Raw genomic sequence first — 288358 nt, 5'->3', positions numbered from 1 at the left:
ATATGACCCATGCGTTGATATATGCTGCTATTTTGCTTCGGAAACCTACCAAGGGCTTCTGAAATTCATGAGGCGCAGTATTGATACTGCACTGCGTTCCAAAGGTAGACTTATTCTCTACATCTACATCTACATCTACATCCATACTCCGCAAGCCACCTGACGGTGTGTGGCGGAGGGTACCCTGAGTACCTCTATCGGTTCTCCCTTCTATTCCAGTCTCGTATTGTTCGTGGAAAGAAGGATTGTCGGTATGCTTCTGTGTGGGCTCTAATCTCTATGATTTTATCCTCATGGTCTCTTCGCGAGATATACGTAGGAGGGAGCAATATACTGCTGGACTCGTCGGTGAATATATGTTCTCGAAACTTTAACAAAAGCCCGTACCGAGCTACTGAGCGTCTCTCCTGCAGAGTCTTCCACTCGAGTTTATCTATCATCTCCGTAACGCTTTCGCTATTATTAAATGATCCTGTAACGAAGCGCGCTGCTCTCCGTTGGATATTCTCTACCTCTTCTATCAATCCTATCTGGTACGGATCCCACACTGTTGAGCAGTATTCAAGCAGTGGGCGAACAAGCGTACTGTAACCTACTTCCTTTGTTTTCGGATTGCATTTCCTTAGGATTCTTCCAATGAATCTCAGTCTGGCATCCGCTTTACCGACGATCAACTTTATATGATCATTCCATTTTAAATCACTCCTAATGCGTACTCCCAGATAATTTATGGAATTAACTGCTTCCAGTTGCTGACCTGCTATTTTGTAGTTAAATGATAAGGGAACTATCTTTCTATGTATTCGCAGCACATTACACTTGTCTACATTGAGACTCAATTGCCACTTCCTGCACCATGCGTCTATTCGCTACAGCTCCTCCTGCATTTCAGTACAATTTTCCATTGTTACAACCTCTCGATACACCACAGCATCATCTGCAAAAAGCCTCAGTGAACTTCCGATGTCATCCACAAGGTCATTTATGTATATTGTGAATAGCAACGGTCCTATGACACTCCCCTGCGGCACACCTGATCACTCTTACTTCGGAAGACTTCTCTCCATTGAGAATGACATGCTGCGTTTTGTTATCTAGGAACTCTTCAATCCAATCACACAATTGGTCTGATAGTCCATATGCTCTTACTTTGTTCATTAAACGACTGTGGGGAACTGTATCGAACGCCTTGCGGAAGTCAAGAAACACGGCATCTACCTGTGAACCCGTGTCTACGGCTCTCTGAGTCTCGTCGACGAATAGCGCGAGCTGGGTTTCACACGACCGTCTTTTTCGAAACCCATGCTGATCCCTACAGAGTAGATTTCTAGTCTCCAGAAAAGTCATTATACTCGAACATAATACGTGTTCCAAAATTCTACAACTGATCCACGTTAGAGATATAGGTCTATAGTTCTGAACATCTGTTCGACGTCCCTTCTTGAAAACGGGGATGACCTGTGCCCTTTTCCAATCCTTTGGAACGCTACGCTCTTCTAGAGACCTACGGAACACCGCTGCAAGAAGAGGGGCAAGTTCCTTCACGTACTCTGTGTAAAATCGAACTGGTATCACATCAGTTCGAGCGGCCTTTCCTCTTTTGAGCGATTTTAATTCTTTCTCTATCCCTCTGTCGTCTATTTCGATAGCTACCATTTTGTCATCTGTGCGACAATCTAGAGAAGGAACTACAGTGCAGTCTTCCTCTGTGAAACAGCTTTGGAAAAAGACATTAAGTACTTCGGCCTTTAGTCTGTCATCCTCTGTTTCAGTACCATTTTGGTCACAGAGTGTCTGGACATTTTGTTTTGAGCCACCTACCGCTTTGACATAAGACCAAAATTTCTTACGATTTTCTGCCAAGTCAGTACATAGAACTTTACTTTCGAATTCATTGAACGCCTCTCGCATAGCCCTCCTCACACTACATTTCACTTCGCGTAATTTTTGTTTGTCTGCAAGGCTTTGGCTATGTTTATGTTTGCTGTGAAGTTCCCTTTGCTTCCGCAGCAGTTTCCTAACTCGGTTGTTGTACCACGGTGGCTCTTTTCCATCTCTTACGATCTTGCTTGGCACATACTCATCTAACGCATATTGTACGATCGTTTTGAACTTTGTCCACTGATCCTCAACACTATCTGTACTTGAGACAAAACTTTTGTGTTGAGCCGTCAGGTACTCTGTAATCTGCCTTTTGTCACTTTTGCTTAACAGAAAAATCTTCCTACCTTTTTTAATATTTCTATTTAGGGCTGAAATCATCGATGCAGTAACCGCTTTATGATCGCTGATTCACTGTTCTGCGTTAACTGTTTCAAATAGTTCGGGTTTGTTTGTCACCAGAAGGTCTAATACAGGGTGTTTCAAAAATGACCGGTATATTTGAAACGGCAATAAAAACTGAACGAGCAGCGATAGAAATACACCGTTTGTTGCAATATGCTTGGGACAACAGTACATTTTCAGGCGGACAAACTTTCGAAATTAGAGTAGTTACAATTTTCAACAACAGATGGCGCTGCAAGTGATGTGAAAGATATAGAAGACAACGCCGTCTGTGGGTGCGCCATTCTGTACGTCGTCTTTCTGCTGTAAGCGTGTGCTGTTCACAACGTGCAAGTGTGCTGTAGACAACATGGTTTATTCCTTAGAACAGAGGATTTTTCTGGTGTTGGAATTCCACCGCCTAGAACACAGTTTTATTGCAACAAGACGAAGTTTTCAACGGAGGTTTAATGTAACCAAAGGACCGAAAAGCGATACAATAAAGGATTTGTTTGAAAAATTTCAACGGGCTGGGAACGTGACGGATGAACGTGCTGGAAAGGTAGGGCGACCGCGTACGGCAACCACAGAGGGCAACGCGCAGCTAGTGCAGCAGGTGATCCAACAGCGGCCTCGGGTTTCCGTTCGCCGTGTTGCAGCTGCGGTCCAAATGACGCCAACGTCCACGTATCGTCTCATGCGCCAGAGTTTACACCTCTATCCATACAAAATTCAAACGCGGCAACCCCTCAGCGCCGCTACCATTGCTGCACGAGAGACATTCGCTAACGATATAGTGCACAGGATTGATGACGGCGATATGCATGTGGGCAGCATTTGGTTTACTGACGAAGCTTATTTTTACCTGGACGGCTTCGTCAATAAACAGAACTGGCGCATTTGGGGAACCGAAAAGCCCCATGTCGCAGTCCCATCGTCCCTGCATCCTCAAAAAGTACTGGTCTGGGCCGCCATTTCTTCCAAAGGAATCATTGGCCCATTTTTCAGATCTGAAACGATTACTGCATCACGCTATCTGGACATTCTTCGTGAATTTGTGGCGGTACAAACTGCCTTAGACGACACTGCGAACACGTCGTGGTTTATGCAAGATGGTGCCCGGCCACATCGCACGGCCGACGTCTTTAATTTCCTGAATGAATATTTCGATGATCGTGTGATTGCTTTGGGCTATCCGAAACATACAGGAGGCGGCGTGGATTGGCCTCCCTATTCGCCAGACATGAACCCCTGTGACTTCTTTCTGTGGGGACACTTGAAAGACCAGGTGTACCGCTAGAATCCAGAAACAATTGAACAGCTGAAGCAGTACATCTCATCTGCATGTGAAGCCATTCCGCCAGACTCGTTGTCAAAGGTTTCGGGTAATTTCATTCAGAGACTACGCCATATTATTGCTACGCATGGTGGATATGTGGAAAATATCGTACTATAGAGTTTCCCAGACCGCAGCGCCATCTGTTGTTGAAAATTGTAACTACTGTAATTTCGAAAGTTTGTCTGCCTGAAAATGTACTGTTGTCCCAAACATATTGCAACAAACGGTGTATTTCTATCGCTGCTCGTTTAGTTTTTATTGCCGTTTCAAATATACGCCGGCCGAAGTGGCCGTGTGGTTAAAGGCGCTGCAGTCTGGAACCGCAAGACCGCTACGGTCGCAGGTTCGAATCCTGCCTCGGGCATGGATGTTTGTGATGTCCTTAGGTTAGTTAGGTTTAAGTAGTTCTAAGTTCTAGGGGACTAATGACCTCAGCAGTTGAGTCCCATAGTGCTCAGAGCCAAATATACCGGTCATTTTTGAAACACCCTGTATGTTATCGCCACGAGTCGGTTCTCTGTTTAACTGCTCAAGGTAGTATTCAGGTAAAGCACTTAAAAAAAAATTTCACTGGATTCTTTGTTCCTTCCACCCGTTATGAACGTTTGAGCCTCCCAGTCTATATCTGGCAAATTAAAATCTCCACCCAGAACTATAACATGGTGGGGAAATCTACTCGAAATATTATCCAAATTATCCTTCAGGTGCTCAGCCACAACAGCTGCTGAGCCAGGGTGCCTATAGGAACATCCAATTACCATGTCTGGGCCTGCTTTAACCGTGACCTTCACCCAAATTATTTCACATTTCGGATCTCCGTCAATTTCCTTTGATACTATTGCACTTCTTATCGCTATAAACACGCCAACCCCTTCACTGCCCAGCCTCAATCAACAGAATAACAGAACACGGTAACGTTTTGCCTCATCGATGTATTTCTAATAAAATCAGTAACTGTTATATATTCGTTTAGCGATCCACTGAGGGAAGTAGAAACGTAGCACTCTGAAACTGTTTAAAAGTATGACGAAATTAATGTGAGTTATGGGTGAAGTGGGGCATTATTAGTTTAAAATACAAGGCTCAGTGTTTGAAACTAAACTTAGCTATCGAGTACATATGCCTCAAACGAACCGAGTATAGTGGTATACACTGCTCGCCTGATCTAGTGAAATTAATTTTGTTAAATCTGATTTTTAATGTAAATAAATTGCAAGATAACCCCTGAGAAGAAGTCTTACTTGAAGTGTAGGTTCGAGTCTCGCTAAATGAAAGGATAATTAGGATCAGTGTATAAGAAACTGAAGTATTACTTTATGTAAAAATATTACTCTTCTTTAAATGTTCGGTAGGAATCTGTTTCTCGCGCGTGTGTGCGCTGTATTTTCTTTGAATATATAACAATTTTTCGTAGATCTCCGTAATTCAAGAACCATTTATTGTAAAAGCAATCACAAAGGAAAACCGGCGATATAAAATCAGCCTTTGGCTGAAACAAAACATTTTTATGACTCACCTTGAAGAAAATGACTCATTGATACACAACCAACACGGATTCAGAAAATATCGTTCTTGTGCAACACAGCTGGCTCTTTATTACCATGAAGTAATGAGTGCTGTCGACAAGGGATCTCAGATCGTCCATATTCCTGGATTTCCAGAAAGATTTTCATACCGTTCCTCACAAGCGACTATTAATCAAATTGCGTGCATATGGAGTATCGTCACAGTTGTGTGACTGGATTCGTGATTTCCTCTCAGAGAGGTCACAGTTGGTAGTGAAAGACGGTAAATCATCGAGTAGAACAGAAGTGATATCTGGCGTTCCGCAAGGTAGTGTCATAGGCACTCTACTGTTCGTGATTTACATAAATGATCTAGGTGATAATCTGAGCAGCGCCCTTCGAGAGAATTTCTGTTTGGTGCGAAGAGTGGCAATTGACACTAAACAAAGAAAAGTGCGAGGTGATCCACAAGGGTACTAAAAGAAATCCGATAAATTTAGGGTATACGATGAATCGCACAAATCTAATTCGACTAAATACCTAGGAATTACGAGCAACGTAAATTGGAAAGACCACATAGATAATATTGTGAGGAAGGCGAAAGAAAACTGCGCTTTGTTGGCAGAACACTTATAAGATGCGACAAACCCACTAAAGAGACAGCCTACATTACACTTGTCCGCCCTCTGCTGGAATATTGCTGCGCGGTGTGGGATCCTCACCAGATAGGATTGACGGAGGACATCGAAAAAGTGCAAAAAAGGGCAGCTCGTTTCGTGTTATGGCACAGTAGGGGTGAGAGTGTCACTGATATGATCCGCGAATTGGGGTGGCAGTCACTGAAACAAAGGCGGTTTTCTTTGTGGCGTGATCTATATACGAAATTTCAATCACCAACTTTATCTTCCGAATGCGAAAATATTTTGTTGATACCCACTTACGTTGGGAGAAATGATCATCATAATAAAATAAGAGAAATCAGAGCTCGAACGGAAAGATTTAAGTATTCCTTTTTCCCACGTGCCATTCGAGAGTGGAATGGTAGAGAAGTAGTATGAAAATGGTTCCATGAACCCTCTGCCAGGCACTTAAGTGTGAACTAAACATGTAAATGTAGATGTTTTAAAATTGTATTTTGCTTGTCTTTTCATGAGAGCGTAGCTCTGCTTATTTCCCCTGTGTCTTCTTTCTCGGCCTCCCTCAGCGAGCAGACTCATATTGTAAACTCTTTCTATGCTTGCTGGCTTTACTCTTAGAATTACATTCTAAAAATGTACACAGTGCAGATACTTATATGTTCGTATAGAAATTAACGCTGTTTCAGATCGTATTTGGCTGAAATAGCGAAGTCGGCAGATCATTTTGAAGAGATGTGTGGCAGAAGCTGCACTGCGGTCAGTCATTAATTTGATACTTTTCTTAGCAAATCGCTGCCCTTAAATTAGATGCCGATCATTTTAATGTGCCTTGCGCTTATTAAGTGAGAGAAATTATTTGTCTCTGATCAGTGATTATGTCAGGCTTTGACTCCGTCAGATACAGGCACCACTAAACAATATTGACATATGGTGAATGATATAACTAGCTTACGTATTTGTTGGTAATACATATATACCTTTTACTGAGCATACTACATGGGCCAAATTCCCATCATATAAAGGATGTGTTGCTGTCTCTCTCTTTTGATAGTTGCATTTTTCTTGAATTTCATTTATGTCAATTACCATTAAATTCAACTGATAGTCACACTTGAGAATCTTATACTCAATCCAAGCTATACTTACAGGAGAGTAAGGCAGCAATACTAATGCATCAGAAAATTTAAATTTAAGTGTGCCTGCAAGGTGAATGGCAGGCATTAAATATTTCCGTAAAACGTAAAATCTTTCTATAGATCATGAATGAGAAATTACATAGTATAACGCTATGAACGCTTCTTATAAACGTTATTTACATACCTTCTCTCTTAATCAGTTCAGCATGCACCAGAAACAAATAACAGAGTAGATTATGGTATAAGTGTTTTATATTAATTCGTGAAAAGTTGCGAGTGGAGTTGATAGCAAGGCTACGAGAAATATCATTTGAAATATAATTACTTTGAATTCGTGCAAGCAGAGATAAACCTACAACACAAAGGGCACATGCGTAAATGTGAATTGGTACAGCGTTGCCTTGCTGGCTACTTGAAGGGGCCATTTTTTTTCGTCTGTCAAATTTTCAGTGCCATTAGTGCTTTCGATCTACCAGGCTTTTCAAAAATTTGTAGGAAAGCTTCGTAATTGATCGTTTTACTAATAGTTATTTCGACAAATGCAGCGATAAAAAAGAGGAAAGAGGATTAGTTTAACATACCATCGACAAGGAGGTCATTAGAGACGGAGTCCGAGCTCACATTAAGAAAGGACGGGGAAGGAAATCCACGTGCTTTCTCAAAGGAACCATCCCAGTATTTGCCTTAAACGGTTTAAAGAAATCACGAAAAATCTAAATCGCGGGACTTGAGAAGTATTCGCTCCGAATGCGTCTCCAGTGTGCCAACCACTGCCCTAACTCAGGTGCAGCGTTGAATGCGGCAGTAATCACGTGCCGTTTTCAATAGCGCGATTTCTGTTAAAGCGAGTAGGTCCACCAGTCAGTAGAATTTGTATGAATACGTGTCGCTGCGCAATTTTGTCAAATAAGGAAGACACGTTTTATGACTTACACGCCTCGAAGCATCTCGTCTTTATTAAGACGCGGCAAGTTTCTGTTTGGGAGGGATTGTAATTATATTCGAACTGCGTTATTGGAAAGATACGTTCAGCGTTGTACAATGACTTATTTACAGTGCTTGTCATGCTGTGAAATTGTATATTCGTAAAATATTCTGCGCTAGTAATGTGGAATAGATGCATTTAATTTTCGAATATTTCACGGACGGCGACGTACTGTTTTGTTCATCTGTTATTTCGATATTTTCATTTTTACACTGTTAGTACGAAATACTTCAAAACGTGATTCAGTTGTACAAACATTGTGTGGAGCTGCGTCAAACGAAACTGAAAGAAAGAAAACAGTTTTGTTTTGTTTCCAAGCCAACTATATTAAGCTCCATTCGAAAGAATAGTTAGGGTCATGTCTGATTTCCACTGTCTCAACTTGATCAAATTTTTAACTAAGGCCAACTCTAGCAGATCTGTAACTGAACTGCTGAAAAATTTATAAGTGCGTGACAGGTACAATATAATGAGTGACAATAATTGGCGGCAGCAACTGATTTAAAATGTTAACAATATCTCAGATTTCAGCAGAAAATTAGATAAAACAAATAAGACAAGGCATTCAGGCAGTTACTCCAAAATTTCTTCATTTAAACCAATTGATGATTAATTAGTTAATTTAAACGAATAAGACGCACGAATTTAGGATGAACTAACAAGCAAGTAGTACAATCAAATATAAAATGCACTTAGCATTGAGCAAACAATGGCAGCAGTGACGCTAAAGATCAAAATTCCAATATTTGACTCGTCAAAGGGGTTGCTTGACATTAATGAATATGACTTACAAGAAGTGTAGTAAGATGAAATATCACAAGTCAGATACCAGGTGAGCTAAGACCCGTTAAGTACTAATATTTTATGCAACGATCACAGGAACAATTCTCAAGGGAAATATCCAATACTTGATCAATGAGAAGCCCCTTTGGCACAATAAAGATACCTACTAGGAAAAATAATAAAATATCATTGACAAATTGAGCATTGCACCAATATTAAAACAATTACGTTTAAACCAAACAGAAAGAAACATGGAAGGGACCAGTACGGCATGCCAGATCTGAGTAAAATGGTGTAGAATAACGGGGACTTGGAAGTTAAACTAACCAGCGATTGCTACGAGATTGCAACTTAAGTTATGAGGGGTGCCGTAGCAAGCCAGGAGGCCGCAGCGTCTCAGAGGCCACGGTGAGGCGGGAAGCGTTGCGCCGCCTGTGCGCACGTACACAGCCGACGCGGATAGGCGAACTCGACGTATCGGTGGGTAGCAGCTAACACCCCGGGCAGTGTCTGCAAACGCTAGGAACAGCTCGGAAAGCCGAGAGCAAACAAACAGACATAATTCATGCTTAATAAACATAGAACATATGAAAATGCTCAAACACAGACAAGAAACTCAATGTGAACGTACCCCCAAGCCCCAACCAAATCTTACGTGTTACAATTTGAATTACTAAGAGAATTAATCGGTTAATAAAATACAACAAGTTATTGTAATAACAAAGAAACGGCAGGGCTACTCATTAACTTAAATGACTTAATAGGTAACAAGCAAATCTTGAGGGTTAACACTAAACTACGATAGTTATTTTATTTAGAACCATAAATAATTTCTTTACAAGGGGCAAATTCTCACTAGAGTTATGGAAGTTGATTACCCAAATGAGCCGAGATTTACTGGGTCGCTAGCGTTTGCTTGCAGTGGCCGTAGGCAATTTTATAGTCGTTACATAAATCAGGGAAGCAACAACAGCCAATACAAATGAAACTCAATTTCGACCTCAGTGGTCACTAATGTACTTGGGGGCCTTGAACATATGACAGTTACTTTCAGGGCCGAATGACAAGATAAGTAGACTCTGAACAAGTTGCAATTAAAAGAAATTTTGAAACACATCAAATATGGCGCTTAGACAATTTCAAACAGATGCACAAGAAAGTAAATTTAATACCTGAGACAGAGTGACGGAGTACAACAAGCAATCCAGCGTAGCGGAACAAACCTCAACATGGGAGCACATATGTCAATCAAGTAACGAGCACCTTACCCCTAAAGGGCAGAGCAAGTGGCACCAGAAAATCAACAGCACTCCAACATTCACGTCAGCAGCTATGCCTCCTTAATGCAGGGTAAACCGGTTGCGTCGACATTAGGTCCAAGTATTGCCGACCAACACAACTCTACCGGCTACCGGCTACTTAGATAATCGTGCCATATGTGACTCTTCTCTCTCTCTCTCTCTCTCTCTCTCTCTCTCTCTCTCTCTCACTGACCAGCGATCGACTGCCTACCCATGTGGACAACAATCCATCCCAAGGAAGTACAACCAAGAAGTCAACTAACAGGCGACCGAAGCGTCACCTGGTGACTGGATAGAGACGGGTCGCGCCAGTGGGCAAAGATGTAACAACATGGAACGAACTGACACGGCTCGGCAAAGAAAGATATATTTGTTTCCAAAGACAGTATGGAAGCGGTGAACAGGTGAGTAGAAACTTTTCTTTACTGGAAATGAAAATGGTATAATTTCTTTCAATTAAAGCCAGGGGTGCCATAGCAAAGGATAACGTTGCTAACAACACAGAAGAAAACAAAATACAACGGAGGAATACCAGATGGGTCTGAATCAGCAAAGAAAACCCTCTAAAGTTCAGTTCAAATTTTCACTAAACCGTGATTTTTAGTTTGTATAATCGGATTTTAGGAGGTCTAATATTGACCCTCCATCAATACCTGTGCATCAAGATGAGTTTAAACTAATACTTCAGGGATGGAGAAATCTACAGGAGATGAAGAACTACACCCCTCCACTTTATCATTAGTTGTATAGTAATGTATCTCATTCCTAGAAAATAGTTACCTTGTGAATAAGAAGATAATGGAGAAAGAAAAGGACGTGGTCAAAACACGGGATGAGGAAGAGCGAAAAACGCACAACTCATCGGTACAGCTTTACGACTGTTGTCTAGGAAAGAAATTCTTCAATACATACCACAGAAAGATATGATTACGTTTCTATAGCCACTGACTGTGTTGCGGTTACAGAGGCTGATTGAGTAATATCTCGTATGTTTTAGAACCACACAAATACATTTGCGTGTTGGTATTTTAATTTTACTTGCTATTTAACTATTGTTTTTCAGCTTGTTATTTTAATTTCGCTTTCACTGTTCACACTTCCTAATTATATCATGAAAATGTGTTGTTCTTTGTATACCATGTGTGTTGTACCAAAAATCATCAAAATGTAGCGCAATAAATAAAATGTTTGGGCGCTAGTATCTTATTTACTCTAAAAAGTTTTAAGACGCGAGGAGTACTAGTATAATACAGTAAAATACAAATGTAACGGGTTCAAGTGCAGATACGATTATATGTGGTACCTTAATAGCTTCACTCATCTGTGTGTTAGTTGTTTCTTCTGTGTGTCGAGCAGTCTTCCCACAAACCTTACGACCTGATGTTTTCTGCACGACCGTTCCTGGGCCGCGAGGTGAAGGACATTTGTCAGTATAGACTATTCGTTTTGTGTCCACGCATCCATACTTCAATACCTGACCTGCCCCGGAGAAAACAGACATTATGATTTGATTGTGCCACGTGTACATGGAGGTATTAGGCACCCTCAAGACTTGTTATAGCTATAATTATTAGGCTGAAAATGATGTAAACACTGACGTAATGTTTTTCAGCACACCGTCCTCAGTCACCACCAGCAATCTTTGCACTTATACCCATTACACACTGTATGAGAAAAATAATACAGGGGAACTACGGTCTCTAACCATACCTACAACCGTAAACAGACGAATTGACAATTAGGATGTTTCGATAATATCTCACATAATTCATAAATAGCCATTTATCTTTGACAGTCATTTACTCGGTTTGCTTCAGCAAGCTACTGCATCCTTTGCACTTTCAACCCTCTATTATCTTCTTCAGACAGCCAGAGTCAGTAATTATTTCAAAGACATTTAATCTAAATTTATGACTGCATCTCCATTACTTTTAATATGTATCAAACCTAGTGGGTTCTGTAGTGTGTGCTTGCCGCTCTGTTAACGACCAAACTTCATTAACAATGTATTGCGTCTGACGGTTGATTAAGTCAGTATATCACAGGTATCTCTGTACCATTCGAAGCCGCTTGAAAGGGGCCACCAATTGATGCCTTACTGGTTGTTGTTTCAATATGTATTTGACAGACATTAATTTTCTGGTAATGTAGCTAATCATGCGCCTTTAAACAGGCAGACTTCCTAAAGCAGCTGATTTTTCCCAACGTATCGCCTTTGCAGTTGGTGAGATTAATTTACAATACCAGCCGGATAACAATCTCTGTCAGACCTCGTGCAGGTTTATAAACTTTCTGGTCTTTCTTTAAAAAGTTCCTGGCCAGCGGCTAATGTATAAGACGGGGTCTCCCGCTTCGTGCTTAGTTCTTCTCATGCTGTAGCACCTAAAACTGTTGGCACCTCGCTCTCCAGTCGGTTAAATACTGCATTTTCTTTTGAAAACCGCTAAGAATTTCTTCAGACGTTACTCTGTATTCATGAGCCACTGATACGGTTGTATCTTATGTGAAGCCCGTTTCTTTGTAATGGACATGCCTTTAAGCGTACGCTCAAGCGTATCAGGCGCTCAGAGCTTGGTGGCGTTCCTCATCCGTAAGTCAGTCTTTAAAAAAGGATCCCACCTGCAGTGTGAACCAAACAGTGAACTTACCTGTCCATCTTCTGTGGCTTTCACGAAAGCGTTACATTAGACATGCAGGGTTTAAGCGCAGTTCTCTGTCGTGCACGTTGGGCTGCAAAGTATTAGAGTATGGAATATCTGAAATATCAAGTCTGTTGAAAGAGTATAAAAAGACGGTAACGTAATCGCGGCCACTTCCTGTGATCGTGACAAAGATCTGAGACATCATTTAAATGTATTCCAGCTGAAATGCATCTCTATAAACAGAACGCTTGGTAACAAAAAGGAAACAAATAGTCTTACAAATGAGATGTGCTATCGTATGATTGTAAAATTTGGGCTATGGAGAAAAATAAGAAGGCTTTTGAAACATTGTGAATGAGAGGGCCCCATGTGGGACGCTATACACTAAGAACGAAACATGAAACGAAAATAGCATACATAAAACACAGATTTGTAATACAAATGAAGAGCAGAACAAAAATATGTAGTAGGAGCACTTCTTATGAATGGAAGACAACAGATTTCGCCCTTCACAGTAACTGGCCGGAGATACATTGGAAGAAATGGAGGATGACCATGAATTCCGATTTGAACGGAACAGACTGAATGGTCCACATGATACTGATGATGATCACGAGGCATCTATTCAATAACACAATTAAGTTTGTAACTGTAACACATTTGCATAAACGAACAAATTGCAGTGAACTGAAAAAACTGGGGTAGCTACTTAATTGGTGTTTCCGAGCTCTCATTCTACAGTATATAAAACAATGCTCAGCCCAGTTTTACATTTGCTGGCACCTCAGCTTGAAAAAAGGGGTGAAATGGTATGACATCAGCGCTGTATGCTGAAACAACGTTCCTAACGTGGTACCAATTTAGAAGGGAAGCATCGTGAAGAAGAGACAAAAATCTGTAGATAAGGATAATAGGGATTTTCTAAGCAGATGTTGTAAACGTATCATAGGTTTACGTAACGAAATCTTTGGCACTTACCCTCAATTAAAGGAAGTGAGAGATGGTTGCAAAGCAACCTACAATGAGGGCATTTAAATTACTCAGTAGTTTCACATGATACAACCTACTTGAAGAACAGGCCTGATATTTTAGTAGGAAAACAATTGTTTGACGTTTTGCTCATAGACAAAAAGTAATCTAGTAGCACTGCTGCCTACTGAAGATGTTCTTCAGTAGGCACGCACAGATCCCAGATATGGGTGGGTGAGAGGGGTTTATCATGGGTCTCCCAATACCCCTGCCTCCCCCTTTCCCCACTACCTGGACATTTAACTAAAAGCGTTAAAATTTTAGATACCGTAAAAGTGGGGAACTTTGTGGTTGAGGTATTACTTTGTGACAAGAGCGCGCTCCGGCATTTTACTTTAAAGTACTATAATTCACATCAATAGTCAACATATAGCCCTGCTGCAATGCGTTCTTGCAGAATACTGGCATTAGTAATCGAAGGTACATGCATCACACCTCAAATATTCATTAAGCCATTTTGTTGTAAGGTGGAAAAACGTTCTGCAGATTTCTTGGAAACTTTCTGCTACTGCTAATAACTTTGAAGAGCTAGCTAACTGAAGGCAAGCTGAAGTAAGTAAGTTATGTGTGCAGATCATTCTGTATAACAGTTGAATTTTCCTAAAAGTTCTTCAGATATTGCAAAGCGGAAAATCTTATTAAAGGGGCAATTTTCTGACAGCACACGTATGTGCAGAAACAAGTCTAGCAACTGAAATGTAAGAAAACGAGTCTCGTTCGTAAAATTGAGGGCATTTGTGAATGGTTCAGTAAAAAGATAAAGTTCTATTTCGCGTTATAGCTGTACCTATACATACAGCATGTAGTTGCTCAGAGTATTGTATTGAATGTGTCACGACTTAGTTTTTTCTAATGCCACTGGCGTTGTAAGTGTCTAAGTGTTTAGACTAATTATCTTGCTTGGCGGATTTTGTATTAAATGTAAAAGTTGTGATCCGTTTTCCTCATACCGTTCCGCCAGGCAAAAGAGTAAATATGTGGAAATGTTTTGTTTTATTATCTTGCTTAGTAAAGTTTACTTTTTTCCCTCTTATTTTGGTCACTGAATAAAGGCCTATAATTATTAGGATTTTAAGAAAGCTTTTCGAAATGTGGTGCTGCAGAAGAACGCTGAAGACTGGATGGATTGATAATGTAATTAATGAGGAAGTACTGAATAGAACTGGGGAGTCAAGAAATTTGCGGCACAACTTGACCAAAAGAAGGGATCGCTTAACTTGACACATTCGGAGATATCAGGGGATCACCAATTTAGTATTGGAGGGAAGCCTGAGGGATAAAAATCGTAGAGAAAGGCCAAGGAACGAATACAGTAAGCAGATTCAGAAAGCTGTAGGTTGCAGTAATTATTCGGAGATGAAGAGGCTCGCACAGGATAGAGTAGCATGGAGAGCTGCATTAAACGCGTCTTCGGGCTGAAGACCACAGCAACGAAAATAAAATTAGAAAAATAAATTTCACCAAGCTAGCCAACTTTATGCCGAATGTTTCTCTTTGTATAGACAAAACATATCTCATAAAACATGGCCAATTTGTAACGAAGTTATAGATGTGGATTATAAAGAAACACAAGATTAGCCCAGCGTTGTTGCAAATGAACTTAACTCTACTTTCCCTGTCTTGGAATCCATTATAAAATTATAAAGTAGTCGTGAGGGAGGGTTGGAAATTTGTGACAGTTAATATTGCATACCCGGATTATGTCGTTGAACTAAAAACTTTGTTTCCGCGAAAAGTAAAGGATGAAGTTTATAAAATTACGTATATGCGGAAATTAAATGTCGCAGTACACATTTTTATAAATCAGGTTACAAAATGTGATAGAAATATCACAAAGCTGCTCACGTTTACGATGTAAAAAAAACCGCAAAATTTTCAGCTAACTTCTGGAGGGTAAAGCAGAATGAAAACTGTGTAGGAAACGGCAGGAAAAGTACAAATTGGAATCTGTATGTGACACAGGACACATTTCAGGGTCTTGTTCAAATGAGTTGGTTTGGAGCCTAACGACCGACAGATGACATTCCAGTCAAGAAGACGTGAATATTTAAAGACTGCAAGCAACTTCTGTCCACAAAATATCCGAAACAGTTCGTGAGTCTTCGGGTACTAGCGCCAAACCACAACTGGAAGAAACACCATTACTCCAGTTTTACATCTACGCCTACGTGACTACTCTGCAGTTCACACGTGTTTCATAGAGGTTTCGTACAACAACTTTCAGACTGTTTCTCGACAGTTCCACTCTCCAATAGCAAGTGAGAAGAATGAGCACCTAACTCTTTCCGTGCGAGCTCTGATTACGATGGTAATTTCTCCCTACGTGGTTGACAGTCAATAAAATATTTTCGCGTTTGGGGGAAAATATTGGTGGTTAAAATTTCGTGAAAAGCTCTCACAGCAACGAAAAACACCTTTGTTTTAATGATTGCTACCCCAACTTATGTATCATATCCACCACACTCTCTCTCATATTTCGCGATTGTGCAAAATAATTCACCCACCTTTCAACTTTTTGCAATTTCTCCATTAATCCTATCTGCTACAGATCCCATACTGTGCAGCAATACTTGAGAAGAGGACGCACCAACGTAGTGTCTTTAGTAGATCTGTTGTATCTTGGAAGCGTTCTATCATTAAAACGCTGTCTTTGGTTTGCCTTCCCCATGTCATTTTCTGTGTGTTAGTTCCAACTCAAATTGTTCATAATTGTAATCTCGAAGTGTTTAGCTGAATCGACAACATAGAAATTTATGTGATTTATTGCATAACCTAAATATAACGAACGTTTTAAGTACTCACGTAGACATTGTAAGAAGGCTGCGCAGATTGCTGATGAGGGACAGCAGACGATCTACGAAGTGCGACAATGAAGTAATGAGCCTGATTATCTTTGCAAGATGTGCCAACCCTGCAGGCTTGTGTAGGCACAACATCTTTGACTTTGGTTTATAAGCTGCTTATAGTCCAAGCAGCACGTCGATGCAACTGCTCAGTCGTGAGTTGTGCTGTAATAAGTTAACACGTGTTTGTGTCTCTCGTCACGGAATTGGAACCGCATACGTGACGAGAACTTACGGTAAGCTTCAGAAAGCTTTTGGAGAGGAGGTTATGTCAAGAGCTGGAGTTTTCCATTGGAAAAAATGTTTAGTGAAGGCAGAACGAATGTTGAAGATGAAGACCGTTGTGGACGACCATCAGCCTCACGGACGGATGTCAGCTTGTCCATGGTGCGTGAACTCGTACGATCTGATCGAAGATTGCCTGTGAAAATGATTGCAGAAGAACTGAACATCAATCGAGAAACGGTTTGTCTAATAATAACTGAAGATCTTGGTATGAGAAAGATTTGTGCAAAAATGGTCCCCAAAAATCTCGCACCACAACAGCGAGAAACACGGAAAAATGTGGCAGCCGATCTGTAAGAGCAAACGGAAATCAATTCAGAATTGTTTAGCCGTGTTATCACTGTTGATGAAAGTTGGTTTTTTCAGTACGATCCAGAGACAAAACGCCAAAGTTCGCAATGGTGCTCAAAGGGATCAGCCAGACCAAATAAAGCTCGCATGTCTAAGTCAAAAGTGAAACGCATGCTTGTGTGCTTCTTTGATTCCAAGGAAATTGTTCATAAAGAGTGGGTGCCTCCTGTTCAAACAAATAACCAATATTACTACAAAGAAATTTTAGAAATGCTTCGTGAAAGAGTTTTTTGTGTCCGTGCCAACATTGCTGATAATTGGATTCTGGATCACGATAATGCGCCCTTCCATACTGATCTGTCAGTACAACAATTTTTAACCTCAAAACGAATTTCACGACTACCACAGCCACCTTATTCACCAGATATCGATCCGTGCGACTTTTTTCTATTTCCGAGAGTCAAAACGGCGGTCAAGGGACACCATTTTCAAACAACAAAAGATGTCCAAAAAGCTGTGACGAGGGGCTTGGAGAATATTACAGGAGATGAGTTCCAGAGATGTTATCATCAATGGCAGAAGTGCTGGAAAAATTGTGTGCAATCGGAAGGGAACTACTTTGAAGGAGACAACACTAGCCTTGACTAAACCGGTAAGCAACATTTTTTTCACATCAGTCTCATTACTTTATTGTCGCACCTCGTATAACAGCTCCTTGGCGATGTCACTTCCTCTTTCAGTCAATGGCTTCTCATTCATTACTGCAAACTGTGACTTCTCTAACACAAAATCACGAATCCAGTCACACAACTGAGACTATACGCCATAGGCACACAATTTGATTTGAGCAGTTTGTGAGGAATGGTGTCAAAAGCCATCTGCAAAATTAGAAATATGGAATCAACTTGAGATCCGCAGTGGATACTACTCATTGCATCAAGTGAATGAAGAGCTGGTTTTGTTTCACAGCAGCGATATTTTCTGAACCTATACTGGCTATCCGTTATTGGATAATTTTCTTTGAGATATGTCATAATGTTTGAATACAGTATATGTTCCAAACTCCTACGGCAATTCATGATGAGTGATGTGCATCTGAACCTTGCATAGACACAGTCTACGCATCTGTGTTTAGAGTCATAGTGCTAGGTGAAAGGTTTGTAATGGTGAACGTATACTTCAGTTTTGTGTTAGTTATAGCATTTTCAATGTTTAGTAAGTTGACTCTACTGGACAGTCGCATATGTACTATCTGATCTAAAGTATCCAGATACTCCTTTGTAATGCAGAACAGACCACAAGATGTTACATTAAGTGGACGCACTACTATAAAAGGAGGTGATGGCTACTGTGACGTCAGTGAAGCTTGAATACATCGAAGACATTTTACATCTTCTGAAGCTGTCTAAGATGGGTGTTTCTGATATGATTATGAAGTGGAAAGGCGGAGGAATAGCACCATCGAGCGATGCCTAGAGAGGTCGTAAAAATTCGCTTGAAATCAATGGAAGGCAACATCACTCTTGGGTTCCAAAGTGCTACCAGCAATCCTGCTAGCGCAATAACTGTGGACAGGGAGTTAAGAATGATGAGGTACAGTGGTCGAACAGTTCCTCATGAACTGTAGGGTGACAATTATTGAACTATATGAAAAAAAACGTAAATTAGTTAGAAACTACGGAGTGCACACACTTCATTCAACGTGTAAACGTCACTGCTGATAATCAGATTTAGGTTATGACCTGTTCGATATGACTGACGTCATTGGTGATGATGTGACGCAGACAAATAGCGAAATTCTGCATGACCCACTCAGGTGACGGAACATCGATGCCGTCGATGAACAACTGAATGGTTGTTTTCAGCTCAGCAATCGTTTTGGGGTTATTGTTGTACACCTTGTCATTAATATAGCCCCAAAAATAGGAGTCATATGTGTTCATATCCGGAGAATATGGCGGCCAATCGAGGCCCCTGCCAGTGGCCTCCGGGTAGCCCAGAGCCAGAATACCGTCCCCAGAGTGCTTCTCCAGGACATCAAACACACTCCTACTTCGATGCGGTCGAGCTCCGTCTTCTTGTCGAAATCAGGGTCACTCTGAATAACGGGGGGAAATCATCTTCGAAAACCTTCACGTACCGTCCAGTAGTTACCGTGTCATCAAGGAATACGGCATCAAGGAATATTGCACCGATTATTCCGTGACTGGAAACTGCCTAGCACAAAACTGTCACCCATTGAGGATGTAGAGACTTCTCGATCGCGGAATACGGATTCTCAGGCCCCAAATGCGTCAATTTATTGACGAGCGCTTCCAAATGAAAGTGGGCCTCTTCAGTAAACCAAAGCATGCATGCGCATACTAATTACCACCATGCCCCGCGGCCTACCGTGCAGTTTAAACGTCCTATTGCAAACCGTTCAGTTGATAGGACGATTTTATTTCATATAGTTCAATAACCATCACCCTGTGCATATTTCTGTTGTACGCGGCCGATCACAGTGTGCCAAACTGCACACGTGTCGGATGTGTCGGCTGCGAGTGGGTCAAGACTCGATCTCTGTCGGTATTGCTCGGTCCTTCCCGGAAGTACTCACAAGGGAACCTCCCCACCGCACCCCCCTCAGTTATAAGTTGGCACAGTGGATAGGCCTTGAAAAACTGAACGCAGATCAATCGAGAAAACAGGAAGAAGTTGTGTGGAACTATGAAAAAAATAAGCAAAATATACAAACTGAGTAGTCCATGCACAAGACAGGCAACATCAAGGATAGGGTGAACTAAGGAGCGCCGTGGTCCCCCGGTTAGCGTGAGCAGCTGCGGAACGAGAGTTCCTTGGTTCAAGTCTTCCCTCGAGTGAAAAGTTTACTTTTTATTTTTGCAAAGTTATGATCTGGCCGTTCGTTCATTGACGTCTCTGTTCACTGTAATAAGTTTAGTGTCTGTGTTTTGCGACCGCACCGCAAAACCGTGCGATTGTTATTGAAGTCGCGAGCTATATTTGCTGGATTCATATTGCCCACGGAATACATCTCACGTATTTAGTGCACTCTCGTCCAAAGTAGCGAACAGTCAACTGCCAGCCAGGGAGCCTCGTTACCAGGAATACTCTCTCTTCCGTGCGCTGTAATCGACTGACGTCGTGTGTTTCGATGTTTGTTTAGGTGTAGCGTCCCCATACTACGGCGCAGTTACCTCGCATCGGACGGACGGACGGACAGATAATAATTGTCCGAAAATAAAAAAAATAACTTTTTACTTGAGGGAAGATTTGAACGAAGGAACTCTCGTTCCGCAGCTGCTCACGCTAACCACGGGACCACAGCGCTTCTGAGCTCACATTATCATTGATGTTGCCTATCTTGCGCATGGACTATTCAGTTTGTATATTTTCTTATTTTTTTCATAGTTCCACACAACTTCTTGCTGTTTTCTCGATTGATCTGTGTTCAGTTTTTCCAGGCCTATCCACTGCGCCAAATTTTAACTAAATCTGAGGGGGGTGCGATGAGGAGGTTCCCTTCTCAGTATGGCGCGGCATTTCATGTAATTGTGCGATGCGGCGGTGATTCTTCCGGCAAATGGTGTTGTATTTTTCGAGGTGTCGGTTTTTACTCCTCGCTATTTACTTGTGGTTTAAAGAGAAAGTGACAGAACAGTGATTATTACAATGCCACATGCAACCGCTACGGTCGCAGGTTCGAATCCTGCCTCGGGCATGGATGAGTGTGATGTCCTCACGTTAGTTAAGTTTAAGCAGTTCTAGGGGACTGATGACCTCAGATGTTAAGTCCCATAGTGCTCAGAGCCATTTGAACCATCTTGAACACCTCAATGCACAAGGAACTGAAAGATTCAGCTGGCGATGAAAGACAAAACAAGTTGGGGGGATCTGAAAAAGTGCACTGCTACACATCGAACCGATCTCAACGTGAGTAACCAACTAAAAGTATTGTGTTTGTGCTGTTTGCATTTTTACGTATTACGCTGATGCGTAAATTCACAGCGCTTTAATTTTGCATGTTGCTATTCCGGTTGCTATGGGTTTATTCAAAGTCATTTTTATTGTGGTTCACTGTTGCTGTTTGAGTTTACATTTTATTTTGACATCTATAGACAGCGAGAGGAGTTGTGGATGCTAGAAAATGGAGTGGAGAAATCGAGACATTTCCGATATATTTTTTTGAATTCAATAGACAGCTGTCAACAGCGGAGGCAGACGAAAAATTTTCGCCATGTGTGGGGATAATGAAATTGAGTAGGGCACCGCCAGAAAATGGTCTTCTCGTTTTGAGGAGGATCGTTTTGGTATTAATAACTCTCCACGTTCAGGAAGACCTTTGGGGATTGGCGAAAATCGCTTAAACGCATTAATAATAATGATCTGCCTCACTCTATTCGAGAAGAGGCAAATGTGATGAACTGTAACCATATCCCCGTAATGCGACATTTGCATGCAATGGGGAAGGTTCAAAAATCGGGTGTATGAGTGCCGTATGCTCTAAACCATAATCGCGTAAATCAGCTGGTGGACATTTGTCCATCTCTGCTTGCTCGCTATCAGCTGGCTCATCAACGACACGGAACATTCCTGTTTCGTATGGTATTATTGACGAGAAATGGCGTCCTTATCCTAACACAAGGAAAAGAAAGGAATGGTTGAGGCCATAAAAGAAACGAAAAATGGTTGAAATGGCTCTGAGCGCTATGGGACTTAACATCTGAGGTCATCAGTCCCCTAGAACTTAGAACTACTTAAACCCAACTAGCCCAAGGACATCACAAACATCCATGCCCCAGGCAGAATTCGAACCTGCGACCTTAGCAATCGCGCGGTTCCAGACTGAAGCGCCTAGAACCGCTCGGCCACACCGGCCGTCCAAAAAAGTAACAATTCCCGTAAAAATACCTGCGCACTTCCACAAATGCTAATGGTTCAAATGGCTCTAAGCACTATGAGACTTAACGTCACTCCCCTAAACTTAAAATTACTTGAACTCTACTAACCTAAGGACATCACACACAATCATGCCCGAGGCAGGATTCGAACCTGCGATCGCAGGAGCAGCGTGGTTCAGGGCTGAAGTACCTAGAACCGCTCGGTCACAGCGGCTGGCTCTAACGCTAATGTTATGTATCTGTTGGTACAATGACGATGTGGTATTCTACTAATTGCTTCCCCCCGCTGTAACCATCGTTAGTGGCATTTATCAACAACTGAGACGTTTTGCTGTCGCAAAAAGGAAGGAAGGAAGATCGGTTTTAACGTTCCGACGACATCGAGGTCATTAAAGACGGAGCACAAGCTTCGGTTGTGTCAAGGATGGGGAAGGAAATCGGCCCTGACCTTTCAAAGGAACAGTCCCGGTATTTGCCGGGAGTGATTTATGGAAATCACAGAAAAGCTAAATATGTATGGCCAGACGAGGGTTCGAAAAGTTGTCCTCCGGAATGAGAGTCCAGCGTGCTAAACACTGCGCCACCTGCAGACGCAATCCTAGAACAACGACGAGAAGGATTGTGTGAAGTAATTTGGCTCCACGATGACGCCCGTGCGCATTTGCTACACAAAAACACTATACAGGAGTCGGGTTGAGAAGTCATTCCGCACCCACCTCATTCACCTGGTCTTGCGCCCTCAGATCTTCAACTTTTCCGCTCTCTACCGAACATACTTCAAAGAACTTCCTTTCCGTATGAAAATGCGTTCCGAACGTGACTCGACACGTTTTTCGCTTGAAAACAATGTGATTTCTACAGTCGTAGAATTGAAAAGTTACCCTCGCGTTAGCAAACTATAGTAAGCAGTGAAAGAAAATGTATTATTGATGAGTAGAAACCGGATTATATGCACCATAAAAACCTTAAAATATGCATGCAATTATGCTTGAAAAATGCTTAAAAATGCATGAAAAGTATCGAAATATGTAAGATAAAAAAATCGTGGTAGTTACTGCGTGCATTACATCTCAAAGTGCATATCAGTTACGAGGAAGAGCGTCGGCCACGCGAAAAATCGGTACATTAAGTACGCTGATATCATTTTTTGAATATTTTCTGCTGGAGGTTAGGAAGGGGGCCTTTCTGGAATTATTTTCTAAAAATTTGCAAAATGGGGACGCATACCGTGTTTCAAGAATTGTTCTTTCTTTACTATTGTTGTCGGTAATTAGCGGATACGATGCGAGTGGGTCACAGCGAAACTATCGATATGTACAGAATCGACTTGGAGATACATCGCACGCTCAGAAACTCAAAATATTTTATTAATGAACAACACACAGTCATGGTTTTCTATGAACAGCACTACCTTTTAATTAATACTATTGGACCAAAGCATCATTTACGATTTACACTCCTGGAAATTGAAAAAAGAACACATTGACACCTGTGTGTCAGACCCACCATACTTGCTCCGGACACTGCGAGAGGGCTGTACAAGCAATGATCACACGCACAGCACAGCGGACACACCAGGAACCGCGGTGTTGGCCGTCGAATGGCGCTAGCTGCGCAGCATTTGTGCACCGCCGCCGTCAGTGTCAGCCAGTTTGCCGTGGCATACGGAGCTCCATCGCAGTCTTTAACACTGGTAGCATGCCGCGACTGCGTGGACGTGAACCGTATGTGCAGTTGACGGACTTTGAGCGAGGGCGTATAGTGGGCATGCGGGAGGCCGGGTGGACGTACCGCCGAATTGCTCAACACGTGGGGCGTGAGGTCTCCACAGTACATCGATGTTGTCGCCAGTGGTCGGCGGAAGGTGCACGTGCCCGTCGACCTGGGACCGGACCGCAGCGACGCACGGATGCACGCCAAGACCGTAGGATCCTACGCAGTGCCGTAGGGGACCGCACCGCCACTTCCCAGCAAATTAGGGACACTGTTGCTCCTGGGGTATCGGCGAGGACCATTCGCAACCGTCTCCATGAAGCTGGGCTACGGTCCCGCACACCGTTAGGCCGTCTTCCGCTCACGCCCCAACATCGTGCAGCCCGCCTCCAGTGGTGTCGCGACAGGCGTGAATGGAGGGACGAATGGAGACGTGTCGTCTTCAGCGATGAGAGTCGCTTCTGCCTTGGTTCCAATGATGGTCGTATGCGTGTTTGGCGCCGTGCAGGTGAGCGCCACAATCAGGACTGCATACGACCGAGGCACACAGGGCCAACACCCGGCATCATGGTGTGGGGAGCGATCTCCTACACTGGCCGTACACCACTGGTGATCGTCGAGGGGACACTGAATAGTGCACGGTACATCCAAACCGTCATCGAACCCATCGTTCTACCATTCCTAGACCGGCAAGGGAACTTGCTGTTCCAACAGGACAACGCACGTCCGCATGTATCCCGTGCCACCCAACGTGCTCTAGAAGGTGTAAGTCAACTACCCTGGCCAGCAAGATCTCCGGATCTGTCCCCCATTGAGCATGTTTGGGACTGGATGAAGCGTCGTCTCACGCGGTCTGCACGTCCAGCACGAACGCTGGTCCAACTGAGGCGCCAGGTGGAAATGGCATGGCAAGCCGTTCCACAGGACTACATCCAGCATCTCTACGATCGTCTCCATGGGAGAATAGCAGCCTGCATTGCTGCGAAAGGTGGATATACACTGTACTAGTGCCGACATTGTGCATGCTCTGTTGCCTGTGTCTATGTGCCTGTGGTTCTGTCAGTGTGATCATGTGATGTATCTGACCCCAGGAATGTGTCAATAAAGTTTCCCCTTCCTGGGACAATGAATTCACGGTGTTCTTATTTCAATTTCCAGGAGTGTATTTTACATTTTTCTACTATTCTTAACATAAACGACCAAGTACTGCTCCATATGTTCGATTGTAAACGTGAGGCTTCGATCGCGCAAAGCAGTTTTATAAGCAAAAAAGGACCGTTCTACATCAACTGAGATAACTGGGCAGAGTTTGAATTCGGTTGCTATGTTGGCACTCATTGTTTCTGGTAAAAGTTCACCCAGCTCATTAATAAAACTATCAATTTGGTACAAGGGTTGAAAGTCTGGGTTATTGTTTAAATTGTTTTCAAACTTTTCCTTAAGGTTTCTTGGGAATACCTCCGACAATGAGGATTTTACTAGAATAATTTTATTTTTTAACTGAATAGATTCATTCAAAGCCAAATCTTGAGTCTTAAGTCTTTTATTACTTGCAGGTATATGGGAAAAATGAGTGCTAATCAGAGGAGCGTCTTTTTTAATACCGGAATCATTAAAAAGCTTCCTTGCACTGGCAAACTGCCAAAGCCTTTCCACTATAGCAGTCGTTTGCTGCCCCTCTAATAGTCTCGAAATGTTCATTGTAAAACAACACAGCTTCGACCCACATACCCCAACGAGCTACCACTGGTTCGGGAGGTAAAGGCACGTTTGGCAGTTTTTCTTTGTAGGTCTTGATGCGAGCAGGAGCCTTTAGAAACACTTTCTTCGTGGATAAAATCAGTTTATTTACATTCGCAAACATGGAACGTACTTCTTCAGCAAGGCTATGTACTCCACGAGCAAAGCACGTCACATGAATCTAATTGGGATAAAATACTCGTAGGGCGTCTTCTGCTTTGGTCATATAGGGAGCAGCATCTGAAATAAAAATAAACACCCATTTATTTGCAGAAGATTCTGGAAATATTTTTCTAATACTCTCATTCAAAATCTGGCGATCGTAGAATGGTGTACTTTTTCAAGTTCTCTGTAAGCCGCTAAATAGGAAGAATAAGGCTCCTCTTTTAAAGCACCAACTATTAAATATGCAATATAAAGGCCACAAGTGTCTATAGTTCCTTCAACTGAAATCCAGATAATGCTGTCCTTGAGTTCATTGCGTATCTCCTTCAGAACATTTACGTAAATTGTCGAAAAAAAATGGTTCAAATGGCTCTGAGCACTATGGGACTTAACATCTCAGGTCATCAGTCCCCTAGAACTTAGAACTACTTAAAACCTAACTAACCTAAGGACATCACACACATCCATGTGCAGTGGGACGCGAAATTGAAGCGTCACCCATCCACCAGTGTCAGCCCAGTTTGCAGGTGAATATACGTTTAATTTAGTTTTTTGTTTATGTATTTTTGTAATATTTGTAATGGTTGTGAATTATCTAAAGTTTTGTATTTATTTTTTATGTTTCATGTACGGAGAGGGCGGCGCAACGAACGGGGACAGCATCTTCACTACCGGGACCAGAGAGAAAATTGCTGGCCACTATACGTCGCGGGTCGACAGCCAAAGAGCAACAGAAGATCCTGAAACCGAGTTGTTGCGTCGTGCATCTAAAAACTGAAAAAAATAAGAATTTGTAATGTTTCTACAACAATGACGTCATAGAAAGTTTAATCATGTTGTAAATGTTCAGTCCTGTCTTGTCAAGGCTCAGGTTCACGTCTATATGTAGGAAGATAATAAACTAGTGGATGGTACTGAAGTTTAAATACGTCTTCCGAGAATTTATATATGAATAATTATGTTAATGAATTAATAATATATTTGACAAGATTATTAGTTTTGACACCGTTCATCATGAGTTTGAGTCTTGAAAGTTTAGTCAATGTGGTTCTAATATTTATTAAATCAGATAACTTACATTAATATAATTTCTGAGAAGAAACAAAACGACATCTAAATTGAAACAAGTTTGCTCAAACCAATTGGACTGAGTGATGTAATTCTGCGCATACGACTATAATGATGATGTTTTACAGTTTCGTTCAAGAACCATTCAGAGACAATTTAAAAAGAATTTAAATAATTCTGAAGTGTGTTGTAACTGACGTAGGTGACGAAGTCAGCAAATGGTCATATGTGAAAAGAAAATCATTTAAACAGAACTTGCGTCATTACACTACACCGTGGCGACCTTATAAACAGGACTTGTGTGCAGCTAAGACACACAGGTACGAAACAAAACATCAAGAGTCCTTCGGAAGTCAACGTGAGTTTTCGTGGAGCCTTCACCAGCCAGCGGCGACTTGGCGGGTGTGGGCATCTGACGGAGCGCAGCCAAGCAGTACGGTCACGCAGTTATTCCACGAGAAGGCGCATCTGTTGGGCAGCAGTTGAACGCTGCAAACCTCGACAAGCTTTTTCTCCTTAAACTAACAGGCCCAGTACGTCAGCTGGGGGGCGTTCCTCCGGCTGGTATTAGAGGTGTTGCTGAGGGCTTCGCCTGTCTACGGTGGGGCCGGGCGTGGTTGCAGCCAGTGACGTCTCCGGTGTTCGACTCAGCGTCCTGCCGGTTGCGGAAGCGGAGTCGCAGCATCTCAGCGGCTGCATCGACGGCTGTTACTTCTGCAGCCCATAGCAGCACACTGATCATCGAGAACTACAAACTACAATATTTGTGTCCGGTGATTCTGTTTTAAGTTGGAAGTGGAGTGTTGTAAATAGGGAGTGTGCTTTTAATAGGATTGTTGATTACAAGTCAGCGTGTGTAACTAGTTAATATCTTACACTAATGTCGGGAAGTGAAATGTCAGACGAAGAGCAATCTGTGTCCGATAGGAGCATGAGATCCCTTTTTAGGGCGATCGCTAAATTAAAACAATCTAACGAAGAATCTACTGCTAGATTAAAACAGGAATTGAAACAGTCTAACGAGGAATCTACTGCTAGATTAAAAGAGGAGCTAACAAAATCTACAGACAGGTTACAGGAACATCTTAATGAAACCAGTCGAGAATTAAGTGATAAAATAGAGGCTTCTAAAGTTGAAATGCAGGAAAAACTAGTAGGACTTAGTAATAAGATTGCTGATAATTGTAAAAGGTTAGAAGAACATATCCAGGAATCGTGCGAGGAAAAAGCTCGCATGCGAAATGATATTACTGACTTAACCAAGAGATTAGATAATGTCAATGTCTTACTTGTAAATGAAATAGAGAAAAATAACGATAAGTTACGAGATGAATTTTCTATGCAAACAGAAACTGTTCGTAGAGAATTATTAGAATCTATTAAAGAGGTTTCTACCAAACCTGTAGAGATTTCTTCACTAGATAATGTAGAATTAGAGACATTAACTCATCGAGTAGAAAAAGATCATACTGAAATAGAAAACATGAAATTTTCAATTACCGAAATATGCAGTAACCTTGAGACTTCCAAAGATAATAACATTGACGAAGGTACAGAGCGTTCACATCGTGAACACAGTGAAGAATCGATATTAGCTAACCGCGTATCCAATACAGAAATGCGAATACAGGAAATTACTAAACGGTTATCGGAATTAGATAATAATGAAAACATTTCAAGTAGTAAAAGCAATAACGTAATCAGAGACGGACGACAGTCGCATCCTGTTTGCTAGCTCAGACGACAACAACACAAATAAAGAAATCACGGCTAGCAAATCCGACGCAACTCCGTCTCTACAATCTAAACAAAATCCAACTATGTCTCTCGCAGAATGTTGGGATGATATAATGACAAATTCAAATGTAGCAAGTCGATTTCCTGTATTCAAACCAGGAGGCGAACTTCACCCTACAATCTTTATGAAAGCTTTTGAAACTTCATTATCTCCTAAATGGAGTAATGAAAAACGGATTCAATTTGTAATAGGACATTTAGAAGCAGAAGCTGCGGAATGGGCAGTACTGCATAGAACTGAATTTACGGACTGGGATGAGTTTGTTAAGCAGTTTAAACAAAATTATTGGTCAAGAGGAAAACAACAACACTTAACTTTAGAGTTGTTAGACCCTCCTCCATATTCTAAACGGTGGGGAGGTTGTAGGAATTATTTCAAATGGCATTTAAACCGTGCTAAATTAATTGAAGAAACAATTATTGAAAGTCATCTAATACGAGTCCTAATTAGTAGGTTACCGTATTATGTAAAGGAAAGAAAAATGTTATTTTACGAATTGTCCATCCGAACGAGAAAAGGAAGACCTTGTATTAGTACGATCTCATCCTAAAAGTTCGAAGATCAATAAGGAATGTAGAAAATTCTTCTTTACCTTTGAAGGTCCATATGTTGTACATAACATTGTACATCCCAAAGCGTTACTTCTTATGGAACCTTCATCAGGTGTAATTAAAGGATTATATAGTGTCGATCAAATTAAACCCTTCATTCCTAAATAACTTAATATTTAGTATATGTTACATATGGACTAGCGTTCATAGTTTATTCATGTGAAGTTTTTCGTGATAGTTAAGTGTTATTTTAAAGAAATGAGAGGAAGTTTAAACAAGTGTTCTACAATAATCTACCGGTACTTCAAAAAGGGAAAGATAACTAAAAGGGGATTTATATGGAAGAAAATTTTGTTATTAGGTCAGAAGGAATTTTGTATATTTTATATTTACTCGGATAGTAGGAACCGAAGGGGATGGTCAATAATTTTAGGGACCATGGGCGTCCAGAGCTATACGGCTCACGAGAACATAGCAGAGTGCCTTTAATAGAGATTTGTAATAGTGCTAATATAGAACACACCAAACGGGGCTCTCTCGCTTGTTTCTCCTAAATAAATGGCCATTACCCAACAAAGTGTCCGAAGTTAAAGAAAGCCGTGCCGAGATTCTAAAGAAAGTTTTGCTTGATTTCTTCTTGACCTCAGGCATAAATAAAGCATTAGGGAAAAGAACGACGTAACGTAAATAGTACTATTAGTTATTGTGAGAAACTTATTAGTAATATACATTTGGAAAGAAAACCTTTAGTAAATGAATAAAACTGAAACTAACCTATCACAATTTGAACGCTCTGTCCTATTGTAACAACGTTAAAGAACGTACTAAATTATTATTTACTAGCAACTATTAAATGAAAAGGAGTAATCTCCATATATTCGGTTGTGAATTACCATAATAGCACAATTAAAAGTAAATGACAAATAGTCACAACAATATTGTCATAAGAGGATTGAATCTATCTAAGAGCAAGGACTTTAGATTACGGAAAATGTGAGAAAAATGTATGATATTAACAGTTAAATATTGTATATAGAAGAAGTTTTATTTTCGGTTAAAACCTGACAAACTGAGTTTGTGGGTGGGGTACGTAGTGGGACGCGAAATTGAAGCGTCACCCATCCACCAGTGTCAGCTCAGTTTGCAGGTGAATATACGTTTAATTTAGTTTTTTGTTTATGTATTTTTGTAATATTTGTAATGGTTGTGAATTATCTAAAGTTTTGTATTTATTTTTTATGTTTCATGTACGGAGAGGGCGGCGCAACGAACGGGGACAGCATCTTCACTGCCGGGACCAGAGAGAAAATTGCTGGCCACTATACGTCGCGGGTCGACAGCCAAAGAGCAACAGAAGATCCTGAAACCGAATTGTTGCGTCGTGCTTCTAAAAACTGAAAAAAATGAGAATTTGTAATGTTTCTACAACAATGACGTCATAGAAAGTTTAATCATGTTGTAAATGTTCAGTCCTGTCTTGTCAAGGCTCAGGTTCACGTCTATATGTAGGAAGATAATAAACTAGTGGATGGTACTGAAGTTTAAATACGTGTTCCGAGAATTTATTTATGAAGAATTATGTTAATGAATTAATAATATATTTGACAAGATTATTAATTTTGACAACGTTCATCGCGAGTTTGAGTCTTGAAAGTTTAGTCAATGTGGTTCTAATATTTATTAAATCAGATAACTTACATTAATATAATTTGTGAGAAGAAACAAAACGACATCTAAATTGAAACAAGTTTGCTCAAACCAATTGGACTGAGTGACGTAATTCTGCGCATACGACTATAATGATGATGTTTTACAGTTTCATTCAAGAACCATTCAGAGACAATTAAAAAAGAATTTAAATAATTCTGAAGTGTGTTGTAATTGACGTAGGTGACGAAGTCAGCACATGGTCATATGTGAAAAGAAAATCATTTATACAGAACTTGCGTCGTTACACTACACATGCCCGAGGCCGGAGTCGAACCTGCGACCGTAGCGGTCGCGCGGTTCCAGACTGAAGCGCCTAGAAAAGCTCGGCCACCAGCGGCCGGCCGTAAACTGTCGCTATGTAATTTTTACGCAATGTTGAGTCATCTGGTATATTTTGATTCAAGCAATATTTGAGCAAGAAGTCTTTCAGGATAGGGTTTGTAAGTTTGTGAAGAGGAATATTGCTTGCAACATAAAGCATTCCGTCTTCGGGCCACGAGTGGCCTAGCGGGACCATCCGACCGCCGTGTCATCCTCAGTGGAGGATGCGGATAGGAGGGGCGTGGGGTCAATACCCCGCTCTTGCGGTTGTTATGACGGTATTCTTGACCGAAGCCGCTACTATTCGGTCGAGTAGCTCCTCAATTGGCATAAATTCGTTGATCTCGCGGGACCCGGTGTATCCACTGCGTCAAGGCCGTTGCCAGGCTTGCAACATAATTCCATGTTAAACCGACTTTTTTGGTTACCTTTGGACAAATCTCTACTACTGTAACTTGTTGTTGTCAGAAGTTGTTGTCGTTGTCCTTTCTTCTGCACTCCTGCCACATGAAGACTTGTCTTGACATGCTGGTCTATTTGAAACATTTTTTCACACGAAACGTTTTTCTCGAAAACTCGACAGTATAAAACAATTCCATCATATGTAAATGATCCAGGATGGTCAACTATCCGCGAAACGACTTTTCTTTTGTCGGGCGGCATGGCGAACAACACATTACACACTACACGTCGTAAACACGTTCAGTTGTGTACGAGTAAACAGAAGCTAAACTGAAACAATAAACGTGCGACTAAAAGTTTGCGCAGTTTAACTTAATTGTTGCCGACGCGTACGATATGACAGCGGAGGGGATTAACCGGGGGCGCGGGCGCAGGAACACTGACTCTGCCTGTGCCTGTGCCTGTTCCTCTTCTGTAATGACTTCGCTAGGCAGTGGCCTCTCGGTTAGCGATTGCACGCAGTTCTAGGTCGCGGTCAATCTGTGAGACATCAAAACTAGATCGAGCTACAGACCGCCCGTTTAAATTTTTAAAATATTGTAAACATAGAGCACAAATATCCATCGTCACTAGTTTTTAGTTAATATATGCAATAACCGTTGAAAAGGAGCCAAATACTCAAATGAATATGCAAATGCTTATAATTCGGTCTCTATATGATGACTAAAGTCTCTAGCAAAATACTGCGAACTTCTGCACCAACCTCATATTTTATTGTAGAAATCCAGTTTGTTCCCAGTCAGTTCTTTCAATTTTTATTTTTGGTCGTCAACTAACTGTAGCAACAAAATAACGCACAAAATTTGACAGACCTAATAAACATTTCATCGATGGCGAGTTCATTAAAGAGTGCATTGTTGAGGCTGCGGAACTCGTGACGCCATTGGAGGTACAAAAGTTTCCGGAAATTAGTCTTTCGCGACAAAAAAAAAAAAAAAAAAAAAAAAAAAAAAACTCACCGCATAGCTGTCATGACAGTGGATGTCTGCAGGGTGTTAATTGGCATTGCCAGCAAGTTCGTTGCGTTCTCGATTGCTTTCGACGAGTCGATCGAAATTTCGGACACGGCACAACTTCATGAAGTCGACATAAGCTTCCACGTGATAGAAAAGGTGTTAGATTTAGTACCAATGAAAGACATAACGAGAGGTATCAACTTTCTGAAAACTGTTAAAGAGGCAATTGAAGCCGCCAGTCTGATTTTAACACGTCGGTCTCACTTACAACCGATGTATCACCAGCAAAGCGAGGGACACAGAAGGGGCTCGCTCCTAGGATTGTTGGACAAAGAAACTACAATGATCAATAGACGATAGGTACGAAATTAATTTTTTCGCACATCAAGAAGCACTTCGTGCTAAATTTGCAGGGATGGATCTCGTCATGAAACTGGTGGTCCGAATAGTAAATTATCTAGTCACATTGGTCATTACATCGTCAGATTCAACCGTTTTTTTATATAACTGCAGGAATGGTCCGGACATGTGATTCGCTACTGCGAAGTATGCTGATTAAAAAAAATGGTTCAAATGGCTCTGAGCACTATGGGACTCAACTGCTGAGGTCATTAGTCCCCTAGAACTTAGAACTAGTTAAACCTAACTAACCTAAGGACATCACAAATATCCATGCCCGAGGCAGGATTCGAACCTGCGACCGTAGCGGTCTTGCGGTTCCAGACTGCAGCGCCTTTAACCGCACGGCCACTTCGGCCGGCATGCTGATTAAGTCTAGGTGCATCCCTGGAACGATTTCTTGCGCTCAAATTATTGTCTGGGCCGAGAGCTAGCTGAAACCTGACGTAGAAAGCTCTGGATATTTAGCGATTCATGGAACTTATATCGAAAAGACAGAATGGACGCCATTGCAGGGGGAGTGTTCATTGTAGTTGACAAAAGTATTGTCTCTATTGAGGTCGAAATTGAGTGGGAAAATGAAGTCATCAGGTAGCGTATAACAGGTCTAGGTGAAATCATGTTAATCGTTGGATGTTTCTACCTGTCATCCGATTCCGCTGTGACAGTTTCAGAGTCATTCGAAGAAAATCTATGGTCAATAGCGCGAAAATGACCAGATCATGCAATATTAGTTGGATGCTGCTTTAATCTGCCGAGTATAGGATGAGATGTCTACGGATTCATTGCAAGGAGTACAGACAAGAGTCTTGCGAATTACTTTCAAACATTTCTTCCGAAAAAGCAGCTAGTTCAACAGCCCGCTAGCAATAGAAATATTTTCGACCAAGTAGCTACAACCAGGTCAGACTCAATCGACGGCGTCAATATAGAGACGGGGATTTAACGACAATGATGTCCTTATGGATACTATTGTTCCTAAAGTTAATAAATCAATTAAGAAGGCTAGGAGAGTATTTCTGCTAGAAAGAACAGGCGAGCAGTTGTTAGCATCCCATTTAGCGAATGAATTGACATAATTTAGTTCCAATATGATGTATATAGAGGAATTATGACCGAAGTTTAAACGAACTGTAAATCATGCTTTGGAGAAATATACGCCAAGTAATTTTATTAAGGACGGAAAAGACCCACCATGGTTTAACAACGACATTCGCAAAGTGCTGAAGAAGCAAAGGTTGTAGTACTCTCGGTTCAAAAGGGAACACGCAAATGACAACAGACAATAGTTAATAGAAATTCGGGCACATGTAAAAAGATCGATGCACGAAGCATACAACTACCACTGTCGTACGTTAGGAAGATATATGAACGAGAAACCAAGAAAATTATGGTCTGATGTAAATTGCTAAGCGGATCTAAGTCTTTTATCCAGCCTGATGTAGCAACACAAGATAGCAAAACGAAAGCCAAAGTTTTAAATTTCCCGTTTAAGAAATCGTTCACGCAACAGTGTTGTACAAACGTAACATCGTTCGACCATCGGACAGGTTCCAGTGGGTCGACATTGTAAGAGGCGTCTCTGGCGTAGAGAAACGACTGGAGGGGATGAAAACAAATAAGTCGCCAGATCCGGATAGAATCGCAATTCGATTTACGGCATCGGCCCCTTGTTTAGCTTGCATTTATCGCGAACCTCTGGTCCAACAAAGAGTCACAAGCGAATGGAAAAAAGCTCAGGTGACTTATGTATAGGAAGGGTAAAATGAGTGACCCGCAAAGCTAAAGATCAATATCTTCGATATCTAAGTTGAAATACAATAAATTTCGTTGAGAAGGAAAAGCTTCTGTCCATGAATCATCACTGTTTTAGAAAGCATCGCTCATGTGAAACTCAGCATGCCTTTTTCTCACACATATCCTATAACCTATGGATGAAGAGCAAAAGACAAATTCAATTTTCCTAAATTTGATACTGTGTTCCGCTGGAGACTGTTAACGAAGATACCTGTTAACACATTAGTTTTCCAGATATATGAGTGGCTCGAAGACTTCTTATGCAACAGAACGGAGTACTTTTCCTTGACGGCGGAGAAGGGTATCGTCAGGAGTGCTCCTGGGAAGTGTGATGGGACCGCAGTTATTTTCTACATACATAAATGATCTGACAGACATGGTGAGCAGCAATCTGCGGCTGTTTGCTGCTGACGCTGTGAGTTACGGGAAGCTGTCGTCGTTGAGTGACTGTAGGAGGATACAGGACGACGTAGACAAAATTTCTGGTTGGTGTGATGAATGGCAGCTAGCTCAAAATGTAAAAAAAATATAAGTTAATGGAGATTAGTATGAAAAATAGACCCGTAATGTTAGAGTGCAGCTTTAGCAGTGAGCTACTTGATAGTCACATCGATTAAATATCTGGATACAAAGTTGCAAAGCGTTGGGAAGTGGAAATGTCAACTTCGGTTTACTGGGAAAATTTTATGAAAGTGAGGTTCATGTGTAAAAGAGATCGCATATAAGACACTAGTACGACCCATTCCTGAGTACTGTTCGATTTTTCGGGATACGTACCAGGTCGGATTGAAGGACGACATCGAAGCAATGCAAGAGCGGTGTGCTGGGTTACCAGTAGGTTCGGAAATCAAACTGGGATGCCTGGACGTTCTTTTCGATGAACGATATTGAGAACGTTTACAGAAATGTTATTTGAAGGTGACTGCAGAACGACTCTACTACCCACAACACACATTTTGCTTAAGGGCCTTGAAGACAAGAAAAATTAGGGGTCGTGCAGAGGCGTGTAAATAATCGTTTTCCGTCCATTCTGTTTTTGAATGGAACGGGAAAGGAAATGTTTAGTAGTGATACAGGGTACCCTCCACCACGCACATTATGGTGGCTTGCGGATTATGGTTGTAGATGTAGAAATAATGAAAATTTGCTTTCACTTGTGATATATTTTGTTGAGAACTGCAGCCACTGCACTGTCAATAGAGAAGCGCAAGTTAATATATTTTATTTTACTTTAGTAACAATAATTTATTCTAACTCCAACGGCGTGCTATAGAGACTATTTGTTTATGGCGCTTTTTGCATGTCTCAGCTGAAACGTTGTAAGAATTTCACATGGAACACTATGGCTTGCGTAATATTGCTGGTGTAATGCAGTTGCAAACTCAATTTTATTTTAATTTTTTTTTATTTTTGTAGGTATATGCTCTTGTACCAACGGACAGTAACAGGGTAGTACCAGCGTAGTTGTGGAATAAGTTCTATAAAGCAATTACAGGTCGATAAACTGTTTATTTTCTGCACGAACTTGATTGTTCAGCATCCAGATTCTATTACGAACCCTTAATTTCATTACTTAATCGACTGTCATAATAAAAATAAATAAATTCCGATTGTAGCATTCATTCACATTTTGTGTATACAATATTCTTTGATAGAACAGTAATAATCGAAAGAATGATAGTTCTGCTAGCGTTTCATGCAGGCTGTTTCTATTTAATCTAAAAGATACGGAGTGTGCAGAAAAACTGCATCAAATAAAAGATAGTAAGCAGAAATAAAGACTGAAAAGTAGGTAGTAATATGATAAGTCCCTTCACAGTATCCGAGGGTTCTGGGCTCGGAATACACGTCGAGTCTACACCGGACGGCTGGTTATCAACATTTTAATACTGTTTCCAACGCCATGCAAAGTTGCAGGTTTGGCTGAGACTCTGAAGATCTAGAAACTTCGTTCTCCTTACAAGGCTGTCGTTAATAATCGTTACAGAGATCGATAAACAGAAATTTAAAATCTATTAGAGTGAGATGGAAGAGAATGAAAACTTTGAAGCTAAGTTATCAACATTTTGAAAACCGCCATCTTCGATGGCACTCCTGATTTTCAAATGGAAAGAGAATCATGTTACATATCAGTAAAATAGAAAATTACACAAGAAAACCAATGGTATCTTTCATCTGCGAATAGCTTCATTCATTGAAATAATGTTACGTTTTGTACAGAACGAGCCAGATGCTGATGACGACACGTAATAGTTAAAGGACGTGTTCGAGCTGTTGTCCTGCTCGTTGTGAGGTTGTTGTTATCCGCTTCACCTATTCCTCATTTTTTTAATCAATACCTGTACCAGAATTTTACTACAACATCAAAAACCCGCTTCCTGAAGTAGATATGATTTCTCATCTTTACGTCCCCACACATATAAAGCTAATAGACTAAAATCGGGGGAACTTGGCAGCCACTCTGCCCAAACTCTACGACCTAACTGTCAACAGGGAAACTGGTCAAACTCTTGTTACTGACGTACAACTGATCACAGTGGACTGTTTGGATGGTGTTGCTTGAAATCCTCTGCGAGGACGTGGATGTTGTCTCTTCCTTGAATGCAGGACCATCTCAGTGCGTTCGACTTGCGTTAACGCCATCAGTTTCCACGTTATCTGTAAGTCGACAGTAAATAAAGCCGTTCTTAAATGAAATGTGCGACTCATGTCGTCAATCTGAGGCATCGCGTGTTTTTATTGTCAATTTAAGTTTTTTCCTACGTAGGGTTTCGCTTTTAGAGCCCCCATACCATTTCTTGGGGCCTACCTGCAGAGTAGAATGATTATCTCAGCATAAAATGTTCTCTCTTTCAAAATACGATGACTGAGTAGTCCAATGTGGAGTGTTGGAGGAAACTCACGTGATGGTTGCCAGACGCGACCAGAGCGCGGGACCAATCGACAGGCGGTCTCCCTGCCAGGTTTCGGCTCTCAGCAAAGCTTGACGCCGTTCCTTTCCTTTTCACTTTCTCCTGACAGCCGTCTAACTCTGTTTACCTACCACACGTCACAACGACCATTCTGACTGAATTGACTGAATGCTAGTCTGTTCTGTGATCTTAGGGCACGCTCGATTGTTTTCCTTATAGTCGAACACAGTGAAAATGTTTTAAAACTCAGTCTTTCATTTTTGAACACTACCTTTGGATGTCGACTCTCCTAGAAAGACCACAAGTCACGACTCAGCTCCCGTGGTGAAAGGCACTATGGTTCTTCTCGTGTAACTGTCTGTTTTATTTGTATGTTACTGAGCCACTTTGCATCTGAAGGTTACGAGTTGTATCTAAGATATTAACTTCCAAAACTGTCGATATCTTCGAAACATAGGTGCGCTGCTTCCCCAGCTCACCTGCCCCATTTCGTACAATTTTTTGAATCGGGAGTCTTCTGGCTGGTTTGATGCGGACCGCCAAGAATTCCTTTCCTGTGCTAACATTTTCATCTCAGAGTAGCAATTGCAACCAACATCCTCTATTAGTTGCTGGATGCATTCCAGTCCCTGTCTTCCTCTACAGTTTTATCCTCTACAGCACCCTGAGGTACCATTGACGTTATTTCCTGATGTCTTAAAAGATGTCCTATCATCCTGTCCCTTCTTTTTGTCACCGTTTTCTATATATTTCTTTTCTCTCCAATTCTGCCGAGAACCTCCTCATTCCATACCTTCTCAGTCCATCTGATCTGCAACATTCGTCTGCAGCTCGTACTATTGTACTACCTGACTTTAGATTTCTATTTATCCACCTGTTTTTGCTTTAGATGGGTGGTTCCACACATATGACCCACCGTGTGTGATTCTTAAATGAGTTCGATGAGACATGAACTTCACAAATTTTTGGACAAATGCTTTTCAAATACTATATTTCTATGAATTTCAATTTCTCTGATGTTATATATTCTAAGAACTTCATTAAACTAATTATTATTATTCAATTAGCTAATATTATGTATTTTATTGTCATTATTATTAAACTATCAGGCTTGTGTGGCACGAAAAAAAATAAGTGCAATGGCAAATTATGATTCGGAGGGGTATAATTTCTAAAAAAGGTTTTATTGTTATACTGGCTTCATTTGCTGTCTAATACGACTATCCTAGCCCGCCCCCCCCCCCTCCCCAACAAAGTTTGGCTTAAGTGGGGGTGGGCGGGGGGTGGGGCAGGGGCGATCAAAATATACCCTCTAAAGGGATATTTTTGCGGTTTTATGGTTATATCTCGTAAAGACTCACAATATTGAAAAAATGGTCCTGTTTAAGTTGTAGGGCATTAAATTCTACATTGAATGAGACCAGAGGCATATTTTTGGACCATCCTTTCATTTACTTGTGCTCCTCAAAATTGGACAGATTTTACATATTTATGAAAAATTTTGATTTCATCTTCTGCTTTGTTGCAATATCATCTAAACTAACCCATATGTCTATAAAGTGTCCCACAATAAAGTTATAGGAGAATAAATTCTACATTCTATGAGACCAAAAGATAATTGTTTTAACCATCCGTTCCCATACAGCTCGATCTTAAGACTGGAAAAGCTCATATTTATTGTGCAGGTTGTGGTGAAGAGTACAGACTATTTTTTACAGCCTGTTTCGTACTGAAGTTAGGTAAAGGGTAAGACATAGTAATGTAGCACATCACAGTACTATTCTTATACTTGTTAGATGTAGTAATATTTTACGCAAGTAAAATTTGAAACTTGCAATTAATTTTGTTGCAGTTTGTAAACAAGTAGATATAAAAATGACGGTTTTGTGTCCTATGTGTGAAAAGAGAAGAAAGGAGAAAGAGGTAGTTACAGTGAAACAAGAGGAATCAGAAATTTGTTGGAGTACAGTAAGACGTGATGGAAAGAACACTCTTTTTAAGACATGTGATACCGTAAAACTTCGTGTCTCGTATCATAAAACTTACACAGGGAGAAAAATGCGGCTGCTGCAGAGAAAGCTAGTGAAAGGGGAGTTGCACGTCGAGCCCGATCAGGTCAGCCAGCATTCAATTTTAAAAATAACATTTTTTTATAGGACAGATGCCAGAGATTTTATTTCCGGGCTGCTAAGATTGAATGTCCGCCTGCGGGCTGCAGTCATTACCGTAACCAGTAGAGAATTTGGAGTTAGTGTCTTGGAAACTACAGCTGCCTGCGGAGACCAGTGGGCAGAAGAAGCCACGTCCCGACTGGAGAATGATATGACTGTCGATAAGGGAAGATATCATCAGAACTGTATGAGAAAATTTTTCTTACCTTACGTTCAACTAGCACCACTTCTGCTTTACAATATATTTGTAGCTACATTGAGGGCATGAAATATGAGTGCCAATTTTCTTTGAAAGAGGTCCTGAAAGATTTCCCTGCTCCAAAGGTAGGTGACAAATCTCTGAACAAAAGGTTGCAAGACCATTATGGGAGTTACATCATGATCATATCAGTTGGTTAACGCCGGCAGACAGTAATAAGTTTCCGGAATACTGGTTACAAAATCTTGTCTCAGTAACGGTATAAATCCAAATAGCCAAATGAGATGGGTGGATGCCTCCAAGTTGATAGAGAAGCCGCTGACAATCTGTGAAGATATCCGTTCGAAAGTGTATCATGTTGACAGTTACCCAGATCTCAAATGATTTCTGGAAAACTGTGAGGAGGATATTTCACAAGCTCTTCTTCTTCTTCTCCTTTTTTTTAAAAAAAAACACAGTACCAGAGTAATTTCTATTGCTCATGAAATAACATCTTCCACCAGACGTAGGTTTTTTCATTCAGCCCTCAAAGTTAGTATTGGAGCCCTCTTGTCCAGGTAATATGGCTCAATGGAACTAATACAAATAGCAAGTGGACATGGATTCTGCCGTTCCTAAGACGAGGCCAGAATGTTCGAGGTGTATTGTATGAACTACTCTCAGAGCTCTAACCACTCAAATTCTTATTCTCAATGGACTTTTGACAATGCAGATGTCAATGTTGACACAACTGATAGCCGTAATAATTTCCATGCTATGGGTTGTATCCATCTTGTAACGCCAGCAGTGCGCCTCTTCAAGTGGTGTAGCAGTTGATGGAACAAGTACTGTTCCAAAAGCCAGCACAGTTGGAAAACTCTGTGCAATTCCAGTAACACCATTAGAACATACTGGAGCACCTTTGAAGAGCATCATGTTTGAGGATTGATTAACATTAAACTGGCTTATCTTCCAGGTTGGAATGACTATATGGAGCAAATAACGCGCTCTGAACTATGGTCGATGTCGCACACACTGTTCCTTCCATTCATCAATGCATCTCCCAGCAACTATGACAATGTGTACACTTCACTTCTCACTCCAGTAAACAAATGCCAAAGCATCGAATACAGTGTCTGTTTTGTGACATTTGACCAGCCTCTCTATCTTAAGGCACGTGAGAGAAAGGTATGTATCCCTCCAGATACCGACTTGGACATGGTGCAGTACAGTTGGGATGGTTTATCTTTTCATGTCATTCTTGGGTGCTATAGGCTACGTCATATGTGGAAGATAAGAGCAATTCTTCGTTGCTTACCTGCAGGTATCAACAGAAAAATTGATGGACATTCGTCCTATTCTAGGGGAGTTCGGGCACGTGTCCCTTGCAATTTCGGTTTGGCACATGTCATCCTTACAAGAATGAGTGTCAGTGACAGATCAGATCTGCACTTTGGAGAGGAGTTCACCTCAGCCAGTCCCTTGGAAGCCCATGATCATGAAATGCAAATGTTTGGACAGAAACTTGAAGAGCTGGAGCTAAATGGTCCCACTACCAAGTTAGCGATTCTCTATTTCGACATGATTATTGTGATGAAGCAGTTCATCGAGGCTGAGAGACGTAGGAACTGGGAACCGCACCTCACCACTGTTAAGAAAATATTACCCTATTTTTTTTATGCCAGTTGGCACTTTCTGTATGCTAAATCTGCACAGCTCCATTTACAAGACATGATGGTTCTTAAAAAGAAAATATTCCAGGAAGACTATACACTGTTTGGGTTCAGTAGGTGGTTTATTACCAGAAGGTCTGATACATTTTGAAGTGGGTTATAGTCTGACATGACGACTGAGCAGATCCTAATTCGCTCGTTGAAAATTGCTGGAGGGCTCAGTCATGTTCACAGCATTTCAGACAGTACTCAGAGTAGACTGATTCTGACCATACGAATTGTTTCCACAGGGACCAAGAAAGTTGAAGAGTCTTGTGGGGCATCACTCACAATCTTAGAGCAACATGTTGACGCAAGGAATTCTAGAGTGCAATGTGACAGTGCAGACATTCATAAACTCTTTGAGTGGTTTCAGTCCCATGGTCCTTACCCTGTTACTAATTTTGTTACATCCTTCAGCACAGCAGTCGTCGGACATACTTCAGTTAACTGACACAGAATCTTTGAAATTGTTAGTTCCTCAATGTTCGCCTGATTGGTCAAACTTTTTGCAACATCAAGTTTGTCCGAAAAATGAGTAAAGAGCATACAAGGATTCAAATGTAAGATGACCATTGATGGACAGCATGTACCAGTGAACCCTGAAACCATATTCTACCTGATAGCACTCCTCAAGAAATTCGATGAACAGCTTAACGAATTCTTCCATTATGAGCCTGGACCCTATCCCCTCTCTCTGTTCAATGCAGTTGCAATCAGGAAGACTCCCAAGTCAGTATAATATGACTTATTCAAACCACTGAATGAGGTAGACTTGGAAGGAGCAACTTTTGTCAAGGACAGTGGAATTCTTCTCCTATGTGTTGTGTGGAAGAGTGATGAATCATTTTAATTAATACTAACCAAGTACGCAGATTGCCTAAAAATATGCTAAAACCAAAGTGTGATAAATGTGATGTTTGATGCATACCCACAAGGCTTGCCCACCAACAGCATTAAAAATTCTGAATGCCTTCGCCGAAGCAAAAGATATGTTACCCATGAGATCGTCTTTACAGAATTAATGGTGACGACCAAACTCAGCAACAATTCCTTTTCAATGACAGACATAATATGCAACTCCTATGCTAGCTTACTGATAGGCCTGAAGTTGAATCTGAGATGCGACACGCCACCCTCTCACTTTAACAAAATTGTCAGTGGGATTAAAGTTCATACTGTAGGCATGATCTCGGTGTTCTCCAGTATTACATTTCGTCTGTATGGTTTCCAACTTTTTTACATGGGGAAATTGTGGGCAGAATGTTCTTATAACTGCATATGTAATCTGTAGAGAACTTGTACCTGACGGGCCGTAGTGAAGGTGATGGAGAACAGGGAGAGAGGTGAATTGGGGCATGGAGTGCAGCGACCTGGCCGTGTGAGTGATTCTGGGAAGCAGCATCCAGTGGATCTTACCTGCAGAGGGACTTCGGGCTGAAGCCCCATCCTCCTTCCGCTTAGGGTCTGGCGGAAGGACGCCGATTCGGAGTCTATCGCAAGGGCAACCGGGTGGCGGAAAGTGGGTGGAGGAAGCCATTTGAGAGAGTCTGCTGTAAACTGAGATTTTGTGCAGATGGTGAGTGTTGTGGCGTAACAAGCTAGCTACGCCACACTGAGAAGGAAGCCGATAGGCACGCGCTAAGCTACAGCAGGATGGCTTGAAGTCTGGAACAGGATACGTATTGAATACTATAAAGAAAATACGTAGCTTTGGAATATACTTAACTTTTAATCAATCCTTGTGGTACATCTCTCTTGACTATACAAATGAGACTCGTAAGATACATGCACTGTTACAATTGGCGCCTTGCTAAGTCGTAGCCATTAACTTAGCTGAAGGCTATTCTAACTGTCTCTCGGCAAATGAGAGCAAAGGCTTCGTCAGTATAGTCGCTAGCAACGTCGTCGTACAACTGGGGCGAGTTCTCGTACGTCTCTCGAGACCTGCCGTGTGGTGGCGCTCGGTCTGCGATCACACAGTGGCGACACGCGGGTCCGACATGTACTAATGGACCGCGGCCGATTTAAGCTACCACCTAGCAAGTGTGGTGTCTGGCAGTGACACCACAGTGAGAATATCAAGAAACTCCGTGCATTGTCATGTATGATACGGATACTGTGGTTGGTGCATGTCTTTAGTGGAGACAAGACTGTGACTCCCTGACGCCAGGAAGTCGCCAGGTTCTTTTAGCAAGTGGCAAAACATGTATTTCACGACGATGACCGTCTGAGAAGCTTAAAAGCCTTCTTTCAGAAGTTGGAAGTGGTTGGCGAGGAGAGATTGGATCTCTCTGTAAACGAGGGACTGTGATACTATCGAGGTATATGTTTATCACCAAAACATAGCCATGCTTACTATGAGAACGACGCCTCCCTAGTTTAAAATCTTATTCTTTCAGGCAGGAGAGATCTGAATTCGCTGATTGGCTCCTCTCAGGATAAGCAAAGTGGAAGTCTTCTCCACGAGAATGGGAACCTTAGTGCTGTGTCTGCATTGGTTACGAGACCAACAGAACAGTCAAGAGGGGAACCTCAATGACAGGAGGATATCTCGATTCGTTTGTGCAATGTCGGGGCGGTTTCGTTTTTGCTAATTCGGCTCCCAACCCGAGCTTGGTGAAAATTGGCTGTAATTCTTTGCTCTCTGCGTCTTCTGGTCGTCCCCTGGTAGAGAACTTCAGTTCTTTCCTAGTGGGGGAGACTTATAGTCTGTATCTTCTGGTGGAATAAGAGCCAGTGGCAGTTTCCCACTGTATCGACAGTGAAACTGCATATCATCTCGTGTTTCACGAGGGTGAACTTATTCGCCCTGAGTCGCGTGTCTTACGTTTGACCATTACAGCATTCACCGTCATGCCTGTGAGTCAAATTGGTTTCACCAGTTCAGCAAACGAGTGCACCACACTCTAAAATCTTTCAGTATTTGAGGGCAGTGATAGGGAAGTTTCCCGCGTTCTAATAATACGTATGCCAAGGCGCGTAGTTTGCATATTTTTCTGAATGCATAAGAACATACAGCTGCCACAGCATACCGCTCCTCGGCCACAGAACGCTGTTTTCTGCTGCCGCCTAAATCAAGGTAAAAGGGTGAAGTATTTCTGCACCAGTGTAGGGAAACGATATTCACAGATCCCTGTTCTCAGGTGAACCATAGTTTCTGGTATGCTTGGTCGTAGTTGATTCCATTTGAATAGAGTTGGACCTCAAAGTGGATTCACGTCAGATTGCGTTGTAAATGAGATTAACTCAGGGGAGACTTAGTATAGCTCCCACCCCAATGTAGGCTTTGCCTATCAGATAACATTCCTTAACTGATATGTGTTTGTCATTTTTGTGTAATATTTATGAGCTGATACTTCAGAAAGTAGTATCTACTAAAGATTTAATAAAACTTCTGATTATTTTATAAACTAAAATACGCCACGATTCTCATTCATATTCTCTTTACTACTCAGGGTTTTTATTTTATTGTGGTGGTACATAGACACACAAGCAATTTAAGTTTCAGTATTATTAAACTTATGGTCGTACATGGATGCAGAAGGAATTTAAGTTAAAATATTATTAAATTAGTTAATCTGATCATTAATTTTATTTCTGAAAGTGATCACAGGCATAGGGCATCAAAAGTGCCACGAGTTGTTGTTGTTGTGGTCTTCAGTCCTGAGACTGGTTTGATGCAGCTCTCCATGCTACTCCATCCTGTGCAAGCTTCTTCATCTCCCAGAACTTACTGCAACACACTTCTTTCTGAATCTGCTTAGTGTATACATTTCTTGGTCTCCCTCTACGATTTTTACCCTCCACGCTGCCCTCCAATGCTAAATATTGATCCCTTGATGCCTCAGAACATGTCCTACTAACCGGTCCCTTCTTTTTGTCAAGTTGTTCCACATACTCCTCTTCTCCCCAATTCTTTTCAGTACCTCCTCATTAGTTATGTGATCTACCCATCTAATCTTCAGCATTCTTCTATAGCACCACATTTCGAAAGCTTCTATTCTCTTCTTGTCTAAACTATTTATCGTCCATGTTTCACTTCCATACATGGCTACACTCCATACAAATACATTCAGAAACGACTTCCTGACACTTAAATCAATACTCTTCTTCAGAATCGCTTTCCTTGCCATTGCAAGTCTACATTTCATATCCTCTCTACTTCGATCGTCATCAGTTATTTTGCTCCCCGCCGGCCGCGGTGGCCGTGCGGTTCTGGCGCTGCAGTCCGGAACCGCGGGACTGCTACGGTCGCAGGTTCGAATCCTGCCTCGGGCATGGGTGTGTGTGATGTCCTTAGGTTAGTTAGGTTTAAGTAGTTCTAAGTTCTAGGGGACTTATGACGTAAGATGTTGAGTCCCATAGTGCTCAGAGCCATTTGAACCATTATTTTGCTCCCCAAATAGCAAAACTCCTTTACTGCTTTAAGTGTCTCATGTCCTAATCTAATTCCCTCAGCATCACCCGACTTAGTTCGACTACATTCCATTATCCTCGTTGTGTTTTTGTTGATGTTCATCTTATATCCTCCTTTCAAGACACTGCTCTTCCAAGTCCTTTGCTGTCGCTGACAGAATTACAAAGTCATCGGCGAACCTCAAAGTTTTTATTTCTTCTCCATGGATTTAAATACCTACTCAGAACTTTTCTTTTGTTTCCATTACTGCTTGCTCAATGTACAGATTGAATTGCTTCGGGGAAAGGCTACAACCCTGTCTCACTCCCTTCCCAACCACTGCTTCCTTTTCGTGCTCCTCGACTCTTATAACTGCAATCTGCCTTCTGTACAAATTGTCAATAGCCTTTCGCTCCCTATATTTTACCCCTGCCACCTTCAGAATTTGAAAGAGGGTAAATTCACTAATTCATAGGGGTCTATATAAAAATTGGCCGTGTAGCAAACGATTTGAAGGTTACTGAGAAGATAATATTTTCCTTTATGTAAAGATAATAACATTTAGCATCACTCAGACGTACATTTATAACAAGTGACGGCTTGCAATTGGCATCCCTTGGCCAGGATGTCGAACCATGTCACTTTTGTGAAGTAGTTAGTGTGTTATCTTCCTGAATAGGCGTGCCTTTTTTCTGTGTTTCAAAATGAGACATTAATGCTCCGGGAAGATATAGACACGGATTAGGCTCTATGCGTTGTATCTCAGCAACTGCAGTCATTTTATTTCAGTGTATGTATTGTTTCTGTCATTTATTTTTTTGTTTCTCATTGTGTCTCATCAGTGACCTCTGCGTAACTTCTTGCCTGATACTACGTCGTTGTCAGCATCGTTGTGCAACACTTTGTTGAACAAATTTCATTATGTGGATGTGTCTGACATTTTAGAGTACGTTTTGTTTCTTGTGCATAGGCAAAAATGTGCTCGTTATTTGAAATAAGATAAGGGCAGAGCTGTGGCGCATGATGCGTCAGAGTCGTTAATTTGCTGAAGTAACAATCCACTGGGTTGCTTACGAGAAGCAAATCTCATTTCTATGGTGAAAAAGACTGCGCAATAATCTCATCCCATGGAACATGTGCCAGTCATTGATTCTGAACAAGACAGAACGGTGGTAGTAGTTCACTTAAATCAATCTGCGAACAGGCCCCAAATGTCATATGCAGAACACTCTAATGATGAGAGTTCAGTTGACGCAGGAAATGAAAGTGAAAATGATGCCCAGGTGGCAGGTCAAGGTCGGCCGGAGTGGCCGAGCGGTTCTAGGCGCTACAGTCTGGCACCGCGCGACCGCTACGGTCGCAGGTTCGAATTCTGCCTCGGGCATGGATGTGTGTGATGTCTTTAAGTTAGTCAGGTTTAAGTAGTTCTAAGTTCTAGGGGACTGATGACTTCAGAAGGTAAGTCCTATAGTGCTCAGAGCCATGTTTTTGGCAGGTCACGTTGTTTGTTGTTGTGGTCTTCAGTCCTGAGACTGGTTTGATGCAGCTCTCCGTGCTACCCTCTCCTGTGCAAGCTTCTTCATCTCCCAGTACTTACTGCAACCCACATCCTTCTGAATCTGCTTAGTGTAATCATCTCTTGGTCTACCTCTATCATTTTTACCCTCCACGCTGCCCTCCAATGCTAAATTTGTGATCCCTTGATGCCTCAGAACATGTCCTACCAACCGGTCCCTTCGTTTTGTCAAGTTGTGCCACATACTCCTCTTCTCCCCAATTCTATTCAATACTTCATCATTAGTTATGTCATCTACCCATCTAATGTTCAGCATTCTTCTGTAGCACCACATGTCGAAAGCTTCTATTCTCTTCTTGTCCAAACTATTTATCGTCCATGTTTCACTTCCACACATGGCTACACTCCATACAAATACTTACAGAAACGACTTCCTGACACTTAAATATATACTCCATGTTAACAAATTTCTCTTCAACAGAAACGCTTTCCTTGCCATTGCCAATCTACATTTTATATCTTCTCTGCATCGACCATCATCAGTTATTTTGCTCCCCAAATAGCAAAACTCCTTTACTATTTTAAGTGCCTCATTTCCTAATCTAATTCCCTCAGCGTTTCAAGACACTGTCCATTCCATTCAACTGCTCTTCGAAGTCCTTTGCTGTCTCTGATAGAATTACAATGTCATCGGTGAACCTCAAAGTTTTTATTTCTTCTCCATGGATTTTAATACCTATTCTGAATTTTTCTTTATTTTCCTTTACTGCTTGCTCAATATACAGATTGAATAACATCGGGGAGAGGCTACAACCCTGTCTCACTCCCTTCCCAACCACTGCTTCCCATTCATGCCCCTCGACTCTTATAACTGCCATTTGGTTTCTGTACAAATTGTAAATAGCCTTTCGCTCCCTGTATTTTACCCCTGCCACCTTTAGAATTTGAAAGAGAGAATTCCGGTCAACATTGTCAAAAGCTTTCTCTAAGTCTACAAATGCTAGAAATGTAGGTTTGCCTTTCCTTAATCTTTCTTCTAAGAGCAGTCGTAAAGCCAGTATTGCCTCACTTGTTTCAATATTTCTACGGAATCCAAACTGATCTTCCCCGAGGTCAGCTTCTACCAGTTTTTCCATTCGTCTGTAAAGAATTCGCGTTAGTATTTTGCAGCTGTGACACATTAAACTGATAGTTCGGTAATTTTCACATCTGTCAACACCTGCTTTCTTTGGGATTGGAATTATTATATTCTTCTTGAAGTCTGAGGGTATTTCGCCTGTCTCATACATCTTGCTCACCAGATGGTAGAGTTTTGTCAGGACTGGCTCTGCCGAGGCCGTCAGTAGTTCTAATGGAATGTTGTCTATTCCCGGGGCCTTGTTTCGACTCAGGTCTTTCAGTGCTCTGTCAAACTCTTCGCGCTGTATCGTATCTCCCATTTCATCTTCATCTACATCCTCTTCATCTACATCCTCTTCCATTTCCATAATATTGTCCTCAAGTACATCGCCCTTGTATAGACCCTCTATATACTCCTTCCACCTTTCTGCTTTCCCTTCTTTGCTTAGAACTAGGTTTCCGTCTGAGCTCTTGATATTCATACAAGTGGTTCTCTTTTCTCCAAAGGTCTCTTTAATTTTCCTGTAGGCAGTATCTATCTTATCCCTAGTGAGATAAGCCTCTACCTCCTTACATTTATCCTCTAGCCATCCCTGCTTAGCCATTTAGGTTCTGTAAATACTGAAAGAGGTACAGTAAGGGAAAGCAGTATTCCGGTTTCGTGGGCAAGGCGTCATAAGGCAGTAGAATCGCGTGCGTCTAGTCGTGGGTGCGTTTCTGGAAGTACGTTATTTAAACCAATCCTTCAATTTGTGTAAGAGACGGAGTAGAGACGATGGGAAAGGGAAGAAAAGAGATGGCAGGACGAAGACCGAAGACAGGAGACCCTCATTAATGAAATTATAGAAATTCAGAAGTGACCAGAGAAGCAGTAAAAGAGACACGCCGTAGTCAATAAAAAGGAAGGAAATTCAAAGAAGGAATGATGAGTTTTTCAGATACGTAAATGAGGTCAGGAATGAAGTTAAGATTGTAAGGCAGTGGTTGAAGACATTGGTGGCTGGTGCCGGCGGATGTTCGAGTCCACCCTCGGGCATGGGTGTGTGTGTTTGTCCTCTTTTAGGTTAAGTATTGTGTAAGCTTAGGGGCTGATCACCTTAGTAGTTAAGTCCCATATGATTTCACACATTTTTGAAGACATTAGGAAAACATCAGATGAGACGTGAGAAGCAGAGATAGAATCCAAACGTGAACCTAAGACAGCCAAATTGGTTGGACGAAATGCGAGAAAAAATGCCCCAATTGCGCTAGACCGAGCAGCGCTGGCAAAGGCCGAATGAGCGCTACGTAGAAAGCTGTTTCTGTTCTTAAAAAAACAGGGACAGAGAGTAGTTGACAAGACACAAGAAGAAATGTGAGAAATGAAAGACGAGGTAGCCACATATCCGCAGCACAGGCCGATGTACAGCAGGATCGCTCGCTTATCAGGGTACGGCGCTCGGCAGAGCGTGCGCTTAGTGGCGCGTAGTGAACGAAGAACCGAGCGGGGCCGGGCCACTATTGCGCGCCACTCAGACGTACGGGAACATTACTAAGTGACTCTGATGACACGAGACGAGTGTAGAACAGCATCCAGGGACCGGTCGACCACTGAATCGTGGGCGCACGTGCACCGGAAGTAAGAGAAAGTTGAAGGCGCAAAATTATGAATATTTCGACTTAAAAGATTTTCTCTCATTTCAAAGTTTTCAGGTTTACAAACATAACCGCAATACATTACACTCCAAGTCACTGTTTGCTCAGTATGATGGGGCACTACCCGAGTCATGGCCACTACTATACAAATTAGCATTTGTCTGTGGATATCTGGAAGGTTGAGTAGCGGGCACATGCGTAGCGTTGCAGCAAACTGCCGCAGCTACGCTGAAATCAGAAAGGCCTTTCTAGAGAGGTATTTGTCAAAGGCGTTTCAAGAAAGGATCAAACAGGGAATGATATTAGGGAAGGATTACGAAATCGGGGTGCCGCAGACGGGTACCGTTTTTCAAGACGCTTGTCACCAAGAATTTTTACCTGGACCAACAGTACAGTGATAAGGAGATATGCGACACTGCTACATCAATCTGCCATTGAGGTACCAAGAACTGCTCATTGGCAAATGTATTTTGTTGATATAGTAGAGTAATTCAAAAGCACTCTATGAGAGCTAGATTTTGTCAAGGAAGCACAAAACGCGAGGGACCGAATGAGACATAATAAACGAAATTCGCAAGAAGCGTCTGGGGGAAATAATGGCGGACAAAATACAAACAGAAACTGGTCAACAAGAAATCAGTATCAACGACAATGATTTAATAATAATCCTGAATGGAACGATATAAGCAGACGGGAGACATATAGAAGTAGCTTTTACGAAAACGGAAGTAGCAACAGGCAGGAAATGCAAAATTCTAACCACATCATGCATTGGGTGTCGAACTCAGGGCAGACAAGGAATAGCGGAGGGACTGGCAGACGAAGACCTTAATGTGATCACGAGAAGGATGTACTGGAAATCAATCCTCCTAACCTCTTAAACAGAAACCGCAGCAGAAATCCGCGCATGAACTGACAGTCTTCGCCGGCCGATGTGGCCGAGAGGTTCTAGGCGCTTCAGTCCGAAACCGCGCTGCTGTTACGGTCGCGGGTTCGAATCCTGCCTTGGGAATGGATGTGGGTGATGTCCTTAGGTTAGTTAGGTACTTAAACCTAACTTCTAGGCGACTAATGACCTCAGATGTTAAGTCCCATAGTGCTCAGAGCCATTTGAACCATTTGACAACCTTCCGCTGCGGCGTCAATCCAAAACAAAACCGCACATAATATAGATACGGGCAAACTTGTACAATTATATCATTTAGTTAGAGTTATGAGTAACATGTTTTCAATTCATTTATGTAGTCATTTAGTGCATTCTTCTTTATTTGTTTGCACTTACGCTCTTTGGATGATATATTATTATAATTAGAGGATAAGTCCTACTCCTGTGACATACAATCAATGATTTGGGTCTTTATATTTATCTGTACAGCATTTACACTTTAATAATTTACCTTAAATTAGGGACGTACTGTTATCCTCGTATGTTTAGCAGATAGAAAATTATTTCTTGGATAGGAAAGTGCTTAAATCTCGGCGAACACCTCTTGGGTTTACGATAAAACTCGTCGACTTAATACTTGAGCAGCTTGAAAGTTGAATTTTTGGTTCAGAAATTATTGAACAACTCCTGGAGACTTAATTATTCTCAGAATGCATCTTGGAATGCAGTAATGGCTAGGCTTCTTCCCCTGATATTGTGTGCATTGCCGCCGGCCGGGGTGGCCGAGCGGTTCTAGGCGCTACAGTTTGGAAGCATGCGACCGATACGGTCGCAGGTTCGAATCTTGCCTCGGGCATGGATGTGTGTGATGTCCTTAGGTTAGCTAGGTTTAAGTGGTTCTACGTTCTAGGGGACTGATGACCTCAGAAGTTAAGTCGCATAGTGCTCAGAGCCATTTGAACCATTTTTTTGTGCATTGCCAGTAGGGCGTATACACGGCCTGTTCCACCGCTCGGAGCGAGGAGGTCATAGTCGTGCCACAAAAGTTGATTTTCGGTCCAATAGTGAATCTTAGCGTGATTCTGATCATGCCAGCGATACCGATGCGGGTGTCTTGCGAGATGAACATGGGTTGTCCACGCCAGAAGGATGTTGACAGCTTTTCCTTCTAACTGTGGTCCGATTAGGGTCACTACCAGTGGAGTGAGCTGTTCTCGTTGATGGTTTTCGAGTGTGCTTACACTTACGAATAATTGTGTGTGGGCGATATTTTTTTCCGATGTTTTCTTGTATCTGTGGCAATCGCCTATGGATTATCGCCAGTAGTGCGATGATGTCTGCCTTGTGGTATTTCGATTGTGGACCGCCAGCACCAGAGTCGCGTCATTGGCGATGTTTTGTATTATGTGGCATGAGCACGTGATGTGCTAGTCACAGTAGTAAGTCTTTAAATGAATCAGGTTCACATGGCGAATGGGACCAGACAAAAACAAAAGTCGTAAAATAGCCACAAATCCTTATGCACTACAAATTAAAAAAAGTAAATGGTATTTTATGTCTTTACAGCAGCTGTTGTTATTCGATGATAACTGAACCTCGATTTTTGAGGGTTAGAAGTCGCTTTCAGAGGGAAAGGTGAAATCGTGATGTAGTCTGATCTGTCCTGAGAGCATAGTAAGGAGTGTACAGATGTTGATGAGCGTTATTCGATCCAGATTCTGCGCCAGATATCTGCATCAGTATCACCATCCAATAAGACAGCATCAGGAGAAGTATCAAAGTCTGGATTAGAGTAAAATAGAAAGGGTTAGAGGTAGCTAGACTTGGTAATGGGTAGAATACATAGAAGTAACTGTGAGAGTACCTGAGGTACGAATGAGCCACCTGTGCTGGCTTAGCCCATTGGGGTGCATGAGTGGTGTTGAGAAACTAACAAAAACCTGACACACTACAGGAACACGACTTCATCGCTAGAAAATGATTAGTTTATGTCTTTTAGATAAGCGATTTATTATCGATGATATTGCAATTTTTTTGGAATAATCTTAGTAGTAGCGTAGTTTAAACGAAGGAAAGCAGTGAGGCAATTTTTTTGGAGGTATCACATTCTAAAATTTCAATTACAAACAGTTCATACACTATGTGGTCAAATGTATCCCGGCACGTGGCTGAAAATGACTTACTTTGATTTGTTGTTGTTGTGGTAAGGTCTTATGGGACCAAACTACTGAGGTCACCGGCCCCTAACCTTACACACTACTTGTTATAACTTAAACTAACTTACGCTAAGGACAACGCACACACCCATGCCCAAGGGGGGACTCGAACCTCCGACGGGTGCGCCGCGCGGACCGGGACAAGGCACCCCTGACCGCTCGGCTACCCCGCGCGGCAAATGAGTTACAAGTTCGTGGCGCTCTTCATCGGTAATGCTGGAATTCAATATGGTGTTGGCCCACCCTTAGCCTTGGTGACAGCTTCCACTCTCGCAAGCATACGTTCAATCACGTTCTGGAAGGTTTCTCGGGGAATGGCAGCCCATTCTTCACGGAGTGCTGCACTGAGGTGAGGTATCGATGTCAGTCGGTGAGCCCTGGCACGAAGTCGGCGTTCCAAAACAATCCAAAGGTGTTCTATAGGATTCAGATCATGACTCTGTGCAGGCCAGTCCATTACAGGGATCTTTCTGTCGTGTAACAACTGCGCCACAGGCCGTGCATTATGACCAGGTGCTCCATCGCGTTGAAAGATGCAAACGCCATCCCCGTATTGCTCTTCGACCGTGGGAAGCAAGAAGCTGCTTAAAACATCAATGTAGGCCTGTGCTGTGATAGTGCGACGCAAAACAACAAGTGGCGCAAGCCCCCTCCATGAAAAACACGACCACACCATTAGACCACCGCATCCGAATTTTACTGTTGACGCTTCACACGCTGGCAGATGACGTTCACCGGGCATTCGTCATACCTACACCCTGCCATCGGATCGCAACATTGTGTACCGTGATTCGTCACTCCACACAACGTTTTTCCTCTGTTCAATCGTCCAATGTTTACGCTCCTGACAACAAGCTAGGCGTCGTTTGGCACTTACTGGCGTGATGTGTGGCTCATGAGTAGCCACTCGGCAATGATATCCAAGTTTCCTCACCTCCCGCCTGACTGTTACAGTACTTGCAGTGGATCCTGATGCACTTTGGAATCCCTGCGTGATGGACTGGATAGATGTCTACGTATTGCACATTACGACGTTCTTCAACTGTCGGCAGTCTCTGTCAGTCAGCAGACGAGGTCGGCCTGTATACTTTTGTGGTGTATGTGTCACTTCACGTTTCCACTTCACTATCACGTCGGAAACAGTGGACGTAGAGATGTTTAGCAGTGTGGAAATCTCGCGTACAGGCGTATGACACAAGTAACACCCAATCACCTGACCACGTTCGAAGTCCCCAGTTCTGCGAAGCGCCCCATTAAGCTCTCTCACGATGTCTAATGACTACTGAGGTCGCCAATATGGAGTACCTCGCAGTAGGTGGCAGCACACTGCACCTAATATTAAAAACACATGTTTTTGAGGGTGTCCGGATACTTTTGATAACATAGTGTATTTTAGTTATGATTTACTGTTTATGTGTTCCTTTAAAGTGTAAAGACGTGGCACTAAAATATGCAGAGGACAACGTTGTTCCAAATGGCTAATGACAAGCAAACCTGTGGCTGGATGTAGGTGGGTGCTGGGCAGGTAACACATTTCGCGACGTGGCTGGCGGGGCCCGGTGCACCTTGGCGCGACCTTGCGTGCAGCTGCCGGTGTGACGTCACAGCATGGCGATAACCCTCGACGAGTGACCAGCTGATGTGACATTACTGCAAGACCACAATGACAGTTGTCAGCTATAGGTGACCCACCCATGTCCCCCAGCGTGCGGCGACAGGGCAGGCAGATGGCTGACGTGAGGACACTGGAGCTTCTCAAAGGTGACAGCGGCGTGCACAGAGCCCCACTCTTCTCTTTCACTCCTGCGAAGTGAGAGTGTAAGAATTCCAGATGCTGTGGCTGAAAGCAGCAGCAGGGTACCTCGCCTGCAACTGTCAGGTAACAGAGGCTCGACCTGATATAACGCAACCACCTAGAGCTACTGCTGCTTCACAGAAGTGTCTGGAGAGACTGGACCTGAATATAATACCGCTGCCAATCAGTCAGAAGGGACTAGTGAGCACTGGACCCAGTGACTGGTGTCTCGAGACAGTCACCGCTACGCTGACAACTGCTGCTGGAGAACTGTCTTCAACTAGAGTGGCAGAGTGTCAACTGCTGTCCCGTCTCTCACCTGTCAATAGTCTTGATGCATGCCTGTCACTGCCATAGATATGAGACAAGTACTGCCACAGAAACTGCTGCTACCACTGATGATGTTCAGTCAAGGAGCACCACTTCTCGTAGCACCCCATACAGCTGTCACATCCAGCATGTTACACACCTCATGAGTGTAGTGTTATGTTTTTCATGTGACTAATGAAAATTTTTGAACTCCCTGAAAACTTTGAGAAGGGAGCAGTAGGAGACTTAAAATGTGTTTGTGTTATTTTAATTCTTATTTTTGTATGCCTTGCTGTATTTATTTTACTGTGTTAAATGTAATTTTTCGTCTTTCGTTTTACCATGTTTGTCATGATGGAGAAAACCATCGATTGATGAGTGCACCACACAAAGCTTTACCCCTCGCCTGGTGACATTGGACTGTTGGTGCCTGGAAACATGTTGCCTAGTCGGACGGGTACCAGTTTCTTTGTCTCTTCAGTGGCTTTACTGAGAATACCGAGAATTTTTGACCTATTAATGATCTGCCTAGACTTTGGGTCTTTTATGTAGCAGAGTTAATGTACATTTCACACGCCATTTTATTTGATTGATCTGATAAGCTTATTATAATATTCACTGTGTCCATGATGTCAATACAAATAGTTAACGGCTTTGTGGTTTTCTAGTCCAAGATAAAAAGTAACCTAGACATCATCCTAAAGGATTTATTGGTGGCCAACTCCTTCTACTCCATTGATGAATTTCTCAGTAAAACCAAGTGGTTATATATATATATATATATATATATATATATATATATATATATATATATATATATAACTTTTGCGCAATTTCAGTGCAGTAATGTGTTCATTGTAAATGTGTGTGTGTGTGTGTGTGTGTAAGTACAATCTAACTTCTGCGCCAGTTCACTGCAGTAATGTGTTCATTGTAAATAAGTATTATAGTAGTTGTATTGCATGTTTATTACCTTATAAATAAATTAAAATGTTTTTTATTTTAAATTCAGTGCATTAGTATTTGTAAAATGACTTTCATATAGTGTTCATTAAAAAATGACGATCATTCCACTTGGGACCTGTGGAATTGTACATTAGCTTATTTGTTTTAGTTGTAAATATTTTTCATGTATTGTTGTTTTTCTGACATGTTCCACATCCTGGAGGACCTCCTCACTACGGATCAATTGGAATGAAAGTAAATCTAATCTAATCTAATCATGTAACACAGTACAGTGTACATTGAAATCAGACTTTAATGATAATTATGTAGCAAAATAATTTACAAGTATATAATATCATCATGAATGAAATTCGAGTAATTAACAAAGTCATCTCTGAGTGTGCAGCTACACACAAAACGTTGCAAATAAAAACGTGAGTTTCGATGTATGTTACACGGTACAGAAAAATGAATAGCATGACTGCTTACTGTATTACGTCACAGAACGTTTCGATCTTTAGGTTACATGTAAGTGTTCCCTTTAATATAAGAATAAATTTATAAAGGTGTATGCTTAATACCACCGAGGTTTCTGATTGGACTGGGCCTCGAAATAGAATGACGACCATGTTGAAAGCCTTTTTAATAATTATTTTAACACATTATTTTTTATGTACAGCTTTTTCTTAAAAATTAAATAGGTGTGTAACTTTTACATATGTATGGAGATCTCAGCTGAATTCTCATCTTTTGTAAAGTTGTTACCTTGTCACTCTGGTTCTGCCTTGCAGATCAGAAGATGGTCACACAGTGTGGCCGAAACCGGTCATGTAAATAAACGCTCTACTAGAGATCTGGAGTATTTCCAGAGTTCCTTGTAATATATTGCACTATATTCGATACTCCTTTTAACATAAATTTTATAAGAAGTCTTTTGTCTTAATAATAAAGGATTGATATTATGGTAGATTTCATCATCTGCATTGTCGTTCCAGAAAAAAGCCGGGGAGCTTGGCAGACTTGCCACGAGCTTCCGTCAGTGCAAATGGAGACTGCCAGTAGTTCATAATTACTTTATAGTGTTTTGTATTTTAGACAGTGACACGGTACAACACCCGGAGTAATATTAATCAAGTCAACATCAACAGCTGTTCTGGCAGAGAATAGTACTAGCCGCATCTCGTAGTAAACCGTGGTCAGCTGTACCTCAACGGTGAGTCCTGCGGCCACAAATAAATGGCACACTTTCAGTATTCGAATCTCACCTATCTCCGTGGACGACCGAAATCGCCGTTTTCGAAACGGTTGGCACGCGAGTTGGACAAAAAACGTAGTTTCCGCTATGACGTAGCTACTGTTTGAGGATGAACCTAATTTATACGTAAAATATGAGGTACATAAATAAATGAACGAATTTTGTACAAAAACGGCTCAAACCGGTTATGTAGCTAGCCCATCGGCCATACAGCAACAAACCTGTGATTTCTCTGGCCTGTAACCATTACACTATTCTATGTAAACGTATTATCTCGCTCAGCTAGCAGCGCGGTCTAATGCGCTGCTTCCCGAGAGGGAAGGCGTGCTTATTAGCGTCTAGGTCCGGTGTGCCGGCCAGCTTGTGGATGGTTTTCAAGGTGGTTTTCCACCTGCCTCGGCGAGTGCGGGCTGGTTCCCCTTATTCCACCTCAGTTACACTATGTCGGCGATTGCTGCGCAAACACTGTCTCCACGTACGCGTACACCATAATTGGCTTGAATTGGCTCTGAGCACTATGGGACTCAACATCTGAAGTCATCAGTCCCCTAGACTTAGAGCTACTTAAACCTAACTAACCTAAGGACATCACAGACACCCATGTCCGAGGCAGGATTTGAACCTGCGACAGTAGCAGCAGCGCGGTTCCGGACTGAAGCGCCTAGAACCGCTCGGTAACACCGGCCGGCACACCATAATTACTCCTCCACGCAAACATTTGGGGTTACACTCATCTGGTATGAGACGTTTCCGGAGTGGTGGTGTGTGTGTGTGGGGGGGGGGGGGGGGGGGGAGTCGTCCACGGAGTCCACTGGGGATCGAAGTGCACAACAACTCTGGGTTCGGTGTGAGGCGGCGGTGGGGGGGATGGACTGTTGTGGCCTGTTGTGGGGTTGTGAACCGCTGAAGGCTACGGCGGGACGAAGCTTCTCCGTCGTTTCTAGGTCCACGGTTTAGATGCACAATACACAAGCATTGTATTGAAGGGATGATAATCGAATCTGATATTAATACGAAACAGTTGTTATGATTCTATTCCGATGTTTTCACGGAAAATCTACGGCGCAGACCCGAACTGCGTCCGCAGAACTTTTTTTTTCCATCCACAAGCTCGAGTATTTGTTCAACCACGCAAAGCTTCTTTGACTCTATTATTGCCATACCTACCTTAATTATTCCTTTCTCTATTACGTTCTACTTTTCTTCGGCTGAACTACTTGCGACATATTTACCTGTGTTACAGGTCGCTGCCTCAGAGAAATTCAACTACTTCTCATTCTGTCCTGAATTTTCAGTGTACCATTTTCACCCTGCACTCTATTTTCTTTACAGTCTTCCATCTGGCCGTTTATCACTACTAGCATATGGTCATACTCTACTTCCTCACCGGAGTATACTTTGACTTCAGCGTTCCACCATTAAATGTTTATCTGACAACGATGACGTCTGTTCACGTCTGCCTACTCCTTCCGGAATTATCCGGTTACATTTACTTATCTATACGTCCTGCTAAAAGATCCCACAAAGAACTGTTTTGCCATAGAAAGATGGCATAGCACAAGGGCCTCTTTTCCCACATCTTATTTAGAAAGTGTCGGAAGGAAGTCGAAACACTTATATTTTTCTGTACATTGTATGACAACAGAGTTAGTCAACTTCATTAGGTGATCTAGAAACTCTTACTGCCTTTGTCTCAACCAAACTGCCAGGTACTTCTGGCAATGGCTCTCTATTTATATCAGAGTTCTGTACCCGCTGTCAACCAAGTATTTTATTCAGATGCTTTTCATTCTCTGTGATAGTGTTTCATAAAACGTAGGGACTCTGACTTCCCGTCTGTGTTTCTTAAATTTTCCAACATACTTGTTTGGTATATCCCTTATTAACTGCTTTCTATAATTTTCGTGATAATACTCCAGTTAGTACCCGGCGAAAGCTAAACAACTTGTTCATTTTTCCATGCGAACATTGGGGGTTCTTTATATCTCTCCTTGACTTTTCTAATAGTATGTCCCATTTACAATGTGCCGCATTTGCCCCGCATTTGCCCCGCATTTTTAGGCTCTAATTCTTTTGGTTGTCTTATTGTATATCACTTTTCTAGATCTTTGGCAGCGTGATGACACATTCGCGCAGTGGATATAGAGGGTGCTCTACAGAAGTTTGAATGTCTTGCAGTTAACTAACACATGAACTTTGCATGTCTCAAGAAACTGTGACATGTTCTACATCTACAGCTACATCTACATGAATACTCCGTAAATCACATTTAAGTGCCTGGCAGAGGGTTCATCGAACCACCTTCACAATTCTCTATTATTCCAATATCTATAGCGCGCGGAAAGAACGAACACCTATATCTTTCCGTACGAGCTCTGATTTCCCTTATTTTATCATGGCGATAGTTTCTCCCTATGTAGGTCGGTGTCAACAAAATATTTTCGCATTCGGAGGAGAAAGTTGGTGATTAGAATTTCGTGAGAAGATTCCGACGCAACGAAAATCGCCTTTCTTTTAATGATGTCCAGCCCAAATCCAGTATCATTTCAGTGAAACTCTCTTCCATATTTCTCTATAGTGCAAAACGTGCTGCACTTCTTTGAACTTTTTCGATGTACTCCTTCAATCCTATCTGGTAAGGATCCCAAACCGCTCAGCAGTATTCTAAAAGAGGACGGACAAGTCTCCTCAGCAGTGTCCTGCCAATAAAACGGTCGTTGATTAGTCTTCCCCAAAACATTTTCTATGAGTTCCTTCCAATTTAAATTGTTCGTAATTGTAATTCCTAGGCATTTAGTTGAATTTACGACTGTTAGATTAGACTGATTTATCGTGTAACCGAAGTTTAACGCGTTCTTTTTTGCACTCATGTGGATGACCTCACACTTTTAGTTATTTAAGGTCAACTGTCACTTTCCGCACCATTTCGATACTTCTTCTAAATCTTTTGGAGTTTGTTTTGGTCTGCGGATGACTTTATTAGTCGGTAAACGACAGCGTCATCTGCAAACAACCGAAGACGGCTGCTCAGATTGTCTCCCAAATCGTTTATATAGATAAGGAACAGCAAAGGGCCTATAACACTACCTTAAGGAAGGCCAGAAATCACTTCTGTTTCACTCGATGACTTTCCGTCAATTACAACGAACTGTGACCTCAGACAGAAAATCAAAGATCTAGTCACATTACTGAGACGATATTCCAAAATCACGCAGTTTCACTACGAGCCGCTTGTGTGGTACAGTGTCAAAAGCCTTCCGGAAATCCAGAAATACGAAATCGATCTGAAATCCCTTGTCAGTACTACTCAACACTTTATGCGAATAAAGAGCTAGTTGCGTTTAACAAGAACGATGTTTTGTAAACCCATGTTGACTGTGTGTCAATAGGCCGTTTCCTTCGAGGTAATTCGTAATGCTGGAACGCAATATATGTTCTACAATACTGCTGCATATCAACGTTAACGATATGGGCCTGTAATTTAGTGGATTACTCCAACTACCTTTCTTGAATATTGGTGTGACCTGTGCAACTTTCCACTCTTTGGGTACGGATCTTTCGTCGAGCGAACGGTTGGATATGATTGTTAAATATGAAGCTAATGCAGATACTCTGAAAGGAACCTAATTGGTATACAGGCTGGACCAGAAGACTTGCTTTTATTGATTTAAGTTGCTTCACTAATCCGAGGATACCTACTCCTACGTTACTCATGTTGCCAGCTCTTATTGATTCGAATTCTAGAATATTTACTTCGTCTTCTTTTGTGAAGGCATTTCGGAAGGCTGTGGATAGGAACTCTGCTTTGGCAACACTGTATTTGATATTACTTCCATTGCAATAGCGCAGAGAAAGCATTGATTGTTTACTGCCCCGCTAACATACGTCACACACGATCAGAATCTCTTTGGATTTTCTGCCAGGTTTCAGATCAAAGTTTCGTTGTGGAAACTATTATAAGCATCTAGCATTGAAGTCCTCCCTAAATTTCGAACTTCTGTAAAAGATCGCCAATGTTGGAGATTTCGCGTGTGTTTAAATTTGGCATGTTTGTTTCGTTGTTTCTGCAACAGTGCTCTGACCCGTTTTCTGTACCAAGGGGGATCAGCTCCGTCGTTTGTTAATTTATTTGGTATATATCTCTTAACTGCTGCCGATACTATTTCTTTGAATTCAAGCCACATTTGGTATACACTTATATTATTAATTTGAAAGGAGTGGAGATTGTCTACCAGGAAGGCATTAAGTGAACTTTAATCTGCTTTTTTCGATAGGTATATTTTACGTTTATTTTTGGTGGATTTGGTGGTTACAGTATCCACTCTTGCTACGACAACCTTGTGCTCAATAATTCCTGTATTCGTTCAGGTGATCGTTATTAATTCAGGATTATTTGTTGCTAAGAGGTCAAGTGTGTTTTCACAACCGTTTACTATTCGCGTGGGCCCACGAACTAACTGCTCGAAATAATTTTCAGAGAAAGCGTTTAGCACAATTTCGGATGACGTTTTATGCGTACCTCCGGAATTAAACATGTATTTTTGCCAACATATAGAGGGTAAATTAAAGTCAGCACCATCTATAATCGGATGAATCGGGTACGTGTTTGAAATCAAACTCAAGTTTCCTTTGAACCTTTCAGCAACTGTAACATTTGAATTGGGAGGTTGGTAAAAGGATCCAATTATTGTTTTGTTCCGGTTGACAGCAATGACCTCTGTCCATACTAACTCACAGGAACAACCTACTTCAATTTCGAGACAAGATAAACTACTTCTAACAGCAACAAACACACAGTTGATGTTATAAAATTCACTCCTGGTTAGAAATTCGTAAAAGTCACAAAATCGGTTTCTTCCCTGTTGCTGCGTGTGTCTCGGCCAGCTGTTGCTGAATGACTGTTTTGTCTTTATATGATATCGCAGACGTATTGATTGCATATTGACAGAAAAATGTACATCAACTTTGTTCACTCGATTGACGTTAGTACAAAATGATCTCCGTACAGGAACGGCACATCTGGTGATAAGAAGCTAAGTGACATGAAGGAGCAAGATATTATCTTCTGAACGTGACATCATAAGAAATTGATCGGAACGACATTACTGAGGAGAGAGAACCCTTTTTAACTTCTACTACCTAGGTAGATGAATATCTCTTCTATCTGAAGACACATTGCATTTTTGCCTGAACTACTACTTCTATAAATGAAGTTACACTTGTTCACAATGATGACTAATTTCACAAGAAAGGAAGGACAATAGGTTTCAAAGTTCCGTCAACGAGGACGTCATAAAAGACGGAGAATATGCTCGAATCGGACAAGTTGTGGCCGAGCGGTTCTAGGTGCTTCTGTCCGGAACCGCGCTGCTGCTACGGTCGCCGGTTCGAATCCTGCGTCGGGCATGGATGTGTGTGATGTCCTCAGGTTAGTTAGGTTGAAGTAGTTCTAAGTCTAGAGGACTGATGACCTCAGATGTAAAGTCCTATAGTGCTTAGAACCATTTGAACCATTTTGAATCGGACAAGGAAGAGGAAGAAAAGCAGGCATATCATTTTCCGAGGAACGACTCTGAGGTCATTTTCTGTCTGGCGCCACTAGCTCAAGTACGCAGCTCGTGGCCTCACGGTAGCGTTCTCGCTTCCCGAGCACGGGGTCCTAGGTTCGATTCCCGGCGGGCTCGGCGATTTTCACCTTCCTCGAGAAGACTGTGTGTTGTTGTGTCGTCTTCATCATCATCATTCATCCCCATTACGGTCGGAGGAAAGCAATGGCAAACCACCTCCGCTAAGACCTTGCCTAGTACAGTGGTGCGGGTCTCCCGCATCGTACGCTACGCTCTGTCAAAGGAGTATGGGACTTCATCATCATCGTCATCACTAGCTCAAGGGTAGTATCGACTATTCCACTTGCGGCCCCGTTACCAATATATATGAGGAAGAGTTGGTATCTGTGGGTTGTCTCCTCAGAAGCTCTCTGCTTGCCGATATATATACGGGTTCGTTGACACTAGAAAGGAGGCACCAAGTTTGGGGATTGGCGGTAGCGTCGCGACAAGAGGTGGTCACGAGGTCCGAGCTGCCGAAGCCACGAGCTGCGCAAGGAGGGCCTGCAGAGAGGAAGTACGCCGTAGTTCTTCACCGGGGTCAGCGTCGACTACAAGCAGCAGGCCGACATCTCGTCGTTTGGTTGGCAACATTTGTGTCGGACGACCGCTCGTGGCCTCACTGCCCCCTTCTAGCTGGCTGTCATCGGCACAACTCATCAACTGCCGCGACGCACCGTGGATCCAGGAAGCTGCTTGCTGACAAAGGGGAGTAACATTCTGTAATCCTCATTATTTTCTGGTTTGTATCCGACGCTCAGAGTTTTGCTCTTTGGTCGTAAATATAGACCGTAGTATTGTACTAGACACTAATTGTTGTTTGAAAATTTATTCTGATATTATATTGCCCTTTCTTTCTAGTTCATATCTGATCATTAATGTTTTAATGAATCGGCTCCTGGTCGGTAATACAGTCGGAACAGTTGTACTGAGGCACAGATTGCTGTTAAACAAACAGGGGTCTTGTGGTTAGATTCAGATGTTAACCGGTTCAATTCCTTGAGTGTAATTGTATTTGAGATAATCTGAACTACCTGTTGTACTAAGCTGCGCGTTCCTGTCTTTGAAAGATCGGGACATTGTTGGTGTAATTTTAACTGGATCTTGTGGTTCCACCGAGAGAGTTCTCTTGTGCTCATACGTAATGTTTTAAAAAGTTCCTTCAGAGCGGCCTTCATAACTTAGAAGTAATTTAACTTTTGACATATTAACAGCCAACTGTTACCAGGGCTTTAGTCAGAATAAGATTGTCAAAAGGGACAATCCAGTCGCACCTTGTTGCTGATTGAAATGAAAAGGTTGCTCGCTTTTAAGCAAGCCTTACCATTGTTATAGTTGTTTCCCGATTTGTTTAACCTTTAAGCATAGGTGTGCATCTTAACCCAGAACCTTTCGACATATAGTTCAAATGGTTCAAATGGCTCTGAGCACTATGGGACTTAAACATCTGAGGTCGTCAGTCCCCTAGACTTAGAACTACTTAAACCTAACTAACCTAAGGACATCACACACATCATGCTCAAGGCAGGATTCGAACCGGCGACCGTAGCAGCAGCGCGGTTCCGGACTGAAGCGCCTAGAACCGCTCGGTCACAAAAGGCCGGCGACATATGGTTTCCACAAGAAAAATAAAATTACGTCATTTGTTTGAGTAAACACTCTAGTCATCAATATTACTTATATGTTTTCATGTGTTGCAGAAGGGCATTTAATAAGAGAAACTGTGTCCAGCGCGCTAATAAACACCGCTATTTCACCTCATAACGGACGGGCTGCAGGTAGTTGTCATGTTGTTCTTCTTTCGATTTCTCTTGTAAAAACTTATTGATTTCACAAATTATTTAATTTGTAAAGAAAACAAATCTTTGATTATATATTGTTAAATAAACAGGTGGATCCTCCCTTCCACGTTCTCCTTAACAGCAGTAAATACCACGTAACACAGATTTTGTCCACAGTGTAATTTTTCAGGTCATTGACATCTGGAGGGGTCACATGTTCTGCTGGACATCAATGTCTTGTAAGCAGGATATTTCGATAACGTGACTCGTTGTCTTCATCAGCTGTCACCTGGGACTGATAGTCGAGTAGTACTGGTGCAGTATTTAAATATTCTGCCTCCCCATTCCATGGTCGATCCTGGACGTTTCATCTGCAAACTGCTCTCACTAGATGTGTCCTGAGGCACTGATATCCAGCCGAATACTCGACTCCTCAAGATTTCCCAATAGCGTGCCACGAAAAGGAACTCTTCTACCCTCCATGGATTTCTATTTGAGATCATAGAGCACTTCGGAAATACTCGCGTGCTGCTCGAACCTAGCAGTAAGAGATGTATTCTTACGCCTCTGAATTGCTCTCGCATCTTCCTTTGATCAGACCTGACGGGAATCCCAAAGAGCTCTTTCCATTTCACCTGCAAATTTAGTCGACGTGAATATGTCAAGCAGTACCCCAATAGTTCTCCATTAATGTACATTTTACCAAGAGCAAGTTGCTATCCACAAAACCAAACAGAAATCTGTCTGTGTCATTTTACACTTTTCCGAAACACTCTTTACGAAACCGTTGTTTCTGATAAACACTCGTTGTCCATGTCAGCATGCTGGATTCTATTTCTTTTGTACTTTTGTCTTGGAGGCACACGCATGCCTTAGAATCGATTGCCTGTGCTCATACTTTTGTTAACAGCCTTCAGTGTGCCAGTATGTGAAACACATTCCAGAAGTACGGGAGTATGGAATCAGCCAGTTGTCCTTCACCCTTGGGTTGCAAGATATCGTGAGAGAAAAGTGCAAGCTGAGTTTCGTAAGTGCGGTGCATTCTAAATCCATGTTGTTTTGTGGATAGCTTCCTCTCTAAGTCAGCACTCCAGAGTTTTCCTTTGTGGCAGGACTGGTGTGGGGGACACTCAGCCTCGTGACGCCGAATGAGGAGCTATTTGACAGATTAGCAGCTGTTCCAAAGTCTACATTCCACATCCAGTGACACCATTGCCAGATAATGATAGGCAGTCGGTCGGGCCTATTTAGCACCTTCTGGGGCACGACTTTACTCTCTTTCTCTCTCAAGGAAATTTATTGTATGCGAATTCAGAATATGCTGAAGAATTTGAGAGGTGGCACGCTACTCTCTCACTTTAACAATACCATCAGTCCGATTAATATTCATATTTTAGGTAATGATATCGGTGTTCCTCAGTACTACATTAGGTATGTGTGGTTTCTGACTTTTTACATTAGGAAATTACAAGCAAAATGTTCAAATAACTGCATGTGTGGCCTGTAGAGAGCAAGTACCCGAGGGTCCATATTGGAAGCGACGGAGAACAGGGAGAAAGATGAATTTTGGGCCAAAATGCTGTGTCCAACAACCTGTCTGTGCAAGTAATTCTGGGAAGCAGCGCTCTGTGCATTGTACCGGAGACGGACTTTCCGGGGCACTCCCCTCTTTCCACTTAGGGTTGGGGAAGGAGGGCGCTGGTTTGCAAAACATTTTACCTGGGCCAAGCGACAGATCATCGCGAAGGTGGCCAGATGGTAGAAAGTGGGTGGAGGAAGCCATTTAAGAGAGGCTGCTGTAATCAGAGCTTTTGTGGAAATGGTTGGACATTCATACGACTCCAGGCATTCTTGTGTTAGAAACTGCGACGATACGGACAGAGCACCTGGTCCAAGTGTTTGGTGGAGGCAAGACTGTAACTCCCCTGGTGCGAGGAACTCAACAGATTTTTTCACCGAGCGGCAAAAACATATATTTCATGAGAACGACTGTCTGGGAATCTCAACAGCCTCCTTTCACAAACTGAAAATGGTTGGCCTGGATAGATTAGATCCCTCTGTAAACGAGGGACGCTGGTCCCATATAGGTGGACGTTTTTTGCTGAAACATGGTCATGCTGACCGTGAGAACGACGCCTCCCTAGTCTAAAGTCTTCGATTTTCAGACAAGAGAGATTCTGAGTCGCTGGTTGGTTCTTCTCAGGATATGCAAACACAGGCTTGATCCCTCATCGTGGGGAACCCTGGTGCTGTGTCTAAATTGGCTACTGGGGCAACAGAACAGTCAAAAGGAGAGATTCAGTGTGCAGAGGATAGTTTCACTGATTTGTACAGCGTGGAGACTTCTCCTTTTTTCTCTTTTTTTGATAATTGGGCTCATGTACCCAGGCTTGGTGGAAAGTGTTTATGATTCTTTGTCTCTTCGTATTCTGGTCCTCCACTGGTGGGAAACTTCAGGCCTTTCCCTAGTGGGTGAGACTTGTGGTCTGCAACTTGTGGTGCACTAACAGTGAGTGGCGGTTTCCAAATGTACTGCCAGTGCAACTGAAAATCATCTCGCACATATCTAGTGCCACGAGGGTAAACTTATTCGTCCTAACTCGGCTGTCTGACGTTTGACAATTCTGGCATGCACCATCGTGCTTGTGTCAAATTGATTTGGCCAGACGAGCGAACAGGGGCACCTCACACTGTAATCTGTCGGGATTTCAGGGCTCTGATGGGGAAATTTCCTGCATTCTAGTAATCAAACACCAGTCCAGGTAATCTGCAAATTTTTGTGGACGTGTCAGATTTTAGAGCGTGCTGCTTCTCGCCCACAGCGCGCCAATTTCTGCTCCCACCTGAATCAAGGTGAAAGGGCAAAATATTGCTGCACTAGCGTAGGGTTGTTAAACGATATTCACAGCTCCCTGTTCTCCGGTGAACCATAGTTTCTGGTGTACTTGGTTGTAGTTGATTTCATTTGAATGTAATTAGACCTCACAGTGGATTCATGTAAATAAAATCAGATTGCGTTGTAAAAGGGATTATTTCAAGGGAGGATTTGTATAGTTTCCACCCCACTGAATACTTTGTCAATCAAGCACCATCCCTCTCCTGATTTGTGTTTGTCATTCCTTTTTGTAAGGTTGATCAGCATCAGCAAGCTATAGTAATAAAAGGATGAATAAAAACTTCGCATTATCTTTGAAAACTTAAATACGCCACTATTCAGCGTTTTTATTTATTTTTAGTAATAGATGGGTACTCCACCAATTCAAGGTTCAGTCTTATTAAATTAGTTAGTTTGATTATTAATGTGAGTACTGAAAATTAACTTCATAAAAATGTTAAGAGTGTAGCTCATGATTTGAAGGTTATTGAGAAGATAATACTATTCTTTATGTAAAGACAGTAACGTTTGGCATCACGCGGAGATATATTTATTATTAAAGCAAGTGATGGCTAGCAAATTCTTCTGTAAATTGACGATAAGGACATTGGTCCATAATTCCTCTGGTCCTTTGTTTTACACTTCGTGTGTACGGGAGTCACATCGACTTTATTCCAGTCGTTTGTGATATTATACTGGGAGAAAGATTCAAAATAAATTCAAGCAAAGTATAGGGCCAACGCTGAGGATTCCTCTTTGTACAGTCGAAATTGTTGTCTAAATAGACCAGGCGAATTGTTTGTTTCCTAATTTTTCATTAGCTTTTCAGCGAATGGGATGACTGTTTCTGCGTCCCCCCTAAGGTAGATTTTGCGGCTGTATAAGGCTATAAAAAGACGTTAAGGAGGGAGAGACAGGTAAACCAGGAATTAAAGAGATATTAATATTGGAAGACGCCATTGGGCTATGGCTAAACGTATATAGTGCCTGAATAGAATGAAGTTAGTTGAGATGCAGATCGCAAACCCGTCCCTCCAGGTTATGATTTAGATATACCTGATAAGCTGACACACAATGAAAACAGACTGAAAAGCGGGTAGCCCTGAGAAGTGAGTTGTCAGTGTGGTTCTTGCTGAATATTACAGTGATAACAGGGATAAAGTGTTTCATCTCAAAATACCGAATTGAAAGATCGACAGCCTAGATTATTTTTCAATTCAAAGTATTCCCCAGGAGAAAGTGCACATTATAAACAAACATAACGAGCAGAAGTAAGGGATGCCAGCTACCGTTGAAAGACTCAGTTTCTTCTGTCTTAGTATTAGCCTCAATGTTAAAACCTCTCAAATAATCGGTTACTGAAATACCCGATTTTCGGTTTTTTGTTGCTATTATTTCAGCAATACAAGCAGACATCGAACAAAAATTGAAAAGTTCTGAGTTCTCCTGACAATTGTATACTTGGTCCTTACGTTTCAAGATACACAGACTCAAAATACCAAATAAAATAGGTAAATAAAACTTAATGTATCCACCGTTTTCTGCTTTTATCGAAAAGTAATATGCGACTGAACAAAAAAAAATCGCCAGTATTCTCCTATTGAATGCAATTTTTGAAATCTCTGTTCAAAAATAATACGAATAGTCAACGCTAATGGGTGAAATATGAGGTTGGAGAACTCTATTTTTCGTGTTAACTTGTACGTTTCCAAGGGCTACAAGCAGGTAAGGGCATGTTGTGTAGACATAGGTAGCAATCAGATACCTTCTATTTTTATTGAAAACTTTGAAATAATTGATAAGTTTTTATTTATTGCTGTTACCTGAACTTCATTTCACTTTTATTATTTCATAGAAACGACAGACAAATAATAAGTTTTCATGTAAAATTTGTAGTATTCTTTTTCTTTATTTACTTCAAATGAAATCTCGTGTTTTAGTGAAATATAAATATCTTGACTTTAGTACGAGAATTTTAATACAACTGATTTTTTACAGACAAAAGAAGCCACAGAATTTCAACCGAACATGTTTTCTATTTTTTTAAAGTAAAGAGTTTATTTAAAAAATGTAAGCATCATTGTCATCACAAACTGGTATATTAGTGTTTAATCTGTTATCTGTAAAAAAAGTGAGAGAATTCGCGCTTCCACCCCTTCAAGAAAGCGATGCCACTTTTCCCACTTTGGCTGCTTTTTAAGACATCTTCCAGTGAACGAGAGCTCTGTTCCCGTGTCGAAAGCTCGGATTGATAACCTCCAAGTATTGGCTACAGGCTGATCATGGTAAAAATCAGGATTGGGCCTAACATGTGAGGTAGCAGTCCACATCTACCGCAATATCTCAACTGCAGTCCAAACTATTGGCCAAATTTTCCAGAAGCGTCTTCTGCTCACCCGACCGGTGCCATGCTTGATGTGGCGAAATTCCTAAGCCAGCCTAACGGGTATACTATTGTCCTCCTATAGCCCCTGCGAGACAGTGTCTGCACCCGCTGCAACTGCCCAGAATCTCTCGACACATTCTGTGCTCTCGCCACCACAGTGCCAAGAGAAATACGGAGAAATGCTAAAATTGACTTAATGTGTGCGTGAGTGCTCTCCTACGACACTGCTAGTTTCTATCCACAGTCCATATTATCTGAACACGGCATATTTGCTGAACAGGGCGGCGTCATTAGTGATGACAGACCATTCACTTTCGCAGTACGCCTGGCAGAAGCCTTCAGCTAAACGCCATTCCCCTGCCTTTCCAAATACAAGAAAAACTTGCTGCTGATGGCTACTGCTCGACGCAGGCAAAACTAACCTCATCCAAACCAATGAACAAGTAATGGAAACATATTTTGTCGGAGGGAACTTGTAACCTCTACATTCATCATGTAAGAGTGTGAGAACCGAGTTTCTCCCGGCGTATTCAATGTTCAAATCACTTATGGGAATACAGGTGTGTGTGACCTCGCCGAGAACCGCCGATATTTCGATAGGAGCACTTCTTGCCATTTTCAAGGCGTAACTGCAGCAAGTTCCCAGAAAAAGGTCGGAACGATAACACTCACACACTCTGTAAACAGTAGCAATTTGGATAGTTTTATGAAGGAAGCTACTAAAATTTAATTAGCAAGTCACCCTGTAAATAGAGATAGTGGTTTATATTTAAATTCTACATGGAATTCTTTTCTCTCCCTTGTCAAAAAAAGAGTTATTGCGGCCTCACACGTTGATTACTAATTTCACTATCGATAACTTGTGAATCTCATCTTTCGTTTATGGTGGCGCTAATGTTTGCAGTGAGTGCGAGTGTTATCTTTCCGGAGTTTCTCTGAAAGCCGAGGTTTTGAATTTTCTTGCACAGTCCTTACTTGTTGCAGTTATGGCTTTAAAGTGACGGGGAGTGCTCCTGTCGAACCGCCGGCTGCTGTTGACGACGTCACCCGCCTGCATTCCCGTAAGTTATTTAACTTCACAGCGGTAGAGTAAGACTGCAATGTGCGTTGTCGTTTTTTCTGAAGTGTCGTGATCAAAATATTGTTCCAGCGTTTGATAAAGTTATGCGTCACATTAATTCTCCGGTCGCCAATCGCGTAAACCAACGCGCTGGCTCTTGTTAGTGAAAAGGTCCAGTACGCAGACTGACAGCTGGATTTTATTTGCAAGGAATTGTTTCGGCTTTATTTGACGATTGCTTCAGAAATTTCAGATTTTTCTTGGGATTGGGTGGACGGTGCTTCTTGGTCGCAATCCGACTGGAAATTTCCTTCTGTAACTGCCTGGCATCTGGCAAAGTTTGAACGCTTCCGTGGCTCGGAGTTCAACACTATATCTTCACGTTCTGTGATAAATCTCAGGTAGAAAGCTTTTAACGACTCAGCTGTATCCGTGCTAGGAAAGGGTTTAAATCTTGCGCCGACTTCCAAGCTTTTCCCAGTGGTTTATCTTATTACCTCTATTGAACAGACTGTGTCTAAACTACTTCCTGATTTTGCACAGAAAGCTAGGAAGAAAGTACATCGTGTGTAGACTGGGCACATCCACCACAGCAGCTGAGAGAGCTTAGACACGATTCGGATATTGTTATTTTCGCTGCAGACAAATGCAGCGCTACTGTTGTTTTGGACAAGAAGAATTACGTTCTAAAGAAGCAGCGTATCGCAGGATCGGTGTTTACCCCACAAAAATGTCGAGATGTCGAGGGAAAGACTAACAGTCTCGTGAAGAAAAGTTCCTTGTCGCAGGAGACTATCATGAGTCTTACTTCTTACTGTGTTGTTCCCGTTATGTTATATGGCCTCCATACGATCCACAAGGAAGGGGTTCCTCTTCGTCCGGTTGTGAGTAACACTGGTGCTCTCACCTATCGTGTAGCAAAATACATTGCTCTTCTGTTGACCCCAGATTAAGAACTAAGTGGATTTCTTATGTTCGTTAGAGGGAATACGTTTGAATGGTTCTGATATCCTACTACATTTCGACGTGGTCTGTCTCTTCACTCATATTCCTCTGTCTGATTCGTTAAAGGTGATTGAGTTTAGATTTGGTGCTGAATTAACGAACTTATTTCGACGTATATTGACTTCCACTATCTTTTTATCTAACGACTAGAACTACAGTCAGACAAATGGAGTTGCGATGGGAATCCCGTTGTCACTTGTTATTGCCAGTTTAAGGAGGATTTCAAGGAACGTAGCCTGGAATCAGCGACTTTCAAACCTGTGTGTTTTTCAGATATGTAGACGACACTTTTGCTGTCTGGCCTCCTACCAGTGAAAATTTGAACGATCTTTTAGAACACCTGAATTAAGGCCACCCGAATATTCATTTCAGGACGGAAGTGGCGAACGATGGCTGTCTTCCCTTCCTTGATGTATTGGTCAGGAGGGAGGCTGATGCTACGTTCGGTCACTCTTTTATCTGCAACCTGATAGTTATCACAATCCGATCAACATGAAGGGATACTTTGCTCCTTGGTTTACAGGCCCCATGTCATCTCGGACTCAGGGTTTGACAGCTGAATTAGTCATCTCGAAGTCACCTTTCGTCAGAATGGTTACAGTGAAAGAGACCAGATGTGCAGTTCGCTGTCGACTAACTGTTCACTTAGTTCACTTGGCTAGTGATGATAATACCGAGGAGGCACTAAATTCTACGGTCTTCTTGCCTTGCGCAGGGAATAGTTCGAACAGGATGAGTCGTATTTTGTGTAAATATGACGTGAAGTGTAGTTTTCGACTACCATCTAAGAACAGGGTCCTTTTTTAGGTTTCGTAAAGTATGATCCTGGTTTGCGTAAACCGTGTGTCTACCGTATTCCTTCCACTTGTGGCTTGGCATATATTTGGCAGACTATAAGGTCTGTAGAGGACCTGTGTACTGAAGCATAAGCGGCACACACGCTTAAAACAACCGAGCAAATCCGTCACTACAGAACATTGTATTGGTACAGGTCATCCTCTGGAATACAATAACACGGAGGTACTTAAAAAAAATGGCTCTGAGCACTATGGGACTTAACATCTATGGTCATCAGTCCCCTAGAACTTAGAACTACTTAAACCTAACTAACCTAAGGACAGCACACAACACCCAGTCATCACGAGGCAGAGAAAATCCCTGACCCCGCCGGGAATCGAAACCGGGAACCCGGGCGTTCGGAGGTACTGGCATGCGTTTCCAACTATTAGGACGGCGCTATTAAGGAAGATGTAGAAGGTAAATTAGCAAGTAACCTTATCAGTAGAGATGATGGCTTTCGTTTAAATTCTGCTCTCTACCTTGGAAAAGACAGATAAAAGGGTTAAAGCTACCTCACCAATTTCACTATCGATAACTTCTAACGTTGGTCATCTTTGGTTTCAGATGATGCTAGTGTTTACGGGTATTGTGTGTGTGTGTGTTCTTTCCGGAGTTTCTCTGAAAACTGAGGGGTTAAACTCCCTTGCACTGCGCTCACTTGCTGGAGTTACGGGGAGTTGGAACGCCCTATCGCGACAATGTTAAATTTTGTGACTTGGCTTCCCTGTATTTCAGGAACCACTGTAGCAATTGACATCGAACTTTTACAAGACATAAACTGTATGTTCTGAGTCTACTGAACTACAATCATTGCATTTCGGCCACTGCTTTCGGAAATACAATTTTTTAATTACATGGTTAAAATTTAGTGTACTTTTTTGTACGTTATCCTAAATAATTTTAATTATAAATAACATTATGTTCTTCTTTTAGTTCATTAGACTCAGGATATGTATGTTATTACTCCCCGAAAATTTGAATACTCTACTCGAAGTGGTTTCTGAGATTTAGGGAAAATGCAACAGAAAATGTAAATTTTCAGGAACGGCTACCAAATTTTCAGAAGACTGTAACTCACTTAATATATGCTTAATTTTTTATTTTTAGTCACTCAGAAGCACCCTGCACCATGCTGTATATCATCCTCTTGATCTTTTTCGAAGTATTTTCTTCTTTTCTTCTTTCTGGACTCCTTAGTGGCCAACTGTGCTGCATACTCTGCTTCATTAATGCGAACTTGTCCATCAGTTCAAGTTCTCTGATGCAGTTTGCTCCAGGATTAATTCCCATATGCTGTAGCACTTTCACCCTACCCGTGTTTCCATCATTAAAAGCAATAACAGCATCACTGACCCTCCACTTTAGTGTCTTGATTCCAACAAAAACATTTTTTGGTAAGCCAGTTCATATAAGATTATTGAACGACCCATTTGGATTATTAGTCTTCTTCAGTAATTCAGGATTTGCCAGGTCTCTGTAAATATGTTTTATGATATCCGCTACTGCTGCTGGGATGGAATGTTTATGGCTGTATGAACTGTTTGAGTACTGGGTATTGCAGTAATTGTGCCATGAATCAGGTCCAGGAGGGCAAATGTGGTGTACTGCTTTTTCGTCAGTTGACAGTCTATGGAAGAAGGTAGCCCATACAGCCTGCTGCATTTTCAACAAATCCTCAGTATTATTTCTAATGGCCATCCCATAATACTGCTATAGTTCATCAATCACTTTGTCTGTCAGCCCGCCTCTTATGGTTTTAACATCAGAAATTTCTTGTCTCTCAAACTTGGTTTCATCTTCCTCAACCTGGTGCCCATCCTATTCTGGGCAAGACCAAAACATTCCAATTTTGTGATAATCTTCTCACCATAAGGCTGAGAGGCTACTACACTGTTGTATGCTTTTGAGTCTCCATCACCTAAGAACTTAGTGTTACACACTCCCCTTTCGTTCACAGATCGACTAAAAATTTCAGTACCTGCAGTGACCTCTATACCACCACTTGTTCCTTCATAATTTCTGTCACAGATATGCCGTTCTTCATTCCGTGATTTACATTTAAAACAGTGCTTAGAGCTGTTGCCGCACTTCTGCCAAGTGCCATCAAAAGCTAATCGTAGGTCAGTCATACCATCATTTATTTCAACAGCTTCACTTGCAACACCCTTCATTGACTCATAAGCAACAGATTCCACAGTAGCTCCAATAAATCCTGCTTACTTGTCGATTTTACAAGGTGGGCGTGGCATATTCATCACGGCACACGTTGTTTCTGCTGCAGTGTGTCCTTTGCCAGTAGCTCTCAATCCATAAAACAATTTAACATTTAATTCAAAATAATTATCTTTACACTTATAAGAATTCCATAATGAATGAGTATATTTACAACTGGCACAATTAATGATAAGTTTCCTGGTTAGTCCATTTGATACCTCACATTGTAAACTAACTGGCCATCCTCACATTTTACAACACACACATTCACTTAACACCCTTGTTAGGATGTGTAAATCTATCAGAATATAACCTAACCGACCATTTACATCACTTTCGTTTTGAGAAAACTGTGTATCATAACGTTTTATTTTAATTTTCGAAGCACTAATGGGTGTTTCTCTAGATACTGACGAGTTTGCCTGTAAGTGTTTTTGGCGTCATGCTTTACTTTTTGCGAGATTTACCAATCTATTCGTCACTTTTCCTCAGAAAAACGTTAGCACTTTTACATACTAAGCGTGTTTATACTATGAAATGATAAGCTACTGTTTTTGACCGTGCTACCAATACAAACACGTAATTTAACCTTTACAACACAGCAATCCACAGACTTCTGTATAAAAAATTACCGATTTTATTAGATCTTGAAGTAATGCACCTAAAAATCTTAACATTTTCAAACGGTATAGACTATATTTAAAAAAATAAAGTACTTCCCATGTGAGTTTATAAGTGATATATATATATATATATATATATATATATATATATATATATATATATATATATATATATATATACCATGTCATTCGGAAAATCGCAAACTGTATAATGAGATAAAAATCCGAAAAGCGAAATTTTTTTCCGTTCTAACTCCCCTTAAGCGTTGAAAATGACTGGGTATGCTCTTGTCGAAGTATCAGCGGCTGTTGACGTTAACCCGGCTACATTCACGTACATTATTTGATTGTGTCAAAGCCTACATTGTGCTAAAACAAAAACGAGAATCTCTCTATTGATTGAGTGTCCAGTAATCCTAATAAAAATGTAACTGATGGACCGGCTGCAGCCAAACACGTTTCGTTATGAACGAACAAAGGAAGTACTCTTACAAGAGCAAGGTATGGGTAAATGCTAGATCAAAAATGTTCAAATGTGTGTGAAATCTTATGGGACTTAACTGCTGTCATCAGTCCCCAAGCTTACACACTACTTAACCTAAATTATCCTAAGGACAAACATACGCACCCATGCCCGAGGGAGGACTCGAACCTCTGCCGAGACCAGCCGCACTGTCCAGGACTACCGCGCCCAAGACCGCACGGCTAATCTCGCGCGGCTAGTGCTAGATCTTGTGTGTCTTCCTGGAATAGCTAAATTGACAGTGGAGGATGCTGTGTATACCTAGACAACAGGGACAGTCAGCGATTAGAATGAACGATACAGATTGATGAGGTGTGAGGCGTTCAGTGTGTGTAGTGGTTAAAGTATTAACACGAGATACGAATGCACTGGAGGATTATCTCGCGATCGAAGAAAACCAAATGTGCTCACGGAGCAAATAAATTAAATTTTCTTATCACATATTTAAAGAAACGTAATGACTTTTAGAAAGTGAACATTGCTACAGTTCTTGAGCAATAGGTGGACTGTAGTAATACACACGCAAAATATTTCTGCAACAGAATTTGTGTAGTCCGTTTGAGGGTTCGCTGCTAAGCGCGGGGCTTGGTTCGCTGTCACTGCCACAAATTTCAGTGTTTCACCGTCCTTTGTGTGTTCTGACACACACATTTTCTGTGTGTGTTAATTTTTTTGTGATGATCTCTGTCGTTTGCTGAGCACGTGGGGAGTGGGACCTATAGTTATTAATATTGTGTAGCACAAAAGTATCTCAAACCTCCAGGAAACATTCCGTCTATAAGCGAAATGTTAGCAGTTCTTTCTTTTGATAAAGATTATTTATGTTTCCTTTAGCGTTTCGGCAGCCATTCCAGCGGCTCCGGGAAAGGGCGAAAATCACTGGCCAACGTTCTGTATTTTAACACTCCACTCAAACAGCTTACGCCTTGGTGCAGCATTTTCCTGTTTATTTCTTCCGCTCGGATTAAAAAAAAAAGAAAATGTCCTGTGTGTTTTACGTCAATCCAAGCAACTTGAAATAAAATGAAAACATCCTGTCGGCGACTGGGCTTCAAATTCCTTTTAGATTCTATCCCATATTTATTCAGATCCCTGCTTTGCACAGTGGAGTTAAGTAGCTTTCCATTATATTCTTGCTGTTCTCTTTTACTCAGCTAATCTTCCTTTCCTACGAAAATAGATTTTTGCAATCGTTGTTCCGCACAGAGGAGAAGAGATTTAATTTATGTTGTATTTTTAATGAGAATTTCATGGTGACAGTAAAATGCTTTTGATTCTTGTGCTGTATCTAAGAGACGATGTGAATGGGAAGAATTATTGAAGTTTCTTACACTGTCACGCTGGATATTTCGTGTTTCTGAAAATTATCAGAATGAAGTTTATTGATAATATTCAGTGTCACGTAAACCACGAAGAGTAAAGAAGTTTCCATCATCAAAACTGGGCAAAGAGTCTGTAGCGTCAAGACGTGAACCTTAATTCCTTTCACTAATTCTGAAACTTCCCCTTAGAAAAATTATAAATGACTGTGCTTAAACTGACACACAATATTTTTAGCGCAACGCAATCTGACTTTCAAAAATCCCTACAAAAGAATGGCCCTGACTAACAATAACCTATACCTTTCATGAATCACTTACCTCACAAAAATCTTCGTTACTCAAACTACTGCAATACAGCGTGATCCAATCCTGCCGGCAGAATAAAAGATTCTAACTACTGAAGGCACTAACTACTGATAGGCATAGTTAGCAAATGAAAAATTTTGATAGAGAACAAACAACGTATTTACCTTAATAGTGTTCAAAAGTCATTATATATATATATATATATATATATATATATATATATATATATATATATATATATATCAGTTCATGATATCCAGTCTTACAAATTTACTCTCTCTGATGGACACAAGTCCAGATCATCCGCTCTCAAAACTCCGCCATCTCTCTCCCCACACCACTGCTGGCGGCTCACCTACAACTGCGTAACGCTGTGCTCTGTTAACAGCCAACTGCCCAACACTACAATAGCAAATTCCAACAATGCAAACCAGCCACAGACTGCACACAGCACAGTCAGTGATTTTCATATAGGCCGCTACATGGCGTTACCAATATAAAAACCTAAACAGCCTACTTACAATTCTAATCAATGATCACAAAAAAATTGTCGTCAGACTATGGATTTCGACCCATAACGATCATCTCCAGATCTCTCAAGGAAAGGAAACCAAATACAACTGCTTACCTGAAGAAAACAGAAAAATCCTTATACAGTTCTAATACGATTAAGCTAAAGTGGCGTCGTCATAAGATGTAAGAAAAGTTAGCTTGTATTGTCGAGAAGATATAATAATGCAGTACAGGCCAAACCACTGTACTGAGAGACTCAAGGTTAAGGGCATTGTTAACAGCAACCTAGGATGTAGCTGCGAAATGGAAAACATTTTTCCGACATGAACTCTCCAAAATGGCTCTGAGCACTATGCGACCTAACTTCTGAGGTCATCAGTCGCCTAGAACTTAGAACTAATTAAACCTAACTAACCTAAGGACATCACACACATCCATGCCCGAGGGAGGATTCGAACCTGCGACTGTAGCGGTCGCTAAATTCCAGACTGTAGCGCCTAGAAGCACACGGCCACTCCGGCCGGCCGAACTCTCCAGGTGTCGTTATTGCACATGTACACTTCTGTCCAAAATTATAGCGACAAATGTAAATTTTGCTTGGTAATGTTTATTTTGCCACAAAACAGTATAAACAGGTGATAGTAAAGTAGAAACAATGTAAAAAGTACACAATGTAATCAACTGCAACATGGATGACGGCAGACATAAATGTTCTTCGTTTTTTTTCCAATTTAAAGGATTTGTACACATATTCTGACAACCGGTTATTGATCTCAGTATAGTGTGTGACCACCTCTGGCGCCAATACAGGGCTGACAACGACGGGACGTTTGTGAATAACGTGACCAGTCTGATGTTGAGGCAATAACGCCCATTATTCCAGCAGAGCTGCTCGCAAGTCTTGGGGGAGGGGGGTGTGGTTGGTAGACGCTGGGAGCTCCATTGTTAGGCGCGTTATGGGTCCCCTTAGGGACATGGCTACCAAGAAGATGGAGAAAGCCAATTTTCACTCCGTGTGCATATCCGGTGGAGTCATTCGAGACTTGGAACGGGTCCCCTAGATGCCATGAAGAGCACAGGGTGCAGCCAAATGCGGGTTTCGGCTCACGTCGGTACCAATGATGTATGTCACTTTGCATCAAAAGAGATTGTCTCTGGTTTCGAGTGGCTAACAAAAGTGATAAAGGCTGCCAGTTTTCCTTGCGAGATGACAACAGAGCTCACTATTTGCAGTATAGACATAGACGACGGGATCGATTGCGGACCTCTGGAACAGAGTCGAGTGGAGGGTCTGAATCAGAAGCTCAGAAGTTCTGCGACCGTGTGGGCTGCAGATTCCTAGACTTATGCCAAAAGGTGGTCGGGTTTCATCTTCCGCTGAAAATGTCAGGAGTCCACTGCATGCAGGAGGCAGCTACACGGGTGGCTAGGACATCGCGGATTCTTAGGTTAGAGGGTCTCGGGAAAACACAAAATGGGCTTCAGTCACAAAGGGTGCATGCCCTCACAGGAAGAACGTAGATACAGGAACAATCGGTATAACAGTTGTTATTTGTCGTAGCTGTGTTGCAAAAGCACCAGAGCTCCGAGCGCTTATAGAAAGCACTGATGCTCAAATCTCTATAGGCACAGAAAGCTGGCTAACGCTGGAGATAAGCTCAATTGAAATTTTTACGGAGAACCTAATGGTGTTCCCAAAGGATAGGCTAAAACACGGTTGCTGTTACAAGTAGTTTATCATGTCGCGAAATTATAGTAGATAGTTCCTGTGATTTAGTATGGGCAAAGGTCATTGTTGGCAACCGCAATAAAATAATACTGGAACCCTGTTACTGACCTCCCAATTCAGATGATACAATTGCTGAAAGGTTCAAAGAATACTTGAGTTTGATTCCAAACACGTACCCGACTCGTATGGACGTTAATTTACCCTCGATACGTTGGCGAAAATACATGTTTAATTCCGGAGGTAAAAACATCATCCGAAATTGTGCTACATGCATTCTCTGAAAATTATTTCGCGCAGTTTGTTCATTAGCCCACGCGAATAGTAAACGGTTGTGAAAACAAACTTGACCTCTTAGCAACAAATAATCCTGAGTTAATAACGAGCATTAACACTGATACAGGGATTAGTGACAACAGGATTGTCGTAGCGAGATTGAATATTGTAACCCCAAAATCCTCCAAAAATAAACGAAAAATATACCTATCGATAAAAGCAGATAAAAATTCACTTGACGCCTTCTTGAGAGAATCTCCACCCCCTCCAAATTAACAAAATAAGTGTAAACCAAATGTGGCTTGAATTCAAAGAAATAGTATCAGCAGCAGTTGAGAGATGAGAGATTCGTACCAAATAAATTGACAAACGACGGAGATGATCCTCCTTGGTACATAAAAATGATCAGAACACTGTTGCAGAAACAACGAAACAAACATGACAAATTTAAACACATGCAAAATCCCCAAGATTGGCGATCATTTACAGAAGTTCGAAATTGGGCGAAAAATTTAATGCGAGGTGCTTATAATAGTTTCCACAACGAAACTTTGTCTCTAAACCTGGCAGAAAATCCAAAGAGATTCTGGTCGTATGTGAAGTATGTTAGCGGCAAGAAACAATGAATTCCTTCTCTGCGCGATAGCAATTGAGATACTATCGAAGACAGTGCTGCCAAAGCAGAGTTACTACACACAGCCTTCCGAAATGCCTTCGAGAAAGAAGAAGTAAATATTCCAGAATTCGAATCGAGAACAGCTGCCAGCATGAGTTATTTAGAAGTAGGTATCCTCGGAGAAGTGAAGCAGCTTAAATGACTTAATAAAAGCAAGTCTTCTGGTCCAGACTGTAAACCAATTACGTTCCTTTCAGAGCATGCTGGCGCATTAGCTCCATACTTAACTATCATATTCAACCGTTCGCTCGACGAAAGATCCGTACCCAAAGACTGGAAAGTTGCACAGGTCACACCAACATTCAAGAAAGGCAGAACGAGTAATCCAATAAATTACAGGCCCATATCGTTAACGTCGATATGCAGCTGGATTTTGCAACATATATTGTGTTCGATCATTATGAATTACCTCGAAGACAACGGTCTATTGACACACAGTCAACATGGGTTTAGAAAACATCGTTCTTGCGAATGACAACTATATCGTTGTGGCATGAAGTATTGAGTGCTATTGACAAGGGATTTCAGAATGATTCCGTATTTCTGGATTTCCGGAAGGCTTTGGACACTGTACCATACAAGCGGCTTGTACTGAAATGCGCGGGATTAGCCGAGCGGTGTAAAGCTGCCGTCGTGGACTGTGCGGTTGGTCCCGGCGGAGGTTCGAGTTTCCCCTCGGGCATGAGTGTGTGTGTTTCTCCTTAGGATAATTTAGGTTAAGTAGTGTGTAAGCTTAGCGACTGATGACCTTAGCAGTTAAGTCCCATAAGATTACACACACATTTGAACATTTGTAGCCGGCCGCGGTGGTCTAGCGGTTCTAGGCGCGCAGTCCGGAACCGCGCGACTGCTACGGTCGCAGGTTCGAATCCTGCCTCGGGCATGGATGTGTGTGATGTCCTTAGGTTAGTTAGGTTTAAGTAGCTCTAAGTTCTGGGGGACTGATGACCACAGATGTTAAGTCCCATAGTGCTCAGAGCCATTTGAACATTTGTACTGAAGTTGCGTGCTTATGCAATATAGTCTCAGTTATGTGACTCGATTTGTGATTTACTGTTAGAGAGGTCACAGTTCATAGTAACTAACGGAAAGTCCTCGAATATAACAGAAGTGATTTCTGGCGTTCCCCAAGGCAGTTTTTTGGCCCTTTGCTGTTCGTTATCTATATAAACGATTTGGTAGAAAATCTGAACAGCCGTCTTAGGTTGTTTGCAGATGACGCTGTCGTTTATCGAGTAATAAAGTCATCAGAAGACCAAAATAAATAGCAAAACCATTGAGGAAAGATATCTGTATGGTGCGAAAATTGGCAATTGACCCTAAATAACAAGATGTGTGATGTCATCCACATGAGAGCTAAAAGGAGTCCTTTCAATTTTGGTTACATGATAAATCAGTCAAATTTAAAGACCGTAAATTCAACTAAATAACTACGAATTACAATTACGAACAACTTAAGTTGAAAGAATAACCCTGAAAAAGTGGTTAGGTGTGGGAAGGTGGAAGGTTGAAGTGGACTGCGGTAGTCGTCGTGGGGTTGTGGGCCTCTGCGGCTGCGGTGGGAACGGAGCCTTTCCGTCGTTTCTAAGTCCCCGGTTAACATACAATACAATACAATAAATGGGAAGGAACACATAAAATGTTGTGAGTAAGGTGAACCAAAAACTGCGTTTTATTGGCAGGACACTTACAAAATGCATCAAATCTACTAAGGAGTCTGCCTACACTATGCTTGTTTGTCCTCTTTTAGAATACTGCTGCGCGGTTTGGGATCCTTACAAAAGAAATTTACCTGAGTACATCGTTAAAGTGCAAAGAAGGGCAGCACATTTTGCATTATCGCGAAATAGCGCGAAATCGGGGAGAGGGTGTCATTGACGTGATACAGGATTTGGGGTGATATCGTTAAAGCAAAGACGTTTTTGGTAGTGGCGGAATCTTCTCACGAAATTTCGATCACCAACTTTCTCCTCCGACTGCGAAAATATTTTGTTGACATCGACCTACATAGGGAGAAACTATCACCATAATAAAATAAGGGAAATCAGAGCTCGTACGGAAAGATACAGGTTTTCGTTCTTTCCGCTCACTATATGAGATTGGCGTTCTACGGATCGGAGCGTGGAATGTCAGATCCCTTAATCGGGCAGGTAGGTTAGAAAATTAAAAAAGGGAAATCGATAGGTTAAAGTTAGATATAGTGGGAATTAGTGACGTTTGGTGGCAGGAGGAACAAGACTTTTGGTCAGGCGAATACAGGATCACAAATACAAAATCAAATAGGGGTAATGCAGGAGTAGCTTTAATAATGAATAGGAAAATAGGAGTGCGGGTAAGCTACTACAAACAGCATAGTGAACGCTTTATTGTGGCCAAGATAGACACAAAGCCCACGCCTACTACAGTAGTACAAGTTTATATGTCAACTAGCTCTGCAGATGACGAAGAAATGGAAGAAATGTATGATGAAGTCAAAGAAATTATTCAGATAGTGAAAGGAGACGAAAATTTAATAGTGATGGGTGACTGGAATTCGGTAGTAGGAAAAGGGAGAGGAAACGTAGTAGGTGAATATGGATTGGGGGTAAGAAATGAAAGAGGAAGCCGCTTGGTAGAATTTTGCACAGAGGACGAAACCTGGAGATATTGACAGGTTTCAATAGTTTATATGATGGTAAGACAGAGATTTAGGAACCAGGTTTTAAATTGTAAGACATTTCCAGGGGCAGAGGTGGACTCTGACTACAATCTATTGGTTATGAACTGTAGATTAAAGATTAAAACTGAAGGAACTGCAAAAAGGTGGGAATTTAAGGAGATGGGACCTGGATAAACTGACTAAACCAGAGGTTATACAGAGTTTCAGTGAGAGCATAATGGAACAATTGACAGGAATGGGGGAAAGAAATACATTAGAAGAAGAATGGGTAGCTTTGAGGGATGAAGTAGTGCAGGCAGCAGAGGATCAAGTAGGTAAAAAGAAAAGGGCTAGTAGAACTCCTTGGATAATAGAAGAAATATTCAATTTAATTGATGAAAGGAGAAAATATAAAAATGCAGTAAATGAAGCAGGCAAAAAGAAACACAAACGTCTCAAAAATGAGATTGACAGGAAGTGCAAAATGGCTAAGCAGGGATGTCTGGAGGACAAATGTAAGGTTGTAGAGGCTTATCTCACTAGGGGTAAGATAGATACTGCCTACAAGAAAATTAAAGAGACCTTTGGAGAAAAGAGAACCACTTGTATGAATATCAAGAGCTCAGATCGAAACCCAGTTCTAAGCAAAGAAGGGAAATGAGAAAGGTGGAAGGAGTATTTAGAGGACGATGTACTTGAGGACAATATTATGGAAATGGAAGAGGATGTAGATGAAGATGAAATGGGAGATGTGATACTGCGTGAAGAGTTTGACAGACCATTGAAAGATCTGAGTCGAAACAAGGCCCCGGGAGTAGACAACATTCCATTAGAACTACTGACGGCCTTGGGAGAGCCAGTCCTGACGAAACTCCACCATCTGGTGAGCAAGATGTATGAGACAGGCGAAATACCCTCAGACTTCAAGAAGCATATAATAATTCCAATCTCAAAGAAAGCAGGTGTTGACAGATGTGAAAATTACCGAACTATCAGTTTAGTGAGTCACAGCTGCAATATACTAATGCGAATTCTTTACAGTCGAATGGAAAAACTGGTAGAAGCCGACCTCGGGGAAGATCACTTTGGATTCCGTAGAAATATTGGAACACGTCAGGCAATACTGACCCCACGACTTACCTTAGAAGCTAGATTAAATAAAGGCAAACCTACATTTCTAGCATTTGTAGACTTAGAGAAAGCATTTGACAATGTTGACTGGAATACTCTCTTTCAAATTCTGAAGGTGGGAGGGGTAAAATATAACGAGCGACAGGCTATTTACAATTTGTACAGAAACCAGATGGCAGTTATAAGAGTCGAGGGGCATGAAAGGGAAGCAGTGGTTGGGAAGGGAGTAAGACAGGGTTGTAGCCTACCCCCGATGTTATTCAATCTTTATATTGAGCAAGCAGTGAAGGAAACAAAAGAAAAATTCGGAGGAGGTATTAAAATCGTTGGAGAAGTAATAAAAACTTTGAGGTTTGCCGATGACATTGTAATTCTGTCAGAGACAGCAGTGGAACGGAATGGATAGTGTTTTGAAAGGTGGATATAAGATGAATATCAACAGAAGCAAAACAAGGATAATGGAATGTCGTCGAATTAAGTCGGGTATTGCTGAGGGAATTAGATTAGGAAATGAGACACTTAAAGTAGTTTTGCTATTTGGGGAGCAAAATAACTAATGATGGTCAAAGTAACGAGGATATAAAATGTAGACTGGCAATGGCAAGGAAAGCGTTTCTGCAGAAGAGGAATTTGTTAACATCGAGTATAGATTTAAGTATCAGGAAGTCGTTTCTGAAGGTATTTGTATGGAGTGTGGCCATGTATGGAAGTGAAACAAAGACGATAAATAGTTTGGACAAGAAGAGAATAGAAGCTTTCGAAATGTGGTGCTACAGAAGAATGCTGAAGATGAGATGGGTAGATCACATAACTAATGAGGAGGTATTGAATAGGATTGGGGAGAAGAGAAGTTTGTGGCACAACTTGACTAGAAGAAGGGATCGGTTGGTAGGACATGTTCTGAGGCATCAAGGGATCACCAATTTAATATTATAGGGCAGCGTGGAAGGTAAAAATCGCAGAGGGAGACCAGGAGATGAATACTCTTAGCAGATTCAAAAGGATGTAGGTTGTAGTAGGTACTGGGAGATGAAAAAGCTTGCACAGGATAGAGTAGCATGGAGAGCTGCATCAAACCAGTCTCAGGACTGAAGACAACAACAACAACATACGAGATTGATCTTTGAGAGCTCTAATAACGTCCACAGCGGAACAGGACACCATTTTCATGGTAACCTTCAATTATCCACGTAAACGCTGTGGCAACGACAATCTTTGGTGCAGATTTTGTAGTTCTGTGTTTAGAGGGCAGCGTACTCTAAGCCTTAGTTCATACCAACGAACCATTTTTTATATTCATTGACCAATAATGATCAATAATTGACGTTACCATGTATTGCAACTGTAACTGTTCCTTCGTAGTTATACATTAAGTTATCTAATCATGGAAGTTTTTTCTGATTGGCTACTTATGTTGTCATACTTAGAATGGTGGGTGTGACCAGCCCTATTAATACCTTTTCCCTCCATGCACAGTCAGCAGTTACCCGAGCGTCGAGGGTTGACGGAACTCATCTAGCAGTGTCCATCCACCGCTCCGGGTATAATTTATTACTATTTATCTTATTTTTATATATTTTTTCATAAGCTTATTGTAACGTCTATATTATTTTGGTAATATATAGATACAGAGTCTGAACATGACTCTTTCATAGAGTCGAAACCGGTCACTCCATTCCAAAAAGATAAATGTTTTAACAAGATTGCGATCAAGACATTTTAAAAATTTTAATTTTAAGCAACAGGAACGTTGGTGGAGCTCGTAATCATATTCACAGTCATCATAAGCCCCCACGCTATCATAAAATTTGATATTATGTATAATTTCAAAAAATGGTTCAAATGGCTCTGAGCACTATGGGACTTAACTTCCAAGGTCATCAGTCCCCTAGAACTTAGAACTACTTAAAGCTAACTAACCTAAGGACATCACACATATCCATGCCCGAGGCAGGATTCTGTATAATTTCCAGTGAATCAATATAGCGATCACGTTCTGAAGATTATATACTAAACTTATTCACTGTTATTCTTTTAAGACCAGCTTCGACAGCCAACAAGCCATCCTCACATTTACTTTAATGACCGGCTTGAAACGTGACTTACCATCAAGTATGTGGATTAATTTGGTAGTGTTTGGATTGTGTTCGTGAGAGTGCCATTAAACCATAGGAAATGAATAAATGATTATCACAAATGACGTGTTATAAAACAAAGTGACGATTAAATATTCCAAGTAGGAAAGAACTGTTGGATAGCCAAAATCATTATCCACTGAGGAAACCATGCGACAATGGAATCTGGACATCGAACTTAAAGAAGACGGAATAAAATCCCCCCCCCCCCCCCCCCCCCCGAGAATCTACATTCCAAAACAGACCTATGTAAACCACTGGGTGAGTAGATCGAAAAAGCGTATGATATGTCAGGTAAATGGGCGGGACTTGGAAGAAATTGTATTTCTTTTGCAGAGAAAATGTGTTAGAAATCTTTTTATCATATACACTCCTGGAAATTGAAATAAGAACACCGTGAATTCATTGTCCCAGGAAGGGGAAACTTTATTTACACATTCCTGGGGTCAGATACATCACATGATCAAACTGACAGAACCACAGGCACATAGACACAGGCAACAGAGCATGCACAATGTCGGCACTAGTACAGTGTATATCCACCTTTCGCAGCAATGCAGGCTGCTATTCTCCCATGGAGACGATCGTAGAGATGCTGGATGTAGTCCTGTGGAACGGCTTGCCATGCCATTTCCACCTGGCGCCTCAGTTGGACCAGCGTTCGTGCTGGACGTGCAGACCGCGTGAGACGACGCTTCATCCAGTCCCAAACATGCTCAATGGGGGACAGATCCGGAGATCTTGCTGGCCAGAGTAGTTGACTTACACCTTCTAGAGCACGTTGGGTGGCACGGGATACATGCGGACGTGCATTGTCCTATTGGAACAGCAAGTTCCCTTGCCGGTCTGGGAATGGTAGAACGATGGGTTCGATGACGGTTTGGATGTACCGTGCACTATTCAGTGTCCCCTCGACGATCACCAGTGGTGTACGGCCAGTGTAGGAGATCGCTCCCCACACCATGATGCCGGGTGTTGGCCCTGTGTGCCTCGGTCGTATGCAGTCCTGATTGTGGCGCTCACCTGCACGACGCCAAACACGCATACGACCATCATTGGCACCAAGGCACAAGCGACTCTCATCGCTGAAGACGACACGTCTCCATTCGTCCCTCCATTCACGCCTGTCGCGACACCACTGGAGGCGGGCTGCACGATGTTGGGGCGTGAGCGGAATACGGCCTAACGGTGTGCGGGACCGTAGCCCAGCTTCATGGAGACGGTTGCGAATGGTCGTCGCCGATACCCCAGGAGCAACAGTGTCCCTAATTTGCTGGGAAGTGGCGGTGCGGTCCCCTACGGCACTGCGTAGGATCCTACGGTCTTGGCGTGCATCCGTGCGTCGCTGCGGTCCGGTCCCAGGTCGACGGGCACGTGCACCTTCCGCCGACCACTGGCGACAACATCGATGTACTGTGGAGACCTCACGCCCCACGTGTTGAGCAATTCGGCGGTACGTCCACCCGGCCTCCCGCATGCCCACTATACGCCCTCGCTCAAAGTCCGTCAACTGCACATACGGTTCACGTCCACGCTGTCGCGGCATGCTACCAGTGTTAAAGACTGCGATGGAGCTCCGTATGCCACGGCAAACTGGCTGACACTGACGGCGGCGGTGCACAAATGCTGCGCAGCTAGCGCCATTCGACGGCCAACACCGCGGTTCCTGGTGTGTCCGCTGTGCCGTGCGTGTGATCATTGCTTGTACAGCCCTCTCGCAGTGTCCGGAGCAAGTATGGTGGGTCTGACACACCGGTGTCAATGTGTTCTTTTTTCCATTTCCAGGAGTGTAGAAATACATTATCGTGTTGAAACATGTTTTTAAAAATGCATTTAACAAGGATACTACCTCGTTTTCTGCAGCTTCTCTTATAAAGCAATGATTAAGAATTCTTCTGATACACGCAAATCACTGTGATAATAATAAGCGCCGTAAAAGCTGAAGTTTCATTATATCTCGAACTGGATTCACGAACGCCTACCACATGCACCTATTCAGACTTCATAGGTAAATTCAACTGAATGTTTACCTATCAAATAGCCACAGGGACCCACCACGAAGAAATTACTAATGAAACAACAACTACAGCAACGTAGGTCTAAGTCACATCATAATCTATTCACATATTCTTTATAAAACTTCTTTGGCTTTGTAACGGTCAGTTGGTGAAGTCATCAATGACCATCGTATCAGCATCTCATGAATAGAGCGATTAGAAAACCCATAACATTCTTGTCAAATGTAAAGGCTGTCAGTGGCATCAAAATTAGAGTACAAACACTCATTGAAGACAGAGGAACCAATATTGAGGATAGTAAACCAAAAGCAGAAATGCTGAATGCCAATTTGAAATGATACTTTAGAACGAAAAACAGAAAAAGTAGGGCTCTCCAATTTAAGCCTCACACCACTGAGAGGATGAGTGTTAATTATTGAAATCGCTAAATTTAAACAGGACTTCATGGCTCGATGGAATCCCTGTCAGACTATACACAGACATAGCAGCTTTGCTACATCCCACTTTAATCATAATTATCGTAGGTCCGGCGGAAAAAAGTCTGCCAAGCGGTTGGAACAAAGCACAAGGCATACACGTCTGCAGTAAATATAACAAAAATTATGCACAAAACTACCTTTCAGTTCCTTTGATATCCAGCTGTTTTATAAGGTGTAGGCAAATGGAAACAAAAAAGATGACAAAATGTATGTAAACTATTTACTATTTAAAAAGTAATCGTCGTAACTGTTAATACAATCATCTCATTATGAGGCAAAATGGTCAGTGGCTCCACGTAAAATATATTTGCGGTTGACTATGGAACCATGATTGTACACAGGCGTGCATCTCTTTGTCAGAAGAAAACAGACGGCCACGAATACCTGTCTTCGGGGCTCCAAAAATATGTAAATGTAATTGGGAGAGATAGGGACCGTACAGAGAATGTGTAAGGGCTTTCCAGCAAAACGTCTGCACTGTAGTCGAAACAATGTCGGTGACATGTGGGCAGTAATTGTCCGTCAACGGAACGATGCCGTCGTCCACATTCCGGGCGTTTGGACTTGATCGCGCGCTTCAAATTTTTAGTGTGTCCTCGTATCGCTGTGCGTTACTTGTGGCGCTGTGTTACAGAAAGTCACTGAGCAGCGGGCTCTTGCAGCCAAAGAAAAACGTCACCCTGATTTTCCCGAAATGGTGTGCACGGTTTTGGACTTTTCTTTCAGTGGTGATGAATCCATGTGTTTCCACTGTTGGTACTGGCGCTAGCTCTCCGGCTTAAAGTTATGGCACCATGTTTCATCTCCTGGGACAGGGAACGATGTTCTTCATTTGATATCGGCGTATGACACAGTAAATTATAACAAACTCGTAACGATGATTTATACAACCACCAAGGACTATCGATTAATACAGTTCATCTAAAGGTTACTACAGACAGGCGTTCATTTTTCACCCCGAACAGCAAGAGAAAGCCGATGGCGAATCCAGTAGAATGATATTCCTCTAGACATTGTGTTGGCACCACTGCAGAAGAATATCTGCTTCAAAGACCAACGCATCGTACCATAACAGAAACTCTTTAATTTATGCTGGCGACATAACAATTGCAGCACAAGGGAGAACTTTTGAGGAGATAGAAATGAAAATGAGGCCAGCCCTCTAAAATGTGGCAGAGTACTATGACAACAACCACCTAAAACCTCAAACGTGGCGGCCGAAGTGGCTGAGTGGTTCTAGGCGCTACAGTACGGAACCGCGCAACCGCTACGGTCGCAGGTTCGAATCCTGCCTCGGGCATGGATGTGTGTGATGTCCTTAGGTTAGTTAGGTTTAAGTAGTTCTAAGTTCTAGGGGACTGATGACCTCAGAAGCTAAGTCCCATAGTGCTCAGAGCCACTTGAACTTCAACCCGTCCAAATCATACATCTCTGCGTTTCACTTGAGAATTAGACAAGCTAGGAAAAATTGAGAGTAACTAAGACGGGAAAGTAACTAAAATACCGCGGTGTGAGGCTCGATTGCACACTTACTTTCGAAGACCAATTTCTGCAGTCGAAATAGTATTATACGCAGTCTTACTGAAATCGCATAGGGGTTCAACCAATTGTTTAATGTACGTTTGATCTGGATCTATGTTTCTATGCTGTGGGTTATGCAGCACCAGTGTGGTAGAACTCCGCACACACCAGGCACATGGACACCGCTCTTAACGAGACAGGCCGCATTATAACTGATTGCTTACGATCCACTCCAGTTGACAAAATCTATCATGTTACAGGCGCAGCACCCACAGGTATTGGACGATGAACAGCTACAGATGTTGAGAAGGAATCCCATGTTTGGAAGCGAAGTATCAAGTCCAGGCTCAAGTCGAGAAAGAGCTGTCTTCGAACTACTGAAGAAATTACGTCATGACCTTCCTCTCGTCATGTAGAACTGCGGCGAAAAAAGGCAACTGTAAGTAATAACCGAAACCTAAAGGAAGAACCCACGGCTGGTTTCAAACTACTCTACCAGATTTGGAAGACTTTCAACGGACTGCGAAATGGAGTGATGCGGTACCCACTGCGTATAGATTTTCCAGAACTTCAGATGCTCTGTCATGCTGGTGAGAGCGGTACCATAAGATGCTCAATATGAGCAGTTGTCTTTCACCGTCATTTCTGACGGCAGTATCTCCCGCAGGATGATCGAAGGGGACCATGAGCCTGTCCTGGTCCGACATTTTCGAAATCGTTTATTCCAAGCAATCACACGCGAACGCATCAAACTATGATCGCCGTTTACAGCAGACATTTGGACACAGATTTCAATTCATGACATTCTTTCTACAGTCAAAAACAGCGCTACACCTCACAGTTGCTTTTTCCCGGCTTCCATAGTGAAATAGGACGCACACCCGACTCGATGATCTCAAGTCGAGTACTTCTAAGACACAAATGGCACAGCGTTGTACATTCGCGGTGTTACACCTGATTCCCAAAAGAGGGCACTTGTATATACACAGCTACCTGTGTTACCAACGTACTCGCCATGTTCTTTCTGTATTTCGTGTCGTTTTCAATTGACTGCCTCTTATTGTTTCCTAGAGTATATTCTGAGCTCAAACATAATGAATTTATCTTGAACCAAAGATTTCCTCCACGCCGACCAACATGGATACGAAAACATTTCATACAAAAGCCAACTCAGCTTTTCTCTCGCGACATCCTGAAACATAGGGATCAAGGAAGTTAGGTAAGTGCAGTATTTTTTGACTTCCTGAAAGTATTTAAGTAAGTTACACACAAAAGTTTTTCAGCAAAAGTAGGATGGTATGGCGTACAAAGGAAACGTGTGGCTAGATTGAGCATTTCTCGGTAGGGAGGACACAGCATGTTACCATAAATAGAGAGACATCGTTAGAAACCGAGTGAGGTGGCTCAGTGGTTACCACATTGGACTGGCATTCTGGAGGACGACGGTTCAATCCTGCGTCCGGCCATACTCATTTAGGTTTTCCGTGATTTCCTTAAATCGCTTCAGACGAATGTTGGGATGATTATTTTGAAAGGGCACGGCCGACTTCCTTCGCATCCTAATCCGATGGGACCGATGACCTCGCTGTTTGGTCCCCTCCCCCAAATGAACCAACCACCCAACCAACTATCAACCAACCGTCGTCAGAAGCAGAAGCAGCCTGGGGCAAGACCCATGGACATGCATCAGGAGGCTGGCTTTTCATTACTCACCTGTCAGACAACATTAATAGTAACAGACGTTTCGCAGGTAATGCAATTATCTATAACATGAGAAAGCATCATCAATGTTCAGTCACATCTTGGTGAGATTTTAGAGTGGTGAAAGCATTGGGAACTTTCTTTAAATGAACAGAAACATAAAATATTGCGCTTCATAAAACACAGAAAAGTAATATCCTATGACTACAATACTAATGAGTCACACTTGTGTCGACGTATACAAATACCTATTTCTAGCACTTGTGTGAGTATGCAATGAATGATCACATAGATTCAGTGATAGTAAAAGCAAGTGACTGACCTCGGTTAATCGACAGGATACGGACAAACAGCAATCGGTGTGCAAAATACTAGCAAAACACTTGTGTGTCCCGTTTTAGAATATTGGTCAAGTGTGTGCAGCCCATACCAGATACGACTAGCTGAGAGTACTGAAAGCGTTCATAGACGTGCAAAAAGCCTGAATAGAGGCCATGTTTACTTAAAAAGTTACAAGAACCACCATTAAGTGAAGAATCTAGAAATTCACCGCACCTCTCCAATTCGATATGAGAATCCTAACATGTCGTACAGTGGTAAGTGCCCTCTGCCATGCACTTCATAGTATTTCGTAGAGACGTATGTAGGTGTATAATAGGAGTATTAGGAAGAACTCACGAAACACAACGGTCGTGCTGTTGTACCAGACAACTGTCCTGTGACACGCTGAATAACGCACTCTGTGAAATTGCATTCACAGCTTCAGTTCCACATGTATTCGGCCACCAATAGAGTGAGTCCATTCGGCAGCGAGAAATGACAACTTGTCGATGGTTGGCGCCCTACTGTCCATATTGACGGGTGTCCCTTTGCTACTTTGCTTTCGTGTCACCGCTATTCATCGCCACTGCTGCTGCAGAGGCCAAACATTGCGTCATTACCCGGAATGAAACTCTGTGATATGTCGCTGCCACTTGAGTTAATTGCCTCCTGCACTGCACCTATGTCACACTTTGTGATTCGGGACTGTTTACTGAAAGCTTGTTTCAGCTAACAGGTGAAACAACAGCATGAAAGAGCCGCCACAGGGAAGATGTAGCAAATCATCATTTCACTTGCGTAACTGTGCTCTCCACAAGTTTACGTTTTGCAAAATGTTAAGTACTATCAGCGGCAGAATTTGGTATCGCAAAACTAAAAAGGGCTTCTTCGTTCAGGAGAATTACATGGATAATGAATAGTTACTTGAACAGACAGAAATTTAGGACAAAGCGTTACGCAAATGCTGGACAGAGCGTCGCTTTTCGGCATATGTACATTGCATCCAGAACTCATCAGAGACAAGGACACCGTCAAGAGTGGTTCAGGGAGTGTGATAGCAGCTGTTATTTTCTGAATACGTAAACTATCTGGAGGACAGGCGGGCAGCTATCTGCAGTTGTTTGCTGATGACGCTTTGGTGTAAGGGAAGATCTCGAAATTGAATGAGTGTAGGAGGATACGGGATAATTTAGAAAAAAGTCTACTTGGTGTGATGAATGGGAGATAGCCCTTAATGTAGAAGCATATAAGTTAACTCGGATGAGTGAGAAAATCAAACCCATAATGTTGGGATACAGCATTACTAGTGTCCTGCTTGCCAACGTCATATCGTTTAAATATGTGGACGTTGCAAGGCGGTATGAAATGGAACGAGCGTATGAGGATAGTTGTAGGGAAGGCGAATGGTTTACTGAGAGTATTATTCATCTGTAATGGAGGAAGCTAGTGCGACCTATTCATGACTACTGCTGGAGTGTTTGGCATCCGTACCAGTCCGGATTAAAGAAAGATATCGAAGCGATTGAGAGGAAGACTGCTAGATTTGTTACCAGTAGGTTCAAACAACATGCAAGTATTACGGAGATGCTTCAGAAACTCAAATGCGACTCCCTGGACAGAAGGCGACTTTCTTTTCGAGGAACACTGCTGAGAAACCTTAGAGCAACGGCATATGAAGCTGACTGCGGAACGTTTCTACTGCCGCTCATGTACATTCTGTGCTAGCGCGACGAACATAAGCCACGAGAATTTAAGTTTCGTACAGAGGCTTATAGAGAGACATCTCTCCATTGTTTCGTTTGCGAGTGGAAAATGAAAGAAAATGACTACTAGTGGTACAGGATACCCTCTGCCACACACCGTACAGTGGCTTAATGAGTATTTACGTAGATGTAGATGTGGAAGACAGGGGCGAATGTTACGGCTAATGTAACTTCGTACATATACCCACTATTAGCAGTTATGTAAATGATTTTAATTGCTATTCTCTGCGACGAGTAGAACAGCAACCAGCGTGCATTAGTTTTGTTCGTCAGTGTTGTGGGGACGCAGGAAGCTGTGGTCGCTACGGGCAGAGGATTTGGAACAAACAGTGCGGGATTGTGATCAGCTGAAACGCCCGAGGTCATCAATGATACAATGTTGGTTGCAGATAGCCTGGCTTTCAAGATTGCAAATAGTTTCTCTGTGGCGTTGACCGAAAGTAGGAGAGCGAAGCAAGTGGCCGGGAGTTTCTGACTTGCCTGGCTCAATGACGTCTACGTCGCATTCCAGATGTCTGGATTCGCACCCAGAGCATGCGTGGCGTCGTTCAGAATGCCGGCCCGGAGGTGTGCAGGCATTGCACGCCCAGCGTGGCGCACTGCTTTAGCGAGGTACCCTCAATGACATCGAAGTTTCTGCCGATGTCGACGGCCAACAGATCCACGCCGGATGACGATAGCCATGCAGAAGCATGTCCCGACCTCCCAACAAGAGACGGGCGGGCAAGACTCCGTTAGCTGCGCACAGGCTGTCCTCGATTGACTCTCAGCGGGATGTTACTTGAAGACGCTCAGGTCTTTACATCACTGAGAGCAACAACATTCCACTTGCACTTTCCTCTTCTGCATCGATTTTCGAAATGAGAACTTCTTCCTAGAGTATTATTAAATTACAGAAATAATGAAGCAGTCATTTGTCAGAAGATTCTGTTCCTACCCCTCTCTCCGTGTGAAATTACACTGTTCTCAGTCCGAAAACATTTCCCCTGAGATATTCCAAGCCTCTCCTCTTATCATGTGCTAGACCCACATGACACATCATTTCCGTTCCCGCTGTGAACCATTGAACCAGTTCCATTTTAAAAGAAGCCCCGAACGACCGAATTTTCCTCTTCCAAATTCCACTTTCCACTCTTTGATATTACGAAACAACTTCTCTTTACAAAATGCAACTGCTTTTCCACAACAATTGGATACGTCGCATCTGTCCGTCTAAACATTCAGAGTCCCTCCATTACACTTCTCTTTGATCAACTGTCACTTCCTCGTCAACAATTTTTTTGTTACACAGATAAAATATTTGCTACCAAGCCGAGGCTTCCAGAAATCGTACATGACTACACTGAAAATAAAAGTGCAATTCAAATAACATTTTTCTTTATGCAGGGTGTAAGGGGTATAATTGCATATATTTTATATATGGTACCTTGATATGACGCACACCACTGTAATGGTTGTTTTTGCTCTGCGTCGAACAGTCTTCCCACAAACACGTCACAAAACTTACACCCTGATGTTTGCTGCACGGTCGTACGCCACCACTAAGTCGAATGCCGGCCGCTGTGGACGAGCGGTTCTAGGTGCTTCAGTCCGGAACCGCGCTGCTGCCGCGGTTCCAGGTTCGAATGCTGCTTCGGGCATGGATGTGTGAGATGTCCTAGGTTCGTTAGGTTTAAGTAGTTCTAAGGAGCTGATGGAGTCAGATGTTAAGTCCCATAGTGCTTAGAGCCATTTGAACCATTTTTGAACTAAGTAGAATACGCCTGTCAGTGTAGATCGACCGTTTTCCGATCACGTGGCCACACTTCAAAACCTTACCTGCTGCCCAGGGAAAAATAAGCATTAATGGCTTGTTCTTGCCACATGTACTTGGAAGTACCAGCAGATCTAAAAACATACGCCTTCCGATGGCTGTAATTATTTGTATGCAAATGATGATGTAAAGTTGTTCAGTACGCCGTCCTCAGTGACCAATAGGAATACCTGCACTTACACCTATAACGTCCTGTATATTTCCACATATACGAACTCGTGGAACAGATAAAAGAAAAGAAAGAAAGAAATATGTCTTTTATTTTACGAGACACTCGTACGGAATATTAAGTACTGGGGGAGGGGAAACTGCGAATGAAAAGAGCCATACGCAAATGATGCAAAGCTGTGTGCTCTACTTCTTTCCTTTACTGTTGAGAAAATTTCTTCCCACAACTGGTCTCTACTTCGGCGAAAAATAGAATACAAAAATAGAATACATACATTTATGTGTACACAGTTTATTTAGTAGGTAAATTTTTCTACCAGTACAATAGTAGCTTCACAAGCCTTAAATGGTTTTTATTGCTGGCTATGAAACTTTTATCATTAACTTGCTACCAGCAATTAGGTAATTCTATACTTCTTGATGTGGGATATCATGCTATTTTTTTAAATACTTTCATTCGCTACATATAAAGATTCAAGATGAACTTAAAGATAGGATTTAATGCGAAGTGCATCGAAAGATGACAGTGACTTAGATTTTAGTCACATGTGCAGTTTTAGAATTCGTTACATGATCACGTTTCGTGACTTTTCTGAAGACCGAAAATTAATCACTTACTAGACGGGCTGAGTACTTGCAGCCAAATACAGGGAAAGCTAGTACTTGGGCAAGTGGAGTAATAATTTGTGTTCTTTTAATTGAGGATTATCGATTTCGGCATTTATTGGACAGTAAGAGTATGTGCAACAAAATAGAACGAAGCTTGTATTTGGGCAAGTGGAGCAATAATTTGTGATATATGGGGGCCGATTGACGGTTTCAGCATGTGATTTTATCCTCTCCGTATAAATTTGGTAAGAAACAATGACCGAGTGTCTCCAACAAATCTCTGCGCAATTTCGCCCGTGAGAGAATTCAGTTACATAAATGAACGCCACATTACCGACTTATAGGTTAGTTTGGTTTTTCTAGACAACTTTCATTAATATAATATTAATAACAAGTGAGGACTGAGAAATTGTTGTTGTCGTTGTTGCGATCTTCAATAAGAAGACTTGTTTGATGCAGCTCTCCATGCCACCCCATACAGGGCAAGCATCCATCTCCGAATAACTGCTGCAACTTACATCCTTCCGAATCTGCTGACTGTATTAGCTCCCTCTATAAGTATCACCCCTCACATTTCCCTCCAGTACTACGATGTATAGATTGAATAACATCAGCGATAGGCTACAAACGTGTCTAACTGCCTCCTCAACCACTGCTTCCCTTTCGGGCCCATCGCCTCGTAACTGCCACCTACTTTCTGTCCAAGTGTTTCGCTCCCTGCGTTATACGGCTCCTACCTTCAGAATTTCAAAGAGAGTATTCTAGTTAACAGTGTCAAAACCTTTCTCTAAGTCTACAACGTAGGTTTGCCTTTTCTTAACCTATCTTCTATGATAAGCTGTAGAGAGAGTATTGATTCCCGTGTTCTTAGATTTTTCCTGGAATCCGAGCAGATCTTCACCGAGGTAGGCTTACACCAGTTTTTCCATTCTCCTGTAAAGATTTCGTGCTAGTCATTTGCAGCTACGACTTATTAAACCGATAATTCGGTAATATTCACACATGTCCGTCCTGCTTTCTTTGGAATTGGAATCATTACATCGTTTTCGAAGTCTGAGGGCATTCCGCCTGTCTCATACATCTTGTACACTAGATGAAAGAGTTTCGTGAAGGCTGGCTATCCCAAAGCTGTCAGTAGTTCTGACGGAATTTCATCTACTCCCAGTGTTGTTTCGAATTCTTCCAGCGCAATGTTAGATTCTTATCTCAGTATCATACCTCCCATCTCATACATCCCATCTCATCTTCCCAATAAGGAACAGTCATGAAATTCAACTGGATCCATCCTGGATAAAATACCTTACATTTGTCCTCTAGCCACTCCTATTAAGTCATACTGCACTTCTTATCAATCTGATTTTTTAAACGTTCGTATTACCTTTCACCGGATTCATTTGCTGCATTCTTATATTTCTCGTTTCATCAGTTAAATTGAATATCTCCAGTTTTATCCAAGGATTTCTATTACGCCTTGCCTTTAACTATTTGATACTCCACTATCTGAACCGGACAATCGGGAGTTAAGGAAAACGGGAAGGAACAGATCCACAAATCAACTAGTTATTATTTCATAAAAATAACAATTTATTGATAAGTTAAAATTTAACTTAAAATCAAAGAATTAAATACTGCAGTTTAAATCTTAAGGCCAAATTTTAAAAGAAATATATCATGCTTTTAAAAAATAGTGATAATAAAAGGGCCAGCTACGTAAACGTTCAGGTGAAATTTGCAAATTAAATCTTGAAGCCAATGTTTGGAGAAATATGTCTGCAAGGTTACTCTTTTCAGACTACTGTAGTCAAACAAAGTCACACTTAATATTCATCTTGTATAAGATGTCGAAGCTGCATGGATACAAGAGGTGCCTTGAGAGGGTAATGTTTAAACCAACGGTCGGATTGCGTACCCGGCAGATCGGTCCAGAGTGAAGCAAACGAACCAGGCTGCGAGCAACGTGAAGTGGCAGTCCATCCAACCCGATGACTTGCGGTGTCACTAACCAACGATCGGACGGCCACAAAGTTGTCTCTTTCCACAGCCGGAGGCCCGCACCAGCTGGCGGGCGTGAGGAAAGCAGACCTCAGCAACCGACCGAGAGGCCCCACACACCACACGTCCAACAGCCAATTTCCTGTCTCGAACGGATGCGGCTTTCGCAGACCAACTTGGCTCAAACAGCCCAACTCATCAGCTCTCACATAGGAACCCGATGTCAGAAACGAATCGACTCTAACGTGCAACTCCGCTGTTTCAGACCAACTGTGTCCCCACCCAGAGACACACCACCCCGCCAGCACTTCCTCCTAGGCTGACTTCGACCAAAGATGCACTTTGTTAACAAAACTATCCGGACACCTGGCTGAAAATGACTTACAAGTTCGTGGCGCCCTCCATCGGTAATGCTGGAATTTAATATGGTGTTGGCCCACACTTAGCCAAGATGACAGGTTCCACTCTCGCAGTCATACGTTCAATCAGGTGCTGGAAGGTTTCTTGGGGAATGGCAGTCCATTCTTCATGGAGTGCTGCACTGAGGAGAGGTATCTAAGTCGGTCGGTGAAGCCTGTAGGATTCAGGTCAGGACTCTGAACAGGCAGGGCCATTACAGGGATGTTATTGTCGTGTAATCAATCCGCCACAGGCTGTGCATTATGAACAGGTGCTCGATCGTGTTGAAAGGTGCAATCGCCATCCCCGAATTGCTCTTCAACAGTGGGAAGCAAGAAGGTGCTTAAAACATTAATGTAGGTCTGTGCTGTGATAGCGACGTACAAAACAACAAGGGGTGCAAGCCCCCTCCATCAAAAACACGACCACACCATAACAACACCACCTCCGAATTTTGCTTTTGGCACTACACATCTGGCAGGGCTAATCCCATTCAGAATTAACATGGGAATGCGTATTGAAAATGAAACCTTTCACTGTATGATGACACGTCAAATTCAAAAGCATAAACAACTTACGTCAATTACAAGGCAAGTCAGCGATGTAATTTTCTGCATGCACTGGCTTACTTTTACTTTTACTTTTACGAAAATAAATCTCATTTTCTTTGCTTTTTATATTTGTTCTGTATTCAGGCTGTGCGTAATTTTAACGATTTGAATAGAATTTTTGAATTTGTGCTTGTAATTAATTTCTTTTAATAATAAGTATCTATCCCTTTCCAATTAGACAGTCGTAATATAATTAAATTCCTTGTGTCAATATTATCGCAGTTACGACTCCCTACCAATTATTCAACATCTTTGCTTCACTTTATACGAGATTTTTGAAACTGTTTTTTCTTGCGACTTTTAGCCTTGGTTTCAAATTATAGGTCGTTGAAGAATGATTTGTTTGAAATTATAAGTCAGGGACTAATTTTGCTTTTTAAATATTTTGGATTTACTTTTTTTTATTTCAAAATCAGTGCCATCAATTCGCCTCAAGTGTACAGGTGCCAGCAAATGCTTAAATTCCTAAGGAACAGCAATTATGAAACAAAGGATAACCAAAAACTAGGTCCCACCAACAATTTATCCATATAATTAAACGTTCACATGAAAATTCACACCCTCTTCAAGTGTTAGCGTCACGCGTAGATCGAAAATCGCTGGATACAATGGTCACTTGACAAAATTAACGATAAGCAAGAGCTTTCCTGGGCATTTACTTTTTTATAATGCTTCCTTCAATATTCGTGGTCCATCTTTAAGAATGTCAAGGCAGATCTTCACTAAGGTGAGGGCAAATTGTCACTGTAGAACGATAAATTTTCACATCCACATTATAAGGTCTTTCACAATAAATAAAACACTCTTAAGTCATTACCTCGCTCTAGGCCCAAATCTGCCAATCCACCATTAATAAACAGCAACAACTCTTCTCTCTACGACTGTGCCACACAGCAAAATAGCTGCAACTGTATTCCCTCTGAGCGTGCTTACCGAACCTCTTGATATACACCATGGAAGCGTACGGATCCCAGACTACTATCGTGAAGCTAAACTCACAATCACCAAGACTTGTTCCTCACAGCTCTCTGAAATATATCCCTACCGATAAATAACTGCAAATAATGGTAGCCCAGGAAACTGTAGCTCTCATAGAAAGATGTCAATGCATAACACGGGCTAATAAGCAAATCCTAACTTGCTAACGATGAAACTAGCGAACTAGGTCCTACCGAAATTTATCGGGGGCAGGAAACTCGAAAACACACGTATATCCTGTAGTCTTTTATCGCTACGACTCTCTGCAGACGTTGGTTCACTCGCGATAACTAGAGTACCTAAGAATATTCTCTTCATGGCACGAATTGACTTCTCGTTCTGTTAAAACGGTACTGCCAATGTAGAAGCCATTGAATTTGAAAAAATGTACAGCTCCATTAGCCCTTTCAACAATTTAAAGACTGCTGGTGTAGACCGTCGGCTGTACTCCCAGCGGCCAGCGACGGCAGTAATCTGTAACCTCTCTGGACTGCGGGGCTGGCAAGTTGTAGTGCAGCGCAGGGAATGACAGACACGCTCTTACTGTATTCCGACATTATGAAATCTACAACGTAGTTACAAAACAGATATTAGACAATTTTCACAAACATTAGTTTTTACATTTATTTGGATATTAACAAGTTTCGAGTTGCCGATTTCAATAAGGAAAGGCAAATAATAATAATAATAATAATGTGCGGTTTAAAAAATGACACAGCACAGCTTCGTCCGTAAGTATGAGTGTCGTCAGATTCCCATGCAGTTCAACATCGGCCCACTGTCACCTCAGAAAGCCCCACAAATCTGTATATTTCACTATTCCATCAGCCGGCCAAATAGAGACCCACCATGAGGCTTTTTTCAAACTGTATCAGGTGCTGATAACGCTGTCTCACACGATAATACTGCACGTCTGTGTCCTACACAGTGATCACTCAACGTCTGACGCTGTTCACTCCCCTTATACAGAGTAGTAATTAAGTCTGGGGAGCTTTTAAGCGTGTTGCAGGGTAGGTAGTGCTGAAAAATAACTGTTAAGGAATAACTTCTATACGTTGTGCCGTTTCCGAGTGAATTAGCATTGACGTTAGCCCATCAGGCTGTTGCGCATGCAAATTCAAGCGACCCGCCGGATACAATTACTGTCAGCTGTTCCCATAGTGTAGATGAAACCGCACTAGAATGCTCGGTCTATGACTTGGGTTCGATTCTTAATACCACCCCATGTCCAATTTTTGTATCACTCTCTTTATCGGTTTTAGGAAACCAAACGATTAACATGTCGACCCGGTCTCTGGCACGTCGTTTGAATTTGCGCCCGCAACGGCCTGAAGGGCTAACATCTATGCTAATTAACTCAGAAACGTCGCACGTACTGAATTATTTCTAACGGTTATTTCTCAGCACAAACTATCCTACAACACCCTTACAAGCTTCTCAGACTATTTCTGATCATCCTCTATACCGTTCCAGTACTGGTAATAAAGCTGAACAAGAACGATTGTGGTTATCGTTCTACCATTCGCAGAGAATTGTAACTCCAGTCATTTACATATCCGCCGATGATTTGTACGTGTAGGAAATTACACTGACATCCGACAGTGTCTTCTGGGTGCTTCACTTTTCTTTATCGAACAGCATATTTATCGTATTTCTTGAGTAGTAAACGTTTCTCGTATATCTTGCATGGGGGCTTAATTAAAATAGAATGCAAATAATTTTAATTTTTTGTTTTTAGTAGCTGTTTGTCCGATTACGAAGTCTCGTAACGGTTGGCCCTGACTAGTATTATTACGCTATCTGACTGCATAGAACAATAACAAAGAATGAAATGGAAATTTTCATTAACACAATTAATTAATTAAGTCCCCAGCAACTATAAAACCTACGAAACCAAAGCACAAGTGTAACTGTTCTGCGTGTGGAAGTATAACTCAACGTACGCATCTGGCACGGTTCTTCTTCAACAACACAAGAAATTTTAAATATCATTTATACTGAATTAATTAAAGAAAATAAAAATACCATAATTACTCAAGAGAACCAGAATTACAGTCTAATCCAAGAACACAAGCCAGATGCTTTGTTGACTGAACCTGTAATGACGCATTATTTAAAACATGGAAATAATGAAAAATAAATCAAGTTTCGTTCCCTTCATATATTGACCAAAATCACTCTAATCATTACAATATATCTCCACACCGACTCGCTATTACCACATCTCAACAAGAACTTTTCAGTATCACATCTCAGCAAGCACTCCCTACTAGCACATCTGAACACGAACTGACTACTACGAGTCCTGGACAAGCACTCCCACTACGACATCTCAATAATCACCGCCAGTGGAGGCGGCGGAACAATGCTCTCTAGCGATCTCTGGCGCTGTGGCTCAGTGTAGCCACCTTTCATATGCCCTTCCTCCACGGCTAGAATTTGATGGTATTTTTGCCTGCATTGGTGGTGAAAATACCACCAAATTCGTCAAAAAAAATACAGACAAAAATAAAAGATAATATTAATACGTAAATATCATATAACTAGATAAAATTTTGGCTTTGCACTGACCTTTCAATAACCTATTATATAGAATACAGTAAGCAATACAAATTCTTTCATACATGTGACTTTACATAATAGTTTACACAAGTATTATGTGGTTAAACAATTCAATCAATAGCGTCAGCAATGACGAATATGTGCAGGTAAGAGTCTCATAACTTTTCACAAACAGTAATACACAAAAAATCAGTTTATACAAATATTCACATAAACGCTTTCCATAGCCCAAGAGCCCGCATCTCGTGGTCGTGCGGTAGCGTTCTCGCTTCCCACGCCCGGGTTCCCGGGTTCGATTCCCGGCGGGGTCAGGGATTTTCTCTGCCTCGTGATGGCTGGGTGTTGTGTGCTGTCCTTAGGTTAGTTAGGTTTAAGTAGTTCTAAGTTCTAGGGGACTTATGACCACAGCAGTTGAGTCCCATAGTGCTCAGAGCCATTTGAACCATAGCCCAAGAATAAGCAGTTGACAGTTCCAGCAGTAGCACCCAGCAATGGTCAACAGGTGCAAAAACCAACAAGTGACATTTTTTTAGTAGAAACAGTCCATCAGTGGCACCCAGTAATGTTAAACAGGTGCAGACACCAACAAGTGACATCATTTCAGTAGAAGCAGTCCATCAGTGGCACCCAGTAATGTTGAATAGGTGCAGACACCAACAAGTAACACCATTTCAGTATAAGCAATTCCATTAGTGGCACCAGCAATGTTGAGCAGGTGCAGACACCAACAAGTGACATCATTTCAGTAGAAGCAGTTCCATTAGTGGCACCAGCAATGTTGAGCAGGTACAGATATCAACAGGTGACATCTTTTCAGTAGAAACAGTCCATCAGTGGCACCCAGCAATGTTGAGCAGGTGCAGACATCAACAAGTCACATTTCTCAGCAGAAGCAGTTCCATAAAATTCACTAGCACTGATCACACTGTTCATCAGAGTTTATAAGCAGAAATTAAACATGTCCTAGCGGCACCAATCATGTAGAAAAGGTACAAGTAACAGTCCATAATTTTTTACAATCACTGATCACACAGTTCATCAGCAGAAATTAAACATGACTAAATGTCACGCATCATGTTGAAAAGTGCAGCACCATCACTAATCAGACAGTTCAGGCATGAACAATAGTTTGAATACACATACAATGCTTTTACACTAAACATACAAATCATAACAAACACACAAATGATATCAGATAATTGTCCTATTAACTATTACAATACACAAATACCAGTAAACCTATAACATTTATGGGTGTCAGTGCAAGCCACTACCAACAAATAAAATAATATTTAGGAGATAGGTGGGTAGGATTAGGAAAGGAAAACACACAAAACACACTCACTCATCTTTCATCCACATTAAGTACTACTGTGTAATTGAATAGTGTTAACTGTGTAAATGTAACTCTGTCCAAGATTTGATGTTCATCATGTGTACCAAGTAGTAGTGGCAGCAATGTATAACAGTCAATAATAGTTAAGTCAACGTCATAGTCATCATGTCAAGACCAATGTTTGCCAAGCCAGATCAAAATGTACGGTTGCTGAACAACTGTCAGTGTACCAAGATATGCAAATACTTCCTCTCTCAAAAAAAAAAGTATATACTGCTTTGTGATTTGACAAAGTGTGTGTGTAGACAATCTTCCTTCCACTTTAGTTTTCTAGTCTGCCATCTTCATCCTCCTTGTTCCATATGGACCACAAAAAAAATATGCTCCTCACTTACTTTACCTCTTATCCACCAAAACTCCAATAATCATCAGCATAATCTCAATACTTCACTAATACCTCTTCAATACGTCGATACATATAAACCTTATCATCAATATCATTTACCTTACCTCTTGTCCACGAAAACTCCAATAATCATCACTTAATCTTAATACTTCAATAATACCTCTTCACTACGTCGATATATACACTCCTGGAAATTGAAATAAGAACACCGTGAATTCATTGTCCCAGGAAGGGGAAACTTTATTGACACATTCCTGGGGTCAGATACATCACATGATCACACTGACAGAACCACAGGCACATAGACACAGGCAACAGAGCATGCACAATGTCGGCACTAGTACAGTGTATATCCAGCTTTCGCAGCAATGCAGGCTGCTATTCTCCCATGGAGACGATCGTAGAGATGCTGGATGTAGTCCTGTGGAACGGCTTGCCATGCCATTTCCACCTGGCGCCTCAGTTGGACCAGCGTTCGTGCTGGACGTGCAGACCGCGTGAGACGACGCTTCATCCAGTCCCAAACATGCTCAATGGGGGACAGATCCGGAGATCTTGCTGGTCAGGGTAGTTGACTTACACCTTCTAGAGCACGTTGGGTGGCACGGGATACATGCGGACGTGCATTGTCCTGTTGGAACAGCAAGTTCCCTTGCCGGTCTAGGAATGGTAGAACGATGGGTTCGATGACGGTTTGGATGTACCGTGCACTATTCAGTGTCCCCTCGACGATCACCAGTGGTGTACGGCCAGTGTAAGAGATCGCTCCCCACACCATGATGCCGGGTGTTGGCCCTGTGTGCCTCGGTCGCATGCAGTCCTGATTGTGGCGCTCACCTGCACGGCGCCAAACACGCATACGACCATCATTGGCACCAAGGCAGAAGCGAATCTCATCGCTGAAGACAACACGTCTCCATTCGTCCCTCCATTCACGCCTGTCGCGACACCACTGGAGGCGGGCTGCACGATGTTGGGGCGTGAGCGGAAGACGGCCTAACGGTGTGCGGGACCGTAGCCCAGCTTCATGGAGACGGTTGCGAATGGTCCTCGCCGATACCCCAGGAGCAACAGTGTCCCTAATTTGCTGGGAAGTGGCGGTGCGGTCCCCTACGGCACTGCGTAGGATCCTACGGTCTTGGCGTGCATCCGTGCGTCGCTGCGGTCCGGTCCCAGGTCGACGGGCACGTGCACCTTCCGCCGACCACTGGCGACAACATCGATGTACTGTGGAGACCTCACGCCCCACGTGTTGAGCAATTCGGCGGTACGTCCACCCGGCCTCCCGCATGCCCACTATACGCCCTCGCTCAAAGTCCGTCAACTGCACATACGGTTCACGTCCACGCTGTCGCGGCATGCTACCAGTGTTAAAGACTGCGATGGAGCTCCGTATGCCACGGCAAACTGGCTGACACTGACGGCGGCGGTGCACAAATGCTGCGCAGCTAGCGCCATTCGACGGCCAACACCGCGGTTCCTAGTGTGTCCGCTGTGCCGTGCGTGTGATCATTGCTTGTGCAGCCCTCTCGCAGTGTCCGGAGCAAGTATGGTGGGTCTGACACACCGGTGTCAATGTGTTCTTTTTTCCATTTCCAGGAGTGTGTAAACCTCAGCACCAATATCATTTCACTTCCATAACAACTCTTTCCTCTAGTCAGTCTCCTCGAACAAGTACAGACAAAATTCTAGTGCAAACTTCAATTCATCATCTCATACAATCCGAAGACACAATGTCAACACACAACCTCTCGTGTAATCCATCTGATCCAAATCTGCTACCTATTATAAATTATAAGATACATTTTGGTTCCTTGTCCATCATTAAATAAAAGAAATGCATACATGAGCTCTAACAGACTTAGTTCGAATAACTCTCAGTAATTAAGTACGATTACGGAGTGTGAATGATCATAATATTACACAGTGTGTACACCACTTCAAGAATCATAGCAGAAGCAAACATGTGGAGTATTTTTTGTGTCAAGTGTCACTTCCTATTTCAATTGCTCACGAAAAATGCAGTGTAATACTGTCAATGGTCTAAACCTAGTTTTGGTATGTCATGTCGTTAGCTTCCTTCCTATTAGCATAAATTTATACAGCTTCCATAAAACCTCAGCTCATGTGACTTCTATGACTTTCTTGTACTAATGTCGTTCGTCGAATTATAGCAGTTCATTTTCTTATCTTAAAAATATAAGGCACTGAGCATAAGCAAAACATGCAATAGCGAGTAAATATACCAGTAGAGAACAGAATGTCAACAAGTGGATGCAGCGCAATTCTTACAACGAGGCTCTGCCAAGCGAACAATCTATAATTAATACCACAGTGTAACCTAAACTCTATGTTCGTACACTGTACATCATCATTGCTATATTCTAAATTGAAGAGTAGTTATGACAACAAAACAGAAATGTGTAAATATGCAATCCATACAAAAAGCAGCAAACATATATCTTACGTAATAAACAAGTCATTAGCATCATATCAGCATAAGCAAATAAATGTTCGTATGTAATCTTAATAAGTAAACATGAAGGCGCAAGCAGATAAATCACAAAGTGTAACCTACATACATAACAGCACAACTAATAGGGTGACAATTATAATTTAAATAAATAAGCACAGCAGGCACATAATAAAAAAATATGACATCAGTGAAAAAGCAGTGGAGCCAAGCAATGCATAATATATACAAATAACAACCCTGTTCATTAATAACTCATTGTCAAAATCAGTAAATGTACACAAGCACGTCGCTTCACAAGTAAATTCATAGAACATGAAATTTAGCACAAAGTATGAGTCACGTAATCGCAAGCAGCAAATTACGTCTAAAGTACGTACCTAAGTGGAAATATGTTACCTGAAAAATAAACTCAATTAATAGTTAGCCTTTTTAGTTTACTACCTTTTTTTTTTCGAAATTACATTCTTCCTGAAATTTTCTCCATAGCAAGTCGTCTTAACGTCGGACACGCACAGAATTTACCTGAAGGTCTTAAATATTTTACACAACCGTATCCTGAAAAATACTGAACGTTAATAACATAATTTATGAAGTCACCATAGCTTTATACAGAATTTAGTCGGAGAAATTAGACTGTGTATTTGTTTACGACTGTCAGTGCATTCACACTGTGCGCTCGATCAGCTGTAGGCGCGTGACGTAGGAGGTGATTGTTTGCGGTCAACGACAGCCTTGTGCGCCGCGCAGACTTCACTGTTGCTTTGAGTATCTGCCGCCGCCAAAACATAGCGCGGTATCCTTGTACTCTCCGCATGTTTATGTATAACTGTTGGATTCTCTAAAGTATGTCATTCCACAAAAATTTTAACGTTGCCTGTTGACATAATTTGCATTTGGCATGAACAGATCGAATACGTTTTTCCATATTACTGAAGTAGCAATTTTCTCGTAATTTATGAAAGCATTTTCTGGGACCAAAGTGCGCATAACTGAAATGTGTGTACCAAATCAATTTATTGACCCACTCATCAGGAATACAAACTAACCAAACAGAGTTGTCGACCGATTTTCGTTTGAAAAGAATGTCATTGCGAACTAAATAATGCTGTCTAATCGCTACGCTTTCCTTTCTCCTCCACTTCTCCTTAATGTCCTTCCAGATTGGATCCTTATTTTGCTCCTTAGCGATGTCCTGGAGCGAAGACGAAATAAAGTTCTCAAACGCAACACCTTGAATGTACATCAAACAATAATGGTTTTCTTTGCAGTCCTCTTCAGCACTTTGTTTCAAACCCATAGGTGCACGTGATAAAGCATCAGCAACAATATTTGAAGATCCCTGTATGTAAACAATACTAAAATCAAATTCCTGTAGGTACAGCGCCCATCGTGACAATCTGCCATGAGTTAATTTTGTTGACATAAGAAATTCCAGAGCTCGATGATCAGTGTAAACCTTAGTATGTCTGCCAAACAAAAATGTGCGAAATTTTGTGAAAGCCCATACAACAGCCAAAGCTTCAAGTTCCGTAATCGAATAATTCTTTTCGGATTTAGAGAGAACACGACTTCCAAATGCAATAGTCTTCTGTACTACAACGCCGTTTTCTTCTATCTCTTGAAATAAATGTGCACCTAGGCCTTTGTATGATGAGTCCGTCGCCAAACAAAAATCTTTAGATAAATCCGGGTGTGAAAGAAGTGGAGCAGCAACTAAAGCATCACGAAGTTGTTCAAATTCTGACTGAGCTTCCTCATCCCAACACCAATTAGAATTTTTTCCAGATAGTTCACATAAACGAGGTGTGGCCAAATCGTCCAATCTAACAAAGCGTCTAAGAAAATTACAGACACCAAGGAAACTACGAACATCACGTTTTGTGGTAGGAACAGCATAATTACGAATAGCGTCTAGTTTTTCTGGATCAGGAAGAATACCTTCTGTAGAAATAATGTGACCGAGAAATTTCACCTGAGAACGACCAAATTCAGATTTTTCCAAGTTCTCTGTCATGCCAACTCGTGCAAAAATACGTAATAATGAATCCAAAATTTTGTTATGCTCACTCCAAGAACGTTTAGCAATAAGAATATCGTCAACATATGAAGTAATATTGTCACGAAGATAAACAGGTAAAATTTCATTTAAACTACGAATGAATGCTGCAAAAAATATAGTAAGTCCAAACGGTAATTTCCAAAGTCACTTTTGGGTAAAACAGTCAAATCCGGTTAATCTTTACCTACTGTCTAGATAGATGGATAGTAGAAGAGTTGTTTTTATAGATGCAAAGAATAGTGAAAGAGGAGGCAGCGGTGCATAAAACTAAAAGGGAAATAGCACCACTACAGCTCGGGGCCCTGTGAACGCTACGGCACATATTCACTTAGTGTAGTGAATCCCCTGAGGACTTTAATAGCTGCACATAATTTTCAGTTTGTGACTTAGTGGCACATCTGGCGGAAGTGCGTACGTAAATTGATCTAACCATGAACATGGATGTATGTCATTCTTAGAATTGCGGAAGATCTTAAATTTCCGAACAGTCAAGAAGTGTTTACAGTCAAAGTTTTCGCCTCGTGGCGACAAAGACCTACCGCGTCTGTCCCAGTCCGAATGTCGATTATTGTCAAGTTCGCGCGCTTGGCGCTCTCTTGTTGCATCCCGTAAATAAAACAAATTACTTTCTTCAAACCCCTCTGCTATTTGTGATTCTAAATTGCTTTTGCTGTCTTTTCCTACAATTTCGCCTTCAATTTGTTTCACTTGCTTTCCTAATGCTTCAAATTCCCATTTAACGCGTTCATTAAATTTTCCGTGATTTTCAACATGCTTATTTATGCTCTGGTACTCTTCGGTTTCTGAAAATGGCAATGGAGCTATATCATCTGAATCTCTGTCCCCATTTAAACTAAGATTTGTCAATTGATCTGAAATCTCCTCAACTCTTTCCGATAAGTTTACGTCTTCCGTAAGTGTCGCAATTCGGGTTTCGGTATTGTCACATTTAATAGTTGACTGTTCACACTGATGCGTTAAGTCATTTGGTACTGATTCCTCAATTCTTTCAAATACTTCTTCATTATCGTGTGCACGTTGTAAATTTAACTCTGAAAATTTTTGAACTATCACGCGATCCTTTTCTTCCTGTTCCCTGTCCTGTTCCTCTTGTCTAATTCCTGTTGAAATTAAACTATTATTGTGAGCCTTCAAAATCGGTTGTACTTCTTCTCTAATTTCTTTCTTTGATTCATCTTTCATGTTTTTGAAACATGTCCCTGTTCGTGAGCCTAACTGTGTTTCCATTGTTTCCATCTCGGTTTTATTTGTTCCTATTTGTGATTCCCGTGAGTCTAACCGTGTTTCCATTGTTCCCATATCAGTTTTAATTTCAGATCGTAACTGTGATCCCACTGTTTTTAATTCAGATCTTAACTGTGATCCCACTGTTTTGAAATCGGTTTTAATTGTTCTTCGCAGTGATTCTAACTGAGATCCCAAATTTAATATTGCACCCAACAACTGCTGCATATCTTCTGTCGTTAATCTCGTATTCTGAAAATTTTTTGATTGTGAAAAATTTTGAACTAGTTCTGGACTATTTTCCCTGCTTATTAAATTGTTTTCAACTCCATTATTCATCATCCTGTTCTCCTGTGTTGGCGAGTTCGCCATGTTAACAATTTCGTTATTCTCGCTATTCATCATTTTTGCCTGTTTCGTCGATCGCGTAATCATTTACAAAACATACAAAGCTCGTCACTATATGAAAATTACACACAATGACACTTTATCTCCAACAATACCAATCACACGAAATGTTTCCCTCAAACACGATTAACGAACAATTGAAATAATTGCACTAAATTGTCAAACCCGTATACAAGACAACAGAAATGAAATTTTGCAAAATAAATACCATTAGAAGAATGACAATTACCAAATCTACACATGCAAAATAGACTACAATTACTAAATTACAAATTACTACAACAATACTACTGTCTACTATTTTTACAATCAGAAGAATTCCAAGGGACGATCCTGGCAGGGTCGCCACGTGCATGGGGGCTTAATTAAAATAGAATGCAAATAATTTTAATTTTTTGTTTTTAGTAGCTGTTTGTCCGATTACGAAGTCTCGTAACGGTTGGCCCTGACTAGTATTATTACGCTATCTGACTGCATAGAACAATAACAAAGAATGAAATGGAAATTTTCATTAACACAATTAATTAATTAAGTCCCCAGCAACTATAAAACCTACGAAACCAAAGCACAAGTGTAACTGTTCTGCGTGTGGAAGTATAACTCAACGTACGCATCTGGCATGGTTCTTCTTCAACAACACAAGAAATTTTAAATATCATTTATACTGAATTAATTAAAGAAAATAAAAATACCATAATTACTCAAGAGAACCAGAATTACAGTCTAATCCAAGAACACAAGCCAGATGCTTTGTTGACTGAACCTGTAATGACGCATTATTTAAAACATGGAAATAATGAAAAATAAATCAAGTTTCGTTCCCTTCATATATTGACCAAAATCACTCTAATCATTACAATATATCTCCACACCGACTCGCTATTACCACATCTCAACAAGAACTTTTCAGTATCACATCTCAGCAAGCACTCCCTACTAGCACATCTGAACACGAACTGACTACTACGAGTCCTGGACAAGCACTCCCACTACGACATCTCAATAATCACCGCCAGTGGAGGCGGCGGAACAATGCTCTCTAGCGATCTCTGGCGCTGTGGCTCAGTGTAGCCACCTTTCAATCTTCGTCGTTTTGTCTGGAGTTTTGACTCTATAGACACTTCTGAGAAATCGGTCTATCAGACAAAACACGGAAAGTCTAACGAAAAGAGGCGTTGGGCTTATCGAACCGAAAAATGGCAATTAAGTGTACAGCGGTTGACATGTTTTCATTAAGACTCAAACATCAAGTAATGAAAAGTTATCATCAACAGCAAGGTTGGTCTGAAGATCACGTTGATATACTGGGCATACCACTGTTGGAGGCGTTATGTTCTTGCCCTTTGGAGAAACCTTCGAATTAAATAATTCTTCCAGTCACAAGGAGGCCTACAATTTAACATGGACTCCAGACCAAAGTTCGGCTTGGTATTTTAACATTTAAAGAGAGAAAGGTGAAAATGTGAAACACGCAATAAGTGAACAGAAAAAGCCATCCTGCAGCATTTGAGGACGTATGTAATGTGACAACACCCACTTAGCCACCGAGCCACATTAACTGCTGCTGTGGTCTTCAGTCAAAGACTGATTTTCTGCAGCTCTTCATGTTACTCTATACTGTCTCTTCATCTCCGAATAGCTACTACAGCCTACGTCCTTTTGAACCTTTGCTATGTTCAACTCTTCGTCTCCCCCTTCCCCCTCCCCCCTCACCCCCCCCCACCGCTAACTCGTTGCTCCCTTGATGTCTCAGACTGTCAAATTATAGTACAAATTTCTTTTCTGCCCAATTCTATTCAGTACCTACTCATTAATTACGCGACCTATCCATCTAATCGTCAGCATTCTTCTGTAGAAAAACATTTCAAAAGCTGATATTCTTTTCTTGTCTAAATTGTTTATCGTTCATGTTTCACTTCCATATATGGATACACTCCATACAAATACTATCAATAAAGACTTCCTAACCCTTAAATCTATAACTGACGCTAACAAATTTTCTCTGCTTCAGGAACGCTTTTCTTCCCAATGGCAGCCTCATTGTGTATCCTGTCTACTTCGGCCATTGTCAGTTATTTTGTTGTCGAGATGGCGAAACTCATCAACTACCCACGTTTCCTGATCCATTTCCCCCAGTATCATCTAATATAATTCTACTACGTTCAATTATATTTGTTTTACTTTTATTTATATTCATCTTGTATCCCACTTTCAAGACAGTGTCCATTCCGTTCAAATGCTCTTCCAAGTTCTTCGCTCTCTCTGACAGAATTACATCGTGATCGGCAAACCACGAAGTTTTTATTTCTCCTCCCTGAAGTTTACTCACTACTCCAAATTTTAGTTTAGTTTTCTTTGCTGCTTGCTTAATGTGCAGATTGAATTGTATCTGCAGTGGTTTACAACCCGGTCTCACTTTCTTCTAAACCACTGTTTCCCTTTCATGCACCTCGGCTCTGCTGCAGTAAAGAAATTAGAGCTACAAGGCAGGCGTTTCTAAAAAAACCTCTGTTTTATTTTCCAGTCTCCAGAATATTTCTGTATTTGCGAAATCAGCAATGTTAACATCAACTCAAGCTACTAGACATCTTGTACAGCACTTTGCCTAAGTCATAATACATTTTGGTGAATACTTTTTACTATCCGAGTGAGATAAAGGTTGCATTGTGGATCACTTGTCTATCCATCTTAGTGAAAGAGAAGGGATGACTTCCACTAAAGACGAGAAATTTGTAAAAATATCAAAACGTAAATCGAGTATTCAAGGAACAAAACATTTTACTTGATTGTTATTCCTTACTTAATAATCATCGTGATTTAGCGAAGGAAGTTTGAAAATTTGTGATATCATGATATCATCTATCCAGCAGCTTCTTATGTAAGAATGCGTCCTCATCGTTAGTTCAGACGAGGAATCAATACAGGAAAAGACTGGCCGGATATGAGGCTTGAAGGCCTGTTAGAAAGAGTAGATAGCGTAATTAGCACAGAAAAACGCTTAAGGATAAATAAAATTTAAGCGAATGTGATTAACATCAGCTGAAATGAGAATACTTAACATCAGAATTTGAAACGACATGGTAGTAAAAGAAGTGATTTAACTCCGCTTTATAGAAGAGCTGTACTGACGTCAGATGTATGAAACTAAGGGTTGACGACAGAGTACATCTGAGTCACACCATTATATGGAAGCGAAATGCGGACAATTGGGACTCGGGAGAAGAAAAATGTCTCTGAGCACTATGGAACTTAACATCTGAGGTCATCAGTCCCCTAGAACTTAGAACTACTTAAACCTAACTAACCTAAGGACATCACACACATCCATGCCCGAGGCAGGATTCGAACCTGCGACCGTAGCGGTCGCGCGGTTCCAGACTGTAGCGCCTAGAACCGCTTGGCCACCCCGGCCAGCTCTGGAGAAGAAATTTCATACATTTTAAATGTGGTGCAAACTAAGAAAATTACCAATTTAATAGGCAGATAAAGTACGAAATGAAGAATTCCAAAGAAGAATAGGCAAGAAAAAAAGTTTATGGAATCCCATTACCAGGGAAAGGTATAGGTTATTCGAAAATTTGATCCGGTATCCAGGTTAGCATGAAACGAGTCGGAGAAATTGTGATTTAAAGAACGAAGAGAGACTCAAACACATGGAACATACCCTGAGAATGTAAGTGACAGTAATTATATGGGATATTAATAAGATCATTAATGAGACGCCTGATCTTGCTTTCTATTAATATCCTCAACTTTTATTTTACATTCATATATATTACTACATAATTTTATTCTTTGTTAATCTATGCTTTTTAAAACACAAGTAATTTTAATTTGGAGCTTATATAATACACTGAAGCGCCAAAGAAACTGGTATAGGCATGCGTATTCAAATACAGAGATATGTAATCAGGCAGAATACGGAGCTGCGATTGGCGACGGCAAGTGTGTGGCGCAGTTGTTAGATTGGCTACTGCTGCTACAATGCCAGATTATCAAGATACAAGTGATTTTGAACGTGGTGATATAATCAGCGCACGGGCCATGGGACATACCATCTCCGAGATAGCGATGAAGTGGGGATTTTCCCGTGCGACCATTTCACGAGTATACCGTGAATATCAGGAAACTAGTAAAACATCAAATCACCGACATCGCTGGGCCGGAGAAAAAAATCTGCTAAAACGGAACCAACGACGCCTGAAGAGAACCGTAAACGTGCCAGAAGTGCAACCATACCGCAAATTGCTGCAGATTTCAATGATGGGCCATCAACAAGTGTCACCGTGAGAAGCATTCAACGAAACATCATGGATAAGGGCTTACAGAGCCGAAGATCCACTCATGTACCCTTGACGACTGCACGACACAAAGCTTTACGTCACGCGTGGGCTCGTCTACACCGAGATTCGACTGATGATGGCTGGAAACATGTTGCTGGTCGTACGAGTCGCGTTTAAAATTGTATCGAGCGGGTGGACGTGTATTGGTATGGAGACAACATGGACCCTGCATGTCAGCAGGGGGCTGTCCAAGCTGGTGGAGGCGCTGTAACGGCGTGGGGTGTGTGCAGTTGGAGTGATATGGGACCGCTGATAGGTCTAGACACGTACAGTCTTAGACATAAAAACTGACCGCCGGCCGGTCGCCACAACGACTAAGTCCGAGTCGTTCACTTAAGGTGGCCAATAAAACTGACCGCCCCTGACAACTCTAAGTCCGGCCATCTGCACAATCTGGCAACACTGTAAGATGCGGAAGTGTTAGGAGGAAGTGTTGACTACTTCCGAGATGTTCTCCGATTGCGTGAGCCCGTGGTCTAGTGGTAATCGTCGTGCATTCTAAACTTACAGTTGCCTGTTCGCGTCCAACTGTATTTTTTTTTTATACCACATTTCGCACTAAAGTTATGAGTCTGATTGAATATCGAAGATAATTCGCTTAACATTCTACCCACCAACAATAATAAGTATTCCAGAAACAATCCGCAGGACAGCTCGTGGATGCGTCGCGATCATAACAGCTTACGCTCGATCGTTTCCTCGCGCTGCAGCGGCTACCGGCCACCGGCCAGACGCCACCCGCCGCCTGAAATCCGGTGCCGCCCAGGGGAACGCGGCGCCACGCTGTCAGTGTATGTATCAATGCTATTTTCGAATTTGAAATTCTAGTTATCATCTTGCAGTTAAACATTGGATTTTGCATACTTGAAAATCATGAACTACAGTTAAGCATTGTAAAACTGAGTCGCAAGTGGAAAAAGGTGTATCATCTACAACACAACGTTTACTTTTGGTATATCAGAGGGGTGAACGCAGAGGAGGCAGCTGGAAGGATTTGAACTGTGTGTGGAGCGAGTGCTTTTGGGAAACATACGCCAGAAAAAGATATTCTTGTATCAACAAACATCGTTCTGGCATGAATGATTGTCCACATTAATGCAGTCTCGACTACTGATATATGTGATAGACTACCATTTTACCATCATGCGACATTTGAATTCAACAGGCAAAGTTCAGAAGTATGGTGTAAGAGTACTGCATGGTCTAATTCGAAACAACGGAAATCAACGGAGTGACTATTATTGAACGCCATCAGGTCGCTCATTGAGCATTCCTATGCAGTACTATTACTGGTGACGAGTTATGATGCCTTTATCGTTAACTTCCTAAAAAGAAATGAAAGGCTGAGCGCCACCAAAAGACGTAAACTCGAGCAAAGAGTAGTGAGAACATAATATTTTACGTCTGATAGCTCCAAAAGTGTGTTTTGGGCTACGAATTCTGCCCCAAGGGGTGTGTGCAACACAGATGGAATTTGTTGCCAACAACTGAGACACCTTTCAATCGCAGTGTAAGAAATTCGAGCAACAAAACTACATCACCTATGCTACTGCATGATAACGCACTCTGTTGATTTGGGAAACTAAACTATCCACGAGATCGATAGTAAAGACGTCTCTCAGGCTCCTGTAATGATAGGGAAGTCCTCTCTCAAGCACTTGTCCCTCTCGTCATATATTCGTAAAATTTTACCTTTTCCGCTCTTGATCGATCAAGCGTCAACGCAATTCACTCTTTAAACTACACCAATTTAATGACATCGTTAGAACCAGTAGGTTTCTACTGGCGTAGAATTTGTAAACAACTTTAGCATTGTCGGATCGTTTTAGATATCGTGAAAGAAAATTCTGTTGCTGATTAATTTCTCTTTGATGATTACTGTTGCGTTTACTAAACAAATGGAAAATGCAATTAAAATATTCACTATACTAACAAAAATTAAATTCAGTTTACTACAGAAACATCACGACGGCAGTCTATCCTAATAAAGCATTAAGTGTCTGTAAGACGATTCAGCCTATTTTAACACGAATTAGTATGATATTACCGACTTTTGACTTCGAAAAGTTCTATATTTACTTTATAACTGTACCATTCGCAATTATTATGAAAATGTCGCATTTCATAGATAAAATTATGTATGCACAACAACAAAAAATATGTCGGCAGAAAACAAAAGTGGCATTATGAATTTGGCCGTACCGTAAGGTTTTCGCTCTGACACTAAGGGTTACTGAAAGTAGCAAGACGATCTTTGCTCGAGCGTTGTCTTACGATTCCCTTATTGAGTTTGTATCTGCCTGCTTGTAGCTCTGCGACAACAGAATTAAAAATCTGGCTTTCAGCGAGTCTTGAAAGGCGAACGAAAGCAGCTCGCACCTGGTAACCAAGCATGTTACCTGGGAACTCGTTTTTTCTTAAAGTGAGAAGACATCCTTTTGTGGTTAAATTGGTGGAAAATGTCAGTCAGACGTGTGCCTTTGCTCTAAGCGTTTCGGTGTGTTGAATTCGTACCAATGATTTTTCTACAGGTTTTTCCTGTCCCAAACAGAGAGTAGAAGTCTCCCATCAGTGTTTTCACGCCATCTTGGTGACTTTTGCTCATAGTATTTTCGAGTGTGCTCCAGAATGTTTCGATATTTTCAGTGTTTTTCTTATTTTCGATGTTGGTGGGGGCATGTGCATTGATGAGTGTATATCTTTTACTGGGACTCTGAATGAGCATAGTCATAAGTCGATTGTTGATGGGTGTGATTTCTTTGACAGAGCTGATGATAGACCTGTCTTCGAGAAATGCAATTCCGAAGGTTGGTACGCCTTTCGCTACCTTTTGTTGTATTTTGCTCTTGATAATGCAATGGTTTCCGTTATGCTAGGTTTCAGAGTCAATTAGTCGTGGTTCTGGAATAGCAAGGATGAGAATTTTTTGTCGGTAGATTTCTTTTGTGAGATTATTTAGTTTTCGTGTCTGGATCAATGTATCGATCTTTAGTTGTCAAATGCATGTTTGCTGCTTGTAGGGAAATTTACAGAGATCTTCAATATTCTCTGCCGTGCTAACCTGGACTCCCCAGAATCCGAAAATCCAACTGCCGCCTGTCGACAGCCGGGTTGTGTACCTTCTGGGGTATAGTTGACTTTGCTTGCGTAGTTCATGTTTGCTTGTGTTTCATTGGTTTGACTTTGGTGATACCAGCACCGGACGGAGGGTCTTGAAGTCTTTGGAAGCAAACATTTTCAGCCGAGCTCATTGAGCTAACAGACGGTGACGAGAGTAGCGGTTATTTTCACTCTGACGTGTCTGGATTTTGGGTTCAACGGATTGAGTAGGTTTTCAGGATTGTGTTAGTATGTGGCTCACCCCAAGTACACGGTACCACCCATATGGTGGAGGGTTTCCCCTATCGGCCACATGGGATTATTATTATTATTATTATTATTGTCATTATGTCATCAGCAAATCCGATATTGTGTATCTTCCCACCACTGAAATAGATGTGTATTGTTCGATTCAGTATATCCATCAAATAAATATGGGTTATAATTATGTTACATTGCTGCTAGTAGACATATTTCGCACTTTTTCTCAGACAGTTGCTACCTGTTACTCCATCATATGAATTTATGTGCGCAGCATTGTTGCAATACAGACGTTCAAATTATCCAATTCCTGTTATTTCATTTCGATACCAGATCGTTCTAATCGGGTTCAGCCGGTCAGCCTTAATGTTGATACCCGAATATGGCTCTCATCATACGAGACACTTGGTAAACCACATTCTTAATCGGACTGTTGAATCTAGATCTCTTATCTATGACAGGGCCTGAATTCGTAAACACTGTGGAAAATATTAATCCAATGTGCTTATTACAAATACGTTATTTAAATATAAATATATGAACTAACGAGATAACAGTTTATTTACAGGAGCTGAGCCCCATCCATCATAGCAGAGCAGTGCGAGATTGGTTTCAGGACCAAGAGAGGATAAAGCTGTTGTCGATTGTTCCACGCTCACCGAACATCAACCACATAGAGAATATGTGGGCAGAGGTAACAAGGTCATTTCCATGTGTACCTAAACATGCAATAGACATTTGGACGAATATAGAAAACGTATGGTGGGAAGTAAGCCATCACGCTACACTGTCGACGACTTAATGAAATCAATTCCCATACGGCTTCGAGAAATCTTACGTAATGATCGTGGGTGGGTTGGTTACTAAAAGTATACTCGTCCACAAAAGCCATGTGGACAATTAACTGATAATAGGTCAAGTTTTGCTTTGTCTCAGCTCTTTAGCATACAAGTGCATTTACTTTCAGTCTCCTCCTTACAAATCTTGCAATGCAAGGTAATTGAAAAATCTCATACACTCGACGCCATCTGAGGAATTGTCTGGTGCATGTGTTGTTCAACGCACACTAGTTGTCACCCTCACTTAAATCAATGACTGTTTGTGTGTGTGTGTGTGTGTTTACGTGTTCACGCACAATCTGAATCAATACTGTTAACATTAGATAGACAACCAACGATAAATATTGCGTCAAATTTGACTGTTAAGTATTTTAATGCGATGGGAAGTTACAAACTGAATTTTTACCCAACCCACGTCCTGCATATTACGTTAAGAAACATGTATTAACTCCATAGTATAGTTAGCAGAGACAGTGCGCTCTTGTTGTCGAGGCTCACGACAAGTGCAGCGATTAGCAGTGCCTAATGCCGCCGCAATTTGTTTATGTTGGCTGAGCGTGGACACTGCAGCAGACGCTTCGCCATAAATAGAAAGAAGTCACCTTGGCTCTGACTGCAGTGAGCGGATATCACTGCCTGCGTGTTCTTAAAGTAACCAACGTGCGACTCTACTCACAGGTGCCATGGAGCAATTGCAACGGGTATCATGTCATTAGTCATCAGAATATTAAACAGTGATGAAATGTGCACTCTATTTGAATCCCAAGAAAACAGGAAACTTCTCACAAAGGAATGTGAGGTGATATAAAAATTTATCCAACATACAAAAATTAACTGCAGGGCTTTCATGTATGCACTAGTAGCACACAAGGAAATATTATGTCTTGGAAGCGTATAGTTCATTTCCTCTTCTCATATTAACGCCCTTGTTTTAGTATGAAGTGAGAAAATTAACACGAAAAACTAAAGTTCCTGAGAAGCATATAAGTCATTTCCTCTTCTTATATCACAACTTTTGTTTTAGCATGGAGTAAAAATATAAGCAGTTCAGGGTTCTGAAGCATAATATGACATCAGATTCTTATCGTAGGCGCTATCGGAAACGCAAAAAGCAGGGAGCTGTCCATTCTTTTGTCCAACAGTCTGTTTCCTTTCACGCATTACTCCCGCTAGGAGATTCTTATTTCAGGACTTGTGGCCAGCAAGTTCTTCAGCAGAACAAGCCTTATGTTGTTGTGCTAACTACGGTATGGAAAAAATGCAACAAAGATGAGTTCCCCTAGAGCAGTAAGGATATTTGCACATGTCTGTATTCAGCAATGACTGCCAGCTGCCACAACACTTCACAGAATCCTGGGGCAGGCATCACAACTGTGCGTGCACTTCATTCAGTAAGACGTCAGGAGATGGATGGATACGTCTAATTAACGTCGCTTTCCGAGTCGTATTCAATCCAGAATGAGGTGTTATTAAGGTCGTTGAGCGTTCTAGCAATTACACTTTTATAATTCCCATATGAGTAGTCCGATAACCAAAAGAACCCGTTAGTGTGAAACCATCGGGAACTGGAATAATATCAAACTTCAAGAACTTGAGACAATACGTGGACTCTCCTCTTCGCTGGGTGCCCTGTTACTGTTCTTTATGATTCTCTCCGTCCTAGTCGTAACGCAAATGGACATTCAGAGGCGCTTTCCGCTATTCTTGACACACTTCAGCAACTTGTAATCACTACGAGTTACAACTGCGTGATGATAATGGTTCAGGTTGTCAGTAGTTGTGGTGGTGTTATGATGTCAAACTGCTTACATTAACGTTAATGGTGGCGCACATAATTTAGCGCTGACTACCTACTTAAGTAAAGACAGTGTTGTAGCGTCGTCGCTTGTCTTTATTTGTCGTCAGCTTGAGTAATCCGATTTAACGAACATAGTACTCCATTCGCGGGCTCCTAATGATACAGTATGACTACAGAGATCATCGTGCGGGTATTACATTAATTCTGCAATGAATTGCTTAACAAATGTTACCCTCAGCTATGCAGCTGGAATGAATCTTTACACAGGTACTCTATGTTGCACTTGATTAAGTGATCAGTTCGCTGCAATCCTGCTTCTGCTGTTCGTAAATACCTGTATACTTCAAAACTGGTTCAAATGGCTTTGAGCACTATGGGACTTACGTTTTGAGGTCGTCAGTTCGCTAGAACATAGAACTACTTAAGCCTAACTAACCTAAGGACATCAGACACCTCTATGCCCGAGACAGGATTCGAACCTGCGACCGTAGCGGTCACGCGGTTCCACACTGTAGAGCCTAGAACCGCTCGGTCACTCCGGCCAGTATACTTGTATACTGAGCATTCGATATTTGACTAAATATGAACTACAATCTGATTCGCATATGTATGAGATGGGTTAGCGCCGGAACAAAGGTGTGACTAAGGGTTGGATGCCGTTGAAGTCAGTTACATTGATGGCAAGACAAATGTTCGCAAATCACCTCTATTGCCTCAAAAAACAATTTCATCTTCAATATCGAAGGACCGACGTCCACACTGTCACAGCGCGTTGAAATACATCAATGACGGCAGATTAATATTTGTGGCCGACTGGGCTTCGAACCTAGACATCCTGCTTACTAGACAGACGTGCTGACCACTGCACTATTATTTTTTTTTTTAAGTCTGAGAAGACTTTCAGCATCAGGAAGGCGGAGCAAAGAGGGCAGGGGTCGAAGATCCGAGGCCTGGCCACAATACCTCCCCCATACCTGTCACTGAGCAGCTGCATTATTCCCATGTATTCCATGTTTGCACCCGTATATCCCTTTAAATTGTAGAAAAAAATTGAAGATGTAATTAAGGTAAAATAAATTACAGATTGCCGCCTCCAATGGCGTGCGTTCCTTGTAGAACATAACTTATAACCGTGAAAAGGGTGACGGAAAAATACGTAACAAACATTCATTCAGAAATATATTCACAATTTAAGTTATTATGCACTGGGTGCATATAAGGTCTGTAAGGAAGCCGTATGTTTTTCAGCAAATGAAAGAAATTTCGGAGCCGGAGGGGTTTTGACAAATTAGAACAGTTCTGAGTTTGGAACCAACGTAGAAGAATATTCCAGGAAGAAAAGAAAGTGAAAGAATAGTATTCTGCTTCTAATCAATACCATCGTCCACGTCTTTGTATCCCACATAAAGCAATAGATAAAAATTTTTAAATCATTTCCTATAATTGATATTCTTCTTCAGCTTAAGATGTTCTTCTGCAGTATAAAACATGTACTTTTCTAAGTTCTAAGTTTTGTTTGTTACGACGTAGAACACAAACTGTCCCAGAAGCCACGAATAGCTGTTATTCTTTGCGGACGGGTAACATTTCCAGTCGGGTTGTAAAGCTTCAGTTATCGGTATATGACTTTCTGCGGTTATGTCGATAGTGCTACTTTCTTCCTAGTCCAGTTCCAAGTTCTGATTCTATTTTCACATAAGAAGATGTGCGCTACAGTTTCTGCAAGCCGACATTTGTCGAAATATGGAGATGGTCTCAGTATGATTTTCCATAATCGTTCCGGTGTGGGTATTGTTTCGTTTACAACGTCGCACCATACGGCACTGACTGTATTTGGTATAATTTCATTGCAGATATGTTTCCAGACGTTTCTCCAGTTTATTGTAGGTTAATTTACCTGAATTGGTATGTGAATACGATGTCTGGTAATATAATCATAGACGATTCTAGTGTTGGTTTGTGCTGTTGGAAGTCGTGTATAGCTCCAATCGCCATAGTACTTTCGTATATATCACGTCGCAGCAGTCTTACCGATATCGCAGGTCACTGCACATAAAATATTAGCTGTAGCCACTTGCTATGTGTGGAAACAAAATATCTTCATAGTATCATTCCACACGGCGACTTTGCAGAGGCAAAACGGAGGATCCGGAATTAAAGACGTGTTTTTAAACTAATACATGCCACTAAGACAGGCATCACGAAACGTCTGTTCCTCTCGTTAGATCCTGGGGATAGGAACGCTCCTGTTAATGTAGCACGCCAGCCTAGATTACGTCCGAAAGTACTATGGCGATTGGAGCTATACACGACTTCCAACAGCACAAACCAACACTAGAATCGTCTATGATTATATTACCAGACGTCGTCTTCACAAACCAATTCCGGTGTATGAACCTACAAAAAAATGGAGGAACGTCTGGAAAAATATCAACAGTAAAATTATACCAAATAGAGTCAGTGCTGTATGGTGCGACGTTGTAAAAGAAACCATACCCACACCGGAACGTTATGGAAAATCATATTGAGACCATCTCCATATTTCGACAAATGTCGGCTTGCAGAAACTGTAGCGCACATCTTCTTATGTGAAAATAGAATCAGAATTTGGAACTGGACTAGGAAGAAAGTAGCACTATCGACATAACCGCAGAAAGTCATAAACCGATAACTGAAGCTTTACAACCCGACTGGAAATGTTACCCGTCCGCAAAGAATAACAGTTATTCGTGGCTTCTGGGACAGTTTGTGTTCTACGTCGTAACAAACAAAACTTAGAACTTAGAAAAGTACATGTTTTATATTGCAGAAGAACATCTTAAGCTGAAGAAGAATATCAATTATAGGAAATGATTTAAAAATTTTTATCTATTGCTTTATGTGGGATACAAAGACGTGGACGATGGTATTGATTAGAAGCAGAATACTATTCTTTCACTTTTTTTTTCTTCCTGGAATATTCTTCTACGTTGGTTCCAAACTCAGAACTGTTCTAACTTGTCAAAACCCCTCCGGCTCCGAAATTTCTTTCATTTGCTGAAAAACATATGGCTTCCTTACAGACCTTATATGCACCCAGTGCATAATAACTTAAATTGTGAATATATTTCTGAATGAATGTTTGTTATGTATTTTTCCGTCACCCTTTTCACGGTTATAAGTTATGTTCTACAAGGAACGCACGCCATTGGAGGCGGCAATCTGTAATTTATTTTACCTTAATTACATCTTCAATTTTTTTCTACAATTTAAAGGGATATACGGGTGCAAACATGGAATACATGGGAATAATGCAGCTGCTCAGTGACAGGTATAGGGGAGGCATTGTGGCCAGGCCTCGGATCTTCGACCCCTGCCCTCTTTGCCTCCGCCTTCCTGATGCTGAAAGTCTTCTCAGACTTAAAAAAAAAATAATAGTGCAGTGGTCAGCACGTCTGTCTAGTAAGCAGGATGTCTAGGTTCGAAGCCCAGTCGGTCACAAATATTCTTCTGCCGTCATTGATGTACGAGGGTCGTTCAGAAAGTAAGCTCCGATCGGTCGCGAAATGGAAACGACTATGAAAATCCGATAAAGCTTTGCACAGATGTGTTGGGTAGTGTCTCTAGTATAACCCCAGTTAGCATCACGTCGCTCTTCTCATTTCTGAGCTCGCAGTGAGTGCGTAAAGATGTCTAGAAAATAGTGTCTGCCGCCAAGTAAGAGGGCCTGGTGAGAAATTTCGCCTGAAGCTATGCAGCTAACATTACATAACTGTCGTGCTGTTTCTTCTTCAAGACAATTCTCAGCCGCATTCTGCAGGGGCAATGAAGATGCTCCTGCATCGTTTTCAAATGGAAATGTGAGATTACCCACAATACAGTCCGCAATTGTCTCCCCCTGAGTTTCATCTCTGGTCACATGAACAGCTGTCTTTGAAGACAACATTTTGACACAGACAACGAGGTGTAGGCCAGCGTGGAGAATTGGCGGAAAGCACTGGCGGCTGCCTTCTATGATGAGGCTATTGAAAAGTTGGTACAACGCTATGACAAAAGTCTAAGTCAGAACGGCGACTACGTAGAGAAGTAGCTGAAAGGTGTAGCTAATTGTTACAAGTAAAACATTTCTGATGTTCACTGTGGTTTCAATTTGGCAATCAATCGGAGCTTTTTTTCTGAACAGGCCTCGTATTTCAACGCGCTGTGACAGTGTGGACGTCGGTCCTTCGATATTGAAGATGAAATTGTTTTTTGAGGCAATAGAGGTGATTTGCGAACATTTGTCTTGCCATCAATGTAACTGACTTCAACGGCATCCAACCCTTAGTCACACCTTTGTTCCGGCGCTAACCCATCTCATATATATGCGAATCAGATTGTAGTTCATATTTAGTCAAATATCGAATGCTCAGTATACAAGTATACTGGCCGGGGTGACCGAGCGGTTCTAGGCTCTACAGTGTGGAACCGCGTGACCGCTACGGTCGCAGGTTCGAATCCTGTCTCGGGCATAGAGGTGTATGATGTCCTTAGGTTAGTTAGGCTTAAGTAGTTCTATGTTCTAGCGGACTGACGACCTCAAAACGTAAGTCCCATAGTGCTCAAAGCCATTTGAACCAGTTTTGAAGTATACAGGTATTTACGAACAGCAGAAGCAGGATTGCAGCGAACTGATCACTTAATCAAGTGCAACATAGAGTACCTGTGTAAAGATTCATTCCAGCTGCATAGCTGAGGGTAACATTTGTTAAGCAATTCATTGCAGAATTAATGTAATACCCGCACGATGATCTCTGTAGTCATACTGTATCATTAGGAGCCCGCGAATGGAGTACTATGTTCGTTAAATCGGATTACTCAAGCTGACGACAAATAAAGACAAGCGACGACGCTACAACACTGTCTTTACTTAAGTAGGTAGTCAGCGCTAAATTATGTGCGCCACCATTAACGTTAATGTAAGCAGTTTGACATCATAACACCACCACAACTACTGACAACCTGAACCATTATCATCACGCAGTTGTAACTCGTAGTGATTACAAGTTGCTGAAGTGTGTCAAGAATAGCGGAAAGCGCCTCTGAATGTCCATTTGCGTTACGACTAGGACGGAGAGAATCATAAAGAACAGTAACAGGGCACCCAGCGAAGAGGAGAGTCCACGTATTGTCTCAAGTTCTTGAAGTTTGATATTATTCCAGTTCCCGATGGTTTCACACTAACGGGTTCTTTTGGTTATCGGACTACTCATATGGGAATTATAAAAGTGTAATTGCTAGAACGCTCAACGACCTTAATAACACCTCATTCTGGATTGAATACGACTCGGAAAGCGACGTTAATTAGACGTATCCATCCATCTCCTGACGTCTTACTGAATGAAGTGGACGCACAGTTGTGATGCCTGCCCCAGGATTCTGTGAAGTGTTGTGGCAGCTGGCAGTCATTGCTGAATACAGACATGTGCAAATATCCTTACTGCTCTAGGGGAACTCATCTTTGTTGCATTTTTTCCATACCGTAGTTAGCACAACAACATAAGGCTTGTTCTGCTGAAGAACTTGCTGGCCACAAGTCCTGAAATAAGAATCTCCTAGCGGGAGTAATGCGTGAAAGGAAACAGACTGTTGGACAAAAGAATGGACAGCTCCCTGCATTTTGCGTTTCCGATAGCGCCTACGATAAGAATCTGATGTCATATTATGCTTCAGAACCCTGAACTGCTTATTTTTTTACTCCACGCTAAAACAAAAGTTGTGATATAAGAAGAGGAAATGACTTATATGCTTCTCAGGAACTTTAGTTTTTCGTGTTAATTTTCTCACTTCATACTAAAACAAGGGCGTTAATATGAGAAGAGGAAATGAACTATACGCTTCCAAGACATAATATTTCCTTGTGTGCTACTAGTGCATACATGAAAGCCCTGCAGTTAATTTTTGTATGTTGGATAAATTTTTATATCACCTCACATTCCTTTGTGAGAAGTTTCCTGTTTTCTTGGGATTCAAATAGAGTGCACATTTCATCACTGTTTAATATTCTGATGACTAATGACATGATACCCGTTGCAATTGCTCCATGGCACCTGTGAGTAGAGTCGCACGTTGGTTACTTTAAGAACACGCAGGCAGTGATATCCGCTCACTGCAGTCAGAGCCAAGGTGACTTCTTTCTGTTTATGGCGAAGCGTCTGCTGCAGTGTCCACGCTCAGCCAACATAAACAAATCGCGGCGGCATTAGGCACTGCTAATCGCTGCACTTGTCGTGAGCCTCGACAACAAGAGCGCACTGTCTCTGCTAACTATACTATGGAGTTAATACATGTTTCTTAACGTAATATGCAGGACGTGGGTTGGGTAAAAATTCAGTTTGTAACTTCCCATCGCATTAAAATACTTAACAGTCAAATTTGACGCAATATTTATCGTTGATTGTCTATCTAATGTTAACAGTATTGATTCAGATTGTGCGTGAACACGTAAACACACACACACACACACACACACACACACACACACACAAACAGTCATTGATTTAAGTGAGGGTGACAACTAGTGTGCGTTGAACAACACATGCACCAGACAATTCCTCAGATGGCGTAGAGTGTATGAGATTTTTCAATTACCTTGCATTGCAAGATTTGTAAGGAGAAGACTGAAAGTAAATGCACTTGTATGCTAAAGAGCTGAGACAAAGCAAAACTTGACCTATTATCAGATAACTGTCCACATGGCTTTTGTGGACGAGTATACTTTTAGTAACCAATCCACCCACGATCATTACGTAAGATTTCTCGAAGCCGCATGGGAATTGATTTCATTAAGTCGTCGACAGTGTAGCGTGATGGCTTACTTCCCACCATACGTTTTCTATATTCGTCCAAAGGTCTATTGCATGTTTAGGTACACATGGCAATGACCTTGTTACCTCTGCCCACATATTCTCTATGTGGTTGATGTTCGGTGAGCGTGGAACAATCGACAACAGCTTTATCCTCTCTTGGTCCTGAAACCAATCTCGCACTGCTCTGCTATGATGGATGGGGCTCAGCTCCTGTAAATAAACTGTTATCTCGTTAGTTCATATATTTATATTTAAACAACGTATTTGTAATAAGCACATTGGATTAATATTTTCCACAGTGTTTACGAATTCAGGCCCTGTCATAGATAAGAGATCTAGATTCAACAGTCCGATTAAGAATGTGGTTTACCAAGTGTCTCGTATGATGAGAGCCATATTCGGGTATCAACATTAAGGCTGACCGGCTGAACCCGATTAGAACGATCTGGTATCGAAATGAAATAACAGAAATTGGATAATTTGAACGTCTGTATTGCAACAATGCTGCGCACATAAATTCATATGATGGAGTAACAGGTAGCAACTGTTTGAGAAAAAGTGAGAAATATGTCTACTAGCAGCAATGTAACGTAATTATAACCCATATTTATTTGATGGATATACTGAATCGAACAATACACATCTATTTCAGTGGTGGGAAGATACACAATATCGGATTTGCTGATGACATAATGACAATAATAATAATAATAATAATAAAAATCCCATGTGGCCGATAGGGGAAACCCTCCCCCATATGGGTGGTACCGTGTACTTTGGGTGAGCCACATACTAACACAATCCTGAAAACCTACTCAATCCGTTGAACCCAAAATCCAGACACGTCAGAGTGAAAATAACCGCTACTCTCGTCACCGTCTGTTAGCTCAATGAGCTCGGCTGAAAATGTTTGCTTCCAAAGACTTCAAGACCCTCCGTCCGATGCTGGTATCACCAAAGCCAAACCAATGAAACACAAGCAAACATGAACTACGCAAGCAAAGTCAACTATACCCCAGAAGGTACACAACCCGGCTGTCGACAGGCGGCAGTTGGATTTTCGGATTCTGGGGAGTCCAGGTTAGCACGGCAGAGAATATTGAAGATCTCTGGTAAATTTCCCTACAAGCAGCAAACATGCATTTGACAACTAAAGATCGATACATTGATCCAGACACGAAAACTAAATAATCTCACAAAAGAAATCTACCGACAAAAAATTCTCATCCTTGCTATTCCAGAACCACGACTAATTGACTCTGAAACCTAGCATAACGGAAACCATTGCATTATCAAGAGCAAAATACAACAAAAGGTAGCGAAAGGCGTACCAACCTTCGGAATTGCATTTCTCGAAGACAGGTCTATCATCAGCTCTGTCAAAGAAATCACACCCATCAACAATCGACTTATGACTATGCTCATTCAGAGTCCCAGTAAAAGATATACACTCATCAATGCACATGCCCCCACCAACATCGAAAATAAGAAAAACACTGAAAATATCGAAACATTCTGGAGCACACTCGAAAATACTATGAGCAAAAGTCACCAAGATGGCGTGAAAACACTGATGGGAGACTTCTACTCTCTGTTTGGGACAGGAAAAACCTGTAGAAAAATCATTGGTACGAATTCAACACACCGAAGGCACACGTCTGACTGACATTTTCCACCAATTTAACAACAAAAGGATGTCTTCTCACTTTAAGAAAAAACCAGTTCCCAGGTAACATGCTTGGTTACCAGGTGCAAGCTGCTTTCGTTCGCCTTTCGAGATTCGCTGAAAGCCAGATTTTTAATTCTTTTGTCGTAGAGCTTTAAGCACGCAGATACAAACTCAGTAAGGGAATCGTAAGACAACGCTCGAGCAAAATTCATCTTGCTACTTTCCGTAACCCTTAGTGTCAGAGCGAAAACCTTACGGTACCGCCAAAATCGTAATACCACTTTTGTTTTCTGCCGATATATTTTTTGTTGTTGTGAATACATAATTTTATCTATGAAATGCGACATTTTCATAATACTTGCGAATGATACAGTTATAAAGTAAATATAGAACTTTTCGAAGTCAAAAGTCGGTAATATCATAGTAATTCGTGTTAAAATAGGCTCAATCGTCTTGCAGACACTTAATGCTTTATTATGATAGACTGCCGTCTTGATGTTTCTGTAGTAAGCTGAATTTAATTTTTGTTGGTATAGTGAATATTTTAATTGAATTTTCCATTAGTTTACTAAATGCAACAGTAATCATCAAAGAGAAATTAATCAGCAACAGAATTTTCTTTCACGATAACTAAAACGATCCGACAACGCTAAAGTTGTTTACAAATTCTACGCCAGTAGAAACCTACTGGTTCTAACGATGTCATTAAATTGGTGTAGTTTTAACAGTATTTTCGTCTAGAAATGAATTGCCTTGACGGTTGACCGATCAAGAGCGGTAAAGGTAAAATTTTACGAATATATGACGAGAGGGACAAGTGCTTGAGAGAGAACATCCCTATCAATACAAGTGCCTGGGAGACGTCTTTCCTATCAATCTCTACGAGGCCGCCCGGAGTGTCCGAGCGGTTCTAGGCGCTTCAGTCACGAACCGCGTTACCGCTACGGTCGCAGGTTCGAATCCTGCCTCGGGCATGGATGTGTGTGATGTCCTTAGGTTAGTTAGGTTTAAGTAGTTCTCCGTTCTAGGTGACTGATGACCTCAGCAGTTCAGTCCCATAGTGCTCAGAACCATTTGAACCAATCTCCCGGATAGTTTTGTTTCTCAAATCAACAGAGTGCGTTATCATGCAGTAGTATAGGTGATGTAGTTTTGTTATTCGAATTTCTTACACTGCGACCGAAATGTGTCTCAGTTGTTGGCACCAAATTCCAGCTGTGTTGCACACACACCTTGGGGCAGAATTCATAGCCCAAAACACACTTTTGGAACTCTCGAATGTAAAATATTATGTTCACACTACTCTTTGCTCGAGTTTACGTCTTTTGTTGGGGCTCAGCCTTTTTATTTCTTCTTGGAAAGTTAACGATAAAGGCATCATAACTCGTCACCAGTAATAGTACTGCATAGGAATGCTCAATGAGCGACCTGATGGCGTCTGCGTCTGAACTTTGCCTGTTGAATGCAAATGTCGCATGATGGTAAAATGGTAATCTATCACATATATCAGTAGTCGAGACTTCATTAATGTGGACAATCATTCATGCCAGAACGATGTTTGTTGATACAAGAATATCTTTTTCTGGCGTATATTTCCCAAAAGCACTCGCTCCACACACAGTTCAAATCCTTCCAGCTGCCTCCTCTGCGTTCACCCCTCTGTTATACCAAAAGTAAATGTTGTGTTGTAGATGATACACCTTTTTCCACTTGCGACTCAGTTTTACAATGCTTAACTGTAGTTCATGATTTTCAAGTATGCAAAATCCAATGTTTAACTGCAAGATGATAACTAGAACTTCAAATTCGAAAATAGCATTGATACATACACTGACAGCGTGGCGCCGCGTTCCCCTGGGCGGCACCGGATTTCAGGCGGCGGGTGGCGTCTGGCCGGTGGCCGGTAGCCGCTGCAGCGCGAGGAAACGCTCGAGCGTAAGCTGTTATGATCGCGACGCATCCACGAGCTGTTCTGCGGAATTGTTTCTGGAATACTTGTTATTGCTGGTGGGTAGAATGTTATACGAATTATCTTCGATGTTCAATCAGACTCATAACTTTAGTGCGAAATCTGGTATAAAAAAAAAAATACAGTTGGACGCGAACAGGCAACTGTAAGTTTAGAATGCACGACGTTTACCACTAGGCCCCGGGCTCACGCAATCCAAGAACATCCCGGAAGTAGACAACTCTTCCTCCTAACACTTCCGCCTCTTACAGTGTTGCCAGATTGTGCAGATGGCCGGACTTAGAGTTGTGAGGGGCGGTCAGTTTTATTGGCCACCTAAAGTGAACGACTCGGACTTAGTCTCTGTGGCGGCCGGCCGGCGGTCAGTTTTTATGTCTAAGACTGTACGTAAGCATCCTGTCTGATCTCCTGAACCCATTCATGTCCATTGTGGATTCCGATGGACTTGGGGAATTTCAGCTCGACAATGCGACATCCCAAACGCCCAGAGTGGCTCCAGGAACACTCTTCTGAGGTTGAACACTTTCGATGTCCGCCAAACTTCCCACACATGAACATTATTGCGCATATCTGGCATGTCTTGCAATGTATTGTTCAGAAGAGATGGATAGCCCTGAAGGATTCATGGTGTCAGTTCCCTCCAGCACTACTTCAGACATTAGTCGAGTCCATGTCACGTCATGTTACTGCACTTCTGATTGATCGTGGGGGCTCCACACAATATGAGGCAGTTATACCAGTTTCTTTGTCTCTTCAGTGTATAATCGAGCCTTCTGTCTCGTCTTTCTCCACACACACCTAGTACTAATATAAATTTTTATTTTTTGTACGCTTATACTGACAATGTATTTTTTAAAGGTTACTTCTTAATATATACGACATTTTGATTATTAACTAAAAGGATTTCATCATTAAAAAGTTCAGGGTCGCTGTTATAGAGTATGTAATAACAATTTAATAAAGACATTAACACAAATTTGCATACACTCACTTTTAGAACATGAAGACACAGCGTAAAAGTATCCATACATTTGTAAATTTCAGTTCTTAGCGGGGATTCAGATTTATGAAAGTAGCTGCCGATGTTCTGTGAACGTGACAAATAACGCCATCTGTTAAAGAACTATGTGTACAAATGTTGTATGAAGAAACTCGTAAAAGCTGATGTTACTATTTTCATGAGTAATTCTTTCAAAAGATTAAAAACGTAGAAATCATTAAATGTGTAGTGAAAGCAAATGGAACATGCATAACGAATTAGTATAGCTGTATGGAGCTGCAATCGCTAGGCGGACACATTATTTTTGTAATAGCTTTGAGTACTGTTGTAATGTGTGGTAATTGGTTGTGTGGTGTGCTGGAAATAGAAGAGTAGCACATGTTTAAAGGAATGCCCACGGGAAATTTACCTGCAACATGGCAGTATACGGTAATGTTAGCAGAAGAGAAAGTCCACAACGGAGGTATTGATGTGATAGTGCCATAACATGAATGATGCAGAGCATGAAGGTTAGCTGGTGACAACAACAACACAGCTAAGTGACCCTTTTCTTTGTAAAGTGCAGTTTCAAAAAAAAAAAAAAAAAAAAAAAAAAAAAGATTCTTTATACTAACAATGTTGGCACTACCGTTCATGGACATCAGGGATTCATTTGTTGCTTGACTGTTTTTCTAACACACTTTTCTAAAACACTTGGCACTGAATCAAATAGAACGCACTGTTTTGCCATTGCAGTAAACTAACAGAATTAAGAACTGCACATTGTTCCTTGTGCAATTAATTATTTTGCTTAATTCATAGTAGTTTAGTTGCATATGTAACAGTGTGAGTGATTATTATCTCTAGTATAACCACAGACTAATAAACAGTCATGACACTGTCGGGTGAGAAAGTTGTTAACGTTTGACAGATGGATCGACATTAGCGCTTCAAGTGGTGAGAAAGCAGACAGCCACATGCGTTTGTTTTTAATGTTTGTTTTTAATTATTTTCTGAATAATTAACGGAATAGATGTTATATTTTTGCGTGCCATGCATTAGTAAGTTATCAAGAGACAGGAATTCTCGTGAAATACATTAAAATCAGTGGAACTACACTCATTCGATGACATAAGCTACAACTCATTCGTGAAGAAATACTTTGGAATATGTCTGCATTTGCAGCTTATTCCACTGAAAGCAAGAGAATGTAAACACATTTCATTCAAGAGAAGCATATATTTCTGTCGTTGTCTGTCGTTATTATGATAAGCACTTTCCTTGATACCTAATTTGTTATGAAGTCAAATGATTGTTTTATGACCAAAACATGTTTTACGACAGTTGTGGCATGACTTAGTTTTTTTTAATTACTTTCCTGAAATACTAACATATAGTTTTTCATGTTAAGGAATATGACGCAGCAGATTTTGTTGCCTGTTAAATCTTATGTGCACTTTACCTTTCAGTTTACCTTGTGTGTGTCCTGTGGCTGCCATATGTCACACGCAAACATGATGGATATTAAAAAATTGTCTGCACTGAATTTTTTGTGTATTATCCAATCGTCAAAATGTATATCCTCGTAAAACTCGAGGCATACGCCGTTTTTGGGATTACTATTTTAATATTTTTCCAGCCTTTAGCTGTGACATGTTTGTTTTTATGTATCAAGCGCGTTTGTGTGCAGTTGAGATGAATCTGTGGACATCGATAGTACTTTTCTTAAACTTAACTATGGTGAATTATTTCAATTTTTTGTATATTCGTGGATTTTGTTTCGTATTTTGACAGTGTTTACCCACATTTTCTCCTGTTAGTTTGTAAACATTGCACCCCTGGTATGTTACTATGGTTTGGGCACACGTTTCATTGAACAAATTAGGTCCCTGATGGGCTCCAGACTATTTTCTGTTTACAATTTTGTTTTGGTTTGATGTCTACGAACTTTGAATTTGTTCCTTTTATTTCTATTATGTGTGTGTGTGTTTTATTTTGAGTTGCCCGATAATTTGTCTAGATTGTTGAATTATAGGACAACACAAAATTAAACACACACACACACACACACACACACACACACACAGAACAGAAAGAAAGAGAACCGATTAAAGGCTCGCGGGCCCCAAACCGAAACAAAAAAGTAAACGAACAACAGTAGCAAGCACATCAGAGACGTTTGTGTGTGCAGTGAAAGGTGTTTCCCAACCACAGCAACATAACAGGACGCAGTATTTACAAGCGAACAGGAGAGAACCTGAGTAAACACTGTAAAAATACGAAACGCAATCTACGGATACCCAAACTACACGAAATAGTTCGCAATAACTAAGCTTCAAAAAGTTTTATCGACGTGCACAGGTTAAAGTTAATAAATTTGATGCACAAAAATAAATTTGTGACAGCTAAAGAGTGGAAAAATACTTCAATGGTCAGGCCAAAAAGAGCATATGCTACAAATTTTACTAGGACATATATTGCAAAGACTGGATAATTAAAACAAATTCAATGCCTAAGATTTTCTAACATTCCTCATGTTTGTAGATGATGTTGTATACTAATTTATTCCTGTGTCTGTCTTTTATTGGGACCCCAGGATACACACAATGTGAAATGAGAGGTAAAGTACACATACAATTTAAATGACATCAAAATCTGATGTATCGTATACTTTAATCTTAAAAATAACGTGTATGTATTTTTTTCAGGAAAGTAATAAAAAATCCACTATGGCTGCCACAATTGTGGTGAAACATGTTTGGCTAATAAAACAAAACAATAATATTTGTACTAGCAAAAGGCAGACCCATTCTTAATTTACTATTATTTTTCTGCGAGCACAGGAACTGAGCTCAGAACTCCAATATGGTAATAACTTAATATCTTTGTTGAATAAAAATACGGAAGTTTTACATAGGCAGATAGGTAAATTAAATCGAAATATAAAGGTTATGGACGAAAGGGTAGACATGTTAAAGAATAAGGTTGATCACGATATGAAAGTGGTAGACGAACGACTGGAAACAGAGAAAGTCGAAGTCCATGCAGTGAATGTTCGGTCGGTAGACAATATCCGAAAACGGACTGAGCTGACAGAGAGTAATACTAACGAAGAGGTGCAGAGTTTAGGAAGGCAAGTGGACGAAAAGATAAACAGTAAGTCATCTGAAGTTAAGACAGATGTTGATGGCAAAAACAAATCATTAGATGCTTCCATCAAAAAGCAATTTTTCGAACTGAAGATACAGGAGGTAGAGAGTAAAAAACAGTTACTTCAAAAATTTCAGAGAAAGTAGAACCGTTACAGAGTTATTGCCCCCTCTAGTTAGAGGGGCATATTGTTGGAAATGGGAACCGATAATGATAGCTTTGTCCTGAAGGGAACCCTTCACTTGGTGATTTTCATAGAATCTTGTAAGTAGATGATTCCGTAAGCGTATGGCAAAATCGGCAAAATTAAAATTGCAGAACACAGGCTTGCAGGAAAAACACAGTGTTGGAAAATCGAAACTAATGTAGAATGTAACACTTTGGAAGAGTTTTTCGAGAAGTTTTTGGAAGAGTATTAGTAAGAAAGTTGGCAGATGAAGGTATTTGATGAATTATTGTTTGCGCCTCCATATAGGTCATTAGGAAAATTAAAGTGCACTGCGAAGATATGAATAGAAAATTAGAAAGTATTTATGTGTCAGTGCCTGAAGAATATTTGTTGATGATCATAGATAGAAAGGTGACCTGGGATGTGAGATGGTGTGTTAGTAAGTGAGACTGAAATTTGGAAAGCTTTTTGAGAAAAGTGGGTGAAGCAGATACCTGGAACTTAAGTGGTCACAGAAATTAACGTGGTAATCTGGAGTGGCATTGTGAAGGAAACCCAAACCAAAATCATAATGTACAAACAACAGGAGCCGATAGAGGGAAAAGACCATGAAGGGGTTTAAGGCCCTGGAGGATCAAATAGACAATTTCATCGTAGGAGTAATGAGGAAAACACTGGCCAAGAACAATGATGGGCTTAGGTGGCGCAGGTCGTAAGTAGAGATCCAGGGGTTACATATGAAGGCAAGCAACCAGAACAGTATAACCATTCAAATAAGTAATAGCTATGGGGAAAATAATGGAAATAAACATAGGAAATGTCAGTTTTGAATAATAATAACAGAGGTGAGTGGAGTAAGGAACAAATGAGTTGTAGTTTGGAGAAGGTTCAGTCCCTAGTAAAAAAAATTAAGATAGCAGAACAAACAGATTCTATAATGTGGACAGAGGTTGCCAAGGTAATGAGGGAACTAAAGTGCAGGAGGATAGTAATAAGGACAATAGATTGGTCGATGGTACCAGAAGAAGCGAAGGGTATAATGTCTTGTGCTTTGGATAAAGTGAATAGTGATTCCGATGTAAATGTTTTTAATACCAATGTAAATGTTTCCTGTTATAAAGGTATATACAATGAGTGTGTGGAAGAAATGAGTAAGTAAGAGTTTTAAGGAATACCCACAAGAAGAGGGGGAATTAGTGAAAGGGATGTTTGAAACACGTGTAGTGGACAATAGTGCAGGTAGTGAAGAGGATAAAGTAGAAGATAGCAGTGATGAGAACGAATTTAGAGAAAATGGGGAGAACCAGAAGATAATATGGAAGAAGAGAGGGGGAAAAAGGTCAAGAAGGAAATTATGTTGACACCGATGTAGGAAGTGAAAGACAGAGAGTAGTCGTTACAGAAGTAGTTCAAGAGGAAAGTGATGATCCAAAAAATGAGATCAATCTGTTCTGTATTAGAAAGAGAAAATATCAGCTGGTTGAAACAGATTGTCAGTCTGAAGACTCTGTCGAAGTGTACATAGTGAGAAACGAACGAAGCCTAGGGGAAGATGAAGATAGTTGAAAGTATGGTGTAAATGTTCCTGTGGAAATGAATAGTTTAATTAAATCTGAATAGACGTCAGATGCTAGTGAACACGATTTGTTGGGGGAGGAAAATGTAGGTGAAGCAGGGGGCAAACCTTAACAATGGTCAATATTTATAGTTTAAAGCACAGGGTTTTACTGGACACTGAGAGCGATATCACAGCCCTGACAGAGGTATTATTGTAACATTTAAAGAAGATTAATGAAATTGTAGAGGTGTTGGTATCTGGTGTAAGGGCTGTTTATGTCAAATGAACGGTATGTATGCAATAAAGAAACAAGTTTAACTTTCGTTTCGGATCGATGGGTGTGAAGTAAAGCATGACTCCTTAGTCATACCTGATTTGTGTTTAAATGTTATTTTAGGAATTGACTTAACGAGAAGGTTTAATGTCAGAATTAACTGTGGAGAGGGGATGATTAAGTTTGTGCACAATGATGTTGAACTGGCAGTAAGTTTCAGTGAACAGTTCATGGATGAGGATGATGAATTAGGGTTATGAGGATAACTGTCATGCAATGGGTACCTGGTATGACGAATATATATTAGAAGATGATGAAGAGTGCGCCAATGAATTAGTTACAAGATGGAATTCTTCAGGAGGAAGCTAAATGAAACCAAAAGTATTAGTGAAGATCAAAGGCAGAAGTTATATAATATATTGGCTAACAATGAAGAAGTATTCTCTAAAGAACCAGGAAGACGGAAAATTTTGAATCTCACCTGATGATAAAACAATAATTTCCATTATTTTGCAAAACCTTATAGAACACCTTCGCTAGAAAAAAGGTTGTAGGAGAAGAATGGGCATGTGTGGAAAAGCGGTGTATCGAAGAAAGGAGCAATAATGAACGTAATAATTATTTAGTGATTATAGATGTGAAATATGGAGGTGTATGACTATTACTAGACGCTAGGAAGATGAACACCCAGTGCAGAGAGTATCTGATAAATCAGAGAGTATAGGATATATATTACAAGTATTTAATGATGTTAATTCTAAGACCAGGCTACTGGCAAATATCATTAGCTAAAAAGTCATGTAAATATACCACATTCGCGTTCACAGAAAAGCTACCAACACTGTTTTGTCCCTTTTGGGCAGAACATTTCCGTTTCAGTATTCGTTGAAGCACTAAATTCGGTCTTGGGGATTGAACTGAATTCAAAAATTAATGTATACGTGGATCTTATTTTAATAGCAAGTAAAGATTGGGGTTGTCATTGCAGAATTTTGGAGTAAGTGTTTCAGGCGTTGCAGAAGAGTGAGGTTATCTTGAAACTGAAAAAGGTAGAATTTGTTAGAAATCGGTAGCACTATATTATGAAAGCCTGACAGCCACATTACGCATATCGAAGTCGTTTTTTCTCATGACACTTAGCTCTGTTTTCAATATTTTCTATCCCTTCCATTTATACAGCTTGATGAATAAGCTTCCTCATGTTTGCTGTTTTTTGTCAATATATAGTAAGATCCGTGCTGTAAGAATGTAATGTAGCACCGATAGATCTCATACAGTGTGCACCACTGTGTCATCCAGCAAATTCAGGAACTGTTCTCGTATATACCTCATATGAACCTCAACGCCACCGATAAAGTTTAGCAAGCTGTTCAGCGATATTAACTGAGTATTTTGTTCTAAGATACCTATGGCCTTCGATGGCCCATTATAGAGTAGTTGCATTTCGTTTGAGTTCTTAGTGCCATTTATTTTTGTATCCACATGTTGTGTAGAAAAGTTGAAATGACGATGGTGTGTACAGTGTTCTTTGTTTGGAAACAAACACAACAGACCACACCACATCAGCAAAAAGGGACAAATGGCACAGTCTAACATACAATAACAATATATCACATAGAATTGGAAACGTCTTGAAAAAGCAAGGGACCCCATTAGCATTCAGAACAAACAGTAGTTCAGTGAAGGCTAAGACCGGACAAAAAAATCTCAGACAGATTCAGCAACGCTGGAATATATCAACTCACATGCAACTCCTGTCAGGCCCATTACATATGACAAACTAGCAGAAACTTCCGATCGAGGTACACAGAGCACACGACAGCTTTAAAGAGTGACAGCACACGTTCAACTTTCACAGAACACCTAATGAACAAAAACCATAAACCCTTTATTATCGAAAACGACCACACATTCTGAAACACAGCAACAGTCTATACCGGCAACTAACAATAGAAGAAAATTACTACATACAAAAGGCTATAGTGGGGGGAAACGTAATAAACGATAAAACACAACACTTTGCAACAACACACTCTTTACAGCTCTGAGAGAATTAGCCAAGAACACAGAACAGAAAGCAAACATACGCATAAGAACCATTTCCCCATCACACACAGAGACGTAAATAAGGAACAGAAGTCGTCGTAACTCCCACTACAGTTTTCATAGCCTTCTTGCAACATGCGATACACCTCTCGTGACACACGCGAACAGCAAGACGGCGTAATGTTCATATCATAAACGAAGTGCGAAAGTTTAGTTTTTCTGTGTATAGAATCAGCTACATGCCGTCCATCGAACGTGAGTACACGAATAACTAAGTAAAAGCCCAGTGCACACCAAAACTGGATTCCACAACACTATCGCTGACGTACTAAGTTCATGTTTTAGTATTTGTTTATTAACAGCCGCCCACTCAGTTGCAAATGACATGACGTACGCTGAGAAATAACGGCAACAGAACAAAGCACAGAAAATTTGCAGCAAACAGCGACGATAATTCTTAAAAACGTGCCATAACATACAAATAAAGGGAGTGTGAAAGTAACATAGTAAACTATATTTCAAAAAAAGAACAGTAAATATGTAATAATGGGTACTGGTTTGTTTAACTACGCTATTTGTTTAAATACGCTATTTTCTGCATCTTTTACATTTTAAAAAGCCCACTGATGATGGTGATATTTGTTTCCGAAACTAGTTTGGGAAATAAATAAGTAAACAAATAACAACGTTTTTTGCATCAAGACGGGCTCAATTTCCATGTTGTATATTTTTTCAATATCCCCCACTTGATAGGGTACACGTGAACTATGTAGCACTCGTAATGCGCTTGTTTCCCTGCTACTGGTGTAGAGATGGAAATGTAAACTTCCGATCCATCAGTTCTCACCGGTACTGTGTGCTTGCGTTCTAAAAGCAATCTTAGTTCCGGTGGTAGTTCCTACTGTACTTTCCTTAGACCCTCTAAATGCTGTTCTGGCGATAGCGAGTTTACCCATAGCTGACCTCTTATTGCTTGCTGCATAACATCCTGTAGTTCTGGTACTTTCCCTTGCTTTTCCCAAACACTATCTTCTACTGACCGCAACCGTTTTGTCATTACTACTTCCTTATCTAAGACTTCTACTTTGATTTGTAGTTCACCGGTATTCTGGTGAACTAGCTCTTCTTCAACTCTGGCATGCCGATACCGTATCATTTCTCCAATAAATTGTCATACTAGTCGTTATTCAATAGGTTCTTCTCTAAACATCACCAATTGGCAGGGATGCCTATTACTTTCCACCCTGTTAAATTCAGTGCTGCTCCGCAGCTGTTTCTACTAATTACAATAAATCTATATCTAACTTTAAAAAATATTAAATGACTATTTCCTAGGCCTTAATCCATACAGGTTCTTCGTTACTGTTTCACTCATAACCTCTTGCTTATCTTCTGATACCACTCTCCTCACTCTCACTTTTTGCTCCGCATCTCCTGTCACTGGAATATTTTCCGAGCTCCCTTGGAAAGGTTTCAACCGGCCTGCATGCACAATTATCATTCGCATCGGCGATTGAATCTCGCCATTTACTGGTGACTTCGTCTCTACCGCTTGCTATGGCCCCTGATACTTTGCAAAAAACTTCTTTTCTTTCCCTTCGCTGCATACGAAGCTGATAGCATCACCCAATGACCGACAATATACATCTTATAGTACGGCCACCTACCTCTTACTGTTTTTCCAGTGCTCGTGTATTTCCCCTCCTTATACCATTCCTTAATCACCCTGGCAAGTTCCTTAACAAACGGTGTTCCCTTTCTTCGCTTTCAATATGTCTAACGGTGATGGCATTTTACAACCATATACTACTTCACAAGGCGATAACCAAGTACTGATAAGCTGCTCTGAGTTATAGGCAGAGACGACGTACTTCAAATGGACGTCCCAGTTGGTATGACGTGAGTAATTTGGTATCCAGGCATCTTCCCAATTCTCGTATACATTCATTCAGTTCTTCCACTGCCTTGTGGACGGAGAAGACTAATCCTAAATCCTTGGATTCACGAACTTACACAATTCCTTGAATAAAGTTGACGCGAAGTTCGTTCCCTGCTCTGTTATTACTGTTTGAGGCACTCCGAAACTCAATATCATATTACTCACAAGTGCTTGTGTCAATGTTACTGTCTGCTGGCTTGGAATTGCGACCATTTCCACGTATAGTGGAAAATGATATATGATTGTGAGTACGTAGTTATTCCCTCTAGGTGTTTCATTGAATGGGTCTAAAACATCCCCAGAAATTCGAATGCTGCTAATGCTTCAGATAACATCTGCAATGGTACTCCTATTCGACAGAAATCAACTCCCTGTGCACATTGTATGCAATTCTGCACTTACTTGTTTACGTCTATCTATTCCTCCACCAATGCGTTGCTGCTGCTCTTCTGTTCGTAGATCTGCAGCCTCCGTGAGGCGCAATATGTGACCATGAGCTTCGTGTAGCACTCTAATTCTTAGCTTGGCTGGTACCACTACCTGCTGTCCCAACTTGGTTTCTCCGTATAACAACCCACTCTCGTACAGAAGTGTGACCGCCTAAAATAATGATTACATACGTCATCCCTCTATGTGCAGATTGCCATTCCTTATGCTCATCACCCCCAATATGTGTTACTGCTACTTTTCTACTTAAGCCATCCGCATTTCTGTGATTCTTCCCAGGTTTATGTGTAATTTCGAAATCAAATTCACTTAGGCTTGTCAAACTACCGGAAGGATCACTTAATCCCAACAACCATTTTAATGCTGCGTGATTTGTCATGACTCTGAACTTTTTACCGTACAGATAACATTTGCAATACACTGGTGTCCAAAATTAAAGCAACGAACGGAAAATTTCCAAGGTTGGGTTTAATTTGACACGAAACAGTATAAACAGGCGGTAGTAAAATAGAAACAAGGTAAAGAATACAGAACATAAATAACTACTATATGGCTAACGATTGACAAAAATGTTCTTCGTTTTTTCCAACTGAACGAATTTCCACACACATTCTATAACTTGTTAATTTGCACAGTATGAGGTGTGACCACTTCTGGCAGCAATACTGGTCCAACAACGACGATGCAAGCTGTGAATGATGTCATCAAATCTTGGCGAGGGGCTGGTGGATACTGACGTGATGCAACCCGTCTCCCTAGCGCGTCCCGGACATGCTCTATGGGATTCAAATCGAGAGAGACAACAGGCCACGCCATGCGTGCAACATTTTCCGTTTCCAAGAAAACATCAACCACCCGTTCTCTATGAGGTCGAGCATTATTGTCCATCAATACGAAATTTGAATCCACACCACCTGTAACATTCTTTATTTTATTTAATTTTTCTGTATCACTTTGGATGAACTGTGCCCATAATACATAAATTAAATTGTCTTACCTCTAAAACAGCAACGGAGGAACGCGATACATTCTAGTCCCTCATAAAAAAAAAAAAGAAATGCTAGCTACAGGCTCAACATTGTGCAATGCTTTCGGCTAATGCTTCGAAATGTTCATGAAATTCTTCTGGTCGATGTATGAGAACTTTTATGAAAAATCCAACTCTTTTGAAAACATATGACCTGGACAGGGAGACGGTACTGACTGTGGTGAATTACTAACACTGATTTTTTTTAGTAGAATTATATTGCAAGCTGAATTACATTGGTCAGAAAAGTATACCATATTTACTAATTGATCCACAAACAATGAGGTTTGAACAGCGCAAATGCAAATAATCGAACTACATTTATCTGTCTTAACAGCCGGCCGGAGTGGCCGAGCGGTTCTAGGCGCTGCAGTCTGGAGCCCCGCGACCGCTACGGTCGCAGGTTCGAATCCTGCTTCGGCCATGGATATGTGTGATATCCTTAGGTAAGTTAGGTTTAAGTAGTTCTAAGTTCTAGGGGACTGATGACCTCAGCAGTTAAGTCCCATAGTGTTCACAGCCATTTGAACCATTTTGTCTCAACAAATCTTAGAAATATTACAAAGGTGAAATATCTACCTAGCCTTTTTATTAAATCAGTTTACGTACATTCTGGGGTCACTCAACAGTTGACAATTATCAGCCAATTGATCTATACTAGCGCGCTGGCAAAACGAAAGTCATAATTATTTAACATCTTTACCTTGCTCGGGAGAAGACTTCTGCTTACATGTTCTCGTAATTCGTACATTAGTCTAACACAGTGGCTTCACAGAGCACACCACAACAACTGCCTACTCCATTGTCTTTCATTAACCGACAGCTACCTACAACTGTGTGCCCAGCGCTCTCTTACTCGAACACTAAGTGCAGACGAGAAGCAGTATCCTTTGCTGAGCGGTCGTGCACAGTCAGCGATCCGCTTTATCAAACCGATCAGAGAATATATCGTTTATATTATACTAGTTCCACTCTAGTTTAAATTAATATTATTATCGTATTCGGACGCTACATGCAAGTCTGCCCCAGTAGACTCTTTTCACAACCATCGTGCGGGGTTTAACAGATTTGGCATATATATGGAAGTACCTTGTACTACAAATGTTTGATAAATTTATCTCATTACTGATAAGTAGAATTCTTTAGTAGCATAAAACCATTACAGTGTAGACCTAAGAACCATTATAAAGTAACATGTCATGGATGTACAAAAAAAAAATCTAACTGTATAACGTCATTAAACTTGAAAGAAGTGATAGTGCTCATGTGCACCAGTATGAATCATACTCTAGTTATATTATGAGTAAATGTCTTATAAACAAGGTTGCTGAAAAATAAATCATATAAGGCAAAATCAGTATACAATCCTAATTGTCAGCATAATATTATAGGTTTGGGCAAGGGAAACGAAGAGTCATGGCTGAAGCCTATGAACATTTTGAAGGGAATGCGTTATAAAGTTCATTTCTTTTTGTTTTGTGCAGATTCAACAACTGAGTAGTGCTCAATGTGGATTGCATTAAGTGTACTAATACATCTGAACTCCTTACTATGTTCCTCAGTATTGTGCAGAGATACAATAGATACTCGGCAACAGTCTACCAACAACCATAATTGGCGGTTATTATAATGTCAATAATGTGATGACCTGCATCATCACAGTTTTTCCTAGTGGAGACACACATTATCACTTATGTTGATGTGTCAATACCAGTAATAAATTGCTCCAGTACCATGAACAACGGTAGGAGACCAGATAATGGAAGGTATGTAATGGTAGCAAAGGTAAGGTAGTGGAACATGACCATGTCTACCTAAGTCAACATCGAATAATCTATCTCCTCAGAAGAAGTTTGCTATCCTAATGAAATTACAGACTGGATGATGCAACAATGCTTTACATCAGAGCGAATAGGAAAAACTGAAAGTGAACTCTGAATAAGACAACATCAATAAGTGTGGCATCAGGATGGCAATTATACATAGAATAACCTAATATGAGAGAGAACATTACTGGTTCATAACATTATACTGTGGTTCTCAGTGACCCTGTGTATGCAATATTGTGACGCAATTACTTAAGGAAACCTAACAGTAAAACCAAGAACTCAATTGCTCCAGGGGGCCTTGTACTCGGAATACAAGCAAATTTTAATATATAAAGCAACTGAAAAGAAAATATCAGTCAGAGGTTCAAAGTGGCCTTGCTACATACGTAAATGCTCATCTCAATAGCTGTAAAATGTTTGAGGCTCCAAGTGGCCCAGTACATAAAATAAATGCTGACCTTAACAGCAAAAAATTCGACAGAAATCTTGTTTGTGGCTCACGGTGGCCTAGTTTAAAATGAAATAAATGCTGACCTTAGTTGCTAAAAATGTGACAGGAATCATCTTTGTGGCTCAAAGTGGCTTAGTTTAACATGAAATAAATGCTAAACTTAATAGCTAAAAATGTTACAAAAATCATCTTTGTGGCTCAAAGGTGCCTAGTTTTACATGAAGTAAATATCAAAGCTGAGAAAGCATCATAAAACATCATTTATGTATAAATTTATATGGCATCCAGAGGACTATGAGAATATGTAGCTCGATATGGCTTTTACAAGAACAAAGTGCTGTATTGTATGGAAGTATGGCTCTGTATGGTCTGTTTGAGTACATATTAGACAAATAGCATCACAAATTTCAAAGTATGGCATAGTATAATATTTAGTTTGATAGCACCCTCGGGGTATCATAAATGTCAATCTAGTAAATGAGCTATATCTCTAACAATTAGCTTATTAACAGGGAAGGATATAGGAGTGATTGATCAGGACAGTGGACTTTATCTGTAAAGATAATGATTAACAGTCAATCAACATTCGTCTTGAGTCAAGAACTGTTATGGCCAAAGAATAGAAAAAATGGGATTATGGTATATGCAAGCATAAAGACAGGAGTACTAAGCACAATGTTTCTTACTGACTAGGTAAATGTAACACATCACAGTAAATCATGAGTTAATATGCAGGGATGGGAGTGAATTGCAGAAATAGAGGAACCTGGAAATGCGATTATTAACCTAAAAAAAGCAGTCATACATGCTACGATAAGAAGGCAGTATCATATGCAACCTCATAGAGAACGGTGAAAAATGTTTTTAGGTACAAAGGTTCTGTGGAAAGTCTTCCACAAATATTTCCAATCATGTGGCACAAGGTAAGACAGATTTTCCTAGAAAGGACACAAATAGGCATTATATATGTTAACATCACACAATATCATTTTAGAAAAATCATCGATATATCAATGTAAACCTCATTTCTGGTGTGCAACTCAGGGCAGGAACTCTCATTAAACATCAACATTCCATCATTGTTCATAAAAAATTTGTGCAGTTCAGGACATGAACACTCATTGAATATTCTGACAATACTCTTATATGTTGTTGTCTTCAGTCCTGAGACTGGTTTGATGCAGCTCTCCATGCTACTCTATCCTGTGCAAGCTTCTTCATCTCCCAATACTTACTGCAACCTACATCCTTCTGAATCTACTTAGTGTATTAATCTCTTGGTCTCCCTCTACGATTTTTACCCTCCACGCTGCCCTCCAATGCTAAATTTGTGATCCCTTGATGCCTCAGAACATGTCCTACCAACCGATCCCATCTTCTTGTCAAGTTGTGCCACAAAACTCCTCTTCTCCCCAATTCTATTCAATACCTCCTCATTAGTTATGTGATCTACCCATCTAATCTTCAGCATTCTTCTGTACCACGACATTTCGAAAGCTTCTATTCTCTTCTTGTCCAAACTATTTATCGTCCATGTTTCACTTCCATACATGGCTACACACCATACAAATACTTTCAGAAACGACTTCCTGACACTTAAAGCTATACTCGATGTTAACAAATTTCTCTTCTTCAGAAACGCTTTCCTTGCCATTGCCAGTCTACATTTTATATCCTCTCTACTTCGACCATCATCAGTTACTTTTCTCCCCATATAGCAAAACTCCTTTACTACTTTAAGTGTCTCATTTCCTAATCTAATACCCTCAGCATCACCCGACTTAATTCGACTACATTCCATTATTATTGTTTTGCTTTTGTTGATGTTCATCTTATATCCTCCTTTCAAGACAGTGTCCATTCCGTTCAACTGCTCTTCCAAGTCCTTTGCCGTCTCTGACAGAATTACAATGTCATCGGCGACCCTCAACGTTTTTATTTCTTCTCCATGGATTTGAATACCTGCTCCGAATTTTTCTTTTGTTTTCTTTACTGCTTGCTCAATATACAGATTGAATAACATCGGGGACAGGCTACAACCCTGTCTCACTCCCTTCCCAAGCGCTGCTTCCCTTTCATGCCCCTCGACTCTTATAACTGCCATCTGGTTTCTGTACAAATTGTAAATAGCCTTTCGCTCCCTGTATTTTACCCCTGCCACCTTTAGAATTTGAAAGAGAGTATTCCAGTCAACATTGTCAAAAGCTTTCTCTAAGTCTAGAAATGCTAGAAATGTAGGTTTGCCTTTCCTTAATCTATTTTCTAAACTAAAACAAAATGCAAAGGAAAAAATATTCTTAATCCTAAATAATCTGCCTAATTTACTTAGCACAATAACAGGAAAATCGTTATAAAAGCCTGTCAGGAAACAGTGTGAGAAATTGCAATGGTCTTTAGTATTCCATATAAGTTAGTTATGTCATGCTTTCTATGTATCGCATTTCCTTCACACCTTTACGGGTGGCACATTTCACACCTTTATATGCTTCTATTTATGAGTATAATGGCTCGTTTGGATACAATGATACTTCAAGAACATCGGTTCTTGCTTGTGAGAAGACGTTTGCTTACATGTTATCGTAGTTCCTACATTAATCTAACACTTGGTTTCTTCACAGAGCCCAACACAAAAACTGCCTACTCCAGCGTCTTTCGCTACAATTGTGTGCCCGGCTCTCCCTCACTCGAACACTAGGTGTCAGACCAGAAGCAGTATCTTTGGTTCTGCGGTCGTGCACAGTCAGCGATCCGCTTTATAAAACCTATCAGCGACATAAATCGTTTATACTAGTAGTATACTAGTTTCATTTTAGTTAATATTAATATTATTATCGTGTTCAGGTGCCACATACAAGTGTGCCCCGGTAGACACCTTTCACACCTCTCAACAGCCACACATGTGGTCCCAAGTTCACGGTACGATACCTGACACCAGTTAAACCTTGCTGATGCACCTGTGCAATCTCATGAAGAGTTCGAGTGGTCCACGCAAATCCTCCTCACTCCATTTGTGATTCTCCTCGATATCAGTCTCTTTGCCGAAACGTGTTCCACGTTCCTTCCAGATGCGAATGCTTCAAGAATCGACATTGGCCCACCGTTAGAGCGTCCAGGTGGTATGTTGACGACTCCACTCTAGAAGTTCCCTTTTCTGAAGAAGCGTCAGAGGTACAGATACAGCAGGCTCAGACAACATAGGCCACTTGCCGGAGCCTTGTGTACACCTTTTGTCTTTATACAACGCGTCCAGTGGATGCTATGAGGTCTAATGCCAGTTATCGTGCAGTTCTTGGGCGGTACCTTCGTGCTCTTACAGCCAAATAACAATCCTTTCTTTCTTTATGACCTGGTCTTCGGGATACTGTTCCAGTCTCTCTAAACTGTCGCCACATCCGAGAAACAACAGAACGATTCACATTAAGCCATCGGGCCACATCAGTTTGCGACTGTCCTGCTGCCATTCTTCTTATGGCCCTCCACCACAGAGTGTCTGGCAGGTGTCTTCTTTGTGCTGTACTGGCCCCTCTGTGATTATACACCCGGGGACTACCTTGCTCACACTACCCCGTTTGGTAGGTGCCCTGACGGCACCGTTGGTGCCGGCCACGGTGGTCTCGCGGTTAAGGCGTTCAGTCCTGAACCGCGCGACTGCTACGGTCGCAGGTTCGAATCCTGTCTTGGGCATGGATGTGTGTGATGTCCTTAGGTTAGTTAGGTTTAAGTAGTTCTAAGTTCTAGGGGACTGATGACCACAGATGTTAAGTCCCATAGTCCTCAGAGCCATTTGAGCACCGTTGGCACGGGGCTGTGCATTAACTGGCATGCTACCTTCCGTTCAGAACACGGTTGTACGGACGTCTGTTGAAAATTTGTGTGATTAAACCGTGAATTAGACACGAGACGGGGAAACAGCAGTTTGTTGCTTAAGTTTGGACACCAGTGTTCGTGATTCCATACATAAGGCTTAACATCTCTTTTTCCGTAGTGGAATAATTTCTTTCTACAGAATTTTGTTGGCTTGATGTATAATCTGCTGGATGCACTAAGCCTTCTACGTCTTGTGACAACACACAGACAAGCGAATAGTACGATGCATCACATGATGAAACAATTTCTCTATTAAAATGCAGATATCCTAATATCGGACTCAATGTACAGCCTTCTTTAAGCGTCTCAAAAGTATGTTGTCACTCTTCTGAACACAAAATTTTAGTACCTTTTTTTAACAGTCAGGCAGCAGTAGCCGACCGCGACAGACGCTGCAACAGGCAAGTAACCGCGTTTGTCATTTACGAGTTCCTAACCAGGAGTAAATTTCATTGTACCATCTGTGTGCTTCAATAGTTTAGTTCCTTGAGTTTCTGCGTGTAAATTAAAAATCTAATAGCCACAGTTCACGCGTTTTCGTTTCTGTGAGAAAGTGACATATTACAAGTTCCAAATCAGGGTAAATTTGAAACTCGAAAGGCAAAGGTCTCGAGTTCGAGTCTCGTTCCGGCACACAGTTTTAACCTGTCAGGAAGTTTCATATCAGCGCACACTCCTCTGCAGAGTGAAAATCTTATTCAGGGTCAAATTATTTAGCTTCACCTGAGTGCTTCGGTAGTTAGGTTTTTGAATATCTGCTTATTACTAGACACAGTTCGTGCGTTTTCGTCAGGTTCTACAGTACAGTTGCGCAGCACGTGCTGATAATCCATTTATCTGCATAGTTTAATTTTCCTCGGTCTTTAGTATGGACAGGGACTGCGATTGTTGTGTGCGGATGCGAGCTAAGTTGGTGACACTGCGCTCTCAGCTTCAGGCTGTGATGGCTTCGGTTACATGGCTTGAGGCTGCAGTACATGGGCACCACTGTTGTGGGCCTGCCGTGGGGATCCAACGGACGTCCAGTGCGTCAGAGTCCTTCGACCGGTCCTCACCGGTGGCCAACCCAGTTACTGCTCGCACTGAGGCTGACCCCTCACCTGTGGTCGAGTGGGATGTCGCCCTGGGGCGAAGCAGGTGGCGAAATACATCCGAGGCGGCCACACATAAAGCCTCCCCAGTTTGTCTGATAAACAGGTTCCAGTTGCTGTCTGTGGCTGACACTGTCAGCCAGATGCTGTCCTGTTTCAGAGGAAACCACTCAGCCTGCAAGATCCAGGCAATCACAGAGGTTGGGATTATTGGTGGTTGGGAGATCCAACGTTATGCGCATTATGGGGCCCCTTGGGGACTTGGCTGACAAGAAGGGTAAGAAATCCAATGTACACTCCGTGTGCATACCGGGTGGAGTCATTCCAGATGTGGAAAGGGTCCTCCCGGATGCCATTAAGAGCACAGGGTGCAGACAACTGCAGGTGGTGGCTCACGTCGGTACCAATGATGTGTGTCACTTTGGATCAGAAGAGATTCTCTCTGGTTTCGAGTGGCTAACAGAAGTGGTAGAGGCTGCCAGTCTTGCTTGCAAGATGAAAGCAGAGATGACCATTTGCAGCATAGTCGACAGGATCGATTGCGGATCTCTGGTAAAGAGCCGAGTGGAGGGTCTGAATCAGAGGCTCAGACGGTTCTGCGACTGTGTAGGCTGCAGATTTCTCGACTTGCGCCAAAGGGTGGTTGGGTTTCGGGTTCCGCTGAATAGGTCAGATGCCCACTATACCCAGACGGCGGCTACACGGATAGCAGGGGCTGTGTGGCCTGTACTGGGCGGTTTTCTAGGTTAGAGGATCTCGGGAAAACACAAGAAGGGCTTCAGTCACAAAGGGTGCAGAGTTGTAAATTTTCATAGCTGTGTTGGGAAACTACCAGAGCTCCAAGCGCTAATAGAAAGCACTGATGCTCAAATCGTTACAAGCACTGAAAGCTGGCTAAATCCGGAGATAAGCTCAACCGAAATTTTTGCGATGAACCTGTGTTCCGAAAGGGTAGGCTAAACACGGTTGGCGGAGGCGTGTTTGTTGCTGTCAGAAGTAGTTTAACTTGTCGCGAAATTGAAGTAGATACTTCCTGTGAGTTAGTGTTGGCAGGGGTCATTGTTGGCAACCGGAATAAAATAATAATTGGATCCTTTTACCGACCTCCCAATTCAGATGATAGAGTATCTGAAAGGTTCAAAGAAAACTTGAGTTTGATTTCAAACACGTACCCGAATCATACGATAATAGTTGGTGGTGATATTAATTTACCCTCGATATGTTGGCGAAAATACATGTTTAATTCCGGAGGTACGCATAAAATATCACCCGAAATTGTGCTAAATGCATTCTGTGAAAATTATCTCTAGTAATTAGTTTATGAGCCCACGCGAATAGTAAACGATTGTGACGTCTTAGCAACAAATAATCCTGAGTTAATAACGAGCATCAAAACCGATTCAGGGATTAGTGAACACAGGGCTGTCGTAGCAATATTGAATACTGTAATCCGCAAATCCTCGAAAAATAAGCCAAAAATAAATCTATTCAAAAAATCAGATAAAAATTCACTTGACGCCTTCCTGACAGACTATCTCTACTCATTCCAAATTAATAATATAAGTGTAGACCAGAATTGGCTTAGATCCAAAGGAATAGTATCGGCAGAAATTGAGAGATTTATACCAAATAAACTAACAAACTACCTAGCAGATCCTCCTTGGTACACAAAACGGGTTGGAAAACTGTTGCAGAAACAACAAAACAAACATGCCAAATTTAAACAGACGCCAATCCCACAAAATTTAGCACGGACTTCAATGCGAGATGCTTATAACAGTTTCAACAAAGAAACTTTGTCTCGAAACCTGGCAGAAAATCCAAAGCTATTCTGGTCGTATGTGAAGTATGTTAGCAGCAAGAAACAACCAATGTCTTCTCTGCGCCATAGCAATGGAGATACTATCGAAGACAGTGCTGCCAAAGCTGAGTTACTGAACACAGCCTTCCGAAATGTCTTCACAAAAGAAGATGAAGTAAATATTCCACAATTCGAATCTAGAACAGCTGCCAACATGAGTAACGTAGAAGTAAATATCCTCGAAGTAATGAAGCAACTTAAGTCACTTAATAAAAGCAAGTCTTCTTGTCCTGACTGTATACCAATTAGGTTCCTTTCGGAGTATGCTGATGCATTAGCTCCATACTTAACAATCATATACTACCGTTCGCTCGACGAAAGATCCGTACCCATAGAGTGGAAAGTTGCACAGGTCACACCAATATTCAAGAAAGGTAGTAGGAGTAATCAACTAAATTACAGGCCCATATCGTTAACGTCGATATGCAGCAGGATTTTAGAACATACATTGTGTCCGAACGTAATGAATTACCTCGAAGAAAACGATGTATTGACACACAGTCAACATGAGTTTAGAAAACATCGTTCTTGTGAAACACAACTAGCTCTTTATTCACATGAAGTGCTGAGTGCTATTGACAAGGGATTTCAGATCCATTTCGTATTTCTGGATTTCCGGAAGGCTTTGACACTGTACCACACAAGCGGCTCGTAGTTAAATTGCGTGCTTTTGGAATATCATCTCAGTTATGTGACTAGATCTGTGATTTCCTGTCAGAGAGGTCACAGTTCGTGGTAACTGACGGAAAGTCATCGAAAGAAACAGAAGTGATTTCTTGCGTTCCTTAAGGTAGCGTTCCTTATCTATATAAACGATTTGGGAGACAATCTGAGCAGTCGTCTTCGGTTGTTAGCAGATGACGCTGTCGTTTATCGACTAATAAAGTCATCAGAGGATCACAACAAACTGCAAAACGATTTAGAAGAAATATCGAAATGCTGCGAAAAGTGGCAGTCGACCTTAAATAGCTAAAAGTGTGAGGTTACACGATAAAGCAGTCTAATCTAAAAGTCGTAAATTCAACTAAATACCTAGGAATTACAATTACGAACAATTTAAATTGGAAGGAACATATAGAAAATGTTGTGGGGCAGGCTAACCAAAGAGTGCGTTTCATTGGCAGGACACTTAGAAAATCTAAGAGACCTACTATGGAGACTGCCTGCACTACGCTTGTCCGTCCTCTTTTGGAATACTGTTGCGCGGTGTGGGATACTTACCAGATAGGACTGACTGAGTACATCGAAAAAGTTCAGAGAAAGGCAGCACGTTTTGTATTATGGCGAAATATGGGAGAGAGTGTCACAGAAATGATACAGTATTTGGGATGGACATCATAAAAAAAGGCGTTTTTCGTTGCGACGGAATCTTCTCATGAAATTCCAATCACCAACTTTCTCCTTCGAATGCCAAAATATTTTTTTGTCGCCGACTTACATAGGGAGGAACGATCACAAATATAAAATAAGGGGAAATAGAGCTTGTACGGAAAGATAGAGGTGTTCATTCTTCCCGCGGGTTATACGAGATTGGAATAATAGAGAATTGTGAAGGTGGTTCGATGAACCCTCTGCCAGGCACTTAAATGTGATTTTCAGTGTACCCATGTAGATGTAGATGAAGAAAAATTGTGTCAGTGATCTGGCAATGTCCGTAAGTTCTTTTACGAGCCGGCAGTAATAGTTCTCGAGTCCCAAGCACGACTGCAACTCCTTTACAGAATCTGGTACAGGAAATATACAGCTCTAATTAATCTTGGGTCTATCTTAAGCTGTTCTTTACTTATGATGTGACCTATATACGCTACCTCTTCCATCACAAAATTACACTTTCGGTTGTCACTGTTAATTTAGCTGCTTTTAACCACAGGTATACTTCTCTTAATCGCTGCACATGCTGTTCAGTATCACTCCCATAGAGGATTATATCACTGAGACACAGTAAGCATTGCCGTGGTTTCAAACCTGTGAGTAGTGTGTCCAGCAATCTCCGGAACATTGCAAGAGCATTTGTAATGCGAATGGCGTTCTTATGAATTGATAGTGTCCCCGGGGTGCTGAAATTGCTGTTTTGTGTCGATCCTGTAGTATAATTTCTATCTGGTGATAACCATTCTTCAAATACGTTGTTGAAAAATATTTGGATTGCCCTAAGTGATTCAAGATTCTTGCGATGTTCGGCAAAGGATACGCGTCCGTTATTGTTTTCGCATTTAGCTGTCTATAATGGAAACAAAACCTATATTTTCATGTTGCATTCATTGATTTTTTTGGTACGACGACTACTCCTGCCCGTCATGGACTACTGTTTCCTTCATTTATTCTATTCTTCAGTTGTTAATCGATAGATTCCTCCAAAATTGGCTGGAAGTACCTAGGTATTCTGTATGGTTTGCAGTAGACTGGTGATTCATTTCCAATTGCTATGCAGAGCGGTGTAGTATGCATGGCTGGTATTGGCTCTTTTGTAGAAAAAGAAGTCCTTAAATTCCAAAAGTAATTCTTGTTTCTTCCCTCTAGGTGCTTCTTTTTTCTCGTTATGCAGTTTCTATGGCGTCTGGCGATTTTCAGTGGCTGACACTCCTTGTGTCGTATTCTTCTTCCCCCAGAATATCCATATTAGCGATTAACAACCCTTTTGTCAGTCCTATGTCCTCTGCGCTAAAATTACCTATAGAAACAGTACACGTACAATACCTCTTTTAACTAAGCAACCCACGTGATCTAATACTTCATTCTCTTCCAAGAGTTCCACCACTCACAAAATTCCTACCAGCAAGCTAGACTCAGTACTCACCCAAAGTGATTTTCCAGTAGCTTTAGGCACACCATCGTGTCTTCGTTCGTTGTTTAATCAGTTCATCTTTCGCGGCAGACTACCCTTTGCCAATGGCTTCACCTAACTGAAACATTTTTCTGTCAACTTCCACCCTATGTTGCCAAAGATCAATTATGGTACAATCCTTCAAGCCTTATATCCACAAATACTTCACCTCCTGCTCTGTTTTGTGTGCTGCAAGACCAGTCTTGATTCAAGAATGCTTGAAGAAATTCTTTGTATGTTTTACATGTGTTACTGACCCTTGTTCCCCAGGTATGATGCCCTCAACCTAAAGAATGAAAGCAACAGGAAGTATACTACCTTTGCTAGAAAAGTTATGAAATTTGTAAGCATTGGCAGTACAGACTATTTCATTAATATAAATCACGTATATTATAGGACTGAGAGGTGAACCCGTAGCTAGATCATCAAACTGCCTATAATACCGAAACAGAAAGTACTTCTGTTGTACAAACGTTTGAGTAGCACCAATTATGACATGTAATTCAACAGTATTTACTTTAAATTTAAGCAAAAGATTTGTTAATATGTTTATGAATTCATCATTAGGAACATTTGTAAACAATTTAGTGAAACAAAACAATACTAATTGTGAGATGGGTGGGATTTCTGCATCTGTAATTTGGTTAACAAGAGCCATAGAATTTTTGATAACAAACTTAAGTTTGAAACGAGTTTTCTTTTTAATGATTTAATCAAGCTCATTCGCTAGTAGACAATATGGAACAGGAAAGGATGACACTACTGGGTGTATCGGAACACCATCTTTATATAATCTGGGTAAGCCATATAGTCTAGAAGCCATGGAATTCATAGCAATTGGCATACGGCTGTTGCTTTCAGATATAATACTTTTACATGATTTGATGATGGTTTTTATTTGTTTGTTGAAAGCTGGAGAGGGATCTTACTGTAGATGTTGGAGGTCGGAACTGTTAAGTTAACTGGTTCACTTCTGTAACTTTTAATCTGCGTTTGCGACCTTTGGTTCTGATCTGAAGATGGCCTGAGAAGCCGAAAGCCGGTTCATAACAAAATGTAATTTTGTAGAACGTTAGGAAGTGTTTTTCTCTTTAGTATTTTCATCATGTTCTGTTAAGCCCCTCGTAACCTGCGGCACACCGTTGCAAGAAAAGAATGATAGAACTCCGCACCAGTGCATGAATAAGATTCTCTAGTTAATGAATTATACTATATAAACAGAAAATTCGTGGTAAGTTTCTGTGGGACAAAACTGCTGAGGTCATCGGTTCCTATGCTTACACACTCTGAGTGTGTGGGTTTTATTTTGTCAAGTTGCACAATGGATTGATCCAACAAGTACCCTTTGGCTCCTGCAAGAAACAATTTCTACCTCACACTACTACAGAAGTCAGACAGACGCTCGTAAAGTGCAAAAAAAAAACTGATTGAAAAACATTCAGCAACAAATATCTTCTGGAGTCGTCCGCTGTAAGGAAAAGACACAAAAATATTCTATGTTCTTACGTAACTAGTGGAAAACTTGGGTACTGGAATATTGCTAGTTAGTGTAAGAAAAACATTAAACGAACGAAAAATATTATTTATTGCAAAAAACTCTGAGAAATCAAGTTAAACTTTTTCTTATAAATTAATAAATTTCCAGGTTCTTTTCGGAACAGTAGATTGCCTCTTATGGATAGGAATGCTATTATTTTTACAAAGTATGGGAAGGTTCTTTTCTCCCTTTTCTTTAAGAATGTTATTTACTTGGCAGAATGGCTGAGAGCTGCGCCTACACAACTTGAATGACTTTCCTAGGTATGGTCAAGGCTGTCACGTGAGAAATGTAATGGAGTGTGCTGTTGTGGAGGACAGATGGGGTCCACATACGCTGTAGTGCACAATACCGTGAGCTGCGACGACTGCTGCCTGTGTCGGTCGCTGCTGACAAATAACACAACTATCTCTTTCTATCTGGATTGACCTTCGCCAATCAAACTCTCCCTATGCCTTGATGAAGTCAAGGACTCCTATCTGCCCCTAGTCTAACTATTGGCATGGTACACCGGTCAGATAACCAGTTCACCACAATGCCACTCAATACTCGCTTGCAGGCGTTTATCTAGTACTGTGTCCGTGTTCACACTGCACAATAAGTGTGGCGTCCAACACAGAGAACAATGCTTAATCACGAGCGACTCAATATAGAGTGTCACTCCGATTCACTAACGACAGAGGTGCTCTCCCAGTGAAGTACTGGGGAGAGACTTTGTTCCTCACACTTTACGTAAACGTACGAGCGCACTCGCTCTCGTTACGTGTTCCTGCTCCAAGAGTGACAACAGAACGGCATCTTTTTCTGGAAAAGTTGCAAGGGTATATCATTCACTGTCTTCCCTCACTCCTCTGGCTCTTTGTATCAGAAATATTCCGCCAATCAGCGGTGCTCTTTTAAATGGGAGAATGACGTTTCGTTTTAGTCGACCAATGCGGAAATATGTAGCATCTCCATTAGGCGTATACTGTCCTCCTGTGAGACTCCGTAACTACACACTCAGTCCGTCAAAAAAATGCGTCTTCTGGGCGCTCCCACACAATGTAGCGGAATTTGCTTTTAAGTCGAACACGGGGGTCGTTATTCCTCTGAAGGGACGGGCCTCGCAGTGGACTGATTGCCTCTTTGGAATGAAAATTCCTGTGGTCGCCATGCTGTGTATGCCAGCCTTGACTTTTACAACCTCAGTGTGCACTTGCGATTTACTTATTAGATTTGCATATCTCTTATATGAATTCATACAAAATTGACCCTACCTTATCGAGTTTGGGTTCGAATGAAGCGTCTTGATGTGCAGAATACGATTGTGAGGATGGAATATGTAAGAAATGAAGGTCAGGAGACCATGCCACCTTACAACAACTACTCCATGTAACTTAAACTAAATTGCGCTAAGGACAACACTCACACCCAGCCCTGAAGGAGGACTCGAACCCCCGATGGGAGGAGGGGGGTGGTGGTGGTGGGGGGGGGGGAGGGCTGCACGATCCATGGCAAGTTGCCCTAAACTGTGTGGCTACACCACGAGGCATTAGCAGAGAAGGAGCAAGAAAACACTAGAGTTATGCGCACAATGTAAGAAAGCGAAGTAAATATGTAAGGCACTTTATACTACGTGAAAGTATCAAAAAACTGTATAACAGAGGCGTTCAGTGATAAAATTAAAAACTTGTCATACAAAGCAGAATAGGCCTTGGGCACGAAATCGCTGTGCCAGTTAAGCAGTTTTGTTGGTTCTTTCTTTTCTGCTTTATGAATTTCAAGCTCCTCTAACAAATTAAGAGCACAGTACTACACGTTTTTATAAAACAGGTGTGCTTCTTCATACTTAAAGAGCACAAATGTACATGTATGTCAGTGTACTTTTCATTACGGTCTATTATATTTTTTTAAGCTGTAAAGAGTCTGCAAGTGTATTTATGTTTTCCCATATTTTGCTGCAGATCTGAGGATGGTCATTATAGACCGAAATCGGTAGTCTGATGACAAAAAAATTATGACCATAGACATAAAGTAAAGGAGATTTATTATTTATAAATTTTCCTGATGCTGAGTCCATAAACATATTGATAGATATTTTGGATAAATCTTTGAGTAAATGTTGTTAAATTACATGACGTAATTGATGCTACTCAAGTGTGTGTAAACCAGAGTTATTTCCAGTTTCTAAAAGCATTTAAGTTTATCATTACTCTGTAAACACAGTCTCTGTTTTCCCGTCTGGTGGCGCCATCTAATACGGTGTCGGTCACTTTGATTCATAGCTCTGCTGCAGGAGTCGTAAATGTGTGCCATAAGGACGCTTTATACACCTGGTCTACGTTGTGAACATGCCCTGCGTCCTGTTAAGAGCGAGTACGCGTAAACACAGGTAATGTGTGGCCCTTGTACGAATTTATTCCTTATATTACTCACATACTCTGTGAGCCAAGGTCTCTTACCTCTCAATATCTGTTCCTTTGTCTCCATCCTTATGTACTTGGTTTTTTATGTTTGTCCTGCTTACTGTTCTTCAACTCGGGATCTATGATATTTCCCAAGCAGGGGAAAAACTTGATAGTGCCTTCCATCTTGATATATCAAACACATGTGTTCGAGGAAATGTTAGTTGTGTTGTTTGGTCTTACGTGTCCCAAAGTGCAGTGCTACGCCTCTTCACATATCATTTTTCTATAGCACGTCAATGTATTTCGCTCTGTGGAATTCAATCGCGTAGATTTTGCAATGGAAACCATCAAACCTATATTCAGGACAGTGGAATTTAAAATGATCTGTGGTGCATCTCCTGCTCTGTCAGCCAGTTCGACATCCTACCACGCTTAAAAAACTCACAATTAATACTGAGTGGGAGTATTTGTGACCGGGAGAATAGGAACTCTGCAGAGAATTTGCATTCTATGTCGTGTATTATCTGACAACTTCCTCTTTTGTGTGACATAAAATGAAATATAGAAAACATAAAACCAGTAAAGACGAGAGACAAAACAATACACATTTCTTCAATCTGTAAGTCACAGAATTTTTTCCTCTGTAATCTTGCTACAGCTTTACACTGTGTGGTTTCCTTTCTACGAAAGAATCTATTACCTCATCAAAGTTCGTCAGACATTTTGCTACATGAAAAATTTAAACATCGTTGTCTTCTACTGAAAAAGCTGTTAATACGAATAGTACCCAAGGGTGGTGTGGTTTCTCTATTTTATTACGTCTATTTTGTCACTGCCTGCTAGATGATAGGTCTTTCTAATATTGCAGCAATGGTAACACGCTCCAAATAAGCGATACTTTATCGGCACAGATGGTTATTTTTATGTACCTCATTTACATGAATAACACGACAGAGTATAATTCATGAAGTACCAATATCAAATGCCTTTTAGGCCTACTACAAGCAACAAGTTTTATGTTAAGAAATAGTTACACATTTCATTCATACGCTCAGTTTCTCAAGCATGAGATCGAAAAATAGTAGTACGAAATTTTTATATGAATGTGGAATCGCCATATTCTTCCCCGTAATTTGTGTGATGTCCCCGTTTTTCTCCTTCCTAGTTCTAACAAACAATCTTGTCATCACTAATTCTGTAAGTGCCTGCCATTGTCAAGACTTATTCTTCGGTTAACTTCACTAAACCAACCAGAATCATCGGTTCAGTTATCCCACGTTCATCTTCCAGTCAGGAGTTATTACGTGTTTGTAGAAAGCGTTTTTCGCGTTATTCCGTGAATAGACCTTAAGCAGCTAGTACGCGGAGACTGTACAACTGGCCCTTAGAGGTGCAACCTTCCGGCAAAAATATTCTTTCAGATTTTCATTTTCTTGGACACGCCGAGAAGACAGTATAAAATCTTTATTATCCGTTATTGCTGTTAGTCGTTTATTTCCACTCTGGTACTCTGAATCTAGGGGTTTCACTAATAATTATAACAACCCTGATCATTCGCACGCCCATCAATCACATAAACGAACAGCGATTGGCATTTACCCGTTAGGGTTTATTCGGCTCAGTTTGAATTGCCCCGTCGCCTTTAGACTGCGGGAAAGCTTTTTATTTCTAGAAAATGACAGGGATTCCCCTGGCAGAGCTATCACGTAAGCTACTATAATTCGTTCAGAAAAAACCTTAGCGTGTGTTCCAAAACGTTCAAAAACAGCCTGGTACGCTTTTCAAAATCATATGAATAGTCGATAGACCAACGTGCGCTGGATGCTAGGCGCTTTATGGAAAAAGGTCTTTTCTTCAATGATATGAATTTGGTCAGATACCCCGGTTCGCACCCCCCCCCCCCGCACCCCCCTCCCCCCCCCCCCCCCCCAACATTGGGGCCTGCCGCCGTTCGCCTTGTAACCTATTCTTATTTCCGTAGGTGGATGTGTCCTGAAAATTTTGTTAGATAACGTGCCATTTTGGTGATGCGGAACGGTCTGTTGTCTTGTCAGTGGCTCTCGAATGTTTTTACGCGGTGGATGTGCCCTCTAAATTTTGTTGGATGACGTGCCATTTTTGGCGATTGGGGGATCTTTCTGTACACGTGTCAGTCGTCCGCGAGTGTTTTTAACCAGTGCTTCTGTCTTTGGTTATGCTCTTTTCACAAGTCGGGTCGAGGTTTCCCAGTTGCTTCATTTAACTGACAATGTAGCTTTTGTAGCTGACTGCTGGCTCACGAATTTGTACTCAGGAAACATGTTTGTCTCCCGGGATATCTGACGATGCTCCTGTGAGAAGGAAACGGTTCACAAATTAAATAAATAAGAAACCGTTTAGCAACCGAGACTGCCTATTCTTTCTTGAGTTTCATGGGGTCACCTCTCGGTGCTGTACTATACGAAATTTTCATGGACCGTTTCTAACAAAATATCCTGCAGAGAGAGCCACTGAACTGTTTGTAGAACGGTACTACCAGACAGTTACACTACAGCATTTAAACTCACAACATAAGAAAATTCAGTTTGCAATGCAACTGGGAGGCTCTTCTATAAATTTCTTGGACCTCAATATAGATATTAGTGCAAGAAGACATGTATTTAGTATTTACAGAATAAAGGAGCTACTGATGCAGTAATCCTTGCAAGCTTCCAGCGTCCACACAACCAAAAATATGCAGCTTTGCATTCAGTTGCGCATCGCCTCATATCTGTTACATTACCCATATCAGTCCTTCAAATGGAATTAATAACTATCAAACAAATAGCTTGTAGCAACCGCTAAAGCTCTGCCATGATTGATAACGTTCTGAAAAAATTATGAACAAAACTCCACTTCTGGACGCTAGCCAACAACAGCAATCAGCAATCACTCGACTATTTTAAAATATGATGCAAAATTCTATATATTAGCAACATTTTAGACAATCTTGCAAAACACTTAGTCTAGCAACTACATACCTGCATTTTATAGTACCTATAACATATAAAAAAAATTATTCAATGGTAAAAACAAACACCAACCCTTGTCACAGGGTTATATATATATATATATATATATATATATATATATATATATATATATATATATATATATATATATGTGTGTGTGTGTGTGTGTGTGTGCCAGAATGCTTACAAATGATTCAAATGATTTTATATATAATCATTTGTAAGCATTCTGGCATTAGTATATATATAAAATCATTTGTAAGCATTGTAAAAAGTGTGTATAAGTCAGTCAGGCAGAACTGTGACAATTAGGCTACATGAAGATGCGATGAATTGGCGATAAGATAAGAAAGATTCGATCTTTGCTGACCATCTTTTAGCAGAGAATGATCCATGTGATGTAGAATGTGAACATTCACCTTCTGTGAAAGAAAAGCAGAAAGATGGCATTGCAGGAACTAATGGAAATCGACAAACACATGAAAGTCAGTCTAGTAATAAAGGATCCGTCAGTTTCCATTTCCTCCCTTGTTAAATTAAGTTGTCGTTACAAATACCAGAATCAAACTGCAAATTAATTTTATTTTTCATTACATGTAATGTGCATCCCCACATTAAAACCTTTTACACCTCGTTTTTTAGTTAATGTATTTATTGTAATAATTTTCTTGTGTGTCACGTGTGAAAACTTTGTCACTTTTTTCATTTTCTGTACGAGATTGCTGAGTAAGTCGCACACCATGTTTGTCTGTGTTTGCGACATTCAGTTGTGACCTGAAGATCGCCTGAGAAGCCGTAAGTCAGTTCGGGACAAAATATTGTATAATTTTGAAGAGCATCAAGAAGTGTTTTGCTTTTTAATTGTATGATCATAGAAAAGACATTATTCATCATGAAGTAGCTAAAGAATAAAACTGGAAAAGTGTAAATTGAATACTTGTGGAGTGGCTAGCAGCAGTCGCAGGTTGTAATGCTCCTGTCGCCTTTAATGATATTAACTGCCAGATACTGCCCAACGACTTCAGGTTCTTTTTCTTTATAAACGAAACGTAAACACTTATTACGACAGCACCCTCGATTTTTAGGTTGCTGAACGTTAGGCGCCACTAGTTACACTCTATACTCTCTACTGGTGGAATTCGACAGTGGTAATTCGCGTTGCGGGTAGGAAGTCCTGCTGCAACTGCAACGTCGTACGCAGCTGCATTCTATCTAGGCCTATTTAATATCCCACAAGTGTACAGTAAACACTTTAGGGTAGGGACGACTAAGATTTCGGGAAGCGAGCCGTGCTCTGGCATGGGTGCGACAGTTCTCTCGCCTGGCTACACACAGCCCTCAACACCACGACACACCGGACATGTGAACGGGGAACGTGCCGCATTTAAATGTCAATACAGTCGCAGTGCACACGATTTAGTTTTATGTCTCATTTCTCAGTAAGACAATCATGAACAAAACAAATATCCAGTATTATATTATTATTTTTGGCACGTTGAAGACAAAACAGTTTTTATATGTTACAAACTGTCAGCATATGGGCAGATGCAGACAATTTCGCAGATTTTCGCCCTCAAGTTGTTAAGTAATCGTGACTTATTTAGTATGGTCGTCGAAAGAAAGCCTTTGACAAACATATGTTGATCGAAATATTTCATCACGTTTGTAACCTCATTGCACCTCCAGAGAAAAACAATGTAGATGACATTGACACTTTCAACGTAAAAGAATTTGTCTTTCTAAAGGAAATTACACTGAATACGCACAGGTGTTTTCAGCAGAAACGACAAATGGTCTGGTAAAATGCTCAAAGCAGATGTAAGATTGGCAGTGTCCTGGAAACATTTAAAAAACTATCCTTGTAATTCTTTCAATCCCGCAATGAAGTTTTCAAAACACGCACCATCTTTAGCATCAGTTAACTAAGGCAAATGGACGGTGCTTTTTGTCAGGAGATTTTCTTTATAAATGCTTCGCCATCGCATTAGAAATAAATTGTTCCTAACCTTGCAGTGTGTTACTGTACGCAGTGGGCAGACAAGTCTACTTAAAAAACGAGGTCTGCAGTCAATTTCAGATGTTGAAATTTTCGTTCCTGCTTTGCTTTTTACTACATAAATTCAACAATAGCGGAATTTAAATGGAAAAATTGTTCCAGACATGCCCTGTGACAAATGTACTTCTCAATCATAAGTGTACTGTGCATGCTCCTTGCTCAATTTCAGCGGAAACTGTTGCAACTGACGGTGTAATAATGTATGCGACTACAGAAAATTTCCTATTTGTACAATTTCATCACGTACTCGATGCCTGCAAAGTTAGCACAAGTATCTTCTTGATGTACAGCACAATTAAGCCCATGTGTTGGCTGTTGTGACTTTTTTTGCTCTTTCGTCGACAACTAAATGTTTAAATTCTTTATGTATGTTCACGTAATTTCGTTCCACACGAAATATGCGGAACCCGTCGATTATGTGACCGTATAATATATACTAAGAGTCTCATCATTCTCTTCTATCATTCCCATTTATTTTAAAGGCCTTTGCCGATAGGTCGCTATACCGCCCCTTTTTGTGCAAACAGCCTTTAGACCTGAGAACGTCATTCATACCACGAACAAATAGTGAAAGGCAAACAGCGCTGGAACCACGATTATACCGAATTCAGTAATGTCGTGCCGACCAAAATATGCCGCACCGCACTGCTGAATGAAATGTCCCACTATACCGAGTACTTCCGAGAAGCACCTGGTAAAGGCGAGACATTCCGAGCCTCGGCTCACACACGCTGTCGACACTCCGGTCTCCTGTGAAGTCGGGCACGCAGAGGCCGACGTTGCTCTGTGGTATGGAGTCTGTCCCAGTGCATTCATTACTAGTATGGTTTCATTCAAATATACCTCTTTCTTCTACTGGTTTCTGCGAGGGCAGTAACGCCTCCATAGAGCAGGAACTGTGTTTTGCGACTATAAACCTGGTCACATGGACTCACCCTCCTTTACATTTCTTTAGCCTAAAAAGTGAAGAACGTCAGCATATGATGTTTATAGCTTACGAAGAACACTGATACATTTTTAAATGTTAGTATTTCGTAACATGCTGCCCACAGAAATAATACTGCATCGGACTGAACGTAATTGGTAACGTAGAAGAATAAGAGAAATAATCTTCAAACATTTACTTATATCGAGCCTATTGTTGTTGTGGGGAATGCGTTAACGAATTGCCTGCATTTCTGTAAATACCGCATTAATTTGTTCTGAAATGTTAATGAAATTTACATTAGGTGCAGAAGTAAATTTTAGAACTAAAAATAAAAGGCCTACGGCTACCTTTTTCCCTTCGAAGTGGTTCAAATATATGTAACGTTAATTTAACAGAACTGTTTAATAAATGTGCAACAGTTACACTATGATTAAAGTTTGTCATTACAACGACGGATCCCCTCACATTATGAGCCGTCATTTAGTAGGGTGTTGACGTAGCCTGTTCCAGGGTAGTTGTCCAGTGTTCCGAGTCTGCTCGATCCGTCTGACAGTAGAAATTCAAAATCTCCATACACGAGCTCAAGGATCATAATACATTGGGCAGATTGGTATTTCGCGTGCGAAAGCATAACAGAGATGTTCATAACACATAAATATAACTCATCGGAACATAGACGACGGTGCTCTTGTAGGTGTATTTAGGAAACCACCACTCACCGAAGTCCCTCCAAGTGTTTGATTTTTTGTATCTACTCCTTTTTTCTTGTGCCTTTGCCCCGACTCGGTGTAGGAACGGCGTGGTTATTAAAGGATGTGGGACGGTTCATTTAAGGGATGGCTGGATGCCCTTCCTGTCTGCGCCCCATTAGGCTTTTCCCATCCCCCAGGCCGGAATATGTACACCGAACTGTCCGCGTGTTGTGCTACTCATGTCAAATTGAGCGAGAGGCTGTCTACATGTTTGCAAGTAGGAGAACTTTAGAGGGACTTGAGTACCAGCCCAGTAATCTTCTAGTGGGATGTGGGAAACCGCCCAGAAACAGCATCCAGCCTTGCTGCCACACGTCAGCCCTCATCGTAGGGCTCTCTGCTTCCATCGTACACATAATGGGAATCAAATAATCGATATTTCTGTGAGTTCAGAGACTCATCGACAGCTGTTTTTAGTTCGCACTGACTAGGAAAGGAATAGGACGCGAGGTTTCTGATGTTGGTGCAAAGTCTCTGCCGCCATCTATACAGTCACCATCGTCAACCATTTGAGATCCACTACCGGATGAAGCCTTCTTCGGACGCTCAGACATGTTGTCTGATCTGTTCAGATGTAATTGTGAAACGTAGTTTAAAATCTGGTAGAAAAACATACGTAATAGAGTGATACGAAAAAGAAGGAAACTGTAATTACAGTTGATTAAGCAAATCAGGATTTCAAGGCCAGTTTTAGCATTCTTGGGAGCTTTTGTTATGCTGGCATCAGGCTGTGGTCTACAGAATATTATGTCCCAGGCGTTTCGTTTTCTAATACTGCAGACATTACGAGAACCTATAAACGTACAACTAGTATTTTCCAGATTAAACAAGCTCACTAAACCGAACTGTTTATCGTTAACCGCGTAACCATCCGTGGCTACTACAATAGAAAAGAACAATCAGGAACTACGTCCTAAAAGCTCTGGAGCTTCTAGCCAAAAAGATCGAACTAAAGATAAGGTTTCTTACAATTAGAAAGAATAGTCACATATGGAATGCTACAAAGACACGATGTTGACTAAGAGATGAAACCGATAATGTTTGTTGATACTAAGCCCTCTGCCCGCCACAACAGCAGTATAAACAATACCGTGTACGTGCGGTCAAGTGTGCACAGGAACTACTAAACAAAACCATTAACACCCGATTTAAAGAACGCAAGCGCTCTTGTCATATGGGCAATACAATTAGGCCAGAAATAGCAGATCATGAATGCACCAAAGAAATCACCGAATACTTCTCCGATAGTATAGTTTTATAATGGCCCAACAATCACTCTGCTAGGGTGTACAGAAAGTGTACAGAGATGAATAAAGAAAACAGCGCCAATTCTATAGCGGCAAAACTCCGGCCAGAGGCTATGGAGGGCCGACCGAATCAACCGTATCGTCTTACGCCAATGGCGTCCATAGATGGGGTATGGAAGGGCGCGGGGTCAGCACACCGCTCTTCCGGCCGCTGTCGGTTTTCTCGACCTGGAGCCACTACTACTCGGTCGAGTAACTCCTCCGTTACTATCAGTAGACTGCGTGCACCCCTTTCCAGCCCTTCCACTGCGAGAAGTTCCCTGGCAGCACCGAGAATAGAACTGGGCGCATCCAGTGGCTGTGAGCCGAGCTGACCACACAGCTGCGGAGGAGGACTAGTCTACCGCAGTACAAGCTACAAAAGAAACGTCGGCGAGAGTCTGCGACTAAAACGTTTTATAATGTTCTGCAAAATTTTATTGTTAGATCACGAACCGGATTTCAGCTTCTCAGGCCATCTTCAGGTGTCAACTGAACGTTGAAAACACAGATAAACACTATATGCCCCTACAACAATGAGACAAACTCTTTGCATTGAAAAACGTTACAATAATTACAGTAACTACAAGATGGGCAAACAAACGTTTTCTTTTGAGACACAGGTAACAAATGATGAAAAATAAGGTGAATTTAGTCAATCTAATATTTGTAGCTAAACATTAATTTAAGAAAGGAGGAAATGCAAATTGAGTCTGATCATTTAATACTAGGGCGGGATTCTATGTAATGTGCTTGTTGATTTCCACTGGGCCATCTCTCTGCTTTTCTTGACAGAATGTAACACTTCACATTCTACATCATGTGAATGGTATTCTGCTAAAAGATGATCAGCAAAGATTGAGGTTTTATTATTTTTCTTCCTCAATCGCCAGGTGCTCTGTTTCACGCAGCCTAATGGCCAAGGCTCTGACAGACAGATAAAAACTTTTTCACCTGCATGCAAGTGATTTCATAAACAACACTCTGGGCCAATGTTTGCATTTAGCCTTTACTACTGCATAACAATTTTGATACGTTATTGGTATTATAAAATGCAGGTATGTAATTGAGAAACTTTACCTTCTTTACAAAATTGACTGAAATGTTGACAAGATATGGGATTTTGGAGAATATTTGGAAACAAACGAGTGACTGCTGTTGGCCAGCGTACAGGGATAGTGTCATTTTGTTTTCTTTTTTCTTTAAATAGCCATTATTGGAAGCAATTTATTTGATGGATTGTAGTTCTGGTTTGGATAAAGGAACAAAAATGAGGTGATGCACCACTGAATGAAAAGCTGCGCGTCTGTCGCTGTGTGGGTGCTGGGAGCTTGCAGTGATTAATCTATCAGTAGCTACATTTTTCTGTAAATGCAAAATAGGTGTTTTCTTAGACTAACATTTTTATTAAGGTCCAAGAGGTTGATAGAAGAGACTCCCAGCTTCAAAGTAAACTGAATTTTCTTATGTTGTGATTGCTGTATTAATGTATCTAATTGTCTACTGGTACCGGTCCACAAACACAGCAAATCACCGACATATCTGAACCAATACTTGATTTTGGTATTCAGTAGCTCTTATTGTAAAAGAAAATTTGTTCAAAACTGCCCACGAAAATTTCAGATAGGGTAGGACTAAGAGGGGAATCATAGCTAGGCCATCAGACTGACTATAATACTGTAACGTCCCCTTAGAAAAATTAATAAATTACTGTGCTGATAAACCTCTTACATTATTTGATTTTCAAACAGCTGAGCAGAACTGAACGTACTCAGACATTTCGCTCTTTACCTATTCTGATCAACACTAAACTGACACACAATATTTTTAGCGCAACGCAGTCTGACTTTCAATAATCCCTACAAGAGAATGGCCCTGACTAACATTAACCTATACCTTTCACAAATCACTTACCTCACAAAAATCTTCGCTACTCGAACTACCGCAATACAGCGAGCGCCACTACTGCCAGCTAAATAAAAGATTCAAACTGCTGAAGGCACTAACTATTGATAGGCATAGTTAGCAAATGAAAGATTTTGATAGAGAACAAACAATGTATTTACATTAATAGTCTTCAAAAGACATAATATATATAGCAGTTCATGACATCTAGTCTTACAAATTTACTGTCTCTGATGGACACACGTCCAGATCATCCGCTCTCAAAACTCCGCCATTTCCCTCCCCACATCCACCACTGCTGGCAGCTCACCTCCAACTGCGCAACGCTACGCACTGTTAACAGCCAGCTGCCCAACACTACAATAGCAAATTCCAACAATGCAAACCAGCCACAGACGACACACAGAACAGTCAGTGATTTTCATATAGCGCGCTATATGGCGTTACCAACATAAAAACCTAAACAGCCTACTTAGAATACTTGCTTTGAAACTAGAATTAGTTCTGTTTTACACATATCGTTAGCATCAATTATGTCATGTACTTCTACACGATCTACTTTGGATTTGTGCAAAAGATTTTAGATTCAACAGTAGGAACATTTGTAAATCTAGTGGCATCGAATGATACTGGTTTAGAACTGGATGGATTTGAATATTTAATTTTATCGACAAGCGTCATAGAGTTTTTGATACCAAACTTACGTTAAAAACTGGTCTTTCTTTTAATGATATAATCAAGCTCTTTCGCTAGTAAGAAACATGGAGTGAAAATGACTGAGCGTAATGGGTGGTTAAGGTAATTATTGTAATGTTTTCCTACACTGTGTGATCAAAAGTATCCGGACACCTGGCTGAAAATGACTTAAAAGTTCGTGGCTCCCTCCATCGGTAATGTTCCAATTCAGCATGCTGTTGGCCCACCTTTAGCCTTGATGACAGCTTCAACTCTCGCAGGCATACGTTCAGTCAGGTGCTGCAAGTTTCTTGGGCAACTGAAGTCCATTCTTCACAGAGTCCTGCACTGAGGAGAGGTGTAGATGTCGGTCGGTGAGGCCTGGCACGAAGTAGGCGTTCCAAAACATCCCAAAGGTATTCTATAGGATTCAGGTCAGGACTCTGTGCAAGCTGGTCCATTACATGGGTGTTATTGTCGTGTAACAATCCGCCACAGGTCATGCATTATAAACAGGTGCTCCATCGTGTTGAAAGATGTAATCGCCATCCCCGAATTGCTCTTCAATAGTGGGGAGCAAGAAGGTGCTTAAAACATCAATGTAGGCCTGTGCTGTGTTAGCGCCATGCAAAACAATAAGGCGTGAAGGTCCCTCCATGAAAAAGACAACCACACCATAACACCACTTTCGAATTTTACTGTTGGTAATACATACGCTGACAGATGACGTTCACCAGGCATTCGCCATACTCACTCCCTGCCAACGGATCACCACGTTGTGTACTGTGACTCGACACTCCAAACAAGGTTTTTACGCTGTTCAATCGTCCAATGTTTACGCTCCTTACACTACGCGAGGCGTCGTTTGGCATTTACCGGCATGATGTGTGGCTTATGAGCAGCTGCTCAACTATTAAATCCAAGTTTTCTCACCTCTCGCCTAACTGTAATAGTATTTGTAGTGGATCCTGATGCAGTTTGTAATTCCTGTGTGATGGTCTGGATAGATGTCTGCCTATTGCACATTACGACCCTCTTCAACTTCCAGCAGTCTCTGTCAGTCAGCATACGAGGTAAGCCTGTACGCTTTTGTGCTGAACGTGTCCCTTTACGTTTCAGCTTCACTATCACATTGGGAACAGTGGACCTAGGGTTGTTCAGGCGCGTGGAATTCTCGCGTACAGATGTGTGACACAAGTGACTCCCAACCACCTGACTACGTTCGAAGTCCGTGCGTTCCGCGGAGCGCCGCATTCTGCTCTCTCACGATGTCTGATGACTACTGAGGTAACTGGTATCGAGTACCTGGCAGTAGGTGACAGCACGATATAGCTAATAAATAAAACGTATGTTTTTGGGGGCGTCCGTATATATTGATCACATAATGTATCTAAGCACTTTATTCCTTTTGTACTTTATTTATTAATAATGCCTGTTTAAGTCGCACGACATGTATATCAGTTGTCACGTGTAGATGGTCTGAGAAGCCGAAAGCCGGTTCGTCGGCAAATAAATGTTGTGTCAGAACGTCACGAAGTGATTTCCTTTTGATATTATATTTGAAAAGAACGCATTCTTTTGTAGAGTAATGTGCGCAATATTAAAAATTCGTCTCTTTCAATGCATCTGAAACATGATGTCCCGCCGGGCTGTTTTTATTGGTACAGTGCCACGTATGCAGCTGTCACAAATGTTTGCGCCACTGCGGCAGGAAAATGGGAGCTGGATGCGCTACAAAAATACTCCTCCTGGTCGACCAGTAAAGGGTGCAGGCGTGGTAGCAGCAATATTCCGCGACCACCACGAGGGAGCCGAGAAATTAAATTCCTTGCCACCGCCGCGTGGTAATAACAACTCTTCCCCCCTTCAACAACTGCGACGCAGTAGCAGACATCGCAGATTCGTTCCTAACCTTCAGAATCAGATTATGAAGTATAGCTGAAATGAACACTGTCTTCGAGGAAAAGACTTGCTAACATTGACGTTGCAGCTTCAACTTCCCACGTCCTCCTACCCTCAGACAACATTTTATTTCGACCTGCATCGTAATCCCTTTAATAATAGACAAAAACGGGATAAGAGTTTAGGTTTGCGAAAGAAAAACCAACGCCGAACACCAAGTCTCAACTTGGAAAATAATTACGTAAATGATATAGACAAGTCGTTCAGTTCTTTAACTGAGCTGGTCGAGTGTCAACCAGATCTCTGTAGCTAGATCAGCGATCATAAACGTCTGCTATATTGAATGTACAATTATTACTGTCGTAACATTATCTTAAGTGAAACTTAATTCCTTACATAAAAATATGTTACAGGTTCTTCTCGTAAAATAAAACTTCTGACAAATCGAGATGATTCGTAATAAACTAACTTTCGAAATAAAATGTTCCCTCTATGTCAATGAGTAGCCAATCCGTCAAAGTATCAGTTATTCAGTCTGCTTAAAATAGTTAATCGCTATTTTTGGATCCTCGTTTTCGATTTTAAGTTCCTATCTGTCACAATATTAATGCATCAACGTTAATATACGTTGTAATAATTCAAAGACTTATTGCAAAACAATCTCACTAATCTCTTTCCAAATAAAAATCAGTAATATCGTTTATCCAGACTGAATACCGTCATACAGTTACCAAACGAAATCATTATCTTTGTCTCCCAAAGATAAACTCTTTTAATTAAACTGTAGCAACTTTCAAACAACCAAAACTGGCTAAGATGCGATTTCAATTACTTTAGTAACAACGTAAACGCTGATTAAGCAAAATCAGTCATTTTTGTTAGTGCCGCATCCAAACCATAACTACTATCGAGACATTTTCTCGCTCGGTGCATCAATACATCACAGTATCCGACAACATAATCTTGCAGCCACCCAGTTATCTCTAGAAGTGCGAAACGGCCAGCTAACGGTTCATCACAAAAAATCGGACGACTCCTATACCATAAAATATAACCCCAATAGGACACATTGACTTTGGGCATGCATCTCTATACACGAGATCCTTTATCAGTAAAAAAATTAATGTACCTTCTCACCAACTCAAAATCACAGAAATTGCTCTTACCACAACTAAGATATTTCGAAGGAGATCTTCAGGGATATCATTCGAGGTCACTAAAATCCGTGGTAGCCACATGCCTCTCTACTGACCACACAGTAAATCTGCACTATAGATTGTCTGGCCCCACCAGACGTCAATTCCAATTCTCTGCTGAACTCCCGCCTATGATTAGGTTACACGAAATTCTTCTAAGAAATTTCGGTAAGCAGTTCTCTCTAGCAGCTCTAGTGAGCAACTCCTTAGCCTTCACCCAAAATTCAATCGGGAACCTTCAAAATAGACAAACGCGTGGTGGCAACTTCGACTTTTGACAATCCATTAATTATCAGACTCAGCCATTGATCTCATATAGTGGCCAGGTGCCGTGCAGTGCCGTGTAATCTCCGCAATCTGCATTCTCCAGTGACTGATTTCTGCCACGTCTTGCGTTGACACATTGGACAAGATACAAGGATGGTGGATCTATAACGTGTTCACATATGTACAATTAACAACTTATACATATTCTTATAATCATACCGCAGCGGTTTTTCTCACCACGCGAGGGACGACGAATCTCTCAGACGTGCTTAACCCAACACGGTCTCTTCCCCGCAGCTACTCATGATCAAACAAACAGTAACCTTTTAACTTTGGTTCTTACTACACTGCGATTCTTTTTTGTTCTGACACCACATGCGCAAGAAATCTTGACATTGGGGTGAGAGAGAAAAATAGGTTTAATTTGCATGTTATTATTCTTAGGTTTCCCTACATTTGTCGATAAAACCAATTTTACATCTCATTACACAAAAACCTAACTTCAGTATCACGGCTCAACCCATCAACATGTATCTCCAACTTTTATTACCTTGAGGCTGATTACATCTTAAAAAATGCAATCACTTAAGAAAGCCTTCTCTGCACCTCATATTACTCCGCTATGGACCGCTGCATCCCGGAAACTATTCCTGAGAAGGTTTAAATACCAGAGATACAAAAAACAAAGTTCTGGATCCACCTATCCCTACTGCCTCCTGCAAGGAATAATCTTCTGTTTCCAACAAAGCTACTTAAATAACACAGTAACCTAATATTTATTAAACTATAGCACTACATCAACAAAATGTTTGGACACTATTCAGTTACCCGCCCACATAGCACCATTAAATACTAAACATGTTTAATGACCCACCACCAATCTCTCCATCTTGATAATCTCGAGGCCTTCTAGCCTTTAGTTCAAACTCATCAAACTTACGTTTCTTTGGCCTACATCCACAAACGTTTCCCTGACATTTCTTCTACAAACGTCTCCTCCCAACTTTAAGCTTCTTACATTTACACATCTTAAACTTTGGTGTGACTTTTCACGTTTATTCCAAGTGTACCAATACATCGCTGTTCTTATGTGCACCATGTGTATTGCCTCTTCAAATGCACTTGATGGTCTGCTTTCAGTCTTACAATCGGTTTCTAACTCTTGAACCTTTCTCATCTCTACTCGTCATAACCGTTAAACATATCAGTGAATCCCAGATTCTCTGTTTCCTTAATATAATCTGCACTTTTCACGTCATTCGATTTCTTAGTCATAACCAAAGTATTTAGATGGAACTTCCCAACCAATTAGTTAGAGTTAATTTCTTTAACAACTAAAACTGTGGGACGGGTTACTTCCTTAACCTCGTACGGACCATGATAACATTTGAAACTGTTTTATTTTTTTCTAGCTCTTTTTTCCGCACTTCTATAGAATTAGTCTTTGATAAATTACTCCAGGTTCTCATTCCAGTTACCCTCTTTAGGTGGGTATTCTGTTTTGTCCAATAACCTGTCCCCTCTGACATTACCCTCAATTACTTCTCTAGGGGCTACTCCTGTACTATTATAACGTTTTAATAGTTTCAAATTCCTTCAAAGACATTAGCCACTTATTATGCTTCTGAGCATAATAGGTTCCGCCTAACGTCTTAAATATTTCATCACCCATTCGAATGGATTTGCTTGTAGCTGAAATCTGGAGATTAATAATTGTTGTTCTCCCTGTACATTCAGAAATTTCTTAAACGCAGTGGAATAAAACTATAAGCCATTGTTTGACAGCAATCTCTTCGGTTTTCCTAAATTGGGAAAACAGTCGTTCTGAAAAATCCTTGTTGTTGCTTTAATGATCGTCGATTTCACACGATACAATTTAACTATCTTAGACCGTACTTCCAAGATGATTACCACATACGCCGACTTTCCAGTTCCTCTAGACAGTGAGCCGAAAAGATCGACGACAGATCACAGAAGTGACAGTACTATTGGGTAACGTGGTACCTTTTGCTTGTCATTCCGACTTTTACTTTGTTGCCATATGATACATTTAGGTATCTTCTTACTAGATATGTCGATAATAGCCTTGGAAAAATAATAATTTTGAAACTGAGACAAATTTTTTACACCCTAAGAAATCATACCATACTCTTTTCCACGCTTACCTTTGTGTGATACATGCTCGTCACCTCGACAAACCTCTCTCTATTATACTGAACAGTATTTGTTTGTTTTCCTTCCACCTTTAGCCCAAGAGTGCATCTCATCTTCCGTTACTATCTTCGCTCTTGCTTTACGAAGCCAAGGGTCGTTTTGCTGTTCCTAGAGCAAATTCTTTGTCCCGTGTTTTCATTCCCGTTCACACTGTAACAGTTCAGCTTTATATCCTGTAAATTCCTTTCCAAATTCTAAGAGTCTGGTATTTTTATGTATCGTAGTACTATGTCATAAGCTTGAAGGGATAAGGCCCAACATATTAGTCGGTCTTATAAGAGCTTACCCGACATCAAAAAATTCAAAGTCTTGTGGTCCGAATATATCATTAACTTGTGCCCATAAAATAGATACTCAAACTCTGTTACCGACAAAACCATGACCAATGTTTCCTCTTCCGTAGTCGCATAATTTACTTCACTCGCGTTTAGCATTCTGCTAGCGAGTGCAAGAGTCACTGTTTGATACTGAACACCCACGTCATACGCTTGGGACACCTGACAACCAATCCCATATCCTGATGCAACTGCTAAACAAAGTTCCTCACGTTAACCAGGGTGCCCAAAAATCAGTGCCTTGCATAATGCATCTTTGAGTGCTTCCCATTCGACATGACACTGCTCGTTCCATAACCATTTCGTTTTTGATTTCAACAGCTTGTTAAAGTTTATGCCATTCATCACATGACTAGGAATGTAACGCCTATAATATCCTACTAAGTCAAAGAAAGACACCACCTGTTTCTTGTTTCCAGGAGTTGAGCTCGAACGAATAGCTTCTACCTTCTTAGGGTCATGGCTAATACCTTTGACAAACTAAATGCCAACAGGTATTAATCTCGCTAGACCAGAAATGGGCCTTTGTGAAATTAACTATTAGTCCTCGTTGAGTTACGTTCCGTAGTACTTCTTCACTAACTTCAAGTGTTCCTCCCAAGTTTTATAAATCATTAATACATCATCTATGTAAAAAAAAAAAACCTCTCGGTCTATCACATCATCACCCAACGCCATGTCAAAAGCTCTAATAAACTCGGCTGCCGATACATTTAACCCAAAGGGCAGTACTTTACAGTGATAAGACCTACCATCCAACAGACTTTTTGTATACTTTCTAGATTCTTTTGCAAGAGTGACTTGCGAGCAGCGATCTGTGAGGCCGATCAAACTTAAATGCCTAACATTATGAAACCTAATTGACACATCTTCTATAGGAACTGGTCTGTCCCTTTCCATTTCAATAATTTTGCTGTCGGTCCTACCATCGAGAGCTAGCCTAATATCACCATTTGGTTTCTTAACTGCGACAATCGGATTATTATACTGTTTGATCTTCAATTATGTTCCAGCGTACCATTGTGTTGATTTATTCCTTCACTGCATCACGAATACAATGTGCAATTGGATATGGAGACTTAAAAATGTACATAATCCCTAATCCTTCACCTACATTCGTAAACCTTAAATGTAACAGGTTTATTAATAATAGCTATCTAATTTCTAATTAACATTATCTGTAACTCTTCCTTCTGTTCCTCTCGAAATGCATTAGATTCTGCACGTTTTTACTTAAATATACGCTTCCAGTCGACATCATATGTTCCAGCTACTTTCCCATGACACACGTTCTTCCTCCTTAACAACAAACCCTTTATACAACTGAATGTTCCCAGCATTTAAAACTATCTTCTTGACGTTGAGTCAAGCTACTTTTACTTAGCTTTAGCCACAAATGCTTGTCGGTTACCTTAATCCTCATTCATTCCTCAGTAAAATCTAAAAATACCTCCATTCCTAATCATACAGGTAAATTAATTTCAGAAACTACCAACACAGATTGTTGCAAAACAATTCCAGATACATTAAACCTCAAAAGCACTTCCTTCCCTACTTTCTTAGTTTCATAATCGGTTAATACTACCACATGTACACTCGTTACCGGGAACGTGGGACATTTCCGAGGCGGTTGCAATTTCTCCCAGAGTTATTTCTATAGCTGACTCACATGACTACCAGTGTTAATCGAAAATTCTAATTGCTGTTCTGCTACTGTTCCACGGACTTTCAGCGAAGATGCTTTATTTACTGGCTGCTTCTTTTCTAATAATAATTATTCGCTTAGATCCCTATACTTCAAAAAAGCAATTTTATACACATTTGGACTGTGATAAGAACAGCTCGGCATAGGACTCAATTATCATCTTCAGTTACATCCCGAATAGTAACTGCTTTCAGTCTTGCCACCTACTGACGGATTATGCTGGTTATTTCTATTCTCTTAACCAACATTACCCTGTTTGTTACGATTAATCTTGCCTTGAACTCCTTCATTCCTATCGGGGTCATTCCATTCCAATTTGCTTCTCTTATCTCTATTTCTATTTCACGCTCGTAATTTCCATTACTATCATTATTATTGCTATTATTGCAGCATCCATTTACAGGGTGACAATTATTAAACTATATGTAAATAAAACCTAAATTAATTACAAACTACGGCGTGCACATACATGATTCAACATGTAAACGTCACTGCAGATATTCGGATTTAGATTACGACATGTTCGATATGCCTGCCATCATTGACGATTATGTGATGCGGGCAAATAGCGAAATTCTGCGTGACCCGCTGAAGAGTAGGAATATAGATGCTGTCGATGACATCATGAATGGCTGTTTTCAGCTCAGCAGTCGTGTTGGGGTTACTGCTGTACACCTTGTCTTTAATATAGACCCACAAAAAGGAGTGGCTTATGCTCATATCCGGAGAATATGGCTGCCAATCGAGGCCAATGTCAGCGGCCTCTGGGAGCTCCAGAACCAGAATACGGTCCCTGAAGTGCTCCTGCAGGACATCACACACTCTCCTGCTGCGACGGGGTCGAGCTCCGTCTTGCATAAACCACATCTTGTCTAAATCAGGGTCACTTTGTAGAATGGGAATGAAATCATCTTGCAAAACCTTCACGTACCGTTCGATAATCACAGTGGCATCAAGGAATATCGCACCGATTATTCCGTGACTGGACATTGCACACCATTTAGTCACCCGTTGAGGGTGAAGAGACTTTCAACCGCGAAATGCGGACTCTTAGTCCACAGATGCGCCAATTTTGCTCATTGACGAACACATTCAAATGAATTCAGGCTTCGTCGCTAAACGAAACCATACGAATTGCGCATACTAATTCCCATCGTGCCTCGCGGTCAACCATGCAGTTTGAACGTTCTAACGAAAACAGTGCAGAAATTATGACGATTTTATTTCATATAGTTCAATAATTCTCACCCTGTACATTCTCTTGTTTTTGTGCCTTATTCTAGCCCTTCTTCTATTAAATACATTCCGATTACTTCTTACATCTACCCAATTAGATGCTCTAGAATCGCTCTTTCCCCAGACTTGCGAAGATAATCTAATTGATCCAGAAGTTCATACAGTGGTTGAGACTCAGTCCACTCTTCACTAATTAATGTTCCTTGGACTCTATCAGGTAATCTTTTAATGGCTCTAAGCACTATGGAACTTAACATCTGAGGTCATCTGTCCCCTATACTTAGAATTACTTAAACCTAACTAACCTAAGGACATCACACACATCCATGCCTGAGGCAGGATTCGAACCTGCGACCGTAGCAGGTACGTGGTTCCGGTCTGAAGCGCCTAGAACCGCTCGACCATAGCGGCTGGCTGTCACGTCTTCGCCGAGAGCACTGTCACTGGATATTCCTCCTTGACATGTTGCAGCAGTGGCTGATGCCTCGAATGCAATCGGACTCTCGGTTCATCTTTCAGCAGGCTGGGACTCCACCCCATTTTCATTGTGAAGTTCGTGGGTACCTGAACACGGTGCTGCCGCATCGATGGATCGGCTGGGCTACATGTGTTTCATGAAATAGCCTCCCCGATCACCAGATCTTACTCCGTGTGACTTTTTTTCTGGGGACTCATTAAAGATCTGGTGTGTATACTGCCTCTACCACACGATGTCAGAGAGCTCCGGGATAGAATATGGGAAGCGGCTTCTAAAAATGGTTCAAATGGCTCTGAGCACTATGGGACTCAACTGCTGTGGTCATAAGTCCCCTAGAACTTAGAACTACTTAAACCTAACTAACCTAAGGACAGCACACAACACCCAGCCATCACGAGGCAGAGAAAATCCCTGACCCCGCCGGGAATCGAACCCGGGAACCCGGGCGTGGGAAGCGAGAACGCTACCGCACGACCACGAGATGCGGGCGAAGCGGCTTCTACAGTCGACGATGCCGTGCTGGGACAGGTAGGGCAAGAATTCGATTACCGTATTGACGTCTGCCGGGTCACTCATGGTTTGCATATCGATTGTCTGTAACAAACTTTCAGCGTTTCTCTTCAAAATGCAATATGTATGACATCTGTAATATGTTTAATTCTCATGCAATAAATAATAGAAAGTGTTCCCAGACTTTATGTACACCCTGTATTTTTGCAAATATAATTTTCCTTTTATTTCATTATTTTCATAGATAAACATGAATTCTTCGCGTAGAGGTTGCTTCAACTCTCCTGATGGGTTCTGCTGTATTTGTGGTGAACGCACTCTGGAAGAACAGCGCAGGAACATCACTGACTTTGTGAAACAGGCCTGTCTTGAGTATTTTTAGGATAAACTGGGAGGCCAAGGTAAACATTGGGCTCCTCAAAAAGTTTGCAACCGCTGAGTCGAGTCTTTAGAACTGCGGACTAATGGTTAAAAGGGATTTAAACATTAATGCCAATGGTGTGGTGAGAGAAAAAAAGAAAAAACACATAATGATTGCTATTTTTTGCATTGTCAGTATGAAAGGTTTCAATCGCTACAAGAAGCATAAATGGGAATATCCCCATTTAGAATCAGCAAGATGACCTGTGCTCATAGCAATGACATTCCTGTACCGGTGTTCACTACTCTGCCAAAACTACTTCCTTCAGATGATGATGATTTTCATGACTTGCAGACGAATAGTAGTGAATCTGAATGCGAAGTAAGTTCCGCAAGACATCAGCTTTTCAGTCAGGAAGAGCTTAACGATCTGATAAGAGACCTCGGTCTTTCTTAACAGTCTTCTGAACTCTTGGCATCTACAGTAAATGAGAAGAATAATCTACAACCAGGAACTAAAATCACAGCTTACTGGACAAGAGAAGAAGATCTACTTCCATACTTCAGTCACGACTATGCACTTGTTTACTGCTGTGACATCGCTGGTTTACTACTGAAAGTGGGAGTATCCTAATATCAATCTCAAGGCTGGAGGTTTTTTTATCGATTGCTCAACCAGAAGCCTATAATGTGTGTTGCTGCATAATGGTAACTGCGATGCATCCATTCCAACTGGCCACTCGAGGAAACTCCATAAGGAATACGAAAATATACAGATGATACTCCAGAAACTTCGTTATAGTCAACATCAATGGCCTACCTGTGTCGATTTAAAAATGGTTAGCTTTTGCTTCGACAACAAAGTAGATGCACAAAATTCCCTTGCTTTATTTGCATGTGGGACAGCAAAGCATGATCACTGGGGAAATATTTCATGGCCATCAAGAGATAGGTTTACTTTAGGAGCAGGTAATATCCTAAAAAAACCATTAGTTGACAGGGACAAAATCATTCTTCCATCATTTCATATCAAGCTTAGTCTAATGGAGCAATTTGTGAAATCAATGGACAAAAATAGTGACTGTTTCAAATATAAATGCAAATCATTCCCTGGACTCAGTAATGAAAAATTAAAATCAGGTTTATCTGATGGTCCCCGAATTTGGAAGCTTATACATGATTCGGAATTCATTAAAATTATGAATTGCATTGAAGCATCTGCCTAAAGCAGTTTTCTCTGTTGTGAAGAATTTCGTGGGTAATCACAAAGCACATAATTATGAGGAACTGGTGCAAAGCATGTTCAGGAAGTTCAAAAGCGTGTGGGCTAATATGAGAATTAAGATTCACTATCTCCACTGCCATCTTTACAGATTTCCGGACAATCTTGGCGACTACAGCGAGGAACAAGGTGAAAGATTCCATCAAGATTTTTAGCTGATGGAAGAACGATTCAAGGTAGATTGGACAAGCACATGATGCCAGACTACTGCTGGAATCTTCAGCGTCACTGACATGACGATCAACACAAGAGAAAATCACACAGGCGGAATTTTTCCATATGCTAATCGTAATGTTTTTAAAAGACCGTCGTTAGATCTGTTACTGCTGCTCCAAAGATAGGCTGTCAAGATTTAAGTGTGTTTCAACGTGGTGTTATAGTCGGTGCACGAGCGATGGGACAGCGTCTCCGAGGTAGTGATGAAATGAGGATTTTTCCGTACGACCATTTCCCGAGTGTACCGCGAATATCAGAGATCCAGTAAAATTTTCGACATCTCTGAACCAGGGAAAAGATCCTCTAAGAACGGGGCTATAACGACCGAAGAGAATCTTTTAGCGTGACAGAAGTGCAACATTTCCGCAAATTGCTGCAGATTTCAGTGCTGGGCCATCAACAAGTGTCACCGTGTGAACCGTACAACGAAACATCATAGATATTGGCTTCCGCGTCCGAAGGCTCACTCTTGAACCCTTGATGACAGCACTGCACAAAGCTTTACGCCTTGCCTGGGCCTTTCAACATCGCCATTTGGCTGTTGTTGACTGGAAACATGTTGCCTGGTTGGACCAGTCTCGTTCGAAATTGTATCTAGCGGATAGACGTGTAATGATATGGAGATAAACTCGTGAATCCAGGGAACCTGCATATCAGCAGGGGACTATTCACGCTGGTGGAGGATCATTAACGGCGTGGGGCGCGTGCAGTTGGAGCGTTGTGGGACTCCTGTTACGTCTAGATACGACTCTGACGGGTGACAGGTGTGTAAGCATGCTATCTGATCACCTGCATCCATTTATGTCCATGTGTTTTCTGACGGGGAAATTCCAGCAGGACAATGCGACACTGCACCCGTCCAGACTTGCTACTATGTGACTCCTGGAACACTCTTCTGAGTTAAAAAACCTCCGAATGAACATTATTGAGCATATCTGGGATTCGTTGCAACGTCCTGTTCATAAGAGACCTCCACTCAGTTGTACTCTTACAGAATTATGGGCAGCCCTACAGGATTCATGGTCTCAATTCCCTTCAGCACTGCTTCAGACATTAGTCGAGTCTAACCCCGTAGTGTTGCGGCACTTCTGCGTGCTAGCGGGAACCAAACTCGATATTAGGCAGGTGCACCAGTTTCTTTATCTCTTCAGTATAGTTTCTGTAATAAAGCTTGCAGCTTCAGATTCAGAAGTATAGTACAATTTATCAATGAATACTAAACGTCGAAAAATTCTGGTTGATGCAGAAGGTATTTTATCTGCATTTTCGGTGTTACATGTGCCCCACATTGTGAGTATTTTCCTGAAGGGTAACGTATCCAGGGAATGTTCGAAGAAATACAAAAGGAAATACGGATGCGTAAATACATTCAGTTTTGTTTACATCAGTTTTGTTAATCACTCATTAAGTTTCTCATTAATTATCATAATTAATATGTGGCACGTAATTAGCATGACAATACTGTGTCATTACAATTCAGATCATCATAATGTACCATAACATATTTTAACCAACAAAATTACATCTTTCAAGAAACCATTACATTTGAAATGAAAATTTCATGTCAGTACTGTACAAGAAACATAAGTAGTGTAGTTAAATGTATAAAAAATGAGTAAAAGGATAAGAAGGGAGATAATAAGCCCCTAGGTACAATGTTTACTTTAGATATTTTTTCATAAATATCATAATCATTAACAGATTCCAACTCTTATTATGAGAGTTCATGTGTCTCAAGCAATTCTCCAGATAAAATTTACATGTGTACAACAAAGCTTTCCACTAGTTGTGGTGAAAAGAAAAACGTAGCGCTCCACCCCGTTATTTACGAATGACACTGCAGCGTTCTAACAGCCCGCAGCTCAGTCCAGACAAGACATTGTTGCGTGTACCACAGCAGCACGATTTATCTTTCTATTTGTTTGTGCAGTGGCATTCCAGAACGTCCACCTGCCTTGCATTTTGAAAACTCACTCTCGAGTAATCTCAATTTCTATCACTGTGGATAACTCAACAGTTGTCCATATTCACATCCATACACAGACTTGAAACTTATACACTGTCTGGGTGCATCGGTATCCGCTTACATGCAACGTGGCACAAAAAAATTTTTGCACCAGATCATTGACAAAATTACAAATGATACATGTACCAGAACGACATTTATACACATTGGTCGTGGCTTGGGTTTTCCTTTCATTTCAGTTGCTTTCATAACATCTACTCCGTAAGCTAAATTTCTCGTTATACTTTTTGCAAATTCGTTGATGACAGTCTGGTCCAAGAAATAAATCTAGAATGAATTTTGATAAGTACACTAATAATTAAGTCTTTATCGGAAATTATTTATCAGATTAATCAGTTCTTGACTGATATCTTGCGGCTGGTCCCGGCGGAGGTTCGAGTCCTCCCTCGGGCATGGGCGTGTGTGTGTTTGTCCTTAGGATAATTTAGGTTAAGTAGTGTGTAAGCTTAGGGACTGATGACTTTAGCAGTTAAGTCGCATAATGTTTCACACACATTTGAACATTTTTTGAACTGATATATCTTCAAGTCAACAATGTTACGTACACCTAACAGCTTACCAGAACTAGGAAAAGCTAAACAGTAAGCGTTAGTGTGAAGTATACTGACAATCTTAAATGGTCCATTATGAAGGAATTAAAATTTGAAATATCAGTATCAATCTCGCTTGATTTCCCGTTCGCTTTCTCCGCATCAATGTCAATACTAAATCGCGAAGAGAAATCAGTTCTCTCTTCCGACAGACAATACGACTTCCCCTGTAGTGAATCCTGTAGATTCGTGTGTCAAAGCATCCATAATCTTTTCAAAATCGTTTATATATTTGCCTTGCGCTCTGTGACTGTGGTGACAATACATTTGGCAAAGTCGCCCCAGCTGACGCACATATCGGTCTGCTGGATTTCCGGCCGGGCAACAGGCTGAGATGTGTATCGCTTCAGCCCCATTGTTTCCATACCTTCATTCCAGAATTTGGAAGTAAACTGTGCCGCATTATCGGACAAAATCACTTTTGGTTTGCCGATATGCACAAAGTAATCGTTTGCAACTTTGTTATAAACCGCTTTAGCTGTTGCCATTCTTATCGGTTATAACTTAATGAACTTCGAAAAGGCTTCCAGCACTACTAATATGTAAGCGAAATTACCTGGGGGTTTTGGCAGGGGGCCATATAGGTCCGTACACACTAACTCTAGCACATCAAGTTTCATGCTCTGCATCGGGCCACGATTTTTGCAGTTTGGCAATTTCACCTTCTGACACTTATCGCAAATCTTTATCCTATCTGCTGTTCTCTTTAACATGTTGTTAAAATTCACAACCTCAGCCATTTTATCAGTACATTTTTTTGGTCCGCAATTAACATAGGCTAAGTGACAGTTTACTATTTCGTTGATGTATTTTATTGGCCAATACAACCACCAGCTGTCGCTATTCTCACCTTTAGGTATATTGTTGTACATCCTGTAATACTTTCTCAACTTTTCTCCGTCTTTATGCTTTTCGTCGTACTTGGTCTCCACAATTTTCAAGCATTCGTCCTCGTTTTGATGAAGACTCATATTTTTACAAATTCTCTCTATCTTCTTTCGTCGTTCTAGTTCTTGAAAGTAGGACAATTTCAGTACACTTTCAGATTCGTCTTCCACTGTTCGGTAATCGCTTTCAAGTAAACGCGACAGCACATCCGCTATGCAGTTGTCTGTATCTTTTACATAACATACGAGGTGCGACAATAAAGTAATGAGGCTGATGTGAAAAAAAAAATGTTGCCTTCCGTTTTAGTCAAGTTTACTGTTGTCACCTTCAAAGTAGTTCCCTTCTGATTGCACACACTTTTTCTAGCGCTTCTGCCATTGACGGTAACATTTCTGGAACTCATCTTCTGTAACATCCTCCAAGACCCTCGTCACAGCTTTTTGGACATCTTGTGTTGTTTGAAAATGGTGTCCTTTGACCGCCTTTTTGACTCTTGAAAATAGAAAAAAGTCGCACGGAGCGATATCTGGCGAATAAGGTGGCTGTGATAGTTCTGAAATTTCTTTTGAGGTTAAAAATTGCTGTAATGAGAGAGCAGTATGGGATGGCGCATTATCGTGATGCAGAATCCAGTTATCAGCAATGTTGGCACGGACACGAAGAACTCTTTTTACGAAGTCTTTCTAAAACTTCTTTGTAGTAATTTTGGTTAACTGTTTGTCCAGGAAGCACCCACTCTTTATGAACCATTCCCTCGGAATCAAAAAAGCACATAAGCATGCATTTCACTTTTGACTTTGACATGCGAGCTTTTTTTTGGTCCTTTGAGCACCATTGCGAACTTTGGCGTTTTGTGTCTGAATCGTAATGAAAAAATCAACTTACATCACCAGTGATAACATGGCTCAATAACTCTGGATTGATTTCCGTTTGCTCTAACAGATCGGCTGCCATATTTTCCGTGTTTCTTGCTGTTGTCGTGTGAGATTTTTGGGGACCATTTTTGCACAAATCTTTCTCATACCAAGATCTTGGGAGTTATTATTTGACGAATCGTTTTTCGATTGATGTTCAGTTCTTCTCCAATCATTTTCACAGATAATCTCCGATCAGATCGTACGAGTTCACGCACCCTGGCCAAGATGACATCCGTCCGTGAGGTTGATGGTCGTCCACTACGGTCTTCATCTTAAACATTCGTTCTGCCTTCACTAAACATTTTATGCCAACGAAAAATTTGAGCTCTTGACATATCCTTCTCTCCAAATGCCTTCTGAAGCTTACCGTAAGTTTTCGTCGCGTTTTCTTCTAATTTAACGAAAAAATAAATGGCATACTGCTGTGCAATATTATTTGGTTCCATTTCCGTGACGAGACACACACACATGTTAACGTATTACTGCACAACTCACGACTGAGCTGTTGAATCGATGTACTGCTGGGACTAGAAGCAGCTAAATAGACAAGGTCAAAGATATTGTGCCTACGCAAGCCAGCAGGGTTGCCACATCTTGCAAAGAAAATAAGTCTTATTACTTTATCGTCGCACCTCATATATCACGATTAAACAGCTATAAATAAAGAGACCACCTTGTCAGCCTTTGGTGCAGTAAACGACAATCTTCGAGAAGTGAGCACCTTATGGTTCGTCTGGATTATCACTTTCCTGTTACACAAGTAACCTTTAAATTTCTTAAAACCCCATACGATTACGAGAGCTTCCTTCTCACAAATCGTATAGTTCTCCTCACTTTTCGTCATAGTGGGGGTTCTCTTCCTTGTTGTCTCCTTCTCCCACTTCCTGAAACAGTTCCATACCTAAACCGTAATTTGAAGAATGCTTTCCCATGTGAAATGGTAACAAAAGATCAGCATGGTACAATATGTTACTCTGTAACAACTCGCTCTTTCAAATGCGGCCTGAACCTTGTTAGTGCATGCAAACCGTTGAAACCTAACCCGTCTCCTCTATATCTCTTTTGTTATGCAACCTTCCCTTTTACAATAACCTATGAAACTTGCATAAGGATATCTATCTCTTGCTTAATAATAAGAAATGAAATCTTCCATTTGAAATTTCTCTTTCTCAATCTTCGCATACAAATTTTAATGCTGCTTATTAAAAGTGATTTTCTGAGTATTTCGACGAAACATAGAATGTATCGTCGTCGTGGCCCTTAGTCGTTACCTGCAATAGCACAAATCTGTTCCTTACCTTTTTTACTGTTACTGGGTCGCCATCTGACTGCTACATCGAACTGCGACATGAATATACTTACTCTGTTGTACTATACTCTATTAGCCGCTGGTGGGCTGTCATAATAAGAGGCTGTATTTATTACCAAAGCTGACGTTATTCTTTAATAGCAAAGCTGACGTTATTCTTTAATTAATTTGACTGATGTTACGTAATTCATAGTTAAAATTTTCTTGACAACAATAAAATTTTGCAAAGTTTAACATTGATGGTTTTTTGGTATGGATTATAATCAGTAATGCAATATTGCTGGCAAAAATTAATTATATTCTGAATGAAATGATTTTACAAACGTTCAAATGGGACTTACTTTTTACAATAATCTTACAACTAGCATTGCGCAAACATACCTTCAGTAGTCTTGAGTTTCTCTAAAAAATAATTGAATAATATTATTTCCTCTTATGATAATAGTTAGCTGATGTCTCTGTACATCCGTTTATAATGTCTTGTAAATAATAGCTGGTGGCTGGCAGGCACACCGCTCCTCTCAACCTCTCGCTTCAGACCTGCTACCGACTTGCTTCACTTCTCGCTTACTACTGACTTCCTCGCTAAAGTGCGGTCTCTCCAGCCAACAATGCTTTCTGGTGCAGACAATCCCTGCTACCATTTCAAAATGTATTAATGCGCGGTCTTTCCTGCTCTTTTCTTAAAATGCATTGTAACCTCCCCCTCACTTCTCGACCTTAATGACAGTGAAAAATTAAACCGCGTGTACCTAATAGAAATTTGGGAAAAGCAATCGTCACCAAAGTTAATCTGTCGGTAAAGAGGGAGGAAAGGGTTACATCTAAATGAAAGGAAAAATGCAAATGAAACTGGTGGAAATTAATTTTGAAAAGCGGTAAATTTAATAAAGAAAGTAAATGTGCGGCCGTTACGTTAGCAATTAACTAACGGTAATTAGATATTTGAGATTTGGGGGAAATTACGGTCGCCAGTCCTAAGGACAATTACTATAGTAACTGAAAAAGAAAGGTAATTACACATATAATTAGCACTAGAAGCGTGGCAACTGAAGGTTGACACGTGTAGTGTGAAAACTGAAAGTTTGTCAGAAGTAATAAATATCGCTGCACTCTGACTTAATTTAGCAAAAGAATTAATAAAACCGGAAAATTGAAAGTTAATTTAGTGACTAAAATTAATAAGAAGCTTTCTTTCTTAAGCACATCGAAATTCAGTAAAATACGGTTAGTCTTGGACTACCTCAACAATCATTTCAAAAGCTACTTGAATCTACGCAATTTAGAAATAAGAGATTTAACTTTGAACTTGAATTAAATGATTCTGAACAATTAACAATAGTAAAATTTAGTACGTACCAAGCTGAGCTGCAGTCACAGGTAAGCTAAAATACGGTAACAAAACTCGCACTCTTAATTTGTGCTTGTGTAATCTAAATATTGTAGCCAGCTATGAATACTTAAACTGAACTTTGAAATTAAAGCAGTGACATGGAATGATTGTACTTTAATGCTGGCGTCTGAATTTCAACGACACTCGGGGTCATTTCGGAAAAGGAAGGGACCCTGCTTGGTAATGCAATTGGGACAATGAGCAACAAAGGTTCATGCTAAGTTGCTGTAATTTTGCGAGGCAAATGGAACAGTTTGAAAAGCTGAGGTCTGCCATACAGTTCTGAAACTTTACGTGCTTTTAGTCTTCCTTGTTGGTTGATTGAAGGTTTGAAGTCGTCGATCGAGGAGGTGGCGACAGTCACTCATTGTCGGCCGTCGCTGTTGCAGAAGCTCGATGCTGGCGCGCCTTCTTCTCGACACGGTCACCAGACGAAACGGGCTCTTGATGTGCGCCAGCTAATGCTTCCCGTCCGCGACACCATGTCAGAAACTATCATCGCAAGTCGAGCGCAATTACATGCTGCCAAACCCCGAAAGCGCGGCAACTCGCGGGAGCGCCACACAAAACACCTGCTCCACTCGCTACTCAAGCCAGACTCTCTCTGCTCTGCCCGCGCTCCACGCGACAGAGTTAACACTACCAAAGATCCTAAACACTTTCGTTCTCCACACGACCTATCGATGTATTCGTTCGATAGTATAGTTTTCCCTAGGCCAGACCCAGCGTATAAATACAAATAATCTTCACACAACAAATCAATTATACATCGACATAAATGCATATATATATATATATATACATTTATGTCGATGTATAATTGATTTGTTGTGTGAAGATTATTTGTATTTATACGCTGGATCTGGCCTAGGGAAAACTATACTATCGAACGAATACATCGATAGGTCGTGTGGAGAACGAATATATGACATTTCTGTGCCTTTGAAATGTCATATATTCAGGTAACAAATAAGGAAAAAATTTACAGTACAATAGATGGAAATAGGAGGATATGCATTTCCGGCGTTACAGCATCCACACGCGGTTTCTCCCGCCCTTTTTAAAATTATATCAATGTGCGGTCTCTCCTGCCAACAATACTTCGGTGCAGACATTCCCTGCTACCACAATTATCTCAAGCATGACAAATATTAATTATTCCTATTTAATCCTATTAATAAAATATAAACATCTTTCATAAATTGTGGTTTGACAATAGAAATATACCCGTCTTACACGGTGTATTCTTGCGTAAAAAGTTGTTTTAAGTTTGAGTCATTGAACGCGTGCCCCTCCACAAACTTGCGATAAAATATCTCAGTTCTACAAGATTTTTTGATTGTTTTCTAGTTTTCGGAGGCGGACAATTCTTTATTGCCTCTACCTTCTGGGGATCCTTAGTGATTCCTGCTGTAGTAATTACGTGAAAAATAAAATAAATTCTTGCTCCACAAACTCATACATTTTCTGCTGCATAACGCACCGAGAGCCTCGTGTAAAAGCTGGCAATGTTCTTGCTAGTTTCGCATTTGCCAACAGCAAGCCGTCCTCGTACTCTGCCAGCCTTAATTTAGGTGTGCGTCTAGTACTTTATCGAGTGCCCTGATGAAGACAGGCACTGACATGTTCTGTCCGAAAGGCGCAACCTTATACTGGTAACACCTGCCTGCATACAAAAATGCAGTATATTTCCTAGATTCTCCCTCAAGAGCGATCTGCCAGTAGCTGGACGTGGGGTCGAAGCTGGTCATAAATTGAACATTATGAAAACTTTGCAGCATCCCTTCCATACTTTTTGGTCCATCCGTTTCACGTAGAACAACTTGGCTCAGCGTACGTGCATCTATCACGATTCTGACACTGCCATCTCCTTTTCCTATTATGATCAAGGGATTGTTAGAGGGACTGGTACTTTCCCCTATAACATGCCATTCCAGAATTCGATCTACTTCTTGTTGTATGGCCTTCTTTCTGGGCAGCGGTACCGCGTAGTGTCGTGCAAAGACCGGTTCTTGGGGCATTACATTTAATTTTCACTGATATCCGGGAACAAGCGCAGTTTACTCGAAAACACATTTGTATCTAACTCGTCTTCCAAATTACTGTCAAAGTTATGTTCCGCATACTGTAGTCCATATTTCTGTCTAAACCAATCTCGAAACTTCCTGGCAGATTAAAACTGTGTGCCCGACCGAGACTCGAACTCGGGACCTTTGCCTTTCGCGGGCAAGTGCTCTACCAACTGAGCTACCGAAGCACGACTCACGCCCGGTCCTCACAGCTTTACTTCTGCCAGTATCTCGTCTCCTACCTTCCAAACTTTACAGAAGCTCTCCTGCAAACCATGCAGAACTAGCACTCCTGAAAGAAAGGATATTGCGGAGACATGGCTTAGCCACAGCAAAGGTCCCAAGTTCGAGTCTCGGTCGGGCACACAGTTTTAATCTGCCAGGAAGTTTCATATCAGCGCACACTCCGCTGCAGAGTGAAAATCTCATTCTGTAAAACAATCTACTCAGGCCAAGTAACAGTATGAATAGGTTGATACTGACTACTCACATCACCAACTGTTTAATTAAAACTCTCACTAATTTCGGTCTTTAATTTTTAAATGCACATCATTTTTTTTTTTATTTTTGAAGTGAATTACTGAGTGATATTTCCGTAACCAGTCTAAGCACATTATTATCTCAGTGCTCAAATCTGGCATAACGATAAATTCGTGTCCAAATTCTTCTATTTGAATTTCGAAACAGGCAAATGTTTGATGGGATACAGGTTTGCTACTATTTCTGGTAGCACCGATTATTTTTACTCCCATTACAGGCAGTACTACTACTCCGGTTTCTCCTTCAACAAATCGAAAGTTTAATTGGACATAACACATTGCTCTGCCCGTGTATCTATTAAAACGTGCATTTGTAGGCCATGCATATCGACTGGCAGTATAATTTGCCTCCACTTCTCTGTGTCTAGTTCTTGGTTTTGTCATAGGAAGTCCTCTTCCATACAAGTTCATGCCAGTAAATTCAGCAATTTCTTCTAATAACGAAACTTGTATTACCAACAATTTGCTAACTGGTAAGTCACGTAAATTTTCATCTGAAATATTGCTATCATCTTCCAAATTGCTTGAAGAAATGTGCTGCTTCTAATTCTTCTCTTGAGCTCACCCAACCCATACCACACTCGTCTGACTGTATTACGTCAACCTTTACCTCGTAGATGCCATAATCTACATGGCCGTAAATTAGTAGTACCCAGTCATCATTGGCAAACTCATATTGCCCCTCTTCAGAAATTTCACTTGTTTGTTGGCTACTTCAAGTACTACAACATTTGGAAAAGCCAGCCTCTTCAATACAGAGCTTTCCGTTTCTTCATAAACGCTAATTTCACGCAGGTTGAGAAGCGTCAAATAATGTCCGCTCTCTTCATTAGCACACCTCCCATATAATCCTCTGTACTTCTTCAGTGCATTGTATATCGACCGAAATGACATCTTCGCCTACTGGAGCCTGCGGTACCATTATTATCTTAACAAAAAAATGGCTCTGAGCACTATGGGACTCAACTGCTGAGGTCATTAGGCCCCTAGAACTTAGAGATAGTTAAACCTAACTAACCTAAGGACATCACACACATCCATGCCCGAGGCAGGATTCGAACCTACGACCGTAGCGGTCTCGCGGTTCCAGACTGAAGCGCCTAGAACCGCACGGCTACTTCGGCCGGCATTATCTTAACAGAAGCCGCCTCTTCCTCGTTGACAGGTAATTTTCATCATTATTGCGGACAGTGCTCGATTTGCCGACTGCCTTTTCATCTTCAGTGATTGTTACTGCAGGTGCATTACTCGCTCTGTCTTCTTACACATTGCACACCGCCGATTTCTCCATCAGTATCTATCATAGTGGCGTTGCCTGCGCTTTCTTCTGGGCCGTCAAGGTCTTCCCACACCCAGTGGGCCCCAAACTCACCGGTTAATGGTCTTCCTGATTAAATACGACAGCCCGTTTCTATCTGGCTGTCGTATTTACCGATTCTCTCTTGCCTACAATCAATCTGCTGAGAACCCAAACCACATTCACATGGTATTGGCCCCTGAGAGATCTACTATTGTTGTTCCCACTATGACTGTTATTGTTATAGTGGTGTGAGTTATTATTTCCATGGTGGTGGTTACCATTATTGTCATGGTTATAGTTATAGTTATGGCCGTTGTGGTAATTGTTGCCACTACCACGACTCTGAAAATTTTCGCGGTTATTCGGCCAGTTGTCTTCATCTTTGTCCTTTTCTAAGAATGCAGTAATTGTCCCTTAAACTCTGCCTACCTACCTCTTGGAATCACCTTGAAGCTTCTTCCACAACTCCCAGACAATTAAGATTCAGTCAGTCTATCACGCAAATATTCTAGTTTGCGGATCCAGTTTTCACAACATTGTTTCATTCACCCACGGAAGTTCGTGTCGTAGGGTCTTTACACTCTCCTTCTTCTAAGGTGACCAATATTCTTTCAAGAACGGATTCTTAAGTTCCTGAAAGCTCAAGGTCACAATATCGAAAGTTATGCCTCATCCTTAGCCTCGCCCGCTAACGCTCTTATCCATTCACGATTCAGGCAATATCCTTTCGCAGTTTTTAAGGAATTCGGTAGCGTGCAGTCCAACCTGTGTTTTGGAGGAATCGAAATGCTCCTCCTTCGCCAAGATATCTGTGTTATGTGAATGGCATGACACGCAGTGCAGCTTTTCGTCTTTCTAGTTCGATTACTTTTGAAACTACTGGACAAGTGGTCGCCGCTAACGTTTCAACTTGCCTCTTTTCGTCATCCCATGTGGTCAGCTGTTTCTTCATTCGTGTATTTGTGTTTGATAGTAACGTTTACATATTCACAACATTTCCCCTGTCGTCTTTTCGCGCTAATTGTACCTTCTCAGTTACTATATTTTCAATAATGGGATCAACATTCTGTTCCAGTTCATATTCAGTTCCCTCTACTTCCGATTATTGAAAGATTGAATTCAATTCCATTTAAGCAAATAATCAATTGATTTTGATTTTAATAAACCAACAATAAAATACATTCCAACCGAGCAGAAGTCACTCGTGATGCTAAATACAGAATGAACGACTATTCACGCTTCCTGTTTTTGACTGTACCTCTGTCACGTCCTGCTTAAGATTACCGATTTCGGTATTCATTACAATTATTTCTTCCTTGATTTAATCTTCTTTCCTGTTAACAACTATGTCATTGTTCACAATCTCGATTGGCTTGGATTGAGCATTAATTGATAAAGATTGAGCTTTTATTGATTCGGACTGAGCATTAATTTTAGCAGCAACTGATTTAGACTGAGTATTAATCGTACTGATGAACACGCTCAACAAATCGTTAGTATTTCCAGCTATTACTGGTTTTGACTCTAACTCTGGTTCTTTCCTAATGGATTCCCCATATCCATCGTCACTGGATTTGGTTCTGATTTTTATTCCGAATTCTGTACCATTCGTCAATGCCAGGAATTCCATTTTCATATGCTCCTGTGTTTCAGCGGTAACATATGTGATGCTAGCCACCAGTTCCTCAATGATGAGTTCCGCTGCCAGCATTCCCCTTTGTTCTACTGATTGTCCCCGTGCAATCAAATTTAGTTTCATATATGTCCATCATGTTGCCTATTTTACTGATTAATGCAATTTGAGAAACTTTGTCGCTTATTTGCTCAACTTACTATTGCCGTACATGAGCGGCTTTATTCGTAGCGAAATCGCTTAATGCGCTACGAGTCTGCACAATGTAAAATTTCTGCCAAGTACAATACTATATTGATACTTTGCTGTCACTAGCGTCGCCACGTGAACCTTTCCCCCTCCTAATCGGCCTACTGGCTAGCGATATAGCTGACCGTGATCACATACGACTAAAGAAATTTTACAGTGAATAAGGCTATCGTACTGAAGGAAAACTGGTTAGTTGGAGGAAAGTGTACAACACACCCTTCTGAAGGAAGAATCTGTTATAAACATAATCTAAATACTGATGATAATTTTGAAATAGATGGATTATACTGTGAACGCTCACGAGTCGCACTGGGGAGTTGCGGGGGGGGGGGGGGGGGGGGAGGAGTACCACGTAATATGTATTACAAAAGTTAATGATAATTGAACGGTCGCCAGCCCGCAAGGGCTACGAATCTCCAGAATCTTAAGAAAGGTAATGGCTAAGAAATTTAAGCAAATAATCACTGGTGTGGTCACGTTTTTCCACAGAACAACGGTTCACAAGAATTAAATCAATCGGAAAGCAGTGAATTTGCGGTTACCTATTCTGAAAAACAAAATTTTTAAAGCAAAGTTAAACGGAATTACTGCTTAAATAAATGTAACTAAAACTCCGCTATGTAAAAGAAAAAAAAAACTTTCAATAACCTCAGTGTTTCGTAATGCAAAATTTAGAAAAGGACAAGCATTTTACTTTTGATTATTGAAAGATTGAATTCAATTCCATTTAAGCAGAAGTCACTCGCGAAGCTAAATACAGAATAAACGAAATTGTCCACTCTTAATTTGTGCTGTATCTTTAGTTATTAGTTACTCCAGTGAAGTTTAACGGTAATTTAAGTGAATGAAGTTAATACTCAAAATTGCAAATTAGTGAAGCCTCTGTTGTGCAATACAATGGTCATTACCAAGCACACAAAACGTCAATAAGCCGTTAATCAATTATCATAATTTTACAACACTCGGTGATTGCCATGTAAGGAATCGGACCCTGCTTCGTAATAATGTCTGAGGACAATGAGAACACAGGTGCCTACAAGTTTCAAATATTGCAGGTTATTATTCAAGTTAGACATATTTTGAGAAAGAAATGCCTCTGGGTAATAACTATATAAGGTTATAATTTTTCAATTACCGGTCATATGATGTAGCTGTGCGGATGATGAAGAATGTAGCCGACGATAATACTGAGCGGTCATTGTTGCTGCTGGTTGAGAACCCCAGAGTCGTCTCCAGAGCCACGGATAAATACGGGTCAGGCAACAGTCAGACTTGCAGATTCCTCTGCCTGTCCACTCCTACCGTGCTCTCAATACTCGCGGGATAACCACTTCGTTGCGTATACACTGGCGCAGTCGTAGCAGCACACTGTCTCTCCGGGAGCGCCCAACAAACACCTCAGCACTCTTTCACGACTCAAGCTGTTCTGCATCCTCTCTGCTAGCAACGCTGCAGAGACTCTCAATACGTAAAGATAAACATTGGAACAGGTACTGCCATTTCGTCATTGCTATCAATAAAGTGAGCCAATCTCACTGGGCGTGACTGCCTTCTCTATTTAAGAATACTTTATTATGGACTTCTTTTACGTATATTCAGAAAATCCCTGATTATTTGACATCAACTTAATGCAACGTGCACTTATAAATAGTTCTCTCAGATTACGGTAACTATTCTCCACAACTGGTTGTTGGTGATTTTACGCAGGAGGCGGTGGGCGGAGCATTCGCTATGAAACGACGAGCGACAGAGCTGCTCTCAGTAGTGTTCCTCGCATCTCCAGAGGAATCTGTTCCACGCCACCGGTTCCTGCTGTCACAAGGGTAAACCAGCCATTTATTTTATGGTGTTTCACTTCTGTGATAGTATTCATTCCTCGACCACTTCCATTTGTAATACTCTTGTTTAGATGGTAATAAAATGGTCTGATGAGGGCCTTATAAAAGACTGAAACCGATCACCAAACGAAATACACTGACGGAAAAGAAATCGCAACACAATAAGTAATTAATGTAGAGTAATGAAATTTCGGGAATACATTTGTGTAGGTAACCTGTTTAAGTGATTAACATTAGAAGACCACAGGTTTATATAATCGCGTGACAAGCCATTCATTGCAAATGTGTAATGCTCGTACATTAATAACAGGTGAGACAGCCAGACTGTAGAACGCAAGCATACAAACGTGCATGCATTGGGTTGCACATAGATGCCGCATGTCTATTTGTGGGATGAATTTCCATGGCCGTCGCACATGCTCGGTAAATACAGAGATAGTTAATGCTGGTTGTGGATAAAGCTGGAGTTGTCGTCCAATGATATCCCATATGTCCTCGACTGCAGATTGATGTGGCGATCAGGCAAGCCAAGGCAACATGTCAACACTCTATAGAGCATGGTAGGTTACAGCAGCGGTATGTGGGCGAGCGTTATCCTGTTGGAGAACATCCCCTGGAATGCTGTTCATGAACGGCAGCACAACACGTCGAATCTCCTAATTTACATAAAGTCAGGTGGCGTGGGATAACCATGAGAGTGCTCCTGTTGTCAAACGAAATCGCACACTTGAACAGAACTCCAGATGTAGGTCCAGAGTGTCTAGCACACAGACATGGTTGCAGGACTTCAACTGGCCACCTTCTAATCAACACCTGTTCGTCACTGCTACTGAGAGAGAGGCCCATCTTTCATCAGAAAACACCTCTACCCTGCCCTCCAATGAGCTCTCGCCTAACAACACAATGTCAGTGGTTTGCGGTCAGTGGAATGCAGGTTACTGGGTGTCTGACTAGGAGCTATTCTGGAAGTAACCGATTTGTAATACATTCATCCATATAAATTAAGGATAATGTTGATACATGGTGAAAAAACCCTCTGCTGGGCGGTTTGCTGGCTTAAATCACCTCAGGGTATGACTATGCTTTGCGTTTATCTTGCTGTCATCGCACGGTGGCGCTGGCAGCAGTCCACATACGCCGAGGTGTGTTGGTGCATGTTCAGTGCAGCGATTAAGTGTGCAGAAGTTTTCAGACGTGCTAATGGTGACTGTGTGTTGAAATTGGCTCAAAGAACACATATTGATGACGTTATGAGGGGTAGAATACTAGGGCGACTGGAGGCTGGTCAAACAAAGCAGGTCGTAGCACGGGCCTTCCGTGTACCACAAAGTGTGATCTCAAGATTATGGCAAGGATTCCAGCAGACAGGAAATGTGTCCAGGCGCTGCAGTACGGGACGTCAACAGTGTACAACACCACAAGAAGACCGATATATCACCATCAGTGCCCACAGACGTCCACGGAGTACTGCATGTAGGCTCGCTCGGGAACTTACTGCAGCCACTGGAACAGTTGTCTCCAGACACACAATCTACAGACGATTGGGCAGATATGGTTTATTTGGCTGGAGACTTGCAAGGTGCATTCCACTCACCCCTGGTCACAAGACAGCCCGTAAAGCCTGGTGTCAAGAGCACAGTACAAGGTAATGGGAACAGAGGTCCCAGGTTATGTTCACTGACGAGTCCAGGTATAGTCTGAACAGCGATTCTCGCCGGGTTTTCATCTGACGTGAACCAGGAACCAGATACCAACCCCTTAATGTCCTTGAAAGGGACCTGTATAGCAGTCGTGGTTTGATGGTCTGGGGTGGGATTATGATTGGTGCATGTACATCCCTGCATGTCTTTGACAGATGAACTGTAACAGGTCAGGAGTATCGGGACGTCATTTTGCACCAGTATGTCCGCCTTTTCAGGGGTGCAATGTGTCCCGCCTTCCTCCTTTTGAATGATAACACACGGTTCCACCGAGCTGCCATCGTGGAGAAATGCCTTGAAACAAAAGATATCAGGCGAACGGAGTGTCCTGCTGTGGGACGGCTGGTGGAATTTATATGGTGTGTTATATATATTTGAATGTTGAAACACTTCCCGGCCGATGCACCATTTGTGGGGCGGCTGGTAGCAATAATGTTGTTATATAAAATGTTTGAATGTAGGAACACTGCATTTCCCGGCCGATGCACCATATGTGGGGCGGCGGTGGAATTTATTACTGTTGTATAAATGTTTCAATGTAGAAACATTGCATTTCCCGGCCGTTTAACCATATGTGCGGCGGCGGGTGGAATTATTGTTGTTAAATGTTCCTATTATTTATGCTGTCTTTTGCCGTTCTCAACACTGGCTCTCTAACTACAATATTGGCAACCAGAAAGTGATTAGCAAAACGTGAAGCCTGTAATTAGAATTCCTAGTGCCCACTTCATCTGAGAAACACACTTACAGCTGCAGCTTGAAGCTCTGAGAAATTAGGAGATTGTCTGGGATTCATAATCAAAAAACGATTTTCTAAAAATTCTCTGTATTCTGAAAGTCACAGATAAAAAAAAACAAGAAAAAAAAATCCACACAATCTAACAGAGCCGTTCAGAGTCTAATGCGCTGATGCAACTATAACTGTCCAAATTAAATGTTTAAATGAATGCTCGCCATAATTTGATGATTAGGTTCATCAAACGCTACGCTAAATAATGGGAGAATGTTTGTCCCGCGGCGGCACGTGAAAATACGACATACGCAAACTGAAGATCTATAATTAAAGTCATCCCAGAATTAACACTTCACTCGAAAATGATTTCATGGTTACGCGTATCCCAAGTAACTTAATACGGCATCCGAGGCTGTTTATAGCAATGATACCGACGCGACGCGATTCCCGACACAGATGGTGTGCTATTCAGCGTCTGGAGAGAACTGGGGCCTTACTTCCTCGCGCAGCGTTCTTATATATAAAGCCGCGGTGCGGACGGCTAAGGGAACACATGATCAAATCGGCTCTCCCGACTAGCCGCTGGGCTAGTAATGCACCACATTAAGTTATTGAATAAATCATAGCTTCTTTTGCTGATGGCAAATGAAGCTCTCAATTTAAATGTGCATTCAGCACACAGGTAAGTAATCATAATAAAAGTTTGACGTGGCTAAGTTAAATATTTTGGGCGAGAGAATTAATTTAATTAGACTGCGCGCAATAGACGAGCTCTGAACTTGCCCTTTGGAGATACGCTATCGCTATAGTTTTATAGTTACTCAAATGAAACTTCTCACATCTTTATGGTTATAGCGGATCTCCATTCTAAACATCCTAGCATTATTTATTAGCCTACTTAATTTATCTTGCTTCCTTAATTTTTAAGACAAAAACCAGAAAATTATGAATTTCAACTAAAATCTTAATTTGTGAGATCCAAAGTACTGTTTCTATTAAATTATTATGGAAAAGGAATCTAAATATAAATTTTTAAGTCTCTAGCTCTTTTCTGTTGCGCCAATGATTTTTACAGAAAAACGTCCAAATTTCGAAAATGGTTAAAGTTATTAAACTGACATTCAACACATGTTAATTTAGTATTACTCCTGACATGCTAGAAATGTTTTAGGTTATTTGCTTGTTTTTTAAAGTATTGCGCAACATTTATGACGTCAGAGCTAGTTGCAGCGGACTGGCTGGCACACAATGGAAAGACTGATGTGAATTTACTACAGCCTGAGTAGGCTGCTTCCCTACACTGCCTCTTCTCCAGACCTAAACCCCATCGAGCACGTCTGGGATGCTCTCGAAGTATCGCTGTACGTCTTCAAACCCCTACAACACTCCAGGAGCTCCGAAAGGCACTGGGGCGAGAATGGGAGGCTATACCCTAGCAGCTGCTCAACCACCTCATCCAGAGTATGCCAACCCGTTGTGCGGCCTGTGTACATGTGCATGGTGATCATCTTGCGACCGTACATTCTCGTGACCAACTCTGCCAGCTATCATTTACAGTTGTTGCACTCCTGCCAAGATTTTCAGCAGTGTTGCAGAAGGAACGTCCAGCTTCTCGTAGCGCTATTGTATTGTACGGAACTGGGGACCTAGAAACGACGGAAAGGCTTCGTCTCCGCCGTAGCCCTCAGTGGTCCACAACTCCACAAGAGGCTGCAGCAGTCCACTCACCCCACCGCCGCTTCACACCGAACCCAGTGTTATTGTGCGTTTCGGCCGCCAGTGGACGAACCCCCCCCCCCCCCTCCCCTTTTCCCCGGGGACGTATCACACCAGACGAGTGTAACCCCAATGTTTGCGTGGTAGAGTAATTATGGTGTACGCGTACGTTGAGATAGTGTTCGCGCAGCAATCGCCGACATAGTGTAACTGAAGCGGAATAAGGGGAACCAGCCCGCATTCACCGAGGCAGATGGAAAACCGCCTTAAAAACGATCCACAGACTCGCAGGTACACCGGGCCTCGACATTATTCCGCAGGGTGGATTCGTGCCGCGGACCGGCACGCCTTCCCCCCCAGAAAACAGTGCGTTAGATCGCACGGCTAACTGGGCGGGCCCGTAGAGCTATTACACGACCTCGTTCAAAGTCAGTGAGTTGTTGATAACGAGTTTTTGTCGACTTAAAAGCATTCTAGACTGACATCATCTAACCACGTCCAATTTCAATGGCAACTAACACTCTCGACCGTTGCATTGTGTATTTAAAGCGAATCTGATTTGCATCCTCATCATGGCGATACTAGCGCCACTCTTATGCGACTGGTACAAAATTTGAACAGGCACCATCTTTCAGATGTAGAAACACGTCTACCAAATTTCGTTTATGTCGTACAGCTCCCTTTTGTTATTGCGTTATTTATTTCGTCAGTGTATATCCAACATACATGCGACCAAGACTATTTTATTGAAATAGCTGTAACAGTATTCCGTCTGGTGGACAGTTGTGAACATTATGCAAATCTGAAGTCTACATGAATGTGGAGTAGCTCCTTATAGCAGGAAATCATTTATGCTAGGGGATTAGTGGTTTAGCGCACTAAACAGCGAGGTTATAAGCGATGTCAGAGACTGACAATGCGTGGGGTTTTGGGGAGTAACGCTTACATAAATTCAGACGACAGCCCTGATAAGGTACCTTTTCATGTCGTGATTTCCAGCCAGAGAGGTCACAGTTTGTGGTAACTCAAGGAAAGTCGCTCGGAGAGACATTTTACATCTGAAGTTGCAAAGGATGTTTCACAGGCACTCTGACATTCTTACTCCATATAAACGATTTAGGACACAATCTTGGGAGTCCTCTTAGATGGAGGTGGCTCACTTTGCTTTAAAAACCTCGAATGCTTGGTGCTCCGCAGCTTCCAGATATTTATTAAATGTCATCTTCTATACAGCATGAGCTGCACTGGAAATGAGTATTTTTTGGATTTATAACCCATCATCAATGGTATCTGATACAGAAGAACACACTGTATGTACATCAGTTAATACAACATGACAACTGCGTATGTAGTAGCAATAATATAAATCTTCTTACAGTATGCACCTCTACAGTAGTGACATGAGTGTCTTTTAATATAATAGGATCTGAAAAGCGTCCAGTCACATAGTGTACAGGTTGTCATGTATGTTACTGCTGTCAAACCTTAGGCAGCGACAATTCTTGATAACGTTTGACGTAACTGTTTATACTGTAAACATGGAAGTGACAGGTCAAAGTGTCTATATCGCTTCCTTTTTTTTTTATTTCTAATTCATATTTATATACATCTGTGACATGCATTCATATATATATATATATATATATATATATATATATATATATATATATATATATATATATATAAGTTTTTGATAGTTGGAATATGACGACATAATATAAAAAATGTATGAAATTTCAAAATAATCTGACATATTACAACAAACGGTAGAATTGTACATGCAGGAAATAGATTACAAACCAAAATTATTCGGTTAAACCTCTGTTGAAATTTAGTATGTATATCTTATTCCACAGCTTTGTTTGTTCATTAAGTATGTTGTCCGGTTGTTTCGTGATATGGGTGTCTATTTCAATTTGTTCTAAAATATATAATAATCTGCATTTTAACAAAAACATCGCCATTCTCCATAAAGCAAAAAAAAGCAGATTATTAAATTTTATAGAAGAAATTGATATATACACTCATATGACAAAACAACCGGACAATATACGTAATGAACAAAAAGAGCTGCTAATATATAAAATTTCAACAGAATTTTAACAGAATAATTTTGGATTTGAGTCTACGTCCTGCATGTAAAATTGCCCAATTTGACGTAATGTTTTAGATTATTTGGCAGTTTTATCCATTTTATATATTCGACCTTCACTTAGAAGTAACAAAGAACAGGCAATGTAGAATCTTTGACCTGTCACTTCCATGTGGTTCAAATGGCTCTGGATATCTAGTGCACATCCCATCTATAACCTCATGTGTGCGCCTCTGACTCTTCAAGGTTACAGACAATGTTACAGTCAGAAAGTCGCCACTGATCTTACGAGTAGTCAGTTTGTTCTGCGGCATTGATGCATGCAGTTTGTTTTGGTGTGGTGAGGTCTGTATCTAAATATTGCGGCGTATGGAATTTGGTAATTCCATTCCCACTATAATCTCCCCAACCTCCCTTACCTTTCCTAGTAAGATTCACGAATGGTTCGCAGCAAGAATGACTGTACATGTTTCTGTATTTGTCTTATTTTACGTCAATGCCGCTGCGCTACTTGTATGACGGAAGACCTAATACATTCCTTGACTCTCTTTGGAATGAAAGTGCTCGCAGTTTTAGCGATAAACATAATTGTGTTGCACAAAACCTCTCTTGTAGTGACTGCCGCTGGACTTTAATGAGTGACTCCATGACGCTAACTCATTAAACGAACATTTTACTTTTGTTTGGATTTTCTATAATTCCTACATCAATCTCCGTTGATAAGAGCCCAACTTACGAGTAACACTCAAGAACACATCTCCAGTGAATTCTGCAAGCTACCTCAGATATGTGATTCTGGATCACGGGGTCCTGGGTTCGATTCCCGGCTGGATTGGGGATTTGCTCTGCCCGGGGACTAGATGTTTGTGTAGTCTCCATCCTTTCATCATCATCATTTGTGAACGTGGCTAAAATCGGACTTTGTACAGATTGGGACACAGTACGGGCGCCGTTGACTGCGCAGTTGAACGCCCCACAAACCAAACATCATCATCAAATGTGTGATATGTCTTTTTGTATGTTAATATGAATTGTTCTAATGACAGTGAATCTTCACCTACCTAAGAAGAGCTTGTAGTGCTATTCTTTAGTAATGTACTTTCAGTCTCAGATTAACTTGTTTTCTATATATTTAATATGAATTGCACAATAGACCACAGATCATTCACAATAACAATAGTGCTGCAGAATGGGAGACATTCTTTCGGTAGTAAAAGTGACGTTTAGAGACTATTAAATATTTCCACATGCTCTCTGACAACGAAACTAATGTTGCCATAGGCACTGCAGTAACTAAAGACATAAATTATATGTAGGTATGTGCTTATTAAAAAAGTTCCTTTATATAATTCAAGAACACAGTGCGAACAATAGACTATTTCCTAATAGCTGAAGAGGAATTTAGTATTCAAAATCGCTCGATGGTGCCATTTATATCAGTCTCCTTTGAAGAATATTACGACGCGTTACTAAGTTAACTAGGAAGAAGGAGATGTGGAAGCGATAAAATGTAACACGGAGGGTGATGAAATTCCTCTGCAGGCTTCGCCCTAGACAAGAAGAAGGGCAAGGGAAGGATTCCACGATGGAAGGCCGAGGCCGAGCGCCAGTAAAAGGAGGGTTCGACCGTCAGAAGACAACCATTAAGAAGGTCAACGTCAGCTCCACTTCACGGCTGCACGCGCTCAGTGTTTCCCCAGTCCAGCATAAGCGGATGGGCCCAAAGAGCAACTACAGAAAACTTTTCAGCTTACAGCTTGATTCTAAACAGCTATAGGAATTTATCTTAAGAGGTAACTTGTGAGCTTGTTTCATACTTACGACGACACCGAAAGCATAATAAAGTTTATTGTGTATTGCGCATTTCCCAACCAGAATAGCTTCACCGTATCACGTCGAAGCGAACGAAGTGTCGTTTAGCTTTACAAACGTTATTAAGGACAAACAATACGATAGCCAGGATACCGATGGCCAATACTTCTCATAATAATTCTTTGGTTCAAATGGCTCTGAGCACTATGGGACTCAACTGCTGAGGTCATTAGTCCCCTAGAACTTAGAACTAGTTAAACCTAACTAACCTAAGGACATCACAAACATCCATGCCCGAGGCAGGATTCGAACCTGCAACCGTAGCGGGTTCAAATGGCTCTGAGCACTATGGGACTCAACTGCTGAGGTCATTAGTCCCCTAGAACTTAGAACTAGTTAAACCTAACTAACCTAAGGACATCACAAACATCCATGCCCGAGGCAGGATTCGAACCTGCAACCGTAGCGGTCTTGCGGTTCTAGACTGCAGCGCCTTTAACCGCACGGCCACTTCGGCCGGCAATAATTCTTTATTTTCGTCCTCATTCATAGATAGAAGTTAGACTGATCGCCGACTGGTCCCGGCGGAGGTTCGAGTCCTCCCTCGGGCATGAGTGTGTGTGTTTGTCCTTAGGATAATTTAGGTTAAGCAGTGTGTAAGCTTAGGGACTGATGACCTTAGCAGCTAAGTCCCATAAGATTTCACACACATTTGAACATTTTTGAGACTGATCGCTTTGCAATAAATATTAAAGAGAATACCAGTGAGTTACTTTAGCCTAAGTTTACGAAGAACACGGATGATAATTGTAGTTCATCTGTTGTCTTCCTTCCTTTATCTGCCTCTTCCAGAAGAAAAAGAAGACGACTATGTGCACAGTGATCAGTTATAGGCCACCATTCAAGTTGATCAGACACAGTAGATTTCTCGTCTGTTGTTATTCGTAATATGGTGTACAGTTGGTTACAGAATTCGCGAGAGACGATGCCTCATTGTTATGCTGATATGGGATGCTTCACTGTGTGTTAAGACAGCATAACATGCAAGGAGACGATGTGCTATGAACATTTTGTCTACAGACATCAAGTCCAGAAACAATCCCAATATAGTAAGACTGATTTAGATCGTGTGGGAGAATCTATGGCTGCTGATAAATTTATGTTTAAAGTTTATCTGCGATGTTGAACAAACTAACGAAAAAACGCTATTTTGTATGCACTGTACCAACATAAATGAATTACACTTTGATACCGTCACGGAAAAGATTCTTTTAAATAAAACAAAGTATCCCAAATTGTCACTAAGAAGCAAACTGCCTGTGTCTACGTTCAGTTCACGGTCATACTGAAGAAGCGTTACTGTATACCAATGCAGCAGTAGGAGTAGATAAATAACGAAATCCTGATAACTCACCATTCACTGCCACAGTTAAGCCAATCCAACTGACAGAAGCAGAAAAAAAAAAAAAAAACAAAGTGTGCAATTCAGCAAATTTTTCGCTTTTAGATCCAAGGTAGCAATAATATTATCGGGGATAAGCTGTCTTGAGGTTTCTTTGCTGATTGTCGATCTGCCTTCTATTGGCTCTATCAAAGACGAGGTAAAAATCTTGTTTCTAGCGATTTTAGAATCGAAAACTAACGCAGTCTTCCACTACAACGGCCAACATGTTTCCGCTAAACTATCATACAACTGAATCTCCTAGTGATAAGACGGAGGATTTGCAATGTAAATGGTGAAGTAATAAGCAGTTTCTGTTGTAACGAGTTTCCTGGGCACAAAAACAAAAATTTGCTACTTCTAAGTCATCCCTTAAATGCGAACAGTTCAGAATACTCGATATAAATGAAGCTACCTGAATAATTCTGATCCATTCCAGGAAATATGTCGATGGCCACATGGTCTCCAACTTGTACTACACTATTGCCAGTTCGCTATTTGACTAACGATAGGCAAAAAACGTTTGCCTAGTTGTCGTGTCCCTTGAGCTGACTGGCAGTGGGAAAGACTGTCCTTCGAAGACGCGCTGGCAACAGCTACCAACATGTTGAATAGGTGCCGAAATATCTTAAAGGATATTCGCATTTCTACATCTATGATTTATGTCTAAAGCGTAGTTAGGAATGACATCCAGGTGCCTCAATTCCAACTTCAACATCATAAATAAAGAGCAGAGAAAATTGTTTGGATGGTTCTCCTCCACAGGAGCTGCTGTAGGCTTCTTTTTGTTTTTCTGCCTTAAGCAATCTGCAAACTAAAAAATTCATTCACCGGTACCGACTCGCTTGTTTAGGATCACCAGATGCTATTAACATTATGAGTTAACAACATTCATTTTAACATAATATATTTGAAAACAGTTTTACATATGGATGCTTGCACTGACATCACCTTAATACATAAAACACAAATCAAAAGACAAAATAACCCTGTTTGTGGGTGTTCCGGTTTTGTAATCGAATTTCATAAGCTGCGAATAATACATATATTCAGATCAGTAAAATAAATCATGTAAGAAAATATTTCGCAATATCCGAAAAACTGGACTAAAAAGCCGCGAAGAAAACTGAGTAAGTGATATCATTGGAGTGAATGTTCAATTCCAGCTTCTGATAAAATGAAGGGAGAAGCAGTTGTGATGAGAATGTTAAACAGAAGGAACAAAAAGTGCTGGCAACAATATGTCGAATTTCTTGAGCAAAACTGACATTCCTTGCTGCACTGAGTGCCGCGCTGTTTGAGGCACCTTGTCACGGATTGCTCGGCCCTCCCATCGAAGGATCGAGTCCTCCCTCCGGCATGGGTGTGTGTGTGTGTTGTTCTTAGCGTAGTTTAAGTAGTATCTAGGGACCGATGACCTCAGCAGTTTGGTCCATTAGGAATTTGCTCAGGCATTTTTGTCATTCCTTCTGTAAAAACCAAAGAGACGAAACGTATCGTCTGCTGGTAACGGTTGCAATATAACTTCTCGTGATACTTTGTCAATAAAGGGAAATGCGTCTGATGACGGAAATTTTCTCAGAGGGCTTAAGACAGAGAAAGGAACCAAAGTAACAAGGAGAGGTTACTTTAGGTGAGAGTGGGACGAAACTTCTATACAGTAACTGCCAGATGGCGCAATTTACTCGTAGTTTTATGTCCTGGCTGAAAACATTAACAGCCTTTTGGGCTATCAAAATATTCATATGAGAATTATCTATGTGCAATTGTTAAAACAGGCTATTACATTAAATATTACGCCACTTGCGACCGAAAATAACTCAGTGAATAACGCAAATTGTATGTCCATTTCTTATTGCAGACTAACAGAAAGGCTTAATAACGCTTTGAATACGTACCCAGCGCACATAAACGTAGCTCCCAATAAAATTATTCATCAGATCTTGCTCAGGTAAAAAGTTGAGGGTCACATAAGCCTGCTAAAACCGGAAGAACAAATAGGTTTGGAGACTAGACACCCCATTCTATATATCACCGTGGAATACCTTGAAAAATTTGAACAACGGTAGGGAAAAGAATTTAGGTGAAATGAAGTCGTTGAAATAAATTAAATATCAGTTATTTCTTCCGTAACTGTTTCCATTTTGAGATCACAAAATATGTGTAATTGTTAGAACTCTTAAACACATTGGTAATAGAGGTGGCAATAGGGAGCGTCCGCTACCTGAAACCGTCGTCATCCCAGTCCCAGTGCGATGAAATCCCCAATTAGCACCTTAAAATTTCGTCTAAAGGATCAGCAATATTACAGTTTCAGGGGGGGAATTAAAAAGAGACAAACACTCCACAAATCACAGGAAATGAAACTGTGTGGTTTTACAGATGGTTCAAATGGCTCTGAGCACTATGGGACTTAACTTCTGAGGTCATCAGTCCCTTAGAACTTAGAATCACTTAAACCTAACTAACCTAAGGACATCAAACACATCGATGCCAGAGGCAGGATTCGAACCTGCGACCGTAGTGCTCGAGCGGTTCCAGACTGTAGCGCCAGAACTGCTCGGCCACACCGGCCAGCTGTGGTTTCACAGAACCTGTACTGTTTAATCTTACTTTTAAAAGTCTGATATCATCATACTAGTCCTGATGGATGCAGGACATTGTGATTAATTTGGATGGTATATTGGTTTCTCAAGACAGACATTTGGTGTTCGCAGGGATTGGCGGAGCTAGGTTCCTGGTGCAGAAATATTGCAAGTAGGCCTTGTTCCATGTGTAGATGTCGAATTACATCAGCAGTTCCCTGAAACAGTATCTTACAGAGGAACTCCCTCTCTGACCAAGTCCAAACTTAGCTTGTCGAAGAAGGGTGAAAATAGAGGGACAGTTACTTTGTCTTAGGTGCCAACACTCAATAGTTTCGAGAAAAATCACAGTCAACGTTTTGAAGCTACTGCATTCGTTCCCTTGCGTATTGTTATACCAAACGAGTTGGTAGCGTATTGGCTAGGAGCACAGTTTCGAATTTTTTTACTGTGTTAAAATATAAGTTTGTCATTTTACGTAAAAATGGAGCCGTTTCTGTACATTATTGACTCGTGTGGTGCGCAAATCTATCCCTCCTTATACAAGAGTTTAACTGTCGGTGAAATCGGAATATCGCATGTTCACTAAAAGTAATTCCACCAAAATTTACGCCTTTATGTGAACCCTACGACGTATACTTTTACTGACAGATGAAGAAATACGTTCAGCCATTACAGATGTGTGCTATTCTCATCGAACAGCAAACAGAAATCAAAAGTAGGCCTCGATCCATAATCATTTGCAGGCTCTAGTTTTTGAGAAATGATTTGATAAGCTTGATTTATCGTGCAATTGTCACGAGATTGCGAGACATTTAGGGACGTTGAAATTCCTATGATTCGTGACTTGTTTGTTCTCTCTTTTTGGGTCTCTTCTTGAAACTATAATACTCCTGAGATTTTCAATGAAACTGCTGATTGGGGACTGCATTGCGCTTGAACTCGGACGACGACAGTATCGGGTGGCCGACACTTCCCACTGCGATCTGGGGTTATAAATGTGTTCAAAAGGACTTGAAGAAATTTTCAGTTACACGTATTCGGCGTTTGTTAGCTGTGTACGGACGATTTAAAAACGCAAATGATTGATGTTTCATCTCGAAATGTTTAATTTATTTCATCAACCTCATTCCATCTAAATTCATTACCTTACCGGTGTTCAACTTTTTCAATTTCTTGAAAAATTCAAATGTGTGAGAATTCTTAAGGGACCAAACTGCTAAGGTCATCGGTCCCTAGACTTAACACACTACTTAAACTAACTTATGCTAAGAACAACACACACACCCACGCCCGAGGGAGAACTCGAACCTCCGGTGGGATGGTCAATTTCTTCTCCGCGTCTATTTGTCCTTCTGATTTTACACTATTTATGTGGCCCTCAAATTTTTAGTTATTCAAGGACAACGAGAAATTATATCTAGAGATAAGTTAATGTGCACTGAGATTACCTTGAAAGAGTCATTAAGCATATCTATTAGTCTTCAAAATTAAATGAAAATACAATTAACGTTGTCCACTGTGTCACATCTCGGCGCAAGTAATTTTTAACATGGCAATCTATTTTAACAACTGCATAACGATAACGAACATCAGAATGGAGCTGTAGCTTACAGGGACCGTTAGTGTCAAACAACTAGGAAATAAACTATGAAGAAAACGCGCTAAACGCCAGATACTACATAGATATTTCGTCCCACACTCACCTTGGGTGGATGATATTTACAGAATAAACGACAGTTTTGCTCAAGAATGACATATCTACACATCACTGTCGGCTATTTTTGTTCCTTGTTTCACATTCTCATCACATCTGCATCTCCCTTCATTTTATCAGAAGCTGGAACCGAATCTGCACTGCAGTGATATCGGTTGTTTAATTATCTTTGTGGCTTTTGAATCTTATCTTTAGGTTACCGTGAACGATTTTGTTCCATTATTTGGTTTTCGGTTTGAAACTATACAGCAGAGAATGGCAACCAGTGGTCCGCAGGCCGAGGTTGATCGACTATTGGTTCCAGTCTGCCCCGTAGAAGAAATTTGTGGGGAAGAGACTGCAGGGTAGCAGAGCTTCGAATTGCATGTTTTTGAGACAGCTGTTGTAAAACGTCGTTAGGTACAGAAACAACGTCCATGTTGCTCAAATACGAGTTAATGTACGAATCTTAAGATTGGATGAAGATAAAATGAATATAAAGATGTGTGCCTGTATTTCGGGAAAGAGGTGCCATTCCATATCAGTCCCTTGCCTCATAAAGATGTCACAGACGCTGTAGTTTTGACTTCGTCCGTTAAGAGTGCTTTTGTTCAGCCACGTGACAAGGTGGCCCGAGAGCTTAAGTAAGAATGTGAATCAAGTACACAGGCCACCAAAGTTTGCTCATGCCTACTGTACAGATTGGTTCAGCTACCACTACCACTGTCATTTTATGCAACCCACAATGTTATATCTGCCTTTCGAAAAAAACCATGCATGAGAGTTTTATATTCTCTCGCTCGCTACACGCTGACTATTAATCCTACAGAAAAAATGAACAGGACCTGCTGAGTAGGAAATTCAACGTAGTTAAATTTTATACTTGGATACGTTTTCGCTGGTGGGCAAGGTTTTCGAGAAAAACGTACAAAAATGATCTTCAAACGCATCTCCACCGTCATAGACGTTCTAACCAGTCAGGTTCTCCAGTATGTTGTTGGTAGCACCCCCTCCTACCACTGTGTACCTTAGAGGACAATTTTTACCACTTAATCGATTCTACTCATCAAGCAGTTGAATTTTTTTACCACACAAGAAATACTTTGCATAGAATCACATTTTTTTGCTTAGTACGGGGGCTAATTAACTTGATACTAAGAAAATACACCTAATTTGCGTGTTGATAGACAGGAAGCTTTTCTGTAGCACTGGGCTGAAGTGTAAGCAAGGTTTCCTAACTGACCTACGCAACTTCGCAAACCCTTAAACCAATGAACCCTCGCTGCTGGAGATCAATTAGGAACACTTATGGATGCGACATACGGATCCCGCTGACCGCAACTCGCATTTTCGTTGGAGATAAACCACAGCAACGAGCCACCGTTTGGGGAGTCTTCTGACACACGTCTGCGCTGAAGTAAACATATTAAGGCAGCAGAGAATTCGTTTGGGCGGTCTCAAAGGAGAAAGAGCCCTTCCATTTACAGGAAAACGTAAGAATGCAGAAAGTGCGTCATCAGCTTGTCATAAAAACATTTCACATGACACTCACTTGGATTAGATTAGTTTTCGTTCCATAGATCCGTGCTGAGGAGATCCTCGTGGATGTGGAACATGTCATTTTTTTTAAGCTGAAATAACAATACGAATAGTATGAATATATACAATACATCATTTGTTTCTATTAAAAAATTCGTCAATGGAGTAGAAGGAGTTGGCCACTAGTAAGTCTTTCAGGCTCCTTTTAAACTGATATTTATTTGTAACTAAATTTTTTATTTTTACTGGCAAATTATTGAAGATGAGTGTTCCTGAGTAGTGGACCCCTTTTTGAACTAAAGTGCTTTTAAGTCCTTGTTTAGGACGTGAGACCAACACCTGATCTGCGAAAGCCTTTTAACAGGAACGCAGCGGAATGCCACTTTTGGGATGCAGATAGAAGGGCAACACTGTGACTCACCGGTATTTTGGCAAACATTCGAGAATCACGTGATACTGGTGATGATGATATTCACCTGCACAGCTCCTGTTTGTGTGGAGCTTATAACTAAATGAAAAAAAGAGGCGAACTCTCGTCGGACTGGGTGAAACTAATGTACACCTCAGTTTTTTTTTGAAACCGCATTGAGCAAAGAAATGAGGAAAGTTGCAACGATACTCTCACTGGCCAACATTACTTGTGGCTGGGGCCGAACCCACAATACAGTGGGGAAAGGCTGCAACTACGCAGTCACAAGTGAGTGATCCAGGGAGCCAGGGAGCAACCTCATCCTGGAAGAGCCGTGTGCTGGACGGAGTGCATGCCACACTGTCGTGGGTCCGGAAGAGGCATTTTTTTCGTGAACGCCCATGTCCTCACAAGGCTCTGATATCTCATAATATCTCAGGACTGTAGATTATGAGCTACGAGATGTGTTAGTCAAGTTCTGCGGAACATTTGAGGGTAACAGTATACACGTCACTCACCCTTAATGAGCAGTCACAGCCAGTTACTTTTTCCTCACATAAACTTAACGCAGTTTACCACAGTATATCCAGTAAAGGTTAGAGTAGAATTATCAAGCCTACAGGTTTACAGGATAGTGACGCCATTCACCACCGACACGCGCCACATCTACATGGAGGATTCAATGAACCACCTTCAAGCTGTCTCTACCGTTCCACTCTGGAACGGCGCGCGGGAAAAACGAGCACTTAAATTTTTCTGTGCGAGCCCTGATTTCTCTTATTTTATCGTGACGATCATTTCTCCCTATGTAGGTGAGTGCCAACAAAATGTTTTCGCAATCGCAGGAGAAAACTGGTGGTGGAAATTTTATGAGAAGAACCCGTCGCAACGAAAAACGCCTTTGTTTTAATGATTGCCACTCCAATTCACGTATCATGTCTGTGGCACATTTCGCTATAATACAAAACTAGCCCCACTTCTTTGAACTTTTTTGATGTCATCCGTCATTCCCACCTGATGCGGATCCCACACCGCACAGAAATACTCCAGAATAGGGCGCACAAATGTGGTGTAAGCGGTCTCTTTAGGAAGATCTGTTGCGCCTTCTAAGTGTTCTGCCAATGAATCGCAGACTTTGATTTGCTCTACCCACAACAGTATCTATGTCATCGCTCCAATTTAGGTTACTTTCAATTGTAATCCCTAAGTATTTACAGCCGTCAGAGTTGTGTGACATAGCGCGTAATCGAAATTTAGCAAATTTCTTTCAGTACTCAAGTGAATAACTTCACACTTTCCTATATTTAGGATCAATTGCCACTTTTCGTACCACACGGATATCTTAAATAATCATTTTTCAATTCGTTTTGGTCATCTGATGACTTTACAAGGTTGTAAATGACAGTATCATCTGCAAATAACCTAAGAGGGCTACTCAGACTGTCTCGTATGTCAATTCGTTTTGGTCATCTGATGACTTTAGAAGCCGTTATATCAGAGTATCATCTGCAAATAATCTAAGAGGGCTACTTAGATTGTCTCCTATGTCGTTAATATGGATTATGAACAATACAGGGCCTATAACACTTCCTTGGGGAACGTCGGATATTACTTCTGTTTCACTCGATGACTTTCCGTCCATTACTACGAACTGTGACCTATCTGACAGGAAATCACGAATCCAGTCGCACAACTGAGGCGAAATTCCATAGGCACGCAGTTTAGTTAGAAGACGCTTGTGAGGAACGGTGTCGAAAGCCTTTTGGAAATCTAAAAATATGGAATCAGTTTGACATCCCCTGTAGATAGCACTCATTACTTCATCAGTATAAAGAGCTACACTACTGGCCATTAAAATTGCTACACCACGAAGATGACGTGCTACAGACGCGAAATTTAACCGACAGGAAGAATATGCTGTGATATGCAAATGATTAGCTTTTCAGAGCATTCACACAAGGTTGGCGCCGGTGGCGACACCTACAACGTGCTAACATGAGGAAAGTTTCCAACCGATTTCTCATACACAAACAGCGGTTGACCGGCGTTGCCTGGTGAAACGCTGTTGTGATGCCTCGTGTAAAGAGGAGAAATGGGTACCATCACGTTTCCGACTTTGATAAACGTCGGATAGTATCCTATCGCCATTGCGGTTTATCTTATCGCGACATTGCTCCTGGCATTGGTAAATATCAAATGACTGTTGGCAGAATATGGAATCGGTTGGTTCAGGAGGGTAATACGGAACGCCATGCTGGATCCCAACGGCCTCGTATCACTAGCAGTCGAGATGACAGGCATCTTATCCGCATGGCTTCTTCGGATCGTGCAGCCACGTCTCGATCCTGGAGTCAACAGATGGGGACGTTTGGAAGACAACAACCATGTGCACGAACAGTTTGACGTCGTTTACAGCAGCATGGACTGTCAGCTCGGAGACCATGGCTGCGGTTACCCTTGACGCTGCATCACAGACAGGAGCACCTGCGATGGTGTACTCAACGACGTACCTAGGTGAACGAATGCCAAAACGTAATTTTTCGGATGAATCCAGGTTCTGTTTACAGCATCATGATGGTCGCATCCGTGTTTGGCGACATCGCGGTGAACGCACATTGGAAGTGTGTATTCGTCATCGCCATACTGGCGTATCACCTGGGATGTTGGTATGGGTTACCATTGGTTCATGTCTCGGTCACCTCTTGTTCGCATTGACGGCACTTTGAACAGTGGACGTTACATTTCAGATGTGTTACGACCCGTGGCTCTACCCTTCATTCGATCCCTGCGAAACCCTACATTTCAGCAGGATAATGCACGACCGCTGGATACAGAAAATGTTCAACTGCTGCCATGGCCAGCGCCATTCTCCAGATCTCTCATCAATTGAAAATGTCTGGTCAATGGTGGCCGAGCAACTGGCTCGTCACAATACGCCAGTCACTACTCTCGATGAACTGTGGTGTCGTGTTGAAGCTGCATAGGCAGCTGTACCTGTACACGCCATCCAAGCTCTGTTTGACTCAATGCCCAGGCGTATCAAGGCCGTTATTACGGCCAGAGGTGGTTGTTCTGGGTACTGATTTCTCAGGATCTATGCACCCAAGTTGCGTGAAAATGTAATCACATGTCAGTTCTAGTATAATATATTTGTCCAATGACTACCCGTTTATCATCTGCATTTTTTCTTGTTGTTGCAATTTTAATGGCCAGTAGTGTATTTACGTTTCACAAGAACGATGTTTCCCGAATCCGTGCTGAATATGTGTCAATAAATCGTTTTTTCTAGGTAACTCACAGTGCTCGAATTCAGTATATGTTCCAAAACCCTACTGCAAATCTACGTTAGTGATATGGGCCTGTAATTCAGCGGATTACTCCTATTTCCCTTTTTGGGTATTGGTGTGACTTGACCAATTTTCCAGTCTTTAGGTACGGATCTTTCTGTGAGAGAGTGGTTGTATTAATTGCTAAATATGGGGCTACTGTGTCAGCATACTCTGAGCGGAACCTGACTGATACACCGTCTGGACTGGAGGCCTTGCCCTTATTGAGTCATTTAAGCTTCTTTGCTACACCGAAGATATCTACTTCTATGTTTCTCATCTTCGCAGTTGGTCTTGGTTGGAATTCAGGAATATTTACTTCGTTTTCTTTGGTGAAGGAGTTTCGGAAAACCGTGCTTAATAACTCTGCTTTAGTCGCACTGTCATGAGTGACTTCGCCGTTGATATAGTTCAGTGAAGATATTGACTGCGTCTTGCCACTGGTGTGCTTTATCTATGACCAGAATCACTTTGGGTTCTCTGCCAGATTTCGAGTTTCGTTGTGGAAATTATTAAAAGCATCTCGCATTGAAGTACACGCTGTATTTCGAACTTCTGCAAAACTTTGCCAATCTTGGGGATTTTGCGCTCTTTTAAGTTTGGCATGCTTTTTTCGTTGCTTCTGCAACTGCGATCTGACCCGTATTATATACCATGGAGGATCAGTACCATCACATTTTCATTTATGTGGTATATATCTCTCAATTGCCGTCGATACTATTTAAAATCATTCCACAACATTTCTACGATTACATGACCGGATCGGAAGGAGTGAAACATGTATCTTAAAAAAGCGTTAAGAGCATTTTTATCAGTTTTTTTAAATAGATGTAGCTTGCGTTTCTTTTTGATGGTTGTGGGTGTTATGGTATTCAGCATAGCAGCAACTACCTTGTGGTCGCTTATCCCTGTATTCGTCATGATACTCCCTATTTGTCCACGATTGTTTGTTGCCAGAGGTCAAGTACGCTTTCGCAAACATTTACGCTTCGTGTGGACTCATAAAATAACTGTTCAAAATAATTTTCTGAGAAAGAATTCAGTTTAGTTTCTGATGACGTTTTATGCCTGCCGCCGGCTTTGAAAGTATATTTTTTTCCAGCATATTGAGGGTAGATTGAAGTCGCCACCAACTATAATTGTATGAGTAGGGTACCTATTTCAAATGAGACTCAGATTTTCTTGGAACTGTTCAGCAACTATATCTTCTGAGTCGGGATGTCGGTAAAACGATCCAAATAATAGTTTGGTCCGATTGTCCAGTATAGCCTTTACCCATACTATTTCGCATGAACTATGTAATTCAATTTCATTACAAGGTAAACTACCTCTGACAGCAATAAATACTCCACCACCAACTGTATTTAATGTATTCTTTCTGAACCCCGTCAGATCGTTTAGAAAAAATTTCGGATGAACTTATTTCCGGCTTTGACCAGCTTTCCGTACCTGTAACTATTTAGTTTTAGTGCTTTCTATTATGGTTTGGAGCTCTGGTTCTTTCCCAACACAGCTACGACAATTTACAACTACAATACCGATCGTTTCTATAACTACCTAACTGTGCTTTATCTGGCCCCTTTTAGACAGGCACCATTTCTGTGGTTTCCTGAGACCCTCCAACCTAAAAAACCGCCCAGTCCGTTCCGCACAGTCCCCGCTACACGTGTAGCCCCTTCCTGTGTGTAATGGACTCCTGACCTATTAAGCGGAATCCGTAAACCCACCACCCGATGGCGCCAGTCAGGGAATCTGCAGCCTACACGCTCACAGAACCTCCTGAGTCTCTGATTCAGACCCTCCACTCGGCTCAGCACCAGAGGACCACAGTCGGTTCCGTCGACGATGCAGCAGATGGTGAGTTCCACCTTAATGCTGCAAGCAAGCCTGGCAGTCTTTACCATTTCCGCTAGCCACCCGAAACTAGAGAGAATCTCCTCCGATCAAAAGCGAAGCGCGTCATTGGTACCGACATGGGCCACCACCTGCAGTTGCCTGCACTCCGTACTCTCCATGGCATTCGGAAGCACCCTATCCACATCCGGAATGACTCTCCCCGGTATGCACACAGAGTGCACACTGGCTTCCTTCCCATCCTTGTTAGCAATGTTCCTAAGGGGCCCCATTACGCGCCTAACGTTGGAGCTCCCAACTAGCAGCAAACCCACCCTCTGTGTGAATGCCCAGACCTTGCGGGCCTAGAAGCTTCCTCTGGAGCAGGGTGGACGACTGCATCCGGCTCATACACTTCGTCAGCCACAGATAACTCCTGAAACCTGTTCGTCAAGTGAACCGGGGAGGCCTTACGACCGGCCCCTCGGGAGGTCTTTCGCTGACTGCCAGACCTTTGGAATGATCTCCCACTCGACCACGGGTGAGGGGTCAACCTCAGTGCATCCAACCACGGCCGATATTATCACTGCAGATTGGAGTTTATTTTGATAGTTTTTCTCATTCCCTCGTGTCCATGTCAACCATGTATTGCACCTGTGTTCTTGGGGCTCAAATTCGAGGAAGGTATTCGGCATGTAGGCGATAGCGTCCAGCAATACAGTAGTTGGTTCAAATGGCTCTGAGCTCTATGGGACTTAACTTCTTAGGTCATCAGTCCCCTAGAACTTAGAACTACTTAAACCTAACTAACCTAAGGACATCACACACATCCATGCCCGAGGCAGGATTCGAACCTGCGACCGTAGTGGTAGCGCGGTTCCAGACTGTAGCGCCTAGAACCGCTCGGCCATCCCGGCCGGCGCAATAGAGTAGTCAGTGTACAGACAATTGTGTGATTTTACGACACTGTCAGTGTAATATCTTCGGGGAAAGCTTTTGTGTTAAGTGCACTTGAAGTTATATTAGTATTGGTTTTTCTCTCGAGATTACGCTAATGTAAGAACTGTTTTGGTAAGTTTTCGTGTGTTTATCTTGCTTGAGAATAAGTTCATTAAGATTTTCTGTGTTAATTACGGGATCTTCCTAAGTGCATACGATTTTCCTTCATCGCCAAATACGCAACCTAAAACCACTGTGTATGATGAATGTTGTTGTTGTTGTTGTTGTTGTTGTGATCTTCAGTCCTGAGACTGGTTTGATGCAGCTCTCCATGCTACTCTATCCTGTGCAATCTTCACCATCTCCCTGTACTTACTGCAACCTACATCCTTCTGAATCTGTTCAGTGTATTCATCTCTTGGTCTACTTCTATGATTTTTACCCTCCACACTGCCCTCCAGTACTAAATTGGTGATCCCTTGATGCCTCAGAATATGCCCTACTTACCGATCCCTTCTTTTAGTCAAGATGCACCACAAATTTCTCTTCTCTCCAATTCCATTCAATACCTCCTTATTAGTTATGTGACCTACCCATCTAATCTTCAGCATTCTTCTGTAGCACCACTTTCGAAGGCTTCTATTCTCTTCTTGTCCGAACTATTTATCGCCCATGTTTCACTTCCATACATGGCTACACTCCATACAAATACTTTCAGAAACGACTTACTGACACTTAAATCTATACTCTATGTTGACAAATTTCTCTTCTTCAGTAACGCTTTCCTTGCCATTGCCAGTCTACATTTTATATCGCTTAGGTTAGTTAGGTTTAAGTAGTTCTAAGTTCTAGGGGATTGATGACCACAGATGTTAAGTCCCATAGTGCTCAGAGCCATTTGAACTGTTTGCAGAATATGGAATCGGTTGGTTCAGGAGGGTAATACGGAACGCCGTGCCGGATCCCAACGGCCTCGTATCACTAGCACTCGAGATGACAGGCATCTTATCCGCGTGGCTCTAACGGATCGTGCAGCCACGTCTCGATCCTGGAGTCAACAGATGGGGACGTTTGGAAGACAACAACCATGTGCACGAACAGTTTGACGTCGTTTACAGCAGCATGGACTATCAGCTCGGAGACCATGGCTGCGGTTACCCTTGACGCTGCATCACAGACAGGAGCGCCTGCGATGGTGTACTCAATTTCCATGTTAGAGCTCATTTTAGTTTCGTCAGTATGTACTGTACTTCCTCGATTCACCGCCAGTTGGCCCAATTGAAGGAAGGTAATGTTGATTTCGGTGCTTGTGTTGACATGCTCTACAGTACTAGCATCAAGCACATCAGTACGTAGCATCAACAGCTTAGTGTTCATCACGAACGTGGTTTTGCAGTCAGTGCAATGTTTACAAATGCGGAGTTGGCAGGTGCCCATTTGATGTATGGATTAGCACGGGGTAATAGCCGTGGCGCGGTACGTTTGTATCGAGACAGATTTCCAGAACGAAGGTGTCCCGACAGGAAGACGTTCGAAGCAATTGATCGGTGTCTTAGGGAGCACGGAACATTCCAGCCTATGACTCGCGACTGGGGAAGACCTAGAACGACGAGGACACCTGCAATGGACGAGGCAATTCTTCGTGCAGTTGACGATAACCCTAATGTCAGCGTCTGAGAAGTTGCTGCTGTACAAGGTAACGTTGACCGCGTCACTGTATGGAGAGTGTTACGGGAGAACCAGTTGTTTCTTTACCATGTACAGCGTGTGCAGGCACTATCAGCAGCTGATTGGCCTCCACGGGTACACTTCTGCGAATGGTTCATCCGACAATGTGTCAATCCTCATTTCAGTGCAAATGTTCTCTTTACGGATGAGGCTTCTTTCCAACGTGATCAAATTGTAAATTTTCACAATCAACATGTGTGGGCTGACGAGAATGCGCACGCAGTGGTGCAATCACGTCATCAACACAGATTTTTCTGTGAACGTTTGGGCAGGCATTGTTGGTGATGTCTTGATTGGGCCCCATGTTCGTCCACCTTCGCTCAATGGAGCACGTTATCATGATTTCATACGGGATACTCTACCTGTGCTGCTAGAACATGTGCCTTTACAAGTACGACACAACATGTGGTTCATGCACGATGGAGCTCCTGCACATTTCAGTCGAAGTGTTCGTACGCTTCTCAACAACAGATTCGGTGACCGACGGATTGGTAGAGGCGGACCAATTCCATGGCCTCCACGCTCTCCTGACCTCAACCCTCTTGACTTTCATTTATGGGGGCATCTGAAAGCTCTTGCCTACGCAACCCCGGTACCAAATGTAGAGACTCTTCGTGCTCGTATTGTGGACGGCTGTGATACAATACGCCATTCTCCAGGGCTGCATCAGCGCATCAGGGATTCCATGCGACGGAGGGTGGATGCATCGCTAACGGAGGACATTTTGAACATTTCCTGTAACAGAGTGTTCGAAGTCACGCTGGTACGTTTTGTTGTTGTGTGTTTCCATTCCATGATTAATGTGATTTGAAGAGAAGTAATAAAATGAGCTCTAACATGGAAAGTAAGCGTTTCCGGACATATGTCCACATAACATATTTTCTTTCTTTGTGTGTGAGGAATGTTTCCTGAAAGTTTGGCCGTACCTTTTTGTAACACCCTGTATACATATAGACTTCAAATGAATGCCAATAAGGCGCCTCACAACTCAGTACCGAATGGAGACGGCGTGCGTGTGACGTAGGTGGCGTTGTGCCATCTCATTGGTCAACGCGCAGACACGCGCTCAGAATATGTGACATGCCAGATATTGCTCTGCACGTTCGGAAAGACTCCCGAGTGTGCTATTCCGCGCTATGACGTCAGAAACTCGGCACGCTCAACGTTCGCATGCACGGTCCGTGTGCCGACGGCTTAAGCCACCGCCATTTGTGACTTCAGTGGTGTCAAGCGAGAGCTGACTGGAGGGCAGGATGACGGTCTGTTGTGTTTTCTGATGGAAGATGGTTCTGCCTCGGTGGCAGCGATGACGGAGTGTTGGTTAGGAGGAGGCCAGTTGAGGGCCTGCAGCCAACCTGCATGCTGGACACACTGGACCTCGACCTGGAGTCTCAGGTGCGATTTCTTATGACAGCAGGAGCACTCTCGTGGTTATCCCACGCATCCTGACTGCAAATGTGTACGTCAGTCTGGTGATTAGACCTGTTACGCTGTCACTCATGTACAGAATTCCAGGGGCTGATTTCCAACGGATAACGCTCGCCCACATATCGCTGTTGTAAGCCAACATGCTTTTCAGAGTGTCGACATGTTGGCTTCGTCCGCTCGATCACCAGATCTGTCTGCAATCGAGCAGATATGAGACATCATCAAACTACAACTCCACTTTAATCCACAAACATCATTAATCTTCCCTGTATTGACCGACCACATGTTTGCATGCCTGCATTCAACATTCTGACGGTTACACCTACAATTACTGTAGTAGCGTTTCACATATCTCGGGCTTACATTAGCCTGTGATCTTGCCATGTTACTCACTTCAAGATGTTACCTAGAAAAACGTATTGATGAAATTTCATTTGTTGATATTAATTAGATTTTGGTGTGGCGATTTTTTACATCAGTGTGTAAGAAATTGCAATTTAGTTTTATGTAAATACGTTGTATTGTATTGTATGTTAACCGGGGACCTAGAAACGACGGAGAGGCTCCGTCCCCGTCGCAGCCGCAGTGGTCCACAACCCCACGACGACTACCGCAGTTCACTTCACCCCTCCGCCGCCTCATACCGAACCCAGGGTCATTGTGCGGTGCAGCCCCCGGTGGACCCTCCACGGAACATCTCACACCAGACGAGTGTAACCCCTATGTTTACGTGGTAGAGTAATGGTGGTGTACGTGTACGAGGAGAACTTGTTTGCGCAGCAATCGCCGACATAGTGTAACTGAGGCGGAATAAGGGGAACCAGCCCGCATTTGCCGAGGCAGATGGAAAACCGCCTAAAAACCATCCACAGACTGGCCGGTTCACCAGACCTCGACACAAATCCGCCGGGCGGATTCGTGCCGGCGGCCAGGCGCTCCGTCCCGCCCGGAAATGTAAATACGTTACTCACTATTAGCCGAGTGTTTGGTATATCTGCACTGTAATTTACTAACTCGAGGCGACGTTCAGCCGACAGGAATTAAGTTACTGCCTAGATACATGGTATGAAATAGGTTGGGGATGAAAACTGTGTGTAGTTGTAGTGCTTCGAGACTTACGGAACACACAGTAACCGGGGGGCTATTCTTACCAGAAGAATACAGTGTACTAGAAAATAATATTTGTAGAGATGCAAGTGCGGCTGTAAGTGTGGAAGAGCTTACTATTCATTGGGGTAAAATACAAGAACACTGATGTAGCAGCAAAACAAAGAGCATAAAAACAAATAAATATAACTGAACACTTTAAAAACACTTCAACATATCCATATTTTTGTTTTATAAGTTATATTCATTTCGAAATTTTCATATGTAATCAGAAAATTTGATGTGCTTACTGCTAAGTTACATCGTATGAACTACTGTGTTTAGTATTGCATTACCAGAGCTAAGAATTTAAAAGAATTACTAAAATATTAATAATATTCGACGGATTGAATGTACTGTATGACATGTCTTACACACAATGTAAGGTAGGTTTTCAGAAAGCAGAAAATAAATTTTTAAAAAACAACTGTAGCGAGTAGTTCTTCATTTAGGAATGTATCACAGAGAAGGATCGTTTGTAAACTTTCAGTTTAATCTCGTGCATTTATTCCCAGTTCGATTCACGAGGGAGATTTCGTTCGTGATAGAAAGAAACAGTATTTTTCGATAAGTAATTTGCAACGATGTCAACACCCATAACTGCTTAGTTTTGTGTGCTTATGCGGCTTATTACTTAAGCACAGGTTATAATGCGAAGAGCTAGTAGGACAACATTAGCACCAGTTACGGTTTCTAGCTTGCACCAATTAGAGATTAGCTAATCACGTAATTAGGTGCAATATATTAGCTCTACAAGCACAAGTTTGAGAGCAGGCTCAAACGTAAAAGCTGAATATTTTTATCGAATTCCAGTACGCTTCTCTTTATGTTTACTGTCTGTCAATAACAGAAGCCGTTAATTTGATTTGAAATTTGATGCGTGAAAAGAGGCCTGCAGTAGGCAGCAATTTGACTGACAGATCAAGTACATCACCGGACAAAAGAAATAAAATAAAACATAAAATTCAGCACCAGATGGAGAGCGTCAGTTTACGCCTTACGTTAACAATGCTGATACAAATAAACGATTTTAGTTCCCCAGTAATAAATATAACTTGGTGCCCCTGTAAGGTGTCAGGCAAATCCAACACCTTCCATGAAAACCCTGACATGATAAGCAAATCCAGTAGTATGTCACATACCTCCGAATAAATCGTGACATTAAATAAACCAAAATAATACGAGTAACGAGTGAGCAAATGGAATACCACAGGCTAACACAAGAATGCCTAAATGGATGTCATACCTTCCCACCGTGAGACAGACGCAGTTCCGAGGGGAGAAACGAGAACAGAAGCCGAGAGCAGAACCGTGTTAAGCTGGAAGGCCCTACGATAAGGGACGGACGGACACCCACGTCGCCAGCTAACTGCTACGACCACACCACCCGCAAGTTTTAGCGTGAGACTTTTTCGCGTCTCTGTTACGTTAGGACCACCCACCAGCTCATGTTAAAAGCTAGAGCCCTCCAGAAGAACAGTATAGATCTTACGATAACACAAAAAGGGCTACACCATCCGCAAGTTTTAGCGTGATACTTTTTCGCGTCTCTGTTACGTTAGGACCACCGCCCAGCCCATGTTAAAAGATAGAGCCCTCCAGAAGAACAGTATAGATCTTACGATAACGCTAAAAGGACCACACCAGCTGCAAGTTTTAGCGTGAGACTTCTTCGCGTCTCTGTTACGTTGCAAACTTTTAAAAACATTGCCCCACCACGAAAAGTATAACGTTTCTCATTGAATAGACAGAATTTTTGTAGGCGGAGCTTATGGTTAACATTGAGACCCTGATTGGTCAGATGAAAACACAGCCAGATAGTTTTTTTAAACCAACTTCGGTAAATTGCAGTAAGGAGAAGTTAGGAGGAGAGTTGCTTCCGAGACAGTGAGGTGAGCGGAGCTGTGCTGCCTGCCGCCCCCTGGCGAACACCGACAAGGTAATGAACGCACGCGATGCCACATTTTTGAGCGCATAAGGCTTCACTCAGAACTGCAGAAGTCTCATCTGTTACATTCCCTTTTTGCATAATACTAGTGTCGATCGTCAGTTAAAGCTCATGGTGTTCACATTTGCCACTTGAAGTAAAAATCTGAAACGCAATGATTTTTCTGTTTTATAGTTATTGAGAAGCCACATCATCCACTGTAATTTACGACAAGTTAGATAAGTAATTAAAGATAATTGAGGGTCAGTGTAGACCATTTTGATAGTTTTCTCTCTTGTGAAACTTAATTTAAACCTAGATTATAGATTTGATATGGCATAGGTCATCCTTCGATCCATTGTAGAACTTGGAAACCCATTCAGGGAATATTCGTTCACATTTTTGTTGAACGCAGTTGGTTTTTACCATCCTGTATTAAAACATTTCCTTTTATCAATAGTGCAATTTAGAAACAATGTTTTGTGAGTAGAATAAAATTTCCAATGGTAAACTTAATTGCTTTTTCGACGTTATTTTACCAGCTAACTAAAAATAGGAAAGCCTTGAACCCCTTCCACTAAATTTAGTTAGTATTAAGATTCTTTTACAGGGAGTGCAGTGGAGCTGACGCTGAAATCATTAAGTATTTGGTTATATCATCGCTAGTCTCACTGAACTCTTCTGAATTCTACATGTCATGTGTGGTCTGGCGTCTCCTTACCAGCAACAGTTCCCAGGTTCAAACTAGTCAATTCCCTAAAAACCACGCTCAGAGCGTCGTTGCGCGAAAGTGGTAGGGAGACACGATATAGCACAAACAGACACCACGCAGAATGTTTAGACCCCTGCGGGGTAGAGTCAGAGCTACAGATCCGCTGTTCAGTTCTCGTTTGATCCTAGGACAGTTTCTGTAACTGAGCGTGTGTTTCACCTGTGGCAACAGACTGTTAATGTGAAAAATGCCGAGATCCACCGCCATTAGTAATCTGCTGGGTAAATTTGTGCAATGTCAAAGGAAGGCATTGTTTACCATAGCAGCTAGCTAGCTGTGCTATCAACTTGGACTTTTAATTGTTTCGCTATACCGTTCGTGGAATCAACAAATCACTGTAATGCATTACTCTCACTGTCATAATATTATGATGTGCGCTTATTTTTCTTCCCAGTGAATGAACAAATATACTGCCTGACAAAAAAAAAAAAAAAAAAAAAAAAAAAAAGGGAAGGTGATGCACCCAGAAGGAGGGAAGGAAATGAAGCTTCACAGGTTAAAATCTAGTCAAATTTAAAAATTACTTGTCAGTATGAACCAACTTGTATGACGCTGCACCCCACCCAGCCTATATGCAACCACAGTTCCGGTGGGAAAAGGTGTTATAAGGCCGTTGAATCATCTTCTGAGGCAAACTGCCCCACAGCTGTTGTAAGATCCTGACTCTGGAATGGACGTTCAACTTAGTCCAGCACATGTTATATCAGGGGCACGTCTGGGGATATTTCTGGCCACAAGAGTATCTCAACATCACTTAGACACAGATACGAACACGAGCCAATTGTCGTTTAGCATTGTCCTACTGAAAAAATGGCACCATGGTACTGTCATATGAGAGTTAACAATGTCCTTGCCGTATCCATTTACCGTCGCAATATACTCAATAACTACCAACTACCAACCGAAGATCCTGACATCAGCATCAGCTTTCCTTGACTGATGACATCAGCATCAGCCCTTTTCCCAGAATCTCTGACACTGGCGTCTGGCACTTGGGTAATGACATTATCCCTGGACTTCACCCCTCCCCAATCCCCCTGTGGCAAATGGCATACTTGTATTGCAAAAGTATGGGGTGACCAATGGTGTGCAAAATAGTTAGTACACTTCAAGCAATGTTAGTTTTTATAGTTCAATTGGATGAGTGCAGCTATTTCTTTACTGTCTGGACATGTATTTGCATTGAGAAAAGTGTACTTTAAAAACTCTATTTGTTGTAAACATATATCAAAGAAATGTAATCACAGCTCTCTGTGGTACGTAAAATCAGGATCTTTTACGACTAACAAGGATGAGGTGGCTTCCACTGCTTTTGAAGCAATTGCTCTCCATTCTAGATCAGTACTTGGCTATTTGTCACGAGAAATTAATTTTTTTTCGCTAACCTAACTTTTTACAACATTCCACTGACGTCATGTCAGTACTGCGATGGCGTCACATGACACGCACTGGTGTAATGACGCCTCGATGCCCATAATCAAATTAGTGCTCAAAAGTACCTATTTTGTTTATCACTCTCGCGATGTTGCTCCCATATGAAACCTGTGCTCTGTAGTGAGGGAATCATGTGCTGAGAAACGTGCTCACAGGTTTCCACATCGTGAATGGGAAAGACGTGATAACAGAGGAACAATATAGAAGGGGGATACTGTTCCTGAAACCTATCAGCCTCTATGGTAGTGGAAAGTCACAAAATGGATTACTTCTAAGTATTAAAAATTCCTCAGTTTTTATGGAGGAAGACAAGGCCAACCGACCAATGCTTTCGTTTCCAGTTTTTACTGGAGATACTAGACAACCTTCTTACTAACTTTGACGACGTAAATCACCCCGAAATAGTTATCCTCCTCAGCAAGCAGTATTTAAATGTGATTACACCCATTACAGAATTGTCCTTAGGTAACGTTACCCACTATCTAGTGGACTGCAAGGAGCGATTAGAAAAGGAATGGTCAGTAATGTTAAAGAAGGGATGTGTGTGTCATTAACCATTATCTGTGAAGTAAATTCTCCAAGTTCGTAACTGCAAGATATGGTATTAAGCCAAAGCTACCGTTTCTCCTTCATTTGTATGACGATGTGACCACAAGAGGAAATTTTGAAAAAAATTGACAATTACTGGAAATCAATCATTTCGAATAAATATAGAGATATTGTAACCATACCATACAAAGTCGAATTCGCTAACATTAAAATACATGTTCTAATGTCTGCTTTGCTAGGGATTTTGCAAACAATTTGTGTAGAAGATTATTACCTTTGGGTTTGGACTAATACGTTATGGTTTTTTTTAACCAAAATGGAGACATCTGTCTGTTCAATATCAAACCACAATTTCTACGCGGGAGGGAACTACTAGGGAAACAGGACAGCCGTTTGCAGATTTTAAAACTGTTAAAATAATTACATATAATGCCACTCTTCTGCATAAAACAGATATTTTGCAGGAAAAAATTAGATACATATTGCAATTCTAGAAATTATCTTTTCTATACTTTTCAAATTACAGGCTAGAAAAATAATTAATTCCATTGAAAATTAAATTATAGGTTAAAAACTAAGTTGGATATTGTTACAATTGCACTGAATAAAAAGCTAACAGTTTGCACAAGTTTAAGGCAGAATTTTTTACTATGTTCTAATACCAGTAACGGTATGTTCTTTGGAAAGAAGTCACCTATATTGTTTTAAACAAATTGTAAAATAAATATCTAAAATAGTCAATATTTGACGACAATAAAAAGAAGAAATGGAATAAAACTTGTGCTTTTATAAATCACATGGCGCTAAAATTGTAAACATGCATGATGAGCTAATGGGCTCAAGTTCCGATGTATAAGTGAACGGAAACATGAGCCAAAGCATCATATAGTTGCGACCTGTGGTTTTAAGGTGTTAAAGAAGTTCTTGTTTCGTAACTGTAATTGTTCGTTTAAGATGAAGCAATCTTTACTGACCATATGTCAAAAAATTTCAGTTATCTTACACATCCTGTGTTTTATACCACATACTAAGTACTTTGTTCAAAACATCTAAATATGTATTATACTGATGTATTGCTGTAACAGTTGCGTATTTCATACAGCTGAGCGTTTAACACACTACTTGTGCCCACTAACTGGCGCGCTCTACACTACGTTTGCCTGACATCTCAACTAGTCGCAGCACTTTCAGTCCATTGTCTGCTCTTTTAACATGCTGTACATGTGTAACAATTTTTGCTTTTCCATGGAGGATTTTATTCAATATTTTCTACTCTTTGACATGAGCGCCTTAGCTCATCACGTATGTTTACAGTTTTAGTGTCACGTAAATTATGTAAGTACCAGTTTTATTCCATGTTATCCTTTTGATTTTTGTCAAGGATTGAGTGTTTTACATTTCCTGCTGAAGAAGGTACCCTTATTGGCATTGGAACCTGGTCAAGGTTTTTGCGTTAAACTTGTGCAACTGGTTGGCTATATACTTTATACACTGAAAATCTATTTACGGTTGCTGCTGTCAACCATGTTTAAAACTGTGAAAACTAGTTGTTATCTGTGTGTAAACGTATATGTATATATAGAATTTAATGAAGGTTTTGCACAAGCATATTTGTTTTATGTATTCTCTACCCTGCCAAATTATCTAAAAAAGTATCCTGTTTATTATCTACATGTGTAGAGAGATAGAAGCTATTGCAAATGCACAAGCAAAGTTTACGTATTGCTTCAGACACAGGAAGATATTAGCATTTTACAGGTGAGTAGCGAAGCATTGAAGTGGAAAACGTTGAAATCTGAGGTCGTTTGCTGCATTATGGAATGAGCGACAGAAATCTGCTTACAAAGGTCGATCCACATCTGGACCTGCTTAGACGTTGGACACCTAACAACATAACAACCGTTGGCAGAGATTTTAAAAAAGTGGAATAAGGGCTGTTAACGGTAATTCGTTCGCAAATTAAAAAATAAAATGGAAACATTCTACATGTCTACACGACGGTAGAAGTGGAGAAGGTCTACATCAGTCAGCTTTCATACTGCAATGGAGAGCCTCTCGGCATAAAGTAGAATGCCAATATGTGAGTGGAGTTCTACAATTAGCGTAATGGGGAAGTAGGCCCCTAAAAACGTGGTTAATGTGTTACGTATGCGTAAAAAAGCTAAACGTATTGGCTAGATACGATTGCAAGCCCCAGTTAGTCAGAACGAACATTGTTTACTTGTCGTCTCTGTTAATACAGCACTCTTAATACAGGGGCTTACTTCCCCAGTACGCTGTCTCCAGGTTCTGCACTTCCACTCTGCAAATGGTTATTATGTTGTTAGGTGTGGGACATCTAAGCAGGTCGTGATGTGAGTGGAACTTAGTAAAGATAATTTTTGTATGCACTCCTTAATGCAGTAAACGATCTCGATTTCATCGTTGTTGACCAGTACTCCAATGTCGAGTAAAATGCTAATGTCACTCTGTGTCTAAAACAATAAGTAAACCTTCCCGCGGGTAGGTGTGGCAGAGCGGTAGCCGTACCGTACGTGCAACCACAACTGAAGGGTATCTGTTCAGAGGCCAGACAAACATGTGGTTCCTGAAGAGGGCAGCAGCCTTTTCAGAACTTGCAGGGGCAACCGTCTGGATGATTAAGTAATCTGGCCTTGTGACATCAGACAAAACGGCCTTTCTGTGCTGGTACTGCGAACGGCTTAAAGCAAGGGGAAACTACAGCAGTAATTTTTATCGAGGGTATGCAGTATGGTTAAATGATGATGGCATCCTCTTGGGTAAAATCTTTTGGGTGGGTACTACTCAAGAGTATGTTATCAGGAGAAACTGGCGTTATACGGATCGGAGCGTAGAATGTCAGAACCCTTAATCAGGCAGATAGGTTAGAAAATTTACAAAGGGAAATGGATAGGTTAAAGTTAGATATAGTGGGAATTAGTGAAGTTCGGCAACAGGGGGAACAAGACTTCTGGTCAGGTGAATACAGTGTTATAAATACAAAGTCAACTAACGGTAATGCAGGAGTAGGTTTAATAATGAATAAAAAAAATAGTAACACGGATAAGCTACTACGAACAACATAGTGAACGCATTATTGTAGCCAAGATAGACACGAAGCTCACGCCTACCACAGTAGTACAAGTTTATATGCCAACTACCTCTGCAGATGAAGAAGAGATTGAAGAAATGCGATAAAGGTAATCGTTCAAATAGTTAAGGGAGGAGAAAATATAGTAGTCCTTGGAGACAAACGCGATTTTAGGAAAAGAAGAGAAAGAAAAGTAATAGCTGAATATGGAGACTGGGGGTAGAGAATGAAAGGGGACGTCACCTGGTAGAATTTTGCACAGAGCATAACTTAATATTTGCTAACACTTGTTTAAGAATCATGAATGAAAGTTGTATAAATGGAAGAGGCCTGTAGACAATGGAAGGTTTCTGATAGATTATATAATGGTAAGACAGAAATTTAGGAACCCGGTTTTAAATTATAAGATATTTCCATAGGCAGACGTGAAGTCTGACTATAATTTATTGGTTATGAACTGTAGATTAAAACTGAAGAAACTGCAGAAAGGTACGAATTTAAGGAGATGGGACCTGGATAAACTGAAAGAACCAGAGGTTGTAGAGAGTTTCAGAAAGAGCATTAGGGAACGATTGACAAGAAGAACGGAGAGAAATACAGTAGAAGAAGAATGGGTAACTTCGAGAGCTGGAATACAGAAGGCAGCAAAGGATCAAATAGGTAGAAAATCGAGGGCTAGTAGAAATCCTTGGGTAGCAGAAGAGATATTGAATCTAATTGCGAGAGGAGAAAATATAAAAACGCAGTAAATGAAGTAGGCGAAAAGGAATACAAATATCTCAAAAATGAAGTCGACAGCTAGTGCAAAATGTAAGGGTGTAGAAGCATGTATCACTAAGGGTAAGCCGGCCGCTGTGACCGAGCGGTACTAGGCGCTTCAGTCCAGAACCGCGCACCTGCTACGGTCGCAGGTTCGAATGCTGCCTCGGGCATGGGTGTGTGTGATGTCCTTAGGATAGTTTGGTTTAAGTAGTTCTAAGTCAAGGGGACTGATGACCTCAGGTATTAAGTCCCATATTGCTTGGAGCCATTGGAACCATTTGAACTAAGGGTAAGATAGATTCGGCCATCAGGATAATTAGAGACCTTTGGAGAAAAGATAACCACTGTATGAACAAAAAGAGCTCAGATGGAAAATCCATCCTAAGAAAGGAGGGTAAAGCAGGAAGGTGGAAGGACTATAGAGGGGGTCTATACAAGGGCGATGTACTTGAATGCAATATTGTGGAAATGGAAGAGGACGTAGATGAAGATGAGGTGGGATATATGATACTGCGTGAAGAATTTGATAGATCACTGAAGGACCTAAGTCCAAACAGTGGCCCGGCAGTAGAGAACGTTGCAGTGGAACCACTGATGGCCCTGGGAGAGCCAGCCATTTCAAAACTCTTCCATCTGGTGGGCAAGACGTATGACAGGCGAAATATCCTCAGACTTCAAGAAAAATGTAATAATTCCAGTCAAAAACAAAGAAGGTGCTGACAGGTGCGAAAATTGCCGAAGTATCAGTTTATTAAATCACGGTTGCAAAATGCTGACACAGACTCTTTGCAGACGAATGGAAAAACTGGTAGAGGCCGACCTTTGGGAGGCTCAGCTTGAATTCGGTAGAAATGTTGGAACACGTAAGGAAATACTGACCCTACGACTTATCTTAGAACACAGGATAAGGAGAGGCAAACTACGTTTCTAGCATTTGTAGAATTAGAGAAAGCTTCTGTCAGTGTTGACATGAATTATCTCTTTCAAATTCTGAAGGTGGCAGGGATAAAATACAGGGAGCGAAAGGCTATTTACAATGTGTACAGAAACCAAATGGCAGTCATAAGACTCGAAGGGTATGAAAGGGGAGCAGTGGTTGAGAAGGGAGTGAGACAGGATTATAGACTATCTCCAATGTTATTCAATCTCTATATTGAGCAAGCAGTAAAGAAAACAAAAGAAAAATTTGAAGTAGGAATTGAAATCCATGGAGAAAAAAAAAAGTTTGAGATTTGACGACGACATTTTAATTTTGTCTTAGACAGCAAAGGACCTGGAAGAGCAGCTGAACGGAGTGGACAGTGTCGTGAAAGGAGAATATCAGAACATCAGCAAAAGCAAAACGAGGATAATGAAATGTAGACAGATTAATTCAGGCGATACTGAGGATATTAGATTAGGAAATGACATTCTTTTAGTAGTAAATGAGTTTTTCTACTTGGAGAACAAAATAACTGATGATGGTCGGAGTAGAGAGGATATAAAAGGTAGACTGAAGACGCAAGGAAAGCGTTTCTGAAGAAGAGAAATTTGTTGACATCTGGTATAGAATTAAGCGTCAGGAAGTATTTACTGAAAGTATTTATATGGAGTGTAGACATGTATGGAAGTGATACATGGACGATAAACGGTTTAGACAAGAAGAGAATACAAGCTTTCGAAATGTGGTGCTACAAACGAATGCTGAAGATTGGATGGGTAGATCACGTAACTAATGAGGAGGTACTGAATATAATTGGAGAGAAGAGGAATTTGTGGCACAACGTGACTAGAAGAAGGGATCGGTTGATAGGACACGTTCTGAGGCATCAAGTGATCACCAATATAGTACTGGAGGGAAGCGTGCAGGGTAAAAATCATAGAGGGAGGCCAAGAGATGAATACGATAAGCAGATTCAGAAGGATGTAGGCTGCAGTAATTATTCGGAGATGAAGAGGCTTGCACAGGACAGCATGAGCAGCATGGAGAGCTGTATCAAACCAATCTCTGGACTGAAGATCACAACAACATCGTAGGACCACGTCCCGTTTATCTGAGATGTCCTTTCATGAATAAAAATTGTTCATCGCAATTCTGTCACTTTCATCAGTTACAGGCATTAGAATAGAACCCTTTTTACTAAATTATTAATGTATATTTTACTTTTTATTCCGTGTATTTTATTAATTTGTAATTTTAACCAATGCATGTATTATTTGACTGTAGGAACCCGGATACAGGTTATTACGTGCAGCCAATTAGCTATAGAGCATGAAAGCAGACGTGCACGGCTCGATCCCATGACTAAATCGAGATATTCTCTTTTAAACAGAGCCTTGAATAGCCCAAGTACCTAAGAGTACGAGAAACCACTGTTAAAAACGCAAGTGGTTTGTTCGTATGGACTGCTGTTTGGAAGAGCAATTACACTGAGCAGTAAGCGTTAGGTAACGTCGCAACTTTTCTCACTTTATTTTCGATTTATATTCAGTCATTGACTTCACTCTTCGTTTTCATTCACTCACTGCGCTGCTCTTTTGGTTCCTTCCTTCGTCAGTGATAAGAAACTGACGTTCGAATCAACGACGTGTCTTGCTTTAAATACCCGTAGCAATGAGTGGCCTCAACAGTGGCGAGATACAGAACATACCAGAAAGGCTTCGAATGATCCACAATGTTCCAGAACATTCAACAACATTTGAGTCTGTTCTAGAATGCTCCACAATGGTGTGGGATGTTCCTGAACATTCTAGAATCTTCGCGAATGCTTAGACTATTCCCGAATATTCCAGAACATCAAGAATCATTGTGGAACATTCCAGTACATTCTTGATATTGTGGGATGCTCTAGAATACTCTCGAATGTTTTTCAGAGTTCTCGAATACTCTCGAATATTTTGAAATATTCTAGAAACTGCTAGAGGGTGATACGTCCCAGCCCTTATGTCTTCAAAAGAAAGCCCTTCAGGTAAAAAGGGAGCATTCTTCATGGATGTGGGATAGAGGGCTACCACACCACGTGACTCCCTCGATCGTACAGGAACTCATTTCTGAGTTTTAGCGGAACGCACATCGTACACTTATTTTTATAATATGTATTGATGAAGGAATAACGGCATCTGACTCGGCCGGCTACAATAATTTTTAGCAATATGTCGTTTCGGACAGTTTTCACAATTGGAGGCGCTGCAACTCTTCTTGAGCTAGTGGGCAGGAACAACGGTTGAGCGCTTGCGTATTACTTTAGCGCATGCGCTTTCGTATCTTCGCTGCATATGAAAGTTCCATTGTTCAAGGTTTGAATTATAGTTATAGGCGAAAGCCGCTTAGGTTTTCTCAGTTGATGATGGCAGCCAGGTGGACCGCGAAAGTTTGTTTGTAGATGACAGTCTGATGCGGCTGAAGAACCATCACGATTTTGATTTCGACTAAATCCAATTTAACATTTCCAAAAGCAGCGTTGGATGTTTAAAGTGAAAAGATTTTGCTACCACTGTCAACTGGCCGTGCGGTGGCTATATGCAAAGTTCTACACGGTCTAATTGCATTAATGTGAGCACCGCCTATATTCGACGTCAACGTGCAACAACCAATCACAGACGGTAGGTGTCAGCACTAGCAGTGCACTGTACACAAAGAGTGTCGGTGGACGAGGGAAAGAGTGCGGTTGGTGTCGTAACGCGGAAACGGAGACAAGGGCATGATCATTGGCTTCCGGGCAGAGGGTGGAAGAATTTCCGAAATGGCTGATTACGTGCTGCCACGGGTGAAGTATCCTGTTCATGGAAAAATGGCGCTATCCAAACCGGTGCTGGGGAAACAGTGATGCAGCACGTGCCATAGACGACAGAGGTGAAAATGGCTGAGGCCAAGTGTACGCACGAATAGGGGTGCCACTGCAGAAAAATTGACCGCTCAGATGACCCAAGCGGCTACCAACAGTGTCGCCTCAACGACCCATCAGCGAACCTTGCAGTGTATTGGTCACCGCAGCAGGTTTCTGGTTCATGCATCAATGCTGACTGCTGTTCCTCAGCGACGGCGGCTGGAATTTGGTGGCCAGTATCGCAAATGGATGTCCACTGAGGGATTTTAATCCAAATGGATGTCCACTGAGTGGCGCTGGGTGACCTTTGCTGCTGAATCATGTTTTATGCTAGATCGGACTGAAAACAAACACCCTGCAAGAGTCGTCGGAAGAATCCAGGCCAGAGGAGAAAGCGTTATGGTCTGGGGAACGTTTTGGTGGCGTAAAATGGGTGATTTCATCATTCAGGATAGCACAGTGGATTAACATTAGTGTTGGGTATACCGTGAGGGTGGCTGCGCAGTCAGAGGCGCCTTGTCACGGTCCGTGCGGCTCCCGCCGTCGGAGGTTCGAGTCCTCCCTCGGGCATGGGGGTGAGTGGTGTCCATAGCGTAAGTTAGTTCCAGTTAGATTAAGTAGTGTGTAGGCTTAGAGACCGATGACCTCGGCCGTTTGGCCCCCTAAGACCTTACTTACCACAAATTTCCAAATTTCCTATCCTTGGGTAGCATGTCAGCCCTTACATCCAGTTTGTGTTTCCTCGGGACGGATGTATCTACCAGCAGGGTAGTGCAACGTGTCACACAGCTCGCAGTATACATGCGTGGTTCAAAGAGCAACAAGAGAAGTTTACCGTACTCCCCTGGCCACCAAACCCTTTTGATTTCGAGTGAACCGAGAATCCGTGGGGTCACCTCAAACGGACTATTAGCGCCATGGTGCCTCAACCGAGAAATATAGGACTGCTGCCGGCCGCTGTGACCGAGCGGTTCTAGGCGCTTCAGTCCGGAACCGCAATGCTTCTACTGTCACAGGTTCGAATCCTGCCTCGGGCATGGATATGTGTGATGTCCTTAGGTTGGTTAGGCTTAAGTAGTTCTAAGTCTAGGGGACTGATGACCTCAGATGTTAAGTCCGATAGTGCTTAGAGCTATTTGAATAGGGCTGCTGACCGCGGCCGCAGATTCGACGTGGCACCGCATCCCTATCCTGAATGTCATTTACTCCCATCCTGTACACACCGCAGCGGTCCGTGCTGCATTTGGTAGCTATTCAGTTTTTTAATAGGTGGTCACTTCAGTGTTACTGGAGAGTATGTTGTGGTGCCTGTGAAGGTATTTATTCAGTTATTTTCTGTAATTACATTTGTGAAACTGGGAGTTTAGGGAAATAACGACACTTATTTGGTACGAACGGTACGAAACTATTACCATGTATCAGAGTGGAGATATAGAAAAAATATTTTTCGAAAAATGCGCTAGAGCAAGAGAGAGGCTGAAGACAGAAGGAAAGGAAGAAGGAAGGAAGGAAGGGGCGGCGGCTATGGCGGTGGTGAGGAATCACCTGTAGACGAGGGGCGAGGGGGAGGGGCAGACGTGCCATTTCCATGACAACGTCCGGCAGGCGCTCTGATTGCTTTCTCAGACCCCGCCTGCTCCGGTAATAGGACTGCTCTTATCGAAGGGCCGCCAGAAGTTGCCGCAGGGCGGCCAGTGGTTGCCCGCTCCCATCGCGCTCTTCATTTTCGGCTCCAATTATTGGCATTTACTCTCAACTCCCGCAGTATTGTTCTCAGTTCCGGATTCACCGAGGTGCTGCAACTGCTTACAGCTGCTCAGGAATCATTGGTGGCATGCTGAGGATTACATAATTCCTGGGATTCTCTATAATCTGAATCTACTCCGAACTGCACTTTGTATAGATGCTAAAAGAAAACACCAGAATTCATAAGTGATTTCACAGAGTTAATTGTATACATTTATGTACTTAATTTCAAAATATCAAAGAGGAGTAATACAACATATGCGGTTTAGGTCAGTCGATAGTATCAGTAGCCATCAATTTGCAGATTGCAGCAAGAAATCATCCCACATTTATTTGGGCACTAATTTTTTAGGTTAACACTTATTATAGTGTTACGTTGGTAGAAGGGAGAGTAGCTCATGGAGATTCGTTTATTTTTATCTCCGAATGCACTTTGGTGTTTCTTTCCAAGATGGCTGACGGTGGAAGTCTGTTAAACTGCGCCTCAGAACTGTGTTGTTTTTTCATTAAACGAGAAGTGTTATTCTTTCAATATTTTGTGCCTGTTTCAAAACTCGATTGTCGCCCTCATTTAAAACAATACGTAGACTTTACGAAACCTGTAATAGTGACGGTTCGGTGCTTCAGAGGCAGGACGAACGGTCTGGCAATGTTTTTTGTCCACTTGATGTGGAAGCTGCTAAAATAGCGTTACTGAGAAAACCAGGTAAGTCAACAAGGAAAATAGCAGCACACCTTGGGGTATCTAGAGAATCTATACAGCTAATTTTAAAAACTGATATTTATTTGTATCTGTACAAAATAATAGCGTTGCTAAATTAACGACGGACAACAACTGCCGAAGAATGACATTCGCTGAAAGGACTGTAAAACAAGGCGTATTGATGAAGAATGTTTGGTTTTTCAGATAGTCACATTTTCATCTTGATGGCGTTGTTGGTAAAGAAAATGTGCGCTTTGCGCTTGCTTGAATCCAAACGTTCTTCACGAAAAGGTGCATCACTTTCGAAAAATTACTATACGGGCCGATATCTCAAGTCATGGAGTAAGAAGGCCTTTCTATTTGAACACACAGTGAACAGTGCACGTTATGTAACCAATTTGATCCTCAGCTTTTTGCAAAATGATTTTAGTTGGAAATCCGGTGTTTTATTCAGGATGGAAACTTTAAGGATAAATATCATTTCAGACAGGTTTCCAAATCATTACGCGTGTGGAAAAAAACTGGCCCCCAATATTACTGATACGAATCTGTATGATGTTTTACTTTGGAGATTTCTAAAGGCAAAGATTCTAAACATCCTCTTACAGTGGTGGAACTGCGAGTGCTGATAACTGAGGCGTGCAACCATATAACCAGGATATGTGTCGGTGAGTTATTCGAAGCACAGCACTTCGTGTTGAAAAAGTTTGGAGTACTTTATGCACCCCTCTGTAGGTCGGTCGTATTTGCACTTAAAGTTCAAAGTAACAAACAAATCTGATACAACAAATTAATTAAATTGCGGTATCATCAATATGAAGAAAAAGGATTATCTACAAGTAGAACACAATAAGGTACACTACTACAAAGTGAAACTGGGTGAGTTAAATGCATTAAATCACTTAAGTACATAATTGTCGAATATCTGATTATGAAATAGTAAAAGTATGAGTGAGTCTGCAGGATATAACTCTGTCCTGCAGACACAATTTGTCCTGAAACTTTATTTTCTCCTCCGCCGTCTAGGGAACTATGAATAATTAAAAATTGGAGAGACATATGACTAGAAAAGATACAACGATGAAGTTATGTCTTGATCAATCCTTTGATAACAAAATAACTCACAGAATTCTGAACGGTAATCCATTTTTCTGGTGTGATAATTCCTTCTGATTATCTGCTACAATGGTCAATTTTCAAGTATCTCTATAAAGCAGTATTTTATGTGACGCATTTCTTGATAGTGTAGGATTGAAACACAAAGTTTTATGTTAAGTGAAACGCAGATCATAGGCAGCAGCATGAAAGAGACTGGAGAAATTTGAAATGTGGTGCAGTGGAAGAATGATAAAATTTAGGAAGACATGCTCGAGGGACATGTGCTCTATCTACATCTACATCTATTCTCCGCAAGCCACTGTACGGTGCGTGGCGGAGCGTAGGCAGTATCACTACTAGTCATTTCCTTTCCTGTTCCACTCGCAAATAGAGCGAGGAAAAACGAATGTTTATATGCCTCCGTACGAACTCCAATTTCTCGTATCTCATTACGCGCAATCTTTACTGGCAGGAGTAGAATCTTTCGGAAATCAGCTTCAAATGTCGCTTCTCTAAATTTTCTCAAGAGTGTTTCTCGAAAAGAACTTCGGCTTCCCTCCAGGGATTCCCATTTGAGTTTCCGAAGCATCTCCGTGACACGTGTTATTCAGAGCTACCGGTAACAAATCTAGCAGCCCGCCTCTCAGTTGCATCAACGTCTTCCTTCAGTCCGACATGGTGCGGATCTCAAACACTCGAGCAGCACTCAAAAACAGGTCACACCAGCGTCCTATGTGAGGTCTCTTTTACAGGTGAACCACTCTTTCCTAAGGTTCTCCCAATAAACCAAAGTCGACCTTTCGTCCTCTGTACCACAGTTCTCACATGCTCGCTCCACCTCACATCACCTTGCAGCGTTACTCCCATGTATTTAAACGACTTGACTGTGTCAAGCAGGAGAGTTGTGTTACTGCCTCCGAACATTACATATTCGTTCTTGCTACTCATCCGCATTAACTTATATTTTTCCACACTCTGGGCTAGCTGCCATTCATAATACCAACTAGAAACTTTGCCTAAGTCGTTTTGTATCTTCCTACAGTCACTCAACTTTGACACCTTATCTTACACAACAACGACCATACAAATGCTTCAATTTGATAGCAATAACTCACTTCCGGGTTGGCATTTTTTGGATAACAAGGACGTCGAGAACAACGGTGGTTTCACATCTAGATCTAAAGTAGAGTTTATCTGAATATATACTCAAGACAACAAAACCACTGACTACGAATGGGATTAAGATTGATAAATGTCATGTACATCTGTAGACAAACAAATGATTACAATTTAACAAAAGTCGGATGATTTATTCAAGAGAAAGAGTTGCACAAACTTAGCAAAACAATAACGCGTTGGTCCACCTCCGGCCCATTATTCAAGCAGTTATGCGACTTGGCTTTCATTGATGGAGTTCTCTGTTGTCCTTCTGAGTGATATCGTGCGAAATTCTGTCCAAATGTCGCGTTAGATCGTCAGGGCATCATCATCATCATACAACCGCAGACTGCTGCCCACCCTGACCGCCAAATCATTTATGTATACAGAGAACAACAGCGGTGCTATCATACTCCCCTGATGCACTCCTGACCATACCTTTGTCTCTGATGAACACTAGCTGTCGAGGACAACATACTGGGTTCTATTACTTAAGAAATCTTCGAGCCTCTCTCATACCTGTGAACTTATTCCATATTCTCGTATCTTCGTTAACAGCCTGCAATGGGCACCTTATCAAATGCTTTCCTGAAATCTAGAAATATGGAATGGGCCTGTTACCCTTCATCCATAGTTCTTAGTATATAATGTGAGAAAAGGACAAGCTGGGTTTCGCACGAGCGATGCCTTCTAAAACCATACCGATTCGTGGATGTCTGGGTGAGAGATTAGCTATAAATGCAAGCTATGTAAGGAGCTAGCGCCTTCATAAAATTGAACTGGAATTACATATACTATATGCCTAGTAAGTGTATGGAAAAGTCCCCCAATGATTTAATAACGAAATTCGGAGGATGCTGTCTTGGGTGTATATTCAGATAACCTGTAGAGATGTGAAACCACCGTTATTCTCGATGTCCTTGTTATCCAAAAAATGCCAACCCGACAGTGAGTTCCTATCAAATTGAAGCGTTTGTATCGTCGTTGTTGTTCGACATAATGCACAGGTAAGTTCAGGCGATAACTAAAGTAGCTCTCAATCTTTCATAAGGAATTTTCCGTTTCGAACCGATAGTGCAACGAAGAAAAGCGGTAGAAACTCTCACCGTGTGCGGATGAGCATTATCTTGCTGAAATGTAAGTTCAGGATGGCTTGTCATGGAGGGAAACAAATCGAGGCGTAGAATGTCGTCAACGTACCGCTGTACTGCAGGAGTATCACGGATGAAAGCCAGGGTGTCCTGCTACGAAAAGAAACTTCATCAGAGATCGTCACTCCTGGTTGTTGAGCCATACGGCCGGATTTCTTACCAACTGAGAACGTTTGGAGGATTATGGGCTTTCACGATATAACACACCAATTGGACAGGATTTGGCTCAGTATACGCCAGGAGGACATCCAACAACGGTATCAATAAATGTCAAGCCGAATAAATGCTTGCGTAAGGTCCAGAAGTGAAACAACGCATTATTGCCTTACTTGAATTGTGGATCTCTCTCTCTTGAATAAATAATCAAATTTTTTCTGTAATTGTAATCATTTGTTTGCCTGTACTTCACGTCTGTCAATGTCCGTTCCATTCCTTCACGGTGCGTCTGTTTGTTTCTTTTCTTAGAACTTGCTTAAACCTGCTTTGCTTAGTTTGGATGAAGTCTGCTTGCTAACAATTTGCTGCGCGCAAATACTGGACATTAGCAACATAAAAAATTACGTAACGCACGGGAGATACGTGTTTCATGAACTTGCTGATAAATTCTCCAACTTGAAAGCAAAGCTGTTCTCTTCATTAACCATTTATCTAACATTACTTCTGGTGATCGTTCTAGTGTTGATCGCTACTCTAAACCTGCTCCCCTCCATAAAACGGAACATCAAAATCTACTAATCACAGGCTGAGTGGTAATCAACGCTGATAGCTGTGTTAAGTGAATTCAACCACGACTTGAAAAACGTCTGTTGTGTGCTATCCACTCCTTCCAGTGGCTGATAAAAATCAGTGTTCCTTCTATGCTTCGTCCCTTTAAAGCGCAACAATACTTCAGTGCAAGGGAATTGTCTTCCTTTGTAGACGTGTAACAGAATTGCAGAAGCCTTTTACGTTGTTTTTCTTGTAGTTGAATCTATATCTACTTTAACACCGTCCACATGATGAATTGAAATTCGCACTTGAGTGTTTGTCAGAGGGATAACTGATGCTGTACTGCATTCCAGTGGTGGACCAAAACGCTGTTAAGTAGTCGGTCATAATGTTTTGGTCCATGGGTATATCGATATGTTAAATAATTTATCTTGTAGAACAGTAAACACACAGAAAAACGGGGCTGTCAAGAAACTAAAGCACTACTGAACCAATCTTAACAAAAACCTTACACACTGTGGCGGCTTCCGTTCTTAATATGAAATAATTAATTTATTTAAAAGTTATTTGATAGCCTCCAATCCCGAGTGTTCACATTCAGTCTAAAAGACCATTCTTTTTAAAATTTGTCTGCAGGAAACCACCACAATAAGGGGACTCAGTAGAAAAGCACCTGGGAAAATTAAGTTACCTGTATAAAAATCATAACTGAGATCTTAGGTTTAGCAATTCACTGCAATAAAAATATTTTGCCGCTTCGATGCTACTACTTAAGCAGGTGACCACAAAATGTCAGTCTAAGGGAAAATATTTTTATTAGTTAACGCAGCGAACCACACTTTATGCAAAGCTACCATGGGGGTATAATAATACTGAAAATATGTGAGTAGGCTGTTTAGGTTTTTATATTGGTAACGCCACGTATCGCTCTGTATGAAAATCACTGGCTGTGCTGTGTGCAGTCTGTGGCTAGTTTGCATTGTTGTCTGCCATTGTAGTGTTGGGCAGCTGGATGTGAACAGCGCGTAGCGTTCCGCAGTTGGAGGTGAGCCGCCAGCGGTGGTGGATGAGGGGAGAGAAATGGCGGAGTTTTGAAATTTGTAAGACTGGATGTCATGAACTGCTATATATATTATGACTTTTGAACACTATTAAGGTAAATACATTGTTTGTTCTCTGTCAAATTCATTCATTTGCTAATTATGCCTATCAGTAGTTAGTGCCTTCAGTAGTTTGAATCTTTTATTTAGTTGGCAGTAGTGGCGCTCGCTGTATTGCAGTAGTTTGAGTAACGAAGATTTTTGGTGAGGCAAGTGATTTGTGAAAGGTATAGGTTAATGTTAGTCAGGGCCATTCTTTTGTAGGGATTTTTGAAAGTCAGATTGCGTTGCGCTAAAAATATTGTGTGTCAGTTTAAGCACAGTCTTGTATAATTTTTCAAAGGGGACGTTTCAAATAGATCTGCATGTTTCTCATATCAGTTCGCTCTGGAAAATAAACCACTGATGACTGCATTGACAACATAATATGCTCTTCCCATGAGGTACTACGCCTCGTAACGACTTGGGTTATACTCAATGCTAAAGCCAATTTCCCTGGCTTGGGGCAGATGTATATACATGTCAGCCTAGCCTACACAGATATTTATAGATGGGGTATCTTAATATGTACACACTTCAGATTGTTGGTTGTATTTTCTCTACATCGAACAGTCGTCCCAGTAACACATCACAGACTTTCCGACCTGATGTTTCCTGCATGAGCGTAGCTGCACCACTAATTGGGCTATCCCTGTCAGTATAGACTAACCTTCTCGCGTCCACGTGTCCACGTTTCGACACCTGAGCAACTGCCCAGGAGAAAATAATATTAATGGCTTTCCATTGCACCCTAAAAATTTACTACCCCTAGTAGCTATGATTATTGGTCTGCAAATGAAATAGATACTGATGTGATGTTGTTCAGTACACCGTCCACAGGTATCGGTAGTAATATTTACTTTTATACCCGTTGCCCTCTGCATATTTTAGGAAATAAAAAAAAAGACTACGTAACTGATACATAACAACATTATCATCGCAAGAAACTGAGATGTATCGTAGGCGAACAATTCTTTTTCAAAACCTTTTCACGGTATAATTTGCATCATTACCTCTGTCTACAGCTTGGATAAGAAGCAAATATCTATCCACCCGTCTTTTGAATGAGTATGCATGGCAGTTGGTCAAAATAATTCGGTTAATATTTACGTCCTGGAGGTGAAACCCACAGAATCAGTGAATTAGATGAATAGCTTGGATATACTGACAGAACGGAAGATAATCTGCAACTACAGATAGTGTTTGGTCACGAGGAAAGAGAAATTTGATTGGATGAAAGTAATTAACTGGACCATGGCCAGATATATTTGCAGTTTATGGCGTGCTTATTCAGTGCTGGAAACGAAAGGAAGCAGCGCTTCTCGCAGATGAAGGCAGATGTTAATGACACAGTGAACACACATTGCCTAACTTCCCTGGCTATGACTTCAATTACTGTTTCAGCACAACAGAAATTCGTCGGTATACATTAACAGGACTTGAAACGATACAGTACTACCCGACGTAGAACAGATTTGCCTCATTGGGTACAGTAATATCCATTGTATAACAGCATACTTCGTTGTTCTTGTCAGAACAGCGGTTTTATGGTAACACAGTTTTATTCAATACACTGAAACCGGATACTGATCGAGAAAAGGACAGTTTATAGATATAATTATTCATATGTGCACTTCCTTCAAAAATAGATCCCTATATCCAGTTTTGTGATGTTTGAGAAATGAGTGAATGGTTTGTTGTCTGCTGACCACAGAAAGTGGATGTAGAATCTGTAATTATATTTGAGACAGTCCTCTGGTCACCTTTGGCAGAACCAAAGATAGGAAGTATTCTAGAGTACTAGAGAGCCTGGAGTGTGGCTGACCAATACGGTAACAGGATCCTCCACCACTACTGAGGAAGCATGGGATGGCCTGGTGGACGGCCATGTTGCGACACTCTGTCGTTGTTTCCTTAAGCTGAAACACCTATTTTCAGCGTGCTCCGTAAAACTAAAGAATATATGAATGGTACGGGTGTGGAATATTTCAGAGTAGTTAGAAATAATGATTGCCCTTTTCAGAATATCGACGAGAACAAAACTTTTGATGGGAGATTCATGTAATAGTAGGTGGGCAAAACTCATGGGGTGCTTAGAATTCATTGGTAGGGACCAACGATCACAATGAGTCCACGTTTGGTAGTTTTAAGCTGAGATACATGCATGTGGTAATTTTAAGTTGAGATACTTTTGTGTGTAAAATTAAGCTGAGAAAATTTAAGAACTGCATGTGGAGAATTTGAATTAGGAACAAGCACTTCCACATAGTGAGTACCAAGTTTGTCTCTATCTGACCAAAAGATAATGGAAAACAGAAGTGGCTGTGCAAATTTTCAGTTGAGGATCCGTGTGTGACATAATTAAGTAATCATAATACCAAAATTACCATTATTAATTACATTCATGTGAAGCAAGTTAGAAATTTTGATACTCTGACAGAGAAAAAGGTGAGTGAGCCATATGCCCAGCAAACACAATGAGGGTTACATTGCAGTGGTAGATCAGAATAAATCATCCACAGTATGTGGCAGGTCTGTAGGAAAGGTTATGTGTGAAATTTAATCCGAAGGTCTTTGATTTGTTAGTCTGGGTTGAAATTTTGTTGTGGGGAAGATTTGATACGAAGGCCTACTGGCTAAAGTCGATTGTTCTTTTATTTTACATGTATAGCCTGTGTACTTTCAATGTGGCGACCTAGTTACAAGTACTCTACCAAAAAGAAAAAATTTCCTTTGAATAGCCTAACCGATAGTAAATTCTACAGGTTATTAATGAATGAGCTTATGAGACAGAGAGAGAGAGAGAGAGAGAGAGAGAGAGAGAGAGAGAGAGAGAGATAGAGAGAGAGAGAGAGAGAGAAGTAGCGGATATCAGAACCAATGCAGAAAGTGCACTGTAGTAATAAGGAAAAAATTAAGAGAGCATAGGATATTGAAATGTGTATGTAATATCGTTCCCACTGGGCAGACAATTTCTTGTTTTCTTTTATGTTTAATTGTACTGGGGGAAATTTTGTATCATTGTGATGGTAGAATATCAGAAAACAAAAGAGGAGATATGAAACAAAATGGTGGTCATGATCATTCAGTAGAGGGTAGCCATTTTGCTCAGACATTTTTGCCGTAAGCTCCCTATTACTAGAACAGCCAAGCTCTGATTAGAATGAATGCAATAGAATAGGAATATGGCCTTGCCAAGGTGGAGTGAGTCAATCGGAAATGTTTACATACTGTGCCATATTTAAAATTTATTAGTCAGATAGTTTAATTCCGTTGCGTTGAGATAATTATGAAGAAAGAATTATAGAAAAACAGTTGGGTGATAGGGCTTTACTATCAATGTACAGTGGCAGTGGCTACGATAAGTCACATCACCATTTCCGATGCACAAATATTAAAAGCACTCGCTTGGCAGACCCCACATCTATTAGACCTGACTGCTAGATCCATCAGGTGGGAGAGTTGCGACCGAAAAACATAACGGTAGTAACCTGTCAGACTAAATAACTGTCTTACTCTAATTTTGTGTTTTTATCTGCAAGAAGAAATCAGAAAAACTTCTAATTCGACTCCCGACGGTAATGAATGATTTACAACGAGTGGGACAAAAGTAGTCCGACGGCTACAGTGATGACTTTATTTCAGAAATATACATATACCCTGAAAGATAAAATCTCATTGTTCGGGTTGGCAACAATGAAACAAAGGAAGGTCGTTGTTCTTCATTGCTGGCCTGGGTATTCGAAATGGTGCCATCCGGGACAGGAAATGCGGATTAAGTCATAGAATACGCAAACAAACCATCAATAATCGTTGTTCAGATACCTTTTCGCACCAATTTTGGTAAAGTGGACAAAGTAAAACATTTAACATACCTAGTCACTAATTAACAAATGCTGCAGTAATTGTAATCTTTAGTATAAATTAGGACCCACTAATGTATTAGATGGTGAGTTTTTCATGTATCATGTTGTCGTTGAAATAAAGAATATTTTTAAAAAAAGTGGACAAAGAAATTGTGGTGTCACCGCCAGACACCACACTTGCTAGGTGGTAGCCTTTAAATCGGCCGCGGTCCGGTAGTATACGTCGGACTTGCGTATCGCCACTATCAGTGATTGCAGACCGAGCGCCGCCACACGGCAGGTCTACTCTAGAGAAACTCCCTAGCACTCGCCCCAGTTGTACAGCCGACTTTGCTAGTGATGGTTCACTGTCTACATACGCTCTCATTTGCAGAGACGACAGTTTAGCATAGCCTTCAGCTACGTCATTTGCTACGACCTAGCAAGGCGCCATATTCAGTTACTATAAGTACCATCTTCAAGAATGTATTCTGAACAGATAATATCGTGACTCATGTACCGTCAAGAGCGACCCTCATCATTAATGGATTAAAGTAAAGTATCAAACTAATTACGTCAGCTTTCTGAATTCTCATTCCTTGTCATGTTCCAGACCTCACGTCAGTATAGTTCTTCCCTCCTCACGCCAGCCTGCGTGAGCTAAAACGCGTGCATTTCGGCCTCCACTTGTAACACGGTGTTGGCTCTTCTCCTAAAACAAAAGAAATGTATGATACATGATAACCAATCGCCTTATTCATTAGTGGGTCTTTTACACAGAGTACGCGAAGGAACTTGCCTCCCTTCTTGCAGCGGTGTACCGTAGGTCTCTAGAAGAGCGTAGCGTTCCAAAGGTTTGGAAAAGGGCACAGGTCATCCCTGTTTTCAAGAAGGGACGTCGAACAGATGTGCAGAACTATAGACCTATATCTCTAACGTGGATCAGTTGTAGAATTTTGGGAACACGTATTATGTTCGAGTATAATGACTTTTCTGGAGACTAGAAATCTACTCTGTAGAAATCAGCATGGGTTTCGAAAAAGACGGTCGTGTGAAATCCAGCTCGCGCTATTCGTCCACGAGACTCAGAGGGCCATAGACACGGGTTCACAGGTAGATGTCGTGTTTCTTGACTTCCGCAAGGCGTTCGATACGGTTCCCCACAGTTGTTTAATGAACAAAGTAAGAGCATATGGACTATCAGACCAATTGTGTGATTGGATTGAAGAGTTCCTAGATAACAGAACGCAGCATGTCATTCTCAATGGAGAGAAGTCTTCCGAAGTCAGTGATTTCAGGTGTTCCGCAGGGGAATGTCGTAGGACCGTTACTATTCACAATATACGTAAATGACCTTGTGGATGACATCGGAAGTTCACTGAGGCTTTTTGCGGATGATGCTGTGGTATATCGAGAGGTTTTAACATTGGAAAATTGTACTGAAATGCAGGAGGATCTGCAGCGAATTGACGCATGGTGCAGGGAATGGCAATTGAATCTCAATGTAGACAAGTGTAATGTGCTGCGAATACAAAGATAGATAGATCCATTATCATTTAGCTACAATATAGCAGGTCAGCAACAGGAAGCAGTTAGTTCCATAAATTATCTGGGAGTACGCTTTAGGAGTGATTTAAAATGGAATGATCATATAAAATTGATCGTTGGTAAAGCAGATGCCAGACTGAGATTCATTGGAAGAATCCTAAGGAAATGCAATCTAAAAACAAAGGAAGTAGGTTACAGTAAGCTTGTTCGCCCACTGCTTGTATACTGCTCAGCAGTGTGGGATCCGTACCAGATAGGGTTGATAGAAGAGATAGAGAAGATCCAACGGAGAGCAGCGCGCTTCGTTACAGGATCATTTAGTAATCGCGAAAGCGTTACGGAGATGATAGATAAACTCCAGTGGAAGGCTCTGCAGGAGAGACGCTCAGTAGGTCGGTACGGGCTTTTGTTGAAGTTTCGAGAACATACCTTCACCGAAGAGCGAAGCAGTATATTGCTCCCTCCTACGTATATCTCGCGAAGAGACCATGAGGATAAAATCAGAGAGATTAGAGCCCACACAGAAGCATACCGACAATCCTTCTTTCCACGAACAATAGGAGACTGGAATAGAAGGGAGAACCGATAGAGGTACTCAAGGTACCCTCCGCCACACACCGTCAGGTGGCTTGCGGAGTATGTATGTAGATGTAGATGTAGATGTAGATTATCTGTAATGTAATGGTTTTATTAGCAGCATTTATTCCATTCAACATTTTCTACTTTCTTACTTACTACAGGATATGAAGATCTAAGCTACGCTATGGGAAAGTCTAATTGTCTACTGAAATACTATTTTTACTATCCTAGCAAGCTAGCTCCTGGAGCGTTACAAGCGTGCCAGTAAATCTATAAACCTACGAGTTTTGGCCGTGCCCACAGATTTAACCCCAGTGGGCGTGCCCCTGGCACTGGGCTGGCCTTAACTGGAAACCGCTGCAGGTTCTGTTTATGATTGTTCAGAGAACTATATTCTACCTAAAACTACCTAACTGCTGTTGGTCATCATTGGTCTGCTATGAGTCTATTTCGGGACAGTTTCGCACCGTCCCCCTGTTCCAGGACGTGGCGGATTCCGACCGTCGCAGTGATCGGCCAGTCCACGCCCTAGAGGAATAGGACAGGTGCGGGAAGGGTCAGTTTATGTTTTACTAAACACTGACTCTCCCTGCGGTATTCTTGCAAGACGTTTGCTGATACCCCGCTGGCAAGACTGTAAATGATTCTGAAAGTAGATGGATTTCTTATTAGGTGATAAGTGTATGTATTTGGTAATTGACATCTTAATTCGATGGCTATGTCATCGAAGAGGGGATACTCGTAGATCATGTGGTCCAGTGTGCCCATTTCAGCACCACAGTCACACGAGGGGATATCCTTCTTCCCGAACCAGCAAAGATATGCCAGGTACAGTCCATGACCTGTAAGGAAGTGCAGCAGTCCTTTACTTGGTTGGAAGTGTGTAAGCAGAAGCCGTTCATTGATGTGTGGTAGCAGTTGGTAAGTCCTTCTTCCTGTCTCTTCTTTGTCCCAAAATTCTTGCCATAATTCTTCCCCCTCCCCCCTTCTTCTGATTGCAAATTTAACCCCACCCACACCAGCAGAATATTTTCAGACTTTTCAATTTCTCCTCTTTTGACCCAGTACCATGCTGTCTGTTCCCATGAGAATCAGTAGAGCCTCCCCCCCCCCCCCCAAGAATATAGTATGTAAGCTCCCATCGAATGTAGTAGCATGTTGCGCTGCACCCTTTTCACGTCCATGGGAAGCACGAGCCTGTGTGCCCACACTCTGGACCCGTAACCTACAATAGAGGTCAGAATGGTATTATGATATAATTTACTCAGTTCTTGGTGTAGGTGGAATATTCTGTGCCGGATCATAATGAGGTTATTCAATGCTTCTAGAGACCTTTGGGTTGCCGCTTCAGTATGTTGGGTGAAGCTCCATCTCTGATCTACAATGATGCCCAAGTATCGTGCATCAGGACGCTGAATACAGGTAACCGGTGAGCCTCGATCTGCACAGTTGAATTACTGGCCAAATGGATCTTTAATAATAAGTATGTTGATTTATTGGGTGCTACTTTCAGTTTTGTTGTTTGGCACCATTGTGTCAGTATAGTAATTGCCTTTTCAATCTTAGGTCCTAGATCTTCGCGGCTATGGCCGCCCACCAGGAGGAGGAGGTCGTCCGATTAGGCTATAGCCTCTAGCATATCTGCACTGTTCTCCAGGGTGTCCAGGAGAGGCTCCATATTTATGTCCCAAAAGAGTTTCCCCAGGACAGAGCCCGGTGGACACCCCTTCCTAATCTTTGTCAAATATCCCGCTAGGGGACGATAGCCAGACCGTAGAATGAAGGCTTTCACGACCGGGTGACATGGCTGTTGATATACTTTCCGGGATGTGAGGTCGTGGTCCAAGAACTTTTCTGCTCCTTACGTTTCGGCAAGACTCAGCGGAGCAGCGCCTCTGAGGAAGTCCAGCGCAGTTCTGGACGAAACGTAAGGAGCAGAAAAGTTCTTGGACCACGACCTCACATCCCGGAAAGTATATCAACAGCGTTAGCCAGACCTCCCTTTCCATGCAATAGCTCCTGAGACACCCATATAGCGGTCCTGTATATCCTTTCTCTCACAAGCAGGAGAGGAGCGAAGATCACCACAGGTAGTCAAAGGCGCCACTGATGTCAACCATGATGCCAACTATTTACTTGGGTGGCAACGAACTGCAGACACCGGCCGCCAGGGCAACTGCTGCAGACGCAGATCGTCTCGGCCGAAAGCCGAATTGCCAGCAGCTCATCAGACACAGCACTCGGTGTGCCGTCACTCTGTCAGCTAGCAACTGCTCTAGCAATTTTCCCAGCGGGTCCGACACAGATTGTTCTGTATGCTTTATTCTTTTGGAACTTTGTCCTGGCCTTTCTTGATGATCACAACATTGGCCTGTTTCCAGATGGAGGGCGCAATGCCTCATTGAATAATCTAGTCAGAGGTGTTACCAGTTGAGGAGCGAGGTATTGCACTACTTCCGCTACAATGCCGTCTGGTCCTGGGGCCTTGCCTCTTTTTAATGATTTTATATGAGCCGCCACTTCATTCTCGGAGAATGGATACACCACATTGTTGTTCACATATTCTCCCTGAACTGCCGGCCTAATTAGGCGTTGCTCTCCTGTATCCTCCTCTTCTCTACCATCAGGGAGCAGCGATCGGAGGAGGACCTCAGCAGTTTCCTGCTAAAATCCCGTCATCCAGTTCCCGTCCCTGACGGTTGAGAGCACCATTGGCGAGCGGATTTTCTCTCCTACTGTCTTATAGGGAATGCCCCAGGGATCAATAGCCAATTGGCTCTGCAGATATTTTCCCAGGTCCAGAGCATGACTGTTTTTAGCTCCTTCTGGGACTACTCCTTCCGTCTCTATAGATTTGCACCACCGTTGTTTTCTTCACAGACGACACTTCGCTGGTAGTAATCCCTTGCCCTCCTGACAGACAGTAGCAGGTGACGGAGAGGCCACTACGGCTCTCCTCCTGGTTGGTACAGCTGCCTTCATCGCTCTGGTGAGTGCACTCACCAGTTCTTCGGCGTGTCTGTTGACAACTGCGTCACCTGCCGGCCATGTCGGGACGTCAAACTCTCTTGCAAGGCGCTCCCAGTCAGTGCTATTGTAGCTGAGCTGCACTTCCCACCATATGTCCCAGCGGCACTCTATGTCAGAGAACGTAGTTAGGTTATGGTCACTTGTGGTGGCCCTGTCTCTGACCATCCAATTTTGAATATTGCCAGCAATATTTGCTGACATTACCGTAATGTCGATGTTCGTGTCCTCACCCCCTCCGCCAGTATAGGTGGGGGGGCGGCTTTCTGGTCTATTAGCGATGAGAAACTGTAAAGACATTATGGTCTCCTCTATTTTTCCGACTCTTTCATCCTGAGTGCCACTGTGCCGTAGGGGGGATTTAACATTCACGTCTGCCACCACAACTCTTGCCACCTCTCAGTGCCGTAGATACCTGCACGAATTGGTCAAGGTACACTTTTATACTGGCTGTGTACTGGAAGTACATATTCACCAGATATATGATGCCCCCTGGCGACTGGAGCTCTGCGACAGTACAGTGATAACCAGAAAGATGTGTAAGCACTGTGATTCATAACGTTTTGTTTATTGCTGTAATGGTGTCCTGAAGGTCATTCTCAAGGCTTACTACTTCCCAATTTACAGCAGCAAATGCTATGTTCCCTGCAAGAAAATACGGCTCCTGTAGACAGCACGTCAAGGCTCGTATCCTCCACCACTCTCCGAAGCTCCTGAATGACCAGCCTACTTATATGTGCCTTTAACTGTCCTATCTGAATTGCTGTTGTTATGGGAAATGTGTGTGAACATATGATTCCGGAAAGGACTTTTTCCAATCGATAGCTATTCTTCTGTTAGTTAGGACAGACTGATTGTAAATTTCATCTAAATCAAATGTTTCATTCTGTCTTTCAAAAACCTTCTTCACAAGCTCATGCAGGGCCCCGAAGTCAGTGGGGAGATTAATGGTCTTCAACTGTATTCTATCAACAGCGTCCATGGCCGAGAAAGTGACTTTACACCTGCAATTGCACTCTACATGCACCACGTGTCGCAGTGCTGTGGTCAAGACAGCCAGCTCTTCCAGGGGGAACAACTGAAGAAATGTTCAAGGTTGAGTAAATTCTCACAGGATCAAACTCCAATCTGACTTGGGGTTGATCTGGGATTATGCTAGAATTTGTGCTGCTGACTGCACTAACGTGTACTGGTTGTTCTGGTGCAGACCTTTCTTGCACAAATACCGGTCGGCCCATTTCAACAGGACTGCTATCTGGTGTTGCCCGATTTTCTGGCAATCTATGTCCCCAGCTGGATGGAGAGGGAGCGGCCAGTTGTTGCCAAGGGTCTGTCTGGACGCACGCGTCCACCATTTCCATCCTTCGTGATTTACTTTCTGCGACTGGGGTTAGAAATTGTTAGAACTTTGCTGCCCTTGCTGTATCCCTTCGCCTCTTGCACGAGGATTTTCTTTTTGGCATACTGTGTACCGTTGTGGCCTCTGCCATAATCGGTCCTTGAAAACAAACAAACAAGTGGGGCAATTCCTTCCTGTGGCATTACACGTCTTTTTGCCCCTTTTAGTACAAGGAATAAAAATTCCTGGTCTTATGCAGTTTCTCGTTACATGGTTTTCTTCTCCACACCTAGAGCAAGCCGGCTTCCTATCACAGTACTTATGCATGTGGTCTAAATCGCCGCAGTTGTGACAGCGAGGTACCATCAAGTAGTCCCGCACATTTATAGCGTGTAATCCAATGTAGATCTGGCCCATAGTTGTATTTTCCACATTGTTCCGGATACTTCAGCTGCATGGTGGACAACGTCTCTTTCCCTGGGTCCAGTTTTAAATCGTAATTTAAATTCGTTTTTGAACACTTCAGTATTCATATCGTCAAAATTTTGGTTTCTTATGGTTTCACAAAGTTCATTATTATCTGTAGTAACTGGTATATGATACATGATTACAAGTGGGTTTTTCTATTTTGGAGGTTCACATTTTACAGCTTTACATAATTTCTGATTGTTTAATATTTTATTTTTATCCTCTTCTGTTGCTACATCTACTATCACTATGTTTCTGGTTCCTTTAACCTTGTTAACTTTTATTTTTTCTTTAATAGGATTGACCATTATCGTAAATATTTCCTGGACTTTCTTTGTGTCTTGACCAGGTAAGGGTCTTAGGAAGACTGCCATGTCCGGTCTTTGCGACATTTTAGCAATTGTCTCTCTGGTGGTTTGGATTTTGGTGCAGCTTGAGCCACCACAACAGCCCCTGATTTGGTTGGTTGCTTATACAGCCATTAATTTTCTTTTTGAAGTTCTTAGACATGCCCCTCAAGCTTCATGTGAGCTATGGCCCAGGTGGCATGGTCGTCTTTAGTGTCAGGAACGCAGCCTGGCTTATTTTCTCATTTTTAACATTGGTTTCCAGGAACTGCGTTATCCTGACATGCCTTTCGCTAACACTTTCCTCGTTCTGCTTCGAGCCCCCTTGTGGGGAGGGAACAGAATGCATAGATGCCCTCGCAGGCACACACGATTCGCTTGTCTCTTTTTGGCCATGATTGTTGACAAGTGAAAATGGATTGGGGGCCCATCTCTTGCCCCAGACCGGCTCCTCTGGCATGGGGGGACTGCTGCAGCTCGCCCACCGACCTCGCCCCTAGGCCAAGGGCACTTATGAGCTGACGGGTTCGGAATCCCATTGCCAGTGTACTGGTCCCCCTCAATGGCCCTGTTATCTATGATTTCACCCTGCGCTCCTCGCCAAGTACATTCCGCACTCTGGGCAAGAGGATGCACTTCTCGCCCTTTGTCGCATACTAGCCTGAGATTCCACCTTTTGGCCAAGCACCCACCCCTACTCAGGTGGTGGGCCAGTCACCCAGTCGTTCAGCAGTCAGGACCAGCTAACCTGGCCCAGGCGATATCACCACCTCCTGGGATTGGCAGAACATGCCCCGGTAACCCATGGGCGCGGCGTAACATCTTTGCTGACTAGTGCCGAGATCCCACATCAACAAACGAGCTGTCAGCATGCAGAGCACCTGGTGTTCTGTACTCTCCACAGAGAGGGAGAGGAGCGCAGCCCCCCAGCGCAGAGGGTTCGCACGAGTGAGAGCAACACTCCCCATAGCCCAGCAGCCCGACTCAACCTTCCTTCCCCCCCCCCCCCCCCCAAGGGACAGATCTTCGGTCCCTGGACACAGCTCCCCCTGTGCCACGGACTCTCCACTTTCACATTGGGTTGGGTCGCAACTCTCCCTTTTGAAGCAAGACAACATCCGGGTGGGCCCGAGAAATGCGGAGCTTGACGTCTGGCACCACAGGAAGACGGAAAGAGCCACTTGGGAAGGAGAGGCTATGTATGACGTGTCACTCCCCCATGTGAGGCCTGTCGCCGGCACGCCCGACCACAAGGTGATACGCCCTGGTGCAAGATTCCATACCTTATGGCGCAGTAGCAGTGGGCGGGCCCGTATCAAGGGCACCGAGCAAGTGACCGAGGAACTGCGAGTTTGTGACAGTCCTGAAATCATCTGACCTCACTCCAGATGGTTTTATTGATGAATAAAGAAGTTTTTTTAAAAAAATAAAGTGGACAAACCACCCTGCCGTATGAGGTCTCTGAATCAGCCCGGTGCAAGTTTGTAGTCGGCATCATGGTGGAGCTCAGTGGCGCCTTTGACAACCTGTAGTGGCCTTTGCTGTTCTGCTGCCTGCGGGAGAAGAAATGCCCAGGGCCGCTATATGGCTGTCATAGGAGCTATTGTGAAGTACGAGGGGGCTGCATATCGTCCCCTACGGGAAAATCAGTAAAAGAATAACAACGGGGTGTCGACAAGGCTCTGTCCTGGGGTCATTCTTTTCGGATGTCAACATGGGACCTCTTCTCGACAGCTTAAACAATAGTGATAATGTGCTAGAGGTCACAGCTTATGCAGACCACCTCCTCCTGCTGGCTGGCGGTCGTACCCATGCGTGTTTGGAGCCAAAAGTGGAACGGACTGTGTCAATCTTGACAAATTACGGTAGCACCTAGCAAGTCCACTTATTCACTACTGAAGGGACAACTGATCAGAAATGTCATGGTCACAATAGATGGGTCACCAGTTCTTCGGCCCCACGACACCTGATACGTGGGCGTAGTCATTGATAAGAAGTGGAACTACATGGCACATATTGACACCGTGACCCAGAGGTCGCTGGAAACACTTAATAATCTGATTGGAATTGGCCATAAACGTTTCCACCTACCAGTGGGCCTGATAAAGATGTACCATAACAACATCCTAACATCCATCGTAGGGTATGGTTCGGGAGTCAGGGCACACAGCTCACGAGAGTCATGCCTGCCATGGCTGTGAGAAGGATGCAGCGGAATATGCTCCTGCGCTCTGTAGGGGTATACAGAACAACTTCTGAGGGGCACTGTTACTGTTAATGTGATATTGTCAGCTTTATATGAAGATCAGGGAACAGGCAACTTGGTACTGGGCAAAGAAGGGAAAAATAGTTGAAATAATGGGACCCCACGTAGGAGACAAAGCTGAAACCAAAGAGGGGGTGAGGAACTATGGCAGGAGCACAGGGATGGGGATGAAACCAGGTGCACAACTTATGTTGCTGTCGAATATCAGGGAGCGCCTGCAGCTATGGTATTTCAAACCAACCAAAAGACTGCTGCCTTTTCTTACTGGACATGAACCGTATACGGCATATCTGTGCCAGTTCGGGAAGCGGGCTACACAATCGTGTGACTGTGGCGCCACACAGGGCATTCCAGACCATGTGGTGTACGAATGCCCCCATTTAGACGACGTTGCATCACAACTTAGGACACAACTCGCAAACGAAATCTCAAGTAAAGTCCTAGGGGAGTTTCAAAGGAATAGTCATAATTAGAATAACACTCCAATGAAGACTCCATGCACCTGTCCTGTAGCGCCAGGGCGTGCAGTTGGCTAGCCGCCTCACAGATGGGATCCGCCACGTATTGGATTTAGGGGGAGGGTACATAAATCACCGATTACGACACAACACTAAATATGACAGCAGTAATAGGGATTTTTGGCTAGACGTAGGTTAAAATAGGATAAACTGTTAGTATAAAACTACAGCAAATTCAAGATCTTGGGCCAGCCCAGTGTCAGGGACACGCCCACTAGGATTAGCTCGGTGGGCGCAGCCGATATGTAGGTTTATATATCAGGCTGGTACATCTGGAACGCTGCAGGTAGCATAGACTAGTTTAAACATTTTCCAAGCGTAGTATAGAAATAGAGAACAGACATTAGCGTATTAACCCTGTAGATAGCTCAGCAAGTCAAAGTAACATGTGGAATAAATAATTATAGCAAAAGCAAGAGGTGCACATAGTGGAGTAATAACACAACACACGACCAGTAGTAAAATAATGTAGTTGCAGTAACTCTAATGTATGTGTAGAATTAGGACCCACTAATGAGTTCGTTGTTTATGTATTAGATTGTTGTTTTGAATAATGAATTCTTTTTTTAAAAAAGAAAAAGAAAAGTAAAGAAAGTAGATCATGCCGTCACAACATTGCTAGGTGGGGAAACCAAGTACACAAAACCCGCAAGCGTCTCTGAAACATAAAAGTCGTTCTCCAAAATTTAATGTTTTCTACGTCATGGCCAACCACCCAACCACAGAGTCTTTGGTCCTTTCTTCTTCACAGAATCTGCTGTCACAGGCTAACCTATTTCGATTTTCTTTTCCTTTGTTTGCTGCTTCGGTTGACAGAAGAGTTACCCACTTCATTTTCCAGCTGGATGGAGCCCCGCCATCTCGTACATAGTTCTTCAATGAACATCTTCCACAGGTCTGGACTGGTATTAGTGAATCGAATGTTGTAGCCTCCCAGGTCGCCTGACATTACAGCAATGAATTTTTTGTTTTGGGGATGTGTAGAGGACGCGGTTTACTTATCCCCGTTTACACAAGACAGCTAAAGCAGCGGGTAGTTGGCGCGGTCAACTCCATTGATCGGGCTACTTTAGAAAGGGTTTGGGACGAATTTCAGTAGCAGACGGAAATCTGCAATTTTGCACGTGGAGTCCACATCGAACATCTGTGAATGTCCATAGTTAACCCATCAGTCTATAAGTACATTTCTGAAATAAGCTCATTTTAGTAGTCACAGGCATAGTTTACTTATTTTCCAATTCATTTTGAATTACCCTGTATATTCGTATGCCTTCTGTGTCTCTTGTAGGAACATTTTAACGTTTTATGGCTTGTTCAAGTGGCATGAATTTCATTGATATGTTGTTGTTGTTGTGGAATTGAGTCGATAGATGATTTGAAGGAGCTCTCTACGGTACTGTACCCTGTGCAAGCCTCTTCATCTCTAGATAACTAATGCAACCTACACGCATTTAAACCTCCTTACTGTGCCCAAGCTTTCGTCTCTCCCTCAACAAGTTTCATCCCTAACACTTCGCTCCATTGCCGAAAGAACTGTTCCTTAATGCCTCAGGATATTTCCTATTCCTACTTGTAGTAAAAGTGTGCCACAAGTTTCTCAGTTTGATTTAGTTTCTCCTAATTAATTATTCGATATGACCCTCTAATCCTCAGCATTGTTTGCAGCCTCTAATTTCATAAGTTTCTTTTCTCTTCTTGTGTGGACTTGTTGTCGTCCACATTTCTCTCCCGTTCAAGGCTATACTAGAGACAAAAATCTCCAGGAAAGGCATCCTAACATTTAAATTTATATTCGATGTTACTAAGTTTCTCTTTTATAATAAAGTTCTAGTTAATGGCAGATTGCATTTTATATCCTTGTTACTTGAGCCGTCATATTTAACTTTTTTGCCGAAATTACAAAACTGAACGACTACATGTAACGTCTCATTTCCTAACCTTAATTCCCTCTGCATTACCTGGTGCAATTCGACTACATTCCATTACCCTTCTTTTACAATTGTTGAAATTCATATTGTAATGTGTTTTCAGTTTCCAACTGGATGCTTAGCAGCAATGGCATAGTCAGCAATGGCAGCGGAGGACTTCCGTTATAAGGAGTCACCCGTTCACTAACGAAGAGAATTTCAGGGCAACCTCTGACCCCTTGAATTGTGTAGAATAAGTAATCAACGGCATGAGGACCGTGAAGGCAAAGAAAGCACTGCATTAAGAACATGCAACATATATCTTCAAGACATGTGGCCTGTAATTGAAAATGGGTCATAATGATATCTCTAATGGCAAAAGATTCCGGATTAGTTCCCCATACGGATCTATGGAAGGGGTCTGCGGAGAGGGAGGTAACCATGAAAAAAAGGTTCAATAACCAACAAAAAGATAACATGCTAGTAGTCAGAGCGTCGAATGTCAGAAGTTAAAAATGAATATCGAAAATCTAAATGCGAAAGTTCAATCTAGATACAGTGAGCGCCTGTGAAGTGAACAGGAAATAAGATAACGATTTCTGGTCAGATAAATACAGGGCAATATCAAAATTCGTTATAAAAGGAAGGAGGGAAAAATGAGGGGCTTGGCGTGAAAGTTCAGAGATAACTGAAAGCAAACCAACCCCAACAACAATAGTTCAGTTACACACGAAGATGTCATTTCAGAATTTGGTAATGATGAAGAGTAAATTGGAGTTTATGAGAATCGCCCAGAAGAGTTAATGAGCAAATAAATAGGATACTGAAGTGTTGAGGAGTAATGAGATGAGTGTGAACGTCTCTCAAGCTGCAGTTACTGCTATAATGAATACCACAGTAAGAAGGTCTGTTAGAGAGAAATGGACATCTGCAAAAAGGGCTGTCACTTCATTTGAGGGCATAAAAGTGGGCAAAGAGAAGGTATCTGTGAAGAAAATTTGGGTAACGGAAGAAGTACTCCAATTGATCAACAAGAGAAGAAAGTACAAAACGGTTTAGGGGAATACAGCAATACAGGAATATCAGTGACTTACAATGAAACAAACAAAGTGCAAGGAAGAAAAGACAAAATGGCTTCTTGAAAATGTGGAGGAATAGAAAAAGAAGTGACAAATAAATAAAAGCACCCAGAGCCGTACTTATGATTTCATTTAATTTTGTCGCTACCAGTTTCAACGTTTCAGTTTGTCATCTTCAGGCTGTGTTTGACGCGATACAGGTTGATATGATCCCCATGCATAACACATCAGTTGCCAGCATTATCCGCGTATCCAGTAATACTGGCAACTGATGTGTTATGCATGGGGATCATATCAACCTGTATTGCATCAAAAACGGACTGAAGATGACGTCCTGAAGCGCTGAAACTGGTAGCGACAAAATAAAATAAAATCATAAGGACGGCTCTTGGTGTTTTTCTTTATTTGTCACTATAATAAACGGCTGTCGTCACAGAGACCTCCAGCTAAAAGGATGGACATACAAAAGAAAAAGAAGTGGTCATTGTAAGAAACTGATTAAAAGCCCAGAAATGTCAAAACAACTTGCAGAGAAATTAAAAGCAAAGTGGTAATCATTAGGAGTGAAATGGAAATTTCACTGTTAATAGCGGAGAAGAGAACAGTTTGGCGGAAGGAGTACATTGAACACATTTACGAAACGGAGTAACTGTATGTTGACGCAATAAAAGAAGAGTTCGAAGTCGAGTTGGAAGAAATAAGGAATCTCGTATTAGGATTCGCTATTATGTCCTTCGGTTCTCACAACTGCAGTCTCGTTTGTGTACAAGTTTTTAATAACTTTACGATTCCTGTTACGTTCAAACTTTTAAGCTATCAATTTCTTAATTTTTTTTTTCGCTGTGCTCATGACCAGTAAATTATGGTCAGAGTGCACATCTGCCTCTGGTAATGTCCCACAGTTTAAAATCTGATTTTTAAATGTCTGTTTTAACCATATAGAAAATATCTCCGGGTCTTTTTCATGTGTACAATCGTCTTTAATGTCTTTTTAAACGAAGTGTAGCGTGGCCGTTACAGTACGGCGATTAAGTGAAATGACAGATAAGGGATGTGATCCAGGTTACAATACATTGTGCACGTGGCATTGTGTAAGACACAGTTATGTTTTGGCTTTTTTTTAAAGCGAAAAGCGAGCAGACAGTCAGTGACAGCGTACTCTTAGCATCCTGAAGTGATTTCTCACATGCGTGACCGAGTTGTAGGAAAACTCTCTCGGGTGTGACCTTTTAAGATCAGCTACATTGCGAAACATAAACGTTCGACAGCGAACAACTACTGGTGCATCTACTGCACACCATGAGTAATACGCTCAGTCAGGCATACGTGACATTTACATGAATGTGTGGTGTCATTTATTCAGATAATTTATTCGTCTCGATGGACGATGACTCCAGAGACTTTAGTGCGGATACACATTCACGTTAGACCTCCAGCGGGAATCTAAAATTAGTGAAAATGGCGGACATGGGCGGACACTGTAGATAGGTGACGCTACGTGGCAGTGTGAGTCGGCCGGGGAGCGTTCCGAAATAGCCCGCGCAGTTGCGATAAGCAGTGTGTCCAGGTGGCCCAGGGGTCGACACCGAGATGCAACTGGTCCATGCCCCCTTTGTAACGTACCTGCACTACAGGCGGCGCCATATATCCTGGGCAGTGAACGCCCCTTTTATTGACACTACTGCACGCCCCGCGCGGTATGTCACCTCGACAGGAAACAACCTAGCCGTTCTCGTCTCCATCAAGTTCACCCCGCCGACTCCCCGCAGCGTGCCGTACGCGGGTGACCATCGCTTCTTTAGTGGCCTAGCAGTGCAATATGTCTGGCATTTGGCCCAGCGAAGTCTGGCCTTCCTCACACGTGCCACATCTGAACGAATTACGCCACACATTATACTATTCGTGGATGACGTGTACTACCCGTAGACGAAGACTCACTCTGTGAACTGATTCCGTGGCCTTACAGTTGGTTTTTTTTCCCCACGTAACTGGAATGTCCGTGCAATGAGCAGTTGCTCTGATCTGATGTACCGTTCTTGGATTTTTGATACTATGATCCCTAATGGTATTCCTCCTCATTTTCGGAAATATCTGCATAGACGTCTCTATGGCTACGGGAGGCTTCACAGGCTTTTTGTTTTTCTTTTCTTACGGTCAAAGTGGCGGTGCCAAATAGATCCTTTTTTGTGTAAGTTCCTTCATAACCAGGAAAATGAGGGAGCGATCACTAAAAGAAATACCACAAAAAATAATAAAAGCATCTAGTGAATGATGGGACATTGCCTGGACGGACAATACACTGCTAATTCCTCACGACAAGAAGCTAGGTCTCGCTAACATCTTCTGTGATTTCATTTTTATTAAGGGATTAACAATAAAAAATGATGTTAGTTGCCGAGCATTCCTGGTGAAACATGGCAACACGAGATATCATGACAGCAGTAGGACACGTCCTGTCACGCGTAACGTATTCTTAACCACTGAAAGAAACAGATGAACTTATAAATGAAGTCCGCTGAATGTATTCAGAACGCACACTAACTTATAACATGGCCGTTGAAACGCGTGTGAATAATGTGGAACCGCGATAGCAGAAGTGCCTGAGGAAGACAGGACGTGACAAAAAATTAAGCTTGCACACACAGTCGTACTTAGCGAGTCCCTGTAAATTTATTCACCATAATTTCCAGCAAAGAAACAGCTATGGAACATTCCTTTCTCCAGTGACAAAGGAAGTGTTGTGACAAGTATGAAGACAACCGAGAGCCTGAGTTAATTAATGCGACAAATGACATTGTCCGTAGCTAACACAATGTGTCATATGTCTGCAGTGTGCCATTATACCGTTATCTATGAAGAAGGTGACAGTCGGTTGGAGGAAGACTGGGTACATGTTACGAACAATAAGATGGAGTATCTTCTTCTGTTCACTCAGACGTATGGAGTGATACTTGGTTGTCTTCGCACTACAGTGGTGTTTTATGAAGCTTGATTTCATTATTTGATGTAGTTATCTGTCAATGTGCTGAGCTAATAACTTTCCTGAAGTCTTCCCGGCATATAGAATACTGCATCATCATTTGAACGTGGAATCCGGGACAGAAATACACTCCTGGAAATTGAAATAAGAACACCGTGAATTCATTGTCCCAGGAAGGGGAAACTTTATTGACACATTCCTGGGGTCAGATACATCACATGATCACACTGACAGAACCACAGGCACATAGACACAGGCAACAGAGCATGCACAATGTCGGCACTAGTACAGTGTATATCCACCTTTCGCAGCAATGCAGGCTGCTATTCTCCCATGGAGACGATCGTAGAGATGCTGGATGTAGTCCTGTGGAACGGCTTGCCATGCCATTTCCACCTGGCGCCTCAGTTGGACCAGCGTTCGTGCTGGACGTGCAGACCGCGTGAGACGACGCATCATCCAGTCCCAAACATGCTCAATGGGGGACAGATCCGGAGATCTTGCTGGCCAGGGTAGTTGACTTACACCTTCTAGAGCACGTTGGGTGGCACGGGATACATGCGGACGTGCATTGTCCTGTTGGAACAGCAAGTTCCCTTGCCGGTCTAGGAATGGTAGAACGATGGGTTCGATGACGGTTTGGATGTACCGTGCACTATTCAGTGTCCCCTCGACGATCTTCAGTGGTGTACGGCCAGTGTAGGAGATCGCTCCCCACACCATGATGCCGGGTGTTGGCCCTGTGTGCCTTGGTCGTATGCAGTCCTGATTGTGGCGCTCACCTGCACGGCGCCAAACACGCATACGACCATCATTGGCACCAAGACAGAAGCGACTCTCATCACTGAAGACGACACGTCTCCATTCGTCCCTCCATTCACGCCTGTCGCGACACCACTGGAGGCGGGCTGCACGATGTTGGGGCGTGAGCGGAAGATGGCCTAACGGTGTGCGGGACCGTAGCCCAGCTTCATGGAGACGGTTGCGAATGGTCCTCGCCGATACCCCAGGAGCAACAGTGTCCCTAATTTGCTGGGAAGTGGCGGTGCGGTCCCCTACGGCACTGCGTAGGATCCTACGGTCTTGGCGTGCATCCGTGCGTCGCTGCGGTCCGGTCCCAGGTCGACGGGCACGTGCACCTTCCGCCGACCACTGGCGACAACATCGATGTACTGTGGAGACCTCACGCCCCACGTGTTGAGCAATTCGGCGGTACGTCCACCCGGCCTCCCGCATGCCCACTATACGCCCTCGCTCAAAGTCCGTCAACTGCACATACGGTTCACGGCCACGCTGTCGCGGCATGCTACCAGTGTTAAAGACTGCGATGGAGCTCCGTATGCCACGGCAAACTGGCTGACACTGACGGCGGCGGTGCACAAATGCTGCGCAGCTAGCGCCATTCGACGGCCAACACCGCGGGTCCTGGTGTGTCCGCTGTGCCGTGCGTGTGATCATTGCTTGTACAGCCCTCTCGCAGTGTCCGGAGCAAGTATGGTGGGTCTGACACACCGGTGTCAATGTGTTCTTTTTTCCATTTCCAGGAGTGTATTTCTTCTTCCGGTGGTTGGGTTGATAATCGGGCACACCTCTTAAGTATTTGTGGGTTACAGAACTGAAACCACTTGACACAATATTGTAGGGTATTTGCGCGTGGGTCAGAGACAGGACTGTTGTGAAAAGTGCTGTAGATAAGACAGCTCCAGAAATTTATAATGTAGTAGTGACTTGGCCTGGCTTGGCATGGGTAACATTAGACTGATATCGAATCGGACCTCCTATTGCCGGGAATAATGCAGCAACTGGACGTGGCGTGGACTCAACAAATCGTTGGATGTCACCTACAGAAGTATTGATCCACGCTGGTTCTATATACGTCCATAATTGCGGAAGTGTTGCCGATGTAGGATTTTGTGCACGCACTGGCCTCTCGATTGCGTCCCATAAATGATCTATGGGATCCATACTGTATGATATGGGTGGCCATATCATTCGCTCGAATTGTCCAGAATGATCTTCAGATCAAACGCGAACAATTTTGGTCCTGTAACATGGCACATTGTCATCCACAAAAATTCCGTCGCTATTTGGGAACATAAAAACTATGAATGGCTGAAAATGGTCTACAAGCAGCCGAACATCAACGTTTTCAGTCAATCATAGGTTCAGTTTGATCAGAGGACCCACTCAACTCCATTTAACTCAATCCACACTATTATGGAGTCACCACTAGTTTGCCCAGAGCCGTGTCGACGACTTGGATCCATGGCTTCGTGGAGTCTGCACCATGATGGAACCCAACTATCAGCTCTTGTGAACTAAAATCGTGACTCGTCTGAACAGGCTACGGTTTTCCAGGCGTCTGGGGTTCAACCAATATGGCCACGTGCCCAGGAGATGGTCTGCAAGCTATATCGTACTATTAGTAAAGGGACCCACGTCGGTCGTCTGCTGCCGTAGCGCATTAACGCCAAATTTCAATGCACTGTCCTAACGTATACGTTCGTCGTACGCTCCTCATTGATTTCTGCTGTTGTTTCGCAGTTAGCAGTGACAACTCTACTCAGAAACCGCTGCTCACGGGCGCTAAGTGAAGGTCGTCTGCCACTGTCTCTATCGTTGTGAGAGGTAATACCTGGAATTTGGTACTCGCGCCACACTCTTGACGCTATGGATTTCGGAATACTGAATTCCCTAATTTTCGAAATGGAATGTCCCTTGAATCTAGCTCCAACTACCATTCCGCTTTCAAAGTCTGTTAATTGCCGCCGTGCGGCCATAATCAAACCAGAAACCTAGGTCACCCGCGTACGAATGACAGCTACGCCAATGCACTGCCCTTTCATACTTTCTGTATGCGATACAATCGCCATCTATATATGTGCATATCACTATCCCATAACTTTTGTCTTTCAGTGTCAGTATATACAGGGTGGTCCATTGATCATGTCCGGGCCAAATATCTCACGAAATAAGAGGCAAACAGAAAAACTACAAAGAACGAAACTTGTCTAGCTCGAAGGGGGAAACCAGATGGCGCCATGGCTGGCCCGCTAGATGGCGCTGCCATAGATCAAACAGATATCAACTGCGCTTTTTTAAAATAGGAACACCATTTTTTGTTACATATTCGGGTAGTACATAAAGAAATATGAATGTTTTAGTTGGACCACCTACCCCCATGAACCATGGACCTTGAGGTTGGTGGGGAGGCTTGCGTGCCTCAGCGATACAAGTGGCCGTACCGTAGGTCCAACCACAACGGAGGGGTATCTGTTGAAAGGCCAGACAAACGTGTGGTTCCTGAAGAGGAGCAGCAGCCTTTTCAGTAGTTGCAGGGGCAACAGTCTGGATGATTGAGTGATCTGCCCTTGCAACACTAACCAAAACGGCCTTGCTGTGCTGGTACTGCGAACGGCTGAAAGCAAGGGGAAACTACAGCCGTAATTCTTCCCGAGGCCATGCAGCTTTACTGTATGGTTAAATGATGATGGCGTCCTCTTGGGTAAAATATTCTGGAGGTAAAATAGTCCCCCATTCGGATCTCTGGGCGGGGACTACTCAAGAGGACGTCGCTATCAGGAGAAAGAAAACTGGCGTTCTACGGATCGGAGCATGGAATGTCAGATCCCTTAATCGAGCAGGTAGGTTAGAAAATTTAAAAAGGGAAATGGATAGGTTGAAGTTAGATTTAGTGGGAATTAGTGAAGTTCGGTGGCAGGAAGAACAACACTTTTGGTCAGGTGAATACAGGGTTATAAATACAAAATCAAATAGGGATAATGCAGGAGTAGGTTTAATAATGAATTAAAAATTAGGAGTGCGAGTAAGCTACTACCAACAGCCTACTGAACGCATTATTGTGGCCAAGATAGACACGAAGCCCATGCCTACTACAGTAGTACAAGTTTATATGCCAACTAGCTCTGCAGATGATAAAGAAATTGATGAAATGTATGATGAGATAAAAGAAATTATTCAGGTAGTGAAGGGAGACGAAAATTTAATAGTCATGGGTGACTGGAATTCGAGAGTAGGAAAAGGGAGAGAAAGAAACATAGTCGGGAAATATGGATTGGGGAGAGAAATGAAAGAGGAAGCCGTCTGGTAGAATTTTGCACAGAGCATAACTTAATCATAGCTAACACTTGGTTCAAGAATCATAAAAGAAGGTTGTATACACGGAAGAATCCTGGAGATACTAGAAGGTATCAGATAGATTATATAATGGTAAGACAGAGATTTAGAAACCAGGTTTTAAATTGTAAGATATTTCCAGGGGCAGATGTGACTCTGACCACAATCTATTGGTTATGAACTGTAGATTAAAACTGAAGAAACTGCAAAAAGGTGGTAATTTAAGGTGGTGGGGCCTGGATAAACTGACTAAACGAGAGGTTGTAGAGAGTTTCAGGGAGAGCATAAGGCAACAATTCACAGGAATGGGGGAAAGAAATACAGGGCTATTACAAATGATTGAAGCGATTTCATAAATTCACTGTAGCTCCATTCATTGACATATGGTCACGACACACTACAGATACGTAGAAAATCTCAAAGTTTTGTTCGGCTGAAGCTGCACTTCAGGTTTCTGCCGCCAGAGCGCTCGAGAGCGCAGTGAGACAAAATGGCAACAGGAACCGAGAAAGCGTATGTCGTGCTTGAAATGCACTCACATCAGTCAGTCATAACAGTGCAATGACAATTCAGGACGAAGTTCAACAAAGACCCACCAACTGCTAACTCCATTCGGCGATGGTATGCGCAGTTTCAAGCTTCTGGATGCCTCTGTAAGGGGAAATCAACGGGTCGGCCTGCAGTGAGCGAAGAAACGGTTGAACGCGTGCGGGAAGGTTTAACGCGTAGCCCGCGGAAGTCGACGAATAAAGCAAGCAGGGAGCTAAACGTACCACAGCCGACGGTTTGGAAAATCTTACGGTAAAGGCTAAAGCAGAAGCCTTACCGTTTACAATTGCTACAAGCCCTGACACCCGATGACAAAGTCAAACGCTTTGAATTTTCGGCGCGGTTGCAACAGCTCATGGAAGAGAATGCGTTCAGTGCGAAACTTGTTTTAGTGATGAAGCAACATTTTTTCTTAATGGTGAAGTGAACAGACACAATGTGCGAATCTGGACGGTAGAGAATCCTCACGCATTCGTGCAGCAAATTTGCAATTCACCAAAAGTTAACGTGTTTTGTGCAATCTCACGGTTTCAAGTTTACGGCCCCTTTTTGTTCTGCGAAAAAAACGTTACAGGACACGTGTATCTGGACATGCTGGAAAATTGGCTCATGCCACAACTGGAGACCGACAGCGCCGACTTCATCTTTCAACAGGATGGTGCTCCACCGCATTCCATCATGATGTTCGGCATTTCTTAAACAGGAGATTGGAAAACCGATGGATCGGTCGTGGTGGAGATCATGATCAGCAATTCATGTCATGGCCTCCACGCTCTCCCGACTTAACCCGATGCGATTTCTTTCTGTGGGGTTATGTGAAAGATTCAGTGTTTAAACCTCCTCTACCAAGAAACGTGCCAGAACTGTGAGCTCGCATCAACGATACTTTCGAACTCATTGATGGGGACATGCTGCGCCGAGTGTGGGAGGAACTTGATTATCGGCTTGATGTCTGCCGAATCACTAAAGGGGCACATATCGAACATTTGTGAATGCCTAAAAAAACTTTTTGATTTTTTTGTATGTGTGTGCAAAGCATTGTGAAAATATCTCAAATAATAAAGTTATTGTACAGCTGTGAAATCGCTTCAATCACTTGTAATAACCCTGTACAGTAGAAGAAGAATGGGTAGCTCTGAGGGATGAAGTAGTGAAGGCAGCAGAGGATCAAGTACGTAAAAAGAGGTCTAGTAGAAATCCTTGGGTAACAGAAGAAATATTGAATTTCATTGATGAAAGGAGAAAATATAAAAACGCAGTAAATGAAGCAGGCAAAAGGGAATACAAACGTCTCAAAAATGAGATCGACAGGAAGTGCAAAATGGTTAAGCAGGAATTGCTAGAGGACAAATATAAGGATGTAGAGGCTTGTCTCTCTAGGGGTAAGATAGATACTGCCTAGGGAAAATTAAGGAGACCTTTGGAGAAAAGAGAGCCACTTGTATAAATATCAAGAGCTCAGATGGAAACCCAGTTCTATGCAAAGAAGGGAAAGCAGAAAGGTGGAAGGAGTATATAGAGGGTGTATACAAGGGCGATGTACTCGAGGACAATATTATGGAAATGGAAGAGGGTGTAGATGAAGATGAAATGGGATATACGATACGGCGTGAAGAGTTTGACAGAGCACTGAAAGACCTGAGTCGAAACAAGGCCCCGGGAGTATACAACATTCCATTGGAACTACTGACGGCCTTGGGAGAGCCAGTCCTGACAAAACTCTACCATCTGGTGAGCAAGATGTATCAGACAGGCGAAATACCCTCAGACTTCAAGAAGAATATAATAATTCCGATCCCAAAGAAAGCAGGTGTTGACAGACGTTAAAATGACCGATCTATCAGTTTAATAAGTCACAGCAGCAAAATACTAACGCGAATTCTTTACAGACGAATGGAAAAACTGATAGAAGCCGACCTCGGCGAAGAACAGTTTGGATTTCGCAGGAAGGTTGGAACACGTGGGGCAATACTGACCCTACGACTTATCTTAGAAAATACACTCCTGGAAATGGAAAAAAGAACACATTGACACCGGTGTGTCAGACCCACCATACTTGCTCCGGACACTGCGAGAGGGCTGTACAAGCAATGATCACACGCACGGCACAGCGGACACACCAGGACCCGCGGTGTTGGCCGTCGAATGGCGCTAGCTGCGCAGCATTTGTGCACCGCCGCCGTCAGTGTCAGCCAGTTTGCCGTGGCATACGGAGCTCCATCGCAGTCTTTAACACTGGTAGCATGCCGCGACAGCGTGGACGTGAACCGTATGTGCAGTTGACGGACTTTGAGCGAGGGCGTATAGTGGGCATGCGGGAGGCCGGGTGGACGTACCGCCGAATTGCTCAACACGTGGGGCGTGAGGTCTCCACAGTACATCGATGTTGTCGCCAGTGGTCGGCGGAAGGTGCACGTGCCCGTCGACCTGGGACCGGACCGCAGCGACGCACGGATGCACGCCAAGACCGTAGGATCCTACGCAGTGCCGTAGGGGACCGCACCGCCACTTCCCAGCAAATTAGGGACACTGTTGCTCCTGGGGTATCGGCGAGTACCATTCGCAACCGTCTCCATGAAGCTGGGCTACGGTCCCGCACACCGTTAGGCCATCTTCCGCTCACGCCCCAACATCGTGCAGCCCGCCTCCAGTGGTGTCGCGACAGGCGTGAATGGAGGGACGAATGGAGACGTGTCGTCTTCAGCGATGAGAGTCGCTTCTGCCTTGGTGCCAATGATGGTCGTATGCGTGTTTGGCGCCGTGCAGGTGAGCGCCACAATCAGGACTGCATACGACCGAGGCACACAGGGCCAACACCCGGCATCATGGTGTGGGGAGCGATCTCCTACACTGGCCGTACACCACTGGTGATCGTCGAGGGGACACTGAATAGTGCACGGTACATCCAAACTGTCATCGAACCCATCGTTCTACCATTCCAGGACCGGCAAGGGAACTTGCTGTTCCAACAGGACAATGCACGTCCGCATGTATCCCGTGCCTCCCAACGTGCTCTAGAAGGTGTAAGTCAACTACCCTGGCCAGCAAGATCTCCGGATCTGTCCCCCATTGAGCATGTTTGGGACTGGATGAAGCGTCGTCTCGCGCGGTCTGCACGTCCAGCACGAACGCTGGTCCAACTGAGGCGCCAGGTGGAAATGGCATGGCAAGCCGTTCCACAGGACTACATCCAGCATCTCTACGATCGTCTCCATGGGAGAATAGCAGCCTGCATTGCTGCGAAAGGTGGATATACACTGTACTAGTGCCGACATTGTGCATGCTCTGTTGCCTGTGTCTATGTGCCTGTGGTTCTGTCAGTGTGATCATGTGATGTATCTGACCCCAGGAATGTGTCAATAAAGTTTCCCCTTCCTGGGACAATGAATTCACGGTGTTCTTATTTCAATTTCCAGGAGTGTAGATTAAGGAAAGGCAAACCTATATTTCTAGCATTTGTAGACTTAGAGAAAGCGTTTGACAATGTTGACTGGAATACTCTCTTTCAAATTCTAAAGGTGGCAGGGTAAAATACAGGGAGCGAAAGGCTATTTACAATTTGTACAGAAACCAGATGGCAGTTATAAGAGCCGAGGGGGCATGAAAGGGAAGCAGCGGTTGGGAAGGGAGTGAGACAGTGTTGTAGCCTGTCCCCGATGTTATTCAATCTGTATATTGAGCAGGCAGTAAAGGAAACAAAAGAAAAATTCGGAGTAGGTATTAAAGTCCACGGAGAAGAAATAAAAACGTTGAGGTTCGCCGATGACATTGTAATTCTGTCAGAGACAGCAAAGGAGTTGGAAGAGCAGTTGAACGGAATGGACAGTGTCTTGAAAGGAGGATATAAGATGAACATCAACAAAAGCAAAACGAGGATAATGGAATGTAGTCGAATTAAGTCGGGTGATGCTGAGGGAATTAGATTAGGAAATGAGACACTTAAAGTAGTAAAGGAGTTTTGCTATGTGGGGAGCAAAATAACTGATGATGGTCGAAGTAGAGAGGATATAAAATGTAGACTGGCAATGGCAAGGAAAGCGTTTCCGAAGAAGAGAAATTTATCATCGAGTATAGATTTAAGTGTCAGGAAGTCGTTTCTGAAAGTATTTGTATGAAGTGTAGCCATGTATGGAAGTGAAACATGGACGATAAAAAGTTCGGACAAGAAGAGAGTAGAAGCTTTCGAAATGTGGTGGTACAGAAGAATGCTGAAGATTAGATGGGTAGATCACTTAACTAATGAGGAGGTATTGAATAGAACTGGGGAGAAGAGGAGATTGTGGCACAACTTGACAAGAAGATGGGGCCGGTTGGTAGGACATGTTCTGAGGCATCAAGGGATCACAAATTTTGCATTGGAGGGCAGCGTGGAGGGTAAAAATCATAGAAGTAGACCAAGAGATGAATACACTGAACAGATTCAGAAGCATGTAGGTTGCAGTAAGTACTGGGAGATGGAGAAGCTTGCACAGGATATAGTAGCATGCAGAGCTGCATCAAACCAGTCTCAGGACTGAAGACAAGAACAACAACAGTTGGACCACTTTTTTCACTTTGTGACAGATGGCGCTGTAACAGTCACAAACATATGACTCACAATTTTAGACTAACAGTTGGTAACAAGTAGGTTTTTTAAGTTAAAATACAGAACGTAGGTATGTTTCAACATTTTATTTCGGTTGTTCCAATGTGATACATGTACCTTGTGAACTTATCATTTCTGAGAACGCTTGTTGTTGCAGTGTGATTACTTGTAAATACCACATTAATGCAATAAATGCTCAAAATGATGTCCATCAATCTCAATGCACTTGGCAATACGTGTAACGATATTCCTCTCAACAGCGAGTACTTCGCCTTCCGTAATGTTTGCACATGCATTGACAATGCGCTGACGCATGTTGTCAGGCGTTGTCGGTGGATCACGATAGCAAATATCCTTCAACTTTGCCCACAGAAAGAAATCCGGGGACGTCAGATCCGATGAACGTGCGGGCCATGTTATGGTGCTTCGACGACCAGTCCACCTGTCATGAAATATGCTATTCAATACCGCTTCAACCGCACGCGAGCTATGTGCAGGACATCCATCATGTTGGAAGTACATCGCCATTCTCTCTAACAGTGAAACATCTTGTAGTAACATCGGTAGAACATTACTTGGGAAATCAGCATACATTGTTCCATTTAGATTGCCATGGATAAAATGGGGGCCAATTATCCTTCCTCCCATAATGCCGCACCATGCATTAACCCACCAAGGTCACTGGTGTTCCTCTTGTCGCAGCCATCGTGGATTTTCCGTTGCCCAATAATGCCTATTATGCCGGTTTACGTTACCGCTGTTGGCAAATGACGCAAAAAATCTGTCATCGTCACGGAATTTCTCTTGTGCCCAGTGGCAGAACTATACACGACGTTCAAAGTCGTCGCCGTGCAATTCCTGGTGCATAGAAATATGTTACGGGTGCAATCGATGTTAATGTAGAATCCTCAACAGCGACGTTTTTGAGATTCCCGATTCTCGCGCCATTTGTCTGCTACTGATGTGCGGATTAGCCGCGACAGCAGCTGAAACACGTACTTGGGCATCATCATTTGTTGCAGGTCGTGGTTCACGTTTCACATCTGACTGAACACTTCCTGTTTCCTTAAACAACGTAACTATCCGGCGAACGGCCCGGACACTTCGATGATGTCGTCCAGGATACCGAGCAGCATACATAGCACACGCCCGTTGGGCATTTTGATCACAATAGCCATACATAAACACGATATCGACCTTTTCCGCAATTGGTAAACGGTCCATTTTAACACGGGTAATGTATCACGAAGCAAATACCGTCCGCACTGGCAGAATGTTACGTGATACCGCGTACTTATACGTTTGTGACTATTACAGCGCCATCTATCACAAAGCGAAAAAAGTGGTCCAGCTAAAACATTCATATGTCTTTACGTACTACACGAATATGTAATTAAAAATGGGGGTTACTATTTAAAAAAACGCAGTTGATATCCGTTTGACCTATGGCAGCGCCATCTACCGGGCCCACCATAGCGCCATCTGGTTTCCCCCTTCAAGCTAGACGAGTTTCGTTCTTTGTAGTTTTGCTTATTTCGTGAGATATTTAGCCCGCTCACTATCAATGGACCACCCTGTATATAGGTAGATGACTGGTGCAGCATATTTTGTTTTGGAACCATTAATAAAATTCGGAGATCCACGTTACGTTAGTGAATATCATCAGTCTCATATAACACGATGTAAGCAGTGCGTGCCAGGAAACTTTTCTGGAGGCGTGAATGTTATGTATTCCTTATTAAATTGACATTTGGAGTGACATCATGTGGCAACGATGGGAGGACATCCTGACGTAATTAATACGTTTACAGCCAACGTAAAGAATTTACTCTATTATTGGCCGTATGTGTGTATGTGAGTGATTCAATATGTAATGGGGGCAGGCTGAAGTGGCACAAATAAAATACAAAATAAAAAGGAACATGCTATTTTGCTCATGTTACAGCATATTGTGAAGTACGCATTGTAGAGATTCTCTTCAGCAATTCTTTGTCGTGAACTCTTTACGGCAGAATTCTACCCGTACCATGAAAACAATCGTGTGCTACATCTAGGTTTCATTCAAGGATGTCAGAAACCTGTAAGCTGAGTCATTTGTTGCACTACTGAAATAATGTTCTGTATGTAATCGAAGCAAAGTTTATGAAGTACTTTTCCGTAATAAGCTTAACTTGAAGCATAAAAGTAATTTTCGACAACATTTCTCGTCGAGAATATCAGCGGTCTCGGCAACAACTTTTAAAATGGAATTAAAAACAGTCTTGGCCGCAATAACATATTTGTTGGTAATGGTAATCGGTTTCAGTCAAAACGTGACAGTATAAAGACCATAAAACAATGGCAAGCAGTGACGGCGAATGGACCAGAATCGTGAATTCACGTACGTCAACCGAAACGGGTTACCATTGCCAATCAATATTTTATTACGTTAAAGACTGCTTTTAATTCAATTTTGAAGGAAAAAAACAACCACATGTTTTGTATTCACATATTTTTTCGCTACGCAGCTGTTCTCAAACGATTTCAGGTAATTATAGGTTTAAAATATTTGATTATTTCAAATTGCCTCATATAACATACTGATGATGAGGTTGCTATCCTTTCGTTACTGGTACAAATAATATTTATTATGGTATTTCAAAGTTCACTACCTCGCCGCCCTTAGCTAGGAGAATTTGCGGTGAATCAATAGTGCAAACTACCATTGGTAATCTGAAGGAAGCGGATACTAGTAATCGGACACTGTGGTCATATTTCGAAATGCATCCCTCAACTATCAGTAGAAGTGTTTCCAAATCTTCTGCATTCATCCGCCAGAAATTTATGAAGCCGATTCAAGATCATGCCCATGTCTTTGTGATCTTTCAAGGGCCAAAACCTCATTCTCACTTGTAGAGATTCGTTTACCACTCTTCTGTATAATTTGAAAGTGGCAAAAAAAAAAAAAAAAAAAATCTTTCACCCAACAAGGGTATTTGACTCAAGGAAGGCGGTAAGCTGAAAATTGAAACGTCTGCTGCACTGTTGCAAAACGTTTTTAATACAAGGGAAAGAAAGCTGGGTACTATGCTGCGTTTTACGTTATGCACAAATAATTGAAAACCATAGGCTTTGGACCGTCATGTTATCTCCCCATGCAGCTGTTCTTAAACAACTGCTATTAATTCGATGTCACTTAAGCGACTTGTATATCCCTAAACAGTTATACAACCGGGGAAATGGGAGCTACACTGTAATTCGGAATCCGAATTAGATCACGACATCATTGAGAGGTGAATACTGGGTTAAAGGGTAGTGTGGAAAAAATAACCTAGCTGGGATTTGATCCTACAACTTTTCGGTTTACAGCTCAACACAATACCATTTCTTTAATTTTTTAACTTAAACCTGCTTCTGTTTTCTTATAGCCCTTCCACTCCCTCACCTTTAGTTGCCTTCTCGGCCTGCCCTCTGAGCCTTTTATCTTGTTTCTTAAAACACAGTAACTGTCCTGGAAATTGGAAGGAAGTAACTTACGTAACAATTTAATTTGAGTAGCAGCTTCTTTGTTATTTATTTAAATTTAATTTCTTCGTAATAGTGAAGTAAAAGATATGGAAAAGTTTGCATTTCGTGATACTGACAAAGAAAAGTAATAATACAGTAAAGTCCCTTCTGATATTTGTATATTTCTTCATCCTTAAAATGTAAAGTAATTTCTCCTTAACCTGATATCTTTCATCTGTCTCTACCTTCTGAAACTCAAATGCAAGTTTCTTAGTAATCGTAAAAATTCTGAGATCGCCGCGCGGGGTAGGTCGGGCTTTGGTGTGTGTGCTGTCCTTAGTGTAAGTTAGTTTAAGTTAGATTAAGTAGTGTGTAAGCCTATGGACCGATGAACTCAGCAGATTGGTCACATAGGAATTTACCACAAATTTCCAAATTTCCAGTTCTTAGATTTTGTCTAAATACAGCTGCTTGTCTTCTATAGAAATTGAGGTTATTTTTCTTTTTCAGGAAAATTAGAGAAATAAATAAATAAATTTCTTATCCTTCGTCGCAGCACATTTTCTTTCTACTACCCATATCCTATTGCGAAACTGTAAAATGCATTTAAAATATGAGTAAGATAATGACAAGTATTAATCCTAGTTAAAAAGTGAAAGGAGGGGATTGGGCAATTTACTCACTGCTCTTAATAACATACCAGGTACACAGATACCACACTCTTGCTTAGTTTTCAAAATTGTTTTCATAATTTCGTTTGTTTTGCAGTTCATGGTGTAATGTCAGTTTAAACTTAAATGCCAATAACCTCCCTGTATCTTATGTTATCACACAGTGCACCAATTGTGCCAATGGCTTGGTTACCATACGCTTTTCCTGACCACGGTATTGCTTTTGGCCTGGTGTCACAACTTCTTGTATCTTGAACCGTTCTTCCAGTGGTAGCCAATCTGGTCTCTACTGCCCACTCGTGTACGTTTCAGATTGTGTGGTGGGTAGCAGAGAGTATCGATTAAGCATACTGCTGTCCAAAATTAAAGTGAGAAACGGAAATTTTGAGAGTTTGCGTTTACTTTGTCACAAAACAGTATAAAGACATGACACTAAAGTAGAAACAACGTAAAGAATACAGAACGTAAAGAACTGCAACGTGCATAACGAGACACAAAAAAGTTCTATGTTTTCTCCAACTTAACGTATTTGTACACACATTCCGGCAACTGGTTAATGTGCTCAGTACGGTGTGTAACCACCTCTGGCAGCAATACGAACATAATGACGACAGAGCATGCTGTGAATGGTGTCATCAGTCTCATGTTGAGGCAATAACGACATTCTTCCTGCAGAGCTGCTCGCAAGTCTTGGAGAGTGGTTGGTGGATGCTGACGTCATGCAATGCGTCTCCTTACTGCATCCTAGACATGCTCTACGGGATTAAAATCGGGAGGGCGAGCAGCTAACGACATGTGTGCAAAATTTTCCGTTTCCAAGAAAACATCAAACACCCGTGCTCTATGAGGTCGTGCATTATCGTTCATCTGTTCGAAGTCTGGGCTCATGGCACATTCCAACAATGGGACATGGGGTCCCAAGATCTCGTCACGATACCTGACAGCAGCTAAACGTGGCCGATTCACCCGATGAAGGAGTGTTCCAGTAGTCAACTTAATACCTGTCAACACCATTAGAGACCCTCCTCGATATCACTCTCTTTCCTCAATGTTTTTGTCCACAATCGCGTTCCCCTTTCCCTTCAATTGTGGATCCGTCGAGAATCACGCTCCAGACCAAATCGGAATTCATCTGTTAAAAGAACATTAGCCCGTTATTCGAGTGCACAGGTTCCGTGTTAACGACTCCACTCTAGACGTTTCCTTCTGTGAAGACGCGTCAGAGGTACAGATCCAAAAGTGCCAGTAGGCAAAACAGGTTTACCACCCGTGGATTACACCATTACAACAGCTACGAATTTGGAATCACTTCCTGTTGCCTCAGAGCACTGCTGCTCTCTCGGGCTAGGTGTCAGTGGTGGTGTTTTTCACATCTTAACTTTAATTCATCGCACATCAGACATTTGTATGAAATATTTATGGGTTACACACAAAAACTTTCCTAATGTGTCAGTGGATATATTAGTGAGAATTGCATCAAAACCCTTACAGCATTTCCTGAGATTAGCCTGCACGTAGAGGCGGACTTGAGGAGGCAACTTCAATTTCAATATGAAGAGAGGAGAAAGAGAAGAGAAGGAATCATGCGAAACATAGAGATGCGTAACAGTTTTTAATAAGGACATGAAATCAAAATAGTCTGTGGCAAAATGTTCAAATGTGTGTGAAATCTTATGGGACTTAACTGCTAAGGTCATCAGTCCCTAAGCTTACACACTACTTAACCTAAATTATCCTAAGGACAAACACACACACCCATGCCCGAGGGAGGACTCGAATCTGCGCCGTGATCGGTCTGTGGCAGACGATACTATTCACATGAAAATGTATACTGTTGTATTGTTGTCATAATGTTTTATTTATGGAGAGACGGAAAGAACTGTGTAATGGTTTAAAAGAAAGAGTATACTTCTTATCGGTTGAAAAGGTCGTTAAAGGGCTACAATATTTGACAGTCTTCAACCTACATTTAGAAAACATGCGGACATTTCGTGAAATTTTCATTGCAAAATTTAGCGTACCTTACTTCACTGTGTATATGAAAATCTCAAGTATAAAAGTAACTGATAAATGGGAAGAAATCTGAAATTTGATCGAAAAACGTATATCCTCTATATGTAACATTTGGTTTCTTTCGGAAAATCATCAAAACATCTTTCTGCATCAAATTTCACGCCTTTTCTGCTATTTAGGATATAGTATTGATTATTTTTCTTTCTGGTGTTTGGTCTCTTAACTCTGCAACTTTCCATAAATGTGGTATGGGATTTTGAGAACAGATTCCAGCGGGGAACATATATACCATGGGGCCATTGCTGGTTTCGAGTTCCTTATAAGTACTAGAAGTGTAGGAAATACACTCCTGGAAATTGAAATAAGAGCACCGTGAATTCATTGTCCCAGGAAGGGGAAACTTTATTGACACATTCCTGGGGTCAGATACATCACATGATCACACTGACAGAACCACAGGCACATAGACACAGGCAACAGAGCATGCACAATGTCGGCACTAGTACAGTGTATATCCACCTTTCGCAGCAATGCAGGCTGCTATTCTCCCATGGAGACGATCGTAGAGATGCTGGATGTAGTCCTGTGGAACGGCTTGCCATGCCATTTCCACCTGGCGCCTCAGTTGGACCAGCGTTCGTGCTGGACGTGCAGACCGCGTGAGACGACGCTTCATCCAGTCCCAAACATGCTCAATGGGGGACAGATCCGGAGATCTTGCTGGCCAGGGTAGTTGACTTACACCTTCTAGAGCACGTTGGGTGGCACGGGATACATGCGGACGTGCATTGTCCTGTTGGAACAGCAAGTTCCCTTGCCGGTCTAGGAATGGTAGAACGATGGGTTCGATGACGGTTTGGATGTACCGTGCACTATTCAGTGTCCCCTCGACGATCTTCAGTGGTGTACGGCCAGTGTAGGAGATCGCTCCCCACACCATGATGCCGGGTGTTGGCCCTGTGTGCCTCGGTCGTATGCAGTCCTGATTGTGGCGCTCACCTGCACGGCGCCAAACACGCATACGACCATCATTGGCACCAAGGCAGAAGCGACTCTCATCGCTGAAGACGACACGTCTCCATTCGTCCCTCCATTCACGCCTGTCGCGACACCACTGGAGGCGGGCTGCACGATGTTGGGGCGTGAGCGGAAGATGGCCTAACGGTGTGCGGGACCGTAGCCCAGCTTCATGGAGACGGTTGCGAATGGTCCTCGCCGATACCCCAGGAGCAACAGTGTCCCTAATTTGCTGGGAAGTGGCGGTGCGGTCCCCTACGGCACTGCGTAGGATCCTACGGTCTTGGCGTGCATCCGTGCGTCGCTGCGGTCCGGTCCCAGGTCGACGGGCACGTGCACCTTCCGCCGACCACTGGCGACAACATCGATGTACTGTGGAGACCTCACGCCCCACGTGTTGAGCAATTCGGCGGTACGTCCACCCGGCCTCCCGCATGCCCACTATACGCCCTCGCTCAAAGTCCGTCAACAGCACATACTGTTCACGTCCACGCTGTCGCGGCATGTTACCAGTGTTAAAGACTGCGATGGAGCTCCGTATGCCACGGCAAACTGGCTGACACTGACGGCGGCGGTGCACAAATGCTGCGCAGCTAGCGCCATTCGACGGCCAACACCGCGGTTCCTGGTGTGTCCGCTGTGCCGTGCGTGTGATCATTGCTTGTACAGCCCTCTCGCAGTGTCCGGAGCAAGTATGGTGGGTCTGACACACCGGTGTCAATGTGTTCTTTTTTCCATTTCCAGGAGTGTATAAGCACACACACAATGCATCAGACTCTTTATATGAAGTGTGGTCGGCCACCGATAACCGTTTTCGTCGACAAGTGCGTTACAAGTGTTTCGTACCAACATAAAATCATTGTTAGATATTAGTCCTTGCGTATTCTTGCCGAAGATGTTTATAGCCTCTTTGTACTGGGTGGTTATAGTTAAAACGACGGTGATATGAGTGCTCCAGTATGGGCTCTATATATGGCAGAGTGTTGAAACATCGTAGGTACGTTCATTAATCGGTGCACTCGCGGACCATGCTGATAAAATTACAGTTTCACTTTCTGCCACAAGGTGAAAATATGGCACTCTGAGCAAACAGAATGCGGTGTGGATGCAGGATAATGGGAGGGACGATCTAATACCTGATAACGATAGTTCTGGCACGTTTATTAGGATATGGGCACAAGCAACAACAAGTGTTCAGGACGCTCTCTCAACTCAGCAACATGCAGCATGTGTAACACGGCATGGTCAAAAGTTGCTAGGAGCATATGCTGTATGATGTCCCTGATACATTCTTTCAGAGAGCCCCACAAGTAAAAGTCATATTGATTTAGGCAAGGGGAGTTGGAAAGTCACTTGTCTTGAAACTGCCTAGAGGTAATGCAGTCGTTAATGAAGGTTTCTCGAAGCAAACATTTTATCTGACAAGCGACTTGTGCCGGCGCCCCCTCTTTCATGAAAATAGTGATGTGGACACAGTTGTGTTCTTGCAAACGCTGAAATCGCGTGTAGCACCAGCAGGTCCTTATAATGGCCTCATGCCACTGTACACCTAACAGCCCCTTGACGTGTCACCTCCTCGAAGAAAAATGAACCAAGAATGAAAGAACTAGTGAAACCACACTACACAGTCGCAATAACGGAATGTAGTGGGTGTTCCTGCACAACATGTAGCGAGGTAGAACCCTGTATGCGACAGATCTGTCAATTCAAGGCATCCTGCAGAGGACAGCGTGCCACCTCTGTCCAAAGAATATTCCCGAGCCACAGGTCATCCTTTCCCATGTGTGCCAAAAAACGAAGGGCCAAGTCACGGCTGGTAGCCTATCTTGGTGCTGAATTTGGTGCATATTTTAATCTTTTTGGGATATCAGTGTAAAATATTTCGCAAAATCCTTTGAACTGTTGACTAGGTTAGAAAGAATTCCCGTGACACAGTTGAGAATATGTGTCATGTGCTGCACTGTCAGCTGCAGCTACAGAACCTTCATGAACAACTGCCATGAGGATGGACCGCTTCGCTCCCGCTACTGCACCACCCAATTCACATATTTCTTCAAATTTCATGATCATGTTCTTTAGTCCATTTATTGACATTGGGTTTCTTCACATCAGTTTCTGTTGGCGATATTTCCGCAGTACAGTGCGGCTATTGGCGCCGTTGTGATAAAATAACTTTACGGGCAGGACGCGTCTTTTTTCTCAATAGCCATTGCGTTTCTTACGCAAAACATCAGCTTTATTAACCCTTAACTAACAATCACTTCATTAAAAAAATCAACAAGCATCGCCAAGCGCCTGCTGCGCCATATTTCCACCTGGTGGCATAGAATTGAACTATAACTTTTTAGCACTCCTATTAATGAATATATCTACGATGTTTCAGCGTTCTGCAATATTAATTGCCCGTCCTGCAGCATTTCGAACACCGTCAGTTTAATTATAACCACCCATTTCATCAAATGATCATTTCTATAAGACACGTAGGAATTGTGGACATTGGCTGTGAGTTGACATCGATTTCAATCAATGGGGAAAGTTGAAACCAGGGTCTCCTGCATACTAGACAGAAGCTCTGACCGCTAAGCCATCTGGACAAAGTGGTCATCGCAACTGCACAGACTATCCTGGCACGCCTCCCGTCAGACTTAAACTCTCCACCTATGCGCACACCAGTAAGGTAGTGCCCCTTGCCCATTATCCTCATTACTACAGCATTTTATCGATTCCCATAAGGGTTTAAGCCTGATATGCATCCGCACTGAAGAGATCATTGACTGTTTTCGTCTTAATTATATATACGGTGTCTGTTCTTTATGACCTGTCCGAAAGGACAAACACCACATATATAAGACTATTAATTTGTTTCATGTGTAGTTGAACTGGTCTCTCATCTTTTGGTTCTAATTAAGTATGTAGATGAATGAATGTGTTTTGTATGTTGATAACTTGTTTTTCATGATACAGCCTCTGCTGGTCTCCACACTTTCCTTCCCTCAGCTGTCCAGTCCCCACTGAGTTACTCGTCGATGCCGTGTTCCACTATCTGTTCCTTCTTCTAATAACGACATTCCATAAAAGTCTTTGGTCTCCCTTTCTTTATCCTAAGCATTCAATTCGTGCCTTATCGTCTACTTGATTATTAACACTACCGATAGCTTACATTTTATAGGTTACCATTTTCTTTCCATTTTCCTCGTGTCCACACTTCACCCTATCACGTCTCCACTGAAACGTGATAAAGTCGTAAAAGTCCTTGCTGTTCCCTTGCGCGTCTGACCTTCACCTCCAGGCAAACTGTCTTAATGGAACTTGGCGATACTCTTTGCTAGACATATAAACCAAGACAACTATCAGCGTGTTGGATCTATATATTTGCGATTGAATTAATGATCGAGGTCAAAACAAATTTTACTTAAGAGTCATTCCATAAAATGAGTGTTGACTGTGACTCCAAGTTTTCAGTTCTGTAATATATAGGTCTGAATATTATTGTTATAGCAGTGCAAATCCATTACTATTTGCTGCATCTTTGTTTCGTACCTTCTGCCATGTAATCACAATGTGACGAACTTGTAAAATATTAGAAACAGCCAAACTTGAACTGCGTCAAATTGATCTGAAAAAAAAACTACTCGAATTCTTCTGTACTGTTCATACATACGAGACTGCATCCGACTACACCTGCATTATAATAGAGGACGTAGAGATACTTTCGGACGTAAAAAACCGTAAAACATTTCAGTTTGATCGCATCAGTGTCTTAGAACGAACAGTACTGCGTCTTTACACCACTGTTAATTAAAGACAGAATAAATTATTTTCATTTTGGTAAAGAATAATACCTAAAATGAGTGAAGTTTGTTTGAGATTAAACTTCCGTTATTTGTACACACAGACATCGAATGTTTCAACATAACCAATTCACTTCTCTGCACAATTTTAGTGCTTTTTTATTAAATAACCGTCTGACACCAAAGATAAATTAACAGTCAAGAGACAGTTAATAACGCAACGTTTTATTTTTCCCAAACATTTATTTCGATATTTGTTCCATGGGTAGCAGGATGCTCTGTGAAGGGTTTAAAATTCCGCTGTCTCAGGTACTGCTCCCTGTAAGAGATAACTACTACCATTTCGTCCAAGTTTGTTGCATTATACGGTTCAGAGAGCGCATTGACTGGCAGGAGTTTCCTTCATTACACCATGTAAAACGTAGTCTGCCTCAAATAAACAGAAAAGAATTTTTTGTATCTTATGCCATTCCTTACTATTATTGAAGCTAATAATGTTTTTCTTCAATTTTAGTGTCCGTTTTATAACGTTCCAAGGCATCGGTTAGTAATTCATTAATATTTGTGACTATGCACTTGTATACTGAAGGAATGAAGGAAAAAAGTTTGTTTTAGTTACAAAACTTGCTATGCCATATCAGAACAAAGTGTGTCCTTGAAGTTCCATGCAGTGTTGTCTTTCAGGTACAGAGTGTTAAGACTTTATTTCTCAGTAACACATCAGCAGGATTATTTTATCGAAGAACATTTCCTGCTCCTGTCCCAACCTACGAATAATGTAACCATTATTTCGGGTATCCTGTGTAATTTTGCTTCCTCTTCAGGACAATTCTTCTAGTATCAAGCAAGCTGTTATTTATTTTCTACTCCTTTTCATGAGATCAGTTTTTCCTTTGCTAAGGTCTTATGCCTCCTTGCATTGTATAGGGCTTCCTTTGTTTGCATGAACACTAGCAATATATCGTTATTAAGTGAAAAGTGAGGATTCATTCTCCGGTTCTACCTCCGTTTGGGGATGAGACAGACCTATGTCCTTACCTCATCAATTATTATTTCTATTCTTCTGTACATTATTCCTTATTAGTTAACAAGCGTGACATGTTATATACATTGTTTCTACAGTTTTCAAATTTTTTCATTGGTGCCGCTATTTTGAAAAATCTGATGATAAGTCAACTGCCTGATAGAATACTGACAAGCGCTGAAATAGTAGTTCCTATAAGTCCGACAGATCCTAATATTTTTCAAAGTATACTCCTGACCCAGCTTTAAAATTAACGAGGTGATAAATATGGTGATAAGCTCATGTTATCTTGTTACGTTTCAAGTACCTATACTACCATGATTTATTAATTTCCGTTATACACGAATACTTTTGTTGTTTCTGAAAAGTTTGATTTACACCGACACAGTTGAAACAGTGATGAATGATAAAATTCTCGACAAAATGCGTAGTAAAGGTGAAGCTCACAAAGTTGTTGCATAAGCTAAACACATTGCTATCAACCTTACCACCATCATATGACAAGCTGTAATTTACTCAATATCTGAACCATCTACACCTGTATCGATATTCTGCAAATCATAGTGATGTGGCTGACCTAGGGAGCTTCATATTATACCACATATTACGCTTTCAGTGGCGTTACATTCGCGTTTGGTGCGCAGGAAGAAGTCTACTGAAATGTCAGCGACAATACAATGAGAGAATTCAAGTGATAAACGAAGGTCTGTAGTCGTATCAGATACTAGTAACTGATAATATGCTCGGTCGACCGTTGTTTGAGAGGACTTATGTGGCAGTATGTCTACAAACATAATTTCGAATGTGCAGCAGAACGTCGGTTATCCCGAGCGAAGACCATCCCTTGTTTTCGTGGAAGATTAGGCCGTGCTCGTAATTCGTCGTAGGGATTCTTCAAGGCAAGGCGCTCTTGAACTGAAAGTAAGGAAATTTCCTTGGGACAATTGTACCGGGAACTCCGAAGTTTTATTTTCAGAAATGGGAGAAAGTTTGCAGCAGAGCGTTTGAAGGGTTGTGAAAGCCCTATAAAGATTTAAATGAGAAAAAGTTTCGGCGACGTCAGAGAAGCGTTGGGAGCAAAGTGGTCATGCAGTCGTTCTCCTCTACCTAGCACATCAGTAGAATCGGATTATCAAGGGCTAGTGAAAGCTTTGAACGAATCTGGTTTTCAGTTACAAATCTCTTCGCCTCACACTGCGTGTGCAGGTAAGACTTTATTTTTATTTATTCAGTTTTGTTCTAATGCTGCAGACTCGAGATGGTTCTAGGTCTTTCGCTTACTTTGACATTCCGCTCGTATTACACTTCACACAGTCTCTGTTCATTAACGATCAATTTTGTTGCCAGAGCAACATAAATCACGATTATTTTGCCCCTAGATCATTGTAGCACTTTCAGTTACGTAAGTAATGGACCAGTTGGTATAGCAGATTAATAATTATCTGACTATACATACGTTGCGTGGTAGAGGAAGCGAAACACCCACAGAAAATGCTGAGGTGTCAAAGTAACCGCGTACTCGTGCGTACCATGGGAGGGTATGTAAATGATTAGTGTTGCAACTTCTGTTACAGAGCGTTCACCAGAGTACATTAGTGTTTTCAGTAATTAGCATTGTTCAAGTGGTTTAAATGACTCTGAGCACTATGGGACTTAACTGCTGTCCTCAGTCCCCTAGAACTTTGAACTACTTAAACCTAACTAACCTAAGGACATCACACACATCCATGACCGAGGCAGGATTCGAACCTGCGACCGTAGTGGTCGCGAGGTTCCAGACTGTAGCGCCTAGAACCGCTCGGCCACCCCGGCCGGCGATTATCATTGTTACCAGATCTGGTAGAGTATAGGGGATGGACAACGCCACTGAAAAGCACACGGAGCTACCTTATATTCGTGGGAGACAGAATTGACAGAGTTTGAAAGGGGCTCATTCTCGGTCTTCTTTCGTCCCCTGGCCGACTCGTACAATTATTCAAATTTATGAGGAATTCGGTTCTGACAGTGGCTCGATGTTAAACTGCATGGGAACGTGAGGAAAAGCATACTGGTCGGCATGGCTTCTGTCTGAGCACCACAAGCGACAGCATCGCCGTGCTGCTGACCGAGCACATCGTAACCCCTCCACACATGCCCCTGCTATCCGATAACAAGTAGTGGACTCACTGCACCGTTCTTTGTCACCACGCACCAGTGGTCGGGGAATGGCGGTAGCAGCACTAGGGAATTACCGTCAGATTGGTAGACTGCCGTTAACACCACTCCACAAATGGGTGCGGTTGGAGAGGTGCTGTGACAGCGAAGAGTGGACCGCTGATGAATGGTACTGAATAGTCTTCAGCGACGACTCGCGGTTCTGCACCACTCCGGATGATCATCTTCGGTGAGTGTGGTGGCAGCATTGCTACTCACGGAACTCCCGGAGTAATGATGTGCGGCGGGGTCATCGAGTGTGGTCACGGCTGGTAGCGACTGACGGAACTCCGACGGGACAACGGTACGTCGTGGTCGTGCTGCCTCCTCATGTGTTCCTTCTCAAGCGAGAGGGCAGCGCTTGTCCATACATGGCACGAGTCTCTATGAACTGACTGCTTGAAGCTGAGGTACTATCGTCGCCAGCAGGATCGGCAGATCTGTTCCCAATAGAAAATGTGTCGGACTAGCTCAGACGTCAACACTATGTCAGTGCCAGTATCCAGAATATAAAGGATCAGTTACAACAGGTGTGGGCCACCTTGTCTGAAGAACAGATACAAGAACCTTACGACATCCTTCACAAACGAAATAGTGCATCGATCCATGTTATGGCGGTTACAATTTCATAATAATAAATTGACTTATACTTGGTCGTTGTACATTTGACTCGATTTTGTAGTCACTGCAGTAACGTCACGTACCCTTTCAATTCATGGAGTTTTTTTCCTCATCCCGTTATATATATATATATATATATATATATATATATATATATATATATATATATATATATATATATGTGTGTGTGTGTGTGTGTGTGTGTGTGTGTGTGTGTGTGTGTGTGTAAAAACCGAATCGTACTCGTTTTTAAAATCAGCCTTAACAAGGTTCCGTAGTTTAACGTACACAGCAGCTTTGCACAAATATTGGGACAATTCGAAAAGTAGTCATATTAATTAGTGGAAATGTTAAAATTGTAGACTGCTGCTCTGCGTGTAGTATTATTATGTTTAGACGGTGTGTGATGCTGTTACAGTGATCGCAACATCGATCCAAATTTTCTAAGAATTTGGCAGTGTCAGCGCACTCATGATTAGGGCGTTGCCCCCTTGCTAGCCCCGTTGCATGCACTGATTTGGTTGGGAAGGGTCTCATAAAGTTGTTATACCTTCTCTTGAGGCAAATTGGCCACGACTTTTTTAACTAGTACTTCATATATCTAATACTGCCTCTCGGATGGAGTTGAATTCCGAGCTGGCGCCACAGCTGCTCTATTGGTGATACACCAGAAGATGCTGCTGGCCATAGAGGTACCTCAACATCATGCTGATAGTTCATAGAGTCACGAGTTATGTGTGGGCA

Source organism: Schistocerca nitens, chromosome 1, assembly GCF_023898315.1.
Source record: "Schistocerca nitens isolate TAMUIC-IGC-003100 chromosome 1, iqSchNite1.1, whole genome shotgun sequence".
Lineage (NCBI taxonomy): Eukaryota > Metazoa > Arthropoda > Insecta > Orthoptera > Acrididae > Schistocerca > Schistocerca nitens.
Note: the sequence above shows the minus strand (reverse complement) of the source record.